At 37.2% G+C, this 288358-nt stretch overlaps 8 protein-coding genes across 16 annotated transcripts; 3 read left to right on the forward strand and 5 right to left on the reverse strand.

Moving 5' to 3' along the window:
• Positions 1 to 23011: 23011 nt before the first annotated feature.
• LOC128512848 (receptor-type tyrosine-protein phosphatase S-like) lies at positions 23012 to 167598 on the forward strand. Of its 5 annotated transcripts, none has more exons than XM_053486304.1 (30): positions 23012 to 23302; positions 48840 to 48914; positions 60593 to 60718; positions 64854 to 64999; positions 69922 to 70063; positions 85616 to 85804; positions 98615 to 98725; positions 111086 to 111355; positions 111637 to 112218; positions 113620 to 113756; positions 115225 to 115369; positions 133872 to 134039; positions 134741 to 134835; positions 135512 to 135765; positions 140451 to 140538; positions 143394 to 143609; positions 144920 to 145077; positions 147352 to 147464; positions 149666 to 149763; positions 150203 to 150326; positions 152686 to 152861; positions 153959 to 154078; positions 154869 to 155023; positions 156851 to 157136; positions 158250 to 158428; positions 158881 to 159007; positions 159636 to 159761; positions 161632 to 161786; positions 162914 to 163049; positions 164738 to 167598. In XM_053486304.1, the coding sequence occupies exons 3-30, from the start codon at positions 60625 to 60627 to the stop codon at positions 164804 to 164806; spliced, it is 4659 nt and encodes a 1552-aa protein (XP_053342279.1). In that variant the 5' UTR covers positions 23012 to 23302; positions 48840 to 48914; positions 60593 to 60624; the 3' UTR covers positions 164807 to 167598. The 5 variants fall into 5 exon arrangements, with proteins under 5 accessions (XP_053342279.1, XP_053342281.1, XP_053342282.1 ...); XM_053486306.1 differs by having other exon boundaries at positions 144923 to 145077; XM_053486307.1 differs by lacking the exon at positions 133872 to 134039.
• A 7678-nt stretch (positions 167599 to 175276) lies between these two features.
• Positions 175277 to 190118, forward strand: LOC128513193 (GRAM domain-containing protein 2B-like). Its single transcript, XM_053486879.1, has 13 exons — positions 175277 to 175395; positions 180709 to 180852; positions 181413 to 181473; positions 182119 to 182191; positions 182949 to 183052; positions 183882 to 183980; positions 184114 to 184185; positions 184705 to 184773; positions 185135 to 185243; positions 186950 to 187021; positions 187728 to 187827; positions 188937 to 189044; positions 189425 to 190118. Exons 1-13 carry the CDS (start codon positions 175346 to 175348, stop codon positions 189438 to 189440), a joined length of 1077 nt encoding a protein of 358 aa, XP_053342854.1. The 5' UTR covers positions 175277 to 175345; the 3' UTR covers positions 189441 to 190118.
• Positions 190119 to 192296: 2178 nt separating this feature from the next.
• Positions 192297 to 194283, reverse strand: admp (anti-dorsalizing morphogenic protein). Its single transcript, XM_053487206.1, has 5 exons — positions 193974 to 194283; positions 193657 to 193793; positions 193130 to 193252; positions 192811 to 193006; positions 192297 to 192724 (listed from the first exon to the last, which is right to left on the reverse strand). The coding sequence occupies exons 1-5, from the start codon at positions 194281 to 194283 to the stop codon at positions 192297 to 192299; spliced, it is 1194 nt and encodes a 397-aa protein (XP_053343181.1).
• Positions 194284 to 198114: 3831 nt separating this feature from the next.
• On the reverse strand, positions 198115 to 203061 carry pnhd (pinhead). The gene is made up of 8 exons (XM_053487207.1): positions 203006 to 203061; positions 201493 to 201557; positions 201093 to 201188; positions 200669 to 200796; positions 199876 to 200155; positions 199368 to 199549; positions 198586 to 198644; positions 198115 to 198265 (listed from the first exon to the last, which is right to left on the reverse strand). The coding sequence occupies exons 1-8, from the start codon at positions 203059 to 203061 to the stop codon at positions 198115 to 198117; spliced, it is 1017 nt and encodes a 338-aa protein (XP_053343182.1).
• A 10247-nt stretch (positions 203062 to 213308) lies between these two features.
• Positions 213309 to 216337, reverse strand: ccl25a (chemokine (C-C motif) ligand 25a). The gene is made up of 5 exons (XM_053486952.1): positions 216274 to 216337; positions 215712 to 215792; positions 214926 to 215043; positions 214668 to 214769; positions 213309 to 214528 (listed from the first exon to the last, which is right to left on the reverse strand). Exons 2-5 carry the CDS (start codon positions 215773 to 215775, stop codon positions 214513 to 214515), a joined length of 300 nt encoding a protein of 99 aa, XP_053342927.1. The 5' UTR covers positions 215776 to 215792; positions 216274 to 216337; the 3' UTR covers positions 213309 to 214512.
• A 22702-nt stretch (positions 216338 to 239039) lies between these two features.
• ranbp3b (RAN binding protein 3b) lies at positions 239040 to 262504 on the forward strand. Of its 4 annotated transcripts, none has more exons than XM_053486584.1 (17): positions 239040 to 239069; positions 248120 to 248178; positions 249669 to 249705; positions 250755 to 250841; positions 251180 to 251251; positions 255126 to 255191; positions 255712 to 255825; positions 256718 to 256818; positions 257106 to 257225; positions 257309 to 257406; positions 257525 to 257600; positions 257685 to 257778; positions 258856 to 259007; positions 259261 to 259381; positions 259496 to 259638; positions 260190 to 260400; positions 261118 to 262504. In XM_053486584.1, exons 1-17 carry the CDS (start codon positions 239048 to 239050, stop codon positions 261162 to 261164), a joined length of 1620 nt encoding a protein of 539 aa, XP_053342559.1. In that variant the 5' UTR covers positions 239040 to 239047; the 3' UTR covers positions 261165 to 262504. The 4 variants fall into 4 exon arrangements, with proteins under 4 accessions (XP_053342559.1, XP_053342562.1, XP_053342560.1 ...); XM_053486587.1 differs by having other exon boundaries at positions 258883 to 259007; XM_053486585.1 differs by having other exon boundaries at positions 257109 to 257225.
• A 92-nt stretch (positions 262505 to 262596) lies between these two features.
• capsla (calcyphosine-like a) lies at positions 262597 to 265264 on the reverse strand. The gene is made up of 4 exons (XM_053486588.1): positions 265026 to 265264; positions 264687 to 264864; positions 264367 to 264576; positions 262597 to 263034 (listed from the first exon to the last, which is right to left on the reverse strand). Exons 1-4 carry the CDS (start codon positions 265097 to 265099, stop codon positions 262933 to 262935), a joined length of 564 nt encoding a protein of 187 aa, XP_053342563.1. The 5' UTR covers positions 265100 to 265264; the 3' UTR covers positions 262597 to 262932.
• A 5602-nt stretch (positions 265265 to 270866) lies between these two features.
• On the reverse strand, positions 270867 to 284698 carry LOC128513215 (uncharacterized). Of its 2 annotated transcripts, XM_053486914.1 has the most exons (4): positions 284564 to 284698; positions 283675 to 284273; positions 272982 to 273261; positions 270867 to 272296 (listed from the first exon to the last, which is right to left on the reverse strand). In XM_053486914.1, exons 3-4 carry the CDS (start codon positions 273232 to 273234, stop codon positions 271872 to 271874), a joined length of 678 nt encoding a protein of 225 aa, XP_053342889.1. In that variant the 5' UTR covers positions 273235 to 273261; positions 283675 to 284273; positions 284564 to 284698; the 3' UTR covers positions 270867 to 271871. The 2 variants fall into 2 exon arrangements, with proteins under 2 accessions (XP_053342889.1, XP_053342888.1); XM_053486913.1 differs by lacking the exons at positions 283675 to 284273; positions 284564 to 284698 and adding an exon at positions 279434 to 279520.
• Between the last annotated feature and the right edge of the window lie 3660 nt (positions 284699 to 288358).

Raw genomic sequence — 288358 nt, forward strand, 5'->3', positions numbered from 1 at the left:
AAATGTCTGAAGCTTGAAATTTTTCGGGAAGCAAGATTATTTACTTCCATGTTGCATGAACTTCAAAAGTGGCTTCTTTGGCGCAGACAATATCAGTTTACATGTATAATGTAATAAACAAAAAACAAACGTATGTTTTAGCTTTTACTGACCCCTGGGGCTCAGAATACTATAGTTCTAATAATGTGGATATTATCTGTACAATAACTAAATATACTGAAATAACTGTACATTATCTTTTATTTCAGAATCCTTATTATATAGTGCAAGTAAATGAAATCTAAACATTCCATTAAATGTCAATAAATTTGCAGCAACACAATGAATCCAAGAAAAAAGTGTCCTCTTCCAAACTATCCTTGGTGCCTTAGGGTGGAGTCGAAGAGAGAAGAAAAGAACACCAAGATATCAAATTCAAAAGAAAACTTATTATATTTTTTTGTTGTAGTAGTTTGACTAGATCAAAGTAGCCAAGAAATAATATTCAATTTAACAAATGGAGTGCAAAATCATAAAATCTGTCGAGCATCTAGTTTGAACGCTACAACCAGCATTCACAAAATGGTTATGCAATATAATCCAATAGGGCAGCCATGTACAGTGGGTACAGAAAGTATTCACACCCCCTTAAATTTTTCACTCTTTGTTATATTGCAGCCATTTGCTAAAATCATTTGTTTATTTTTTTTCCTTATCAATGTACACACAGCACCCCATATTGACAGAAAAACACAGAATTGTTGTCATTTTTGCAGATTTATTAAAAAAGAAAAACTAAAATATTACATGTTCCTAAGTATTCAGATCCTTCGCTGTGACACTCATATTTAACTCAGGTGCTGTCTGTTTCTTCTGATCATCCTTGAGATGGTTCTACACCTTCATTTGAGTCCAGCTGTGTTTGATTATACTGATTGGACTTGATTAGAAGAATCACACACCTGTCTATATGAGACCTTACAGCTCACAATGAATGTCAGACAAAATAAGAATCATGAGGTCAAAGGAACTGCCTGACGAGCTCAGAGACAGAATTGTGGCGAGCCACAGATCTGGCCAAGGTTACAAAAAAAATTCTGCTGCACATTTCCGCTGTCAATATGGGGTGCACAATAAAAAAAAATTAAATTAAATTATTTTAGCAAATGGCTGCAATATAACAAAGAGTTAAAAATTTAAGGGGGTTTGTTGATTGTTTTTGACCCTGGTAAAAAAAAAAAAAAATGGACTCAAAACGATCCCACTTCCCAGGTTGAATGAGTTCCCTCCTAATCACCATGAAAGGATTAGAAATATGTCTTATGTTGCACTTTATAGTTACTAATGATAGACATGTAACTTTGCTGTATGCCTTTTCTCTCCCGTAAACTCTTTTCCAATATTTGATGTGAAAATATAAAAAAGTTTCTTATTAACAGCAGTAATCATAGTTTTAAAAAGCTAAAAAAAAAGGAAATATGAGACAGAAGCATGCAGCTACGCATACATTGAAAGCTTGGACCAAATAGGTCTGGGCTCTGTACCTGGAAAATTTATCACAATAAATTGTTTATTTCCAGTCACAATAATTATTAAAAGGTAATAATTAAGGACTAGACAAATATCCTAAGAATTCTCTTAGAGAGCTCCTATCTTATCCTCAAAAGTCCTAACTAAGACTAAAAGTGATTTAGAAAACTTCAGAGCAACTCTGAGTAAGGAAAGTACAAAAACCTTTATCTTAGTGAGGAGGTGGTTGACCCTGTTGCTAAGGATGACACAGCAATTAAAGGTCTGTGATTGTTTTTTAATTAAAAATCTGTAAAGGTCTTAAAATGCGCTCATTGTGAAAGTAGACTATATATAATCGTAGAATAAATAGACAGTGAAATCATAATGTTTGTACATTAAAAAATTGTATGCAGTGAACTTTATGCAAAGTTTCTGTTATAGGCTAAATATAAAAAATGTGTCTACTTTTAAAGCAACCAATTTCTATGCAGTACTTAGTATATTTAAGTTCTTACATTCATTTACCATACTGATTTTATTACTTGTAATCAGAGTTGGGTGTAAGGTGTTACAAAGCAACGCGTTGGAGTACTTGGATTACTTTTTTGATGTAATGAGTAATCTAACACGTTGAGTCCGCCATTTAAGTACTTAGTTATTTAGTTTTTCAAAAATGTAATTCGGTTTTTAGACAATTTATGTAATCCGTGAGCCAGACATCAGTCATTCCCAGTCCATAAGTGTGTGTGTGTGAAAGTAATAACTCTGTTATTACTGCTGTTATACCCCTATCTCACCTATGCGGTTTGACTAAGCAGGGGCCGACGCGTGGAAAGATGGAAACCTAATCAAAGCGCCAAAACTCGCGGTAAATCATGATGAACCGTACTTACGGCCACCGCACTACACCGCCTATGGTGAGATAGGGGTATTAGTAGTTACCAGACTATGGGACAAACTTTGCTATGTGATGATGGTAGGATAATTATATGATAAGTCCCCCAACACTGCTTGTAATCCTTTTCAGATTGATGGGAGAAAAATGGCTCTGCTTTTACCAGTTTACTTTGAACGCAGGACAGTCTATTTAAGTTGCACGTTTGCATGGTATGTAGCCAACAATCCAAGAGAGATGGAAGGAAGTAAAAGAACCAGATAACCAGAGTGGACAAAAGAACAGTGTTCACTTTTAGCTTTATGTTCAGTGTTTGGAGAATATTCCTTCTTTCTGCCATACTGTCCTCTGCTATAGAAACTCATAAGCATTTTAAAAGTCCTCCTCTCTACTCCTAACAATTTTACCTTAGGAGCTGTTTTTAGGGCCAAGAAGTTCAATCATTTTTATCTTTACTAAGATTTAGTCCTAAATTTAAGGGAAAATTCTAAAAACATGTCATAATTCTAAGAATTTTCTTATAATTTTGTCACCAGGAAACCCCTTATTTGTAATGAAATAAATGTTTCAATACATGTGAGAGGTGGAGGTATGCTCTGGAAAGCAGAGGAATGAAGGTTAGCCGCAGTAAGATGAAATACATGTGTGTGGATGAGAGGAACCCAAGAGGGACGATGAGGCTACAGGGAGCAGAGGTAAAGAAGGTGCAGCATTTTGAGTACTTAGGGTCAACTGTCCAGAGCAACGGAGAGTGTGGAAAGGAAGTGAAGAGGCGGGTACAGGCAGGTTGGAATGGGTGAAGAAAAGTTTCAGGTGTGTTGTGCGATAAAAGAGTATCAGCGAGAATGAAAGGAAAGGTGTACAGGACAGTGGTGAGACTAGGGATGCTCTATGGCTTAGAGACAGTGGCACTGAAGACAGGAGGCAGAGTTGGAGGTAGCAGAGCTGAAGATGTTGAGGTTCTCCTTGGGAGTGACAGGGATGGATAGGATCAAAAATGAGTTTATCAGAGGGACAACCCATGTTAGATGTTTTGGAGATAAAGTCAGAGAGGCCAGATTGAGGTTGTTTGGACATGTTCAGAGGAGAGATGGTGAATATATCGGTAGAAGGATGCTGAGGTTGGAACTGGCAGGCAGGAGGTCTAGAGGAAGACCAAAGAGGAGATTTATGGATGCAGTGAGAGAGGACATGAAGTTAGTTGGTGTAAGAGAAGAGGATGCAGAGGATAGGGTTAGATGGAGGCAGATAATTCGCTGTGGCGACCCATGAAAGGGAACAGCCGAAAGACAAAGAAGAAATGTTTCAATAGATGTAATTTGGATATCTATTACAACTCTATCGGAAAAAACGAAAAATACTGTTAACAGTCATCATCCCAAAGATCCTAAATGGGGTTAGGTCTTGACTCTCTGGTGGTCAATCCATATGTGAAAATGATCTCTCATGATCCCTAAACCACTCTTTTATGACTTTGATCATCTTCGAATATGCCTGTGCTATTAGAATAGAAAAAAACCTGGTCATTCAGTACATTCAGGTCCTCAACTGACAACGTTTTTTGGTCACACAGTGTTGCTGAACCTAGACTTGACCAACAAAAGTGCTTCACATTCTATTCTTTATGCTTCATACCAACTTGAAGCCTTTTGCCTTTAGTCTCACTGAAAGGTGTTTTTTTTTTTTTTTACGGGTACACAATGTTTAGGTCCAATCCCTTGAGTTTTCTTCGCATTGTGCATGTGCATGCTCTTATTACCATTGATAAACAGTACTGTGAGTTTTACTGTTTAATTTTACAGTTTGATTTTACTAGTTAAAGTGGATAATTTGACCCTTCAGAAACAGTAATATCTTTGCCACAACCGCAGGATATGTCTTCTGACAAGGATGTTTGAGTAATTAAAAGCTACCCACTGCATCAGTTAGGGTTAAATAACTTGCCAGATAAACCATATAAGGTTTAGGCTCTTGCCTATTAGAAACTTCTGACAAAGGCCCAGTCTCATACAGCGTACAGTTCGAGCATGAAGAAAGGTAATTTTTTATTTCTCTCAGCCATACCATTTTATACACAACTGTAACTGAATAGAAATGACTGTGTTTATGTATGCTGGAATTGAAATAATAATAATCGTACTGTTATGGAAGCAGTCGAAAGACCTACAACAAGTGTAAGATTGTCCCGGGTACCAGGCATGCTGTCCTAAATTACCAAACATGTCACTGAATAATAGTTTAGTCTAGTTAATATCTGTTAATAGTTTAGTTTTTGCCTTTCTGTAAGCTATCGAGAGGAGTGACAAGGTAGAAAATTGCTTTCGAAAGCATTTGGGTATCGATCTGGCCATTCTTAGCAGATACGTTCAGAATAAGACACAAAGAGAAATGAATTGGATAGCATTGAGTATGCATTTTGAGCAAGTGTTAGTAACTACTTGTAGTTTAAAGTAAATGTCTTTGTTGTTTATCCAGTTTTACTTCACATAAGTAATTCATATTGAGGAAACAGATCTTGTGCTGAGTCCTCTGTTAAACTTTTAAGTGCATTGTATTTCCCCCCCATAGGCTAACATTAGACAACGGCAAAGTTCTTCTCGGTTCACAGCACGGACAATCAGGCAAGTTAAGGGGAGGGTGGCATGTGTTCAATGGTGAACAACAGCTAGTGCAACTTTCACATGCTCCTGTGCACCCAACATGGGACTACTGACCATCAAATGTCATACATTTTACCTTCCTGGGCGAGTTTACATATTCGGCACTGTTTATATCCCACCACTAACAGTCACGGACACTTATGCGTGAGGCACTCGCACAGCACCAGACACAACATCAGGACACTGCGCTTATTGTGGTGGTGGACTTTAAAGGTGCCAACCTCAAATGCTCAGCGTCAAACTTTTATCAGCACATCACCTGCCCTAGCAGTGGTAAAAGGACACTCGACCATTGTTATATAACAATCAAAGACGGCTACAAGGCACAAACTCTTCCCCCGTTTGGTAAATCCAACCACACCGCCATCTTTCTCATGCTAAAATATAAACAAAGGCTCAAACAGGAAGCTCTGGCTAAAAGGAGGAAAGCCCAATCGGTGGTCACTCTATAGGACGCACTTGATGACGCAGACTGTCACATGTTACGCCGCAGCTTTGAGTACATCAACTGTTTATGTAAGCGGTTATAGTATTCATCGGGAAACTAGCAGATGATGTGCAAAAAACAAGCATCAATATGTGGATAAAACCATCCAAGGCTCTCTGAGGTCTCGCACTCCAGGGTTATGTTCTGAGCCCCCTGTTGTACTCGGATAGTGGAGAGCGTTAAATACCTCGGTGTTCACATCACACAAGACCTGACATGGTCCTATCACATCAACGCTGTGGTGAAAAAGGCCCGGTAGCATCTCTACCACCTCAGAGACTTCCCAAGGCTTTCCAAGGTGCTTAGGAACTTCTACTCCTTCACCGTAAAGAACATCCTGACAGGAAACATTGCAACCAGGTTTAGGAACAACATCATGCGGGACAGACTAGCTTTACAGAGGGTGGTGCTATCAGCTGAGCGCATCATCCGCCCCAAGCTCCCAGACCTGCACTCAATCTACAACAAGTGGTGCTGGACCAAGGCCAGGAAGATCATGTAGGACCTCAGCCACTTCAACAATGGACTGTTCTCTCTGTTGCGGTCAGGAAAGTGCTTCAGTTCCCTGAAGGCCAACACAGAGAGACTGAGGAGAAGCTTCTTCCCGCAGGCTATACAGACTCTAAATCCAAACACCACACAGGACTAAACACTCTGATCTGCCACTACTCATACATCACTCAGCACATTTGCACATTAAACATCATTTGAACATGGTCTACATTTTGCATACCTGAAACTTTGCACATTGTTCTGCTCATGATTGGACATTGCTTTTTTTTATTTTGATTATATTTTATTCCACGTACATGGTGTAAATTTTACAGCTAAAAGATTTCTATATTTTTTTATATTTGCATAATTTTTATTATATTAATAATATATTCTTATTTTATATTTTATATTCATTATTTGAATTTTTTTTTCATATTTCTCTTTTTAAAATTATATTCTTATTTCATATTCTTTATTTAAATACTTTTATTTTTCAAATGTTTGTCATGGGCTGTAGTACAAGCATTTCACTTCGTATTATACTGTATATGACTGTAAATGTGAAGCTACAAATCAGAGGTGCAGATGGTGTTTCCAGCACCTTGCTAAACCTTTGCCATAAAGAATTAAGGCAGTTTTAAAGACAAAAGTGGGTCCAACCCGATATTAGCCAGGCATACACGGTGGCCAGTGAGTGTACAGTGTGTTACTTGTAGTTTAACACGTAGTTCACAGTCTGATATCCTCTAAACAATGACTTCTCTTTTGCACATGTATTAATGTCATGAATGAATGAGTTAGTGACCTATCCTCATTCCTCAGTTCCATGTTCAGTCAAAAGGATATTGTACAGCGAGTAGTAGAGGTGATAAAAACCTTGGCGTATGCTCAACTGGAAGAAGATGACCTTGCAGGAATCCTGAAGCCTATAGAATTCAAAAAAGTTTGTTAATAAAGGTAACTAAGTATTAAGTGCATAAATGAATATACTTTTGAACATTTCTATATTGTACAGCCTTTATGATTGACCCTTAAAAAATATTCTAATATTTTGAGATACTGGATTTTTGGGATTGTTGATTTTCATGATCTGTGAAACCATAAACAAAAAAGCCTTGAAACATTTGAGTTCCTGAATCTAGAATATGTGAGAATTTCACTTTATTAATTAAAAAATACTTTTGCACAATATTCGAATACTTTTTAATTGCACTGTATAGTTCTAAGCAGTATATCTTTAAGTGACTCACAAAGTGCCTTGGTCCATGTGTGTTACTAGGTTTCTGTGATCCATTCATAGTTGTCACTGAAGCAGATAGAGACATTCTTGGTTATATCTAGCTTAATTCAATAGTTGAGTAGTGGAAAAGAGTCATTCAGAGTCATTCAACTTGATGTATCTGTTATCAGCAGCCGTTCCACACCAAAGATCAGTGCCACAAGGAGCTCACCTTCAAGCATATCCATAAGATGTCAAGCCTCACCCATGAAACCAAATCATGAAACCAAGCCTCACCATCTGCATCAGAGAGTAGTTCCTCACCCTAATCCAGTATAGATAGTACCTCGGAATACAACTTTGACATACTCTTGTACAGGATGCCCTGTACAAGATAAGTATTGGAAATTGTGAAGAGGCCATCTGCAGCAGAGAGAAAGGAAATAATTATGAGAATGGTTATTAAAAAATAGACCGTGTGCAAGAAGCCAGGAAAGAGGCTTTGAAAAAGCCAGGAAGGTGGAAATTGTTACCCAAAATCTTTCCAAGATGAGATCGGGTATGACCCACTTGTGAAACCTCTTATGTCTCAACTAGATAACTACAAACAACTTAAATCTTTTCCTGCTCAGAAAACGCTATCTGTATGTGAAGGCCCTAACTGTGCAAAAAAGAAGCTTAAAAAAGGGGTCTGCCTGCATTGACCCTGATCCAGAGCCTCCTGTAGGTGAGACAAAACAAACACACAACTACAAACCAAAAGAGCATTTGAAAATGTTAAAAAACAAAGATAAAGATGTAAAGAAAATGGAAAGATGATGGTGGAGAAATTTCTCTCACAGAGGAGAGATTTGTTGACAGGAATGAAGGAGACAGAAGACATGGTTGAGGTATAATAGGGAACAACCAGGTATCCACATTATTTACACCATTGAGGAGTCCACAGCCACCAAGTTCAAAAGAATCCTTCTATACTTCCAATTGTTCATACAGAGCCATCCGGCAGAACAGGCACTATTATGAGCCAAAGGGCTCTCTGAAAGGGGTAGATAAAGCTTGTGCAGCTGTGATGCTTCTTGACCATTTTAAAGAGCAGCAAATACAAGGTTCATAAATGTTAATGACACCGAACCATGGACAGTGGTAGCTCAGTGGTTAGGGCATTGGACTATGGTTCGAAAGGTCCCAGGTTCAAACCCCACAACCACCAAGTTGTCACTGTTGGGCCCTTGAGCAAGACCCTTAACCCCCAACTGCTCAGATGAATAATGAGATTTAAAAAAAAAAAAAAATGTAAGTCGCTCTGGATAAGAGCGTCTGCCAAATGCCTAAATGTAAATGTAAATGGACACCCTGAATTGTGGTTGAAAAAAAAAAATTAGTCAGCGACCAATTTTGCAAGTTCTCCCATTTAAAAAGATGAGAGAGGCCTGTAACTTTCATCATAGGTATACCTCAACTATGAGAGACAAAATAAGAAAAAAAATCCAGAAGATCACATTGTAGGATTTTTTATTAATTACTTGGTAAATTCTTCGGTAAAATATTGTAATATTATAAAAGTATAGTAACAGACCTGTCACAACAACTTCTTTAAGAGGCTCCTCTGTCCTTTACTCATTACCTGTATTAATGGCATCTGTTTGAACTAGTTATCAGTATAAAAGACACCTGTCCACAACTTTAAACAGTCACACTCCAAACTCCACTATGGCCAAAACCAAAGAGCTGTCAACCAAAAACAAACTTGTAGACCTGCACCAGACTGGGAAGACTGAATGTGCAATAGGCAAGCAGCTTGGTGTGAAGAAATAAACTGTGGGAGCTATTATTAGAAAATGGAGGGCATACAAGACCACTGATAATCTCCCTCGATCTGGGGCTCCATGCAAGATCTCGCCCCATGGGGTCAAAAAGATCACAAGAACTGTGAGCAAAAATCCCAGAACCACACAGGGACCTAGTGAATGACCTGCAGAGAGCTGGGTAATTACCATCAGTAACACACTGCGCCGCCAGGGGCTCAAATCCTGCAGTGCCAGTGCACCCTGCTAAAGCCAGTACATGTTCAGGCCTGTCTGAAGTTTACTAGAGAGCATTTGGATGATCTAGAGGAGGATTGGGAAAATATCATATGGTCAAATGAAACCAAAATATAACTTTTTGGTAAAAACTCCTCGTCATGTTTGAAGAATGCTAAGTTGCATCCAAAGAACACCATACCTGCTGTGAAGCATGGGGGTGGAAGCATCATGTTTTTCTGCAAAGGGACCAGGACAACTGATCCGTGTAAAGGAAAGAATGAATGGGGCCATGTATCGTGAGATTTTGAGTGAAAGCCTCCTTCCATCAACAAGGGCATTGAAGATGAAACATGGCTGGGTCTTTTAGCATGACAATGATCCCAAACACTCCGCCCGGGCAATAAGGCGTGGCTTCGTAAGAAGCATTTCAAGGTTATAGCCAGTCTCCAGATCTCAACTCCATAGAAAATCTTTGGAGGGAGCTTAAAGTCCGTGTTACCCAGTGACAGCCCCAAAACATCACTGCTCTAGAGGAGATCTGCATGGAGGAATGGGCCAAAACACCAGCAACAGTGTGTGAAAACCTTGTGAAGACTTACAGAAAACGTTTGACCTCTATCAGTGCCAACAAAGGGTATATAACAAAGTATTGAGATGAAATTTTGTTATTGACCAAATACTTATTTTTTCACTACAATTGGCAAATAATTTTTTTTCTTATTTTGTCTCTCATAGTTGAGGTATACCTATGATGAAAATTACAGGCCTCTCTCATCTTTTTAAGTGGGAGAATTTAAACAATTGGTGGCTGCCTAAATACCTTTTTGCCCCACTGTAGGTAATGTCTAAAAATATTTTTCATCTGTCAGTGGAATTATCTATTTTATCATTTTTGTTTAGATAGGTAATGGTCCTGGAAGAGTGCACCATACACTGCAAAACGAATATGCTTGTTGCTGCACAATATGGGCTGTTTAATAGCAAGGTCGACTAAGCAATGTGTGAAACACAGATCCTGGCTAACTTAACCTCATTGGCTCTATAAACCTGACTCAAGCTACCTACTGCTTGATAATCATTCAGTACTTACACTGTTCACAGGTAACAGACCTCTTCCTGCTAAGATGTTTATGGTTGCAGTGGATTACATTATAGTCACGAAGCAGCTTTCCAGCTTCAACAAAACATTCCAGATGAGGTTTTGCTCCTACTACCTGCATATTGTTGACTATCCAGTGGAACTTGGAGCTACACTGGAATTCTTACAGAGGTATGTATTTAGTGTATATTACATGTTTCTTCAAGTGGTGGGAAAGGTTAAAAGGAGAGATCAGACTCTTGGTCTGTGTAAATATGGATTTCAAAGATCCGCTGAGACTGCTGTTATTCGACAATTGACCGAGTCTAGGAACTACCTAAGAACTCATTTATTTGTGACCACCATCTCGCAAAAACAAAATACATCATTTAGCCCCCGCCGAAACATCCACAAGCCCACTTTCCACAGTAAAAGCTCTTACTTCCTCCCAGTATAATATACCATGCTCGTTCCTATCAGTGTTCGGTGTAACGCGTCACAAAGTACAGTACTTGGATTACTTTTTTGATATAACAAGTAATCTAACCTGTTAGGTCCGCCATTTAAACATTGTTATTTAGTTATATTTTTAAAAATGTAATCTGTTATTAAGACAATTTATATGATCTAATAGCCAGACAGCAGTGATTTTGTTAGTGTGTGTGTGTGTGTGTGTGTGAAAGTTGTATTACAAGCCCCATGCCCCTCTGTTATTCCTGCTGTTATACCCATTAACGCATAGGTGAGATGTGGTGTTAGGCACCGCAAGTGACTGTCCGTCGTTCCGCGAAGTTCTGCAACGTCCGCGAGCTTCCGCAAGGATCGACGCGCGGAAAGATGGAAACCTAATCACAGCGGCAAAACTCGCTGTGAATCGTGATAACCCGTTTTTATGGCCACCGCATGAAACCGCATAGGGGTTATTAGTAGTTAACAGATTATGGGCCAAACTGCACTAAATGATGACGGTAGAATAATTATAAAGGTCTTGACTAAAACAACATGCATGAGGAATCACAAAGGAGTTTTCATTTTCTGCAATGGAAAAGTACTCGAGTTACTTTTATCAGAAAGTAACACTGTAATATAAATGATTACTTTTTAATGACAGTAATTTTGTAATGTAATTAGTTACTTTAAAAAGTAACGTCCCCTAACAGTGGTTCTTATACACATTTAGTTAACTGGGTATATGGAAATTAACACTGGAGACTTACCATTGAAATGGGTGCATTGTTTGCATCATCTGTGGAACTGTTTAGTCTTTGGTGGTAATAACAAGGAAGGAATGGAGACAGAACAGTTTCATAATCCACATATACAGTACATGTCACGTGATTGACAAATGTGTTTAGTAATCCACATACAGTTGTATTTTGTGACTACATTTATTTACACACTGACGAATCTGCAAAAAGCAAAGCGTCTGTCATTTATAAACATCCCTGCATTTGTGTGTGGATAATCTTTTAAAAAGTCAATATAAAACTAATATCATTTGCTTTAAAACATCAAAGAAAATTTTTTTTTTTTTTTGGAATGGACAAAAAGGTTAATCTAATGAGTTACACATTTGATTACAATAAATTACTGTCATTTTAGGTAATAATGTATGCAACCAAAGAAAGCAGAAAAATACAGTATAAATAATATGATGATATAAATATATATATTTTTTCAGTATTAAAATAATACTGGCGGCATGGTGACTCAGTGGTTAACACTGTCTCCTTGCGCCTTCAGGTTCAATTCCCTCCAAGCGTTCTGTGTGAGTGGAGTGTGCATGTTCTTCCCGTGCTTGCTGGGTTTCCTCTTGGTACTCCGCTTTCCTCCCACATTCCAAAGACATGCAAATTAGGCTTCTTGGCATTCTTAAATCGCCCGTAGTGTGTGAATGAGTGTGCGAGTGTTTGTATGTGTGCGCTCTGCAATGGATTGGCATCCTGTTTAGAGCGTACCCTGCCTTTTGGCCTAAGTCTACTGAAATACAGTAGGCTCCCCCCTTAACAGTGTAGCTAACAAGGAGCATTTGCATTGTTTATACAATGGCAGGGCACAATGTGCACATGTCTGAATTCAACCTGATCTTTCACTTACTGCTGCCCCCTATCCATTGCTGTGATATAACCTCCACAGGTGACAAATTGTGACAAATTAGGGGTGAAGTAGTGGCTGTGTTCTGGTGTGACATGGTTTATATTACAGTTTACTACACAAGACGTGACTGCAAATCAATACAAGGTCCTTCTGATCGACCACTTTTGGTGAAACTATGATGAAACGTTTTTATCCTGATGGGAGTGGACTGTTCCTGAAAAGGAAAATAGTGTAGATCATATGCTTCATGTGGCTTTTAAAGGCACAAGAGGTGAGTAAGGCCTTGCTCCTAAATCAATATTAAACACTCTATCTCAGAAAGTCTAGAAAAAAAGTTTTTGCTGATTTTCATCCACTGGGTGTCTGGCTGATTGACTTGCCCTTTGAAACATTGCAAAGAATCTGTGCAAACACAATGCATTTGTAGCAAAGCCTTTAACCAATCATAGACGAAACTCAATTATAATGCAAAAGTCTAACCTAACCTCAACCTTGGTGGAAAATGCTTCTTTCTATGCCATGTTTCTGGCAGAATAAATTTTAATATTTAAAATGTTACATTTTGCACATAACTGCAAAGCTTATCAGATCAACCCTTTATGTAAACAGTTTCTCTGGAATCTCTGATCCAGGGGTTGAAAACCAGTCATGGTACATTTACATGGACCTTTAACATAGATTTTTTTTCAATCCGATCAAAATCATTCATGCATGGGTAGCCAACCCTGGTCCTCGAGAGCTGCAGCTCTGCATGTTTCCAATTATCCTCGCACTACTCACTGCTGATTATCTGGATCAGGTGTGTTCAATCAATCAAAATGTACAGAATGTTTAAAAATCATGAATGCTGTTACCTATTAGGATCTAGACCTCAGCATGGGACTGAGACTACACTGGCTTGTGAGCTGGATAGCTCAGTAGGAATATATAAAGCTCCCTGTGATAATGCCTATTGTGCGTATCATAAATTTGTTATTGTACTGGCTTGGTTTTGCTTAAAATGGACACATGGGAAATAATGGTAGTATAGACCTGTAAACAGCTGGCCACACCTGGACCCTTAAGTCCTCAACCACTCCATTAAATCTACATTACTAAACAAAATGTTCATAGAATTAAATGTAAAGATATATAAAAAAAAAACCAACAACCTAGAACTAGGTGACCTAGACAGATTGGTGGGTGTAATTCACTAAGAGGGGGTTTTTAACGCATCAGATGCTTTATGAGTAGTCAATATACAGAGTCTGAGATCAATTAACCGGTTGTAATACGAACATACTGTACTATATTAAAACAAGGTAGGATAAAATCATAGAATAATACTGGAAACACAAATAAATATAATTAAATCCTGTAGTAAAATACAGGACATAAATACAGACAAAATAAATTAGCACTGCTGCCTTAGGATATTCTCTTTGTGATTTTCATTTGGGTTTCATTTGGAGAAGAAAGTAGAGTCAAATAAAAGTCATTTTATAAAAGTGAACGGTCATGACATGCAAAACCGACCTGATCACAAACCTTGTTCAGGTTGTATTCCCTTGTTCCTAACTATTCTTTTTTGTGTCCTGACATCCAAGATAACTTTACGCTGCTCATTTACTGGACAGTTTACCAATCAATATATATATATATGATATTGTTCGTTGAGCAAGGAAACTAAGAAATGGAAAATGACTGGTTGTGGTAGTTTGCTTGATAAGTGATTCTTGTTCTTTGTGCACTGGCACATTAGTGTTATAGAAAAATCAGAAAATTCTATTAAACATCCACATGAAGATCTTGAACTGGGAGACACTGGTCTGTCGGTTAATTAAGTTCCAGGAAACGTTCTTGTATTTCTGCTCGGAGGATTTAGACAGTTATTATTTTTTTTTTGGGCTTTCTGGCAGCTGTTTATTACTGAAATTAAGGATGCATGATGTGGGTAGACAGCTGGATTTATTTGTGCATGGTGCTTTTATTCTCAAAGGGTCTTTATACAGTATTTTAAATTTAACTTTATACAGATTTAAAGAGCTGAAACTGCCCAGGACATGGGCTGAATCTGAGGTAAGATCTGCTTGCGGCATATTAGGGATGAGGTGTGCTTAGGACGATGAACTTATAACTCTGTGCAGGATTTTCTGACCACTAATTGTGAGGGTGGAAAAGGTTTGTATGATCAGTGAGGTTCAGGCATAATGTCTAGCTTTAGTCCCTGCGTCTGTTATTGGCTGCAGAACACCTGACAAAACTCATTAGTTATCAAACCAAAAAGTAATTTTCTCATTCTTTCTCTGGGTTTAATTTCACAGCTGGGTTTAATTGAATTCGAGACCACTATGTGATCATTTATCAAACCTGTCTTACGGAGATTATTTTTTTCGTTTCAGTGTGTGCAAGGCTAGTGTATGGCTATAATACTGTTTAAAATAATTTATTTAAGCCCAAAATGTATACCATATATACTCTAAATTTTCTGCAAAAAAGAAGATATTAATATTTTTTCTCTAATCAAAATTTCTAATCAAGGTCAGGAACAGAACGTCTGCTACCTTATGTCACTGTGTCTTTTAGAGCCGATCGACTGGCGGCTTCGCCCTAAACACACCATCAGCGTATGCTCGTTTCTCTTTTGCTATTTTTTGTATTTTATTTTTGTATATCTTTATCTTTTGGTCAACTTATTATGAAGAATGAATACATTTGTAAAAAATCAATTCAAGGGCCTAACATACAGATTTCTTTCTAACCATTCTTCGCGGATCTTGTCTGTAAGAATTGAGGAAATCTCTGCAGTTAATGACTGCCATTCAATTAAATACATCAATTCAACATTTTTCTCTTTCTCTCACTCTTTCCTTCTGAATTTCTTTGAGTTTTCTCCTTTTTTTTCTCGTTCTCAGTCCCATCTATGTCTTATCCAAGAGCAGTTTCGCATGACTCACACCCACACTTACATTTTTATCTTTTTCTCAGACTTCACCCTTTGAATGTGAGCAGATCCTGCCTAACGTTTGTTACGCTAGACGAAGAAAGACGATCTTTCCACATCAGTGCTTAAGGTATAAATAGTGTGTGTCGAATGTCAGAGGGAATGTGTGTGTTCAGGAGGTGGTCTGCCCTGGTAATCACGGTGTTTCCTTGGCTATTTTAGGGTTCTCTAACCCCCGCTGTCTCTTTTCTGTCTGTTCTTCCATGGCAACAGTTGAGTTAGTGATCAAATGCTTTATGTCTGAAAAATAACCGGACATAAATCTCTTTACAACTGATCATCTGACTTTAGAGTATCATATCCATTTAAAAACTAGATTCGGTTATTTCTCAATTTTGCCTCCAATTTGATTTGTATAGCAGTTTTAACAAATAGAAATGGTCACCAAGCAACATAGACCCCTAATGAGCAAGGTTGTGACAAGGGAAAACTCCCTGAGAATAAACAAGGAAGGAACCCTTAGAGGAACCTATATAACTTATCCTGTACAAGTGATATAGTGCGGGAGGCTTGGAGCCTTTCCCAGGGGACATGGGACACTAGGCAGGGTACACCCTAGACAGGCTGCCAATCCATCACAGGGCACACAAGCGCTCATGCACACAGTCTGACATAATAATACAATCAGTCAGACAGAAGTATGCGGCTTAGTGGCATAGTAGTTCGTGCTGTGGCCTTTAACCTCCAGGGTCAGGGGTTTGAATCCTGCCTTGGTACATGCAAGTTCTTTCTGTGCTTGGTGGGTTTCCTCCCATAGTCCAAAGACATGCAGGTTGTTTTAATTGATGCTTTTCAAAATGCTTGTAGTGCGCGAGTACCATGAATAAGCTCCAGGCCCACCACAACCCTGTACAAGCTTATCTCAATTTATTGAGTGAGAGAACTGAGTGCCCTGATGCACTTAATGTTCAGTTTTTGCTCTAAATAGATCCATTATCAAATCTATTGTCAAATTTATCCATAGCTATATGATGCGCATGCGCATACTGTACTGTACATTACATCTTGGTAATGAACAGTACCTGGTTTTCTCCAGATGTAATGTTTGGCATTCAGCAAAGAGATTAAAGGAATGTTGACCTTTTTTTTAATTAGGGGTTTTTGTCTGGTCATGCTACCATAAAGGTTTGATCATGTCGCAGAGTTCACACCATTTTTCCCTTCAGTACGTCAGTTTGGCTGAACTCCAGCTCGAGTCCTAACGGTTCCAAACCATCTTCTGTTTAACCCTACTAGAATTCTGAGTTTCAGGACATTTATAGCTTCAGTATATTTTTTATATTTTAAGTCTCTAGAGGTTTACAGACAGTTCCATTGTTCTCATGGATTGACTTTTCTCTATCAGCTATGGGGGCTTTTCTGTATGTAGATAGAGTTACTGTATGTGCAGTATATACAGTACAGTGCATCAAACTGGGTCGAACCAAACAGATGATGGCAAGATTGTAAACACGTACTACTACTACTTTTTACTATTAGGTTCTAATAAGGATCTATGTCTAAATATCTATCATCTTAATAAAATGGAGAAATTGATTGCACCGCTAATGGTTTTTCATTTTAAATAAGCAATGAGATGATAACAGATGGTGAGATTTCTACTAGTTAAATGTTTCTGAGGTTTGATGTACAATTAATTAGGTTGATCTGAATTAAAGATCAACTAGATCCTGAGCTCAGGTTACTGTTTTTTTTTTTTTTTTTTTTTGCTTTATGTCTGTGTAGGTCCTCCAGTTTTGTGTCATTTTCCAAAACCATCCGAGTACTGGCTTTGATACAGCACACTGCCTCTGTGTCTGAATGTGTGGGTGTGTATAGTGGCTTGTGATCAACTGCCGTTCCATCCCATCCCAGGGTGGATTCCCATCTCACGCCTGGCATGGGCTCCAGATCCCAAAATTTTGACTGAAGAAGTTACTGAAGTTGATTTAATGAACGGGTTAGGACCGATCACTTATTGTCGTATGTAATTAATTTAAATGTCTTCCAGTAGAAAAAAAAGTGTAATATATAAGATGTAAAAATGATATATTATCACATTTTAGCCAGGAAGGATGATTGAGAACAACAGAATTTTACATTTTTACTCAATAAAATGTGGATGTATTCAGCCAATAATATACTTAAGTAAAAAGTAATGGTTGATGCTTAAAAACCTCATGTATTAAAACATTAGACATTACCCTAATCTCTTTTTTTACTTGTTCGAATTATTTTTGTTTTTAAAGGAGCTATACAGTTTTGCCTGAAAACCTTCATTTAATCTTTATAAAATTTTCAATAATCCAGAATTCCACTTACTTCCGAGTCGATGATACTTATGTAACGGGCATTGATGGTTTAAACTGGCTAGCTTAGTTAAACATACCCAGTTATATATATATATATATATATATATAAAATCCAATTTTAATTCGATATTTTCTACTTTGTTACATGTGACACACCAGCGACATACTCTTTGCACAGACAAACAAAGTGCTACTACAGTACACTATGGATGATGTGGATCAAAGGACATTACTGATGTGGAATTTGTATAATCTTTAATAGTTCATCCTTAAAAGTAGATCCTTTTATTAGTTGCATTGATTGATATACCAAATTAGATACTAAACTGAAATACCAGGAGCAGTGTGTGATTTAGTTTTTTAGTTACCCAGATATTCTTCACCCTTTGAAGTGGATTAACATCAAGCCAACCTTTGCACTTTCATCATTTTTGATGCTGCATTATGTACTCCTGGTCACCTCTCAGACTTCTGAAATGTCACCAACAGTCTACAATTACATATCCACAAGGTGGCGGTAGACCACAGATTTTTCTCACAAGCCTCAAGACAAATGAGATTTTGTCATTTACCAAAAAAGAGACAAAATTGGTTTCTTTGTGTCTGACTTTGACAGTACCAGGCTTCTGTCCTCTCAGAGAGCGTGATGCAATTTGAAAGAACAAAGATCGGCTCTGACAGCTTTTCTACAACACGAACAAACTGTTCTACCATGTTCTCCCTCTGAAAGAAGCCACCAGCTGAAAAAAAAAAAAAAAACTCACGACCGTTGTCTATTTTTAGCTTTTTGCTCAATTCTTCTTTCTTATTCTTCATCTGCTCTGAGCTGTGTAGTTATGGCTTTTATTTCGCAGCATCACTTCTAACCTGTTTTTTATATTTGTCAAAGAATAAAATGGATCATAAGAGGCCTGGATCTGCTAATGTATCTGGGAAACACCAGTTATCTTACATCAATCATATTTCAATTTTGTCTTGTCTGAAAAAGCGCACTTAACACAAGGGTTTTTCGATTTCAGTCTTTCATGTCTATTGTTAAATTCAGCAATTTGTTATCTCATCTGTTTAGGCTTAATATGTTTTATAACAGTGCATATTTTGCAAGTCTGTTTGGTCCTATTATATCGATTGTTTTTTTTAACATCACAGATTTCTAACTGTTAGTGTTTTTATTAAATATCTTCCTTTGTATTATATTAACTTCAGTACGTTCCCCTTTCTCTCATCAATTCTTCACCATTTATATAGCAATACTTGCTGTGAGAGCATACATCATACATCTCATGCACCCCTTATCTTGTCTTCATGGTGGTGAGTGGTGATGATTTTTTTTTTTTACTTCGTAAGCCAGGGACTTGATGATGTTGATGCTCTGGATAAGTGGATTAAAAAAACACTCAGTAACGGATGTTACTTGGAAATGCTTCTGTTATGACATTTTGTTTAACATTTAACATTTTTAGAATTCTCCAATGCCAAGTTTTTCACAACAATCAGAGGTGAACCTCTTTCTTTAAGTGTTTACGATGGAGGGCTTTGCACTTTCATGGCGAAATGACGAGTTGCTAAGAGAGAGGGAGAGACAAAGGTAATAACACGCAATTGATGGCAGGAACTAACCCAAGTCGAGGGCTTTCACAATGTTAAATTCTTAATTACAACTACATAATTTTAATTATTTTTATTATTAAGTTAAAAACTACAACACTTTAGGATGTGATGTCCAGGTCCAAATCCTATAATTTGGGAAATGCCAGTTTTTTCCGTAGCCTAATCTACATGTTTTTGGACTGTGGGGGAAAAATGAAGTATGCTCACCAGAACTGTGGACTTAAATTTAGATTTGGTCCTAACCGAAGAATTCAAATATGTTAAAACAATGAAAGGAGAACAGAAATAAAGAGCGAGCCACACCAATGGCAAGATCTCAAAACTGCACATGGCTTTATTTAATATTGGTATAACATGCAACACCCCACCTTTAATCTGCATCTGTATGTATAGACGTGTCGTGCCCTGCCCTGTTCATTGCAGACCTGACGCCCTGTGTGGTTAAGCTCCAGCTCCAGCCGGACTCATCCAAGCAACCTAATTACATGGTCTCCAGTAGTATCTAAATATTAGAGCCTTATGCTGGATTAGTAGGTTTACTAAAATAGATGGTAACATAGAGGTGGCACCACTGTTTTCAACTCTATCTTAAAATGCTTTATATAACTATATGATTTTATGCCGGAAAGTTTTGTCAAATGTTACTTACAAGTGGAATACAGTATATTACATTCAAAATAATTATGTAGGGTGCACAAGATTATATTTCCTAACTGATATTTGTAAAAAGGAATAAGAACTTATAAAGGACTAAGCTTGTAGTATATTACTTCTTAATCAGGAACTCAAATTGTTTGTGCAGATATCTAAATCGCACAAATATTTTAATTGATCTTAAATATATTTCACTCAACCAAGTCGCATTAATTCTACAAGGTTACCGCACTATATATTATAATTAATAAATGACATTGTGTAAACTATGACATTGTGCAAACACCTCAAACATCATTTGTTTATCTCAAAAAGTATGACCTAATACTTACTATTACCTTAGAAATAAATGCAAAGAGTACAAGCAAAGTACATTGTGGACATACAGTAGGAGGCTCAGCTGTAAGCAGCTACATTTAAGATTTTTGGGTTGAAGCTTTTATCCATATCATGCTGAAGATAAAGTTCTATTTCTAAGAGTTATACTGTAGTAAGCGTATGTTCTGATCATCGTTCACTGGCAGAATGTGTTATGAAAGTGATCACTCATTTGCTGTCACTCATTTGCAGTTAGCCCCGTGTGATGATATCATGCCGTTCATATTATACCACATTAGGTGCATTAACCCATTAATGCCAAATGTGCGAATTCAATTATAGGTTGCTGTGATTTTTTCTTTTTCATTTTAAATGTGGCTGTTATGACTGAAGACAGCTTGAAGGCACAGGACGAAGTGCTGCTGATCATCACAGCTCCAGAATTTGATCTCGAGCTCTTTGTGTTGAACACCTAAAACCATACCAGTACAGTGCATTTTAACAAATTAGGACATTGTGAAAAAGTTATTTCTCTTTTTAATAATATTGAAGTAATAATATGTATTACTTAATTTAAGAACTGAAACTCTCCTAGATTTATGTCATGTAAAGAAAAATTTAATGCTTTATTTTTTTTTTGCTTTAATGATTAGAGCTTACAGCTCATAAAAGAAATATAACAATCTATAGCTCAAATATTTGAATATTTTCAGAGATCAATTGAAAAAGGACTTACAATACTTATGTTCATTTATGCGCTCAACACTTGCTCACAGATCTTTTAGCATGAGTTACTGTGTTGATGTGGTGTGATTGAGGCATCATTAAAGACTGGGTTGCTTTAATAGCAGCCTTCAGCTGGTCTGTATTGTTGGCTTGGATGTTCCTCATCTTCAAACAACATGGATTCTGTCCCTCTCTTTTCTCTAGAAATTCAAAAAAAAATTTCATCTTAAAAGTGGGCTACTGAGCAACATTCTACTTGTTTAATCCTTAGACCCAGTAAGATGCTTCAGACATTGTTTCGGGTCAAGTGAGGTTTGATACTAGTAATGCAACAGATGCAGCCCATTTCCTGGAACAAATTAGGATATGTATGTGCTGGCTCTTGAGGCACTGACTCCAACCTCACTTCTGGAATCAGCTCTCCATGGAGATCTTCTTAAGGCTGCTGTCATCCCTGTTGCTTGTGCACTTTTCCCTACCCTACTTTTTCCCTCAAGTTAACATTCTATGAATATGCTTCCAAACAGCACTCTTCCAAAGCCAGCCCTTTCAACATTGACCTTCTGTGGGTTACCCTTCTTGTGGAGGGTATTTATGATTGTCTTCTGGACAACTTCTGGACTGTTTGTACTGAACTAGACCAAGACATACACAGTATTTATACTGTATGAGTTGTAACTTACTCAAACTTACTCAGACAAAGGGCATAATCTGTGGATTTATCGCCAGCTTTATAAATGTGCTGCTCTAAAAAAATTAATTAAAAAAAGCACGCTTTTTGATGGTTAACATTTCCTCATGAAACTACACTTTTTTTGGTGGTCCCATTGTGCCACCAAAACAAGTCTGAGCCTTTAAGTCATGGACTCCAGAAACCCTCTAAAGATTTGCTGTAGTAGCTGGTACCAACACATTAGCAGCAGATCCTTTAAGTCGTTTAAGTTATGAGACAAGCTGTTCATGGATCATACGTGATGCATCATTCCATCACTGATACTAATGCATCAATTGTAGACACTTGTAACAGTGGACAGAGTTTGGACAGGTAATGTTTTTAGCAATTTGTACTACAGCAGGTCTTTTGTGAGATCTATCCTTATGCCTGGTGATTTTTCCTACTTTCAAAACATCAACTATGAGAACTGCCTCTTCGGTTGCTGCTTATTTCTTACCTCATTGTCAGGTTTCTCTATAATGAATTAATCAATGCTGTTCATTCCACTTGTCAGTGGTTTTAATGCTACGTCTGATCAATGTAGGATACTTGAAAAATAACTGATCCCGTCTTGTACCTTTTAATTAGTACATTCAATTGTTGAGACCAGTGAACTATATGCACATTTCCAGGTAAAAGATACACAGTAAATGTATCTTTTACCATGTATCATGTACATTGTAAGTGGTACTACCCCTGTGATAAGAAAAATAATTTACTATGGGAACAGACCTGTACAGGTTCATGGGGGGCCTCGTGCTATAATCCTCCTGGGATAGGCACGAGAAGGGGTACACCCTGGAAAGGGTGACAATCCATCGCAGGGTACAGGTTTCCAGAGGAAACCCAAAAGGCACGGGGAAATAATGCAAACATCATGTATGCTTACCCAAGGTTGGAATTGAACCCTTGACCATGGAGATGCAAGGCCACAGTGCTATAGGGTTTTTAATGGATTAGAATTCCATCTAGTGTAGTGTTTTTGGGATAATAAGTACATTTGGAATAAAACCCCACACTCGATAGTGGGATAAATGTTTTTTTTTTGTTCACTCTTAGTCCATGCCTAGCGCTCTGAGCTTGGAGAAAAACCGAGTGTGAGCTCGTTAATTGTTTCTCAGTCTGCTCAAGCCTCTCTCCTGAGGATGCTGCGCGCCTTCCGTCACGTGACCGAATAAAGGAGGCGGGGCTTGGAGGTAAGGGAGGGTATCAAGGAGGAGAGAGACAGCTTTCTTACCTCGGAGTATCGATGACATCAACCACCTCCTATTCTGCGCTCGAGCGTACAGCCTTGTGAAAGCCTGTGCGGGAAAATGGGGGCGCGGAGATAACGGTGTCGAAAAAAAAAAGACTTTAACCTGCAACTCCGGAAGCTTTGAGTCACTGTCTCTCTTAGTCTCTGTCTCAGTCTATCTCTCTCTCTCTTTCTCTCAGTCTCTCTGTTCTGTCTCGGTGTCCCGATACGCGGAATTACGCTCCGGAGCCGCTCGCGCTGACGGACATGAAGCGCGAGCACACATGAATTTGTCCCAACGCTGCAAACGGAGCGACAACAAAGGTAGACGGCCTTGCATTAAATGACGAAAACGACAGAGAAGCTATATTTTAATAATAATGTTAATACATGCAATGTTTAGCTTGTGTGTGTGTGTGTGTTTTGCATTTTATTTTAACGCACCCCACCCTAATTTAGCATTTATTTTTTATTCACGTAATATAATTTACACAAAGAATAGGTTCAAAAACGTGATGCGAGAGCCTTATGCTTTGTTTTACAACGTAATGCACGTGATTATGGATGAGCTTTGTTTTAGGATTATAATGTGCACCAGTGTTCTTTATATTGGCCGTGCACTATGGGATGCTCTTATGCACTCTCTCTCTCTCTCTCTCTCTCTGTCTCGCTTTCTGTTCGTCAGTCGCATCCGGTGCTTTTGCCACCCAGCAGCACGAGCCGCGCGCGCGCTCATTGTTCGCGTTATAATCCACCGGGGAGCTTCACTCATGCACGCTCACCAACGCGGGGCCTTTTGTTCCAATTTCACTTCATTTCAGACTCCATTAACTTCTGCCCTAGCTGGCTTTTCTTCAATGCAATTTGGGTTTGCAAGGCGTCAAGTTAAACCACTATGATTATCTTTTTTTTAAAAAAAGGTATATTAACGCTATAAAATAATATCCTGAAGATTATGTGTGTAATAATGCAGAAGATCAATAATCTAATGCACTGCTGCATCATCTCAAGACTGTTTATTCCGAAATTATAGCTCATACCCCAGGGGTTCATTAGGCATATTATAATTCATTCATATGGTATAATGTGTGTGGGGGGGTTCACTTGAGATCAAACTGCAGCATTGTTTATGCAATAAACAACAACAACAAAAAAAACCCCACAGAAATGGTGATTTGTTTGTTTGTTTGTGTTAATCAGTATTTTTATTGGGTTTTGCAAATATAAATATAATCATACACATTTGTAGGTGTACATAAAAATATTGGTCTGTCCAGGAACCATGTCTATACGAATATTACACAGAATGTTTCAGAACTGTATTTATAATTTAAATATAATGGGAAATACTCAGCTGCTTGTGCCAGAGGATATGTTTTTAGACATTAAATATCAGGTCGTGTAGCAGAAAAGAAATAAAAAAAGCATTTATTTTTACTAAATGAAAAATGCTAAGAAATTTGTTTATTAATTTAGTGCAAACCTGCCATGGTGATGTGGTTCAGTCCCCGATGTTTACACACTACTAATACAGAGGTGATGCTTGCCTCATTACGTTATTAAGCACCTGTATATTAAGACAGTATATTTTTAAGAAATATACTGAATTGCTTTACTGATTACAAATGACAGGATCGATTGGTACAAAATCCAAACTGAAAAGTGTTATATTTTTATATGTCATTTTTTTTTTAGTTTCATGAGTTCTGGTAATGTCTCCAGGCTAAGTCAGAATTAATTTATTTTTAAAAAACCTGAGTACCCCTAAAATTATGCAACTTTTTTTTTTTTATTATAAGGTGAGAATAGGTTTGTGCTAATCTTTTTTTCTTTGTCCGTCATAGTAGCCTAGATCTTGGGAGAAAGTGCCAATTTATGATATGATGCAAATCTCAGTGCTCAGTGAGTCAAACGCATTGTGTCTTGTGTCTTGAGAAACTCGCGCTGTCTTACCCGTGTTTGGACACCTTTCCGCTTCCTCAGTCTTTTTCCCCTTTATTCACCTTTTTTGTACATTACTCATTCAAAGCGATGTGGTGCGAGGCCGGAATGATGACAATCAGTAGAGAGTGGGCCTTTAGGCTTTTTATAACGTTTTCTGTGGGTTATTTGTGGTACATGAGTGGGAGAGCATCCTGTCAGAATCCCCCAATGAGCTTCTATCATGCGTAGCGACTATTTTCACATCACCATAATGAGATGAGTGTTGGTGTAATGATAAGGTTACATGCATACAGTATATGACACTTGGATACTGATTTTTAAGAGCGAGAATGAAACTGTCTCGGAGTAAAGAAAGAGGTCAAGCATGATTTACTGTGTATGTTTCTATCCAAATGTCCAAATCTACCTTGTGTTTTCATCAGCTACTGTTTGGTGAATTAAGTAGACGTTATGGCATGATGGATTGTAGCAGGAGGGTGGTATTGTAGCATTATTTTTTTCACTAGCTGACTGTGAATGCAATAGTTGGCAAATTCTTATCTTTTTGTAAAAACAAAAAGTATTAATATTATACAAGTTATGGCACTGGCAAATTCTTATAAATTTTTGCATGTAAGCAAAACAAAAGAGCTCACTGTCTATTTATATTAACAAGAAAATTAAAGAATGAACAGTATTGACAAAAAAAAAATCAATAATAACGGTCATTTAAAACAGATTACCTTATGGACAGTTACCCTCTTAGCTTTTATTTATGGCTACTAGTTCACTGAAGTCACCAAGCCGTCTCATGTTCACAAATTGTAGAGCTGTGGATGCCATCTGTCATTAGAGAGAAGAACAAAAGAACTGAATGAGACAAGGTTCCAGTTACGTACCTTCCATGTAGAAATGCTGCTTTTCTGTAGTAGTTTTGGAAATGTTGGGAATTTGGGAATTAGCCCCCTTTCTTTCTCTGTTTCTTTCTTTCTCATCATTTGCAATCAGTCAGCTTTAATCACCTGCCTCCTGCAGTTCCTGCTTAACTCTTTGTTACCACTGTAACACTGTCGAGTGAATAATCAATGAGTTGAAACGCATGTGTCCAAGGGCTTCTGACTTATTCAGCACACCAGCCTTAAACTGAACTGCATTTACATTTCAAGCTTCTCATTAACAGCCCCCCTCCCCCATTCACTAATTATTATAAATTCAATATTAAAGTTTACTTTAAATATGCATTAGACACACTTGGTTTTTTAATACTTTTTTCCAGCAGAATCTGATCCAAGAGTTATAAATGTAGTGACTGTGCGATGTGAGAGGAATAATTTATTCCTCTGGCTTTGATCTTCTGTTGGTGGGCGCTGTGAAGCGCATTACTGATCGCCTAGGCGGGAAGAAAAGCCAAGAAAAGTCAAGATCTTTGCTGCAGTGGACCCAACATCTCATAAGAATGCAAGGGCAACATAACATTTACATATCGTAGGATGGCACAGAGATACTTTCACGTCTTAAAATAGGACAGAGCCTAGGAAGTGCTAATGCTTTCTCCATTTATATCCATTACAGGAAAAGAAAGGAAGAGGTGATATCAAATTGTTCTGAATAAAATACTTTCCTCTAATTGCAGCCTTGGCTCCCAATAAGAATTTCGTTCTGTGTAGCAAACATTCTTTAATTTCATGATGTCTTGGTTGTGTGTTTTTTAATTATAGCTTGATATGAAACTAGAAATTTCTGTGGGCCACTAGCCTAGACTAGCACAACAATTGTCTTAAGTTAGCTAGCATAAACGGTGAAGATTATCAGCACGTAAGAACGTACAGTGGAACCTCTGCATACATGAAGGCGCTCTATTAACTCTGTTAAGTTTGGGCTTAAAAAACAGATACATTTTTGTTTATAAATATAACCTAATGTTTATCCTGAGTAACTATGACAGGTTTGGTTATATTGGCTAATTGGCTAGCTTTATTGAAAGTTATAAATTACTGTGATTATGTGTTTAAACGTCCCTAAGAAATGTGGTCAGGTTAGCGTATGTGGCTAGTTGGAAAGCTTTAAGAATTTATAGACATGAAATTTTACTCAGAACTTTGACTAGCTTCCTGTGAAGACTCTCATCAGGTTAGCTCTTGCTAGTTAGCTATCAAACATTCTATTTCTGTGAACTTGCTATATTTAAGGTACAAATATTTTACAGACACAGTAGCAGACACATCAATATCAACTGTTCAAATTAGATTCATTGTTTTAAAATGTAGAAAGAAATAGAAATCCGGAAAGACAATGGGATTAGAAGGTGTTTCCAAACTTTTGACTTGTAGCGTTTATAAATAAAAGATGTTGAACGATGATTAAACCAAACAGGTAATTGCTAGTGATGTTTTTAATACAGAAAATCGGCTTAAAATTGTTTGTATTTTTGCGGTTTCGGCATGCCAGATAATAAGGTTGGGTTGTTTATGTGACAGCAGGTCACAGTGATGTGTTTCTACAGCATTCATTAGTGAGAGTGTATGTTCCTGCTGCCTTATACGACTACACAGGGCACTATTCATAAATAGTAAATGAGCAAAGGAACGATTAAAAAATAAATTACGTAAATATAAAAAGTGTGACTTCTGTATATGGATTTAAAAGACACACCCACAGCCATATGGCCCAAATGGCACAAGCTGCTCTTACTTCCATATATGGATTCAAATAATATTATGTGATTTTGCAGTTTGAAGAGAGGACCTCCTGGACAGAGATACGAAGCACGTAAATCTGGAAATGGCGTGATGTCTATTGTCTAGTTTCACTTTCTAAATATGAAACTAAACTGATAACATGAGTAAATATAGAAGGTCACTTAACTGGTGACATTGTGCAATATTAGAAAATGAATCCTAACCCCTTCCCGAGAAAATAAATAAATAAACAAAAAATGTTTTTGTCCATTATTGGCAATTTTAGGCATCTTTGCTCCTTGTAAACAAGTTAGGCATCTTTTGTCCTTTGCATTGCACTTGCAAGCAGTGTTCAAGTCAAACCAGGACCTGTGCTGACATTTCTTGTGAATAAAGGCATACAACTCTTGCCTCGAAGTGTTGTGGGATAAGTTTTAGACATAACAGCATAAGCGGTATAGAAAATGAATGAATGAATAAATAAATGAATAAATGATGGCATAAAACTGATTGACTTCAAGCACAGTGCTGTCATGGGACACTCGCCTCCGTAAAACATTCAAATAGTGCAAATGTTTTAAAGAAGGCCCTACGTCCATGATGGATGATCCCGACTAAGATGGCTCAGCGCCTACTTCATTCAATGCCTTTGTGAATAGAACAATTGATCTTTGAAAATTGATGGATATCTAGGTGCCAACTTGCGGAAGAAAGGCGTCTGTGTGTGGGACCTGGTCACACAAACACCACTTGCATGTTACAGGAAATTGGCTGCCATATCCCCATCTATTCCTGACCTGGCTCCAAGCTATTTCCTCATGTCTGGGCCATTAAAGGAGTTCCTGGGAGGCCAGCATTTTAGACATGGTGCAGAAAGTGCGAGTGTACTGAGAAAACCTTTTACTGTACCTTGATGGATTCCAAGCACAAGTGATATGCTGAAATGAGTGCATTAGTCTAGTGGGGGATTATTTGGACAGATATAAGGAGCTTTTGACTCATACAGCTGTGTTCTGCCCAATTAAAAGTCCAGTTTACCTTAAAGCGCAGATTGCAATCCTTTTATTACAACTATTACAATTGCTATAAGACAGAACCTTCCAGTGACCAAATCAGTAGCCAAAAGTGTTATATAGTTCTAATAAGAACAGAGAGAGCCCAGGGATTGGTGAAAATGTTAGTATACTGTAGTGCTTTAAACACAAGCCACGAAGCGGTCAGTGAAACAAATGATGCAGTTTACCAAGTTGTGTAAGACTAACTTGTGACAAAAGGCCATACAGCCTAATAAACAAAACTGCAAGCAACACATATCATCGATCACAACAACAGGTAACAGCACAGCATAAGAAAACGCACCCGTAGAGATATATCCTATACCATGTCGGATAGCTGTAGTTGTTTAGTGTTATAAGTCTTGAGAAAAAAAAAATACTGCATGAATAATGCAGTCAGCTTTCTGAAAGGAAACGGAAGCACATTACTTTATAGATGAGCAGATGTCTTCTTGTATGTCTTGTTATTAATATAGGATTGCCGTTCTCATACTGATTTTAACCATCAGATAAACCTGGGCATAGATTCATTTTTGACAAAAATGACAATAGCAATGTGGTGTATATAGTACCTGGGTTCTTTAGTGTAATTTAGTTGTCCTGTAAAATCATACAATTTACTTTCATTTTTTTGTGGTGCACATTTCCAGGACATATCAGTATAAAAACAGGCCATATAATCTCAACAAATCTCAAGATGGCACCTTGAAATGTCACTTGACGATCACAGCCTTGCCACTTCACCACCCGGAGAATCTGATTGGCTGATTTGAAGCGTCTGGGGAAATTTGATTGACAGCACCAAGAGATGGTGTGAGAGACAGCGATAAGATGGCTGCCAGTGTTCTGCACCGGTCAGGAAAAGGCAGACCTGCTGAATGTGGGGATCGTTATTTTTTTTTGTGCTTAGTGCTTTTCCTCCTAATTCATGGTGCAGCCTATCAAAGATATTTTACGAATACTAATTGGGCTTGAGAGAAACTATTTCCCAAGCCTTTTTAATCTGCGTTGATGGGTTCTACTCGGTCTTCAATTCTATATTTTTTTTTGTTTCATTCCACTGTGTACAAGTCAATATGTTTTAGGAAAGCTGAATTTCATTAAGAGCGGAAAGAAAAGGTTTCTTTCGTACTTGAATCAGTATGGGTTGAACGGACAACAGCATCACATTCACGTGGATTTCTGAACGCTGCTGTTGAACACCGCGGCTAGAATTTCCTCTTAACGTTTAAGCGAGGCTTGGCTCCGTCTGGCTGAACTCTAAAAGAATGACGCATAGCCTACAGTCAAAACCCTTTACAGTCGACATGAGCGTAGGGAGTCCCTGGAGGGCGCTTCACCATATAAAAGGCACAGAATGGATGCTGCTTTTCCCTTGTCATGACTGAAGCATCTTTCTCAATGGAGTTTCTGTGGAGGAAAAAGGGCGAGGGGTGGGGGGGACCAAAAAAACCCCCAAAACCTTTGGCTCCATGAGGTTAATGCGCTCTATCACCATCCAACACTCCATATCCAGCACTTTTATTTTTTTTTCTTCTCCAGAGCTTACCCCCTCCTCCCCAAAACAAAAATAGTGAATAGTCACTTAAGAATAATTTTTCTGCAAAAACCATGAAACCGATTGAGTAACTTATGTTGATGAGCATTCTGTGCAGTCAGTTAAAGGATTATCATTTAAGTCATTTACCTATTGTGTTTAAAAGAATCTTCTTCCTCAGCCTGCAATTCCATATTCTTGTCTGTCGCTGTATCAGATATTCGCCTTCTCTAGCGGAACATGGATAATTGCGTAGATGCCCATCTGTGCGCTTGATGCGGGTAGCCAATGCGCCTTCGCTCTGTTCGCTCGCATTTTTCTACTCTCCAGAGCTTGCTGATTTATATTGTTTCCTAAAAACCATGACTTTGCCAGTGGTGAGCTTATCAGATCTGAAAGATGAATAGTAACTAGAGAATTTACAGTGGCATTATTTTCAGCAAAATTTATGACCAGGATGCATTTAGAAGATTTTTGGCAAGCCTCGAGCAGCTGAAACTGATTGGGTAAAACTGGCTACGTCCTGGGGGCATAAGTAATGGCAGAATGATGACCACTGTGAATAGTCCAAGCTGCGTTTCTATACATTTCCTTCCTCGTAGCTTTTTTCAGTATTGATTTTTCTTTTGTGATGTAGATCCCCCTCCGTACCATCAATCATTACGATCGATAGTTTGTCATTGCGTGGCTTTTGCTCATCACAGATCACCCCCTCTCCCGCAGTAAAGACCTTAAACAAGACTTATGTGGAAACAGGAAATAACATCTAATATAACTTATATGTGTCAGGGCACAATTGAGGGAGCTATTTTCTATTCTAAATGAGATCTGTGCCTCTTAGCAGTCGCGTTAATTCCCTTTGAGATTCAGGATCTCTGTCTCTGCAGTGCAACCCGATCCCGCTACAAGCTCCTAAAGCAATTGCGCTTACTGTAATACAACATCAAGAGGATGGTGCATTGTGGCCATCTAAAAATACAGCCCGATCTCTGTGTGCTCCTTTCGAACAAAGGTACCGGGTTTGCGTTTTCATTTGCCCGCCAGCGTAGTCCAAGGATGCTCGGCGGTTTCGTTTCAGTGACGGCCTTATTTCCGATGAAAAAGCAGCGTGAGAGCCACTTACAGTGCATGTGTAAAACAAAAGGAGAATTCCACAGGGATTCGCCTACGCCAAAGTTGCATATCGTGTCTCATAAATGATTATATGAGATTAAAATAAGTTTAGAGCATGGGTATATTGAGGATTAAAGGGCACTTCAATTAAGATTTGTAAACATATGGGAAAAAAAAAATCTCATTTATAGCTGCAGTGCTTCTCTAGGGTACACTGTCTTCATCTAGCTTTTCACTATTTTAATCAGGAGCCATATAAACATGGGAACCTATAAATAAAGGTGATGCATTTACATCCGGTATGTCTAGTATGATTTAGTATTTATTCAAGTATAATAAGATCAAACTTGGCTGCCTTTATCAACATGAGTTTATATGCGTGGCCACTTCATTAGGTACACCTGTTCAATTGCACTTTAACGCAAATATTTAATCAGGCAATCACATTGCGGAAACTCAATGCATTTAGAAATGTAGACAAGGTCAAGACGATCTGAGAATTTCAGAAACTGCCGGTCTACTGGCATTTTACCACAAAAGCATCTCTAGGGTTTACAGAGAATGGTCTAAAAAAGAGAAACATTTCCAATGAGGAGTAGTCCTTCGGTGAAAATGCATTGTAGGTGTCAAAGGTCAGAGAATAGCCAGATAGAAAGGCAACAGTTATTTTGTTACAACCGCGGTATGCATGAAGAGCACCTCGGAAACGAAACAGATAAGCAGATAAGCTACAGGTGCAGAGGACCACACAGGCTACCACTCTTAACAGCTAAGAACAGATAACTATGGTTACAGATCGCATGCGCTAACCAAAAATTGGACAATAGAAGACTGGAAAAACATTAGCGATGTTTTCTGATAAGCCTCGATTTATACTGCGACATTTGGGTGGTGGGGTCAGTATTTGATTTTAACAACATGAAGGCATGCATCTATCTCCGGTTAAGGCTGATGGTGGTGTTATAATGGTGTTTAGTTGAAATCAATATTTGTTACCAAATATGTTCTGCGTGAATTCAGTGAGACAATATGAAACAAAAAAATGGCAGTATTTTAATGCAGAAAATGACACTATTTAAAATAAGAGGTTTAGAATTCATTTCTAATCCGTTCACCGCTTTAGCAGATACAACACAAATACCTGCACTGACAGATCATTATCAACTTGCATTGTCACCGCGATCATATCCGGTAAAGTCTGTTAATCCGGTGAGATTTTTCACTCCTAAACTCCGCGCCAGTTATAACCTGAAAATATAAATGAAGTTTGAAACACCTTAAATCTCCTGTGTGTGTGCTGCTGCAGTTAGGGCTACAGGCTGAAATATTGAGTTGACATTCAGTAAAGCTTTCAGTGTGCATTTAATATTTCTGTTCATTATTCCGTTGGATTATGTGTCAAAAATATAAAGGAAGACATCTGACCTGCACTGGGAGAAGAAAAAGGTTTTATTTTCACTTTTCTACTGGCTGACTGAATATCTGTTCATTAATTAGTACAGATATTGTTTTTTATATCAGAACTTCTTTTTTGCATTAGATCTCCTACTTTAAAGGTCCCATATTTTACCGTATTTTTTTAAACAAAGTAACAGAAATCTCTGGGGTCCCAAACATTGTGTGTGTTAATACCTCAGCTGGAATATTGCATTTTTCCCCCTGCCTCTGCCTCAGTTTCACCCCTCTTCCAAACATGGTGTTTCATTGTCTATGTAAATGAGCTTCTTATATGAGGTCACATTAGGAAATCAAAATGCATAAAAAAAAAAAAAAACTATTAATTCATCTTCAGTACTGCTTGTTCTGTATTCGCTGGGTTGTTCCGTGTGCTCGTGGATCTTAAACAGGGGTATACTATACACAGTCTATGGTGGTATCCAAATTTCTGTAGTAAACACAAACTAACCTCTGTTTCATCACAAGAGATAATAACTCAGAGACAGTTTGCTCATACTGTACCCGCATGATAATAAAAACATTTATCCTTACCTCACACAAGATCCCAGTGCTGATGGATAAAAAAAAAATAATAATAATAATAACGACAGACATGCCTCAGGTTCGAATCTCTATTTGTCTCCGTTTCAGACACATTATCTGTTAATTCGCAGTAATGCATTTGTATTCGGATACATCTCTAATCTACACAGCTTTAATTTGGTTTTGGAGCATGTGACATAAACGAATACACTACAAGCCACTCAGAAGTAGGAAACTAGACTAGAGCTGAAGCAAAGGCTTTGATTTATCTAATGGTAGTCTAATGGAAGTATGAAGAGCGATCGAATGAAGGACTGGGTTTACAGCCTCAAAGCAAATTCGAGCATGAATCTTTTCGTTAATTACTCGGCCTACACCCGGAGGACATTTCCTTTTATCCGCTAGACTGCACAGGTTTTTTTTTAAATCTTTTAAATATTTGTTTATTTAATTATAAATTTTTTGGTTTAGTCTTTTTAAAATGTCCGAATTGACATGCATATGCTTCATCCCGGCAGCTCTGCATCAGAATGCAGATAGTTCACGGGTTGTCTCGGTGGCGTGCGCGTGAATATGTATGCCATCCGGGCATGATTAGATTGTGTCGACCCGAAGCGAGGGAATCTGCCAAGCCGAGATAGGCTACGATAATGGCAGGATGTGTTGACAAGGCTGGGGTGCTCTGATTGATGTCAGCCATAGTGGAGGTTATTCTCAGATTGGGGTGCTCATTACAGAGCCATGATTAAGACAAGATAAATGAGATGCGTGGCAATTCCTGGAGGCCGGCAGACCGCTGTTGAGAACGGCGCTTTTCATCCGACGGGTCTTGTGCTGCAAAATAAAGGGGGATAAACGGAGCACCTGGGCTAAGTAAGCTGTCTGTCTTGCTGTTTTTTTATAGTGATGTGTGAAGCTTTTAAGATTTAAAGAAGAACCAGGAAGGATTTCATTTTCTCTATTTCATCTGTCTTATTAAACAGAGGTATTATTAGCGTAGGAAGAAAAATAGGTGAAAAAAGGTAGACTATGGATCATTTAATAGACTGGATGGGGTGGTGCCAATGAACTCCTGGTCTATACTAACACTAGATTAAAAGCGATGAGTTTTGCAACACCCATTTCTGGGGCAGATGAGGTTGAAGTAGGCTTTTATCTCAGATTGCTGATCGTCTATAAAGGCCTATTTATGGCAGAACAGTAGCTCTTTCCCAGCTGGACTGCCCCCAGTTCACCTGCAACCGATAGCAGATATTAAACCCTAGTCTGTAGCCGTCTATGATTTAAAAAGACTAAATGTTAAAAAAACAAACACACCAGATAATGTCATTGTCATGATTTATGCTGATGACTACTGTAAATGTCTGCTTTTAGTCATCGTTTCAAAAGTCTGAAATATGAAAAGGCATTTTGCTCATCTCACAAAGGCTGGTTTAAACAAACAAAAAAAAGGACTGCGAATTGCATACTGATATAAACATGCAACATTGTAGAGCTGAACTGTTTTAGAGAGTTTTATTTTTTATGCAGCCCAGGACTGCAGAACAGAACACAGTTATGAGAGTAAAAACTCCCTTTATTTCTCTCTATATACAGTAATCCTCTGCTACACTAATGCACTCTCATCCCAGTGTTTCACTAGTGATTGGATACCATCAAGGTAGAAAGCTTTCTCAGGGCGCCACAGCCATGATAGGACTGCCTGGGTCATGTCTTAAACGCTGGCCTCCCAGGAATTCCCTTAATGACCCAAACTTGTGGAAATGGCTTGGAGAGAGGTAAGGAGGTGTTGAAAACTCCTAGACAAGATCCTGTAATGTGCAATTTGTGTTTGTGAATGATTCACACAGACTAGTGCATCTCTTCCACAAGTTGGTGACTAGTCATCTATCAATTTTCAAGCATTTCCACTCACTGAATGTTCACAGAAATGACTGCAATGGTTACTTCGGTAGGCATTCAGTGACGTATTGCCTTCTTTAAAACTTGAAGTCTTCTGTAAATGTCATTCTGTTTTACACCTTCTAAGTCCCGGTTTCACTTGAATGCCTTTCGTATTTACAATATGTATTAGTTTTACTCAATTCAGATTTAAACCGACAGTGGACATGACTTGAAAGGTTCTTTCTTACTCTCTCTGTCATGTACACAATATAACCAAAAGTTTATGGAGACTTGATCATCACGCTCAACTGTTGGTTACAAACATCCCATTCCCACGTATATTTCCCTCTTGCTGTTATAATAATCTCTGCTTTTCTGTCAAGGCTTTCCACTAAATTTTGAAAGAGTGTAACTGAGGTCAAGGACTTTCAGTGTTCAGTGGGGTTCAGGGGAAAGCAGTGGGAAGTTCAGGACACTAGAATTCTTCCATACTGTACCTGCTTTACCATTTTTTTTTATAGAGCTTGCTTTTTGCACAGGGGTATTGCAGTTCCTGTGAAGGGAAATTGTAATCCTTAAGCATACAAAGACATTTTATAAAATTGTGTACTTTAAGATTTATGGTCAGAGCCCATGGACTGGCAGGTGTTCAAATACTTTTGGCCCTTGTATCCACTTGGAATACCTTACTGCAGGTCATGATTAATGTAAGTACACGTACAGATCTTGACGGATCACCCAAATTATAAAAACATGACAAAATGATTCCACTATGATTGGCTAAAGCTGCGATGTGCGAAGGGTCATAATACATAACATCAATAATATCATAAATCTTAACAGGAGAGTTCATTGTGCAGATTTTATTGCTTTGGTGTCATTCTATTCGTTCTGTATTCACATCACACAGGTAGGGTTTCCTCTCCTATCGAATGAAGATCAGTAAGTGAAGAAACACGAGTGAAAAGCTGTGTGAGGCATCGACGATCCCTGTTGTCACTTGTGGAGGATTCTAACACCTTTGCACTAACAAGCTCTCAATCTCACAAACAGTGTATTTATAGTCTCCACTTATTTCGTTAAAGGCTCTAGAACAATTTATTGTTTGTGGATTTTTTTCTTTATTACCCACAGTGTTTTGGACTTCAATGTTATGGCCATAATTACCATCCCTATGTATGATCCCTATGTACAGTATATGACCCCTTTATTCCCAGAAACATAAGGAAAGGAAGAAAATGAAAAAAAAAAAAAGGCCAAATGATTGGATTCGCTTTTTTTCGTCGCAATAATCCATATCTCGGGCTAAACTCCTTCTTTGCTGCACTCTGCCTCTTCACTGCTCCCATATCCAGAAATAGCAAAACCATATGTTTAGTAATTACCTATTTGGATTTCGGGGACGTCTAAGAGTGCACTGAAGACTATTAAACTTATCACAGGGATGCAATAATATTGCTGGTGCGGAATTAAACACTCGGAGACGGTATGACTTGACACAGAGAGGGACTGCATTAAAAAAATAACCGAATTATTAGTGTTTTAATGTTATCATTTGTAATTCATACAATGCTTGTATGACCACATCATCTAAATATAAAAATATACTCATAACTTCATACTTTTTACTTATGCCGTGTAAATTCAACTGGAAAATGAGAAATCAGTACCAACTCTATAATGTGTGCAAGTAAATATATTCTGCAATCAGCATTTGCTCACAAGCCTGAGTATCCACTCTTATCTTTACTAACCGTACCTTACCTCAGAGTGCTACGAGGATGAAGACGAGATTGCTTGCATTTATTAATTATTTATATTGTTATTATTCTTATTCATTTGGTAAAGACAAAGAAATCAACATGCTGTAGGACGACACTGATTTTAATACTTTAACATAACGTCACATCTTTTTCTCACTAGAGCTGCGCATTTGAATCGTGGTTGCGATGTAATCAATCATTTGTTGATCAATTTAGTTAATTTGATTTGAAAGCGGTAAAACTATCTATTAAAATCATCTGTCGTGTTCTTCTTTAGATTTTATGGTCAGTTGGGGCAATACTGTCACCTACTGGACTGGAGTGTAGTGCAGAAGAAACAAAGGCAGGAAACAAAGATAATAGCTTTGTATACAACATTTAGAAAATCACCAACATAAATGACACATTTCAGTTCGTATTAGATACTTTTAGTCATTTTTAATATATCTGAGAAATATAGCTGTTTGAGACAAATCAGACAATAAACTTAAGTGCTATCAAATTGAAGTGAAAATTGCATTGCCCAAGAATGAAATAGAAACTAATTAAATCGACAGTTTGCATCTAATTCACATTCTAGTCCTCACCATTAGCTTATTGTTATCATTTATTTTGTTTCAGTTATATTTTCCCTTTTCCTGTGTGTTTTCTATTTTTTCAAATAGAATATTAATCCCCTAAGCATTTGGTTTATTTTTCTCAAATATACACACTTTATTGAGATCATAAATTACATTCCCCCCTCCCCTTCTTCCTCTACGGGGTCACCCTGGCGGAATCACCAGGTCTGCATATTTGATTTGGCACGTGTTTTATGCCGGATGTCCTTCATGACGCAACCCTCCCCCGTTTATCCGGGCTTGGAACCGGCACTAAGAAAGCACTGACTTGTGCAACCCCCAGTAGTTGGGTTGATAAATTTCATATCCCAATTTTCTTAAAATGTTTTAATGTTTCTCAGCTTTAAATCTGATATGTTCACACTTACATAACATATATAATAACATAAGTGACAACATGCTAACTGCTCACAGTTATTTATTTTATTGTATTAAAGATAATTGTGCTTTTTTATATTTGCCCTTATGGTACAACAGCATTATGGCAAAGCTGGTTTTACACATTGTTGAATTCTCTTAATGCCCACTGCATCTGATATTGAAATCAGAGAGCTGTTTAAAAGCAAACACAATACTTCATATACACATAGAGTGTCAAGTAATGCTTTATTCATTTAACACAAGCTATTTCTGAACATACGTTGTGATGACTTGGTGTTAAATACTACCTGACCACTAGAGGGCTCATTCTTAGAGGGCTCATCCTGTTAATATGATTATTCATCGGTTTCATCGGTTATTCCTGCTTATAAACTGCAAATGAGTGGTCAGTGTTTCTTGTGAAGTCTATTAAGTAGCACTAAGTGTACTTACACTATGTTATATTTGTATTGTTTTATACACTGCATTCGGATTTCCCTTTGCACCTGTTCATCTGCGCTGTTTGGTTTTACAGGCTGTGATTACAGGCTTGTGATTCCGTTATCGACTGCTGTGGATTTTCTTAACCTCTTATGGAAGTAATAGCTTCACACATTTCTGCCGAGTCCTCCACGTTACACAAGGGCGTAGGAGTAATTTGGCAACTGGAGGGGTATTTTAATGCTAATTGGGTTTGGGGGAAATGCTCTGCTGGGAGGGTGGTACATTTTGGAAACCCAGCGTTTAAATATGCATTTCTGATGGTGTTTGACAGCAGCATACAAGCGAAGCAGGGCAAACAACATTAGCATGACTCCAAAACGCAGCAGTAATTTAAAGGTGTTGAAACATCCAGGAGGCAAAGCACAAAGACGAGACTTGGTAGTCATTTAGCACAGAATATGCACCATCCGTTTTTTGAAATGGATAAAGCTGGCAGGTCCCGCGGACTAACGAACAAATCGAGCATACCTGCGCAATAACCATATAACATTTCCGTACCGCAAAACGCTTGTCCCATTAACACTAGACAGACAAGTCTAGCTTGTGGAAAAATTCAAATTAGTGACTACAAAACAGCAGCTTGGGAGAATTGCTTTTTTTTTCTAGTGCAGATTGAAAGTGCTCTAGTTTCCCTTTTCTTTTTTTTTGTTTTTTACTACTTCATTATTTTGCCTGCTCACTTGCATGATTCAATATTGTCTAATTTAGCTAGATAATTCTGTCTAAAATGCCAACAGGCAATAATACAAGATAGAAGGTTAATGTACATGTTAGCCTAGGTTATTACGCATGCAAATAAAGTATTATTGTTTAATCTGCCCAGGGTAGCCAGCAAAACTTTAAACAAGAAGTAATTGTAAATTGAGTTGAAGCTTGAAGTTTCTGTAATGCACTAATTGCGCCATGCCGGTGTTTATCTAACAGTACAGCTGCCCAATTAACAGTTTGCAGTTTGATATTGTTGTGTTTTAGGCAATGCTAATCAAAACTGCAAAGTTATATAATGCTAGCATTATGATTGTGTAGTTTGATTAGCATGAAAGCTGTCTGATATCTTTACTTTTTCTAGAACTGTGTATATATACTAAAGTACAAAATGTTTTACTTTGGATAAAGTATATGTAAAGTCAAAGTGAGGGAAATTAATTAAACCGTTCACTGGAAATTGTAAATTATTTACCAAGAAATTGGACCGGCTAAATTGCTAATTTCTCAAAAATGGTAAGCAAGGAGAGACTATAACTCTGGAAATCCAGTCACTTCTAATTTCACACAATTAACATAATATGTTAATTATATTCCCGAGAGCTAGATGCTAATATAGGGATAGGCGAAATAAATACGAATCATATGTATAGCTAATAACAGAGCATTGTAGTGCTGAATTTACTAAGAGGTTTTAAGAGTTTTTTGAACACATTGAAAAAAAAATTGATGGCTCACTTTATTTAAATTAAGAGCAATTTATATTGAAGTAAAATATTAACGTTGAACACAATTAAATTGGCAAATTCGGTTAAGTGGATATTAAACCTATTAAATAAAATTATGTACATTTACAAACTTAATTTACTGTAGTAAAATGCACATATCAACATGGAAAAGCTCTGTGAGGCACAAGGAGCTCATGTTTTCTCTTGTCTTATATCAGCAAGAAGTAAATGTAATTTGTTACTTCTCGTATATATAATATGGGGTCTAGACTGGGTCTGGAAATTTCCTTTGTTTTGTTCACGTCAAACACGATCAACAACACTAACAAGCTTCTAACACAAGGCTGAATCCCTAATCTAATCTTTCTTTAACCCCCGAGGAAGGGCACTACTTGTTGTGTGGACCAAGGGATTCTACACGTACTACATAGTACAATAAATTTCAATTTAATGCTATTTGGGATTCAACCCTCGGAACAGTCAGTTAGCTTTTAATTAAAAAGCTTGAAATTTTAGTATCAGTTAACGTACTTACACATTATTTTAGGAAGCATAAATCACAGCATGTTCCATAGCATCATCTATCTATCTATCTATCTATCTATCTATCTATCTATCTATCTATCTATCTATCTATCTATCTATCTATCTATCTATCACATTACATGAACTTCATACTCATTCATGGCAGGCATTATTAAACAGTCTGCTCTTTTAAAGTACTAAAAACCTTACCGCATTTCGTTTTCCTATGAATAAGAATCCTATCTAAATTATTAGGTTACTTAGGTTATCTAAATTATTATGTAAAAGCACCAGATTGAAATGCATTTCAGCAGATTCATTCTTGTTTATCTAGGCCTATTACACAGCGCATTTAAATGGAAGTAAAATGGGTTCAGGGTCAATTTCATTTTTACTAAATTTGACTTGAATTGGTTGGACGCCCTAATAACCATAAAAATATCACCATAGTCTTTTCTCCAATTTTGAATCAGATCGAGCAAAACAGAAGTGACCCACATCTGCGCTTGGCTCAAATCCATTACAGCTTCATCCAAGTTATGCAAATGATCAATCATGAGAAAGAAGGATTTTCTATTCATTGAACTTTGATCAGATTGGCGTACAATAAGTATATTTCACTCTCTTTTTTTCTTTCTTGTATTTTTAGCTTCTTTTTAGCTTTTCGTGTTAGGACGTTGCATAATTACATCCTGCTTTTAATTCTGCCGGTGTTCCTCACTTCTTGCTGTGTATTATTTATCATGTTTCCGGATCGTTCTGCGTATGCGTTATGCCCCCATGATGCCTCACCATCTGCCCTCGATGGGTTTGGCTGCCATGCCAGCTGGGCACAGAGGTATAAAAACAGAGCGGCCTCAGTTATCACAGCTTTCTGTGGCTACAAGCAGCTCTTTCTGGTTTTAATTTTGACGACTGTATATTTTTTGATATGTGCTAGAACGATGCTGCATTTTTCCACCTCTGCGATCTATGTGTGTGTGTGTGTGTGTGTTTGTGAGTGGGTGAAAGTGAGATGAAAAATTAGGTGCAACATAAATTAGCACCATTAATTCAAAGATGGCAGAGTGAGTATCAGCCTCCTACGTCATTAGACCTGAGGAAGTGAGGAAGCTTGTTTGGCAGTTAATGTCTTAGAGGAAGTTAGTGGAAGATGTAGGAAGGTTTATATGGAGTGGTGAAAGGGTGGAAATTGTTTTTGGCAGGGTGGCATTGGAGGGTGGTATACATGGAGGTGTATGTATGTACTGTATATTTTCACATCTACAGTATGACTCACTCACTCACCATCTATACTGCTCTATCCTGTATACATAGTGCAGGGGCCCGGGGCCTATCCTATGAGACGCACGAGGCGAGACACACCCTGGAGTGGGTACCAGTCCATTGCAGGCGCACAAACATACATAAATTCATTCCACAAGCAATTCGGAGGCGCCGATTAGCTTATTCTGCATGTCTTTGGACTGTGGAAGGTACCTGGAGGACCAGAGAGAAAACCCACCAAGCACAGGGACACAGCACACAGACCCCAAGGCGAGGCCCTTGAACCTGGAGGTGCAAGGCGACAGTGTTGCCTCACATCTATCATTAAATTTAAAATCTAAGATGTTATTAAACTTGGAGAAATGGTGCATCACTGCACTGAAATGTATATAACCAAAAAATAAAATCATACTACGCTAGAACTATGGCAGGATCACCCGTCTGCCTGTCTCCACCCGTCTCACCATCAGTCCTGCTAATGATCTGCACCTCGCTCTGATTCAGCCTCACCCCCATCTTCATCACTCACTTTCATTTCTTCTTCTTACTCGCTTCCTCACTTCTCTTTTCATCTTTAACATTCCCCCTGCCCAAACTTAAGCTTTTTCCCTGCACATTCTAGTGTTATCCCTGTTCTATCACTCACTTCAGTTCAGAAAAGACTGTTAATTAGCTAATTATTTAAATCAGGTATGCTGGGAGCTGAGAAAACACTAAAATGTGGTCTTCCAGGACCAGGGTTGAGAACTACAGTTTTCGACTGTATTTTCATTTCCTTTTTCTTTCTTGATTTCCCTTATTTTACTACTGTGACCTACAGTATTAAAGGGTCCCATGGTTAAAATCCATATTTTTCATTAACCTAATGTAGGTAATATATTGTAATGAAACTATGAAATCCATAAAGATATAACAGATTGTGGTGGCGGGGCGTGGTTGCGCTGTGAAGGGAGGGGCGGTCAGGTGAGTGGCACGGAACGCATTATGAGCATATGTCTAATTAGTTTTCATCTGTTGCACTATGAGAAGGAGCTATAAAGAATAAGAGAGTAGGCAAAGGAAAGTCAGAGGTGTATGTATGTGTGCATGCAGAGAGAGAGAGATTATATGCACGGAAAAGCAGAATAAACTTTGACTCGTCTTTGGATATTTAATTGCATCATGTTTGCTGTATTGCCAGTCTGGTAGTAAAGGAGGCATGATGTTTGTGTGCAGAGTCTGTGCTTTAGATAGAGTTTTAAACAGCCTATTTATGTGCTAATTTCGTGATGAACTCCGTTTAGTGAGCGACTTTACTTTTGGTTAACACAAAGCACAAACCCCATTACTGAATCATGTTTAGCAAGTGTTACGATTAACTGAGCTTAATTGGCGTAGTACGACACGACTTCACAAGGAAAAGAGCTCTTACTTCAGCTTGAGATACCACAGCAGCTCACAACAGCTTATAGACATACTGTAGCTGTGGTTTTGCCTTCAAATTCACAGTGTTAGGAATTGAAATGTGTTGGTGGGGGGAGCTGAAGGATGAGGGGGCTGCTGGTGTGCAAGGCATATAGTAGGGGGGCTGCCCCACCATTGCCCAGGCTGTTCATTAGATCCTGCCCTAGAGGAAATTTGTATCATAATAAAGAAAAGCCAAAAGATGGTCACATGAGCGAGTGTACACGTGGTGCCCTGCATTCGACTGGCATCCCATTCAGGGTGCGTCTCTGCCCCACCATGACACACTGAAAAGAAAGGGGACAAAAGGAACTAGAACATATCCGTTCTGCCATTTTGTGCCCCCCACCTACACACACCAAGGAGGAAAAGAACTGCATAACATGATCAGGCTAAAAAGCTAGCATATACTGTAATAGCCATTTTCATTCTCACTGGCTAATGAAAACTAGCTTGCATCTCATTGCTCATTTCCAACGTTATCTACAAACAAGGCTGCTACGTGGTGTATTATGTATAAATGGCTATTACAGTATATGCTAGCTTTTTAGCCTGATCATGTTATGCAGTTCTTTTCCTCCTTGGCTTTGCGTAAAAGAGAGAACCTTTAAAGTACATCTAAAAGCAATCCCCTTGTGGTTTTTTTTTTCTTTTTTGAAGTGAATAGATTTTTTTTCCTTTTTTTTTTAACCTCAGAACTTTCTCAGAGGACAAAATAGGTGTAAAAAACGCACTTCTGATTATCGGGGAGAGTCATGAGGGAGATCACCTGGTCAATGAATTTTATGGTTTTATGAATACTGAAGTAAAAAAGTAAAAAAAAAAAAAAAAGATGAAAGTTTTAACTTCTGGACCTGAAGCCAGAGCAATCACTCCTATAAACCAGAGGAATATTTAGGACGTTCCAGGTTTAAAGAATTTTGAGAATAAAAAAAAAAAAAATAAAAATCATACAGTACAGTAGCATTAAGATTGTTATAGTATAATCTGTTCAAGTACAGTTGTTAGCTTTGGTAACGCTGGTAATAAAACACATTTATACTTTATTTTAACTGTCCTTTAGTCTTTCTTGGAAATTAGTTGGAAATTCTTCCTCTTAAGTTGTTTTTAATATATAATAATGCCTCATAAATTTCTAATAATGAGATCTTCATGCAGAAACTTAAAAACTACTAATGACCTGTGTGCAATGATTAAACAATATTTATTAACACTAATAGGACTTTCTATTTACTATTATTAAAACATTTTAAAATTGCTTCAAGTAAAGTGAATGATAAATTATTCTGCATTATATGTATGTCATAAGTCATATGCCACTATTAGTTCTGTATTAAATATAGAAGCCTAATTCCACTTTTATTGTAGGAATATAAAAATAAAATAATTATTAATAGTTTTGATGAGTTGTCAGTGTAAACGTCCTTTTAAAGTAAAGCACGGTTAGAATGTAAATGAATGAAATATGTGTTGTTTTGTTACAATATGCTCTGTCAGAGGTCTAGAAAAGTGAGTTTCTAGAAAGTCGGTTGTAGATTTGTTGTTGACGAAGAACGAATTAGGAAAGTTGGATTTCTGTGATGACGAACCGTTGGCGAGCTTCAGTTTTTTCACCTTCCTAGTGTTATCGGTTTTCTGTGACACGCAGTGCTCACGTGACTGCCTGGGATTTCCTAAGGCATATCTTAGTTAAATATATGAGGTCCACACTGTGAGCTATTCAATTTAAAATTGTTTTCTTAGCAGGATAAAATGTAATGAAGGTCTAGACCTAAAAGGCAAGGAAATAGAAAATCAAACTTTAATTTAAATTAAAAGTCCTGTCTCTAGGATAACCTTTGTACTTGTAAATGAAAGTCCAGATAGTGTTTTATTCTAAACATTTGTTCAGCTTTCGTTCATTTGCTTGTGTGACAGAATGGAAAGACTAAAAGATAATAAAACTGGCAAGGAAACCTTTTTTCCCTGTCTGTCGAAAGGTTGTATGAGGATTTTGTTTCTTCTTTGCTGGAGGTATCAGCTATTTATTGATGGGAATTAATAAATGAATGCGTTTCGAATGCAAACAAAATTAAAATGTTAAATGATTTCTCGAAGACCTGAGTATTGGTGTGGAAAGTCTGCGAGATTATCTTGACTCGATGGCACATTGCCGTGTCTGTCTAAGGGATTTTGCATGGGAAGAGCTCGACATTTACGTTACCTAAGATGAGGCTTGTTAGACGGAATCAGGTAGAAGTTGTTCTTGTGGGTAAATGTGTCTGCGTCTGTGTGTAATCCAGAGCACAGGTGACAGTGCTAGACTGGATAATTTGTCTGTTGTCCTGGACAGCTTTGTGTTTTCCGTCTGGGGCTGGCAGCACTACAAAGCATCAGTGATTTTCTCATTAAACAAAGCCTGTACCTTTCTCTCCCGAACACACAGATTGGCAATGCGAATACACAGATCAGTTAAAACACTAACACCTCGGCCAGGTGAATTGAATAACATTGATTATCAATTATATACAGTACCAGTAAATTGGTGACAGGATCATGAGCATCCGATGCTCGTTTATGCAGTCAAGAGTTATTTTAAAATGAATTTCTGAGCGAATGTTTCAGTTTAAACTTATTTTGGTCTGTTGTAACTTTGGTTAACATATACATGCATTACCCACAATGCCATTTGATTGATCCCACTGATGGTGGAAGCAATGGCACTTCATGTTTAAAAACGACAGCGATGAAGCCGTGCTTTGGTACTTCAGTCTGTCCAGCTCATTTACCTTCCATCCGCTTAAGCTGATCATCTTCCAATGCTTTCATGCAATTATCACCATCAACATCATCATGCATCATGGACACCATTACTCGACTGTTTGATTTTTCATTATTTAAACATTAAATATCATTGGAAATTGTTAAGTAAAATTAAAAGCTTTTGATCTTTTGCACTTGCTCTTTAGAAGCTAAGAGCATAAGCTCTTATGTTTGAGGTCATTTAGGCTTTTTTTTTTTCTCCGGCTAAACAGCACTGTGCTAACAGTGTCTCCCTGCCTGTTTAAATGGCTTTGTGTTCATCTGAGCCATCAAGTGCGTCCCTTGCCTCTGGCACCTTTTAGATGCCCTGACTTTCAACTACTATTAGCCAGGATGCTAACACTAACTAAAAAAAAAAGGCTCCCTACTCTGCCTGTGGCTCAAGGCATATAATCTAAGCTGCTTTGATAATAAAAAGCGTTGCCTCTTACATATATTCATTTGGCAGATGTTTTTATTCAGATCACCTCATAATCGAGGGAGGATATAATGCAAAATTGCAGTGTGAAGGTGCAGCAGGTGGTATTTAAAGCTCCAGGGTCTCCACTTTGATCCTGACTTTGGTTCCTCCTGTGCAACCGTACAGTTCTCCTGTAGCAGTGAATTGATTATTCAAAGTTGCTCGGGAATATGATTGTGATTGTGTGGTGTCCAGAAATGGATCGACATCCCACCCAGGGTCTATTTCCTTTCTGTGCCCAAGTTCTCCTGGAAGAGGCTCTGGATCCAGAGGGACACTTTGAAAGTAAAGTGGTTACTGAATATAACTGAAAAACTTAATGATTCTTACATAATGCTGAATGGTTTAGGGTTAATAGCCTGTTTCTAACAGGGTTTAGAATCCAGATCAGAGATGGGACGGATGCAACAGCTGCCCCCACACAGTGTTGTAATGCTACCTCTCTGTTCAATTTTCTTTTAGAAAGATTACCATAAGGTGCACCTTAGTTCCCAAATTACTGTACTGTAATACACCATCCAAACTGCATCATTTCTAGTTTCAGAGCACAGATCTCTGACATTAAGCTTGTTTTCACACTTTTGGCTGCTTTCCAATTAATTTCTTACATGCATATTGAATACCTTCTTGTGGTTGATTGGTTAGCAGGTGGGCAGGTAGTGCTTGTGGGACCAGAGGTTGGATCTCACTCAGGCCATTGGTTTGGTAATATTTTATGGTTATACATTTCAGATACACGGCCACTTTTATTCTGGAATGTTTTAAACTTCTCTATGTATAAACTCAGTTTCATTATTTAATAGGATGGCATACAATTGACATTAATGACAATAATATATTTAAAAAATAAATGTATTTATAAACAATAAATATAAATTCTGCTTAAAGTAATGAATTGGTCTTTAAACTTGGTCTTTCAAACCTGTTTGACATGACATGAACATTTTGATGAATCGGTACAAAGAGTCAGTCTTTTCAGAGATCATTTATATATTTCTTTTTTGGGGGGAAATCGAGTTTTTGCCGACACTTAAAAAACAGCCATTGATCAGCTATAACAAGAAAACCATCTACACTACCAGTCAAAAGTTTGGACGCAGCTTCTAATTCAGTGATGGTCTTAACTGATTTTTATTTCTTTTCACATTGTAGAACAATGCTGAGGGCATAATTGCCATTTGCCTGCTAAACCCATACACAATAGTCTGTAATGCACTGGGTGTTCTGATACCTTATATAGAGTATATATAAAAGCTAAGGTGGCACAAATTGCTAATGCTGGCTGTGTATATATGTATATTTATATATATGTATATATAATATATTTATATATAAATATATATATATATATGTGTATATGTGTGTGTGTGTGTCGCTAAATAGTTTTTTTTTTGGGGGGGGGGGATTATCCTTAAACCTCCATTATGAGTTAGTAGATTTGTTTTATGCTACAAATAAAGGTAAGATTCAATTCTGGCTGTTTTGGTAAAGTTAAAAAAAGACAGAATAAAAAAAGACCTCATGTAGGACTTCATTTCGGTGGATTTGTATTACAACAACCGTTCAGCAATCCTTATAATACTACACTGACCCGAAGTCTGCCATTGATCTGCTTCAATACACCTGCAATTACATAGATCTGTTGTCCTTTAAAAAGTCCTCCCATCTCTCAAATCCCATAATTCCCTCCTCTGCCTTGCACCGGCTCTAAAACCTATACATTGATCCTGAGCAGCGCTTCCATTCTGTTCTGTACCGTCGTTCTAACCTCAGATGCTCCAAGGCTTAAGGTCGCATACAGGCCTGGCAGAAAGACCGTATCGGCTGGACGGATTTTAGTGCAGTTGTCATGGAAATGATGCTCCCTGAGGTCCAAGGACTAAGCCCATGGCCTGGATTGCAAAAACAGATTGCAGGCTGATGAAGATAAGTGAGAGAGAAAGACAGAGAGTGAGAAAGAGAGAGAGAAAGAGAGAGACAGATAGATGTAGGAGGCGAGGGAAAAGTGGTTGACAAGGCAACAATGAGGGAAGACACGCCTCACTGCACCAGAGATGAAGAACAGAGCTTGGGATGTAGGAAGGAGGACACACACACACACACACACACACACACACACACACATGTATACCAGCACGTCCCTAACTGTCTCTCCAAAGGGTGCCTGACATTTCTCTTTTGAATACAGTCAGTAATGGGTGATGCGGCACAGCATATTTTGCTAAATGAAGTTAGTGTGAGCGAGTTCGCTTGTTGAATATGTGTGATTAAGAAAAGCAACATATGTTCAAGGCTCTGATTCACTGTCCTGCTCACTTACGGACTCAGAATATAATAAATGTCTGAGATGGAGGCTTACTGTATGTCAGATTTTTCTGTGAAAACTTTTGTTTTTAATGTTTTAATTTGAATATTTGAAGTCAATGTTCGCATTCAGTGCTGCATAACGACATTATCAATCCATTATCAATTATCATATCCTCTATGTATTTGTGGTTTTTGTTTTGGATTTTAGGACTTGAGGTTCAAACTGCTGAGGATTCCCAAAACCAAGACATGAAGCCAAACCGGGTTTAAAAAGACTAGCGTGGTAAGTAGTCTTGTCTGTGTGTGTGTCTGTGTGTGTCATGAATGAAATGTCCAAATTGAATATGTAAATTTGTAATAATAGTTACTTTAGGAAATATGCACAACTCAGAAAATGTAAAAATTGTTAGTTTATATTTGTTTGCATTTAAGTTGGTAAAATGTTCCAGTTCCTCTGAAATCCTACAGGTGCCACCCTCTAAACTATTCACAAATTGGCAGGCAGGTTGTAATAGAAGCAAATTATTTATGAAATTTGTTTAGAATTGTAATAAAATCATGATACTAAATGAATCTCAATATATCTACCTATCTATACTATTTAACTCACAGACAGTTACGAACGAAAACATTTCAGACCTACAGTAATGGTGAGGTTCACAGGTACATAGCATCATTTATTGCTTAATGTTAGAAAATTTTTCCAAAGCCAAACTCAAAATGACCATATCTTAACAAGCGGACATGATACAGTAATAAACTTGGAGCTTATTGAACCAGGAAGCTGAACAAAATATGATTTAATGTGACCAGTCACATATTACCGTGAGGTGCCTCTAAGCGCTCAAATGACTGTTCTCTACTATGGTACACCAACTGCATCACGTCCTTTAAATCAGTGGTCTTCAACTGTCATGGCAAATTTTTTCCAGATCTCACCAAATCTTAAACAAAACCACACAACTTTTAAGTAGAGGAAAAGCAAGAAAGATTGGTTATTATAGAAACCACCTTCACTGATGAATTTTGGTTATGTAGTGTAATATACTCTATGGTATTATAGTGGTAGTTGTAGTAGTGATACTGTGATAGTATTGGATTCGATTATTATTTATTGATCCTTTTGTTTTTTTGGTTTTAAAAAGTCTTACCATCTGTGCTCTGTGTCCGGAAAAAAACGGAACTGAAAGTTATTTCTCTAACTTTTCCTAAGCGTCCTTATTAAACTTAGTTTGGCACAGTACTTTCTGCAGTTTCCGATTACGTTCTGTCTGCATTGAAGTTCCTTATTTCTTGCTTTCTGTGTGTACGGGTCATACTTTGGTAACGCTCTTGTAGAGTTTTCTACACTTTTGGAAAAGTACTTTTTAAAACTTTTAAACTAGTTAGATTTATTAAAAAGGACAATAACTTTTACAATTCTACGACATTTATTTATTTATTTATTTATTTTAGAAGATGTGCCTTTTGGTAATAATTCTCCCACTGGTTGTATCACGTGACTGTCCTCTATCATCTTTGTCCTTTGTTTTGTATTCTTGATTTATTAATTCAGTATTTGTCCTTTATTTTTCTTTTACTGTAATGTGTTTTTACATTAATTAAGGTAAGTAACTACTATATTCTGCATAATTAGTATGTTTTCGTAGTAAACAACAGTGTTATAACCCCACCACAATCCCAGCCAATCAGAGTATGGTCACTCCCAGCCAATCAGAGGCTGGAGGCAGGATTGCCTTTTCCTGACACTGCTATTCTTCGCTTCTGCTTTTAGTGCGCTTCATCACTGAGCGCTTTAGTTTATATCGACACTATCTTCATCAGCATAGGGTAAATACATACTTACCTTACTTACTTACCATGTTCTTTATGTAACTTTACGTTACTTTGTTCTTTTTTTCTAATATAAACACAGCAGGTTTGGACTGATACAGTTCGCTCCAATAATAACGTTCCTATTGCTGGCGTTGGTTCCCCTGACTGAAGGGTCGCCTGACCCTGGGGGGTAAAGACCCGACTGGCCATGCCGGTATCCTGTCGACTACTATGTCGTGGCAAATTTTTTTCGGACCTCACCAAATTTGAAACAAAACCAAACAACTTTTAAGTAGAGGAAAAACAAAGAAGTTTATTGACGACAAGCGTTCAGAGATCTTCGAGAGAGAGCTCTGAACCCATCAAAAAGGCAGACACAAAGCTCTAACTACAGGGTCGAAGTCCATAACTTCCTTATTTTACATGGGTTTATATCCCTGACAAGTGCTTCATTGCTCCTTTTTGTTTCCCTGTTTTATTCAAATTTTATTTAATATTTAATAGATATGTATATGTATGGACTCCCAGGTCCATACTTTTTCCCATCCTAATTTATCTTTTATTCATTATTGATTCATATCTGGGTTGGTCTCATTGGGCCTCCAAAAATTTAACTTTCCTTTTTCCTTTTTTCAAGAAGAGTTTGGTTTGTTCCTCTTTTCCTAACCAGAATAATTTTATTTTTGTTATAAGTAGTTTTTTCTCTTTTATAATCTTCTATAATAATTAATTATTGAACTTTATTACGGTTAGGATCAATATGATTAATTTTTATCAAAGCTTGATTACATTAGATTATATAATTTTAATTATTATTATTATTATTATCAGCATTATTTTTCCTGATTTAAAAGACTGATTATTAAAGTTTGGTTCATAAGACAATTCTATTCTTAAATCATAATTTGATCATTAACCTATATGATTCTAAACATTGATGTTTGATAATATACATATACTTATATGGATTGATAATTATAGAAACAATCATCATTGGTAAATTTTGGTTATGTAGTAATAGAGAATGATGGTGTTATTTGTATGTAGTAGTAGTTTTTTTTAGGGTTTTTTGGCTTTAAAAAGGGAAGTCTGACCATCTTGTGCTCTGTGTCTAAAAAAAATAAAATAAAACTGAAAGTTATTTCTTTTAGTTCTCCTAAGCGTTTCTGTTAAACTTAGTTTGGCAAAGTATTTTCTGCACTTTTCCATTACGCTCTGTCTGCATTGAAGTTCCTGATTTCTTGCTTTCCGTGTGTAAGGGTCATACTTTGGTTACGCTCTTGTAGGGTTTTTGATCATTATTATTATAATTTTTTATTATTTTATTTTTTTTACAGTTTTCTACTTGATTATAGTTAAAAAAGGAGTATAATGATATAAATTAAGCTAAAATAAGTAAGTAATATGGTTATTTTACAGAGGCCTTCTGGGTATTGGGCATTAAACGTATTTTAAGTCAGACTAAATAGCACTAAATTTCTAAAATGTAATTGAAATTCAATTAAATTCTCCACAGAACCTTTTTTGCGCCACGGACCAATTCTTTTATGACAGAAGGGCCATCACATGCTCGTAACAAAGCATAATAAAGTGCATAATAAATATAACGTACCATAAGACAGAATCAATGTACTGTAGGCACTGAGCTTGTTTCTCTGTAATGAGACATTCTCATCTAGAAGTAATGGGGGACAGTGACACATGAAGTGTCCAGTGTGCTCCTCATGTCCAGTGCTCCTCATGCCCATCTCACAGATGGGTTGTCGGAAATAGAAGCAGCACTTTTAGTGATTTTGTGGGGATTTCAGGTTATTCAGCCTTGATTTTAATCCAGAGCGTCAGCAGAGTTGCTTTAAACACACTTTTAATGCCACGTAATTCTTATAGAGCATGTGATTTACATGATCTAACTTTCAAAAACAACCTAGTACCAGAGAATGCCAGATTAACATCACTACAAGGTTTTGACAGCCTAAAATTTCTGATTTAAATTTTAGTTTTATTATTAAATTTTGAGATTTGGTCCAAACTGCTGATTGTTTTCAAACTTCTGTTAATATTATTCATTGTCAAATGCTTTTCTTTAAAAAAAAAAAAAATTATGGATGAATTCTGTTACAATGCGCACTGCAGTTAATTTGATGCCTCATAACTCATGCTTTAGTCAAGATATTATCCATATGCCATTGTCAGCATAAAACTGGAAATGTTCTTTATTTTTTTTTGTCTGGAATTTGAGTGATCTTTTTCAGAAAATTGCCCTGGAACTGTCTTAAGTGCGTCGCCCTTTCCCAACACACACAAATAGGCAACATTACTAAGTCAAAAAGTCAAAGTCACTCTAGCAGAAGTCTATTGAAAAAAAAAATCAGATATGTTAAATGTTGGGTTTTTAGTGGTTAGCACCTCGCACCTTCAGGGTTCGAATCTCGCCTCCAGTCCTCCGCGTGCTTGGTGGGTTTGCATTGCTCCCACGATCTATACAAACATGGGTGCTGTAGGGTGTTTCCAGTTTGCCTGTGTGTAAGTGTGTGTAGTTGTAGTAGTGTACTTTTTTAAAATAAATAAAATGTAATTAAATCGTATTCTGATTTCAGCAAAGAAAATTCAGCTTTCATTTTTAATGGCAACCAATCTACTAACTAAATAACTATTTATAAGTGCTAATTGTTGCTCAGATTCATATATATATACATTTATTTTTATAATATAATAATAATCACAGGAATATTAAGTTAACAATACTTAACAGGAACCCATCTTAAATACAGCATTATTATAAAAATAGGCAGCATGGTGGCGTAGCTGCTAGCACTGTGGCCTCGCACCTCCAGGGTCGAGGGTTCGATTCCCTACTTGGGTGTGTGTGCATGGTGTCTGCATGTTTTTGGTTGGTAGATTTCCTACAGGTACACTAGTTTCGTCCCACAGTCGATGCGGATTAGGTTAAATTACCTATTCTGAGTGTGTGTGTGCGACCTGCAATGGCTTGGCACCGCATCCAGGGGGCGTCATCACAGGACGAGCGGTATAGAAGGTGCATGAATGAATGAATGAATGAATGAATGACACAGCACAAGGTCACATTTGTTTAGTGACTCTGTTTAGGCTGTGTGTGTTGATTAATACCGACCACTTCCTTTCTAACTGCTAATAACCCTATTACCTCCAAAGGTATTTGCTAACTGCTGCCCATTTTAATAAACTGCCACGCTCCTTCAACCTGTGCCAGCATTTAAATCTCATTCGTTTTATTTTTCGAAGTTGCCATTTATTTAAGATCAACCCTTCGGTAAGGAATCTGTCGTAGTTGCTGCAGAGAGGCTGATTGACACTTGATAAAGAATGACAGCATTAGGAGAGGGAGTGGAAAAGCTATCTTCTGTGTTTGTGTTAAAGAAAGCCTTGGCACAAATTTTCTAGAGTGTTTTTTTTTTCTTTTCCGCGGACCCCTGATGAGAACAAGTACCTGTTTTATATGCGTCAAAACAATCCCACCATGTTGCTAATCATCAATCGACGGCAGTGTTTTCCCTAATTGTGCATTAGCTTGGCAAAACTGGGGCAGAGATATAGCAACGTGTAATTCCCTCCACACACACACATCGCTGCAGAAAGTTGCCATGGACGGCATCTGGTACGATCCTTTATTTAACTGTATTTGTGGAGCGCAGCATGTTGCAGCATTTGGTGGAGGTCACGCCGGTTAAAACAGAAATAAAGCCAGGAGTGAGGAGTGGCTGTGATTGATTCAGAGTTAATTTTACAGTAAACAGTAAATGTTTCAAAGATCAAATGAACGATTTGAACAGACTATTGGATTCCCTGAGGTTTTTTCAGTCCAATCACTGTTATGATGATGGTGTTCTGACAATAAGGCAATATAGCCAGCCATAGTACTAGGGCTAGGCAACATGATGCTATGATGTCATAAGCGTAGGGATGTAACCCAGCACGATTTGCATTATAAAAAAAGATACAGACTGAACACACACTACTAACCCAATCTAACTCACTGCTTTATTAAACTCTGAAAAACATCATATTTCTATATAATTATTTCCATACCAACTGCTCTTAAGAAATATGAATCCGTTTTAAAATCTGCTGACGCCTATGGCTTACACACTTTAAAATTTGCACAGGCCTGCATATCTCTCTGTGGTCTGCAGGAAATAATTTTAAATCATTTAATTATTATTTTTTTAATATTCAGGCTTGCACATCTGTTGCATGTGCTTTCATCATTCTTAAATTCATAAATGAATTAAAAAAAGGACATTTTGCTTAAAGACCCACTGCATCTCAGCTGTGTTCACTGAACGTACAAACAACAATAGCTGCATTCGCACAGATAATATTTCTGTAATCCAATTTAAACCATTATGATTAGAGATCCCAAGTTAACAGTTCACGCAAATGCTGATCTGATAAGACCTGCAGTTACAGGGCTCCAGATGGCGACTGAAATGGTCGCCACCGCGCCTGATGTTTTTATTTTGCAGCCGGTTTTATTCAGACAGCCGCCAGTTGCGATCCTGGCCAAGAAAAAGATAGAAAAGAACGAATGCGATCTTTAATCCTGTGATAGACTCTGTCCTCTATAAGTAAAGGAGTGTCCCTGATGGACTGCGTCAAAGAGTGCTCAGGAACATCAAACTGTTTAACCAGTGGCGGCTGGTGCAAAATTTTTTGGAGGGGGCAAACAAAATTAAAATGAAACTTTTAATGATATTTTTAGTGTAAGCTCGGCCGGGATCACTTGACTGCTGCTTAATTAGAAGATCAGGTCGATCTGGTCCAAGCTCTTTAACTGTTTTTCTTTCGCCTTGCGACGAATATTTTATCAAAGAAATTTTTCTCTCATATTTAGCTGGCTTCCACGTCAATCACTATTCAATACATTAACTAACAATCTGCTGACTGTTAATAAGACTCGTTGAGAATGATCCAATCACATGAGTCCAAATATTTAAAAACAATATTGATTCGCTAAGAACAAAAGTTCAAACACTTTTGTTAGAGCAAAAAAATAAAAATTTGAGCTCAGCCTCAAATCACATGCTTTTTAAAAACGTACGTGCCTACTGTACGAAGACACTCGTTTGTCCGCCGCCCCGCATACACGAACACAAATGAACGTAATACAGTTTAGATTTTTTTTTTATTGTAAATAAATTAAACTAAGAAATATAGAGGAAAATTGTGAGTAAATGACCTTATTTCATTAATAAAATAAATAATTTTTATGTTAAATAATTACATGTTAAAGCAGCATTCCTCTCTGCCTAACGTTAAAGGGGCGGCGCCCCAGCACCCCGTATTGACCGGCCACCACTGCGTTTAACGGTCAGGTCAGGTGATTACCCACAGTGACAATATGACATTAGTATTGGTGTTTTTTAATATTGTGTGTTTTTTTTACTACACTGAACAACTTCAAAAACCAAGGAACTGATTGAACATATTGAGTCTTTATACTTTTTAATAATATGATGTATGGGTATTAGATAAACGTCCAGCATAACTGAATATAGGGAACATCATGTACAGTGTACTGTAATACTGTTCTTAAGTATTTTTAAATATATTCGTAATATTATATCACACCATATGACACATCCCTGAAGAAGAAAACAAAATAGTACATAAAATTAAAAGATTTCCTAAAAAACTGGAAAAAGTTTGAAAAGCCAAATTCTTAAATACTAAATTTTTCTGTCAATTAATATTCTGTAAAGATGTTTTTAAATTTTTACAAACCTCATAATATGGGCCGGCATCAAAAACCCATCAATACTGTGAACATTTCATTCCTACTTTGAAGGCTGTAGCGTCTGCAAGATGTAAGATGATTACTTAAATGTTCCTATTGATCACTATCTGACTCCCTCACTATTCAGTGCCTATGTCGTTTCCTCGTTATTAAAGGAAGAGCGCACACAGGAATCTGTTCTAGGGGAGAAAAAAAAAAGAATCAATCAGAAATCGATCACTTGTAATGATCCTGGCTGCAGGTTTTGAAGAAAACATCGTACTTATTTATGAAGGCGTGTTCCAGCGATCAAACCGTGTGATCAGACGCGTTAAACCTCACTCGGAGCGTCGTTAATCTCACCGCGAGGAACTATGGGTAGTGAGGAGGGAGCTAATATTGGGTGCTTAAACCTGCCCACACACAGGAATGAGAGAAATGGATTTTACTTATCGCAGGTATCGAGTGCTGGGTAGGTGAATCTTATGGCTTTGGTTGAAAAATGGCCCAACTCGGGCGTTCACCACACCTAATGCGAAAGCCAGCCAGGGATAACACACAGTGCAATGGGAAGTTTTTCAATAATTAATGGGCCCTTGTGAAGGAAAAAAAAATAAAAAGAAATCCATATCCGCTATAGTTGGAAAGAAGCATGAGTGCTACTATGCATTATGTCACGACATGAAGCGTTCCAGAGCACTTAGGTGTAGATTTGTTTCTGAGTGGACTGTTTATTATAAGCTGCATTGTGGTAGTAAGCAATTCTTTCATGATGATACAAGATATTAATTACAGAATGATGGAAAAGAATTCCTGCTTTGTTTGGCAGTACTCGTGTTTTGTTTGAGGTCTCCTTCAAGCTCGAATACAGCATGTGACTTATGACATGTAAACTGATAGGTGTTTATTGCAAGAATAATAATAAATGCTTGTATAAGTACTATAATTACATGGGTTCTTTTGTCGGTTCATCTGTGGCCTAATTTATCTGTGTGTCTGACTGTATAATCTCGCACTCGTATAATCTAAAGTATGTGCGCCATTGAAAGCTAAATGTCTCTGTACCTTTAGCAAAATAAGGGAAACACAGATCCTGGAGATGTACAGACTCATTTTTAGCTGAAGAAACTAGTGGATGTAGAAAAATTCCAGCCACCCAGAATGTAAATTCTTGTGTGCATCGGTAAGGTCATTAGAAGCACCGCTTTTTTACTTTCAGCATGGCTATAAAAAAACGATTAGTAAGCAAGATACGAAGCGACGCGACAAATTTCTCCCAGCTTGCAAATTACAAATCATTTTGGTTGGGGAATATACACATACAGTACAGTACACACGCACAACACTCTTTCATTGTAGCCAGACTACACTAAGTATGTTGCAACATTCTTTAATTTGATATTACCATGCTTTGCATAAGTATTCCCCCCCCTCCTCCCCTGAACATTACCATATTGCGTAATGTTACTACTGTAAGTAAATATCAAATGAAAAAACTTTATTATACACTGTCGGGCCCAACAAAAGTCGCCGTTTTAGAAGGGTCAAATTATTGTGCTGCATCAAACAAAGAAAACAACTAAGGAGGGAAGTATTCTTAAACTAACTGGGTTAAGAATACTTCAACACATTATGAAAAATCTATAAGGAACCATCAATTTAGTGGAAGAAATGTGGTCATAAAAAATCATGAATTGAGATCACTTAAACACTTAGAAACAGTGAGACTAATTAGGAAAAAAATGGCTTAAATTGGCTAAGATTGGATTTGGATCAATAGAAAAAGGTCATTGTAATATTACAAAACATGGAAGGGGAGGTGAATACTTATAAAAAGCACACAGTAGAGTTCTTGACCCTGATTGCTCATAATGTATTGATCCATTTTTTAATAATATCAGCTCTTGATCTCCAGAGTGACATCTGGAGATCTCCATCACTGGGAGTCTAGGGAGAATAAGCGCTCTCTCGGGAGGGAGGGTCATACTCACACTCCCAAATCAATCATACTGATGCTAGTTAATCATGGGCGTCTGTGAGCTCACGCAGTTGGAAGAGGCGGATAGCACTTTCTTTTCTGTGTTACAGTACGGCCCAATAATGCACAATGACCGTGAAGTTTTTCACCTTAAACACGAATAAATGTATAATAATTGTAAATAATAATTCATAAGTAGCTTTTAATGCAACAACAAGGCAAATATAATTCCCCAAACAGCTAAGAAAGATAGACATCTTTTCTTAAAGCGCATTGCTTTCCACTCAGAAAGACACAGTATTTGAAACTTCCATTTTTTTAAATAGCTAAACTAAATTGCACATTTTGGAGCTTTTTTCTTGATCTGCAATTAGATATATCCTAATTTCTAATTCTTTTAATAGCATAATGATGAGAGTAAAATGACTCTTTGGCAATCACATTTAAAATGCAAGTGTAGCATGAAATAGCTCATTTCCTGAACACTACTAATCTTGCCACTGGAACGTGGGCCGGCGCGTATGAAACCGGCCGATTTGTAATGACATAATAAGTTAATTTCTGGTTTTCCGCAGCATGCAGTCATTTCCGATTTCACTTTTAAGCCAGGATATGCTGTTCATGGACTGCGGAGCTTTGCTGTTGAATATCTTTTATTGATGTAGCGTATGCATTGCTTTTCAATTTTTTTTAATGCATAGTAACAAAGCGTTGACCAAAGATTGCTTAAATAAAAAAAACTTATTGCACTTCCCTGAATGATTGATGCTGCAGAGGTTATGATATTAAACTTTATTTTGCAGCTTGTTCACGACATCAAAAACAAACTGATATATGTATGTAAGAATAGTCAGCATTTTTTTCTTATTATAAAAGGTCTAGCGAGTCTATTTTTAAAGATAAAGCAACATTAATATAAGCCTTCAATTATGATAGCAGTAGCACTATTAATGGTCATACACAGAATAGTATGCAGCAGACGTGACCCTTTTAAGGGTGCTCAAGCACTCCTACATTTAATCCTAACACTTCTAACGACAATGATCTTAATAATGCATCATCATTTTCTAAAATACTTTTTTAATCAGTTCAATCTGCTTAGAGATGAGACCAACAATTACAAGTTTAGCTAATGGTTTAATGTCTATTATTCTTGATGACTTGATGTTACATGGTTCAGATTAGAGCCGTTAAGAGTTTTTTGAATTTATTTATCCGCTCTCGTTCAGTTGGCTGATGTATGGGAGACAGAAATTGCAGGAGAGTTTAATTTTGTTACACCCCGATTAAAAGCAGAGGTAAATTAAAACATGAGCGAGTGATAGCTGGCGTGGGTGTAGTTTGCCAAAGATCGGCTCTGAATTAATGTTAATCTGCTTTCACATGGCCGGTGCACTTAGCGGTAAGTTGTTAGAGAGTGCTTTATGACTTTAAAATCTGTCATAGATCATTCTGAACTATTATTATTATAATAATTATTATTATAACACTCAGCAATAGACAACAATAAAATGGTTGAATTCTTTTCCAGGTTTTTAGTTTCCTTAACAAATGTGTTATGTAATAGTAACACTAATATTGGTGTCAATTGAAATATACATATAAAAAATATTAAAATAGTAAAATTATATTAATAATGAAATAATAAATGCTACTAACAGAGTTCCTGCTGAGTTCACATGTCATGTGATTGTGTTAATCGCCTCTAGATTTCATGCCTTTAGTATGATGGATAACATTTTGAGTTCTTCTCATAATTAGGAACACGTCATCAGCAGCGAACAACAAGACATGGCATTGGCATTTTTCGTATTTCATTGGTATATGAAATACGAAAAATGCGTACAATGAAGGCAAACAAAAGTAGATTATGATCCTGGACTGTAGTGGACTCAGTCATGATTTTATTGTTAAAAGGAGGAGGAAAAACAGAAGGAGAAAATGAAAATCAATAGAGTAAGCACACATTGTCTAAACAAAGTCCAAACTGCACAAAAGGACAGAAAGTCAGGAGCATAAGCTTACAGTTGTTTCTTTCTTTCTTTCTTTTTTTTTTCCCCGAAGAAAATGGTTTTTCTATTTACTGTGTTTGGGCTTTGGAGGAAGTACAGTATGGCACGAACCCAGTAGAGCATGCTGGACTTGGAACACATAAAAAATGTTAGACATCACAAATTCAGCTGCGTATTTGCGTGGTGGTTTGAGTCACATTGTTTGTATTAATGAGATGATTGACAATAGCGTCTTTTATATATAATACATGCATCATAAGTGGTGTAATATTGGGTACAAAAATAAATTTAATCTTTTGAGAACTAACAGGAAGTGGGTTTGACACGTGGCTGATTGACATTTGTCTCTCTCACTGGCTGATAATCTAACTGAAGCTCATTCTAACTCTGTGTCTCCACAGCGTGCCTGGACGATTGTGTGTGCCTACCCGTCATGGCTCGTGGCTCGGTGGAGCTGTTTCCCTCTACCGTCTTGTTCCTGCTGGCCGTCTTGCTCTCAACGCTGTCCAGCACTTGCCATGCCTTATGTACGTATTCAAACTTTTATTAACTAATTGCTGTTAACTAGCAGCATGGGGTAATGTGAAGAACGGAGGGTTAACGTCTGATGTTCGATACTAATCGGAGTGTTTTCTTATAGTTCTGATGCTTCTTGAAGAAATCCGAGTCTTCGAATATCTGTTTAAATTTTTTATTGTGATTGTTTTCTGGTGTTATTCAAATGACACCTTTATGTCAGTGTGCTTCTTCTGAGACGTGCGTTATGGTCTCTATAATAACAACTGGTTCAATGTCAATGTAAATGGTGACTTTTAACATTTATGAAAGGGTCTCCGGGTTCAGTGCTTTGTAACAGTCTGGACATTTTCATGTTCTCCGTAGGAGAGTCTTCAGGACCGAGGGGTTCTCTGTAACATGCCAATGCCATGTTTTTTTTCTTTGTAACCTAAAGCTAGAGAGAAGAAAATCACAGACGCCTTTGAGGGAATGAATATTTAAAGCCGCTGTAACATAACGAGAGATAAATACCCGGAAGTGGAATAACTTGATGCATATTCCACAACATTAAATAAGTCGTTTAACATGCTGTTGAAACGGAAGTCAGTATTGAATGCGATCATGCTTTTGTTTATTATTAGAGAACAGAATAAAGAAGCCTTCGTACCTTCCACTCATCTCTCACGTCTGGCCAAGCATTTGTTTCCGATTATCACGCCTCACCTGACCTTAGCCCGTGCATGCCCGACCATGATTACAAATCCTCGCTCCCTCCGCCAGAGTCCCCCCTGCCTCGACTGGTTTTTAATAATTGTTGTCATAGCGATGGTGCGCTCCACTCACACGGGAGCGTGTGACATCATCGGTTAAGACATAGCATCAGCTGATGCTCGTGTCCCTCAAGGTTGTTGGATCTTTTTTGCTTTCATGGTTGAAAAGAAAAAAGACCTGTGGGTAAACAAAAGAGTGTAGTATGTGTTTGTGTGTAAGGGTGTGCCTATGTTACATCAGTGGAACGGTTCCCCACGGAGAAGTCTGGATATAAAGCCCGGTGTTGAAGAGGGAGCTGAAGACGTCCCAGTGCTTCTGGAAGATTCTGCGAGATCAGAAGCGAACGCTAAAAAGCCGAGTCAGTGATAGCGCAGCGATAGTGGAGGCTGTAGCGGCAGGACGAGAGATGTGAAGAGACAACGCCCCTCAGCAGCTCTTCGTCTCCAGCGATCTCTTTTTGTTTTCTTATCTCTAGAGCTCATCAGTAGTTTGCTCTCTGTAGCTATCTCTCTATCATGCTGTCTGGGAATACTTTATCAGCTATATATATATATATTTTTTTTTTTTTCTCACTTGCACTTCTATTAGTGCTCCATCACGCATTAACGCTTAATACTTCTCTCCGTCTATTTTTTCCTTCCTCTATCACATCTTCTAATCATGCTCCTTGCTATCCTTCACCTAGTAGAATGTGAAATACATTCGTTCCTGCTCTGTAATAAAAGCTTGATTCGCTCTAGCTTTACTTTTTCTCCAAATGAAAACCAGTGATGTAGGGGTGGGGGGGAGCTGAGCGAGGAGGTGTGGGATCTGGTTGCCATGGTGAGGACCAGGCCTGGCTTAGCCCTGACAGATGAGCGTGAGCCCGCTGTCGGCTCTGTTTGAACCGACGCTATGGCAACAGGACACGGAGGCGATGATCCTCCACTTGCTAAGGCTGGTATCTATGACTACAACCCCCGCCGCCCCAGCCACCCCCCTTCATACACACCACACAATTCAGCGTCCAGCGGGAATTCGATCCACTCTGCATCCGGAGTCAAGCGGAAGGGGGGGTCGAGCTCAGCCACGCTTTATTAGATTCAGCCACAGAATTACAGCGGTGTCGTATTTATCGCTTCCCGTCGGCACATTGACGGAAGAGCACTAAATCGGCCGACGAGTGCCACTCAAACTGCCCTGACTTTTTTTTCTTTTCTTTTTTTTTTTTGTCCGTCTAGAAATATTAGCCTTTTATTTCATTACGGCATTTGTCGCTTTCTGACACGAATCTGCCCTCGGGCCAACGCGCACACAGGCATGTGTGTAATAACAGTCTTTCTGTTCTGCCAAAATAGCCAGGTATAACAGGGCTAAGAACAATGTTGAATTTATCATGCGCTCTGCCGTCTGGTGTGTGTTTTGGATAATCTTGTTTAGTCTATTTGTTACTGTTTAAGGCTTTTATGCTATGGCCACTAAGCTGCATTCATATATTGATTGCAACTTCCTGCAGGTCAATAGAGCAGCTGTGTTTCTGGGATTTATGCATCTTCTACTTGCCTTATTATGGCAAATTGTAAAATAATGTTTGCTGGAGAACAAGTTAAAAGCATCTATTAAGTGCTAGGTATCGCTATACAGAATAAGAAGGGAGAAATGTGTGTTCATGCCAGTGCATTTCAGTTGTCTTTAGACAGAATGGATTTGCTTGTCTGAAATGATTTTATTGTGTTGTTTTTTTTCTCAGTAAGGCAAAACCAACGTTATGATCTACATCAGGGGCCATTAACTGGTGGATGACAGTTTAGATGTGGACTCAACAAAGTATTTTAGTGGACGGAAGAACTTAAAGAAATACTTTATATAAATACAATGCTGTCAATTTAAGAGAAATACATTTATATCAATTATATAGGTTATAAGTATACCCTCTTAAAGTGACAGCATAAACCGAATATTTAAAAAGAGTTCAAAAGTAGGCTTGTGACATGCCATCGTCCTATCCTGCCCCCAAACTGATATAAAAATATCACGTCTCCGACAACAGGAAGGAAGGAGCTCGGTCAGAAGTTCACAACATGTACCATGCACACGTTTTGATACTATTTTTTTTAAACAGTCACCTGTTAACAATTATAGAAATGCTTGCAAACCTGAAGCCGGGACTAAAAATCAATCAGTTATGGTCTATAACTAAGCTTGTAAGTTCTGTGTGCATAAGTATAACAGATATACATGTAACAGAGCAGCAGGTAAAAAATATGGAATAGTTAAATACCAGTGATAAAAAAAATGCTCCTTTCAAATTCTTCATTTTTATTTAGTTTTTTTTATGTTTGTGTGTACAGTATGTGTATGCATAGACAATTATGGCTTTATTTGTTTGCCGAAAATCAAACGCTATTAATGTTTATATAGGACTTCAAGGCAAAAAACATATTACTGTATGTAAAAGGACAAACAAAATCGGCTAGATAGATAACCATCCTGATAAATGTAATCTACTGTATTAGTGATTTCCGATACTACTGTTAGTAATTAAGCCTACACAAATGAATGCATGTTTAACTCCATAATGAGATTTGGCTTTTTATTTTTTGGGTTGGGTTTCTTGGGTTGGGTTTTAGTCGCCGTTAATTCTCACCAGACTTTCAGGCGGCTATACCATCAAGGAGCGCTTGGCAACAACTGCCAGGTAGCGAGAGCAAAGACCATTACAAGCTTCCTTCAAGAACATGACACCATACTGATGCTTGCGACGTAAAAATACTGAGTGGGACGCCCATGATCGGTTAGGGTCGGTTGATTGACATGACAGTGCGGGAATTCCGTCCTTCCCGTCCAAGACAGCATGGCAAATCTGGCTGTAGCGTCAACCAAGAATCTAATTTGTGATTTCTGTAGGGTAAAAGCAGGTTCGGTTAACACCCTCAGATTTTGTCAGTTTTGATAATTTTTTTTTTACTTGAAAGAAAACCTATTGTGGATGGTTTTAAAAACAGTCCAAAACAACTTCCCCAATTTTAATTTATTGTTTTGATTGGATCAGTATGAGTTTTTTCCTATAATTTTGCAAAATGCTATAACTCCAACTGAAAGCTGATTTTTTACTTGATAAACTGAGGAAAGTAATTTGCCATATTAAGTAAAAAATCTGAAAATGGTGTTTATCACAGTTTTGGTCACATTGCATAAGATACATATACTGATACAAATATGAATAATCATAAAACAGATGATGAAAGAGATTTTGGTGTGGTGAAGCTTTTTATTTGAAAAAGACCTTCACAAATACTGTATATAAAATATTCATGTCCTAATGAATAATTCACATCCTGTATAAATGTCATATTTCTTTGATACATTATTTTTTCCTTTTTACTGATTCTACACTATTTTTGTTGGCTCCAGCTTCCCCCAAGTTCACAAAGATCCCGACAGATCAGATAGGAGTGTCCGGTGGTGTGGTGTCTTTCGTGTGTCAAGCTACAGGCGACCCGAAGCCACAGGTCGTCTGGAACAAAAAGGGCAAAAAGGTCAACTCCCAGAGGATAGAGGTAAGATGCACAACTATACACACACATGCACAGTTCAGCCATGCATGCTATATGCTGTAATCCCTAAAGGATTTCATTTTTATATCACAGAGGTATTCATTCGTTTATTATTTTAAAAATAAAGATACAACATTTGCATTTAAAAGCAGATAAATATGTCTATAAATTGTCTTTTTTGTCACCACACAGATGCATTTTACATTCTATAAATCTTTTGATGGCAAAAGCTTGAACCTGAAGCATGCACATATTCAAATTACCTTTGATATAATCACTCTCTTTTTGTATACAATATTCAAAATCTGTCACTTTATGCAGTATAAAGAGATTACGCACTTAGTCCGTGCCAATGTAGTACTTAGACTTACAATTAAATTTTTTTATGACTTTGTGTGAAAGTGAACTGAATTTAACCAGTTAACAGCAAATCTGTGCTGATCGTGCCCTGAGAATGCTTGAGTGTAAACAAATTAACGTCACTCATAAAAATGAAAGAGCACTTGTTTGTCTGCTTTTAACTTAAGTGTGCTGTTTTTATTTTGTTATTTATAATGCAAAATCAGCCCTTTTCAACCGAGCCAGTCAATTGTGAGCAACAAAAAGAGCCTGTCTGCCATGGCCTTGCAGTAATATTATGCATTTACATAATATTAAAACCCCTCATAAAACAGTGGAATATTCCTCCCACCCTTATTGCCTGCAGCGGAGAACAAACTACTGCGCTGGCTGTGAAAATCTAAAACGCAAACACAGAGAAATAGAAGCAACAGGAGTTCATGTGAAGCTGTTCAATGTGAACCTCCTACACCAAACAGTAATTTACATTTAAATGGGTTTTAAATGACTGACATGTTAAGTGGAATTTCAAAAGGAACAACCTTTGTCAATGTTTACAGTCAGATACAGAATTATTGGCACCCTTGGTAAAAATAAAGCCTTAACACACGCAAGCTGAGTCGAAACATGAAGTGATGCTGTACAGTATACTAGCTTTATTTAAGCAGACTTTTCTTTACTAGGTTGTGCAGTGCATTGGTTTTTAAAAGATTTGCGCTAAGGTATTTGCCATGGCATCATTTCGACAAGCTTATGCAATAACATTTATTTTAGTCCAGAGTTGCATTATTCTCTCTCTAGTATTGATGATGGGAGAATCGGACTGCTGCCTAAAGTCTTCTCCAGCGCATTTCAAAGATTCTCAATAGGGTTAAGGTCTAGACTCTGTAGTAGCCAATCCATGAGTGAAAATGATGTCTAATACTCCGTTAACCATTCTCTTACAATTTGAGCCCGATGAATTCTGGCATTGTTATCTTGGAATATTGTTGTCCCATCTGGGAAGAAAATCATCCAATGATGGAAAAACCTGGTCATTCAGGTAATCAGCTGAACTAATTGTTTGGGCAAATAATGCTGCTTAACCTAGCCTTGCACCTAACCAACATAAACCACCCCAGATCATAAGAACTGCCCACACAGGCTTGTACGGTGTTGACTAGGCATGATAAGTGCATTCCGTCTTTTTACACTGATGCACCCATCACTTTGGAACAGGGTAAACCCAGCCTCATCAGACCACATGACCTTTTTCCATTGCATCACATTCCATTCTTTTTGCTCCCTAGCAAATTAAAGCTTTTTTCCAGTTAGCCTCACTAATGTGAGGGCTAAAAATTGGTCAACAAAAGTGTTCTTCTTAAGGCTACACAGCTGTTTAGTCCCATCCCTTAAGTTCTCTTCGCATGGCGTGTGTAGAAATACTCATAGCCGTCAGTTCTAAGATGATGATGATGATGAAGATGATGGTTCACCACTATTCTTCCAGGTTTTAATAATGTGTATTTCAGTTCTTAACCTAATTTTAGTAGTTTTAGCAATCTGCTTCTTTTTTACTTGATGTAGGACGATAATTTGACCCTTTTGAGTGACATGGTTGGAATGACCGCAGGATAAATGAGAAGCTACTCTGCATCGGTTAGGGTTAAATAACTTTTTGCCAACAGAACCATATAAAACACTGCAGTAATTATTTTTGGAAGGCTCTTACCTATTTGCTTTGTTATATCCAGGTGGTGCCTTTTTTTTTTTTTTTGGGTGGGTGGTGTATAATATAATGTCTTATAGAAGGTACTTGGACCCATTTCACAGCAAGCATTTCCTGGATACGACTTAAACATCACTTCTTGCTTTTATGTCTTTACAAGTTGCGTCTAATCATCTGTGTTGTGTTTCACTGCTAATTCAAACAACAAAGCTGACTATTATCTAACGCATGATGTGATCCGCATCTATTTGGTTTGTGGAACAAGGTATTCTACACCCTACATAGAGCACTAGCTTTCCATCTAACATTATTTGGGATTCAACCTCCAGAACAGTTAGTTAGCTATTAATTGTAAAGCTTGAAATGTTAGTATTAGTTAACGTTACCTGCAGGTAATTTTATAAAGTGTAAAACACAGGATATTCCATACCATCATCTTATCTGCAACAGAAGCACGGAATGAGTTAACGCTATCGCTAGCGTAAGAAACCGAATGAGGTCATCACATTACGATAACAAATCCATCTCCCTTAACTGTGCATCTTTATTACTGTCCTCATCTATTACCACACACACATACGTGTTTTTCTTTTGAATATGTTATGAAATCCACCACAGCATACTGCATATAAAAATAATCAGCAGAACAGAAGCTATCAGTTGCTAGGCTACTTTTTGTATCTGTTACATTTACATTTAGGCATTTGGCAGACGCTTTTATCCAGAGCGACTTACATTTTTATCAGAGTAGCCTAATGTTAGTTAACCGTATTGTACTTCCGTCGTCCTGCTGTAGTGATTGACTTCATGGCAGTCACATGACCAGATGTTGCCTTTAGTCCCATTACAGTATTTGGGTTATGATCCCCAGCCTAAATGAATGTAAGTAGCAATGAACTCAATTTGAAATGAACCAAGAAGAGTATGGATGTGGAAAAGACAAACATATGACTAGATTAACTTTGCCTACTAGACACAAGGGAAAAAGTGATCATTTTCATTTACATACAGTACAGCACACTCTCCACCTTAACCTCTTGAGCCCTGAATGTCCTCCTATGAGGACATATCATTGTCTGACCTTATATGAGGACCATTGGGTGTAATGCCTAATAAAGCATAATTTGCCAAAAGTCTTCCTGCTTGAAAACATTGATTAAATTAGTAGCTGTCTGGTGGTAATAAAGAAAATGATACTCTACGATATCATAAGAACAGGACAGACTTGCACTAAATGTTCAGAGGAATAAAATATATTAAATTGGAACCCATTAAAAGCACACAGAAGATACAGTGCATCTGGAAAGTAGTCACAGCACTTCACTTTTTCCACATTTTGCTATGGTACAGCCTTATTTCAAAATGGATTAAATTCATTTTTTTTCTCAAAATTCTACAAACAATCCAGAAGAAAAACCATCTTGTAGCATCATAATCGAAAAAGAATTGAGGCTGTAATTAGTGCCAATGGTGCTTTAACAAAAAATTATGGTCTGAGAGTCCTTAAGGTGCCTTTTGGCAAACTTCAGGTGGCTGTCATGTTCCTTTTACTGAGGAATGTCTTCCGTCTGGCCACTCTACCTTGCCGACCAAATTGGTGAAGTGCTGCAGAGATGGATGTTCTTCTAGAAGGTTCTCCCCTCTCTACAGAGAAACACTGGAGCGCTTTCAGAGTGACCATCGGGTTCTTGTTTACCTCCCTGTCGCTCACTTTGGCCAGGTGGCAGCCCGCTCTAGGAAGAGTCCTGGTGTTTCCAAATTTTTTTCTATTTATGGATTTTGGAGGCCACTGTGCTCATCTGGACCTTCAATGCTGCAGAAATCATTCTTTACCATTCACTAGACCTGTGCCTGTTTGAGAGGTCTACAGACAATTCCTTGGACTTTATGGCTTTCTGACATGCACTTGTAACTGTGGGACCTTATATAGACAGGTGTGTTTCTTTTGAAATTATGTTCAATCAACTGAATTTACCGCAGGTGGGCTCCAATCAGTTGTACAAACATCTCAAGGATGATCAGCGGAAAGAGGATGCATCTGAGCTCAATTTTGAGTGTCATATCAAAGGCTTTTTCATTTTTTTATAAATTTGCAAAGATTTCAAACAGACTTTCATGTTGACATTGTAAAGTATTGTTTGTAGAATATAGAAAAAAAATACTGAATTGAATCCATTTTAAAATAAGGCTGTAACAGCAAAATGTGGAAAAATTGAAGCGCTGTGAATACGTTCAGGATGCACTGTAGAGCAATGTCAATCACAGGTACCTTAGATTAGATACATGGAACTGGGCAGTATAAGAATTTCAACCCGAATTTGTTGTCTGGGACAGACTTGGCAGGGATTCAATACAAACAAATGTTGGAACGCTGCTGGTCCATGTAACACTTCTTCGGCATTTATGGTTTAATAGACACGACTCTATTGATAGGATTGAATGTATAACATGCAGTTCTTTCAGAAAACACAACACGACGGAAGTGGATCAAGACCAAGCTTTGACAACAACGGCATAGTGGTGTATTAATATGCAAATTGTCTTATTGGGTCAAATTGGCAACCAGGATTGGGTCAAAAATATGCATAATGATTCCAGTTATGCTTTTTTGTTTGTTTGGAATTTATGTTCAGTATATATTACCTGACTGCAGATCAACAGCAGACTGCAGTATCAAAAGCTTTTGGGTTTTGTTTTTGAAGGGTGCTGATAATTCCGTAACTAATTTTACGAATCGTAAGAATTTTTAAAGCCACTTAGTTATATTTAAACTATTGTTGAATGTATGTCACACTCCAACTAATGCCAAACAAACAAATGATCGGACCTACTTCAAACTGAAATACTGTGTTAATTTGCTTTTCTCTTATTGGCCAAGACCATCGAGTTTGATGAAGGAGCAGGGGCGGTGCTTCGTATCCAGCCACTGCGAGCGCCGCGAGATGAGAATGTTTACGAATGTGTGGCCCGGAACAGTGAGGGCGAAATCGCAGTCACCTCCAAGCTGTCCATTATCAGAGGTAAGTTTAATGCTTTCCTGGGTTTTTCATGTAAATTCCACGTAGGATTATCATCATTATTTTTTAAATAGATCAATATGACGTACACGTATACTGTACTATACCTCCAGCATAGTGATGTCATCATGTTATCATTAGAAAATGTTAATTGCACTGATGTCTCTACATGTAGTGATTGACGATTAAGTAACATAAATACGCTGTATTGTACCTGGAACAAATGGAAGAACCTGGTGTACTCAGGTATTGTCAGAATCAAATATGAAACCCAACCCTACTTAAACATAGAAGTACACACTGATCTCTTGTTCTACACAGCCATAGCTGATAAACTAGAAAAGCAGGCGATTGGGCAGCTCTTGATATTTTTCTAAACTGTTAGTAATGTTAGTCGTAGCACAAATTTTGACTTTCTTGTACTCTTCTCAGTGGCTTGCGAAACAACCAGGAGAATACCGCCACCCTCTGGATTGGAGACTGTAAATACGCAAGTGTACTCGGGTACTAAACAATATTAGTAATTTCATTCTAAGGGGAGCAATCATACCCAGGCATAGTATGAATCAATCGTGCCTGTTGGGAAAGCAGCTTTAATTTACACAACGTGCCACTATAATATACATGACAATTGTCTTTATAAACATTATTTACCACACTACCTAGGGTGTCCATATATGAAGTTTTAATTTTATTATATAATAATTCTCAAAAAAATTTATTTGCTCAATACCAGAAATTTTCTTTTGACTTGCTTTCATGAGATTTCGCATGTTCGATTCTATCCTTATGCTTAAAGAAATTACAGAGCAATTTTTATGAGTTTTATAAGTAAGAAAAGAAAAAAACTTACAGTTTATTGCAACCAACATTTCTGTTGACTATCAATATAAATGATCATTTTCTACCGCAATGTTTTACCTTCATCTCGTAATAAAGTATAAATCATACATTGCGTTCAGACATATTTTTGTGAAGTACAAATCAGAAAAAAATATACAGTATCACACATAGAAATAAATGAATTTCTAGTGCTGTAGACTTCTTATATCTCTTTTTACTAAAACAGAAAGTTCAGTTATGAATGTAATGTATGGCATGCAATATATTTTTAAAGAGCTGTCGCTTTTTCATTTAAAAATGAAGGTTTACATGTTTAACGCAAAAAAAAAAAAAAAGCAATTGAGGTTTGAATCCTGTGGACCGAAGGAAAAATGGTCCTGCTTTTTCGCTTTGTTAACGGGCTCGGGGCGAAGGCAGAGACAGGCAGCGTCCTGCAGAGCGGAGTGGGAGGACAGAGATGAAGGCAGTAATGAATTTGTTAGTCTGGTAATGAAGTGCGTCACATTGGCAGTCACAGCGTATTTAACCAGTGAATATCGGCACTGTCTCGCTGTCTTTGAGCATTTCTTAGCAACCGACGAGTTCATTTATTTTCACTGGGAAAGAAAAAGAACCCAGTTTGATCTCGAACAACTTTCTGTAAGCGAATTAATCAAGTCTGTTTATTTATAGGGTGTGTGGTTATGTACAGAAAGCATATCCGTGAGTGTACAAAATGGGGTGAAGGTAACACTAAAACGAGACCTTAATTTTTTTTTAGCTCGATGGTAAAGACAAATTGGATTTGATATAGTCACTTGATAAATTTCCTCTGTTCTAAATAGTGCTTATATACTGTACAGTTAATATCTAAACTGTATACAGTGGAAGCTTCTCAAGCTTTCTGTGCTAGTGATTAGGTAATGAGTCTATCATATCGCACAACTATCTGCAGGATGAATGATGAATATATTGGAATATAACACAATCTGGTAACCTTAAAACAAAATACAGACACTTATTAATTTTTACTAGGTAATTTATTAAAGGCTTTGAATCAAACAATTCTGCTAGCCTGCAAAGGACTTTACAAAGGATAATGTCTTTCAAATGAGCAAAAGTAACACGCTGTCTGTCTGCAGGTCCGCCTTAATGAAGATGAGATTTTAGCCATTTTAGGCATCAGGAACCCATTTTCATCAGTTGATGACAAAATGATACCCTTGTATATAACATTGTAATGAGAAGGTACATTAAAATGACTTCTTAGTAAAATAATCAGAAAGTTTATTAAGGAAATGACTTCATTATGATAGGAAGTTGTTTTTATATTAGATACCTTCTGCTTTTGCAGATCTCACTTTAAAACAGCATTTAAATAACATTAGGGTGCGTACAGTAGGTGTGCATTTTTTGAAATTGACTGATTTTGACAATGGATTCTTGTAAAAATAAAAGAAAAATAGGCAAAATATTATTATAGGGGTGCCCAAGCTGGACAATCCCTATTAAACCCCCCCTCAAACAATGGGATTAGTGTGTTATAATATAAATATATTTATTTTCTAAGGAATTGGACTGATAGTTTTCCTTAAATTCCCATTTTTTTGCGTTTTAATAGACATATTTATCTCCCTCAATTTTGCACAGACATCCACAAATCTTATATCAAAATGAAGGTACGGCTCCCCAGAGTGCTTCCAGGAAAAAAAAATAATAAAATCACGATTGTGGAGTTATGAGGATTTGTTTGGGACCTGTGCCAAACCCCTTATCTTTATTGAAGTGCATTGAGTTCTTACTCTGACTGTTTCCCCCTAAATCCTCCTATTGAATATTTCTCCTCCAGTGACCACAATTTTCAGACTACCATGCTACGTTCATTAACAGGAACATGCATCATTTATTCGTTCATCTGTAATACCTGCCTGGTTTAAATTAAGCTGCCGGTTTGATCATATTTTAGGAATTTTAATCCCAGCGAAAAAATTTTTTTTTTAAATATCCGTCTCTAGTTGAGAGAGTCGAGAGATGTTGCTGAAGCTGAGGAATTGTCCATGTCAGACTTTACACACCGTGCTGAAAGTGCTGGCATTTTCACATCTACGTCTTTCATTCCATTGTTTCTGGGAGCATAGTGTTAGCGATTGAATTTGATGAAAAAATCAAACCTTTTGATGGCCATTTTAAGAGTCAGAATGTTTACAGATCCAGATAAGAATCCTCTGCAGAGCAGAAACAGATGGAAATGAAGTCATTGCGTTACACCACAGAGCACATGCTCATGTCTACGTTCCTGTACTTTAGGAAGAGAACTCTTTCTGATTAATCACCTGCGACATGCCTACTAATTGTACATGCAAATTAATACATTTTATTTTGGGCCTTTTCACAGATCTCATTTTCACAAGTAACGTTATATACTGTAGTAGTGTGAAAACACTATAAAATAATATTAAATAAAATAAAATAAAAAACTGATTAATTTTGGAAAAATAAAGACTGAACCTATTCTTTTTTCTTATTAATGCCATTGATGTTTTTATTTATTTTTTTACATATAAAAGCTTCGTTACCTCTAAATCTCCTGCAATATTAGGAATTAATTCTCACTCAAGCAGAAACTCATTCACACCTTCCTTATTGGTGGGTGCACATTTGAAGAGAAGGTCAGAGCAAAAGAGAGGTAGAGACAGAAATAGAGAGTAATGGAGGACAGGAGAAGGTAAGGAGAGAGAGAGAGAGTGATGGAGGGATTTGGCAGGTTTCAGACACAGCATAAGGTCCAGAGCCTCAGGGAATTGCTTGGTCTGCTCCGGCCATTACCGCAGCTCACATATCTCACCTCCCCTCCCAGGTCTCACTGCCCACCTGGGCGAATTTAAATTTAAGCTGAATGTGTTGTTGGTTTCTGTGTGTGGTTGGAGGTGTGAGCGCGTGCGTGTGTGTGTGTGTGTGTACCTTTTTCATTTGCCCTGACGTGAAGCTAATCCTGCAGGCCAGGCTGTCTTAACACTTAGCATTTGTGTGGCAGGAAAGACGTGAGGCTCAAGAACGCTTTCCCTTGTGACACCTCAATCTCCACTCGTCCTACATGACTGCTGTATACCAGGGAGCTAAAGTGGCCTAGTGGTGTCACAGCACAATGGAGAGCTTTCACCCTCCATCCATCCGAGCGCTGCCAATTTAACACAATGTTTTCACGAATAGATTTTCCAGTTGTTCAGTTGTTTTTTTTTTTTTTGTTTCGAGGAAGTTGTTTTTAGCTGTTCGTACACATCACCTATAGTATGTATTTCTCATTTGTGCACTCATAGGGGTTAAACCAGATCTACAGAACCAATTTTAAATGCGCAAGATGTTTCCAAGGCATCTGCCTAAGTTTGACCCAATATGAGCAAAAATAAGATGGTGAAATTGCGATATGCCTCTTGCATATTAAAGCAAACGTAAAAATTTGATGTAAACTGTAGCTATATTATCCCTTATGGCCAAAAAAACAACTAAATTAATTGCGTCACCTTTAGCTTTGAGGTTCATGTGTGCAAAATAATTACTCACGCTCCCAGAAGCACTTTTTTAAAGAATAACTTTACTGCTTTACTGTAGATGTGATTAGCTGGTCATTCAGTACATTCAGGACTTTATTTTATAGCCACATAATGTTGTTGAGCATAGACCTTACTAACTGAAGCAACCCCAGATCACAACACGAATTCAAGAAGCTTATGCATTGGGCATTATGCATGATTACTTCAAGAGTTTGCATCCTTACCCTGATGCACCCATCACTCTGGAATAGGGTCAATCCGGACTCATCAGACCACATGACCTTTTTCCCAGCACTCCAAAGTCCAAACTTTATACTTCTGAGCAAATTTAAGCATTTTCTTCTGATTTGTCTCACTAACGAGGTTTTAGTTCCAATCCTATGAATTCTCATCACATTGTGTGGGTATGGAAATGCTTGTACTTCTTTTTTTCCCTTAGTTGTTTTCTTTGCTTGATGCAACTCAATAATTTGACCCTCCTGGAATAGTGGCTTTTTTGCCCAGGCAGTGTATTAATGCCACAGTTAATCAAAGTCTGTCCAAACTCTATACGCAAGTCTCTGTGATTGGTCAGAAGGCTCACAAAACACTTTCAAATGATAAATTGTAAGCACCTATTTACTGCAGGTTTCTATAACATCCCAGTTGCAACGACTCTTATTAACAATTACTGACAGGGTTGAACAAATCAAATTTATTAACTAGCTCACCAGGCAAGAAAAAGCTTCAGTGTTCTACTTTGTCCCATGTTATGGTTGCCTGGAAACAGGATAGACTATAAAATGGAAGCTAATAAAATGGTATTACATATAATGAGCCAGTTAGCTAGTAAAGTGCATCGATGCAGACTACGGGAGGGCATCGAAATTCTTTCTTTTGGCATGCAGAGTAGTTTAACCAGCTGTAACTGTTTTCATTTTCATGTTGTGTTTTGAGGTCATGTCGTGGTATTGTCTTCTTTTGATTTTAGTGTTGTTTCTATACCTGTCCTGTCATCGTCTCATTTTCTAAATCTTGTTCTCCATTTAGCTTTGATTAGGTGACCAGTTTATTAGAACTTAGGCATTAAATTGATTATGCGGTTTAGTCGATCTTTTGTTTGTGTGGATTTTTTTCATATTAAATTAGTTGAAAGGAATTGAATGGGTTAGTTTTTGATTCAGAATTTACACTTTATAAAATAGATAACTTAAATAAGAAAAACTTGGAAATGTTAAATGGTCAAAATATTGGGTAATTCCTTAAAAATATACCCCAGATTTTGCAGGTGACCGTTTGAACCTTCTCCATATTACTTACAAAATAGTCCCATTTTGCAAAAGTATTGCTGCTTCTTTTCTTTCGTTTATTGGTGGGTTGGGCATTACTGCCACCTACTGGAATGGAGTTTATCGTCTTTACCGCTTTATCCTATATACTGGGTCGCAGGGGGCCTGGAGCCTATCCCAGGTGACTTGGGGCCCAAGATTGGATACGCCCTGGACGGGGTGCCAAGGACACATGCATACACACGCGCTCATTTACACACTACAGGCAATTTGGGAACGCCAGTTAGCTTAACCTGCGTGTCTTTGGACAGTGGGGGGGGAAACAGAAATACCCGGAGGAAACCCACCATCCATGGGGAGAACAGCCAGACTCCATACACACAGACCTTGTGGAAATTGAACCCCGGAATCTAGAGGTGAAAGGTGACAGTACTAACCACTAAGCGACTGTGCCACCCACAAAGCATTTAATTGTTCATGAGATACGTTAAGTAGTTTTTAATATTTCAAAAAACCTAGAAGAAATGTAGCTTTTGCAGGGAGCTGCGCCCCCTTGTGGGTGATGATGGTACTGGATGTGCCATTATTACTATAATTAAAAAAGGTTTTAAATGATCTTTTTGCTAATTAGGTTTTATGTTAAATTTATAACATTTATGAAAAGTATCAGAACTTGCACTATTTTTTTATTATACATTATGTGTATGTGAATGCATTATTACCTTGCATCGCATTGCCTTAGGCTCATGAACAGAGAATTGGTCTGTTTATAAAATAAAAATATATAACTATAAAGAAATACTTTTTTGAGTGACATGTGCGTTGATCAGATATGTGATTAAAGGCCGCAGGAGATTTTCAAATTTCCAATTGGGAGCGACCTTTTTAAGTTTGCGAATGGCTATATAAGCTTTAGTGATTTAAAATTACAATGATCAAAAATCGAATCCAATTGAAATGACAGTCTACCTATGATTGACAGCTCTATGCTGTTTATATCCTGTTGTGCCTTTGTCTAGTTTTTATGCAGTTTGCATCATGTCTTCCCTTCTGAGTTGCGTGTTACCTGTTTTCTGCTTTTGACACCCGTTCATTTTTTGTGGCTGAACGATAAAAAGCCAAGGACAGAATAACAGAAAGCACAAATAAAACCAAACACATGTACTTAGACTCTGGAAAAGTGGCGTTTTTTTTTTTTTTTGGGCTAATGACCGATGCTGTGTAATAGCAATTTGGAAACACATTGTACCTTAATAGGCATTTATTTCACCCTGGAAGGTGTATTGATTTCATTAATATTAAAATGTCATTCTTTGTGTATTACCCGACAAACAAGGCTGGTGCGAACAGCTGCAGCTGTGTGTGTCCCGGCAGCTTGTTCCCAATGGACCTGGGCATATGGAGCTGATCCTCCTCCGGTTCTCCCTCAAGGAGATATGTGGGTCAGTCAGATTTTTATTGATGTGACCAAACTCTATTAAACAAGCTTATTATAGAGCCCTAATCAGGCAGCAGCTGCTGCCCCGCTTGTAAAGAACACCCCGTGTTAGCCTACCCGTGATCCATCAGCTGCGTCCGGAGGAGTTTAAAAAGCCATTGTTGTGTTTTGAGGAGGAGGAGGAGATGAGGAGATGAGGAGGAAACACTAAGGAGTGCCATACTCACATTTGTTTTTTGGCACACTGACGCTCGTCTTGCATTTCGCACCTTATTCCTCAGAGAGAAAAAGATACACTGAAAAAATATGCAATGAGAAATGTAGTACTTTTTGCACTTATTATTATTTCTCTCCGAACTGAGAAATGGGAAGACCTTTGTCGTTGCCATGGCGAATGTCTTCTCTGTCACGGGCATTCCTTTGGGCACGTGGCTGTTTTTAGGATTTATTTTAATTTTTTTTACAGAATGGAGACAGTCCATCTGGCTAATGCTAACGCAGGGACACGAACACACTGTCCAGGCTTCCTACTCAGCAGGGCTCTTTCCTTTGTGAAAGCAGAATTATGTAACATGCATCCCACTCTCACATACCCACAGTACAGACATGAAGTCTGAGACGCTTGGGACCGCATTGCTTTAACTTCTTTAAGGTCAAGTGTACTGAAGCACTTTTTCTCGCAAAAGTCCAAGAGGTTTCCGCTCACTCTCTTTCACTTTCTGGATGTCCAAAGGCCTTGGGGGCATGCACTGCTGCGTTCTTAGATGAGTAGGACTGATTATTCTGCTCAGCTGGTAAAGGATACAGGCAGAAACTATACTGTACCAGCATGCACTGGAGCGAGCTGGAGAAGATATGCATCTTTTTGGAATTCTCTTAACGGAATGTTTCTTTTATCTTTCTTCTGATGTCCATGAGTCTCTGTTTCACTTCAAGCATCTGTCTCTGTCCCATCCTCGCAACATCGTTCTGTTTTTTTTCCAGGGATGCTTCTGTCACCTTCATCTCGTAGACATTTTTGCACAAATGTCTGATGTTTCATAATTAAATGCGATGTTTGCCTGGCCATTGTTGGCTCAATGCACTGGCATCCTTACAACACATAATTTTCTTATGTAAACCTAAGCCGCCTCTCCAGACTGACCCCCAGAGGGGTCCCATCCACCCTCCTGCTTGCTTTATTGTTTTTTTTCCATGCCCAGCTGCCACTGACTGGTTATCGATGCCTGAAATTAAGCGCATCTGTGCACCATCTTCTGTTTCCTGAAAAATGTTTGGATCGCACGTTCACCCGGGATATTATGTCCCAGTAAAAGACGAGCATTTCAAACGTAAAGGTGCTTGTGTAATTGTATCAGTAACTATAGACCAAAGGGCTGTCCTGTCTCTCTGTCCTTGTTTGTCTCACGCCGTCTTACTATGGCTCATCTACAAGGCAGAAATTTGACTCAGGGGAGGACGCCTCCTCAGCCTGTCATGGATCCGCCTTCCCCACTCGATCCCACATAATCTCCTGGCTGAACTGTAATACAGAGGCAGAAGGGTTAGGTTGAGCTCAGCAAGGTTAAAACAGCTCTCACCTTCACGCAGGACGGTGCGTGAAAGTGCCACTTTTTTTGTACTATTATTCCCGGCTAGAATATAACTTCCACAGGCATTTAGACTATTTATAACTTAAATTTATATTTTTAAATTATTATTACAAAATTATGATAAAAAAAAAACCTAGCCTCGTCCTATCATCCGGAGAACGCGGGTTCGATTCCTAGGTGATGCTGTAACCTCTCGCAGCTGGAGGTCTAGAGAGAGCTGATTGGTCGAGCTCTCTCAGAGGGGAGGGATGAGAGGTACTTCGTGCTCCCACATTAATCACGGCTCTACAGCCAATCAGGGGCGTCTGTGAGCTCACGCACGCGGAAGGAGCGGATAGTGCTTTTCTCCGAGTGTGTTACGCCGCCCCCAACGGTGCGTGAGCGAGCAGTTCGAAAAGATGCGGTCGGCTGGCATCACGTGGTTTGAAGGAAAACGCGTGATAATCTTCGGCCCTCCCGACTGAGTGGTAATAGTAGCTTATTGTGGAGCCCCCTAGTGACAGGAAGATATTGGACACGACTAAATTAGGGAGAAAACCAGGAAAAAATACAAATAAAAAAGTTTTAAAAAACTTCAATCAGAATGAAAATTTTGGGCCTCCGAGTGGCGCAGTGGTATAGCGTTTGCCCTATCATCCGGGGAGCGCTGGTTCGAACCCCGGGTGATGCTGTTTTCCTCTCACAGCCGGAGGCACAGAGAGAGCTGATTGGCCGAGCTCTCTCAGAGGGGAGGGATGAGAGGTACTTGTGCTCCCACATTAACCACGGCTCTACAGCCAATCAGGGGCGTCTGTGAGCTCGCGCACACGGAAGGAACGGCTAGCGCTTTCCTCCGAGTGTGTTACTCCGCCCCTAACGGTGCGTGAGCGAGCAGTTCGAAAAGATGCGGTCGGCTCGCGTCACGTGGTTCGGAGGAAACACGGGATAGCTTTCGTCATCCCGACTGAGTGGTGGTAGTAGCCTTAATGTGGGAGCCTCCTAGTGACGGGGAGGAATTGGCCACGACTAGATTGGGAAGAAAAATCGGGGAAAAAAGAATTGGACAGGACTAAATTTTTAAAAAGAAAAAAAAAAAAAAAAAAAAGAATGAAAATTTTAAGCTCTTAAAGTTCAGTGATTCATCCTAAAACGTATTACACTGAATGAACACTGATAATTATTCTTACCTGTACTTAACAAATGTGGAGGTTTAGTTGGGGGGTAATTTACAATTTGGTTCAAAGGTCAGAGACCACAATGAAAACAAAAAAAAGTTTTGTTTACTTAAATCCAGAATTTAAAAGAATATTTTATTCTAAGAGTATATATCTCTGTACAATTTTTCTTTAAATCAGATTTTCCTTTAGTCCTTCCCCTTTTATCAAAGCACATGTTCAGTCAACACTGCGACAGATTGGATCTAACATGGGTCGACAGGTCTTACACAAATTTGTGAAGTCCATGCCAGATTGAGGGGGTTTCCGAAATCTGAGATCACTGGTTTCTTTTTAAAAACATATCCATGTGTGAATGTGTGTGTGCGTGGACTATCATCCAATCCGGGGTGTATTCCTTATACCTAGTGTTTCTGTCATAGGCCCTAGTTCCACCACGACCTTAAAACAGCAGTTAGTGAAGAGAAATGAGTGAATAAATGTTTGTGTGTGTGTGTTATTCAGCAGCTACTATAAAATAACATAATTATATATGGTCATGAAAGTAAGAAATGGAAATGTAGACAACCAGAGACAAAAGATTTGAGCGCTAGCCGTGTGCGTTAAAGGTCCCATAATTTACTGTTTAACAATTCAACAAGTTAACATAGGTCTCAGAGGTCCTTTAAAGTGTGTTAAATATCCTTCTGTTTCACTTCTCGACCAAACGCGCTGTTTCAGTGTCTAATTAAATAAGCCACTGCCAAGCCCCGCCCCAACAGAGAACAGCAGAGCTGACCAACCAGCTAGTGGAGGGGCTCTTCTTACATGATGTCACATTAGGGGAAAAATCTATTTGGCTTGTTGAAGCCCCAGCCAATACAAAAAGAACAAAAAGCAGAGAACGCATTGTTCTTATATTTTTCTATTGTACACACAGTGGAAATCTAAAGGTCTAAAAATGACCAGTGAATATTACATATTAACACAGGATCTATTGTTACATACAGTATACAATAAACTGTATATCATACACAGTTATACCTCTGCGCTGTTGTCAGCTAGGTCAGAAAATATCGATTTGTTTTCTGTCACAGTGGCCAGTAGTTCTGGCTGCAAGAAAAATCACAGGTTTATATTAGACCCATTCCTCACCCCACACACTGCTGCCGTTCTCATACATGCATTGGTCACCTCCCGCATTGATTACTGTAAATCACTTTTATCTAGTTTTTCACAAAAACGCAATGAACTTATCCAGAATTCTGCTTCCCGTATCATAACCAGAAAAAACATTATGCATCACATAACACTATCCCTTCAAGAACTCCAAATACCAAACAGAGTTTAAAATGTTCTTCTCCTATTAAAGAACCTCTCAGAGCTCCACTCAGAGCTCCTATCAGAGCGCGTAGCCTTTTACACCCCTCTCGCACTCTTCGCTCTTACTCATCAAGGGTCCTACTTCCAACCCAACCACCAAGGGCACTAAAGCTTTAAACTGCAGTGCTTCTCGTTTCTGGAATTCTCTTCCAGAAATGTGTCTTAAGGCCCATTTATTCAGAGGCTGCTTATCCCACATGTTATAAGGCTGCACTCCAATCCCCATATGACTTTATCTGTTTAAGTTGATTCGCTGTCATTGTGTTTTAATGCGATTTAATATCTGATATTATTGTCATTGTTAATTCTTGTTTAAATTTTGTACAGTAACCTTGGGTGATTAGTAAGGTGCCTATTTAAATAAAATGTGTTATTATTATCATTGTTATTATTATTATTATTATTATTATTATACTGATTTTAATACAGTGTTGTTTTCCTAGTAACTTATTTGCAGGCATTTCCTTGGCAGACACTGAACATAATCTTAGTCTAATAATAATAATCAAATAAGAATTTTTTTCTTTATTTAACAAATAAAAACCCGATAATAAGAATATGAAGCTTTCATTAAGGAGAAAGTAATGTTCATTTACAGTATGGGCAATAATAGAGGACATTTTGTGGTTATGTGTAACATCAAGAAAGAGAAATACAGGCTGGTAAAGGTTTGTATGATAATATGGTCATTGATGCTAAACATAATTTTCCGGGGCACGGTACAAATCAATCACCAAAGCCTCAAAGCTTAATGCAGTTGTTCTGTAAACATTTAGAGACTGAAATGGCAGACCCTCAAAAATTAACAAATAACTTGCGAAAGAGAAAAGAGGCTCGTCTGTCTGTGGGACCTGTGCACACAATCATTCCCGAACACCACTTGCACATTACAGGAAATCGGCTGGAAGTTATTTGCAACATCCCCCATACAGCCCTAATCTCGCTTCAAGCTTCGGGTTCCAGCGTACTGAGAATAATTTATACCTTGTGGTTTCCAAGCACTTGTGAAACGCTGAGATGAGTGCATTAGTAAGCAGAAGATTATACAGAGAGAAAAGAAAAGGTATTTTTTTACTCTCATAACTGTGTTCTGTTATTCTGCACGATCAAAAGTCCAGCATTTACTTAAACGCTGGATAAAAATCACCATGTCTCGTGTTAATAAAGTAAAAGCAGTGTTTTATAGCTTGCTCGGTGCATAAGAGTTCAAGATTTTACAGTATAGCACCACTGGTCCTCGTTTCTTCTCGAACACAGTTAGAACACTGACCCACCTCCTTATGTTTACTCAGACTTCTTTTTTGTCTTCCCTGCCTTTTCAATTAAACCGAACAAATAATTATTAGCTTCTATGCAGCGCCCATCCCTTTTTTCCCCTGCTGTGCATTGTGTAATTGCTATAGTCCTTGCTGAGGTGCGTGCGTTCACGCATACTCATTATGTAGGTATATAATTACACCATTCTTTTCCGTTTAAGAATCAAAGCGTGTTGTTCCTGAGTTTTCTACCGATCATATATATATATATATATATATATATATATATATATATATATATATATATTTTTTTTTTTTTTTTTTTGTGCGTGTGTGTGCGTGCCTGCCTGTTTTATTTATGCTGTGTGTTAATGAATTCTGCCTGCTTGAGGCTCGATGAGCAATAACCAGTGCGCTGGATGTGGGTGGTGTGTCTTTCTTCTCATCGTTTCACATTGCACAGAAACTTCATCATGAATTGGAAGCGAATCTGCAGCAAGTGTAGAAATAAATTGTAATGAGCACCTATCAAATGATTGAAATGCTCATTTACGAAGCCTTAGAACTAAAGCAGTGTGTAGTGTTTCAGGGTGTTAGCTAGAGAATTGTCTTCTTTTAGAAACAAAGTGTGGGAAGATGTCTATTTTTGCAGACGGAGTGTATTTAAATACACCAGGATATTTTTAATGGCAGCTTTGTTGTTTTGTCATTAAAGAGGTAATGCTGAAAAAATGTGAAATCTGTACCTAATGCAGTTTAGCAGGGAAATAAAACATCCTGTTTTAATAAGCTGTCTAGAAACACATCCCATCACAAGAGAGAGAAATTCCAGTATCGATTATGACAAATTCACGGTTGCATTAGAAAACAGGTATAAGCTAGTAGGATTGAAGCTTTGCAGTAAGGAAATGTTGACTATTAACTCTCAAATAACTCAGAATGACACAAGGAATTCATATTTGTTTCCTGCTGCGGATTTTTTAATGGATATAAACAGATTTATACCAGATCAACATGGAACCATCCTTTTTTCTTAATACTTAACACCAAGATCCAAATCATCAATTTAAAAATATAACCGTGCAAAGTGCTTCTCCTGCCCTTCATCATCCTATTAGTTAATTACTCAAATTACAAGAGCAAGCTACCCTGACTGGTCCCACAAGTGTCTATGCTTCTGCTGATCGACTCTATTTGCAACTCTCATTCATCCCTTTTGAAGATTTAAAAAACGAAAATGACGACCAAACACAGCTCCGAGTGTACAGGATGTATCATCATATCAAATATTGTACGATTTAATATTCATCAAAGGCTCAGCATTCAAGTTTCTAAACTCAAGTTTCCAAATTAGAACCTTGAGCTGTACACATGATGAAAAGGCCTTGATGTGGTCACAGGAGTGTCTAAGATTAAAGTAGTTTTGAGATAGCGTTGGAGAATTATAATTATGTTTCCAGCTTTATACTTCTGTAGTCTTAATAATGAATAAAACATGACGGTGCATGCAGGAAAGTAATTATTATATACGTCATTTTGCCAGTGACATACATTGCACATCACACAGCACTTTACATTTGCTACAGTATATTTGTATTAACATCTAAACATATATATTATATATAGTACCATCCCAAAGTCTTGATTCACCCCTCATTTCTTCATATTTTGCTTTAAAGAGCCAGACCTTCTTGTATTTTTAATATAGTCTCAAGGAATAGTTCTCCAGGCTTCCTGAAGGACTTTTTTTTTTGGATCTCATTTTTTTGCCAAGTTTTTGTCTTATTTTCAGTCCAGTCCTTGTACTTGACCAGTTCCAGGGGAATGTTTTTTGTTTGTTAATCTAACAATCATTTAGACATAAAAATTTTGGTGCAGATGATGACAGATGATCAGGCTGGTGGTTAGTAAAATGGTGATGCTGAATGCTGAGGGGTTGGAACAGACAAGACGGAAAATGGGGTTGCTGCTAAGGCTTTTACGTTAAAAACCAATTTTTAAATTGTATCTTTAGGCACTTTGCATCCTATCACAATAAAACATTTATTCTCAAGTTCAAGTGAGTTTAAGTCAAGTTCAAGTAGGCTGTATTGTCATTACAACCATATACAGTTAGTACACAGTGAAACGAAACAACGTTCCTCCAGGACCAAGGTGCTACTGTACATGCAACATAAATTTACAACATAAATTAACATAGACACTAAACTAGCTAACCAAGAGGCCTAGTTAGCTGGCTAGCAGAGACAAGACAGAGAGACCTAACATAAATTACAACATAAATTAACAAAAACTAACTAGCTAAGTATAACTACAGGTTTTATAGACAACATAAAGTGCACGTGCAAATGTGCAAACAAGAGCAACAACAAAGTGACAGTGCGCAACCACGACATAACAGAACATAAAATATGGTGTTGAGGTAATGGGTAAACATAAACATTCCTTAAAACAGCAGCAAGAATTGAGGAATTAGTGCAAAAAGTAGTCCAGTAATGATCATTGTGCATTTTTTTTATCTAAAAAAAAATAAAATAATGCAGTATGAAGAAATGAGTGGTGGCTCAAGACTTTTGCACTGTATACACGAAATACATGTTGTCATTGTTGTACTACAAAGCCTTTTGGTGACAAATTTGACACTGGAGACTCCTTCTGCGAATGCTAAATACACATACTGTATCTTTACAGAAAACTTCACCATAGCAGTGATTAGACATTTTTTTTGTTAACGAATGGAATAACAGATTTTTACTATTCAAGTTATAGAATTCCTTATTTTTTCAGTAGGAATAAATAAAAGGAGTTTTTCTATTAACTCTTTATTGTTATGTCTTGCATACACTATTATGTTATTGAAAGTACATTTTATATTATACTCTTAAATACCCTGCCGTGTACTGTACATGAATGAAAGCATGAATGGTATACACTTTCTTAAACTGTTTGTTTTTGCATAATACAATGATTATGCTAAAAAAAGGAACCTGTCAGGTGGAGTTAATAAGACTATTAAAACTACTGCTGAGTAGCATGACTCTTCTTTGTTTAGTATACTGCACGTGTCTCATTACCTGCATCCTGACTGTGTTTTCTCTGTGTCGATGTGCAGAGGACCTGCTGCCATTTGGCTTCCCCAGTATAGACATGGGTCCCCAGCTGAAGGTGGTGGAGCGGACGCGCACAGCCACCATGCTCTGCGCTGCCAGTGGCATCCCCGATCCAGAGATCTCCTGGTTCAAGGACTTTCTTCCCGTGGAGCCGGCGCTCAGCCAGGGCCGAATTAAACAGCTTCGATCAGGTATGTTACAGAGAACAGTTTGTCTGTTGAATAGTGGTGCAGGTTGATGATCTCTGGGTTAGATTAGCAGGAAATGCTAAAAAAGCATTCCCATTCAGGGCGCTAGTGGTCACCTAGTCGCTTATAGATATCTACCAAATCTATATTATGCCGAAGCATAATATTATAATTATCGGGAGGGGGAAAAGGTGTTTGATCAGTTTTTATATTATAAATAATACCGTATTAATGTAACACACAAATCTGTACACAGTAAATTGAATATGTTTTGTTTTAAAGGGTTTTAATCTAATGCTAGTTCAGAGGTTAGATTGTCTGCTTGTTGATTCAGCGATCAAATGAAAGGCTACCTTGGGAAAGGCAGTCATTGCTAAAATCACTGCTTTTTACTGCAGCTCAGCTCAGTAAGCTTTTTTTTTTTTGAGACTGTAATTTGCGACTGGAGCCTAAACAGAAGGCTGTGATTAGGGAATTTACTCCAGTGGTCATCAATTAGATTTGACACGAGGCCAAATACCACTTTGGCCAGAGCCGCCCATGCTTTATGAGCCCAGTATGTGTTTAGAACAGATATCAAGACGCTCAGTACAAGGCTAATACATTACTTTTTTACATTTTGGGACATCATTAGATCTTGCGTTTCATTCATCCTACATCTGATATTCAGACACGATAAAAAAATCTCAAGGAAATCTGTAATGTCACACAGAAGTATGCCTACATCTGTTATACTGTATATTAAATATGAAATACTTGTTAGAACTGGTTATTTCATGTAAAAAGCCACTGTTGTTTGACGCATCTTATACGGTACCTGAGGCTGAGATGGATCTTGTTCAGAAGTGAAGTACATAACTAGTACTCTGAAAAACTTGGCACTCAGCTTTTTGTTCAGTCTCATAGCTAACAAGAGCAACTTTGGACGTTTAGAAGTATTTTTTGTTCTGTAGTCCTACTTTAATGGAAGTCTACCTACACACACACACACGCACCTACTGTTAGAGAGGGTATTACCTGCATCTCTACATGTGGGTATATATTTATCTATGTATCTATTATCAATTTATATAAAAAATATTTATAAAGTGTTTAATCAAATGATTGATCACTGGAAAGACTGGGATGTTATCTATTTACTTTATGCATTGGCTTTGAAAGGAGAATTTCTTAGTTGTTTTACTGTTGTTAGCCTTCCCCTGTCTTAAAATGTTGTATTTTGAACTATAGATAATTCTTTGATGAATATTTCTTGTAAAAAAAAAAAAGATGTTATTATATATAGATATTATTGATGTAAATGAAATATACTGTAAAGCCACATTGTGAGTATTATGTAATAGGCATTCCAGTACTTGTGATGAGATTTCTCCCGAATGATGGTGTAAAAAACAATTTTTAAGCACAGTATGGTGATAAGCAGCAGTAAAACATTTGAATGGTGCAAACTTTTAAAATAAGTCCATGAATAATGATCTTGACCGAGGTGGTTTGAAACCCACTGCAGTCGTTTCTGTAAACATACAACAACGCCTGATCCTTGAAACTTGCTGGATAACTTGTCGCCAGCTTCAGGAAGAGACGGATATGTCTGTACAGGAAAGGAACTATACACACACTCAGTCACAAGCACCACTGGCACAAAACAGAAACTTGGCCAGGAGTTATTGCCACGTTGCCCGTACGGTCCTGACCTCACTCCAAGCCATTTTCACATGTTTGGGCCATTAAAGGAGCTCCTGGGAGGCCAATGTTTCAGAAGTTATGCAGGCGGTCTAATTATGTCTCCAGCATACTAAGAAAACATTCTACCTTGATGATTTCCAAGCACTAGTGAAACGTTTGGATAAGTGCATTAGTGTAGCAGGTGATTACATAGAGAAATAAAGTGTATGAGTTTCATACCTCATACCTGTGAGAGTTATTTAGTATAACATCTCCTATACTATGTTCTGTTCTTCTGCACAACCAAAGGTCCCGGTTTGACTCGAACACCCCTCATAGGTATGAAATACCTAAACAAGCTAACAGAAACTACAGCCGGTTAATGTTTTTGTTGATTTATTTTTTGGAAAGTGGTACTTACTCCTGACCATCTACAACTCACTTAGTGTGTACTAGTTCTGATCAGATTAACAAGTTTCATCCCTACCATTATCTAATGACCTAAATATCCAGCAAAACGTTAAAGGCCTTTTGAGTATTGATGGGAAGTTTGGATAATTTTAGTGAAAAAAAAAAGGAACAAATCTTTTTTTGAGTTCTTTAGGTTATTTTCCTTCTTTTGATCAGAAATAGAATAAAATGTTAAATTTTCAAAAAACGGACCCCCAACATGTCTACATACATAAATTTTGACTATACTGTAGTTCCAGTAATGAAAATATTAAAATGCAGCTAAAGACATATTATGATGATCAGAATAAACAGCTCACCTCTCATATCTTCTGGTCCGAATCGTCCATCCTTCTATCTCATAGACGCTATGCAGTACACTACATACCAAAGAGAATTAACGTTTTTTCTCATGAGTCTTTTAGTCCGAGTCGTTCGTTCTTTTAAATTGATTGCACTGCATCATGTCTACGGGAGTCGCGTGAGACAAAAAAAAACAAACGATACGGACCAAAAGACTTACAGGATGAACTGCTCAATTCTGTTTCTTGTGTATTGCACTGCATCGCGTCTATAGCAGTCATGTGACAAAAGAAAGAACTAGACTTCAAACTAGAAGACTCTCTGAGACTACTCGTTCTTCTGGGTCACGTTAAAGACTCGTTTAAAAAAAATTAATTGTTTATGAACGGCCTTCAAAACTGTACTTTTGAGTGCATTTAGTAACAGCCATTATAGTTGTCCAGGTATGTAAATGGAATAAAATTTAGGTGGAATAAGGCTGCCTTATGAACATTATTCCTTTTAGTTAGCAAGGTTAAAGCAAGCTAAATTTAAAGCTAGCTAGTTGAAATTCTTTGGGTTTGTTTAGGATAATGATAAAACTGGGTTGGGGCATTGCTAAGCTGATTTATGAAACAAATTGAAATACTAAGGGACAAAAAGAAAAATATAATAAAATAGAAAATATGCTAGTTGATAAGCGCTTGTCTGTCAGTGTGAATTTTCCCCACAGAAGTGTTCAACAGATTTTGCAAGGATCTAATTAAACGTTTTGTCAATTTTTGGCAATTTAACCAAAAAAAAAATGTTTATACAATGTATAGCTACTGTAATATCGCAACACTGACCATGTGTTTAAACATTTAAGATATCTGTATGATGGTGCTGTATGTAGTTAAAGTATACAGTCATGACTAAATTGTTAGTTGCATCATATCATCTTCAGCTCAATGCATTAGCTATGCTTAACGCTGTCACTCTTGCATCCTGATTCCCGCTAAGGAGCACGACATCATTTCCTTGCACCTGTTCCCTGACAAGAACAAGACCCCACTCGACCCGTCATGTCGCTTCATCAACTGAAAGCCCTGACATTGTGTTTTCGCTAACTATGCAAAGCAACACGGTAAATAGGCTAATGCTTGATTAGTCTAAGACGACAGTTGATGTGTTTCATAATGGCTCACACACACACATTCATTCATTTGCTGCAGAAAAGGTGGTCAGTTTTTTTTAGCTTTTTCCTTTCTTACTTGAAAAAAATACTATATCATTTATCCCAATCTACAGGTGTTCATCAACAAAAAATATTAGCCTGCTTTCATCTAAACAGAGCCACACGTAACAGCTGTATACCAGGGATGGTGAAATTGTGAGTTATGTTGAGAAAGCCACTTTTTTTCGATATGAGTCACAGAGAGCTAGACGGGAGAGAGTGAGAGCAGATGAGGGTCTCAGAATGCACAAAAGTGTGCACTGATCTGCTTTTAAAAAAGAGGCAGTGAGACTGAAAAGGACAAAGTGTGATGTGTGGCGAGACACGGAGATCAGGGCCGCAGAGACGACGCAAGATTGCAAATAGGGGTGACAATCTAATATGCAGCAACAGAAATCATATACAAAGTGTTGCTTTTTTTCCCTTCTCATTACCCCAGTTGTATTATATTTGTCCGTTTGCCTCTCATTATTTCTGCATTCACTCCCCCCCCCCCCCCTTTTTTTTTCGATATTTCTCTCTTGTCCTCTCTCATGTCTCTCTGAGGGTCAGGATAATGACGCACACACTCCAGCGTGTGACTCAGCCTGAGCTTTTGATTAGGGCATGCTCGTTATCGCTACGGATAAGGATAACAGGGTAATAAAAAAGAGCATAATAAAAAGAAGCAGGAGTACTAATCACTCGGACAAGGACCGCCGCGTCTCTGTCAGCATCAGAACAAGGTTATTAACTTCAAATCGAGCCGTGACACCCATCATGCCTTTCATCACAAAAAAAAAAAAAACACCACCACCAACTTTGCTATCAAAGAGATGGCAAATTTATTTATTTATTTATTTATTTATTTTTTATTTATTTTTTTTTAGCTGTTTTAGCGTTCTCCCTGTTCTGTTTTCCTTATTCAGTTTTGTCCTGAGCTGCTTTGGGGAAATGTTATGCTAACCATGCTTTTTTTTGCAGTCTCGAAACTTTCCACTTTCCTACCCTTTTTGTGTTTCAGTGCCCATTCATTCCACTTTGCCTGTGGCACTAGGCAAGAAGGATTACTTCTGAATTCAATGACATTTCACTGGTTCCAGTTCTCAGCAAGGCGAGATTAACAATAAGCTAATGGAGCTTTTTGGGTGCAATTCAAATCCCTCAAAAGGACGTGTGTGTGTGTGCGCGCGCGCGCATGTTTGTGTATGAGGGAAAGTGAGAGCCGGTTGCATAAGATATGTATTAAACATAGTATTGATATATATGTTTTATATGTTAAATCGGGAAGTGTCATATAGCAGTGGATATGATGAGATTATGATATTATTAGAACCTTATGTTATGATTTTAACTGCCCTTATGCCTGTGCTAGCAGTATGATAGACTTTTCCAGGACCTTGGCTGGGATGAAGCAGACCTCATGAATGGCCTCCAGATATCACCCCATGTGATTTTTTTTTTTCTCCTGTGGGGCTTCAGGAGGTTCTCAGCAAACGACTTTCTTTATAACCCTGTGCATTCCATCCCTGGCCGTTTGAGGGAACTGGTTGATGCCACTGGTCCTATGGAATAAAGGACATGTACAATTTGTTTCAATAAATTTGTTTTATGGACTTTATTACTATTTTTTTAATCCCTAGTTACTTTTCACCCACTCTGTGTGTGTACTGTATATATAAAACAACTTAAGGAAGAAATAATTTCTTAACCCTTTTTGAAGAATGAATTCATCACCTGCTCCTTAACTGGTTTACTACAGTGGCATTAAAGCTTTTTCTCTGGCAGACCGTAAATCTGGGATTGCTGGTAATTAAATAACAAAAAAAAAATTGTCTATTATGAAAATGCATTTTACTATACATACCTGGTTTAAAATGTTGAATAGCCGCTTAAAGGCTATTATCAGTAAATGGCCAAAAGTATGTGGACACCTGAATATCAAACCCACAAGCACCTATTTCAAATATATGGGCAGTAACACAGAGTTGATCTTCTCTTTTACCGTTATAATAATCTCAGATTTCATCTGAAGGCTTTTCCCCCAATTTTAAAGTGTGATTGTTCTGGATTTTCTTAGTTTCGCTCACTTTTTGCACAAGGGTATTGTCACACTGGAAAATGTTTGCGTTCCTTAGTTTAAGTGAAACAGAAATTGAAATCTCAGAGCACATAAAGACATTCTAGACAATTGTATGGCTCTATCTTTGTGGCAACACCTTGAGGAAGAGCCACCTGTGAATGTGATGGCCAGGTGTCCACATGATTTTGGCTACATGTTCTGTATTTTCTGTTGCACTGTTTCTATACTGTAGGTTTACGAGCAGGTGTTAAAAGAAAAAAACTCAGACGTACACAAAAAACAAACAAACAAAAAAACAAAACTTGACATTATTTAAGCCTGAACTGTGCTGGTTAATTTCAGTAATCTTAAGGAGCCATTTAAGTTTAGAATTCACGCAGTACAAGGCTGAATAAGGGTCATTTTTTAGAGAAGTGACTATTGGCTTATGCTTGAATTTAAGGCTCCAGCCTTCAATACAGCCCGAAGGTAGTAACAAAGATACAGAGAGAAAAAAAAAAAAAGATAAATGTGCGGCTTAGTTTAATATAATGAATCCTATATAATACAAATATAATACAAATCGCCATAGTAATTGCGAAGGTTTTGTGAAACAAGTTATACAGTCATGTGATAAACTTTCTAAATTTAAAAACCCAACACAATCCATTTTTTAAACATACTCGTTTACTTTAGCTTAAGTTGTATTATTGATAATATTTACAATTAGGTTACGTCCATTTTTCTAAGTGCTCAAATTATTTCTACTTGTAAGCAATTTTACATTGCGCTTTGCACCTGCATGTGTTGCTACGGGTCAGCGTGAGAAGTGTAGCTGCCAGAGGCTCAGCGTGCAGCGTTACCTGTGTGTGTGTGTGTGTGTGTGTGTGTGTGTGTGTAGCTGTGAGTGTATGAATACATTAGAGCATGACAGATGGCAATTGTGATTGGTCGCACTCAAGCAGAACACACACAGCTTAGCGTACCTGAAACTTATGCATGACAGCACACAATCTGAAACACACATATTCACAGCCTCCCCCATATTCTCAATGTCTTTTCCCTGCAGCAGACACGTGCGAGAAAACGTGCTGCCTTAGACAACCTCGTTTCTTGCTTCTTTTTTGTGTTTTTGCCCCCGTCATGTCAAGGCAGTCTGAGAAGTCGGTGCTCAGAAATTCCGCAGGGAGGCGATTTTGCAGAAAACCAAGCGCACGTCTAAGAAGTGCATACTGACAGAGATAGAGAAGGAGCCAAGGTTGGGGGTACAAATGCGGAAAAGCTCGAAACACTCATCATGAAGTCAGTTTGAACAAGTTTCCCAACTGACGCCATGTTGGTTAAAACCCCCAGGCTGCTGTTTTGAGGTATTTTCACACTGCTGGCTGTTTGAATGCGAAGTTGGTTGTGCTTCAGCATCTGATCAATGGCGTGCCGTATGCCTTTCGGATCTCTGACAAGTGCTGCAAAACACCGGAAAGTTATTTCCATAAATGGCTGACTTTGACAGGAATATGACTTCACTAGAGAAGCACACGTAAGCTCTTGTGGAGGAAGCACAGACGAGCTGCTTAGCCAAATTTAGCATTCGCATGATTGGAGTGGTTTTTTAGGGCACACCTGTGCCAAACACCATTAAACTTTCTGAGCTGGTTGTGAATACAAAATTAAGCAGAAATCATGGCATTGGGGCAATTTGGGGCGAAAGTTGCCTACTATTCTGTTCTAAATTAATGTTGATTGTTTTGATTTTTTTAAATGATATTGCACATGAAAGATGAAGAGAAGGTATTCATTTAATAATGTATTTAAATGTACAGTATGGAAACAGTATTTAACAAAAGAAAAGTTTTGCCCCCCAAAAAAGACATTCATTCCAAAGACCCCTGTTGCTTCGCAAAACACCCAACAAGAGATGTGTTGTGTGTATGTGTGTGTGTAAGAAGCTTTATGCATGTAGGTGGAAAGCACCTAGTGAGTAAGAAAGAAAATGATACTGTTGTATTTTCCATGGATGCACAGACACACACACACACACACACACACACAAGCTATTACGTTGCAGGCGGTTGCTTGTTTTTCGTATGAGCAGTACTCTCATTAGTCTGTTCCACCTGAATCTTCTGGATCAATCTGGGTCTTCTGCTGCCAGAGTTTGGGTGTGTGTGCTTGTGTGTGTTTGGGGCTGGGTGGGTTGGTTGGTTGGTTGGTTGAAATTTGTTGCCAGGATTGCTTCTCCTTAACTACAGAGAAGCTCTGTGAGAGACAGACCGAGGCTTTCGTCTCCTCTTATTATCAGAACAGCATCTCCCAGGAGGGATATTCTGTTCATGTGTGTGTGCATGCATGTGTGCGCGTGTGTCGGTGAATTCAGTGCCTCGGAACACTGAAACCTTTAGATGGGCAAGGTGTAGAGCAAGATGCATTATGACAGGTTGTGGCTAAGGGAATGGCAAGTCACTATTTATTCTTGCTTCACATCGTTTATTAAATGGAAGGTTTTTCAGCAGGAAGATCAACGAGGTGAAAAACAAGGTCAAAGAGAAAAAAAATGATGCAGAAGATTCGAGTTTAAAGTGGTACAGTGGGGTGTACCCCGCCTCCATGACTGAAAGCTGTCCTGTGATGCATGAGTAGCAATTACACAAGGAGCAGTGAATGACTAAGTAATTATGTGAATGCATGATTGCCGCCTTACAACTGGTGGAAAACAAACAAACAAAAAAATTGTTTTATAACACCTCAAAAATGTAGGAATTTTGGAAGCTTCCTGAAGTCCGCAGTTTCCTTGACCAAACCTCAAAGTAAGGTAACTGCCACAGTTTGCAACACTATCCATCCAATATACTGTATTCCTTTTGTTTATCCATTTTCAGTTTACTGTGATTAGGGTTGTGCTGGATCTGCAGTGTATCCCAGGAGGTAGGATAGGAATACACTCTAAACTGAGTTCCTATCCATAGGATGGCAATTTACAGTTGCCAGCAGGTCTGTTTTTGGAAATGGAAGAAAACCAGCCATAAGAAATTTTACCATGGTACAGTATATAGTACCATAGTAGTTCGATGGTACCTGTACTCTGGTATATAGTACTGTGGCATTTTTGACAGTTCCATGGTACATACTGTATTTAATGATATACTACATACTGTAAACCACACTTTGGTACATGGATCTACCAAGGTACAATATTTGGTACAAAAGTTAATTTACTATATTATGGTACACAGTTCTGGACATTCAAGAATGGTAATATTTATATTGAACAGTACCATTGTATGTATTGTATGTAACATTAATCAGTTACCATAGGGTACAGTATGTTGAACCTCTTAATAATACTTTAAATACACTAGCATACACTATCTGTATTACACCATACCAGTAGTATGTACTATGGTTCCTAATATGGTACAGTACTGTATGTACAAACATACTTTGGTAGAACCCTGCTGAACTAATATGGTGGTACATACAATAGTACTAAAATAGTACCCATTAAAGTGCAATAGTACCTACCCTACTGTATGTTACCATGATGCCTACCACCATGTAATGTATATTGAAGTACCATGGTAATTTAATAGTAGTTCTTGCAACATTTCTTATGAGCATCAAACCTGGAGAAAAGCCACATGGAATGTACAGTGGGTATGGAAAGTACTCAGACCCCTTAAATTTTTCACTCTTTGTTATATTGCAGCCATTTGCTAAAATCATTTAAGTTCATTTTTTTCCTCATTAATGTACACACAGCACCCCATATTGACAGAAAAACACAGAATTGTTGACATTTTTGCAGATTTATTAAAAAAGAAAAACTGAAATATCGCATGGTCCTAACTATTCAGACCCTTTGCTCAGTATTTAGTAGAAGTACCCTTTTAATCTTATACCACCATGAGCCTTTTTGGGAAATATGCAACCAGTTTTTTACACCTGGATTTGGGGATCCTCTGCCATACCTCCTTGCAGATCCTCTCCAGTTCTGTCAGGTTGGATGGTAAACGTTGGTGGACAGCCATTTTTAGGTTTCCTTAGAGATGCTCAATTGGGTTTAAGTCAGGGCTCTGGCTGGGCCATTCAGGAACAGTCACAGAGTTGTTGTGACGCCAACACAAGTTATTTTAGCTGTGTGCTTAGGGCCATTGTCTTCTTGGAAGGTAAACCTTCGGCCCAGTCTGAGGTCCTGAGCACTCTGGAGAAGGTTTTTGTCCAGGATTTTCCTGTACTTGGATTCATCCTTCATATTTCCCTCGATTGCAACCAGTCGTCCTGTCCCTGCAGCTAAAAAACACACCCACAGCATGATGCTGCCACCACCATGCTTCACTGTTGGGGCTGTATTGGACAGGTGATGAGCAGTGCCTGGTTTTCTCCACATATACCGCTTAGAATTAGACCAGAGAATCTTATTTCTCACCATCTTGGAGTCCTTTGGGTGTTTTTTAATGTGTCTTGCACTGAGGAGAAGCTTCTGTCGGGCCACTCTGCCATAAAGCCCCGACTGGTGGAGGGCTGCAGTGATGATTGACTTTGGTTGACAGTTCCTTTGACCTCATGATTTTCATTTGCTCTGACATGCATTGTAAGCTGTAAGATCTTATTAAATAATTATTTTGATTGTGTAAAGTTGCTTTGCGACAATGACAATTGTTAAAAGCGTTATACAAATAGAATTGAATTGAATTGAATATAGACAGGTGTGTGGCTCTCCTAATCAATGTTAATCAGTTGTCCAAATTAAATAAAGGTGTAGAACCATCTCAAGGATGATCAGAAGAAATGAACAGCACCTGATAAAAAATATATGAGTGTTACAGGAAAGGGTCTGAATAATTAGGCACACTTTTTGTAAGTCGCTCTGGATAGGAGCGTCTGCCAAACGCCTAAATGTAAATGTAATGTAAATGATATTTTAGATTTTCCTTTTAATAAATCTGCAAAAATGCCAACATTTCTGTGTTTTTCTGTCAATATGTGGTGCTGTGTGTACATTAATGAAGAAAAAAATGAACTTAAATAATTTTAGCAAATGGCTGCAATATAACAAAGGATTAATAATTTAAGGGGGTCTGAATACTTTCCGTACCCACTGTACATAGAAAGTCCAGACACAAAAAAGTAGTTCAAACTAAGGACCCTGAAGCTTAAAACACAGTCTGGATTCACTGTACAAATATAATGTTTTGTCTTCTGGTTAGTTTTTCCACTAAACCTTGTTATTATAATTTAAGGATTCGATTCCCTTCAGCCGCAAGAGTGTTACGAGGTCAGACTATAATGTTGACCAATTAGTTCTAGCTTGCTTTGATTCATCCGCAGTTGTACAGTATCATTAGGCTGACGTTCAGGTTCTGTTAAGCTCTGTCATGTTCTTGGACTCCAGTGGTAAATCTTGACCTGGAAACCTAAATTCAGCTGGGAACACAGAAGAATTACTGAGCTCTCTAAATATTTTCTATACCAGCACAAGTTAACATATGTGTCAGCTGGAGACAGCAGGATTGCCTGTTTATAAAGAGTAAATAGAGCAAGTACATGGAGATAGTGAAAGAAAGTATTTGCGAAGTGTATAGCGTAATAAGGTTAAACCCGACTGATTCATTTGTTCTTTTTCAGGAAGTGGTTTATCCTGCTTAGGGTTGAGGTGGATCAAGAGTCTGTCCTGGAAAGGTTGGGTTCGAGGCACTGGATTGCCTTTGAGACAGACGCAAAGTTTATTCCACTATTTGGTTGTGTGCCGATAAACAATACTTTGTGTCCTTAATAATTGCTTTTAAGTCATTCCAGGTTGCCTCTGAACTGTCCATGTTGATTTGTTCATGGCTAGCAGTAGCACATAGTTCCTCAAAGACATTTAATGCCATCTAGCAATAAACTTTCAGCCTGTAGTTCATGCTGTGTCACAGGGCACTCAAATGAAAGAGCTTTTTGCCCTCTTTCGCATACACAAACCTATAGACACTCATGATTGGCTGGTGTCACAGTGATTGACAATTGAGAGCGAGTATGCACATTTTTTCTTCATTGGCTTCTGGGCTGTGGATGGCAGTGCCATTAACAGGATTTTAAAAAATGAACTGCTACTCCAGCATTAGCCTTAACTTTATAGTTAAGGCTAATGCTGATACTGATAGCTGTGGCTTAATATTGAAGACCAGGGTGAAAATTAGAAGCTACTAAATTTGGGGTAAAAAGTTAATAAAATGTGATAATTAGTCTGTCTAAGTTGCACCTCGAGAGATTCCCTAACTTGGAGTTGCTCTGGTGTTCTGGAGAGGAGAGCTGAGAGTAAATCCCTCAGCTCCTGCATCAGCATAATGCTTTGTCATGCCTCCCTTTCTGCACGCAAAGTGAGAGGATGGAAAAAAGGTGGAGCTCAATCCCTCCAGCGAATAAAAAAATAACCTTCACCGTGCCTCTTTTTGTGTTTTCCACCTCAATTTGGTTAGACGAACGCTCTCACTCGTTCTCGCTCGGAAGCCGCTGGCGACTGTGCATAATGTTTTCAAACGGCACGGAAAGAAATAATATTTTAGTCAGGTTTAGAAAAAATAAGTAGGGGTTGGTGGATGGAACAGAGATGGAATTCTGAAAGTGTGATGAGGATTTAGCAATCAGTGAAGAAATTATGATGTTGATATTATTCTGAGAGCTATGAAGCCAAAGAAGGAGAAGGAGGAGAAGAAAGAAGTAGAAGGAGGACATGTAAATGTTAATGAAATACAGTGGGGTTTTTTTGTTGTTAAAATAAGCCTATTTATAAATCATTTGTATAATATATGTAACATTTTCTATGTGTCTTTTTTTCTTTTCACTTTTTTCTTTCCTGCACCGCTGTCACTCTGTCTGCCTCTTTATCTATCTTTCCCTGCCCACCCTTGTTCCATCTGTTCATCCGTTCACTCTTCCTATTAATTTTATCCTAACCATCGTTTCCTCATTCTCCCTCATTCTCTTGACTGCCTTTCCTTCCTATCATTTCGAATCTCCCACAATCCTTCCTCCCGCACCTTGTCTTTTTCTCAATCTCTGTTTTTCACCACCTCCCGCTCCTTTGTCACACATTTTTTCCTTCCTCCCTCAATCTCTCCCTCCCACAATCTCTCTCTCTCGCTTTCTCGCTCTCTCGCTCTCTCGCTCTCCCTGTCTCCAGGTGCCTTGCAGATTGAGCGGACCGAGGAGACAGACCAGGGGAAATATGAGTGTGTAGCGTCAAACTCGCAAGGAGTGCGCTACTCCTCCCCGGCCAATCTTTATGTGAGAGGTACGGATTACAGTAGGTACCCCATAGGTCATCCACTTTCATTTAAGGATAAGCAGGAGAGCTGTCCTTTTTTCCCCCTAAAAAAAAAATGAAAGGAAATATTTATGTATACAGTAATGTATGGTGAATGGTGCATTTTATTTATGTTGCTGCGAAAAATACTGACATGCATAAAACAGGTAAATGTTATATGTCATATACAGTACAGTGTAAATAAATAAATAGGACAGTACATAAAGAAAGAAATGCTTACATTTAATTTAACCTGCAACCTAATATTTAATTATTGTAGTTCTCATTTTCTGAGCACAGGCTTATTGTTTATCGCTGTCAATTCCCAATCTGATGCTTAAATCATTAAAAGAAGCTAATTTATGAGAAATGAATTGGGTTTGTTGGCCTGTAATTGCTGCGCTAAACTTAATTAGTGATATTTGCTGTTGGGCTAAACACTGTGAGCTGTTTGAGGCGTAACAGTGCAGAAAGTGCTTCTGTTAATTTAACAGAGAGAGGGGAAACGGTGAGTGCGTATTTGGCTAAGTAGAGGGTGAACGTGGCAGCGCGGTGCACAGCCTGTCATGGAAGATTAGCACCGCTCATGTTTCTTAAAGCCTTTATCCATGTGGGTTACAGTGAAACACATGCAAAGTCCAATCAGCAGACACACAAGCATAGAAACAAGCTTCATTAAAATTTTATTTTAAGTTCTGAGTTACCAAGATTCCCTGGTAAAAACCTTCAATAATCCAAGACTAAGATTTATATTTGCCCATAAATCCAATCTACGTGACCTAATTGGTGATGTATTTCGGTCGCAATTGGTGCAAATACAAGCCTGCTGTGGTATGAATTTTAAAGATTGTTAGCAAACTGAAATGTGTAAAAATGTCTTTGTTAATTAATCGTTATTCCCAATTTTGTTGGAGTGTTCTTCATTTTCTGTCACATCTTTAAATTTAGGTAATTAACATACCTTTTTTCCCTTTTTTATCTATCCAGTGTTAATGGTATTAAATCTACATATGACATTCATATATTAAATTAAATTTAAACAATTCAATGACCTTTAAATTAATGGATTTTTTAAAACTTAAAAAAAAAAAAAAGATAAAATAGGTAGTGTTTTCTTTGCCAAATCACAAGGTTGGCACAATACTACTTTTTCTTTTTACTCATACCGAAATATTTAGTAGCAGATACTATTCACTAAAAAACTAACTAAAAAACTAACTAAAAAAAACAAAACAAATAAGCTTTAGTTTATTTTTTTTATAAAACATTAGTAGCATTACAGTACATACAAAACTATTTCTTTATATGTGTCAAATCACATATAAAGAACAATTAATACACCATCCAGCAGTTGTGTTTGTGGTATTTTAAGTATACAAGTGTAATATAAAAATATAGCCAGCTAAACTTTGATTGAGGCAAGGTCCTTTACTGTGAAACATTAACACACACATGATAGTATGAAAGCAGAACTCACATTTGTTTTGTTAAATAGTTCACTGTTTGTAGTTTCTAAATGTTTCTCAAATATTTCATGCCATACATGTTCCAAGTATACCGATCAAATTAATTTTTTTTCTCTCTGATACCCAAGCCATTATTTTGTTCTGGTATTGATCCAAGCCATCAGAATGGTGCTATTACTCTTTCTGACCTAAACTCGCTCTTTTTTAGACAAGTCTCTGGTATACTTCAATACACTTTAGTATAATTTCTTCCCTTTGCCTTTGCTTAACTTTTTTCCCTTTATTTTTTTTTTAAGAAACTGTTTGTATTTTATTGCCTACTTTCATGTCCTTTTTAAACCCCTGCCTGTGCCCCTGCTACATTTCTGTTTTGTCATTTGCCTCTCTTTAGGTGACTTACTCTCTCAGAATAGCTCTATACAGTATGATGGTGTATTATGATGCACCACTGCTGTTGAACATCCCATCTAGATCCATACACTATCCATCTGAGCAAAATCTGATAAATTCATATGAACAGTTTAACAACAAAGCACCTCCATTGTTGCAGTTTTGAGACCTTTTTTTTTTTAAGAAACAAGAATGATTGCAAATGGATGGAAAATATTTAGTGCAGGTTTTCTTTGAGTCACAAGGGTGTTAAAAAAACAGTGCCAAAATATTGTTATAATTGTTTAATCTATAACTGAACCTCCTCTAGTCCAGTCACAATTAATAAACCATAAACCAAAGTATACAAGTGTAATATGAAACTTTGATTGAGACAAACAGCATGCATTGGCAGGGAATTAGATCAAGGAAAATTTTGTTGCAGACAAAATCTATCAATTACAAATATTGTTGAAGTTCATGGGAATAAATAATACAGAAACTTCAGTACACCAAATTTACATGTCTTCAAAGTTTAACAGTATATTTTTAGGAAAGTAAAAGTTAAGTGCTGATGTCCAAAATAAGGTTAAATAGTCCTTTTTAAATTAAACAATTTTGTTTTAGACAACCTTGTGTGTCAAAGAATAATAATTAGCGAAAACGAGTACAAGTCCAATAATGGCATTTGTCACGTTTTGCTGTCAAACTGTTCATTCTGTATATTAAGCAGACAGTAAGATGTAATGTTTCGTGAAAAGCTAAAATAACTTGATGTTTTTTGCATGATTAATACTAACTATGCTAACTAATAACTCTAATAACTTGGCCTTATTGTTTTATATTTATGTCCTTCTTTGTTTCTAACTAATCATAATTACTGACTTGTTCTGGATATCCTTAATGCTAAGCATGAATTTAATAAATATTATGGTGTAATACATGTGCCTTAAAACTGTCTCTAAAAATAAGATTCTTTGCATTGTGACTTAGTGTCCTTGGTTTGCTTTTTATATTTTCTTTTCATTTCTTTTTTCTCAACAAAGGTCAATTTTTGTTTACTGTCAGAGCAGAGCAAGACCTTAAAAGCCAGGGCTGTTATATTTTCATATTACTGCCACAAAAATGTACTAAAATAAGTACTGGTTGTTATTGGTTTAGATGTAATGATAAAATGCTTTTAAAGAATCTAAAAGAAAATGACTTGAGAGAAACAGGTAAGCAGTGAGATGGTCGGAGGAGGACAGGAATGTGGCAGGTTGAAAGTCGATTTGCGGTGGCCTTTTTTACTCTCTTTCTGTGTTTTCCTGGTTTTCTTCTCGGCTCCTCATGTCATTGTGTTCTGCATCAACCCCCCTTACACCCCTCAGAGCTGCGAGAAGGTTGGTGTGTTTTTGGTTCTTTTCTCTCTTTTTTGGCTTTTTTTTACGTTCTCATTCGGACAAAATTAAACAAGACATAAAGACTATAGGAAAATATTAAGCACTAGATATTTGATAGTGTTACCAATGCCAGATCATGTGTCTCAAATACAAACAAATCTGATAAATATATCCGCCTGTATTTACATAGGGTTTTGTTAACCTCTTGCATTGCATTGTGGGATATTTTTCTTGTTTGCAAAAGCCCTTCCTATCAGAAGACCTCCTTTTGCCATTCTCTCTCTTTCTCTCTCTCTCTTTCTCTCTCGCTGCACGCATTGCCATGGAAACCCAGCAATTGGAAATATTCCGAAGTTTGTGCATGATGGGAGAATGTGCGAATGCTTGCATGCCTGAACAGAAGAAGCTTATTGATGAGTGTCTTTGAGTGTCATCTCGTTGCTTCACGCTGTCCATGACATGTCTCTGCACTTCTATAATGCCATGTTATTTTTGGAGCTTGTGTCGTGTCTCGTCTGCTCGTGCAAATTTTTTGCTGTTTTTCAGTCCATTTATATCATTGGGCTTGCTTGTCTGTGCGTGTTGCTTGGCTTTTTGTGTGTTCTCGTGGTTTGAGTATGAGTGTGTGTGGCTTACTAATTATTAACACTCAGTTGTATGATATTTTTCATACTAATATAGATCCATATAATTGGATTTGGTCGGTTGATCAAGAGAAATCCCATATGGTCATATGACGCATGTCTCATGGCTACTTGTATAAGTATTATTATTGCACGAACAGCGCTTTAAACATCAACCTTCAGTTTTAGGCCATTTATAGTTTTAGGAAATTCAAAGTGCCTACTGTAAGAGGCATAAGAATATTCATAAACATGAAACACCAGCACATGCTTAGGATGTTGTTGCATGAATAGAGGGGCAAATATTTGTAGAAATTAAAAAAATTTTTTTTTTAGAAAATTATGTAAAAAAACATATTGTAGAAATGTGACATAAAAGTGCACCCAGCTGTTTTTATAATGTTTTCATTTCTGCATATCGCTCTCAGTTATAAATAATTTTTACATATTCTCTGTTACTGAACACAGGTTACAAGTATTTAGAATTTTGCTCTCTTTGGTAGTACGGTTGTGTTGCTCATGACTATGACTGCACACATTCACATTAAATTCAAGGCCTGTCCCCAACCTTAAAATACAATCTTAGTAGTATGCCTTAACAGCATTGCTGTTATTATGTGCAGTAATATGAAGTTTGGTCTTGCCGCCCAATGTGCCTGTTATAATAAAAGTGATATGAGTGATATGAATAAAATTCACATTGTTGTGAATTCATCAGACTTTAATAAAGCAAAACCTGTCAAGAATACTAAGTTAGTCAGCTATGATATAAGGCAAGAAGGGTTGTCTTGCTTTAACCACTGAATGCACTGGACAGAATTTAGTGGCTTTTAATTTTTTTAAACCACAATGTAGCAGCTAATTAATCTACAGTGTACAGATAAACCACAGTGTAGAAAATGAAAAATGTAGAAAAGGTAAATGTGAAGACCACCTGGACTAAAAAATGTTAAAAAAAAAACAGCTAGCTAGTATACATTGTAGAGAACAATTAGCTAAAGCACAGTGTAAAGAACAGCTACTGCAGCAGTAGCTATATACATTGTAGATAATAATATAGCTGGCTAAACAACTAGCTAAATAACAGTGTTGAGAATAGAGTAGCTATTTAAAATACAGTGTAGAGAACAAATGACCAAGCTAAATTGTACAACATTGTAAACATCTAGCTAAAGTACAGTGTAAAGATCATCTAGTTAAACTACAATGTAGAGAGCAGCTAGCTAAATCACAGTGAAGAGAATAGCTAGCTAAACAACTAGCTACACTACAGTGTATCAAACAGCTAACTAAAGCAGTATAAAGACCAGCTAACTACAATACAGTGGAATAAACAGCTAGATAAGTTACTGTGTAAAGAACAGCTAGTTAAACTATAGTGAAGAGAAAACTATCTGTGTAGAGCAGAACTAGCTAAAACTTAGAGCTAGCTAAAACACATGGTAGCAAGCAGCTAGCTAAACTATAGTCTACTACAAACTAACAGCTAGCTAAATGATTGTACAGAGAACAGCTACAGTAGCTAACCCAGAATGTAGAGAACAGCCATCTAAATGATTGTGTAAAGAACTATATTGAAACTACAGTGTAAAGCACAGCTAGTAAAACAAAAAATAGAAAACATCAAGTTTAACAACAGAGTAAAGAATATTTAAACCAACAGCTTAAAGAACAGCTAGTTTAACCGTGGTGTAAAGTACAGTTAGAAGTACAGTTAGCTAAACTACAGGGTAGAAAACTCTCTTTTTTTTTTTTTTTATTAACTTTCAGAATCACTAATGGTATTGATATACTAAGCACATATAATTATGAAGTGTACAACATACAGTTGTAGTGGTAAGAGATGTGTAAAACATTAATCAACATTTCATGAACTGTATTAGTATATAGTAACCTGGTAATAGGGTAATATAATGTAGCTGTAGTGTATAAATTAATATGATGTTATTGGGGTCAAATGAATTAGATAGAAATAAGAAAATCACCGCAAGGCACTGGTGAGAGGATTTAATTTCCTGATTCATAGCTAAATTTCCTACATTTATAACAGGATATGTGTTAAAGCAAATCAAACATATTGATTCATGACTTTTTGGTACCTTGTTGAATCCAGCTGAATTATTATAGTCTAAATGCTTATTAAGAAATCCGTCTGAAGTAAACCTGTTCATCATGTTAGTTTGCAGTGGCTGTAATCTACAGTAATAGCTAAAGTTGGCAACAACTTTCATAATCTTATGCTGGCTAATCTGACACATTAATCTCCTGATGCTGAAAGGGTTCTGACAAATTATGCTAATGTAAGTCTCTAGGAGTGAGGAATATTCCAAAAACGTGTCATCACTGCAAGCGACCGCCTCTTAAAAAGTTCTCACCTTGAGTATGCATTATGAAATAGGATTACTATGCTTTCAGCAAGGATTAAGATATCAATAGGGATTATAACCTTTGAAAGCTGCTGAAAAAACTTAAATCCTAGCTAGAATATCTTATTTTATTTTAGTTCTTTGTTACTTCTTCATTTCTGTATGAGATGACCTCAGGACTTTGTTGGCTCACAGTTGGGACATGTTTATAATTGGGTTGTGGTTCTGAGTGTTCCTTTTTGTAGAGCATGCTCGGACATGTTCATTCTTTTTTTAAATATATATTTTTCAAAGAAAAACAAGCTTTTAACTTTTTTATTGTCACAGTGTTCATCACAGTGTTAACATATAGAGAATAAGACAGTGCTTCAAAGCAATTTACATATTTGTTTTAATAAATTTTAATAAAGTATTTTATTGTTGCTGTAGTAACAACTCGCATATAGGGACTAGTATCACTAAACATGCTAAATCTAATACCAAATTAGTAAAAAAAATTATATAATAACAATGAATCATCATTTAAACTAAAGATGTTATTCAACAAATATAGAATATATATATATATATATATATATATATATATATACACATATAGGGGTAAAACATTTTTATAATAATAATAACAATAAATAATCATTTAAACTAAAGATGTTATTTAACAAATATAAAAAAGGGGTGACGATGCTATTTTTAAGAAAATAAAGATAGGCTAGCGAAGTAATGTCTTCTGTTAATTTTACACTTGCTGCTATGTTTCTGGTTTTATATATATATATATATAGGAGTCCCTACATTGGATAATTTGATCCAGGCGTTATTGGCACAACTTTTATGCCGGTTGCCCTTCCTCACATTCAAAGGCACAGTACGATACGCAGTGAAATGCTTTTACGACTGCCAGTGACCTTAAAAAATAAAAGCTTACACTTACACATAAATAAATAAGAATAAAAGAAATCCATTAGGAAATAAAATTATTTTGACTCTCTGATCAGCAACCCAAAGCCTCAAACGTCTGAGCCACAATGCCCTCACTCCTGATAACCATCTAAATGTTCTATATTATTAAATAAAACTATGAATGGATAAAAAGTACAAAGTCTTTGCTAATAAAGAAGAGAAAATTTCACACCCCCTTTATCAGTATGCCACATTGTGTTATTCCTCACTTAAGTCGATCCAATTCTCTTGTATGAAGTAAGCATTAAAGTGGCTTACAGTGCTATGCAAAAGCAGACACAGCCAACCCACAGGGCATGATAATCTTTCTATAGGGAGCGTAAGGTGTAAAAAAACTAAACAAAACGATGTTACACATTCTATGCGTCTGTCACCTTTGAATCAGATGGAAGTGTCTTCTTAGATCGCTGGTCTTTTTAAAGGTTGCTTGAGTTTACCCTTCTTATGCACATCCAGAATTTTCTTACTGGGGGGCCTGCTATTTCTATACCAATCATGTCCTCAGAGAGTAATTGGTATTGAGGCGAATATTATTTCTATTTAAAGCAATATTTTGCAATGCTGGTACAAATGATGACACCGTAAGAAACCTTTTCAGGATTTTAAACATCAAATCCTAAAGGTAAAAAAATCCTAGGAAAACAGTACTATGTTTTTTTTTCTTTCAATATACATGAAAGAAGTATGTGATTTTTTTCCCCCTGAACACTGATATATATACTGTACCACTTACTTAGTCATACAGGAATTAGCTAAAAAAAAAAATTTAAAAATCAATTATTACCACAAAATCTTACCAATTGATCTTAGATCATTGTCGAGAAGCGATCTTGGGGATGAGGGCAGATATGACAGGCCAGCAATACGGAGCCATTTGGATGCGGCACAGACAGTCTCCCGCCGTCTCCTCCAGCTGTCTAGAAAATGGCCGCCCTTTGGCCTTAACCCCGGCTCTTGTTTGAAAGCTAGTGCTTTATTGCTGCACTTATGAAGGCTGTAAAATTATAAGCCAATAACCCGTGGTAGTTTTCAACATGGATCAGGACGAGAGCAAAGATGAGAATTCGGTTTTAATGCGTCTGATTTACAAGGCCAAATTACATTCCGCTAAATAGTTCAAATAGCAGACAGCAGGGCTTTTATCATTTTGACAGTAAAAAAAAATAAAATAAAAAAATAAACATTGATTCCAATGTTTGCCTAATGCAGAAGTGGATTTTTGTCACGTCTAGACGGCTGGCTAGTCAAACCAATGCTCTTTATTATAAACAGTTTAAAAAATGCATTAGAAGCAGCTCTGCTAAATACTATCATGGCTGTTCTTGTGTTTATACATCAGTGTGCTATGAAGATATGGTAATCATGTCATTAGCCTATATTCAAAACTAGTTCTTTTCAATGTTTTCTCAGTGCTTTCTGCATTTGCGAGACTGAATTGGAAACAGCCTGGATTGAACGCTGCATGCTGTGAATGCTGCTTGCTTTTTGGCGCAGTGCTGTGAGCTCTGTCTAAATATGCTTCCGCTGATGATTCATAGCCATGCATGCACCCCTATTCTTTATGATCACCCATTTTCAATCAAGACATTTTAGGCTTAACATTTGTTGTTTGTCGTATTTTGTTGTCCAATTCTGGGTATCCTTAAGGCGCATGCAAAAACCGAAGTATGAAAACTGAAATGTAATTATGATTGTGAACGTTTGAATATTCTGCAAACTGTAGCATCCATACCAAGATACGGTTCAGCAAAAAGACTCAAATGCTTGAAAGTCAACCTTAGCATCTGCATTCGCATTCCCACCGGTGTAGATACTTCATGAGCGTCATCTGTAACCGACATTCACTTTTTTTTTTTCTATTTTTTTTTTTCTCTAATCTCCATAAAGCTGGTGACCTGATTGCCTGGCAGAAAAGCCTGAGCTGAATAGCTTAACCTGAAGCTGATATATTTGTGTTCCTCGCTAGTCTTACGGGCTTATATTCTCCCTGAGGCCAAAGCTGCCATTTAAAACATGATCCTGAGTAGTGAATCCCCCGTAAGCCACGAAATCAAATACGTGCTTTGCTCAGAGACCTGGCTCGCCTCTTGCAAACCCTACTCCCAAGAAACAAGAACCTGGGCTCGAACTGCTTTATTAAATTTAATGTTACACCAAATACAGCAGGTAGTGTATTATGGCTCAAAGTGGCACTTCCTGAGTTTTAATCACTTTTTATGAAATATCTTAAGGCAAGATCTTGTCATGTAATTGCACTAGGGCTATTATATTGGAGGGTGGTTGAATTGTTAAATAAGGTTTTATTATTTAATAGATATAATTATAGACATTTTCAGGAATATGGTAATAGACTTTAGAGCTACGTTGATAAGAACACCCGTACTCCTATATATTTATGCAATTATCCAGTCAGCCATTAGTGCGGCAGCAGAGCACAGCATAAGTCATGCAGATACAGGTGAAAAGCTTGAGGTAATATTCCAAAAGTGCTGATTTTCACACACACAAGAGTAGAGTTTTACCGAATGCAGCGAAAAACCAAAAACGTCCCAAGAAGGCAGAAAAGTTTTATTTGATAAAAAGAATCAGAAGGAAACAGCTAAAACAGGGTCAGGCTGACAGGAAATCTACTCAGATAACCACTCTTTGCACATGAAGTTAGCAGGAAAGCGTCTCAGAAGGCACAAAAAGTTTGCACACTTAAGTGGAAAGGCTACAACAGCAGAAGACTACAGTACATCAGGTTTCATTCCTGTCAGCCAAGAACAGAAATCTGAGGCGACAGTGGACACAAGGTCACTCGAATAGGACATGACAGAGTGACATTTTTCCAATTTTCAGTTCGAGGTTACATTTTGCTCCATTTTGATGTTTGATGTGAACATTAACCGAAACTCTTAACCTGTCCCCGTATGATTGTATGTATTGTGCTGCTTCCAGATGATGAACGAGCAGCTCTCCAGGCATTCCTCTTAAAGCGATTGGCGAGAAATCAATTTTAGGTCTAAAATACAGTTCTCAGTTGTATGCCCTAGTTCTTGCTTCCTACTTTCTTTTTTTTATCTATCAGGTTTGGTAGCTCCATAACACTCTCACGAGTCTTTTCATATTTGCTTTCCGTCCCCCCTGTGCCATGAGCACGGATTACGAAATCTTTAATACTCTAGATACTTGATCTGCTCCAAATAAATCTGACAGTTACCTGGTTGCCTCATCAATCCACTAAGTAGTGTTGAATGCCTAGAATGTGTCTTGGCATATTTTCTTCTCTATGGCTGTTCACTCACTTACTCTTTCTCAGACACACACACACCTACAATCTTACACTCCTCTTTCCTGAAAATCTTTTATTTTCTGAATATCTGTCTCCTTTCAATGCATTCCATCTCTCTTCCCCTGTGTGAGGAATTGGCACATAGTGCATTACCATAACTTTTTTTCCCCCTCTTCTGCTTTTGTTCTCTCATCACTTATTTATTTAATCTGTTTATTTATTTATTTACTTATTCAGACTGAGCTAGATCTGCCAGGAAAGAGTAAAGACAGTTTTCCTTTTGAATAGCATTGACAGCAGGAGCTTTGTTGCCTCGTAGTGTGTTTGCATCTCGTGTCTAACACGTGTGGAGCATAGCACAAGGTGTATACATAAGCAGAGTATTAAAGAGTAAGGGTCTCCCCAGTTCATTGATGCTCATACAGTATAAGCTAAGCTTAGTCAACCGGTCATGCCACATCATTCACATGGATTTTTATAATACAGTGTGCACGTCATAGTTTAATCGGCAAACAAAAACGAAAAAAACAATAATATAAATCAGAGATCAGGGGGTCAATATTTTTAGACAGAACATGATACGTTATAAAAGATTATAGCAAGTTGGAGTTTACTAGCAGAATTGTTGTTTCGCGGGAATTTGTGAGAAAAAACCATGTGTATTTTTGTTACTCCTGGACCAAAAGAGGTAGCACAATACAGTTTTTTTTCTTTCTTTTGCATTTATGCAATTTAAATATTTTATCTAGTTGATACCAATAAGGAAACAGCATGAATATTTTCATCTTTGTAAAAGGAAGCCGCAGAACTTCAGTTTCAATGCAGACTGTGTAATTGAAATATTCAGACAGGTTGACATTAAGTGTGATGGTTTTTTTTTGGGATGTTTCTTGATATTTTTGCAATGAAACATATTAAATAATACTACTCAGATCTACTTAGAATATAGATTGTGCTTGTTAATATATAGGCTAGTTGTTAAACGTGCCAAACACACTAACCTACTCAAGTTTCTTTCCTTTCTAAAATTCAAACATTCCCATTATACCAAGCAGCCCATGTTGTCCTTCTCCCACATACAGTTTGTGCAGATCCATATCTGACGAGCTCAATAGATGAGCACAGCCCAAACCAAACTGGCCACGAGATCAATAACAGCTCGTATCGATCCAAGCTATGTCTGATCTTGAAAGGGCCCCATTGGATCGAGGCCGGCCCTGAAGCCGCACAAAAATCCCATTTAAATTTGTCATTGTGCGACGAAGCCGCGGGGAAGCCGAGGGCATTTCAGATCGGCTGCAAAAGCTGATGCCGAACAGGGCTGTTCGGTGAAATTAAAGCTCACTGGAACAGGGCGACTGTTAAAAAGAAATATGCTGCATTATTATTCCCACTCGCTCCTGGCTGAGTTGCTAATGGCAGTGCAGTGTTATTCTAAAATGTCGCCAGGGTGAAAAAAATTGCCAGCAAGAAAGAAACCTCTAGTGTTAACATTTTATGTTTGTGTTTTTTAAGATTTGCATTTAGTTTTCTCTCTTGAAATTTCCCATATGTAACTTACTTAGTGTCTTGTTAAAGTCTAAATTCATGATGCTAACGAATGCCTTGTTACTGCTACCTAAACTGGACCCACTCTGACCTGCATTTTTCAGAATTTAGGTTTGGGGACATTTTATTTGCTTTAAGAATATAAACTCCAGACTTTTTTACATCCCTATATCGTGTCGTCTCATACCATACCTTTTATTTTTTGCAGTAAAACCTTATAGATGTGCCTTTCCTGTCAATTCTAATGTCCAACTCCTCCGTTGTATCTACCTGAACATACTGTAACTGTAAGCCCAACATGTTCCTTTGCCATTATTGTTATCTCTGTCTGTTCTTCTGTTTCGTTTTCTGCCGCAGTTCGCCGAGTTCCGCCTCGTTTCACCATCCTGCCCTCGAGTCACGAGATCATGCCAGGAGGAAGTGTAAATATCACATGTGTAGCAGTGGGTTCCCCCATGCCCTACGTGAAATGGATGCTGAACTCTGAAGACCTTACGCCCGAAGACGAGATGCCGGTCGGCCGGAATGTTCTGGAGCTGAACGGCGTCCGTGAGTCAGCCAACTACACCTGCGTGGCCATGAGCAGCCTGGGGATTATAGAAGCTGTGGCTCAGGTCATCGTTAAATGTAAGCAATATGTTTTCGTAGACTGATTCCTGTTTTTCGTCTGGCAGTTCTGACAAGTCACGACTAGTATTTATAGTTTGATGAAAGTCTGTAAATCGAGAACTTTTCTTTTAATTGGTCAAACTGAGCGATACCATCTGTTATCTTTTGATTTTGATGGCAATGCATATTTTACATTAGATATTTACATGTCTTTATGTCTCGTGTCTTCGTATCTTTTTACCATTTTTTTCTCATTCACCTTCACATTGAAAAAAAAAAATCAAATCTTTTGGTCCTAGCATTACCCAGAGCCCCCGGGACCCCCATTGTGACAGAGACAACTGCCACAAGCATCACCATCACCTGGGACTCTGGAAACCCTGACCCCGTGTCCTATTATATCATCCAGTACCGAGCAAAATCACCCGATAGCAAGTTCGAGACGGTGGACAGCATCACGACAACACGCTACAGTATTGGTGGCCTCTACCCCAACACTGAGTACGAGATCCGTGTCTCTGCGTTTAACACCATTGGTCAAGGCCCGCCCAGCAACAAGGTGGAGGCTAGGACCGGGGAGCAGGCACCTGCCAGCCCGCCTCGGAATGTCCAGGCTCAAATAATCTCACCCAGTGCAGTGACTGTCAGGTGGGAGGAGCCTGAAGAACCCAATGGCCAGATAAAGGGCTATCGAGTTTACTACACCATGGATCCCTCGCAGCCAATGAGCAACTGGAAGATCCATAATGTTCAGGATAGTGTGATCACCACCATCCAGAGCCTGGCTCCATCAGAGACCTATACCATCCGTGTGCTTGCTTTTACTTCTGTAGGAGATGGACCCTTCTCTGACTCGGTGCACGTTAAAGTGCTTCCTGGGGGTAAGTAAAAACTTTACAACTTTAATCTCTGTTTTTTATTTTGAAATAGTAATAAGATGATAACGATATGATATTAACTTATACCACACAGGAGTGTGCCAATGTGTGAATACTTTAGATGGCATCACCTATAGGATTATAAAGGAATAGCAACAAAAGCAAATGCAAATCCCCTCAAATTTAAACATATACAAATTTTAAAATAATCCATAAAAAAAACTGGTGGAACAATCACCTCCAGGGTCCTTGTTTAATTCCCAGTTAGGTTCAATTCCCGCCTCTGTGTGCATGGAGTTTGCAGGTTCTCCCCATGCTCGGTGAGTTTCCTCTGGGTATTCCGGTTTCCTTCCACAGTCCAAAGACATGCAGATTAGGCTAAATCCCAAATTTCTTGTAGTATGTAAGTGCGTGTGCCTTGCGATGGATAAGCACCCTGTCCAGGGTGTACAATACCCTGCCTCAATCTCCTGGGATAGGCTCCAGGCCCCCTGCGACCCTGATTAAGCTGTAGATGTTGAATGAGTGAGTGAGTAAGTAAATTATATATATATATATATATATATATATATATATATATATATATATATATATATGAATTCCCACAAAAAAGAACCACAATGCATAACTGAATCGATCCCCCCCCCCATCTCTATTATTCATAATATAAAAATGCAACCGTGTCCAACAAATTTGCACCAAAATTGGTCAGCACATTATACATTTTTCAATATAAGCATATTCAAGTTTCATGGAAGAGCATTTCTTTTACAGAATGCCACTTTAACACTAACACTCAGTTCCCTACTAATGTAAGCAACAAAGTGACCCAAATAATAAGTTTTGACTTTTTAGATATAAAATGATCAAATTTATTCTAAAATGACTGTCTTAGCTTTGAGGGATTTATTAAATGAGTTCAAGTTGAATGGGAAACAGAAAGGATCCAGTAAATCTTCAAAGAAAATCTCCAAAGAACCCTTGAGTAATTGTTTCCTTATCTTTATTACTAGTGACATAAACTAGATTTGTGGACATACTGTATCAAACCCACTGTGTGGGAATTCTTTTGATGACAGGTATGTGTCTGTGAGTAAAAATAAAATGGAGATGGTCGGAAAGTCAGAGAGACTGGTCTTATCTGATCTGTCATTTTATGCACTTTTAATTAAATTGTTGCTCAAACCTGATATAAGTGTCTTTTAAACTTGACTTTTCAAATGCTTATTAGAGAAATGAAGCTAAGCCAAGCAGAAATTCTCACCTTGGGAAAACCTTTTAGCGTTGTTGCACTTTAAGCCACTTTTTTATGTTCCACTGGAGCTCATCACAAACGGCTTTGTAATTCAATCATTTTTTTATGCCATATTAATTTGCATCATTTATTTATAACCACTGTTTTAGTCCCAGGCCAGCCGGGGAAGTTCCGGGTGGGCAAAGTGAGAGATACGAGCATCGAGCTGATGTGGGATCCGCCTTTCTCCAAAGAGCCCATCAAGAGCTATGAGCTCATTTACAGAGCTGCCAAGCATGGTGCACAGGTGAGGCATCTGATTTTTACAGTTATTACGACTTGGGTATGGGCTCTTTAGAAGTTTCCGAAGCAGCTAGAGGCATGTTACTAAATTGTATCTGATATATTGCATATTTATTTTCAAAATGCCTAGAATAAGAACATAATTGTATTTTTTTGAACACTTTAATAAACAAATATTGAGTACTGTATGAGGTGTGTTTAAGACAGACTGGGCAAAAAAATTATAGAAGACTTCAAGCACAGTACAGCATGAGCATGAGACTCTTAATCAACGTAAAACATTCGGATGGTTTAAACGTTTTAAAGAAGGCCATACATCCGTGAATGATAATCCCAGCCAAGGTGGCTTGGAACCCACTGCAGTCGTTTTTTGTAAACATTCAGCTGATCCTTGAAAATCGATGGATGACTTGTCACCATCCTGTGTAAGAGAACCATCTGTCTGAGCTGTACACACAATCATTCACAAACACCACTAGCACATTACAGGAACTTGTAGAAGTTATTGCCACATCTCCTATAGCTCCAAGCCATTTCCACATGTTTGAGTCATTAAGGGAGTTCCTGGGAGGCCAGCATTTTATATGTGAAGCAGGCAGTCCAATTGTGGCTCTGGTGTTCTGAAAAAACTTTCTATCTTGATGGTATCCAAGCACTAGTGAAACGATGGGATAAGTGCATTAATGTAGCAGGGGACCGTATAGAAAAATAAATGGAGTTTTACTACAGTATGATAATTGTATTTTGTTATTCGCTGCAATTAAAAAGTCCCGGTTTGACCTGAACATAGATTGTAAAATTCTACAACAATAATGTTAAATTTTTAAATCACATCACATTGGTGTCAAATTATTCTGCAATTTATTCTCTATCAGGGAAAGGTGCATAGAAGAGGTCATTCCAAGCTAGGAACTTAAGCAGCAACCACCTTGTGTGATTTTACTGTATATAATAAACACTTTTGAAAATATGGTGGCGCCCTGTGAGAGAAAACTTGTTAAGCTTTTACCACTATTAGTAAAACTTGATTTTAGTTTTAATTATAAAAAGCTGAATGTTTTTCCTTCTTGATTCCCATCTCTGTGTGCATGGAGTTTGCATGTTCTCCCCTGTGCTTGGTGGGGTTCTTCCGGGTACTCCTGTTTCCTCCCACATTCCAAAGACATGCAGGTTAGGCTAATTGGCATTTCCAAATTGCCTGTGAGTATGAATGAGTGTGTGTGTGTGTGTGTGCCCTGCGATGGATTGGCACCCTGTCCAGGGTGTCTCCTGCCTCGTGCCCTAAGCCTCCTGGGATAGGCTCTAGCTCCCCTTGACCCTGAATACAGGATAAAGTGGTATAGAAGATGAGTGAGTGAGAGAGTTAATCAGCATCTAAAGTTGTATCTTCCTCTTCTTTTTCTCAGTTTTATCCTTTTTCATTCATCCCTTTCTAAATCTTTATTAACAAGTCGGTTATTTTGTACTAACAGGAGAAGAAAAGCTTCGAGCCCAAGTCCTCGTATGTTGTTGAGGGTCTGCGAGCAAACACCGAGTACACCTTCTCTCTGGCGGCCATTTCCAGCAAAGGCATTGGCGCCTTCACCAACGAGATCTTCCACCGCACTGCGCAAGCCAGTATGTCCACGTCTCATCAGAACTACTGTATTGTACAGCTCTAATCAACTGGAATGATCCCATCCCTGAACATACTCATTTCTCTTTATGTTCCATTCTGTTCTTTGTGATGTTAAATGGCTGACGTAGGCTAGATCAGTTTCAGTATGACCTCTACTGTAGTTCAGTATAGACGAATTATGCATGTGACCTCCAAAAATGGCTATTCGATGATTTTTGCATATTGTTAAGCTCAAAAAACACTTTAATCATGAAAAAAAAGCACTTTGACAGACGTGAGACATGGGGTGTTGGGTTGACGAGGAATTTCCGGAGTGCGCTGTGGATTTTTCTCATTTATCCCCATTTTGTCGCTCTGCTCAGTCTGCATGAAACTGAAACATGAAGACGCATGCATGCCTCACTATTCCACCAAGCACCTGAGAGAATTAGCCTGGGTCTTCTAGATATTACGTATCTGTCTGTTGCCTATCTATCCAGCCATCATCATCATCCATCATTATTCATTAAGCAGCTTCTCTATTCATATCTGCCACATTTATTTGTCATTTGAATGTTATGTAGCCTTTGTGTCTGCATTTTTCTGGCATTTACCTGCAATACAAAAAGCCACAAACAGACTGGATGGGATTTTTGTTTGTTTACATTTCATTTTCCCCTTATTCCCCTTATTCCCTTACTGTATATTTATTTTCATTTCTATTCTTAATTCCCTCCTTTTTTTTAACCGCTAGCTCTAATACAGCACAACATGGTTTACCAAATGACGTCAAATTATCTTTTTTTTTTTCTTTCTATTTTGATAGTATGAGGTCATGTTTAAAAAAATATAAATATAAACGACCAAGATAATTTACTGAATGTAACAGCATCTGAAGAACCGGTAAAGTGGTAAGTGAGAATCAGTCTGGCCTCTGATGGGACCTGAGACCTCGAGTGAAGAACTGCACTGACATGGCATGACAGTACCACCACTCACGGTAAGCCTCTTTTTTATTTCCCCTGGTGATAGCGTGTCCTTTAGTAGCAGCACTTTATTGTACAATGTCCCACACTTGGACAAACTTGGCATTAAACCAGATTTTTAGTCGGTATTCAGGCTCTAAAGTTACCTTGTCCTGGTACAGCAAAACAGTGACACAGGATGACAACTCTAAAGCGCACAGGGACTACATCAGTGGACCGAAAATACCGAAGTAGGCACAGACTCCGGATGATTTACACAGTCAGTGGAAAAGTGTGACTAAATCGACCGCATCTTCAATTTCAGGTCATGATCACATTAAAATGAAAGCAAGACAAAAGACAAAGTTTCAGATTGAGACTGAAAACCTTGAGTTGGATTAATTTGTGCATTTTCACTAATAATTTAATATGTTTTGTACATGGCAAAAGAAAAGCTAAACATCCAACAGCGGGAACCATAATGTCATATACTGTAGGTGTAATGATGCTGTGACATCAGCACAATGTCAGAATTAGGGTTGATCCTAGATGTTGACTTTATCCTCAAATGTCTTGATTTCTTCATATTTTGTTTCCAAACACCTAGACTTTCTTGTATTTTTTATGTAGTCTTGAGGAATAGTTCTCCAGTTTTTGGTTCTCATTTCCAGTCCAGTCCCTGTACCTGAGCAGCTTTAGAGGAATGTTATTTGTTTGTTAAACCACATAATGACCTATGAATCATTCAAACATAAAATCCCATCTAACTTAGGGAATGAACCAGTGAGAAACAGGTGTAGAGGATGAGAGGTGATCAGGCCGGTGATTATTATACTGGTGGTGCTGAATGCTGAGTGGAACATATGATAGTGGAAATGAGGTTGTTGGTGAGGTTATTACATAAACAACCAAATTTTAAAAGACACTTTGCAACCTGTCACATAAAAAAAAGAAATATTACCATGATGTACGTTATAGCGCTCAAATGACCATACTGTAATGTAGTGCTCCCACACTGTATAAAACTTCATAACATCTGATTCCACGGAACAGGTTTTTTTTTTTCGTCTTTTTGGCTGCTTATGTTTTGATAAATTGCAGTTTGTCTGTTTTATTTATTTATTTTTCACCTTAGAGCAGTTATTTTGTGATGCTTGTTGTTTGACAAAGCAATATATATGTGCATTTACTAGTCTCAGCAGCATGCTCCCTAGTGGCCTATTGGTAAGCACGCAGCAAGCGGAGTTCAAGTCCCACGCAGGCCATCGGCTTAGTTCCAGAAATAAAAAAATAAAAAAACAAGCCTACAATCAGCAGTGTGAGTGTTACATAGATACAGTATATTTCATATGAGAGATCAAAAAGAATGCTAGGATTTGATAGGTTTAAAGTTGTAAAGTATTTGCAACATTGTGTTGGGGTCGCTTGTTCAATGATATGCCTGTGTCATGGCAAAGTTATTGTAATTTAATTTAATCCCATTGGTGTCCCTACTTTTAAACTGTTGCCAATTTTACGTACCCACAACATATTGAAAAGCAAAAAGTCCTGCTGGGATAAAATTTTACAAACTCTTGGTCGAGACCAAGACCATATTGTGAACGCGTAGTGCCAAGTCCAAGCATGAATGCCAGTAAGTCAAGTCTGAACTAAAAGAGAAAAATGTCTTGGGTACAGATTCAATAGGCTTTTATACACTTTAATTTATTTCCAGAACAGTAAAAGGGAAATCATTTTAGCTAGGAACTAAACAAAATGTTAGACCATTCATTGAGCAAATCTCAGTTCAAGTATTAATTGTTGCGGACATTACAGCTGTGTCACAGATGTGAGTTAGAAAGTTGCTTTGGTGCTTTCCAGGTTGGTTGTAATGACAGATGTGCATATACAGCTGTTTAGACCTAAGGAAGCGCTATTTCGTTCATATTCAATGTCTCCAAAACCATGTTCTTAAAAGCTAGACGTCTGGCAGCACAGCAGTCCCACTGCCTGTTATGACTGGCTATCAAAGCCATTATATCAGTTTGATAGGACTAGGACAGAGACACAATCGTTCTGATTGTCCTACGTTACAATAACCTTGAAGAAGAATTCATCTACAAGACGATCCAGGAGAAGGCTGTCAGATCAAGATAAGCGTCCTGTTTCACCCATGCGAATGCATATTCTACCGTTTTACTTGCAGGAATCGTTATCTAGCAAATACATGTGAGCGGATTGAATCCGCACTGCTGATGTTTCGTCCTAGAGTCTCAGAAGTAAAATAAAAACCTGGTAATGATTTAAAACTTGCAGTACGGTATAGAAGACTATTTAAAAATAGACTCCTCAGTACATAATTTTATCTTTCTTTTTTTTTTTTTGCTTGTTCATTTGCCTCGCTTTAAAATGTTGCCCTTGGCTAGAAATGTATGACAATTTTTTTTTCTGACTCTGACTTTTACTGTCTGAGATGAGTCAGTACATATTGAGCGTCTGCAAACATCGCCACGAGCTTCATTGCTGCTAAATCCGAGACTGTAGGATTCTAAAAAGGAAATGGCATTTCTAAAGAATGGAACTCTTGCCTTTCATTTAAGGAAGTCATAATTATGAAGTAGTCCACTGATACCATTCGGAGGCAGATTTCAGAAGATGGTGACCTTTTATAAAATGCTGGTTTAATTTTCGAAGGCACATCCAAATATCCATATCATTATGCCATAAGTCATGTAGTCTCGCAGTCCCCTAACTGATTTTACCTTTTTATAAAGCCTTTTTAAGGGACGATCAAATGTCGAGCTCAGGTCAGCGCTGAAAGCTGACTTCTTTTGATTTTGCCCTCATGGTGGCTGCCCGCAGAGTGTTGACCTGTAACATATACACAATGGGAGCCACACTTAGCCTAATTATCCTGTGTGCGTGCTTTAGATGTTGTTCCAAGACTAACCATTTTGAAAGCAATTATACATTGTCGTTACTTAATTTCGTGTGTCATCACTGATACCCTAAATGTAATTATATTGCCATGTTTTAATTATTGTATTACATGACTGGCCATGCCACATCGCTGTGTACGCGAGATCAGGCAGTTCATAGAAAGAGCATTATCACTTTTATTGATTATTATGACTGCGTGACGCGGATCCCATTATTTCTAATAAGTCCCTCGCTTCTGCTGCTTCACCCATCAGCGCAGCCTTCAGCTGTGGAGCTTTCAGGCAATTACCCTCAATCACAGAGACCAAAGATCCAAATTAACCCTGCTGCCATTCATACTAACGCCATCTATTAGTGTCATTCTATGTGGTGTGGCAGCACATAGTTCACACGTTGAAATGTTAAGATTTCTAGGAGGGGATGAGTAATTGGTGTAAGGCCACAACTGTTTAAAAAAGCAAGTTATACGTATATGTCAGGCTGGATAGTTTACATCACATAGTATGAGTAAAGCATTCTGTGTATATGTTGAATCTGCTGTAGAAGGTAGTCTGTACATTATCGTTCCAAGCAATCTTTGAACTCTGTTTTTTTCATGGCAAAGCTAACTAACTTCTAGCACAGGGCTGAATCCTAAATCCCTCTCTAACCCCTGATCAAGGGGACTACTTACTGCAGTGGGGGAACAAGTACAAGGGGATTGTAAACCCTACATAGCACTTTCCATTGTAATGTTATTTGGGATTCACCTCTGAAACCCTGGATGATAGCTGATACTCTGAAGCAGAATAAGTGGAACTATAAAGTAAATCTTTTGCCCATAACCTCTATTGTTTATTCTCCTTGACGCCTGATAATTACACTAACAGGTTGCTACCTGTTAGTCGCCAGCTCCACAAGTTGCAGTTGGTTCGTTTTGCCATTCTCAGAAGGAGAGCAAAATAACTGATTAAATAAACAACCTAATCATAGTCTGTTGATAATAAATGCCATTTGTGTAATTGTTGTATAAAAGCGATATCACACTTAAAGTTGAGGTTGTAGTGAATATCAGCACAGCTTATACAGTGCCTTGCAAAAGTATTCATACCCCTTGAAATTTTCCCACATTTTATTACATTACATCCACAAACGTAAATGTCTTATTGCCTTTTTACATGATAGACCAACACAAAGTGGCACATACTGTAATTGTGAATTTGAAGAAAAAAGATGAATGTTTTTTACAAGTAAAAATCTAAAAAGTGTGGTGTGCATTTGTATTCATCCCTCTTTACTCTGATACCCCCTAACGAAAATCCAGTGGATCCAACTGCCTTCAGAAGTCAGCTACGTAAGTTAGTAAATAAAGTCCAGCTGTGTGTAAATTAATCTCAGTATAAATACAGCTGTTTTCTGAAGCCCTCAGAGGTTTGTTAAAGAACATTAGTGAACCAAAAGCATCATGAATCCCAAGGAACACACCAGACAGGTCAGAAATGAGGTTGTGGAGAAGTTTAAAGCCGGGTTTCAGCACCCCGCGTTACTCCTTTATCACAGCTGTGCTGAGAGTCAGCACAACACAACTACTACTTGTGTGCTATTGCATGCTAAATTATATTTTTTTCTTCTTTATGTAAAAAATGTGTCACATGGGTGGTAAAACAGGTCTGCTTTTTATGTTTGCATCTAATCTGTGGACTAGAAGCAAAAATTGAAAAATTAAACAAAATGCATTTCTTTTAAAGACAAATGAAGCGTGGCAGGTCAGTACTACTCATTTTTGGGTTCTAAATCATTTTTCACATTTTCCTCATAGAAAAAGACAAGTATCATCATTGCTTATTGAAAATTAATATATGGTCGAGTAATCTAATGCGGAGAACAAAAAGATTTAGTGTGTACATTGTAAGTTCTTTAAGGGAGTCTAACAGTGCAAAGATGAAGAAAACCCTTCTTCATATTACTCTTCAAAATGATCATTTGAGTTGTATCTACAGTATAGTGGTGGCGGAAAGTATTAAAACAATGTGAAATTCAGCTTCAATATGTGCTTGGCTTAGTCTAATACGGTGTTAAAACTAGTTACGATGAGTTAATTTTTCAAAATCTAGGCTAGCCAAGTTTTACCCCAGACAGCTGTAACAGATGTTATCATTCACCTTGTAATTTAAGTCAAATGTTTTTTTTTTTGTCCTAAAAAAACATTTGAGTGTGAGTTTTCCAAAACTATGTCTTCAGTTCTTAACATTAATATTGATGTCTGCCCTGGTGTAGCAATGTTTGGGCGCAATTGTATTTATCTGTATTTGTATTTATGAAGCAATTAGATATTTTGGCCTTCACATCCTTGATAGCCAGGCACCATCTGTTGATTCTTTGGAAATCTCCCAGACCACCAAATATATCACCGTGGCGTAAAGACACCATGTCCTTTTTAAAATTAGAAAAAAAATTAGCTACTCTATTAGAGATAATCTTGGAAAATTGGCCAGTAGATGGCTGCTGTTTGTTGTGTACTTTAACTTTACTGTAACTCCTCCCAAAATCTCTAAACCCTTTTCAATTATTTTCCTTTCTTTATTATTTTATACATTAATTTAGATATTTTTTCTAATTCCTATTGCTTTGGTCTTGTTTGTGTTTTTTCATTGTTAGTTATTTCCTTTTATGTCTTTTTACTTTTGTGTAAATTATATTTTTGATATTTGACATATTATTTTCTCTTGTTGTTCTTTATTAGATTTGTTTATTTTTGTTTTTGGTAGAAGAGTTACATTGTTTTGATAGAATGATTATAAATCCTTTTCTTAACAAAAAAAAAGTAAACTTTTTTTAATGATATTCTGTTTCAATTAATGACAACCATGAAGATGATAAGAATAATTTGCTTTATGCAATGAAATGGCTTTACAACAAACAATATTTAGTGTGACGTTATTTATTCTTCAAAACCTGCTGGATCCAGCTGGGAATAGAGCCAATAAGACATCTGCAGTACTCTGGTGTCACTTGCTCAATCCATGCAAGCTTGATTGCTTCCTGAAGATCATGTACAGAATATTTGCCACAAAAGTTCTCAATCACAGTTTTGTGCACAACTAGAACTATAATAAATGGCATATGTTGTCTTAATACTTTTGCCACCATTGGAGGTTTGAGCATTTCTTTGGATTCATTCTTATTATTATAGTACTGCATTATATCATGGGTGGTGTTCGGTCACATTAAAGATTTACTGTATATTAGTTCGGTATGTGTTACTCCGTAATCCATGATGAAACACATGGAAGAGGTGTCACAGTCTTTCCGACTAATCTGCAATTCAACAAATCGAAGACCAGTTGAAGCACAGCACTACACACAGCACGCTGTCAAATGAGTCAAATCTCCTCTAATATGGATGTGTTCTGGTAAATCACGTTTATCCATAGTCCACAACTACAACGCATTAACCTTTTGTAATAGCTGTCACTGCATTCAGTATAATCAGAACACGAATGCTTCTGAAGGGAATGCAGTTGATGAACTACGATTTTTGTATGCTGTCTACCGTGTTTTTCCTTGAGGAAGGAGAAAGTACAGATTTTAGACTGTAACAATTATCTATCTATCTATCTATCTATCCATCTATCCATCTATCTATCTATCTATCTATCTATCTATCTATCTATCCATCTATCCATCTATCTATCACTGTGAGACACAAGTAACCCTATGGCCAATGTCTCTGCAGCATAATGACAACTGATATGTATTCTTACCTCATTTGTTATCTAACTAAACAATAAAGCTAATTAGAGTTGATTTGTGGCATATGCTCAGGAGGATTTAATAATCCTTCAAAAAAATCTTTTTTAATAACCCTTGATGGATTGTAAATGAAATGCTTCGTATCGGTCTCAGACTGCGGCACAAGGCTTAGTTTCACTTGCCATAAACTGTCACCATATGGATGAGAAGCCTGATCCGTTTCTACGCTCAGGCCAGATGTCCATCCACCCATCCATCAATCACTTTTTTCTGCTGCAGCAGAATAAGGGGTGACGGGTGACAGCTATCCATTGCACACTCCTTTAATTAGGTTGCGCGTTCCAGTTCAATATGCTTCTTTCATCATCAGCCGGGCGACTGTTTTAGTGTTTCCCAGGTTCTTTCAGGTAAACACTGCTGGTGCTTCATATTAATCATTATAGACCCATTAACAAACATTATCAATATAATTTCTTCTCACCACCTCATTGTATGTTTTGCTCGACTCATTCATCTATTAAGTTCTGACCCAAATTGAATTTGGTGCCTATAATTAGGTTTATTGATTTGTTTGTCACCTTGGGAACACAAAATCGTCTCCAGTATCTCATCTCCGCCATCTGATGTTACATTATTACATTTTCAGACATGTGTTTCATGTTTATCGAATTTCTCTTTCTTCGCGCCGCTCCACCCTCTTGATATTTGGTTTCGATTATCTCTGCCCACTCACGACCCTTTGGCTGCTCTGTGCATGAGCTCGACTCTGGCTCGTACTTGTTAAGCAGAAAAAAGTTATCAAAATTGAGGTGGATATAGTACACTACGATAGGTCTTTTTATTATAAATGTTCCTTGTTTAGCCATATGGCTAACTGGAACCAGGCGTACAATTATTACTTGTGAAATACACTGTAACATTAAAAGATACCAACAAAAATCCAAGGTATCCCTTTAAGTGTGCTTCCTTCGATACAGGTGTCTTGGTAAGCTAAAGGCATATTTCCAGACTCTTAACTCAGGAGTTGAACCTTATGGGTTTTAAAATGAATCAGATGTTGACAAAGAATCTGGTAAAGTTACTGCTTCAATGTGGCTGTGTTTAACAGAGTAGAGCTCACACCCTTAAAGTAGATAAATATAATACGGTCCAGAGGAACCAGAACCAGACGACTTCCTGCTGATATGTCCTCATCAATAAACCTGTAAATGAGTACGCTATTTAGCAAATCAATCCTTTTTAAATACCATGGCACACATTAAAGCATGATGAATTCACAAAAGAAAAAACAAGAAGAAAAGCTCCAGAATTATTGACACCCTTGTTAAAGAAAAGCGAAAAGCTCATTTTAAGTGTTGTACATTTATGTACCTGTATATTAGGAATACTTATCACCAAGTCTTCTATATGGCTCTCTATTTAAATCCTTTAGTTTTTCAGGTCTCCTTTATGTTGAGCCCTCTACGGCTCACTTTGGAATCAAATATTGCATGCTGCCCTCAAATATACTAGATCGCACACATATGTGGTTTTTGCAGATGCAATCCCAGATTCAGAATGCTCTTCCTGTTATAATAGCTCCCAATCTTCTGGGATGGCTTTCCACTTTATTTTGGAGTGTCAGTGTAAAGATTTGTGCCCATTCAGCCACCAGAGCATTAGTGAGGTTAGGCACTGATGTTGGACATAAACAGGTCTGGCATGCAATCAACCTTTCGAAATTGTCTCAAAGGTGTTCAGTCAGGTTGTGGTCAGGGCTATGTGCAGGCCATTTGAGTTCTTCCACTTCAACCTTGGCAACCAGGTCTTCATGGAGCTCGCTTTGTGCACTGGTGTATTTTCATGCTGGAACATGTTTGAGCGCTTTAGATTATCAGTTATTTACAATGAAAAAAAAAACACAGAAATGAAGTTGAAGTTGTTTGACATATTTTTAAATGCATTTTTATAGTTAGATAATACCCTGTTCTTAATGAATTAATATATAACCAATGATTGTGTGTAATGGTTTCTAAAAAAATATTGGAACAATAAAAAATAGTAATATAAGTATTATAAGTATATAAGTAATATTGCAGCAGAAGATGTTGACAAACCTAAGTAATCATTTAAAAATTACATGTAACATTGAAATAAAGTCTACATAATTTTGCTCTGAGATTCAAAAATACTTTTATGAATTAGTTTTACAAACACAAAACAAAACATATGGATAATATAAGATCCACAATGCATGCTGCTGAGTAAAAACAGATTGAGAACTGAATAAAGATCTCCGAGTGCTCATCATATTATCCTGTAGTTGACTTGCATACACAGTACTGTACCCTGCAGAGACGATCCCATCTCCTCCGGCAATGGAGACTGAGTATCACGGGAGCCCGAGTGGCAAACTGCTAATTGCTAAGAGACAAGAGATGATACAAGCCTGGTCCTCTGCAGGGATACTATGTGTGCATGATTGTGTAGAAGAAAATGTGTGTGTGTGTGTGTTTGGAGGAGAGGGCACACTGTAAGAGGAAGAGTGTGATACATAAATAGATGTGTGAAAGTGACGTAAGGCTGCCTTTGAGTGCAAGGTTGTTGTTGGGGTTTTTTTTCATGCTGAAACAAAGCTGCAGCAGATACAATAGATCACATCATATTTCGTCATAATTAAAACCTTAATCGTTATATAATGCCACATAATAGCGTATTAATGAATACCAAAATATGTTTGAGCCATACTGTTACTGTTAATCTCTATCTATCTATCTATCTATCTATCTATCTATCTATCTATCTATCTATCTATCTATCTATCTATCTATCTATCTATCTTCACCTCCACTTTGGTCCTCATCCTTATGGCTTATCTCATTTAAAATTTAAGACTTTGATGTTTTGTACCAACAGACAGAAAAACTATGGGACTTACAGTACTGTCACTGACTAACAGAGGATAGAATAAAGTATTTTAATTCTTCCTGATTTATACACCTCTGAACTGATCGTGCCTATTGGTTTAGTTCAACACTGTGACCTTAGAAAATCTACCAGGCTGCAGCCATAGGCTTTATACAGCTATGATGGAAAAATTCCTTCCATAGCTTTGAAAATACACATTTTCTTTACATATGTATTTGTGCAAATATGCCCACGCATTTTGCTAAGGATCCATACATTATTATATGCTTATTATTAGATTTTATATGCCAGCACTCTCATTTACTTGCTATTGAAACTGGTGTAAATGTATCACATCCTAAGATTCCAAGCTTTCTAATGGCATATTGTGTTACCATAGTGCTTGACAATTTAATGCTTTAAAACCATGTACAGTACAATATTCTGGAAGTCTATATGTACTCGATGTAAAGAGGACACCATTAGCACATTAATATTATTATCAATTATATACCAGTAAACTGGGCGTTGAAATCAACCCCAGCCTTAATACTTGTGTATTTTCTATTTGTATTTCTTTACAAGCACTGGAGATGTATTGGCACTTTTTCTAAAAGCCCTTTGGCCTTACTGTAGGTTTTGTGAGCATTTCTGCAACCGTATTATTGTTGTAGTGATCAAATTAGCGTTGAAAGAAAGCTATGATAGATCACAGCAGCTGTTGTGTGCGCAGAGGTAAAAACCCATAATACTAGACTTCAAAGTAGTGCACTTTATCCAAGGGTTGATTTTCACCACAGTGCTGCTGAGAGGCTCTGTGTGTCTGTGTGGGGTCGGAAATCACTTGCTATTTTGTGACCGCTGTGTGACTGAGCTCAGACGTGTGAGTGTGTGTGTGTGAATGTGTGGGGCAGTGCCCTCACAGGTAGAGGTAAGGATGCTCATCTCCACTGCCATCAGGACAGCATGGAGATTTGGTGTTGCCAGGGCAACAGAAAGGGCAGAGCTATGGTTACCAGATGTAGGAGAACAGGGAGTCTGACAGGCTGGTGTGCATCCGAGCTGTGAACTGGAGAATGGCCAGGTGATGTCATTTCACATCGCCTTTTGTGAGGCTTTGGGTACAGTAAGCATCATTCGTTGAGGTGGATATTTCTTTGGAAATCATTCTCCTACACAAGAAAAGTGCCTAATTTAAATCTAATGTAAACCTTGACGTAAAAGACTTCAAACATAATTTGCGAATATTATTGCACTATTACATAGTCACGTTTTACAATTTCTTTGATAAGTTGACATTGGTGTCAGAGATCTGACTTAATGCTGCAGCTAAAAAAATAAACTCCCACAGAATGCATTTTTTTAATACATTAAACTCCCTTTATCCCCCCCCCCCACCTCAACTTGCAGTTTTAATGTAAATGAGCTCCTGCCAAGCCACGCTCCACCAGAGAGCTGCACAGTTGAGGAACTAGCCAGGGAAGGGATTCCTTTATATGAGATCACATTAGGAGAAAAATCTAAAGTCCTAGTCAGTGCTAAAATAAAAAAATATATATTTGTTTGTTTGTACACACACATTGGAGATCCATCTGTCTGCAAAAAAAAAATAGAAGTAAATTTTGTGTAATAGGCCCCTTAAATGAGGGAAGCCAAAACACACCTATAAATTAAAACAGTTAAAACATTTAACTCTGGAATACCAAACAGCGTCATATAAACATCTGATCTGTCTGTGAATGGTAGCCGTAAAAAAAGAAAAAAGTCTGAAGAGTCACTTTTTATTATCAATATTATATATTATACAATATTTGTATTGGCATAAGGCGGCATTTGGCTTAGTCGTTTTAGTGGCACTGTCGCCTTGTACCGCCAGGGTCCGGGTTCGATTCCCGTCTCGGGTCTGTGTGCATGGGGTTTGCATGTTCTCCCGTACTCGATGGGTTTCCTCCCACAGTCCAAAGACACACAGCTAAGCTAATTGCGTTCCCAAATTGCCTGTAGTATGTGAATGAGTGTGCCTTAGTGTGTAAGGCTTAAATGGTTTAAGCATGTAATGAATCAGTGATTTTTTAATCTATTGGTAATGTAAAGAGCTACGTGATCAAAAATACTTTAACTATATCAAGTTCAGCTGATAACACAGTAAGAACATTATTAGAACTGTAAAAATGGGAAGCTTATTGTCTACTGTCTGTAAATGAAAGTGCTTGTTTTGATTTTGTGCTGTGCTTAATCAGGATGATATATAATACAGGCCTAATAGCTCTCTTCACAGCTTTGACAGGTTTGTTAGTGATTTGGACTTCGGACTTGGTCATTAAATATAACCTCTTTTTCTTTTTTCAAAAGCTATTCATTTTTATAGCACGAATGGACAGACTTTTAGTGGCTTTTTGGTCATATGTGGTAAACAGAATGTTTATAAAGACAAACTGTGCTGGATGTATTAAATAAATAATGGCTAAACTCATATATATATATATATATATACAGTATATTTATATTTCCTGGTGTACAAGTAGTCATTTTTTTATTTTTGTTCAGTAGTGGTTAAGTACTTTTATAGACTGGACAGACTGTTTTGAATAGACTGTTGGCTGAAACTTAAAGGTCACCTATTATGCAAAATTCACTTTTTATACATTTTTAAATATGAAGGTGGGTTTCCAGTCTATGTGTACAAACAAAAGAATGTAAGTAAAAACAAAAGATTTTTTGCTTTTTGTCCTTTTTTTTTGTATTAGCAAGGGCTTAAACAAACCAAATAGATTTTCCCCCTATGTGACATCATATAAGATAATCCCCTCCTCATAGCTTGTTGCTCAGCTCTCTGGTAAGGTGTAACTCAGGAGTAGCTCATTTACATGTACATAAACACTGAACTGCACATGTGAAAGGAGAATTATCTGTATTAGATGTATTTTAGCTAGAGCATTAACACATACGCGTACTGTGGGGTAGCTTTGAGATTTGTGTTACTTGTTAAGGAAATAGTAAAATATGGAAGTTTTAAGATTACATTTTAATCCATATTTTAATCTTAATCCAAATTCATAATGAGACTTTACCAAAAATGGGTAGCAAGGTGATAAACTAGTGTTAAATAAATAACTTTTTTCAGCTGACTAAATATGTAAAAAAAAAAAAAAACGGATTTTCAGTGTTTTTTTAATTGGCCTCATTTATCATTGTTTTGTCATGTTTTCATAGGTATAATTTAAAAAATCTGATTAGGTTAGCATAAGTTTCAGTAACGATATTTTTTGTACATACACGTACTGGCCACTTTAATAGGAACACTACTACCCCTGCTTGTTCATGTAATTATCCTGTCATTAATTAGTAGCATAATGGAAAAATCATGTACGTACAGTATATATAAAGGACAAAAACCATCAGTTGACGTTCAAATCAAACATTATGATGTTGTGAATGTCCTTGAGCCAAACTCTTAACCTTCAACTGATCACTTTTATCCTGATTAAGTTGCTCGGGATAAAGGCATCATGTTTTCATAGGATCATAGAAAATATTAGCTTCTTTTGCTAATTTTTCTTAATGATGTGCCTTGTTCATTCAAGCTTTAGCTTACAATAATTAATGCAATAGTGGCGAAAGCCTCAAATCCACTCTTTCATAAGTAATGTTTCAGTGAAATGGGCGTTTTGTAAGCACAAATGGCTCTTTCTTTCTGTCACTTTTTCTCTTTCTGCTTGTTAGCCTTCAACTCTTTTTGCTTTTCCACCCGGCTGTCCATTCTCCCTTTTCAGAAAATGGCTAGCTCGTTCACTTGATCGCTCCCTCCTTCGCTCCCTTTTTTCCTTCACTCCTACGCTCCCCCTGTTCCTGACTCATACTTTTCACATTCCCTCACTCTCCTCCTCTCCATTGCGCCTCTCTGTTTTTCTCTCTCCCTCACCCTGTGTATTTTTTTCCCTCTCTTCCTGCTGGCACTGTATTAGTGAAAAACGGATGATGCGGCAAAATGTGTGAGTATGGCTTGCACATAAGGGGAGGTGGAACTGCAGTTTAGGACTCTGCTCCAGAATCAATGGTGCCCTTGCTAAAGATGGGTGAAAAGGGTTCACAGTTAATTAGCACAAGTTCACGTCGAAAATATGAGCCAACATTTATTATTTTAAAATTTTTAAAAAGATTTTAAAAAGACATTAAACACTGCACGTTAATCAAATCCAAATGTCTCACGATTGCGACATGTGGACCACTGTATATTGTAATTTGTGCAGCGTACTCCTCTTAATAAAGATCCGTGAGGATGCGGAATACAGCTTTTCCAAGGCCCCAGTTCCTTTCTCCTGGATGTTGCTCATCTGGGACTGTGATGATCATGTCAGAAGCTAGATGTCGTGGTCATTCCACATTTTTTCTGTGGATTTAGACATTTTTGGATGGTTATCCTTTAGCAGTAACTTCTTGGCAGAGACGGGTACTTTATGAAGTCCATAATATCATGTTTCCTAGAAAGGGTTCCAGAGCATTTGGAGAAACAGCTCTTTCTTTTTTTTTTGGTCTTATTTGACCATAGAACCCAGTTCCAGTAAATGTTTCACAAGCATGTAGCAAACACTACGAGCATACATTTGTAGTAAGATGAAAGAAAAGGCTCTTTCCTGGCATTCTGTACCAATAGTTTGTTGACACAGAAGTGGTCTGTAATTTTAGATTTGTGAGACTGTGTGACTTCCATCTTCTGCAAATATTGAGTTGAGATACTTTTTCACTCTCCAAACATCCTCCTTATTGTGCATGGGAGCTTGCATCCTCATCTTTCAGGCTGGTTCATTCCAGCATTGGTTTCAAACTGTAATTATCGCAGTAACAGTAGATATCTGTATTTACAGGAGCTATTTTTACAGCACACAGTTTTCTCCTTTTATTTGCATATTCTCTAATATTTCTCATCTTAATGAATAATTGAAGAATATCATATTTACACCCTAGTGAAACAGGAAGTCCTGGGTGACTGCTTAACACTCTGAACAAGTTTCATTCATTTATTTGCGATCGGTAGGCACTTCAGTTTGGGCAGGGTCATGATGGATTTTGAATAAATGTACTTAAATTAACTATTAGTTACTTATGTTTTTAGTGCAAGAGTAAGCTTTAGCATACGATTACAGTGATCAGCCATAACATCAAGACCACCGCAAGGTGAACTGAAAAACATACACCAGCAAAATTACACCCAAGGCCCACCTATGCTAATAGGGAACCCAGGCGAGCCTGTACAGCCCAATTCCACAGAAAAGCCAATGCAGTTCAAATCGCACAAAAATGTCAGTGCTGGCTATGATAGAAAGCCACCAGAACACCCAGTGTACCACAGCATGGGGCCCAGCAGGCAAAGAGCCCAAGGCCACCCATCCAGCTTCTAAAGTCCCAGATCGAGCACCCACGGTCTGCACCCAAAGCATCAACTGACAAATTCTTGTTGTCAGACATCACGGGACATAGTCAGAAGCCCTGCAGAACCCCAACCTGAGGATATACAGAGTGTGGGGAGTCCACAAGCGAGGTGCTTTTAATGTTAATGGTTTTAATGTTATGGCTGATCAGTGTAGTTCTGTCAGGCTACAGTATGTGCGTGTATGTTACATAAACCTGGTTATGAAATTTCTTCACAATGGCTTCACTGCCTTACACTTGGTTGTAAATGTGTTGTCTTGATGCTGAGACAGATCAACCTGAGCCGACACATTTCAGACCATTTGTGTGAAGCTCATTAGAGCAAGTTCTCCTTTTGAACAAGTGTTTGTACTGTACAGTACACCCCACAGCTTAAGGAAGAAAGATTCAAAACTCATAGGACTTTAAAAAAAGGCATGACTTCATTGTAAAAATATAGAAGTAGAAAAAAGTAGATTTTGATCTCTTAAATGTGTTCTGTTATTCTGCACAATCTGTAGTCCTGGGTTGACTTGAACGCCCCTAGTATGTGACACAGTAGGTATATATATTTATATATACAGTCCAGTATAGTGTGCGTCAAAATTCAATGTAAGTGTGAGACAGTTAATGTGACTGATAAGGTGCGTTACACATGCTGTATATGTTTAAGAGATTTTGTATGCGTGGCAGGGAACAGAAATGCGATCCATATCGAAGTTACTTGCACTTTCTTTAGTTCAGATTATGAGATAGAGTACACTACCTGAACAGCTGCGGAAATCTCATCAGGAGGCTTTAGAGCAAGCGCTCACAGGAAATTGGCTTTTGATTATTTTGTAAGGACTGTCAGTATTAGTTCCCCTGTTGCACACGTTTATAATCCTCTTCAAGTTTTGCATGGATGGAGATTACTGTATTCTTTTTTTTTTTTTTTGCTTGCTTGAATTGTAAGAGCAACAAGTGCATTGTGGCCATTTTTAGACATATGATAGTCGTACCTTTAAAAAATATTGTAATTTACAGTATTACTTTGTAATGGATCCAGGAATTAACTTTACACCTGGCTTCTGTTATCCACTGGATTTGCTCTATACCCAACCAATAGCTCTGCCATTTTCCTTAAAGCTTTGTACTGTAGAACGCAAATTGTGGGATTATGGGTAATTGTCTTCTATGCTTAGTCTAAGTGCGTGTGTGTACTGTTTAAGATAACATTATTTACGTGTGTGTGCATGCAAAATTCTTTTTTTAGGCTTTTTTCTATTTTGTTTCCAAGTGAAGTGACTGTTCTTTAGTAACTTTATTACAAGACAATGTTTAAAAAGGCTGTAGCAGTGCAGGAAAAAAAATCTATTTAACAACGATGCAATGTCATATTTATGCTTAAATTCTCAAATGAAGGCAAAAGCAAGTGTCATTAGAGAGGTTTCTTGTTAAAGAATTTTACCAACAGATCAGTAATTCCATAAGTTTGTGTATGTGTATGTGTGTGTGCGCATGCGTGTGTGTATAAAAAAATCGTCCTACACAGTAGCCCCCTTCCTCTCCTCTCTTGTCTTACCTTAGCCATGATTCTTTTTAAAGGTAAAGTGCAGGTCAATTTGTTTTATTCTTACTTAATTTGTATGAATATGTATATTTTGTATGAATTATTTTTTGTTTTAATATTATTGGGTTGTGGAACAAATCCTCGTAGATTCCATTATTTCTTATGGGAAAAATTCACTTCGGTATTTGAGTGGTTTAATATACAAGGACGCTCGTGGAATGAATTATGCTTGTAATCCAAGGTTTATATACATAAATATACACATTTTACTAGAAAAATGGGCTACAGCAATAATAACAGTAATTCCCAATCAGAGCTGTTGAGTTTTGATGTATGCATATACTGTATATATATATATATATATATATATATATATATACTGTATATATTCCCCAACAGCTGATCGCATTGTTTTCTGCATGTGACCTACTGTACAAGGAGCAATGCAATTTGTGTATTGCATTTCAGATTTTAATTTTTTTTTATATCGGTGTGATTGCTTGTCAGCTACTGAATCGCACAGTGAAATGCAATGCAGGTGGTATGGATTGCTTTTAAACCTTGATCACATTCACATCACATTGACATTTAATGCATAAAAAGCAATCCCCTGCTCAATGTTTTTCACTGAAAAGATCAAGCAACACGAGAGTAGTGCACTGAAGGTTTTGCTTTTCAGTGCGGCACGTTTGCGTTGCATTGTGACCGCGAGTCTTAAATGAAAAGCAATTGCGTGTGTGTCTTGCATTTCATCTTTTCGTTCACGGATTGCTTTTCGATCTGGCACGGAATCTTCTCCATACTCACAGCCTTCTGGTAATCTGCACAATTGAGGAGGCAGCACAACCCACATCGCAAGTGTTCTTCCACAAGTCGCTTGCAATAGCATTTTATTTTCCCACCAGAGGGAAATTAGAGGGAACTTTTTTAAAGGGAGCTTGCTTCTCTAGCATGCATCTTTTTTTAACATTGGAGGAGGTAGCGTTGTATGTAAAAAATGAGAAGAGCTGGTTCTCATTGCAAACACGATTCTTTGTTTTCTTTGATCCCATTTACCAGGGAGCACTCTGGGTACTGCAAGGGGACCATGGGAACCTTCCTACCCATTGTTTCCTCCACTTCTCTTGGATGCTTCTGGATTATGGAAAAGCAGGAAAAATCCAGGCACCAATGCGATAAAGACACGGGAAACCATTGATGCCATCCACAAGCGCGTTGGTGGACGATGTAAGGATTCACGCTCACAAACGCGAATGGAAACCTTTTAGACCGGAAGAATCACCCCTACCTCCTCCACTGCCTTCCTCCACCTTCAACTCTTACCCAGCAACACAATTAATATTGCCCTCAGTTGAAAGGAGCTGTGAATGTAAGAATGATATGCTCACAAGCATGCAGGTAAAAGTCAGTAGGTCGTGTTGGTGTTGATTGCAGAGGTAAGTGAATGTAACAGCCATGTATATTTTTAAGGGAGCATATTACAGTAAGTCGTGGAGGGGCTTTGCACTTAGTCATCCTTGCTTATCAGGTTTCATTAATTTCTTATAAATCCCATCCATTCCCACTCCAGTTTGTTATGTGGCACAAAAAATTTGGTTCATTCCAAAAAGTTGTCACTGTTTGAATGTCCATGTCCATATCTCTGTTCTTCACAAGAAACACAGGAATCTAGGCCAGCTCTCTCTGGAACACAGCCAGGGTGACATATGCGGCCCTTCATAACCGGCCAACTGTTATCGTCATGCTCACACCTTCTCTCTTTCCCAGAATTCCCTACACAGCCTTCCGCTGATTAAAGGAACAGCAGGAAGGAGCTCACACACCACCCTTCAATATTTCCTCTGTGTTTAATACAAATGTGTCACCTTTTGATTAATAATTGTTTTTTTTTTTAATAATGGGACAATTATTCTTGTGTGTTTTGACAGATGTTCCCAGGAACTTCTCTGTGAATCTGGCGACCAAGACAAGTGTGTTGCTAACGTGGGAGTTTCCCGAAAGCAGCTCCCCCTATCGATTTACTGTGAGTGTCACCAAGATGTCAAACACACACAGCATGATGTAGAGCCAAAAGCATTCGCTTCATAAGTGTTTAAAAGTTTAACAGCTAATAGTTTATATTATGTAAGCCTTTTTTTTTCCTTGCAGAAAGCTCTTGTTTAGAACTTAGTAAAAGCATTGCGAGTGGGAAAGTGTTTCTTGCTTAATTATGCATTACGTTTGTACATCTGGAAGCAATTTCCATCTATCTAGTCTAGATAAAATGCTACAGGGAATAATAAAAAAAAGCACTTTAATGGTATCATCACGAATCATGATTATAGTGGTTTATATTTATTGGAAATGAGTGGAAAATTACAGTTTAAGGACATTAATTAATTCTTGTTTAAGAAAATTTTAATTCAAATTATGCTTTGTTCGAAGGGTCATTGCGTGTTGTGAGCTTTTTTTTGTATCAGTAGTGCAAAAGCCAATATAGCTTGCAGCTTCAGTTTATTCGCTGCCTTAGTGTCCTTTCACTTCATTCTGATTCACACATAGAACATGTCTAGTCCTGTATAGCAAAGTGTGGAATTGGGTCCATTATCACTGCTCTGTATGACAAAGCAGCTACAGCCTTGTGTTGCATTACCACTGTTATAGAATCTCTATGACTGTTAAAAAATGATGATATGAAGATAATCTAAATGGCTTGTCAGGTGGAGTACAACCGTCAAAAGATGGAGGTGGATGCTCGCTTGAGGAAGGCTGTGATCCCGAACCTGATGCCTGACACCAGCTACGATTTCAAAATCACCAGTCCTGAGGGCAACCTGGGAGGCCTGAGACACCGCATCCATGCCAAAACCTCACCTCCCATGGTCATCAATCGGCCAGAGATCGACCACAGTCGTGACACTGAGACCACCATCACAATCATACTGCCATCACTGGATACCAGGAACAATGTTAGGTGAGTGGGGAGCGTTCACACATACACAATATATCATGTGCATTTATAATATATGTATGCATTACTAACACAGACCAAGAAACTATTAAAGATGGGTATTCCTAGATCCGCTTTAAAATTCTGTTTTTTAGTCTTTTTTTTTAAAGGTCGGTAAGGGTAGCAAACAGAAAGAGAGTTTCAGAGGGTGGTGCAGTGCTATAAAATAATTCCTTTCCCCTGGGTTTGGTGTTGAACAGAAGAAGATCTGGAATAAGTGAACAAGGTTGCTGTGCAGAGTATGACCATGTAGTAGATTGGACGGTTGAAAGGGTTTGTAGGTAATAAGGAGAATCTTGAACAGCCATGAAGCCTGTGGATGTAATGTAGAATAGGTAGGAATGTGGTCGCAAGAAAAAAGACAGCGTGAGAAGATAGGGCAAACCAACAAAGAAGCTGTTGCATTGTTTGAACTGGATGTGGTTTTTGTATCAGAACAGGGTAGTAGAGTTGTTAATTTCTTACAAAATGTTACTGATGGATTTTTTCTAATTTATTGCCTGTCAGCTTGAAGTCTGCTCTATCCATGGTTTTATGTCTTTCAGACAGTTTGTGAAGGTAGAGTAAGTTTTGGCTGTAATAGATTTGGTGGGTTTGTAAAGTTGTATATCGTCAGCATAGGAACAGAAGCTGGGTGGCATATTGTAGCAGTGGAAACTGGGTCCATCTGATTCTGGGAAGCTAGAAGATAAAAAGAAAGGGACTAAGCACTGAACCTTGGAGGACACCTTGCTTGATAGGAGCAGTTGATGATTACTAACAATAAAAACAATACAATGTTGATGTGTATCTTCGAAATTGAATAATGTTTCCAGGCAAGACAGATGAAGGATGGAGTGTTGATGATAAGTATGCCGAGGTGTTCGGAGTCAACAGACAGCAGAAGATTGTTGGTTACTTTAAGCAATACTGTTTTAGTGCTATGGTGAGAAGGAAAACAAGGTTATCACTTTTGAGCTTTAAGCTGTGGTTCAACAACACATTTAAAAATGTTAAATAAAAAAGGGAATGTTTGAAAGGTGTCTGACTTTGCTGCATGTGTGGAAGGGGAATGAAGAGAGAAGTTTGAGGCCAGAGGGAACTCGGGCAAGGAAGAGGAAAGGGTTTACAGTGCCAGTGATAAGTAGACAGATGGTTGGAAGGAAATTCTTTAAAAGGCTAGAAGGGATGGAGTCCAGAGGGCCAGTGGTAATTTTATTATGCTTGTGATAAATGTCAGCAAGAACAATTGGAGAGAACTGTCTAAAAGGCTGAATTGTAAGGCGGTGGTTGAAAGGGGGTTTTGGAATTTGAGTGGAAGTGCTTCTAGATAGGTTGTTGTAGATGCACTCTAAGTATTCTGAAAGAATAAAAGAAAAGCATTACACTTATCATGTGTGAATTGCTAAGATGTACAGTAGTCCAGGCTGCGCTTAAAGCATCTTTGCGTTGTAGAAGATAGGCTTGAATGTGGACTATGAGGCCAGGGCTGATCTACAGTAGCTGACGCTTACAGGATTTCAGCTATGAAGTGCAAGAATATACCAAGGGGCAAAATTCTTACTTATCATGAGACTCTGATTGGGGCCAGTTGATTAAGAGCTTAAGAGCGTTTAAGAGTGTTTCATTGCAGTAGTTTAGTGGTAGAAGTATGGAGTTGGATCAGCTTGATAATTTACATGTATGTAAATATGTTACTAAATAATAATAATAATAATTTATGTATTCAGTAATCCACATGTAAGTGTATGGTAGTTAACAACTGTATTTTGTGATTACGTTAATTTACAGAATGATGGATTTGCATTTACAAATTTTGTGAACCTCCCTGTATTTGTATGTAGATTTTTAAGACTTTCCTGATGTGGTTTGATGCACAATTATGTTTTAGTTTTTTCCAAAAGGGCATTCCCTGCAGGCTATCAAATGTCTCCTACAAAGTAGATTATTAAATCCGACACACCACTGTTCATAACATCACTTTTACTTAACATTTTAATTTCAGTGCATAACAATGTGCTGTCAATTCGGGTATTTTACACGCCCTCACCTCGGACTTATGCGGTTCTGTTTGTTTTAATGACCTGCATTTATCTCGTAGTAACGCTTCACATGACTGCTTTTTATTAGCGCCACAATTTCGAAACATATGAGACAAACTGGTTTTAAATTTCCCATAGGAAGAATAAACACACGTGGATCTGTCCATACCTTTTTAAATATTCAGTTTTCATAGTGTACCTGCCTATATTTTAGATTAAACCTTGCTGTGTCACATGTTGGGTTGTTCTTTTGGGTCGTTTAATGTGTGAAACATAAAAGGTATTATTGCAAAAGCAGATTCTGACAAATGTACAGCCAAAAACTTTGTTTTAGTTTTATAGATACGTGTAATCATGTACAGCTTATCAGATTTTCAGATAACTGACCTGTGGAGTGCAGCAACCTGAAGCCATGCTAACGTTCCAAATCTGTTCATTCCATTGATACATATACGTGTGGTTCGTTCTGCCTGACTGAGTAGATATAAAGAAATATGCTTTACCTTCAATCATACCCCTGCATTTACATTCATGTGATCACTAGGATATTTGATAGACTTAACTATCCACACACAAATGCAGTGATGTTTACAAAAGGCAAGCAGTTTCTACATGGACATTTGTCAGTCTGTAAATAAGTGTTATCACAAATACATTCAAGAATAACTTGACATTCATATGTGGGTCAAAAAATACATTTGAGAATCGGGTTACATTTATATGTGAAGTGAAGAAGTAGTTGAGATGTTTTAGAGGTTGCAAAAAATGATTTTCCGTAGATGGTGATTTGGGGATCTTCATGTCTAAGAGAATGGCCAGGAAGTCGTGAGCTACTGAGTTGTGGATATTTAACTTGGTTATACGGACAGTTACTGTAAGGCGGTGTAGCAGTTCCTGGAAATCCTTGGTGATTGTACAATTGTAAAACCACATAAATATTGAATGGAGATGGAGTAGAATTGAGACGATGTGACAGTATAATAAGAATATGTTTTTATAACTCCACTGTCACAAGTAAGTTAAAGATGAGAATCTATTTTGGTACCACTTTCACCTATTCAAAAGTATTGAATTTGTATCGTCACTATTTTGTCATATTGTGATACATATTATAAATCGTGAAGATGATAGAATCGTCATTTCGTGTATGTTTTATTTCTGTAACTTGATTTAAATAGTTGTAGTTTATGGAAAATTTTATTCTGCAACAACAACAAAAAAAACCTTTATTGCATTTCACTCAGTGTAAAAAGAGAGAATTACCCACAGCTTCAAACTTCCTTTATCATGATGACAGAACTAACATTAATATTATGTTAAATCAGATCTTTCTAATTACTTAATTGACAGCCATCTGCCATAAACTACCCCATAATATTAAGAAGAAGAAAGTCACCTTGCAGCATCTTGCTTCTTTCTAACACTCAAGGGCATTGACTGTCAGGCAACTTAAGATATTTCTGTGCCAAAAGTAAATACCCAAGCTTATGCACAAAACATGTAAAGCATTCTTGTAATTGGGTTGAACTGTTTTGTAATTTGGACTTTGGGCCGCACATTTTTATTTGAAAGAAGATTTTTTTTTATGCTATATCATGCATTGAGCAGAGACACTGCACATTTATGCAAAACCATAGTATATTTTTTAAATTGGAGTTAATCCAAAAATTATAATACAAGTACATAGCAGAGCAGAATAAAAGCAAGGATTATCCGTCGTTAGTAAGTAGGAAACTGGGCAAGTGTCTAAACTAGGATATGTAATATACTGTATGGAAGAATACAGAACAAGAAAAAGTGGAGATCTAATCTTGGACTTAAATCAATCAATGACAAGCCATAACTGGAGACAGGACTTCAACAGAAACGATGAAAACATAAGCAAATGACAACATAAATGCATTAAACATATAACTGGTCTAATTGTACAATTAATGCAATTTATGCAGCATTAACCCACAGGTCAAATGACAAAATGACTACAGCCATGACTAATCATCCATAACTCATGTGTACAAACACATCTCCATAACACCCAAACACACATAGTGAAATTGAATCACACATCCATTCACATATATCAACCTCGCACTTCCATCCCATCACCCCCCCTCCACAACTACTTCACACTCACACTTCCATATTTCTTCGAGTTTCTCAATATGTTAATAATTCAGGCTCTTGGTCAGTTTTTGTTGCCCAGTTGTCTGTCTTGTGAAGTTCCCAGTCACACTGCAGGGAGAAAAAAAAATGCTGCACCAGCATTTCCATCTGCAACCAAACCTCATAGAACGATCATCTGATACAGTACACGTACACACACACACACACACACACCTCATACAGCACTCCTTCTTTTTTCCTCATGCCACAGAATTGCTCGGGTTAGTGTTTTTCCCCACAGGCTTGACCGATGATAAATTGCTGTGTTGAGCGCAGTATTAAATTCACCTGTATGCGCCAATGCCTTCTGCGTCTGCTGGTGTGGAACCTGCCAGTAAGATCAGAAGCTCCTCAGGGGGTTTGGTGCTGAAAACATTTATTAGCAGACTCCATTGTTCTGCTGTAAGCCTAGTTAATGAGAAGCCTGACAAGCTGGCTCACACTGTTGTCTCTCTGTACTCACAGGAATATCTATGTGGTGGTGGTTCCTCTGAAGAGAGGCCGAGGAGGGAACCGGCATCTAAAGAGCCCAGATGAAATGGATTTGGAAGAGGTATGCTGCATGACTGCTATTATTGTTTTCTATTCGCCATCTGTCTACATTCCAGTTAAAGCAGTTTGCATCCCCCATAGGTTTTAATTAGAAGAGGGTTTTTTTTTGTATGGATGCCAACAATATGAGGTACATGATCATATTTTTGGTGCTTTTTCTAAGTTTGTATTAATTCACTTAACGAGGAAAGTACACTTTCTGGCCTACACAGCACACAATGTGGTGGCCAGTTCAGGTGTGAAAATAATTCCTCATGCTTCCAAACCTTTTGAATCCTAAAATAATCTTATACTATCAAGGAAGAGAAACCCATAGATGTTATAACCTGGTCGCTCAGGTCATCAGCTGACTTCATTTTATTGCTACATAACAGTCCAGACCTGACTAACTAAAACAACCCCAGACCATAACACCGCCTCCAGAGGCTTGTATATTGCATGATGGGTGCATCGCTTCAAGCGCTTTTACCTTCTTCCTCTGAAATAGAGACAATCTGGGCTCATCGGACCACATGACATTTATCCATTGCTCCAAAGTTCAATCTTTATGCTCCCTCGCCAACTGAAGACTTTTTTTTCTGATTAGACTCACTACCAAGTGGTTTTCTCATGGCCACCCAGCTGTTTCCTGTAATCCTATAAGTTCATGACGTCTTGTGTACATATAGAAAAACTCACCAAGCAACGTCACCAAGCTTTTAAGTGACCACAGATCAGAATATTTTTTTTTTTCTGATTACATTTCTTCCAGGATATTGACAACGTTTAACACTATCCTTCCATGATTTTCTAATGTGTTGGACATTTCTAAACCCATTTCTAGGAAATCTACATTTTGTTTGCTTGATGCAGTCCAATAAGTTGACCTTTTTGAAACTGTTTTTCTGTTAACTGGAACTTTGCAAGGATAGCTGGTTTCTATGGCAAATAAAACATGGAACTGGAAAGCACATTAGTAATTTTATTTATCAATTGTGCAAGATACTGTAATTAATGTATGCTCTGTCCAAACATAAAAGAATATACTTTAGCCTGATAAATCCAACACAGTTTTGAAAAAGTGTTCAGACTTGCAGGAGAGAGTGCATGAAATATATCATGAAGACCTAAAGGGAAATATTTATAATGTATTTAAACAGTGCATGTCTGTGGAATTACTAAATGAGCAACCAACATTCTCTGTATAAACAGGTTGTACTGAACTTGCATTATTATGCAAAGTCTGGATTTCTATAATAAAAAAAAAGTATTATGCCAGCACCCTGTCGCTTCAGAGCAAACGTCAGCGAATTGCAAATTGGCTTGTCTTGTGGGTAAACAGAAATCTGCCTTAGTGTACTGTCACTAAAACATTGTTAACATTTATGCCATTATACCTACTGTAATAATGTGCAGAAGTGCTATTTTGGTAAACCTAGGGTTTAGAATAGGTTGACTGAAAGTGTTTTCGGGTACCAGCTTGTTGATTTAATGCAAATGCCTGACATTACCAAGTGTCTTACTGTACTGTCACTAATAATAGTGTTAGTTGCTGTTGCATTTTTGATCTTTATACAGGTGTTATACTAAAATAATCAGTTTAGTCTGTATGTAAGTGTGTTTTTTTGTTGTTTTTTTACTTTATTTAAATATAAGATACAACGTGCTAGAAGAGATGAAACAATTATGTGTTACTTTAATTTGAAAACTTGATTTAATGAGTTATAAAATCTTGTAAATAATCATGAGTTCCAGATTAGATTCCACACGGACTTAAAATATGAAAATCCGGATTTCTATTAAAAATTTATTAAGTCAACATCCTGTAGCGCCTGAGCAAATGTCAGTGATGAAACACGTCAGTGTTCCTGGTGGGTAAACACCTTTGACTTTTTGTACTCGCACTATAGGTAGTATGGCATTTTTGACATTACAGTCAGGAGAGCTGAAGTACAGCTTGTGTCACACTTTTTTTTTTTCCTGGCCTAAAAAAATTAAGTTTACCGGTGTTTCTTAGAATAGGATTCCAACTGCAAGTGTTGGAAAATCAAGCTCACCAAACCGCAATGCTGTTCCTCCATGCTTCTTTGGCACACTCGTGTCTAACTTCAAGGTACGTCTCTGATGCTGTTTGGCCTGCAGGCAGCGGTATATTGAGTCTGAGTGATGAGGGTACTCAGCAGAATTAAGTGCAGGGCTGAAGTTAGCTGCTACTCGGGGACTTTCAGCTGTCTGTTCTCTGAGTCTAGAGCACATGATAAGTGAAGAGACGTTATGCAGAGCTGTGAACTTCAGCCTATGGGTGTGTGTTTGTGTGTGTACATCCCAAACATGCACGCAATAGAGATGGAGGGACAGATTTGTGGATGATGACAGAATGATCTATGGATGGAACATGTGATTAGCGGCAAGATAAAAGTGTGTTTAGTCAGTGAGTTTTGTTAGACTCAGGCTGATTGTCGTGATCGCCGTGAACATCGTGATCAGTTGATGTTAAACAGGGGGAGTTTTTGTAACCGAAAAACAGGAAGTCATCAATAAATAATGCACAAGGACACTGAACATGACTAGATGAGGAGTTCAACACAGTGTAATATAAAGTAATAAATTAAAGGGGACATGGCAAAACATGAACAACCTGTCTTTATTTCCTTAAAGAGGACAATTAACACTTGTGGCCTCCAAATTACAGGCACCTTAATAACACCAAATCCACTAATGGTGTTAGAAGTATCAAAAAAGAGAGTTTCAGCTGCATTTGTTTAATTTTCAGCTAGAATTTTTTTCTTCTTCTTTTTTTCTTTTGTCATTTTAGTTTTTCTTACTTGCCTTTCTACCTTGGTAGTGATAAAATCTAATATGAGTGTCTTCTTTTAGCTGTTGAAGGACATTAGCCAGAAGCAGCATGACCCACGGCAGAGGCAAGTGGACCTTCGTCGTGCGTACATCACCGCTCGCTTCACTCCCTCCACCCTGCCTGCGTTCTTCACACTTGGGGACCAGCTGGACTACGGTGGTTTTGATAACCGTGCTCTGGAATCCGGCCAGGAGTACGTCTTCTTTATCCTCGCTGAACTCAATTCCACCACTGGGGTAAGAGGCTGCAGCTGAGCAAGCAAGTTTTTTTGAGATGTTTATGTAAATGTGCTCGCTACAATTCTCCATGAAATACACCATCGCTGCTGTGTCCCTCCATCACGGAAACTGTGTAAATGTTGCTTGATATGAGAAATGAAATCTCAGATAGCATTATATTAGGTATACTGTATAGAGTGCACTATGTTGTATATAGTGACTTTGTTTTATACCCTATGTGGTTAGAATAACTAGTGAATCTGTATTATTTTTAACTTAATGCTCTCATCTCGTCTTTATACTTTGTATGGCAAAAAACCAACAAGACGGAGTTAAAACGATTGTAATGATTGACGGTTTTAGTTTCGATGACTTTGCTTTTCACGTTTCTGAATAAGACCCTTAGGCGTAGTGCAACCTACCTGAGATCCTGTCTAAATCGTCATTTATTACATTACTGACAAATATGCCAAGTAATTTGTTCTATATAACATACAATAATACACACAGTGCACCAGGCTGCAGGACAGACAAATTGAAATCAGTTTTTCGGTTGAAAGAAAACATTAACAGTTACCCCAGTGGCATTTATTCATTAAAGTTGCATAGGAACAAGTGTAGAATGGAAAGCAAGAAACGTCTGAAACAAGTCTGATTCATGGCATCGATCAGCTGTATGGACCCCACCCATTAATCTCTTATTTGCATGTCACATGCATAATTTATGCAGCTGTTGCGACTAGGAATCTATAAAGTGAAAGCATGCAGCAGGCTAGATCTGAGGGAAAAAAGATCTAAACGAAACAGGGGGAGATAAAGCTGCGATAGTAATTTTTTTTTTAAGGTTACTGCAAATAAAAACATGATTCTGAACATGTGCTATATATGGCTGTCTTGAGGCCATAATCAGGCAGATAGTTGAACTATTTCTTAACCTCCCCTGCAAGCCAGGTTTTTATTCTGAATAATTATACAAAGGTATGATATTTAAAAACAGGAATGACTCATTGTGGCCTGTCTTGTGTTTAAGCTCATCTGTCATACAGCTGAAGGCTTAATTAGCTGAAAAATATCTATCTTTACACCTCTGGTTCACATTAAGTGTGAAAAGGTAAAAATAAAATGTTACGCTTAACCTTACACACGCTGTGACCAGAAATCGAAACCAAAGGAAACTGTCATTTTGCTGTCAGTTTTGACCATCTTCTTCATCTCCAGTTTCTCTGGGACAATAAAAAATCTTTAAGCAGCACAGCAGCGATACTCTAGAGACAGCAGGGACAGCGGAGACATTCCTCCGTGTAACACTGCTGTGTTTGTGTGTTCAGAAGATGTTCGTTGCCAGCCCCTACACGGACCCGGTTATTGCACCTGACTCAGACCCCCAGCCTCTGGATGCTGGAGATGGACTCATCTGGGTGGTGGGACCCGTCCTAGCTGTTGTCTTCATCATCTGCATCGTCATCGCTATCCTGCTGTACAAGAAGTGAGTAACGATCATTTGTTTAGACATCAATTCCACTGTTTCAAGGCAATACAGTAAAATAGTTTCGGACCTATTTACGTATACAGTATGTATATATAACGCGTTACAAAATTACAAAGATTACTTTTTTGATGTAATGAGTAACGCGTTATGTCCGCCATTTAAGTACTCAGTTATTTAGTTCCTTTAAAAAAATGTGATCCGTTATTCAGACAATTAATGTAATCCATGAGGCAGACAGCAGTCATTCCCAATCCTTTATCCTATGTGTGTGTGTGTGTGTGTGTGTGTGTGTGAAAGTCATTCTACAAGCCCCGCCCCGCCCCGATAACCCAACAATAATCGGAAAGTAAAACTGTAATTTAACTGATTATTTTTTAATGACAGTAATTTTGTAATGTAATTAGTTACTTTAAAAAGTAACGTCCCTCAACAATACATATATATATATATATATATATGTAGATATATATATGGAGATCGCTGGTTTAAACCCCGGGTGATTCTGTTACCTCTCACAGACGGAGGTCTAGAGAGAGCTGATTGGCCGAGCTCTCTCAGAGGGGAGGGATTAGAGGTACTTTGTGCTCCCACATTAATCACAGCTCTACAGCCAATCAGGGGCATCTGTGAGCTCGCGGCTAGCGCTTTCCTCCGAGTGTGTGTGAGCAAGCAGTTTAAAAAGATGCGGCCGGCTGGCGTCATGCGCTTCGGAGAAAACACATGATAGTTTTCGGCCCTCCCGGCTGAATGGTAGTAGTAGCCTTAATGTGGGAGCCCCCTAGTGACGGGGAGGAATTGGCCACAACTAAATTAGGGAGAAAATCTGAAAAAAAAAAAAAAAAACTTATCCTGACAGTTACTAAGGATGAATAAATCTTGAATTCTATTTGTCCCGTAAGCTTTGGGTCTGACTGCTCAGTTACACGCTCATGAAAGTAAAAACCTGCTATTTACTGTGTCCCTGTAAACCCTTCTGGGAACCTGTCTCTATTTCCATCTGTTTAGAACACAATATCTGTTCATTCCAAATAATGAATTTGTATTTAGTTACCTAGTGGATACTTATTTATGCAGACTTTAAGTAGACTTATAAATGATGCAGCTCTGAAAAAACGAAATCGTGAAAATGGTGTAAAATTTCTTATCGGCTTAGTTTCCATATATAGATGGTTAAGTGAAAGAAGGAAGGAAAGGGTAAGAGGAAAAAAAGATGGCTGGTAATAGGGCCACTATTACACCGCGTCAGTGTAATGGAGAGAATTTTAAAGCAGTGATTAAATATGTAACAGGGTGGTATTTTTGTAGTGGAGAGAATAGTATCAGAGTAAAAAAAAAAAAAAAAAGACATTAAATGATAACAGGAGATAATGGGATAGCTGCCAACTGATTTTTCTATTCAGGGTGCCAAAATCCTGCAAGCCGCAGCGCATAGCAGCTTATTATGAAGTGAACAATAAAGCTAGATGGAGTTTAAAGCAAGCAGTCATGTTCACTCAAGAAGAAGTATCTGTCTGCATTTTGCGTAGTCTAAACTGTAGGCAGCCCCCCTGACCTTGGCTTATTAGACCTCATTTTTGGAATGTAAATCCCCTGGTGAGCCTTACCACCATCACAGACCTTCTATTTAGTCCGGAAGCATTGCCGTTCCCGGGGGGAAAGGACTTAAATGCTCCCAGAAGCAACACACTGTTATCTGGAGGAGGTGTCATGTAGCTTGTGCATACGAATGCAAAATATTGATTTTTTTTTTTGTTCTTTTTTTTTTCCTATCCCACCTTCTGGCCCTTGTGAATTATCCGTCCCTCTCTCTCTCTCTCCTTTATCTCTTCCTCTTCCTGACTTTCCCTGACTCTGTCTTTCTCTCCCTCTCATATTTCACATGGTACTCTCCGGGGACATCAGCAAACCAGACAGGTAAGCCAGTGCTGACCTCTGTTTCCTAATGGAACATTACAGCATTTATTCTAAAAAAAAAAAAGGGGGGGGGGGGAATTCTCAAATAGCAAATACTGAAACCTGCTAATGAGGGAAGTTTATGGCTAATAATAGGCGAATCGGCTTCCTGTTATAAAACGTTTAGAAGTTGGCTGCTAGAACCCCTATTAAATGCTGGTTTAGACTTGTAGATAGGATGTATTGATTTCTGTGTCCTCAGTCTAGTTAAGCTCCTGAATTTGTACATGGGTGTTTTTGTGTGTGTGTGTGTGTGTGTGTGTGTGTGTGTGTGTGCCTATTTGCGTTTGTGTGGGTGTGTTTGTTTCTGCTAATTAGCAAGCGCAAAGACTCCGAGCCTGGCACCAAGTGTTTACTGAACAACGCTGAAATGATGGCTCATCACCCCACCGACCCCGTCGAGATGAGACGCATCAACTTCCAGACGCCAGGCACGTAAACACACACACACTTTTAATACACGCACATGCTCTCCATTTTCTCTCTCTCTCTATTTTTTCCTTCCTCGCTCTCTTTTTTTTTTCTTTGACCCTGTGTATATGCGTAAGGAACACCTTTGTGTAGATGTATTGGTGAAAAAACAATGCGCATCCATAAGATAAAACAGGGAACAAAAACAGACGAATCTGTGATAGATGTATTTTCTTACAATGAGGGAAACAATAGGAGAGAAAATAGTGGGTTAGATAGGGAAAAGATAAGCAAAAAAAAAATGAAGAGTAGAGAATCTCACCATTTAAATTCAGTGTGACCTTTAAAGTTGGCACATAAGCATTAATTGATACTCGACATAAATAGATATTTCTGGCACGGTATAATAAACTCCTCTCCTTTACAAGAGATAATATTCTTTGATTCCCTGGGGACGTGAGAAACAGCTGCTCCATTCTCTTTTTTCCATTTCTCATTAACTTTTTTTTGGTAACCTAAACTCAGGGTGTCCCCATGGACTTCGTACACGGAAGAATAACATAGTCTTGTGAAATGTTTCACATGGTGTCCATACATATATACAGTATATATACCCACGCAACATATATACTTGTATGTATGTATGGTATATATAAAGTATATATACAGTATATATATTCACACAAAATGTATATGTATATGCTATATATACACACCCACAGACACACACATGTGAAACATTTCACAAGACAATTATATATATATTTATATTATTTTATTTATATATTTATTATATGTATATACTGCACATTATTTTTCTCTTCCAATTGTTTTTAAGACAGTTGCTTCATAATTTAAATATTGAATTTTCACAATAAAGCTAAATAAAGACCATTAAATAGTTTTCCAAACTAATTTTTATCCATAAAAAATATATATATACGTATTGTACAGTCCTTACTACTGAAAATTTACTACTTACTTAATTATTGCTGGTGTTTTTATTCCACAAAATTCATTTTCTTACAGCTTATATAAGATTTGAGCTTGGCCATATTAAAGTTAATAATTTATACCTGGTCATTAGATTCCTAATGAACGCAATGATTTCTTGGTAGCTCCAGGATTTGCAGTATGTCTACACTAATAACATAGCTAGGTATTATGTACAAAAAACACCCACTCGATTTCCCACTTTCATTGCCAATTTTTACCACAAAAACGTTTCTTCACAAAAGAAACATTATTTTCTGTGTCTAAAATGCACCCCCGCAGTGCATCACTGTCTGTCAGTGTCTGAATGAGCATAAAAACATTGTTCTTCACAAAAGCGGTAGACATACCCACATTAATAAATGACAAATAAATGACTTCTGGACAGTTTGTGCATTGTAAGTGGGAATTTGGGATGAGAAAGTTGCATTATGTAGCAATACAGTAAAAGTGATTTCAGTTAAGTGCTTTCCTAAAGCTTTTTGTGCTGCCTACTGTATGCCTCATCAAGCTGAAACTAAAATGTGTCTACGGTCGAACACATAACGGCAAATTATTCAAACTGAAAAAGTAATTCAGTCTCTGAAGATAAATGATTAATATATGTACAGTACAGGTGTGCATATATTTTTCTCTCAGTTGACAGAAATTTAAGCAGCGTTTAAGTAGAAAAAAACTATTACATTATGTGATGCTAAGAAACAAAATACTCCTTGGAAATCTAGTTTATTCACAGTGTGCTGGCAGGCAGCAACTTCCTTCTCACTTGGAGAGAGTCGATCACTTTAGTTACACCAAATGCATAATTCTGAATGATTTCAAATCTGCTGCAGTTGGCAAAAAAAAAAAGCCCTATTAAAAAGATGCCAAAAATGGCTTTATTGATCCCAAACAGGATTCTTCCTCCATCTTATTCTCTCCGCTCATTATTTTTTTCCTGGAAACAAAATGGCCATCGTCTCTGGAGATGCAGACTCTTATGATGCATAACTGTGAAATCATACTGAGGTGAAAGTCTGATTCCTTTCACCATCGCCCACCCACCACCTTATTCATACATACAGTATGTACAGTACATGTGAAACATTTACACCTATGTTGTTGCCTACCCACAGTACAACACACACTATTGCATCCGCTTACACGGCTCATTAGCACAGTCGTTCCCATGACTAATGACGATTGCGGTCTGTTCTGATCTTCCGTTTTGACCTTTGACCCCCTGCAGGTATGATGAGTCACCCCCCTATTCCCATCTCCGAGCTGGCAGAACACACCGAGCTTCTGAAGGCCAACGACAACCTCCGGCTCTCCCAGGAGTACGAGGTGACTGATGAGAGTGGGGGGGCCTTATGAGGATTGAGAGAGAGAGAGAGACAATACTTGTGAGAGAAAAAGAAAACAAAAAGGATAAAAACAACGTATAAAAATGAGACAGATAAGTGAGGAAGGGTGCGATTATTTAGTGGGAAAAGTGGGAAAAAAAGAATGAGTAGAAAAGGAAAGGTGATCATAAAATCCAAGGTGACCTTGGTGGAAGCTCATCAGCCCGTGCAGTCAAGCTGCTACTCGGTGAGAGCCTCTGGAAGCGGCGCACGTAATACAGTCGATGTTTTATTAAGGAATAGCTGGAAGCAGGTTTGTTCATCAGGGAGGAAAGACAGCAATAATTCACCCTTCTGTTGTCTGTCAGTTCTGTGTCAATCTTTTGAATAGTTCTCATCGTTTAAAGTTCTTCTTGTTCTCTCCCGCTTCTATGTGGTAGTCTATTGATCCCGGGCAGCAGTTCACATGGGAGCACTCGAACCTGGAAGTGAACAAACCAAAGAACCGCTACGCTAACGTCATCGCCTATGATCACACCAGAGTCATCCTCGCACCAGTGAATGGTAAACCCGAAACAGCTTTCCCTCCCTTATATGCAACCGTATCCGGTATGGTGTATATATGTATAATCGAGGTGGTAAAAAGAAAATTGCAATGTAGCACACAAAGTTATTGAAGAAACTCCTTCGTAAAGAAAGTGCTCCTGAAGCTGTAGGAAGTGTAATCAAATTTTCCTACAGGTGCAATGCAATTTTCACTACCACTTCAATTATTGTAGTAACCTGCAGTCTGACTGTTTTTTCCATTCATCATGCACCCAGTCTATACACAGGCTCTAGAGTCTTTACATGAGAAAATATCCACATTCCTAAATGTAATAGCTTTGTAGAGTGATCGTTATGTAATAAAGTGTGGTTCTTTCTAACATATTTTTGATACAAGTGCTTAAAGTAGTAGAAAGTATGACAAAAAAAAAAAACTCAGACAGAAGAACATACCTGGATGTTTAAAGAGAAGCTTAGGGTTTAATACAGAAGACCTGGACTCAATCAGGACGGGACATGGTTCAAAGACAGGTCCAAAATAGATGTGCGTATAGATATCTCAAACCTTCCTAATGGCGTTACACTATTGATTTTTCTTCAATTATTTTGCCATTATTATGCATGCCCTATTCTTTAATCTGGTTCAATTATATTGCAAGAAATGACTTATCATTGTTTATGTACAGAAAATGTATAGTAACATTCATGAATAAACACATACACACACAAAAGCACTATATATATATATATATATAAAATAGGTCTAGGATGCACTTTTTTTTAATTCCTTTTGGCTCACCAAACAGTCACTTGTTTGTGCATGTAAGTGAACTAATCAGCTTCTCTTCAGCACAGACCCTAATTAACATTTAATATTATCACCAAGCTTGGGTCACTTCCTATTCAGATCGCTAGATTATTTTAAAATCCCGCAACTAGAAATAAACAAGATGGTTAAAAGAAATAAAAAATATAGGACAAATATTCCTATCTGGAGTGAATGAACTGAAAAATTGCATTTGCAGGCAAAATCAGTGTGTGTGTGTGTGTGAATATGCCTAATTATGTCATAAAATTAAAAAAAATCTAAGGCCTTTAATTATTCTCAGCTGCGTTCAGATTTGAATCTATAGTATACTTGTTTGAATGCATAATTTAGTTTTGGTTTTGACTAGACAGCTTCTTCATGAGGCTGCCACCTGGTGTTCATTGTTAATAGAAGACAGGGCCATTCATTGATTGATGAAAAGGATTTCCTTTAGGTAATCTAACCTACTTTAAATTCAAGATTAATTTATTAAATAAATATTTTTAAGCTACCTTTATAAACCTAATGGTTTTCAGTGGTTTCCTACATTACATTTCCAGTGATGCCAGTAGGGTTTGGCCCCTGCTTCATCTCCACCAAATAAGAGAGTTGAAGGTGAGATGAGTCCAGTCATCTCACCTTCTCATCTGTATACTCTCCTCAGACAGATCAGCTTTCTTGTAATACATCATCGTGCCTGTTATCGCATGAAACACTAACAAGATAGTTGACATTTCTTTTCCGATTAAACGCGTCGTCATCGTCGTCGTCAGGACACCAACCCACAGGACTAGATAATTTCAAAAAGAAAATGAACACCCGGCAAATTAGAATTAAAAAAAAAATCTAAATCACTTTTTAAGTGTATTATGTTTCAGGGTGGAGTTTCACTGAAATCATCTGTATTATTGTTCAAAACAAGGTATTGCATCATTTAAGAAAGAAATAGGTCTCCTTTGTACCCCACTTCACTGATCTGTACAGTGAAATATTGGGTCATTGCAAAGCACTAATTTGTGCATTTCGGATTTATGGACGCTAATACACATTTTATTACCAGTCTTGTTGGAATGCCATAAAGTCCATTCTTATTTGTCTTGCGTATTTCCGATGGGAGCCGTTTTAATTTCACCCCCATTACTACATATAACCACAGTATTACTGCTCGTCCATAAACTGCTCTACTACGGGCTCCTCTCTAAAGCACGACCACTAAGTTTAAGTGGTGAAAAATTACATTAAAGAACCACTAGCACTTAAAGTTTTTTTTTTTTTCCGTTCTTTTTTCTCCTGGCATAAACAGGTGTTAGCTCCAGGACGAAGAAGGTCCATGTGTCTATTCCTGATAAGACGCAATGTATTTATCTTAAGCTCCCACCTTTTGTTTCGTGCTTGTCTGGCTGGATACAGACTCAGATAGGACAGAGTTCTTTATAATATATCCTACAGCTAATCCTGGACTCAAGCCTTTGTGTTTTTGAAAAAGTTTCAATTTAATACTAAGGAAACGACTCGGGTCTATGTATTGTATTTAAACACATATCCATGCCTCTTGCTTGTCCATTTCAGGCATTATCGGTAGTGACTACATCAATGCAAACTACATCGATGGCTACAGGAAGCAGAACGCGTACATCGCAACACAGGGCCCGCTGCCTGAAACGTTCGGAGACTTCTGGAGGATGGTGTGGGAGCAGAGAGCTGCGTCGATAGTGATGATGACTAAACTGGAGGAGAAATCACGGGTAAGAGTTCCTTTTAAGTGGGTGTGTAAGGAAAAGTCTGCCAAGTGAGTGTGAGAGAGTCCCGTATTTATGCTACTGTAGCATAAAGTGTAACTTTAGGTGTGTGTTTGTGTACGTGTGTATGTGAGAGAAGGGAGAGTTTTACTGTAATGTGTAAAAGATAGTGAGAGACAAAGTGTAAAACGCAACACCTGCTTTTATTAGCAAAGGGTTTAAAGCCACTGTCGAAAATGTGATCGAAATTAGCTAGCGTAGCATGTCTACATGGTCAGGGAAAACAATAGGTAGTGAAATATAAAGAAATTGAAACCTGAGGTGCAAATTGTACTTTTATGCTAGCAATGACATGCTTTTGATCATGTGTTTGATGTTTGTCATCTGGTTGCTTATATTGGAAAGGAGAAAAATTGCTTTATTGTAGTGCTTCATTAAATAAGTTCTATTTTAGTGTATGTATTTCTTGGTTAATACATTTTAATTTTTTTTTCTCAAGAATTTTTGTCTACTCATCTTTGTGTAGCTTAGTGGTTAGCACTTTTGCCCTGGACCTCCAGGGTCCGGGTTCAATTCCCACCACGGGGTCTGTGTGCATAAAGTTTGTATGTTCTCCCTATGCTTGTTGCTGGGTACTCCGATTTCCTTATACAGTCCAAAAACATGATTAGGCTGATTGGTGTTCCCACATTGCCTGTAGTGTGTGTGAATGAGTGGGTGTTGCCCTGCGATGGATTGGCAATCCATCTATGATGTACCCTGCCTCATGGGATAGGCTTCAGGCCCCCACAGCCCAGGATAAAGCAGTATAGGTGGGGAGTGGGCGGCACAATGGCTTAGTGGTTAGCACTGTTGCCTTACACCTACAAGTCCTGGGTTTGATTCCTGGGTCTGTGTGCATGGAGTTTGCATGTTCTCCCCGTGCTTGGTGGGTCTCTTTTGGGTTCTCCGGTTTCCTCCCACAGTCCAAAGACATGTGTAAATGCGTGTGAGAGTGTTGACCAGACGTCCATGCTGTCTATATAGTAGGTATATCTGTGTCTTCCTAGATGTATCACATTCTGAATGTTTGTGATTAATGGTAGTTGTGTGTCTCTTTGTAGATAAAGTGCGATCAGTATTGGCCCAGCAGAGGAACGGAAACTTATGGCCTGGTGCAGGTGACACTTCTGGACACCATGGAGCTCGCAACATTCTGTGTCCGGACACTCTCACTGCACAAGGTGATTAAAACATATTCTACGATACACATTAAATAATACATCCTAATGTAACTATGCATATAATACAATAAGGTTTAAAAATATCTGTTAGTTTTCCTTTCATCGTCTTTAGCTCTCAAACTCTATCCCTCTCACACTGTCTGCTTTCAGTTCGACTAACAGGTGATATTTCTTTCTACTCCCTGCCTGTCTCAAATTCTCTGCTCGTAGCTCTTTCTCCATGACTTGCTGTCTAAATTAATCTCAATAGTTGACATTCTCTGTGTTTCTTACTGACGCTTTCCTCCAGAGACTTGGAGACTCAGGCTCTATAATTACCTTCCTCCCTTGTGGAGAGTGTATCACGTATCAGGCTTCTCGCTCTCTAGCTCTCTCTCTCTCTCTCTCTCTCACTCACACATACATGCACACACTCACACAAAGGAATCACCCACCTTTTGATTTTGTGGCAGATTTTTTTTAATTTGTCCTTGATTAAGAGAACTTGAAATGTAATGAATGCTTAGGCTGAATTATGAAACCTATCGACTAAGGTAACGAAAAATTCCGGCTTCATAACTGACGCTCGAAGTGATAATAAAACATGATTTAAAAAAACAACAACAAAAACACACTTTATTCGAACATTTATCACAGATTAATAAATTAATATAATTACAGCCATATATTGCACTTTACTGAGAGACATAAAAAATAGAAAACAAGCAATCTTTTAATTTTACTGTCCACATTATTAACTTAGTTTTAAACTCTTTTTCACTCTTTTTGTGTCCCTGTCTCTCTTTCTCAGGGTGGCTGTAATGAGAGGAGGGAGGTGCGACAGTTCCAGTTCACGGCATGGCCTGATCATGGTGTTCCCGAGTATCCTACTCCATTCTTGGCTTTCCTTCGCAGAGTTAAGGCCTGTAATCCTCCAGATGCAGGGCCTATTATCGTTCACTGCAGGTCAGAATCTAGGGCATCTCTCTCTCTCTCTCTCTCTCTCACACACACACTCACACACACTCACTCACACGCACACACACACACAAACACATACTGTTTACGCACACAGTCCATCCAGTTTTATGGGTTTTGATATAATTTGGCTTTAGTCATGGGGCATTGAGGGATGGCGGCTCAGTGGTTATGGCTCTGGGCTGCTGTTTAGAAGGTTGTGAGTTTAAATCCTCGCCCTGCCAGGCTGCCTCTGTTGAGCCCTTGAGCCAGGGCTGCTCTACCCCCAGCTGCTCAGCTAAATTGTAAATTACTTAAAAATAATAATAATAAGGGTAAATAAACTTTGCTTGTTTTTGTTGTTACATTTGTGTTTTGTTTGACATTTATTCATATTTTCAGAATAGATTTGATTACCTTTAGGTTGCGTAGTCTTAGAGTTACATATATACTATATACAGTACAGTATGTGTATATGAAGGGTTTCACTACAAAACTTTCAATAAATCTGGCATATATAACCAAATATGTTTTTGCACATTGCAATATATTCTCTCTCTCTATCTATCTCTCTCCGAAGCTTTAAACGCACATGTTTTGGGCAAAACTCTTCATTTTACAGGATAAGGTGACGTATCCAAATCACATTGCTTTTTTCGGTGCCAGGATCAGTGAAGTGAAACAATCAGCATTTGTTGCTATTCATTTTTATTAAAACTATTAACATATTATGAATACTAAATTGCATATTTATATTGCTAAAAACATAGTTCCAGCCTGATTTAACAATTTTGACAAAACTATGGTAGGATTTCTAGCATTTTGCTAAATAATAGAACAATCAAACTGGCACGGCAAAAAATGTATACAATTTAAATAATATTTTGGCATTTGTTCCTTTTATAACATCTTTTGTGACTCAAAAATGATGCGCACAATATTTTCTATTAAATTGAAATATTCCTTGCAGCCTTTTTAAAAAGGTTTCTCTTAAAACTGCCACAATGCATTTATCTTGTTTTGCAGAGAAAGCCTTTATATATTATATGTCTGTAAGTATTTACATATGTGTTTACTGGAAAACCCTTCACATGGTCAAATTACAAAGTTCTGTAAAACTACAGATATTCGTAAAAGAAAATATGGTATTTTAACCTACTGTATCTAAGCTAAAGTTTTAAAATGGCAATAAAGTATTTGAAGAAGTTATTTTATTATTTCGAAACCTTTCAATTATTTTGTTCAATGTCGTCTCATTTGGAAATGGGTTCAGGATTATCCTAAGTTGTTTATACTTGTAATATTTTTTAACTGTTTTATAAATATAAACTGCATATAACTGTATAATTACAGTTTATCAAAGAAAAAAAAATTAATATTGTTTGAGTTCTTATTTGTAATAATCAGCCTTTATGTTTAAAAAAAAAAAAAAAACGACACATCCAAAGGGTTTTCCCTGACTCCCTCATATAGACATCCAGATTGGGTTTGGGCTTGTGTCACTCCACTCCACTCCATACCACAAAAGGCATATTATATTCCAGCATTTTTCCCATAAGTTATTTTAAGAATAGACAACCTCTAAAACTGTAACATGCCCTCTAATCAGGCTTAAATAAAAAGTAAGATGTTGATTTCTTCTCCACTTTCAGCAGCGTATAAAATCCTCTCTTCTGTCTCGCTCTGTTTTTCTCTCTGAGCCTTACAGTGTGTGGTTGATTAACTCAGCTGGATCTTGTCTCTGGTCATGGAATGTGTCTATGGAGAATTAATTATACATCATACACACAGACTGAGAAGTCTCTGTCTCTCTCTCTCTCTCTCTCTCTCTCTCAGTGCTGGCGTGGGACGTACAGGCTGCTTCATCGTGATCGATGCCATGCTTGAGCGTATCCGTCACGAGCGCACAGTGGACATCTATGGTCACGTGACGCTGATGCGTTCTCAGAGGAATTACATGGTGCAGACGGAGGATCAGTACAGCTTCATCCATGAGGCCCTGCTAGAGGCTGTCACCTGTGGCAACACCGAGGTGGCAGCACGCAGCCTCTACTCCTACATGCAGAAACTGGCACAGGTGGAGAGTGGCGAGCATGTCACAGGCAGGGCACTGGAATTCAAGGTATAGACACCATGTCTACTGTCGAAAAAGTCTATTTAACTAGCCACATCTCATGTATATAATAAGAAGTGTCATTTATTCAAGAGCATGGAGCGATACAGCAGCATGGTACACAGGACTGTGTAAAGGCTGAATGGTAGGAAGGGTTTGATTAGACCAGCAGTGTGTTACAAAGTCTGATCACTTCAGGGAAGAGGCAGTTTGTGTAAAAGTCCGGTCATGGTAGCACGGATGCTTCGGTACCTCCTGCCAGATGGAAGATCTTTAGAGGGGTGTGAAGGGGTCATTAACAATTCTGGTGGCCTTGTGGATGCTACAATTAACGTTTTAAGCTCGTATACTTATACACCGGTTTAAACTTTTTAAAGAAGACCTTTATAATGTTTAACCATGCTTCTAAACCTGTAATAAACATAATCATTCAGAAGAAATCTAAAACCATTTTAGTGATTTTCAGTATTGTATGGAATGAATATGATTAGTTTATTTATTTCTGGCTCCATTTTTCAGTTTCCATTTTTTCTGACCCAGAAATTCAGTTTGACTCGTGTACTAAAAGCTGCTCAGCGCTAATCGACAACTTATTTGGCTTAAGTAGTTTTAACAAAGGGAGTGGTGTTGGTTCGGGAGATTGATAAGGCTGGTCGATGTTTTCTGTGCAGTTCTCCCCTCAAACAAAATTGCAAACTGCCTCTTTAACTTAAAAAGAGTGTATTACCAATTTATGTTATTACAAATGGATAATATAGTGGTATAGGATAATATAGTGGTGTCCTCGCACTTCCAGCATCAAGGGTTCGATTCCAATTTTCTCCCACAGTCCAAAGACATGCAGATCACGCTTGCTGGTGTTTCCAAGTGTGTTAGTGTGTGAATGCTTGTGCTCTGTGATGAAATGCCTCCTTGTCCAGGGTTCACTCTGCTTAGTGCCCAGAGTCTCTTGGGATTGGCTCCAGTGGAATAGAAAATGAGTGAGAGAGAGCTAAAGAGTAAATATGATGGTGCTTGTTTAACCAATTTGTTTTTATTCATTTTGGATCTTTATTCACTTTGATCTTTCTCCTCTGATCAGTTTGCCGGACACTAAACAAATGTTTTATTTGTTTCTCGTAGCGCCTGGCGAACACTAAAGCTCACACGTCCAGGTTTGTGACGGCTAACTTGCCCTGCAACAAGTTCAAGAACAGGCTGGTGAACATCATGCCGTATGAGACCACCCGTGTGTGCCTGCAGCCAATCAGAGGCCTCGATGGCTCCGACTATATCAACGCCAGCTTTATTGATGGATACAGGTAGAGGATGGCACCCTTCCAGACTAAATCAGCTTGTTTTAAGGGCGCTAAATCTGTGTACAGTTAAAGAATAGGAATTGTATGGAAGTTGTTTCTTATATATGAAATAACCTACAGTACGTGGTTTTTTAAGACCTTTTTTTTTTGCATTTTAATTATTAGCACTGCCAAACAAATGGCATTTTAGTTAAAGGAAAGTGTGTACAAGTATGACATTTCTAATAAATGTAGAGTTATTTTAGACACAGAGAAATACAGTACAAGATCTGTAAATATATAAAAGTTTAGTATAAACTGCATTACAGGTTAAATAAGATTGTCTAGAGTGTTCTTGCTCATTCTGATCCCAGGTCACAGCATGTCCTTTTATTCCCCATCTGCTGTGTTCTGAACACGTTGCCATTTAGCCCGGGGTTTAATGCATTCTAATGTATTGTATTTTCCTCTTCCAGGCAACAGAAGGCGTACATCGCCACACAAGGTCCTTTAGCAGAGACCACAGAGGATTTCTGGAGGATGCTGTGGGAGCACAACTCCACCATCGTGGTCATGCTTACCAAATTAAGAGAAATGGGGAGGGTGGGTAACGACCTGCAAACACACCGCCAAAAATAGCTGGGATACGGTATATGACTGAGATAAAACAAGCAAAGATCATTAACATGTGCTGATGCCTTAAATGTGCTGAAATTAATAAACTCATTATAATGATTACACCCTGCTGTATTAGGGCTTGAAAATTTAGTTATGTAATATATGAGATATTATAAACCTTGCTGTATTATTTGAATCATAAAGTGCATAAAGTATTGCCCAGAAATTTAAACATATGAACATATATTACACAAAACATATGGTAGGTACAAACATTATATGGGAAAAAATGCTATTTAATGTACATTATGTTAGATATTATAGATATCTACTGTATAATAGATATTATGTATCTAGTATAGTTTTTAACATATGATTGTAGATAATCAGGGAAGGGCTTCATGGTCATCCTAGATTAGATTAGATTAGATTAGATTAGATTAGATTAGATTTTAAAATGTAATTTTATGCTCATTAGAGAAATGATAATAACACATAATAAATTATTCTATATTTTTAACATGAACACTTCGAGTCATGATTTTGTACAAGTGTATAAGAGAAGTCTCCGTAGCATTGTGTTCAAAATCTTTTTGTCTGTGTGCACATGCAGGAAAAATGTCACCAGTACTGGCCTGCCGAACGCTCTGCCCGCTACCAGTACTTTGTTGTGGACCCCATGGCCGAGTACAACATGCCTCAGTATATCCTGAGAGAGTTCAAAGTTACAGATGCAAGAGTGAGTTCCGCACAACACTAATGGAATATCATACGAACATTTCTGCATAAGAATAATTTTTCTTTTAAATTATTTGGATATTTTTATTATCTACATTGCCAATCAAAATACATCAAGTGTTCCATCAAAGATCCAAGATTGCAGTTCACAAGCATTTTCAGTGTAATATAAGTGAGTAATATAACTCAAACATAGCACACATATGCCTAATTGCTTTTCTAATATAACGCAGATTAATGGTGGAAAGATCCTTTGGAGCAAAAAAATGTTTAAATTCATGAATGTGTGTCCTGATCACATGTCAAGAAAACCTCGCAGGGAAAAATGCAGCATCATTTTAAGCTTTAAGTGTTACCTTACATGGGAAATACGAAATACTGAGAAACATCAGAGAAATTATGGTGTTATTTATATATTTTGTGGCTTACAGTTTTCATTAATCCCTTCCTGTGGTGTTAATTTAAACCATTTTTTTTGTCAGATTTTTGACACAGTTGTCTGCACTCTGTGTTTTTACCATTTCAGGCTCAAACCCCACATTGTGTAGTTATTAAGTCATCAGTCAAATGTGCATAATATAAGGGGTGTTCAAGTCAAACTGGGACTAGTGAATAAAAGTGTAATACTGATTGACATTTACAGAAGACTTCAAGCACAGTACGGTGATGAGACTCAGCAAAGTATTTGAATGGTGCAACGTTTTAAAAAAGACCATACGTATGTGAATTGCGAGCCCAGCCGAGGTGTCTCTGGGACTACTAGGATCATTCTTGTAAACAAAAAGTCCGGGTTTGACTGGAACATCCCTCGTAGATGTGTTTTTGGCATCTGAAAGATGCCTGTGAACATTTCTGTTAGGCTTGCTCATTTTCTATGTGTGCTATGTGTTTTTCCACATAAATCTATTAAATCAGGCCTAAATGAGGAAGGAGGTGAAAGAAAGTACTTACAGATAAAAACTTTTCCTAAAAATCAGTTTTAACACATAAACTTCTGCTGCTACAAGACTTTTCATTTCTGTTTCTCAGTTTACAAAGGTTTCTCATTTTTCTCAGTTGCATATAGAGTGTTTTAAATTTGCTTGCCTTACCAAAGATGCAAAAATATAAGGTTTCCTGGCAATGTGTACCAAATATAATCTACGCAGGGTTCCGGCTATGTTACATTTTAATGCAATTTAAAAGGGGAAAGAAAAAAAAAACACAACAGGGTGTAGTATAGCGGAACATTTTGCAGGAAAAGTTACAGTGATCACCTGAAAGTTAATCACAAGTGTTTTATTCCACAGTTACAATATTCAATTTATTATTGAATAAATGATGCCTGCTTATAGTTAGTTCCTAGTTAGCTGGTTTACTTACGTTATAACAAGTTGCTAAATAGTTAGCGATCTTTTAAAAATGAATAAGACAAAGATCTGTGGCTTGTGCATGCCACAAATTAACCATAAAGCACATCTCATAATGGAAAACATACTTACAAAGCACTGACACCATACTTACAAAGATCTCCCATATCAATGCTTATATGATATAATTCACAGAGCTGCTGTTAGAGGAAATGAATCAACAGCTAATGCCGAATTAGATTTGGGAATTCGACAGCACCATGGTAATTACGGATAAAAATAATTACAGTATATGATAGACTCTTGAAACCTGAATGTCTTCATATGAGGACATGACAATTTCTCCCAACTACAGTGTCTCCATATTATTATAAAATCCTCATATGAGGATTAGGTTCGATGTAATTCTTTTGCCAAACTTGAGAAGAGACAAAGTAGACAAGTAAAGAAATGATACTAAAAAAGCTTTGTCAGTTGTTTTAAATGTTTTTTCATCCCATTCTTCTCTGTTCCTCTCTAAAGGATGGACAGTCACGGACAGTCAGGCAGTTCCAGTTCACGGACTGGCCTGAACAGGGAGTGCCAAAATCAGGAGAGGGCTTCATCGATTTTATCGGGCAGGTGCACAAAACCAAGGAGCAGTTCGGGCAGGACGGGCCAATCACTGTCCACTGCAGGTTTGTTGTAGTACTGGATTGATCTGTTATGCAGCGCTGTTCTGCTTATCTGCGATAGCTTGGCTCTTACTCAAGGGGTCATGGGAGCAATCTCCACTGATGGTTACCCTTGGAAAAAAAAAAAAAAGCACTTGACCTCATGCGAATACAGGGCAGCTACACATGCAGCTGGTTAAATATAAATGTCCTCGGAGACCACGGTAGTCACATGGCACAGCTGAAACTTAACCCTGGATTCTAGCTGTAGTGCAACCCTGTACTGCTTATCAGTGCTTTTTTTTTCTGAGGACACAGGCAGATTCAGTTGTCCTCTGCAAACTGTGCCATGGTATTGTTAGTGGTTCCGAATGGTCACCAAGGACAAATAGGAAAAAAAAAATGCATTCAAATAAATGGGAGTAAATCATACCCAGCATATTCACTTCAATGCTGCATTAGTGAAATGCAATGGAATTCCAAATGTTTCTACAGTGTTTACAGTATCAGAGAAACATGATGTTGTGTCAAAGTTATGTTTCTCACAGGCCTTGGGTGCCCGTGATCCTGCTAGCAGTTTAGTAGTACATAATGGATAATCAATGTTAATGTTTTGAGGTTGTAATATTATACTGATTAGTGCATACACTTCTGATTAGCTCCTGTTTATTACTAGAAATGCACTGAGTCTAAAATAATGATGGAGATAATGTTAATGTTAATCTGCAGAATGGATGCAATGATGACCATAAGCTAAGAAAATGATTTAGCTTCACATTATATTGCGAACAGAAACACCGCCGATTTCATTTCGACCCCTTCAAACTTGGTGTTTATTATATTTACCCCAGAGATTTACTGTGAAGGTTTAATATCGAGCAGTGTAACATCTTATAGAAAAATGACAGGGCTGCTAAAGGGCAAAGAAAGGGTTAGAATAACACCTGCATGGGCCGCTGCATCACATTAGACCAAGTAATAAATCAAATAAGAGTGATTCATTAAGCAGGAGTCAACCTTCTCTTCCACTTCCTTTTTTCTCTCACACCTCATCCGTCTCATTTGCTTACTGACTCATGCTCCACACACACACTGTGTTGTTGATCTCTCTCCTTCTCTTCTCTCTCTCTCTCTCTCTCTCTCTCTCTCAGTGCGGGCGTGGGGAGGACAGGTGTGTTCATCACTCTTAGTATTGTACTGGAAAGGATGCGTTACGAGGGAGCTGTGGACATCTTCCAAACAGTCAAAATGCTGCGCACACAACGACCAGCCATGGTGCAGACGGAGGTAAAAACAAACCTCTAATTTTAAACTAAATACTGTTATGAACTCTACTTTAAATAAAAGTTTTCAAAAGTGGCAAAAAGTTATGGTAATATTTAAATCTGTGTTGTTTCAATACTCATATCGTTAGGTTATGCAATAATTAAAATGGATTTTCTAAGCTTAAAAATGTAGAACATGCAAATCATCTGTATGTGGTTTACGCCTACATAGTTGCATATTCTGTTTGAGGAACAGCATGTTCAATAGTGTCTAGGCAACCGTCTTTATAGACAAGCAATGCATATTTAACACTAGCTTCAAATGACATTCCATGATATTTGTACAGTCCAGAACACAGGTTTCTGCATTATATAATGTAGGAAACTGACACACAATGGTGCTGTAGAGTCGAACTAATATCAATCACGACCAGTACCCTTAAGATCAATTTCAGACTCTTTCATAACTAAGACATGTCCCTGTTGGAGGCCTATCAGAACTTGCAACTTCCTAATAGCACTTAAGTCTGTTTGATCTATGCATGAATATAAGACTCAAATGTCCTCCCAATACTTATTCTGGATTGACTTATATTGCCTGGCCAAAAAAAAATAAAAAATTGTCGCCACTTCAGAGTTAAATTATTGGGTTGGATCAAGCAAAGAAAACAACTAAAAAGATTAGAGAACATAAGAGCATTTCCACACGCACAATGTGATGAGAACCCACGGGATTGGAACTAACCACCTGTGAGGTCATAAGGTGAAACTAATCAGAAAAAAAGACTTCAGTTTGGTGAAGAGCATAAAGTTTGGAGTTTGGAGCAAAATGGAGAAGGTGTTGTGGTCTGATGAGTCCAGAATGACTCTATACCAGAGCGAAGGGCGTGTCAGGGTAAGAAGGAAAAGGCGTGAAGTGATGCAACCATTCCAAGACATAGGCTAATCAAATAAAATGAAGTCAGCTGATGACCTGAAGGTACTAAATGAACGTTTTTTTTTTTTTTCCTTTCCTGAGAGTACAGGCTCCATTACTCAAGTTGTGAAGGATTGATTCCGTGAGCTTGAGGAATTGTCGATCTTGTACGAAATATTAGCACTTATTAGATATTAGAAATATTAGAAATGATTTTTTTTACTGGGTGGTCTAGATGTGCCTCTGTCTTGGGTCTTAGTCTTGCTAAATACAGCAAAGGTACAAATATTGTTTTTTTTTGCTCTTTAATTTGGCACGAGCAAGGTTTGACAAGGAATAGTCAGAAAAACAGCTTTAATCGTTGGTATTATGCATGCATTCAGTCAAGTACATGATGTTAATAGATTGGTTTCAAAAATGTGAGAATGGTTTTGCTCGAAATTGATGAGTATTAACCCCCTTAGAGATATTCGTTTATTCTGACCAGTCTTAGTCTTAGATTAAGCACAATTGTGGTATTAAATCCTCACCTTGCACACTCAGTTACTTTCCTATACCTTCAATTCTTAACATTCTTATGTTTTATTGTGATGCTTTCTTCAATACACATGATCAAGCTTGTGAATGGCTTAATAATAACCTGTTGATTTGGATTAAGTGTGTCACTATAAGGGAAAAAAAAAACCTGACCAAAGCAAGTTTCTTTGAAAGATTCCAGCTTTCTAATTGAGATCCATGTAAAATCTTCAGTAGTGGATTTAACCCTGTGTGTGTCTCGGTCTTTGTCTCTCCAGGATGAATACCAGTTCTGTTACCAGGCCGCGCTCGAGTACCTGGGAAGCTTCGATCACTATGCAACATAAAGGGAGGAAGAGCACACTCATCTCACCAACACCTGTGTCAATGTTCTACAAACGCTACAGAAAGTCTCTTGTTCTCTTGATGCCATTGTGAAGGGGAATGTTTTTTGACGTACGATGACATCGGAAACTAGTGTGGAGGAGGGGGGGAAAAAATTACAAAAATGACAAACTAAAATGTTTTCTCTCGAGAGCTTCCCAGGGAAGTTCTGTATCACAGCAAGCTTATTACCTCAGTGTTCAGTTATTGATATTAATGTTGTGGTCGCCTTTTTAGAAATATTACAACGTGGATAAATAAATGAAACCTCTTTCAAAACAACAACAACAACAACAAATATGATATGTAAAAAAAAAAACATTGAAATCAAATGCCTGGAAAATTGCTGCACTCTTTACTGGGAGTTTAACCTGAACTGTATTTGCCAACAAAAAGATCAGAGGTGAACTCCAGTCAGCTCCTGTATGACGAAGGTTTTCAGTGGCGTAAAGGAAGCAGAACTCGTACCTTCTGTGCCTAATGGAGCAACAACAGCGGAGGGTCAAAGGTTACGGATTCTCTCGTTTTTTTTCCGGAGGCGAACGGCTGTATCACTGACTCTTCTTACACTACATTATTAATGTGATATAATCAGCTTCAGTGTCTCTTTTACTCCTGGTCAGTTGGAGCGCTATTGTGATTGAACCTTGCCTTTTGAAGAGCTGTCAGATATGTCTATAGATTTTGTCGGTTTTCGACAGAGCGCCTGTGAATACTGTTATTCTGATGTGTGTCACTCTTTCTCTTTCTTTCCTTTTCTCTCTGTCTCTTTCTCTCTCCACAAATATGCTGCTTATACCCTGTGTGTGAGAGAAGAAAATGAGTTAGCAACGGCTTAAATTTAGTCATCTCCTGAAAATGGCAAGAAAAAAAAATACATGAAGGTTCGAGATTGAAAAAAAAAAAATAAAAAAAGCTGCTGGTTTGGTTTGGGCCCACATGTAAATGGTGTTCTAACAATCTGCCTTTATTGTGTAACGACATAAACACTAGGGGTAGTAATAACCATAACATGACCATATACCTTGGCAGAAAATATCAACCTGAAGTATCTCTACTTCTAAAAACACCGACTCTAAACGTCGCGATAAGATTTCCCCTTGCAAGTGAATTTCGAAGCATTCTAGCGTTCCTACTAAAAACTGAAAAAGCTTCATAAAGTTAAATACAAACCCTTGGCAAAAAAAAAAAAAAAAAGACTGATTGCAGAAACCAGTCTGATGTTCCATTTGTAATTTATCTAGAAGAAAACGTTCTGTTTTTGTTTCGTGGAGGACTCGTGTATAGGCGTAGCACAGATGAGTTTTATATGAGTAGTTCCAGAGGATTTAGCACAAGCTGTCTGAAAAAGGAGGAAGACGGAGGACAGTTTTTTCATAGGTCTGATACTCTTCTCGTCAAGAGACTAAAAGTGAAGCCTTATCGTCGTCGTCAAATATTTAACCAACATGATTTTTTTTTATTTTGGTTTTTCCTGATATTATGCTTGTATTTTTAACGATATTTATATTCTTTTTTTTTTTTCGAGTACTTGCTGGAATATAATCGACGAGATGTTGTGTAGTTGGCAAGCTAACGTGACTGTACATGGTCCCTCTGTACGTTTTTTTGATATTTCCTGTACAATTCTCTCTTAGAATGTCCTGTAGGAACGAAACAGCACAAGGCCTGGACCAAGCTTGTTCCTTAAATAAAAAATAATAATAATGATTTCCCAGCCGGGCCAAACAACACTCTTTAAATGTGTGAAAATGACCATGTACTCTGTTTCTTGCCCGAAAGATCATCTCTCCAGAGTGTCTGTACTATAAATACAATTCTCCTGCTTATAATATTGATTAGGCCAAAACAAATACCAACCATTTGAAATACATTGGAGAGAGAGATTAAGGGACATTAAAATGACCACATCGACTTATCGAGCCTGTTGTTTAAAGCACATACTGATGGAATACTGATGTTATTTTAACTTTAATATTTATTACCCTTTATCATCCGATCTACTTATTTATATAGGATTACGACTGATGTTCGTTGAAATATATGGAAATGGTTATGGTGAAATTGCACAATATATACAGCATTATGATCAAACTTATGAGCTCTCATATGGAGCATATGTTCAAATGCACTTTGCAGTTTAATATGGGCTGAAGGGATAGAGGAGAGATACGTATTCTCAATCCTTGTCCTTTAAGGTAAAGCACATCTAGAAGAAAGAACTGAATATGTAACAACTTTAAACCAACTGTACAAACAGTATATACTGTATAGCCAACTTTTGACTTATCTTACAAATACTACAGCGCATACAGTGTCCACAGAAAATATTCATCCTCTAGTGAGTCTTTCCCTTTTTTTTGTAGTGGTGTAACAGCAAAATTTCAGTCCATTTTAATACATTAGAATGGGATTTTTTTTCCTTTCTCCTTTTGAAGTGATTAGTTACAGAAATAAAATTAAAAGGACTTATTTAGATCATTACAAATCAATCATCTTCATTGATAAGGATTCACATAGCCAACCCACATACCCAATTCTTGTCAAGTGCATTGTATTTTTTCAGCAAGTAGTCCTTGGGAGTCATCATGGATATGTCTCTATGAGCTTAGCACATGAGACTCACCCAGTAATCAAAACCCATTTAAATATCATAATGATGAATTTAAATCATTAAAGCAAACATGATAAAGACACACACACACACACACACACACACACAAAAAAAAGGGACACCCCCTATATGGGGGGTAGAGATTGAACCCCTAGGCATAACGCATCTTAATTTTACTATTGTCTCCCATTTCTTAACACAATTTGTCCCCAAATTTGTCTCCCTTAAGGAGTTTTACAGCTTTGCTGCTCTTTTTATAATGTTTCTTGTAGCTTCATGGACAGATCTTGTATTTTTTGGTCCTCAAGACAGCAGTCTAATGGATCTGTTGGATCTGTGAGACCTCACAAAGGTTTTAGATTTTTTTTTTAAACTAAAATTATTATTATGAGAGCATCCAAACAATGGATTTTGTTTTATTTATGTAAAGGGTCACTCCAAATGAAGTCGACAAAAAATTGCATTCTTGATGCATATTTGATGTTGCATACAGCTAAAAAAGAAGAACTAATCACTAGGGGGTGAATACGTACTGGAGGCAATGTAAAAGAGGGAAAACAAAGCAGGATAACTGAGAATTTAGACGAAAAGGACCCCAAGATTTTAAAACATTGCAAGATTTTCAGGCCGAGTGCTAACAAGTGTTCAGACTTTCAACCTCTTACTTCTCTCTGCTGATTTATTTGAAATCATGTATGTAGATATGTTGACTTTGTAATAAAAACAGAAAGACTAGATAAAAACCTGTCTCCAATGAGTCTGCTTTCTACTTTGCCAGATATTTTCCTCAGTGGCAGGTGATCAAGTCACATCTCAGTACCATGCATTATTTCTGTTCACGATTTCAGGCACATACAGAATCCAACAGTTTAAAAGCGATGAGTCAGTGAATAGCTCAACATTTTTGTGCTTCATGTTTAATAGTAAATTTCTTCCCAAGCCATGAATTGCAATAGCTTGTCAAATTCTGTTTGCTTTTCCCTCTCTTTCTATCTCTCTCTATTTTCCCATCTGATTTATTTTTATGCTTCTCTACCGGTGCCTCAATTCATTCTTATATCACCATTTCTGTTCATTCTCCGTCCTCGTCTTCGATGCAATCATCTCTATACCCATCTCTTGTTTTTCAAATTCAGGTAGACAGAGAGATATAGAGATATAATCCCCCATCTGGCATATTTCTTCACATTTATCTTGCTGTGTGTAAAATGAAGGTCTGATGTAAAAAAAAAACTAGGCTAGAGAAAGTGGAAAAAATCTTCTCGTGGTTTCTCATACTAGTCAGTTCTAGCTATAGTTTTCTAAGTATTAAAGGAAGGTATTAAAAGCAATAGCACTCACGTACAATGATAAACTGATACATTATGACCGTTATTACACTATTGTGTTGTTTTTCCTCCACATGCCACCAAAACAGCTCTAACCCTTAAGGCATGGACTCCACAAGACCTCTGAACATGCTATGATAGATTAGACCCTGAGACTTTCATGTGCTGTAAGTTGTGAGGAGGCTCAGATCATACTTGCCTCAGACTTCTTGTTCCAGCTGCTCAATTAGATTAAGAGAATTGTGAGAACAGCTTGTTCCTCAAATCCTTCCCAAGTAACACGTGCGGTGTGGCAGAGTGCATTTTCCTACTGAAAGATGCCACTGCCATCACTGAGTACCATTCCTGTGAAGGGGCGTGCCAGGGCCTTAACAATGTTTAGGTACAGTAGATAACGCATGGCAAACATCAATGCTTGGGCCCACAGATTCCTAGCAGAATATTTGCTCAGACTATAACACTGCCTTAACCGGCTTCTCTTTCTTCCACTATTTATACGGTCGCCATGCCGTCACTTTACCAAGTAAAAGGGGCACATACTGTATACCAGGCCGCCAATTGGACGTAAAAAAAATTAAATAAATGACTTATTTGGACCAGGCTTCAAGGTTCTCTTTTCATGATCGAGTGCCCACTGTTTCCCCATTTAAAGTCGACAGGGGTTAGCAAGGGTACTCTGACCAGTCTGCGTCTATGCAGCCTCGTACACAGCGGGCTAACCAGCATTAAAGCAAGTGAAGAGTTCATTTGTAAAAACAGATAAATGCCATCTTTAAAAGAAATAAACTGACTGCTGAGTATAATTCTTTATGCATGCCACATTCTGAATCCTAAATCAGATGAGTTGTTTTTACTTAATCAGAACAGCACTGCACCAATTTGATAGATATTTCCTGGGGTGGATAATAAAAAATATGATTTGTGACAATAAAAAAAGGAGATATCTGTTTTTGCAAATTACCCCTTCATTTGTGTTCTTTACCCAATGTGGCGTAAAAAAAAAAAAAACTAGTGCAAGTTAGCTGTGGCGCATATGTCTATCTATCTATCTATGGATATCTAACAAGGTTGCATCTGTTTAGCAAATTAAAGAGATACAGATGCAGAACAATAAGAGCCACTATTCAAATAGTGCTACTGCGTCCTCCACTAGATGGCGATACAGCAGAAGATCTTTACAGCAATCCAGCAGTAGTGTTCAGGCTTTATTTCTTACCAGGTCAGATTAAACACATGTTCAGATGTTTAAAAAAAACCAACAAAACAGTGCGTTTTTACTGGACAGAAACTATAACAAGAATGTTTCTCTTGTTTGTTACACAGTCAAATTCCTGGGGTTCACCTGTTAATTACTATGATTAAATGTTTAATAATACCCTGCCTGATTTAACCGCCTGGATGCTGTTCACTCATTTATTTGCTGTAAAAAAAAAAAAAAAAGAGATATGGTAAAGTCCCTGTTTCCCATATTCATAAATATCCTACCCAGGGTGCTTTGTGTGTTTAGTTTTTCCTTTGTTAAAGTCTCTCATTCTACTTGTACTGTATCTCATTACTGTCTACGGGGCCTGTGTCCTGGAAACCGGAGGTAATCTAATCTTTCCCATGTCCGAACAAGAGTTAGGTTGTCCTACTCACATCCTTAGCCACAGGTAAATCCTCATATGATATGCATTTATTTTTTTATTTTAAAGAATTCAATGGTGTATGAAAATTTCTTGTTTTCTTTATATTGTATGTAAAGAACATTGTGAGACCCCTGAGATGAAAATGAAGCGTAGCAAGTGGAAGAGACAGAATTCAGAGGACAGCGAGGACAGCATGGTTCTGGACAGAGCCCTGAGGTGTGTTCGTGTTAAATGTTTGTATATTAATTATTTTTAAGACACTGGTAAAGGGTGGTAAGTTATTAGAAAATTGTGTGGTTGAAAAAAAAGGATTCATTAAAAGGATAATGCATGGGTTCGAATAATGAATTATGGATTCAAAGGATTTTTTTTATGTATGTAAATCTGACTTTACAATCAAAGTTTCATGATTTTCTTGCAATCAATTAACAAGTATTGTTTTGTCACAAGTCAGTAGGTTAATGGTTTTGACTTCTTTGTGTACGTGCAATTAAAGGAACACACACAGGTCTTTTTTCATGTCACTGAGTATGGCTGCTCCTGACTTGGCACATTTTTTCTTTTCATACTGTATTTAATTTAAAAAAAAAAAAAAAAAAAAAAAAGGTTTGTGATCTAGGTAATATTAAAGAATGGCAATGTTTGGGTACAATTTTTGGGTAATCTGGTATGTTTAGTCACCCAGGACTGAGTGAAAATACAGGAGTGAAATGTTTAGGGTGTGTTCTGCATACTGCATGTGTCGGTGTATCGTTCCTGATTTTTATTTCTTTCCATATTGTAAAGCAACGATGAAGGCGTCCAAAATATGCCATAATCCCATTTAACCAGTTAATGTTGAGATGATCTGCTACTCATGATCTTGGTCTTTATAATGGCTCTAATCCGATGTGTTGTTAATTAGTGATTTCTGAGGCTGGTAACTCTAAATGAACTTCTCCTCTTAAGTTTTGGTCTTGCTTTCCTGGGTAGGTCTTCATGAGACATCATGAGTTTCATCATGGTGTTTGATGGGTTTTGCGAATGCACTTGGCAATACTATTCTTGCAAGAACAACCGACTGTTTTGTTGTTGTTGTTGTTACACAATTACCTAATTCCATATGTGTTATTATATAGGTTTGAAATCCTATTGTTGGAGAATGTAGAAAATAAATCACTCAACAAAAACAAAGACATTTTGTGACCCCAAACTTTTGAACGGTAGTGTGTGTGTGTATATATATACTGTACATAATGCAACATGACAAGCTGGTAAGACATGACTAATTGGTTACTCAGGGTGATTAAAATAACAAGCTAACACATTTTTCCTTTTATTGGTCTCTAAGCTGACTGTAGAGCTGGTCATAATCTTGGGTAATGGCTCCTGTAATAAAAGGTGCAAGAACGCCCAAGGGCTTTCTAAGAACAGATACACTATAGCTGATGCAAGATCTGAAACAAGCTTCTGTTAACATCTGCACTCCTCTCACCCGCTTGTTTCGCTTTGCTTTCGCTTTTGCTTTATATATATATATATATATATATATATATATATATAATATATATATATATATATGTATATAAATTTTATCCAGGCTGGAGCGATCAATAATGCTGCACTAGAACACAGAGTTTTCAATGTGGTGTGTACAGGAGTATGAAGCGTACTTAATGCTGTTTCTGCCACCAGAGGAATAAGTCATTGCACCAGTGGTGCTAATTTATTTTCTCACCTAACCTACAGGCGGATTTACAATTATTTGCACCCTTTAATAAAATGTCCATAAATGCCTAAGCAAAACAAAAATCATACAATGATTCATATTTTGACATCAAACACATGAAAGATGTAAGTTTTTTTTATAAATATATTTTAAGCATATTTGCCTGGAGTTTTTTTTTGTTGTTCAAAATTAGTAGCATCCTAATACTTGGTAAAGCCTCCCCTGTGGCCTCCAGGTGTATATTGTATTGGGATCGTCAACTCTTCACTCTTCCATGTACTGTACATTTCATGCTCCCTTATGTTTTAAGGTTTGCATATTTGGACTGTGCTCTTCAATTCACACCACAGGCTTTTAATCAGTCTAAATGTGTGATAGTGAGCACTTCTGCTTTGCTGAGATAATCCATCCCACCTCACAGGTGTGCCACATCAAGATGCTGATCTGACATCATGAGTAGTGCACAAGTGTACCTTATACTGCCCACAATAAAAGGCCACCCTGGAATGTGCAGTTTTGTCTCACAGCACAATGCCACAGATGCCACAAGCATTGAGGGAGCGTGCAATTGGCATGCTGACAGCAGGAATGTCAACCAGATCTGTTGCTCGTGCATTGAATGTTCATTTCTCCACCATAAGCCATCTCCAAAGGCGTTTCAGAGAATTTGGCAGTACATCCAACCGGCCTCACAACCGAAGACCACGTGTAACCACACCAGCCCAGGACCTCCACATCCAGCAGGTTCACCTTCAAGATCGTCTGAGACCAGCCACTCAGACAGCTGCTGAAACAATTGGTTTGCATAACCAAACAATTTCCGCACAAACTGTCAGAAACCGTCTCAGGGAAGCTCAACTGCATGCTCGTCGTCCTCATCGGGGTCTTGACCTGACTCCAGCTTGTCGCCGTAACAGACTTGAGTGGGCAAATGCTCACATTCGATGGCGTCTGGCACATTGGAGAGGTGTTCTCTTCACGGATGAATCTCGGTTTACATTGTTCAGGGCAGATGGCAGACAGCGTGTGTGGCGTCGTGTGGGTGAGCGCTTTGCTGATGTCAGTGTTGTGGATCGAGTGGCCCATGGTGGTGGTGGGGTTATGGTATGGGCAGGCATCTGTTATGGACGAAGAACACATGTACATTTTATTGATGGCATTTTGAATGCACAAAGATACCGTGATGAGATCCTGAGGCCCATTGTTGTGCCATACATCCATGAACATCACCTCATGTTTCAGCAAGATAATGCACGGCCCCATGTTGCAAGGATCTGTACACAGTTCTTGGAAGCTGAAAATGTCCCAGTTCTTGCATGGCCAGCATACTCACCGGACATGTCACCCGTTGAGCATGTTTGGGATGTGCTTGACCGGCGTATACGACAGTGTGTACCAGTTCCCACTAATATCCAACAATTTCGCACAGCCATTGAAGAGGATTGGACCAACATTCCACAGGCCACGATTGACGATCTGATAAACTCTATGCGAAGAAGATGTGTTGCACTGCATGAGGCAAATGGTGGTCACACCAGATACTGACCGGTTCTGAGTCCCCAGACCCCCAATAAAGCCAAAAACTTCACATTCCAGGGTGGCCTTTTATTGTGGGCAGTCTAAGGTACACCTGTGCACTACTCATGATGTCAGATCAGCATCTTGATGTGGCACACCTGTGAGGTGGGATGGATTATCTCAGCAAAGCAGAAGTGCTCACTATCACACATTTAGACTGATTTGTGAACAATGTTTGAGAGAAATGGTAATATTGTGTATCTGGAATGAATTTTAGATCTTTAAGTCCATCTCATAAAAAATCGGAGCAGAAACAAAGGTGTTGCGTTTATATTTTTGTTGAGTGTATATATATATACATAACTCTATATATATATATATATACATATATATATATATATATATATATATATAGATGTGTGTGTATATATACAATATAACTCACACACTCATTCACATACTTCGGGCAATTTGGGAACAGCAATTAGCCTAATCTGCAAGTCTTTGGAATGTGAAAGGAAACCGGAGGACCGGGAGGTAACCCACTAAGCACGGGAAGAACCCAATGCATACAGAGATGGGAATCGATCCCAGACCCTGAAGGTGCAAGGCTAAGGGCTAAACCACTGCGACGCCTCATATACATTACTGCTAGTAAAATTCTTTATTCTTGCCATACCATCTGTGCTATTTCTTTGCCTATGTGACCCATTTTTTATTTATTTATTTATTTTGCTTAGTCATGTTTGGGTAGGTGGGTGAAATAAAATAAAAATCCTGAGCCTTGTATATATTTATATATATATAAAAAAAATAAATAAATAATATATATATATATATATATATATATATATATATATATATATATTATATAATATATATATATATATATATATATATATATATATATATATATATATATATATATAAAATAAACAGCCAAGCAAATAAGGCTAAAGTACTTTAAGCTTTAAGGGCCATGACTGTGCTGGTTTGTCATGCCATTCCCTACATTGTAGCCAAAGTTTGTTATTGTCAAAGTTGGAATGTATGTTTTAGATTCATACATGAATCACATTTTTCTACTACAGATAAGAGATGCGGAGAGATCTCAGTTATATGATGTCTCACAATACTTACAGTACCTGCTCTAGTGTTCATTGTGTTCTGATAAGCTTCATTACTAGTTCTACGTTCTAGTACGTTCTATAAAGTGGTATCTTTGTGTATAAACATAATATATTACAATATATCGCTGTTTCTCTCTCTTGCTCTGTACGTGTTTACCTAATTTTTTTTTATGTTCAAAACAACCTAAAGAATTTGTGCATGACTGCTGATTACAGTCACCTGCGTATCTGATACGTGTCTGAGAATTAGGAGCAAAGGGTGTTGTGACGCCTCCTCACCTGTTCCCTCATAACTTTGCATATTGTGCATGTGGTGGTGTAGAAACCATGCTTCCTGAAAGAAAACCCCATTCAAACTCACTCCAGTCCAAATGGAGCCCATGCATCCATGGCAACTGTTAAAAAGGGGAGTGGCCTTCAGTCTGAGTGGGTGGGGTTAATAGAGCATGAAGAGCATCAGCCCTGTGGTCTGCTTTTCACAAAGCAAAGCTTTTATGATTAGGAAGAAGTCAGTGTGTGGAGAAGACAGATTGCGAGTGAAGCTGAGGTCTGATCAGGCTGATTTGTCTTTGCAACATGGATGGAAATAACGAAATGAACAGGAGATTTTCACTGGATAGTTTGGGGTGAGTTGCCCACTACTGCAACATATAAACGTATAGTTTATAAACATATAAACATATTAAACGTATAGTTAAATATGATGGTTGGGATGGGGCATTAATATAAATTTAATGATGAAAAAGTAAAAAAAAACATTATATTTCAAAATTCAAATATTGTATAAAGTACATTTTAAAGTTCGTCTTATCATGGTGCATGATGGTACAATCTTAGTGGGATGTCCATCTTTTTTTTTTCCTTTCTTAAATAAAGCTAAAACAACTACAAGTCACATTAAAAAAACATTACATCATGGGCTGGATGAAACAATATCATGTTGCGTTTAGGAAATCAACTTATTTCTGTTATGTAATAAATATGACTATCATGTCTGGCACCACCCACAGTTTAAGTTGGACACAAACACACGAGGAATGCGTGCTATGTCTGACACAAGGGGTAGCTGTAATTAACAAGCTGATCAGAACATCTTTACAGTATAATGAATGGCACAGATGGACATGGTACATATTACCTACATGTATGGAAATTCAACCAGGAGTCAACCATGTGTAAAGATTCATAGTTGTAGACAGTAATTATAATCGTTCATTAGTAACTGTTTAAATTACATGCATATTATTATAGTTCTGTTTTTTATTACTTAGTACCCAAAAGTGTTACTCATGTCAAGTTAAAGTTCTTCAATTCATGTACAAGATTTTACATTTTAAAGTCGAAGAAAGTTTCACTAAAGGAAAAGACACCTGTCTCAGATCTTATAGCGATTTTAGTTACTGATGATAAATTAAACACCATCTAACACCATCTTGATTTTTTAATCTCTGAATTGCTACCTAGTATGTTAATGAATGATAATAGAAAATAACTAATTCTTACTGCTGTATTTAGCCTTCTTAGAAACATCTTAAAACTTTCCAATGCTGGAAAGTCACCTTATAATGATGGGCTGTAGAAATTTATAGATTAAAAAAATAAATAAGTAAGTAAAAAACAAAGTGCAATAATGCATACCCAGGACTTTCCATATTTTCCAGAAGGTAACTTGTATTAACCTTCAAAAAATCTTAAATTTTTAAATCTTAGTTGATTTAAAAAATATTTAATCTTAGGGCTTATTTTCTCCAATAATAAAAAAAAACATACACAGCACCTATAGAAAATGTGATTATTTTATCATCATGGTTTGTGCTCGGTTTACTAGAAACAAATTTGTTGGCACAGCCGAGGTCAACATACCATACACTAACATGTTGAATGTAAACAACTAACCTGCTCAAGATTTCAAAATGAACCATCATATGAGTACTTGAAGCTTGTACAGTAACATGTTTCAGTACCAGGTAAATAATTTGTATTCATGTTTTCCTGCATGCTCTTGACTTGTGTGACCTTTTAACAAATAGAAATTACTGAGTGTTAACAAGGAATAAAACATACCAGAAATATGCTGATATAACAGAAACATTATCAAGGATAGGGGGATGTGATGAATCCTTCAACAAAAGCATTAATACTACTACTATGGCAATGGTCGATTTATTTTTCTATACCAGCATGTCATGTAGTGCTTTATTTCTCTTGCACAACAATGGTGCTTAGTTGTATCCTATCCACCTTAAGGTTCAACATACTGAGTGCTCTGAGGTGCTTTTCTGATCACCAGGGTTGTAAAAAGTGGTCGTGTAAATTATTGTAGCTTTCATATCATTTCAAAACAGCCCAACCATTTTCTTTTGACCTCGATCGTCAAGACATTTCCACCTGCAGAAGCCACACTCTCTGGATGTTTTTTGTTTTTCTCACCATTCCGCTACTGACTAGTATGTGCTAGTGCTATGCTACTGACATTTTCTAAACTACTCCACCCAAGCATGTCAGGTCACTGACATTACATTTCCCCCCATTTTAATGTTTAATATGAACAATAACTAAAACTATTGCCTTGGATTTTCTGGATTTTATGCATTGAACTGCTGCCACATGATTGGCCGAATGGACAATTGCATAATTGAACAAAAAAGGTGCTCCTTTTAAAGTGGCTGGTGTATGGTGTAGTTTCATATACGTCAGCCATAACATTAAAGGTTTTGGGTTCCCCTGGTGCCACTGGGGCTCTAGATGTGCTGTGGTGTCTGGCACCAGAGCATTGGCAGCAGATCCTTTGGGTGCTGTAGATTGTGAGGGCGGACTTCCACAGATTGTACTGGTTTGTTAAGTATATCCCATGGGTCCTTGACCAGATTGGAATTTGGGAAGTTTGAAGGCCAGTTTTGGCAATTTGTGTTGCATTGGCTTTTCAGGGAATTGGATCAGATGGGCTGGCCTTTGGCCCTACAGGCTAAGAGTGAACATTGGGTGCTCATGACCCTGTCACAAGCTTCAATACCAGTAGTATTGTATGTGACTATAGTAGATTTAAATGGTCTTCTTAGGGAGAGTTAGTACATGTGATTCGAATGTAAAGTACCAGTCACAAGTTTGGTCGCACCTTCTAATTCAGTGGTCTTTCCTGATTTTTATTTCTTTGTACATTGCAAAAGAATGACAAAGGCATCTCCTTTAAAAAGTTTATATTGAGATGTGCCTGCTCTGTAAAGCCTCTAATCTGAGGTGCTGTTATTTGGTTATTTCTGCAACAGAGGTCAGTTTTGGTGATTTGGTGGTCTTCATAAGAGCCAGGTTCATCATAGTGCTTGTTGAGGTTCGCAAATGGACTGGACATTATTGTTCCTGCAAGAACTGATCCAGGACGACTGTCATTGGTGTCTAAAAATAATGCTTGACTGTTGATGTTACTGTTGTTGTTGGTACTTAATTACATAGCTCCATATGTTTATGTAGGAATGAAAAACAATAAACAAAAACAATTAAATTTGTTTAATTAGTTAGGTGCGTCCAAACTGTTTACCGGTACTGCATTGTATATATCTGCGTCAAGTGGTTTATAAACCCTATTATAATATTTTAATAAGTTCAGTGTTATTCATGACAAGAATTTGTATGCACTTATTACAGAAATGTGGTTGATAATGTTACTTATACTATCTAAAAACTGTTGACATTAAATTAATATAGCGTAGGGCAATTATTATAGCATATAGCAATTAATATATTTTAATACTGGAAGTGACAGCATGGTATGCATGTTGCTCCTCCTTCTTTTTTGTTATGTCTGCTCAGTCTGTTTTTTTTACCAGGAAATTAAGGGGTAAAAGGAAACTGGTTTTCCCACTTTTGAAAGGTTTTGAAAGTAAGTTCCATTCAGGCGAAACAGCACGGCTATGCAATCCAGAGGAGAAGCAAATGTACAATCAAAGAGTCTTGCTGACTGAGCATGCGTTATGTCAAATCGAGTGCAATTTGTCCACATACCAGTTTGGCAGGTGAACACTTTCAGTTAATAAAGCATTTATGAGGTGTTGCGTGTGTGAAGTGTTGCACTCTTCTAGCCTGGAGTAGCACATTTCATTATCTGCTTGCAGTTACTGTGAAGAGTGGTCTCCGGTGTAATATATGGAGCATGAATCTCCTGAATTAAGGGGAAGGTAAACTCTTTCTCTCTATAAAGGTAATCTTTCACTTAAATAAATATGTATGATAATCTACATATATGTTGTTAATTGTTTTAATGTCATGTTATTAGTAATTTTTCATGATCAAGAGACAATGAAAAACAGAGTATATTCTGTTACTATTTAAATTACTTCATGTTAAAATATTGTAAAAGGTGTTCAGTGTTTTAACAGCTTGAAGTTATCGTAAGCTTATATTTTTATTTATATATTATCTCTCTAGATCAAAAATGTCCTTTTGTTAAAAGTGCCAGCAAATTAGAAATCGTTCTTGTCATCTGTTTATCTCTTTACAAAAAAATAATGATTAAGAAGAAGGGGTACTATTCCACACATCTTTCTTTAAACTGTACATTCGATATATGCTAAACTGTGTATTATGACTGGTTTCGGCTTACAGTTAAATTGAATGTGACGCTGAACTTTGTAGAACCTGCTATTATAAGATAAAGATTTCTTCATCATATCAGTTTTCACTTCGTTTACTGTCAAAAACTGCTGACCTGCCAACCGTTTCCCTTAGCCACAATGTGTCACGCCACAAAGATTCCAATTACCTTTTTACTGGATGTTTAACCTGATAAAACCTTGAGGTCTGTATTGATGTCACTTGTTTAGCTATTTAATCAATATATTAAGGAATCAATTTGTTGCAGCAGTTTTATCAAACTAGATGAGTGTCCTTGTGATATAATTATAATAATGAGGTTTAAACCTTTAAATGTATTTTATATTTATTGCTAGTTACAAATTCACTCGTACACCTAGTCTTTTATGTAAATATATTATCAGACTGTCACGTGGCAGCAAGGTGTAAATTTAGGCTAATGCATTTCACTTCAGTTATCATTCATACCAAACACCAGAATGAAGGAAAATTTGACGTCATCGACTATGACCGTGACATGGGAGCCAGACTCCTCGAGTATTTCAGGACTTGCTTGTGTCTTTTTGGGGTTTTTCTCACACAAAATTCACTAAAGCTGTGCGATTAAATCAGTTATGCAGTTTTATCAATCTTTTTTTTATTTTTAGTCTGTGTGATTCATTGACTCGATAGCACTTTCCCCTAAAAGATAGTCATATTAGATCTTTTGCTAAGTATTTGCAAAATCCTGTCTTTTTTCGAGATTATTGGTTTCTCTTCTTCTTTTGAGTTTATGGCTGAGTGATGCAGTTAGTGCCACATAAAGGACTGGAGTGTGAAATTAAAAAATAAAGAACAACTTTCACGTTCTATGAAATGGCATTTACACAATTAACACAATATACACAACATTTCAGAGTTGTTCAAATACTTTAAGTAATAATATTTTATAAACTGTAGCAAATATATCTTTGTGAGATAAATCAAACAACAAACATTAATGACATCAGATTGAAGGGAATAAGGTTTGAGCTAATAAGGTTGAAACGAAAGGTTACAGTTTCAAACTTGAGCGCCACCAAACTGCCACTGTTAGGCCCTGAAGCAAGAACAAAAATGATCACACTTTAAAACCATGGTGAGTTGAGAAGCATCTCATGGCATGTAATGAGCAATTGAATAGTTTAAAAACTTCTTTAGAAATATCTTAAAAACTTCCAAAATTATACCTCATCCCTATAAATTGTCACCTAAATAAATTGTTACAAAATACATTGTACGCTTATTTTACTGTTAATTATTTAATGATCCTTTTTTTAAAATTATTGTTTATTGTTTAGTGGCAGTAATGTTACCACATGTCCCTGCTGCAGCTATTCTCCGTATTGTGGCGGATACCTGGGGAAGTCCAAAGAGTGCAGAATGAGGAGGAGTTCTGAGAGCATGAAGGGTCGTGCCCTGGATGATCCGCATTTTGACCCCCTGAACAAAAACCTCCTGAAAAGCAGCTCCATACGGTTAGCACACAGTCTACATATAACCATGCCACAGTCACTGCCTATTTGTATTACAGGACTTGTTAGACGACTTAAATAGCTATAATAATAATAATAAGAAGAAGAATTCAATTCAATTCATTCCATTTTCATTTGTATAGCGCTTTTAACAATAGTCATTGTCGCAAAGCAGCTTCACACAATCAAAAGAATTATTTAAGTTTGTATGGAATGTGAATGTGTATGAATCAAAATGGTCAGATGATAATAATAATAATAATAATTATAATAATAATAATAATAATAATAATTTAGTTTGTAATAATTATACACTTAATGCAATTTTAAAAAGTTGTTTAACAGTATTTAGTTTTTTTTTCCTATATAAAAATATCAGTTCTGCATCATTACATCATGTTTTTAATGACTACTATAATAGCTCATGATTTGCCTAAAACATTTAATGAAATAAAATCTACTACAGTTAGGAAACATTAACCAGCTAATGTGACTATCTAAGAATCAAATCATCTTTGCTAAAGTACAAAACATTCTTATAAGAATGGCAATGTGTCCAACAGAACCACCAGCACAATAGAAGAGGAGAGGGCTGAACAAGCAGATGGACCTCCTAATCGCAGCGTGAGTTATTCTTTTCTTTCTTTCTTTGTTTTTTCTTAAAGAAGTGTGTATCTAATTTTATAATTATAATTTAAATCATTTTGTAATGTAATGATTGTAATCTAAGTGAGTATTACTCTTATTATTACTGCACAACGGTGCTGCCGAGTTCTCAATTCTGATTGGTCCGAAACAGATCAGTAGTTTCAGTGACAACATTCATATTATTGCGCTTGTTCTAAATTGTTATCATATATCATATTTATGCACATAGTTTTTTTTAAGCATGTGTAACTGATGAAGCAGATATTTATTTATTTATTTATTATATTTTTTTCTTTTGGTATGGAATATTTATTGTTGTTGCAGGATTTTTTCTGAAACTAGAAAGGAGATTGAGAGCTTTGTTGTTTTTCAAAAAAAAATCATAAGGAACAACCGTTTATTTGTGCTATAATAAAAGTAATAATAAGTATGGATACACCACAACACTAAATCACGTTTATATATTAGCACATTTCATTCCTTAATCAACAGAAAACAAGATATGGCATGTTAAGCCTTGTGCATATTCCTAAAATACCTATTTAATTAATTTGCAATCAGATTACAAGTCTTTTCTTAATATTTTTAACTGAATTACACGTTCAATGTTTGTTTAAGCAGATTATTAAGAATCACAGCAAAACATTCCACAAACATTTCCCATACATCTCTGAGATGGAGGAGTTGATTGATGGTAAGTATGGTGTCAGTTCACCTTCTTCCTAAAGCTCTAAAGTACTTAAATATTAATTAAATTATAAATAAATTAAATTATATATATATTATATTAATAGAAATTATGTCATAGCATTATTGTTTTGGCCTTGCACATTTATTTATAAAAACTATTTTTGAACATTTTTGTGCAGCCTGTACTTTTAATATGCTAATTAGGCCCAACCTCCCTTCCACATTACTGAGATCATCTGACCTAAGACCTTATTATAATTTTCTTCAAAAGAATCGTCATTATAGAAAGTCACAGAGCCAACTCGCAAAAAAAAAATAATACAAGCTTTTTACACAATCTGTCAAAAAGAATCTTCTCTTGTTTGGGTTTCCGACATCTTGTTTGTTTTGACACCTTGTCACATGACTGTTACATTCACATACTCATTAATATCCATTAGCGTCTGCCAAAGATGGGTGTATACACAGGATCAGCCTTGTCTGTGTTAAATTTTTTCAATGTTTATACAACACATTGCATTTGCTTTAGTGACTTTATTTTTTCTCTCCATTTTGACATACATTTTTAGACACGTAATATAAATTTTAAGAACCATGTATAGTCTATGTCAATCTTTACGTCAGCTTTAAAAAAATCCAGAGAACAACATGACATATTTGTGTGCGCCCAATCAGCTGTATGATCCAATGATGACCATCACGATACCTGAAAGGTATGCTGGGTTTGAGAGTCCAGTATGTTTTGTTTTTTACTCTCTTAGCTTTTACATGTGCTCTCCAAAAAGAGGTTTTCTACCATGGCAAGATGTACGTATCCAACCAGCGTGTGTGTTTCTACTCCTCCGTTCTACTGAAGGAGACCAAGGTAAAACCAGGAAATCTTGAAAACAAATGTTTACCTGTGACAGGCTACAGAGTGCCTAAAGATACAATTTTAAAATTGGTTGTTTATCTTACAACCTCTGCAGCAACCTCATTTCCCCTTTCATCTGTTCCAACCACTTAGCATTCAGCATCACCAGTATACTAATCACCGGCCTGATCATCTGCACTTGTTTCGCTCTAGTTCATGACTTAGAGTAGATTTTTTTTTTCTCTGAAACTGGTCAGGTACATGGATTGGACTGAAAATCGTGTGTGTGTGTTTGTGTGTTTGTGTGGGCTGATGCTTAAATCTGTATATGAAGAAACTGTGAGGTATTTTTCTATAATAGTAACACTGGCAGTAGTTCCTGGTGTAAGTAAAATCACAATTTTATATTAATGCATGCTGTCTGATGTGCTCAGTTTTTCATTATAACCACCTAGACATGGTTTTGTTAAGCAGAAACACAAAAACTATATTTAATATCACCAGCATTGTAATAAAAGGGAGTAGCTCATTTTGTAGATATTTTACAATGTTAAATGCAACTATAAACAACTGTAACTGAGGAATAACAGGAACATGAAAAGGGTGTATTATTGTCCAATAAAAAATGCTGTCATCTTTATTTGATAGCTTGATGAAGTATCCCGGGAGCCTGTATTTTAAATAATTAATAATACAATTTTTAAATGTCATATGAAATATAAATGATAATGTTTAAATATTAAGGATTAGCATTCTATCCTTGACACCCAGCTGATGTAGCTCTATTTCTGAACCTTGCACAATGTAAATATTTTATTCAGATTTTTTATTTTTTCCCCAGGTTCAGATACATAAGTCCACAATCCAGATTATAAAGAAGAAGAACACAGCACGGGTTTTACCCAATGCAATCTCCATTATCACTGCCACTGGAGACAAAGTATGAGCTTTGCATGTTGTATAAAAGGCTAATACATTTTTTTCTTATTAAGATATATATATATATATATATATTTCTTTTTTTTTTTTTTTTTTTGCTTAATTTCTCCCTCTATTCTGTTTGTGTGCTTTAGTATGTGTTTGGGTCATTACGGAATCGAGATGCTTGTTTCAAGATCCTGAAGTCTATATGTCCACAGCTACAGGTTGATATTATTATTTTATTAATATTTCTTCACATTGTTTTAACACCTTTGTCGTTGAAAGATGAAACTTAATTTTGATACCAAGGCATGTTAGCTGAACAAATTTTGCGCTTACCCACAATAAAGTAATGCTCTACTGAGAATGACGATAACTTTTACTCTACCTATTTTTGTTTAGATATTGTTATTTAGAGAACACACTTGAAAACAGTACAAGCAGTCAACCTTGCAATGAACATGCATGTTTTTTAAAAAAAATTAAACGGTTATTAGCTTAAAAGACTAGATATGGATGCAAAAGAACTATTAAATGGTATTGTAAAGAAATATCAAGATGCGGTATCACAAATATCATCTGATTAAGATGCTTTTTAGACCTTTGTATATTGGAAGGAGGGGGTTTTAAATGTTGATCAGAGATCAGAGTTCTTTTGGGTTTTTTTTCATAGGTTGAGGTAAATATATTGGTTAATCTACTTAAATTTGAATATGTTTGACTGGGTTTCCTGTTTTCCACAGGATGTAAGTGCCAGTGGAAGCCCTCAAATGTCTTCTGCAGAAAATGGGCACGAACTGGAGAATGACACAGTAAGAACACAATAATTAGCTACACCACATAAATTCCAATAGAATAGAATTACTGTGGTTCTGGTGTTTATGAAGTTGGCTGGTCCTTGTTTTTTAGTTATTTGAACAAGAAAAGATATTTAGTTCATGTTTAGCAGGTTACAATATTTAACATTGCTTAATTGCAGGCATTTAAAGACATATTTTTTCTTTTTAATGTATCTTTTATTACAAAAGAAAGGAAAATGGTTGCCAACATAGTCATAACAAATGCAAATACCAAAACAGTCTCTTGTAGTGTTTTTGCACCGAACCGTAGCATGACAAAACCTACGAAGCCTTAAAGGTTACTGCATTACGCAAATGATTTTTTTATTTACAGATCTCCAGTCACTCCAGTCAGGAAGACCCTACAGACCGTCACAGGTTCTCTTCCTCAGAGCGGGACAGGAATTCAGAAAGCAATAATTCTCTATCCAAAATTTCCCACGGTCAGTGAGCTTTGATTCATTCAGAGACAATTATATTGAAACTGGATATATTTTATATATTCTACATTGAAATAAGAGAAGTAATTTCTTGTTTTAGCAATTGTACAATTTTGATTTGTCGGGACTTACTCTTTAAACAACATGTACTGTATGTTTCAGCTTGACTGTAATAATAAGGAATAGATTGCCTTTCTTTGTAATACTGATGTGAGAATTTAAAAACGGGTGTTCAAGTCAAACAGAGACCTTCTTGTGAATACAGTGAAACCTCGGATTGCGAGTAACGTGGTTTGTGAGTTTTCCGCAAGACGAGCAAAGATTTTTAATACATTTTGACTTGGATACGAACAAGTTTTGGTTTATGAGTACCGAGTATCATGTATCACGCATGCGCTTCTTGTTTTGACGCCGAGCGTCACATGTTCACAACTAAGCCAACGTTTTTTTTCTCTTTTGCACTGCGGAATTGTGGGTAATCGGCTCCCCTGCTGGGTCTTAATGCGTATATAGGTCTCTTACTGGTATAATCAACATCCGTGAATGTGTGTACTGTTTACTATAACACTGTGACCATGTATGTGCGTAGAACATATTTTATTTTCTGTCTTTATGCGTGTGTGTACAGCGCGCATGTAAAGCAAAAGCAAGTCTCATTAGACACAGAAACACTGCTCTGTTGCAATTCTTTTCAAAGGTAAAGTGCAGGTTAATTTGTTTTATTTTACTTTACAGCAGTCATTCCGTTAGTGTGCCTCTCACTCGAAATGTCATTAGAGAGATTTCTTGTTTATTTTTAAAAAGATTTGTTTTTGTTGTGTGCGTGTGCATGTGTGAAAAGAGTGGAGAAAGGGTAACTGTGTAAAACAAGAAGGGGGTGAGGGGAGGGGCTCCTTACTTTAGCTTCACACACACACACACACACACATACACAGCACCTGGTTAAGGCACTACGGTTCGGAAGTTGCCACTGTTGGGCCCTTGAGCAAGGCCCTTAACCCTCAACTGCTCAGATATATAATGAGATAAAAAATGTAAATCGCTCTGGATAAGAGTGTCTGCCAAATGCCTAAATGTAAATGTAACCTGACAACATTTTTAAGGCGAAAGGTCAGATATTCACAAATGTTGATCATTGTAGACAACTTGCTAACATAAGCTAACCTAAAATAATTTTTAACAAACAAATTCTCCTTGTAAAAAAAATTTTTATAACCTTCACTGAAAATGCTAGTTAATTGCTAACATAAGCTAATCTAATAATCCCTACGGGAAAAACCTGACATGTTTATAACCTTTACTGAAAGTTCTAGCTAACAAGCTCACCTTAAAATGTCTGACAGGAAAAGTCTGATATTCATAAATGTTTAGAATTTTAACTGATACACTAACAAAAGCTAACCTGACAACATTTCTAAGAGGATTCAAATGTTGATAATTCTAAACAACTTGCTAACATAAGCTAACCAAAAATAATTTCTTACAGGAAAAGTCTGATATTCACAACGTTTGCTTCGGCGCTAACTTAAATTAACATGACAACATTTCTGACAGGAGAGTCTGTTTTTTACTAAGGTTTGAAATGTTTACTGGCGATGTTAGATGATTAGATAGTATGCTCTAATTTGGTAGGATTACCTGTAGTCATGTATAGACTCTCCTGTGGATTCTTTGATTATTGATGAATATCACAATTACTTCTTTATTAGCTGAAGCAAAAAACAACTCCACGTCATGGAACGGCATGAACGGAGATGGTCATTCCTTACAGGATAACACAGGTAAAAAGTAGAGCACGCATACCCACTAAATATTGTTCCAAAGATTCACAATATATATACACAATATATAAAGTGTGTTCAAGTCAAACTGGGAGCTGTAATAAAATTTCTCATAAATGAAGGCGTAAAACCAACTGACATTTACAGAAGGCTTCAAACAACACTTGAATTTTGCAAACATTTTAAGGAGGTCATATATCTGTGAATGACGATCCTGGCCGAGGTGGCTTAGAGCCCACTGGAGTTGTTTTTGTAAACGTTCAGCAAGTGGAATGCCTTGCATAATTAATTACAAACTGCTCTTGCATATTATACAAACTTGGCTGAGAGTTGTTGCCACATCCCTCTACGGTCTTGACCTCGCTCCAAGACATTTCCACATGTTTGGGCCATTAAAGTAGTTCAAACGGGAAGTAAGCAGTCTGTTTATGGCTTCAGCTTACTAAAAAAAATCTGGTAGAAACGCTAGCACTAGTGAAACGCTAGGATAAGAGCATTAGAGTGGGCAGGGGATTATATAGAGAAATAAAGGAAGTTTTTACTTTCATAACTGTGTTTTGCAATCAAAAGTCCCAGTTTGACTTGAACATCAGTCCTACAAACAATTGAAATTTTTTGATATTCAATTGTGTCATCAATACACTCCAAGTCCAGGTTGGTTTGCCTGCTAAATATAAAATTTTCTAATAATGTGTTCTATAATTAGCTGTCTCCTGGGTGACCATGGTAACGGAGAAGATCAGATCCCTCCTTTCACTGGGAGGCAGAGTCAACGTCAACAAACTTGTCACTATCTATCTCATATTGTAAGTTCTTTATAATACCCTACATTACAAGATGCACAGTCACAATTTGTCCTGGTTGCTATTTTTATGGGATTACTTTACATTAAATGTGGTGTTAAATATAATTATACAAATAGCAGGTATTGATGAAGTTCATATAAAATGCTCTTTCTATACAACAGCACTGCCCGAAATGTTTTTTTTTTTCTCTTAAACCACTGTGTCTTGAAGATAATATGACAAAAGATAAGACAAAGGCAGCATGACGTTAGTTGTTCTAATAGTACCCTGAACATGCAGTATCTGATGTGGAATGCCAGTTGAGTTTGATGGTAGATTAAAAGATTGGCTTGTGACTTCTAAACCATTGAAGTCTGCGACAAGGGTTGGGCAAGTACGACAATAGCAGCAAATCCTAACAAAAACAAAAAGACTTTTTGTACTCGGATTCTTTAGGTAATTATTTGCAGTGGTATTGGGTGACACAAAAGCAGTAGCACTTATAATGTGATTACATTTTTTGGGTATGTGGGTGTTTCATGTTTGTTAAAACGTAACAGATTTGGTGCATTATTTTAAGAAACACTAGGCCCATATTTTAGTAGCTACTAGACTGTTGGCATTGCAGGTTTTTGCTTTGACACAACAGTTACTAATTGCTCAGATACTGTTGACTAGATTTGGCAAGCTGTCTGTTATATCAATCAAACTCTCTAATGTTTCGATTGAGGTTTCACACATGAGAAAAATTACAGAAATTAAAATAAAGTATGCTTAATTTATGCATGATCTCAATATGCCAGTGCCAGTTTTAATGTTAAGCCATTTATAGATTTTTAAAGATACTATTGTGCCCTTTGTAATGTGAAGAAATGTTGTAGGCCTTAAGTCTTGAATATGTGCCATGCAACTCAAACTGTTTTTCATCAGCGGAGTAGCATAGGGAGATCTTGCTTATTTGATTAGTCAAGATTAGTGGGTGTAGGGTGATTGTAGCTCGTTGTGTGTTTTATTTACCCTATGGGGTTCCTTTTTTAGCTGAGGTTATAGTTAGTGTTTGATTTAGGCATAGGCATGGTATTAATTACCTATATTGATAATTATGTTCAAGTGTGTGTGTGTGTGTGCAGAGCTCTGCTTCTGCTCCTGTCATCGGGTTACATTGGTCTGCGTATTGCAGCTTTGGAAGAGCAGTTGAACACACTTGGAGCAAGGACCGAGTTTGGTCTACAGAGATCGTGAGTGATTTTGCAATCACATACCCAGCCACTCACTCACATGGCCACACACCCAGGCTGCACCCATGTCTAACGTGATACGCACACACATCATTTCCATCAGAGATTGGAAGGGAATTCACTAGAATAAAGGTTGTGATACATTCAGGATCAGACTTTGTGACAAATTTAAAGGACTGGAGCATATGAATAATGAAACATCATGTCTTATCTGTGTTGGCGTCAAACTTGCTGAAGTGGTTACTGTGCCATGGAAACTGACACAGAACTAAAAATAAATTCAATTAAAAGGCAAAAGGATTCACAATTATTTCAGTTAAACACTGTTGTAAGGTTTTAATGTGCCTGTGTTGAAAGAAAACTCTGGTTCCTCTTCTCAGGTATAAGGAAACATAACACATTGCCGGCAGGAAGAGCCTGAAATATCCTAGAGAAGTCAAAACGAAGAATCTCAACTTAAGTCATCACTGGCACAATGAACTGATCGGTAATCAATCTGAAAACAGCAGACTACATTCCCAGCAGTTTTGCTCAGACCAGACTCAGGCTTCAGCCGTGATGTGTTGATGTACCCATATAAAGAAATAACTCTTTCATGCATGACATCTCTCCTCAGGAGCTACAGGTGAAATAAAATTGGACTGGAAGTGGATTTGTTTTTTTAGGTCGGTATGAGGGAATAATATAATAATATGAAATATGGCTCTACGCCACTTGGTGGCAGAGTCTTTAGAACAGTACTGTACTTTAATGGAACACAAATCATCATTCAGATAATAGGTTGCCTGGGTTATGCTTTTCCCTTATGGCAAACAGGACTACATTTGGAACAAGGATGCAGATAAAAAGCATGTCTAAAAATCCATTGTTTTAAAGTAAATAATCTGAATTAATTCCAAACAACCTCAAACATATGCTATGACAAACAAATTAAAAATACTAGTGCAGATAGTCGACCTTTTCATTTTTGTTTTAATGTGGATATGGTCTATATTAAACAATAATAAAAGAGATGAATTGATAAGTTAGAAACAGTATCTGTATCAGTGGTTTCTGAAATGAATGTAGTTGGGAAGATTTGAATAACGTTTACCATCAGAGTTTCTAGTACTACTTAACCTTTAAAACCAACTGTCCTCAAACATGGATATTAATATGATCTAATATTTGAAACAAGGACAAAACTATTCATCAAAAAAATACTTTATACTGTACATTTTGGTCACATTCTTCACATGGATCACATTTGATTAGGTTATAAGAATTTATGCATGGAAGTGGCGAATACATGGGACATTAAGGTTTCTTGTACTACATGTACACACTATTTTAGGGATTTTCGCTAAGTATCTTTTCAAGGAAAAAATCTTCTAATGGTGTCAAAATAAATTTACAACAATTCTTATATACATTTATCATTTTAAATGTATTATTATTATGGTCCTTTAACAATCAACAGTCTTGTTGTATAAATGAAATAAATCTAATACTTCACCAGTCCTCTATCTGTAACATGGAAATATGGGCTGCTTTTATTATTATTATTGTATTTTTATTTTCATCAACTTCTTTTTTTATTGTTGTTTGTTTGTCTTCTGTGCTGAGCATAGAAATGCATCTATCATGGTGAATACACTATGGTTGTATCCAATACAACATCACCCCAACTACTTGTAATTGACTAAAAAATATGCTGACATGATATAAAAATATGATAATCATATTTTATGTCAATATGATGACATATTTTTACACTTTACATTTTTACACTTAAATGTGAGTTTGTGAAATGTTTGGGATTGTTTTTTCTGGCCTAATAATTTCCTACAGCTATATGAATTAATTTACACAGAATTAAAATGTTATACCATTAAATGGTTAAATAAAATAAAAAATAATAATTTGAGTTTGTCAATGGTATCTTAGAAAATACTACTGAGGGTGCAATGTACATGCAATATTTTAGACCAGAAATGTTTTGTAGCCAAGGCACCTTATTATAATATAATAATATAAATAATATTTATTTACAAGGTTTTATATATATATATATATATATATATATATATATATATATAATATCAATAAATACTACTATTGTTGATAATTATAATAATAGTTATTATTATTATTATTATTATTATTATTATTATTATTATTATTATTAAGCTCTATTGGATTGTTTAAATGAATGTCAATAACTTTATTTAAATAAAAAAATACTTTTGTTGATTAACTCTACACTGACAGCACAATGAATCCAAGCTGAAAACTTGTTTTTGAGTTTGCTGAGAAAGAACTCGATGATAAATGTTTGGTAAATCCATAATACTTGGTTGTGTTGAAAGTAAATCATGAACTCTATGGATATGCTTTACACACTCTGAATAATGCACATAATCAAGATTTAAATATTTTTAATTTTATTTAAATTCGTAAATGTCTCCATCTACTGGTTTACCACATTAGTGTAAAATCACCTAACATTTGGAGTTAAATTGAATGTTTAAATAAGCATCAAACCACATTTAGCATAAAGATAATTTTTATATTTTTAGTTTTGTATTAAAATAGGTTTTAAAGTTATTAATATACTATTCAGATTTTTATATATACTTTATTTATTAAGCAAAGTTTTTAAAAAATCTCACCTTCATCAAGTATTCAAAAGAACAGCAGCTGATCTAATACTCATTATACATCATCTACTAAAAGTAATATTAGTTAATATTACTAGCTACAGTAATGTTTTACTATATTAAATAGTTAACAATCACAATTCTCACTCCCTTAAGTGTTTGCATATGTTTGCATAAACCTGAAGTGTGAGGTCAGACCATGATGGACTGAAATTAACTCCTAATTAACACTTGCTGATACATTTTTGCAGACGTTCCTCTCTTAAGACCACTTTAGTTTATCCCTTTGTTAACAAATAATAACATCTCAAAATTTTGTTTTACATTTTATTTAAACTTTATAATAGTTCACAACATGCAATATACAAATTTACAGTGACCCACTCAAGCCGCTCCATATATTAGTATTTATATCTATTTACATATTATACAAAGCTGTAAGAAGCAGTCTGTCATTTTAGCCTGGTTGCAGTCCAGATTTTTACAGGAATACCACACACAACCTTCATCAGTGCTATTGTAGCAAAACCTTACCCTATTTTTTTTTCTGCAGATATTTTTTTAGCTACTTCCAGGAGTTCTTTAAATACATAAAATGTACAGATTTCAGATCTCAGTGGCAACCACAGCTCCCTGCCACCATGTCATCATACTGCTTTAGCACTACGTTCTCGTCGTCATCAAAGTACAAAAGGTTGATGGAGAAGAGCTTGTCGGGCACGCAACACGGTGTCTCTATGCCTTTGGTAAGCTTGAGGGCGTTGATAATGGACTGCACAGTGGCATGGTTAGTGGGTCTCATGTTTTGGCCCAGAGGAAAGGGACAGGACCCTTTGCAATGGTATGCATTGTAGCCACGAGGAGACACAATCCAACCAGACCAGCCAATCTCCTCAAAGTCGACGTACAGTGGCAGTTTTTGGCATGGCTTCCTATCTGGATCTTCATCATAGTCAATGGAGCGAGCACTACGATGACCAGGACCTGGGAGGGTCAGGCGGTTCAGAGGGAGCTTGGGACCATCTTGCGAATCATCAGAACCTGGTAGAAAAATGGAGTTCGGATTAGGTGAGCCTGTCTCTACATCAAGATAAGTTGTAAAAAGAAGGATCAAGTTTTTTTTTTACCTTTTAGAGCACCTTCTGGTGAGGTGACACGTCTGCCATCGTCAGTGAACAGGACCAGCATGGGCTGTTTACTATGATGGTGTTTCTGCCCTGAGGCAAAACGTACAGTCCCCATGTCCAGCTGAATTCCTGCTAGAGTCTGCACAGTCACCAGAAGACCCAGGTTACTGTGCTCATCCGTCATCCATGCGCGGACCTACAAAGAGATTAACTACATTATTGGTTTATGTCAGCGTCAAGCATACAATTATTAAAAAATAACCAAAATATATTATTCTAACCGTGTTCCTGGTTTGTAAAAAGGATTTTTAAAACTCACCGCTTGTGTGATGGTAAAAACTTCCCAGCCATTGGAATGGACAGGAATAAGTCTTGAAGACACAAGCTTCTTTCCTTGTGAGACATTCATTTTGGTGTTATCAAGAAGCTGATAGACACTGATCTGTGGGGAAAGAATATATTTTTTAATTGTATTCATTCACCTAGGAACCCATGTAGTCCAACTAGGGATTGTGATGGCCTATGGTGATAACATCGTGTTTATTCGCATTTGACATGGTAGGACCTCCGGTCACATGCGCATACACACCACAGACAATTTGGAATGCCAGATAATTTAACCTGCATATCTTATCATAGTGTGAGAAAACCAGAGCACCCACCAAGCACGGAAAGAACATGCAAGCTCCATGCACACAGACCCTGAGACGGGAATCGAACCCAGACCCTTGAGGTGCAAGGCGACAATGCTAACCACTTAAACCAATGTGCGATAATTTTTCATCGTATACACTGGTTTTATTCCTGATTCAAAATAAATAAATAAAAACAGCTAGAAGATCTTACCTGACAGAAGTGATGTCTGTTAAAAATGAGTGATGCTTTTGGTCTGAGTTTGAACAGATGCAGCTCTGCTGTAAGCACCTTCTCATTTCTGGTCACAGTGGACAAGTTGAACATGAACTCGACCTGCTGACTGTGTACTGGACAATGAAACAAAAAATATTTAGATGCACAGTTTGGGGTATTACATCATGTACAGTATGTACAGTAAGCTAACAAATGCTGCAGAAGTAGAAGACGCAGCTAGATAATTGGTTTATTCCTGTTTGAAGTAGTGTATACATGTTTGAAGAACAAAATTAGCCTAAATAAGAACTTACATTTGTCAAAGAAACTGCGGACAGTGTTTCCCTCCAGTAAAGTAGGGTTCTTGGTGACTCCGTCCACGTCCGCCACGGTGTTGTACAGATCGAGCATGTACTGAGGCGGCTGCTTGTGGCCTCGACCTGGAAAAGCTGGAGGGTCTTCCATCCCGAAAACCTCCAAAAGCCGTTTGATAGCAGCCAAACGCACTTCCTCAGAGTCGTTCTCCATGGGAAAGCGGTTTTCTGAGTAGTCAAGAGAAGGCCTGGAGTTACTGAGGCGAAGTAGCGACACGAGGAAAAAGACGACGGCCGTAAACAGCATCATGTCGAGTGAGAATGGTTGTTCTTCTCTTGGACAATCTGGAAGGCGACTGAATGAACACGTCCACATCGTCAGGGTTTTATATGAAATTCGTTAGGTCGTCGGTAAACAGCGATAAAGAGGTGCTATTTGATCGCAAATGTAAGTCAATAATCGGCGAAATGTAGCGCAGAGCTAAATGGTGGTGTTAACAAGGTGTGAACCTGACCGGGTGATCATCTCCCTCCAACTCTCTCTCTCTCTCTCTCTCCTCCTCTGTCACACAACACAACTATACTTTATTCTATAAACACTGAGCTTTTAGACTAGCTTTAAATATCTTATTATATTATATGTTGTTTATATAAGTAAAATGTGGGCCATTCTATGAAAATGGTGCTGATGCCAAAATCATTTAATTAAACACAATACTTGTATGTGTTCTGGAAATATAGTATGTACTTTGATTCATAAAGTACATTTTCTTACTTTAATGTTCAATATTTAATTACAGCATTTTTTACATTTAAAAACTGTCAAGTGTAAAGAAGTGTCTTGTCGCTAAGATTATACATCAAAGTTTTATTTTACCATATAAAATAAGTTTAACACTAAAATCAGGATTATAATTAATAATATAAAATAAATATCAGTCACTACAAACTATGTCATTGCTGTTATTGTTGCACAAAAATAGTTTAATTATTGGAATACATTTGGCATTATTTTCCCTGTCTGGACACTAAACAAATGTTGTAAATTTCTCTAAACCGTCATTTGCCTTAATTTTTTATGACCCCAATGACACATTTTCTTTTTTTATTTTACTTTTACGTTTAGTACAAGCTCACACAGATGAGGAGTGGATGTCCTGCAGAAGCACGAGGAGGCTGAGGTGAGGAAGTTAGCTCACCACAGGCGGTTAACGTCCTTAAAATGGATCGATTAATTTAGACAAACGAGGGTAATTTAATACAGGAACAACAATTACACTGACAAACAAAACTTGTGAAGAAAAAAAGCATGCGACACCTGCACAAATACAGTCAAAAAAAAGTCGGCGTAAGGGGCATTTTTTTGCTTTTTGTTTAGAAAGGACAAACGAGCTTGAATCTGGTGGAAGCAGTAAGTTATGGTAATCAAGCCATTAATTAACATTAACATTAGCATAAATAGCCGCAAATACCCTGGGTTGAAAAGACCTCAGTCAGGGGGTTGTTAATGAAAACACATCCTGTGAGATCACTAATTTTACTTTGTCACCTAATTTAAAATGCACCAAATCTAACCTGTTCAGTACTTAACACTCTGGAGGACATTATGTCCTAATACAGAAGTTTTTTTTTTTTTTTTTGGTTCTTAAAAAACATTACCAGTACTGCAGGATTAACATTCAGTGTTTTTAAACAGTATTTCCCTATTTGTTGTAGATAAACTTCCGAAAATAAGTTTATAATAATAATTATTAAATTTTTGCTATTTAAATGCTGTTGGCTGTTTATTCTGTATTTAAACTTGTTACAATATTGTGAGTTTTTAGGTTGACACGAATCTCTGTGCTGTGTTTACTCGGCTTCAAAGCTAAAAACAAAACAAGGAGGAAAAGCGTGTGTAAATATAACCGAGCCTTTAGATGTGCAGTGTTTTCTCACCAGACTATGGTAAATCTCACACACACGCGATAAGGTGATTTGCACAAGTGCAAGCTGTTGACAAACTACATGAAAGGCAATAAAATAGAAGGATAAATTTCACCCCGATATTTTTTTTTAAAAGAACAACTTTAACAAAATAGATCATTCAATGTTAAATTTGTTAGATGAAAATATTATATGTTTTTGTTTGTTTAAAAAAAATATTTATAATCACGTTATAAATAATCACATGACCACCTTTAGTTCAGAAGCACAGCTGGGTATAAGTACAAATGTTCCGAAACAGGAAGAAATGCCATATTTAAGGCAAATATCATAGCTCACTTTATTATAAAAATAAATGAAATCTTAACATGCTGTAATTTAAAAAAAGGATAAAACCCAGTAAAAAATTGTAACATGCAACGAGATAAAAAATAATAATAAAAAAAATCTTTTAAATAATAAAAGAAAACTTTTTAAAATGCCTGACATTAAAACAGCTGATGCCAAAATAGCTAAATTTTAAACCTTCAGCACAAGAAAAATTGAATCAAACTTGTTCACTCTTGAACAAACTTGAAAGGAATAAAATAGTAGTATCTCGTAGTGGCATATTATCTTTAACAGTGATTACATACACCTTCATCAATGACTAAAAACTAGCAAAAGTGTCTGGACTGCAGTTTTATGTGGAAAAATTTATGAATTTGATAATTTGATAAGTATTTACACACTCCGATTTTCAACGTTTTTTTTTTCTTGAATCTTTTCGTACTGTGCTGGTCATCACTTCATGCCTCTGCCAGTCTTGAGCACAGTGACCTCTACTGAAAGTGCACACACTCTGCACCAAACACACAAGCATGTCTTTAGTTTACTGTAAATACAAAAGCACATGTTAAAATATATTTTACAATGTGGCATTCTAATTTTATATATAATTAGATATTATTTTTTAAATAAATGATCTATCTATCTATCTATCTATCTATCTCTCTCTCTCTCTCTCTCTCTCTCTCTCTATATATATATATATATATATATATATATATATATATATATATATATAATGTAAAATATGTAAAATATCAATGTCATCAAATAATCAAAATGTAATAAAATGTATTATTAACATTCACTTACTTGAAAGTGGCAAATATTAAATTACATCCTAAAATTGCTTGCATATCTATTTATTTATGTATTAATTAAAATTATTAATTAATATTTTTGAATAAATTTGTGCTAAAGTGCTAATTTAGCACTGATACCACTCAGGTTTAATTATTAAAAAACTATAAAATTATTTATAATTAATTAATTAATTAATTAATTAACATATATAAATGTATTAGTATATATTATTATTGTTATTGATTATCTTGATTTACCTTGGTATAATGTAAAGTTACAAATGTGGGGTGAACCTTTTTAAATTCACCCGATTCATTTGTTTCTTTATGTTTTTGTCATTTTGCACAGGTTTTGCAAAACTTTTAACACAACATCCGGTTTGTGCTATACAAAGGAACAAACTGGACACCTTTTAGGGAATTATTTTAAAAACTGTTAAGCTTGAATTGTGGTTTATATCAAGCTTATCAATTCGTAAAATAATTCCTAAAAATGCATCTGGTTTGTGCCATTGTAAAATTTATATACTTCGACCGCTGGTAAATTAATCTAATTAAATCTAATTTAATTAGAGGGTTAAAATTATTTTAAACTTGTAAATTTATTGCGAATAAACTAAAATATAGTTTCATTGTCTTTTTGGGGAACCCTCCACACCCCACACCAAACAGTGTGCAATAACAACAAAAACTTTCTGCTTTTATACATTTTTTTATTAGACAATAACAAACTTGGCTGTACATGGTGTTAATTAATGTCAACAAATTTATTTACAAAATCCTATTTACATATTTTACATATATTACAGGGACAACTAAAACAGATCAACTGGTATTTGCATAAGAGAACCAGATGTCCTGGACACATTTCTTGTCACATTATAAAAAAAATAAAAAATAAAAACATGGCCCAAACTGCATGCTAAATATATCTAAATACCATAATACCAGGTGCTATTTTAACATAATAATTATATGCTTTAATGCCCATCCTATAAGGTGCTTCTGGAATCACACAGTCAACTAAGGACATAAATTTATTGGTTGGTGCAGCGTGCATGCACGTTCAGTAGAGGTCACTGTACTCAAGACTGGCAGAGGCATGATGTGATGGCCAGCACAGTACGGAATTGGCCGTGCTGATTGAGAAACGTGTGACTCTCGTAGCCTTGTGGAACACACGCGCTGCCCTGTCCCTCTGCCCACAGCAAACACTCGCCAGAATCAGAGGCATTCCTGTACAAAGGTTCAAGAGAAAAAGTTGCAAGTCAGAGTGTGTAAATACATAAAAAATTATAAAATGCGTAAATTTTTCCATATAAAACATCAGTCCAGACACTTTTTCTAGTTTTCAATCACTGAAAGAAGTACTCTATGCAGCATTGCTGATGTGCATGAAATCACTGTTAATTAAGATAATATGATATGACTTATACATACTTATATTTGATCTCTTCTAAAATTGTTTGTTCTAGGTTAAACAAGTTTGATCGAGCCTTTCTTGTGCTAAGTGTTTATAATTTAGCTGTTGTTGTATCAGCTGTTTTGAAGCTTACCTGAGAAGACAGCGGTTTCCTGAGGTGCAGCTTCCCAAACATCTCCCCACGTCTATTTCCTGCGAGATAATTAGCAAGACAAGAGAGAGAAGCAATCAGCTCACCGCAGGCCGCTAATATTCACCAGTGCGCCCTAAACCAAGAGGGGCGGGAGGAGTTCTGTTCTCTTAACATGATAAACACTTTGATTTGGCACCTGCTGGGGCCATTTGTGATCCTCTACTTTCACACCTCCAGGGAGCTGCGACAGATGGCCAAAGGTTTTCTCAAACGAGGCAAAGAATTAAGGGTCGTCCTTGTAAAATCCTAAATCAAATGTTGTGAGCTAAAGTAATGTGACTTGATTAACACTTAAGAGAAGTTTAATGTCTTAAGGATTCTGTAATAATATGATGGTATGGTCATTGGCTATCACAGTTATATACATTCTGTGTCAAAGTGCCTCAAAACATATAAAGAAATGGGTATATATCGCAAAGTAAATAAATGTAAAAGGGATAAATCAGACTCAAAGAAGAGATTCGGGTGTTAAAAGTAGAATGTGGATTGTGGTTGGGGGAAATGGATCATTGGTTTAACCTTTGTGTCTGGCAAATGGGACTCACTCATTAGTCTCAGCTAACACCAAATGGAAAGGACTAATTTCCTCTTTAAGTGAAAGTCATTACCCTGATCTTTAAAATAAGATGTTCTGAAATCATATGTGCTTCAGAAATCAACTTAATTTAGTCTTTTACTTCAACCTGGGAATGCAGGAATTGCTTTATTCTTTTAAAACCCACCTTTAGTTTTTCTTCCTTGAGCCCATCTTCATTGTACGTGATCTCGTAATGATATTCAACGTAAGGAATTCTGTAGCAGCCTTCTTTCATGTCACAGCCAGCCACCGTTTGAATCAGTTCCACTTTATTCGGAGTGTCCACGAGAGCAGAATCAAACTTGGTAGGCACACAGGAAAAACCCTCTGGGGAAAAAACCAAAAGCCACAGTTGGGACACCAGATATTTTTATGGTGGAGCCACGGTATGAGGTGATACCAAATACGTTAGGGAGGGTGAAGTTGTTTATAGTATAAAAACTTTAGGGTCTGATCTGATTTATGAACTGTTCTGGAAAGCTGATTTCTAAATGTGCATAAGTAATAGATGGACAAAGTGGGTCACACAGGAAGGGAAGAATAGTGAAATTTACCTTCCCAAGGCTACTAGGTTAAATAATCTTCATGGGAAGGCGGACTATAAATTTGGGGCATGCCCATGGGGTGCGAAGGTTTTTTTGCTACTTTCTTACCTGGTTCACCTTTTGATCCTACACACTTGCCCACGTCGATCACAGTTTCATAAGGTGTTTCAAAGAAGTATGTTCTGAGAGAGGGTGCTCGTACACAGCTAGTCACTTTGGCCTCGCAGTGGCAATCCTCGATGATTTCCACTTCACGCAGGCCGTCCATGAGCATGACTTTGTCCACACGCAGTCCAGTGGGTTCACAGGTCATGCTCGCACCACACGACGGACGATTTCTTCCAAAGCCTGGGAGGTCATGAGAGGACGCGGATGATGGAGATCGTGTCTGCACACAAAGGGGAATGATGTATTGGTATCGGAACAAGTCTAGTAGGGTAGGATGTCATATCACGATATTTCAAGACATTTTTATGATACACAATTTATAGGTAACTCCAAGCAGAACATTTTAAAATAGATGTTTAAAATAATGGTTTGTAATTAAAATGTAATAAATAATTAATTATGAATTACTAATCTAATTATTAAAATTGTGTATAAAATAAAATACAGTTCAGTATGCCTTTGATTGTGCTATAAATTAAAATATTTCATTGAATACATTTAAATTATGGACAGTTTGTAGAATACAGTAGGTTGTATGCACTGAACCAGTCTACTGTTGAAATTTTACGATGACAACGATTTGGAAAAAGATTGGAATTACAGTACATGTAAAATTCTTAATTCTTAAATGTATTTGTGTCTAAAGCATTAAAGTTGCATTTTATTGAGGTAGCAAACTCATGCAATCAGTACAATTTTTCTTTTTTTTTTTTTACTTATAGACGCTTAGTACCTTTTTGTCTCGCAGGAAGTCCAGCATGGAGGAGTAGCCTTGCATCCCAGCTTCAAACGAGGAGGACCGTGCTTGGCAGCTTGTTCGGCACATGCCTACGTCCACGTTCACCGGACTGCCTAAGATGTCTGATAAATGACAGATGGACAAAAAGCCTGTAAGTTCAATAGTTCTTACCCTAAATTGTTTGCTTTCAATTTGAATATTACACAATATTATAAGTTGAACCAGTGTTCCCCAGTTCAGGTCTAGCCCTAATGTGTTGTGCAGGTTAATTTTATGAATTAGACATTTTAGGGCTTCAGGAAATGGCCAGGATTGGGGAAACACTGCTCTTACCCATTTAAATTTTGCACCACAGCTGTAATTTCTGTTAAGGGCTGATAGGGGGAGCTATGGAGCACACAATCCACCCTTTCCTTACCTTGTCCTATGTAGATGAAGTGACTCTGACGTCTGCAACAAGCTCTCTCTGCGAACATATTTCTCGGCTCGAAGTGCATGTTCAACACAGCGGTCACTGTAAAAGATGACAAAAAAAACAGCACTTTTACAAATCCTTTTCTTATTTGCTGTTTTCTGCAAATAAACTATAAGCAGATACTTATTTAACCGGCTTATACTTGGATATTCTTTTCCCTGTTTGTCAAATGGTAATAAGTTTTTCATATAATTTGTTATACTGACACCTAAACCTCTAAACCAGGTCCTAATAATAAAAGCTCAAGGTAAATCAACTACTAACCTTTTTTTTTTTTATCTTAAAATCATTAATGATTATGTCAATGTCAATGCAGTGAGGTAAAAAAAAAGACAGTACTTACAGCTCTGATGACAGAAAGAAAGAAGCAGGAACACAGACAGCAGCACCATATCCACAGCGATAGTCCTCAGTGACACACACTCTCAAACTAAACACACACTCTGGCCCTCCTGTCCTAGCTTGTTTGGGATATTTATATGTGGCCACAAATGTCACTGGCTAAATGAAAGGGGTGAGGAATAATCAAATTTCCATCATTCTAATGCCTGCTCCTAGGCGTGGGCCACATCAAAGGGAAGTACCTGTAGAGGTTTTCGCCTCTTAAGGCAAAGCCCCCTTGTTTTTGCCGTGAGATCTCAGCGGGTCGCTACGTCGACCAGGCCCGCTCTTTCTCTAATGAACTGCTTAAGGGGCTTTGAGGCTCTAAGCACCTCTCATTGAAAGGCATTATTCACCTTTTATCTCAGGAGGAAGGTGTTTAGCACCTCCACTTAAATCAAAACGCGACTCGCAACAAGTAAACGGGCTGTGCTCTGGCAGCAAAGCACCCCCTGCCGAGGACAGCAGCACCTTCACGTTTATTCAGGATGAGCCAAATGGTAGGAGAGAGTGAGAGTGAAAGAGAGGTCAAAGCAGCACATATTTTTTTCTTTGTTTCTTTTTTCTTTTTTAATTGGGAACATTAATGCACACAGTAAAAAATGGGTTGATATGGGTGTTAATCCAAAATGGCTTTAAAAAAAGCTTTCACACAAAAATCAGAGCAATAGTTCCAAAAGCATAATGATATTAGGATTGCATATAGTGACACTTGTTTTTCCATTTAATATAATATAGTAGATCCTTGGAAAAACATTCCAAATGCATATAAATAAGCAATAAATGTTGAAAGTAATGCATTATGTATTTCACTTAAATCTGACTGCGGAAGATAAGATTCAGGTTTTTTTTAATCCACATTGTCATGTAGACAAAAGACTCTGGTCACCCTTTAACTTTTTTTAATGCTTTTTAAATTTAAATGGAAAATTAAAAGAAATGTTTTACTATGATTGCTAATATATCCAAGCTCAGTCTCATTGCTTTCCAAGCGTATTCATCAGTATCGATATCAAGTGCTTCCGTTCTTTGATCTGTCGTCTGACCAATTTCCACCTTTCTCATAATCACTGATCTTCAGTTCCACCTTCAGCACAATCCCACATGTTAATCATGCTGACACCAGCTCAGTTTCTGCGTCTGATCCAGTTAAAAGGAGGCCCAAATGACACCTAATCACTCATCCGCCAGCAGCACGCCTCAATTACTGTAGCTAATTGTTTCCTTCCATAAAATCCTGATAGGATTATTGGAAACATAATCTCTCTGAGGTAAACATTATGAACTGGTAATTATACCGGGTGGCCCAAAAAGTTGCCATACATACTTAAAAAAAGGTAACTTTATTTATAGGACATAGTGTACATGGTTGCCTTTTCTTTGTAACCATATACAGAGGTGTCTGTGTGTTCATCATACTTGTGTTAACATTTCTGCTGGTGTTATACTGGTATGATTGCATGTCTAATGTGTACCTTGCTGATCCAGCCATGAAAACGATTTCAATACGTTCTTCTTGAGCCAAAGGCATTTTTAAAGGCTGTCTAAAAAAAAAAAAAGTATGAAAAAAATTGGAAGATAGTGTGACTTTCCCTTACTTATAGAGACTTTTGGGACACCTGGTATTTATGGTAAATAGATGAATCAAAGGTAACATCCAAGCTTAAAAGTTCCCATCAGGAAATGCTATTTGTATTGCATTCTCTTTCTCAAATCCACAACTTTTCCATGATAATAGGACAAAGGGCGGTGTTAGAAACTACATTTGTGATTGAACTGCGGGAAGATAAAAAAAGGAAGCTTTCTGAAGCATCAAATCGTCCAACCACATTGACACGTTCTTTTTTTTAAATATATATTTTACAAATATTGTGACTTTGAAAATTACAATAATTGATTAACAGTTATAGCTTTCTAAACATTGTTGCTATTGTTATTGTTTTACATAGAATTCTCCATGAACATATTTAAAAATAATAAAGCATTTATTTGTTTTATTCCATTTATTTTTTCTAAGAGCCTTTTTGCATAGTTTGATATTCTTCCTACGGCAAATCTTTGTCTATTGAAGAGGTACTTTTGTAAAGATAAGACTTCCCACAAAAGGACAAACTGAAGGACACTCAAGGGTTCTGGATTAAACCTTTTTTTTTTCTTCCGACAAGCGTTGTGTCGATTCATGTAGAATCTTCAAAGGAGAGACAAACCAGAGAACAATTTAGATTTAAATTCCTAGAAGCTTTTTGTGAAAGCACGAACAAGCCTTAATAGTGTATAGTAAGTAAAGTGAATCTCAGCAGCATTTCGTAATAATAATAATAATAAAAAAAGGCAGGCTGCTAGTTCTTGATTAATGTATACAGTGTTTAAGATAGTAAAATAATGCAGAATTACATGTGTTAATTAAGAGATTCTACTTTACATAAACTTGGATCAATGATGGACATTTGAAAATGGAGTTAAAGACAGTATAGGCTATCATTCTGTATTGTTTTTTCCTATTCTTAGAATTTTTTAAATGTCGCTTTTTCCACACAAGTTACATGTTTTAATTGAGCACAGCATTATTTAGTTTTTCTTGTGTGTGTGTGTGTGTGTGTGTGTGTGTGTGTGTGTGTGTGTGTGTGTGTGTGCTAATCTTTATTTCCTATCTGAATGCAAAGGCCCAGGAGTAGACAGAATCCATAATCCCATTACTGTCTTGATAATGATTGAATGCCCTGCATGTGTGAGTCGTACCATTGTCTGTTGGTCAAACTGAAAATCTCTCTGCCAAATTCCCAATCAGTGTATATGTATACGATTGAACAAACTTTTCATTGTAACCTGAATCCAATTTATTTTAAGGTTTTACGACAGTCCCACCAGCTTATCCTTACTGCATTCTAGTAGAACTTGGCTAATGCAGAATGACACAAAGACATGCACAGCATACTGTAGGTGTGTTTAAATGAGGGAGATAAATGGCCAGTTACTTTTAACACTGCCTAAATTATTTCCTACCCCAGATCTTTCTAATGCATTTACTGTTATTTTCTCACTATTCCGTTTTTTTGTGATCAATGAGCTCAAGCCTTCTTTATCACAGACACTGTTTTCCTCTAAAACTGTTCCTTCCCAACATTATGCATTGCTCCTGGTAATTTAATGAGCAGAAGAACTTTACACCAGGATCTCCAGCAGGGGGAAACATACTAATGTGGAGATAAAGCTGGTGTTCTTTCTGCTGTAATTGGTAATTAATTGGTAATTCAGTAATTGAGTTGTCTAAAAATAAAGCCACATAATTATTTTTTTTTTTTGTGTCAAAATTATATTGTATGACTTGGTTATTTACACCAGGTCTTACAATTATATGCTCCTAAAAGGCTTTTTTTCTTTCTTAAAATAACTTATTAAACTTTCACTATGAGTATAATTAATTATCCAAGTGTTACATCAGCATGTGACACCCATATTTTCCCCAAACTTAGTTTATTGTGATTTTAAGATTTCCCAATACTGGAACTTATCACTGTCCCAAACCTGTTCCAGCATGACAATTTTGCTGTACACACAGCGAGCTATATAAAGACATAGTTTGCCAAGGTTGATGCTGGAGAATTGAAATTGCCCAAACCTACACAAATTTAGGCATGTGCCCGCTGAATGCTAATCCCTCACCCAGGATTTATCAAGCATCTGTTTGAAAGTCATTGAATCCCACCACCATCTCCACCGGTCCCAAATACACCAGCACATCTGGCAGCTCCAGCAAGGGAACTCAGAACAGATGAATAAGTTCTTTATGGACCATTATTTAAATAATCATGCACAGCTGGATTGTAGGAGCCCATTAACTAGAGTTCACTTAATCATTCTGCAGCATTTTCGGAGTGGGATGAAAGAAAACTCTACTTTCTTCCGCATATTTCATCCTTGAATTATCCAGAAATCATCTGATATGATGATATAATCATATGATGATGATTTGCTTTTCTATAGATTAAAGTAGTGTAAGCATTACTGTAGTGTTAGCATTACTTAAAGAAGCTAAGCGCTAAATAATGTCTGACATATTTAAAATTTTGTTATTCTTCCCTTACAGTTAAAAGCGATGTGCAGTAAATGATCATGCAATTACACCTGCTCAGTAAAATCAATAATGAACATTAGTCATTTAGGCCATTAATATTCTACAGTATAGAAGTCCAAGTAATTACCCTCATCGTTACCAGCAGATGGCAACATTGTTAATGCATGAGATATGAATTAAAGCAAATGGTAGTTTATTCTTTGCATAGGCAGATGTTCCCATAATGTGGAAATATGCGACATATGTGACCATGTATTGTCATTTGTTTGATTGTTGAGAGGAAATAGCTTTTTTCCTCCATAAAACTGATGCTTTTATCTTGGAACTAAAAGAGCCAAACTTTGGCACTATTTGGCTACAATTATGCAGCTGTTAATAGAAATACAATACAAATCTATATGCAAGAATAGAGTTTCATAGGTTGGTGCAATGAGTCCCATTTTAGTCAGTTTTAATATTGTGTACAAATGCCAGAATTCATGGAACACTACATTTTTAACAGATGAATCATATATTATGAGTCATATATTAATACTGTGGCTTTCTTTGAATTTGTGTTCCTTCATGTTGCATATCTGACATAGCCCTGAACCCTGACCGATGCTTAAGGATCTCTAATTGTCCAGACAGGCTTGTAATAAAGTACGTAGCTATTACAAAAGCATGTGTGTCTTATCAAACTTGTTGGGCTTTGTAAGAGTGTACTTCTGATCATAGTCCAGAAAGTTCTGTGGAACGAACAAGGCTTTGACATCGCACAGCGTGTGCCCTATTTCACCATTTTATTTCGATTTATGCTGATACAGTGAGAACCTAAGGGGCTTGAACTGAAGCCCATAAATCAGCATTACACACAACCTGCCATTAAGAAACATTTAAGCTGTAGTACCGGTGTTAGGAAGTAAATGCATTATAGCTAATTACTGCATGTACAGTACTATACTACTTGGGCACCATTATATATAGGTAGTAAAAAAAAATTTAGAAATATTGTCATAATTTTCTGCCTTATTATATACAAAACCATTCACGATTTGCGATCATACCTTTACCTGTACATAGGTAACACCACCGAAAATTATTTGCATGCCTGTAAAGAAAGCAAAATATTACATGACAGACCAGGTTTTAGATTAAATAAAATAATAATAAATAAATAAATAAACTAATGTGGACTCCTGGGTTTTCATGAAAATAGAAAGAAGCGAGTGTGAGAAATATTTTGTTTACTTTACAGGCATGCAAATATTCTTTAATGTTATTTATTTATTAATTAAGTATTATATAAAGTTCTGTTTAAAAATATTAAATGGGTTTGTATGTAATATTGTTACAAAAAACATGTAACAAAATATTAAATATTATTTTATATTCTTTAATGTAAATTTTCTATTTCCTTAAAGAAAACTAATCCTCAGCTCAACGAGTTATAATTGACATAATATATCAATATGTAAATTAAATATACATAGTATTTAAAATTAATTTAGAAATAACCCTAAAATGCTTGGTCTACATATAATGTAACTACATATCTTTCTATTTATTTAATATTGTTGCTTAAAATCAAGGAAAGCATGTCTCTGATAATATGCTATAAGGTAAATAATATGCTGGTTTAAGTAGATTTATATTTTAAACTTTGGTATAGTTCGAATTCTTATATATGTACATTTAATGTGATGCTTAAATTAAAATAAGATAGAAAACTTTAATTTGTGCGCCTATGTGATATTTTTATTATTAGTATTATTAGTATTAGTAGTAGTATTTCTTCTCCTTTAACCCTAACAGACTTTTTTACAATTTATTACCATCACTTTTATCGAAGCAGGACTTAATAATTACTTAATTAAAAGAAGGTTATGTAAGATAAGACTATTTTATCTTTTTGCTCAAACATAACATAATGTCAGATCTAAAATCATCAATACCCAAAACAGACCTCATTTTTTTATGTATATTTTGAGATACTCTTGTATCCAGACAAACTGCTTTACAACCATCTAATTATAACATAATTAAGAAGAAGATTATAAAAAAGATTATTATTCTTATCAAATGTTTAAAAAGTTGCAAGCAAAAAAAACTTGTTTTGTTGGCAGATAATGTTGCTTCTTTCAAGAAATAATTTCCTAAAAAATGGCCAAATTATCTGCCCATAGAACAAGACATTTTTGCTTGCAATTTTAGTAACATTAGACCATAAATAAGCTTATTAATCCTATGTTTAATTAAGAAATTATAACACTGTAGCACTGTGATTGACCATACATGTATTACATGTACTTGCACTTTTTAAAGCATACGGCAATCCATTACTTGTATTATTTGCATTTCAGACTGACTATGTTTGTTGTTTATGCCATATTTATTATTACTATTATTATTATTATTATTATTATTTGTACTATTTAAATTATTTTATAAATAAATTATTTTACTATTCTATTATTATTGTTTTATTGGTAGCCATTTTTCTTTATTATTATGCATGAGAAGAAGAAAAACTTACTTACTTATGACAGGATGCAGAAAAATTAATTAAAGCAATGTATATGTCTCATATAAATATAACACTAGGTGGTTATATATTTGCATTTACTGTAAATCACAGTAAATTCCTCATGACCTCACTAAGAATGAAAGCTCAGAGGCTTCAGTTATGTGAAGATCATTTTGATGATAAATAAATAAGTAGTAAAATGCAGAAGTTTATCGTACCCATGGAGAAATGTTCAAAAGCCTTATTAGAGAAGTCATTCAAAAGGAATTGATGGTTATGTCTGACTGACTGCATATATAAACACAGCCATTTGGCAGATCCTACACCTAAAGTAAACATTAAAGTGTGTAAAAGGCCATGTCCGCAGCTTGGCCCCAGTCAAATGCAGAACTGTCATGCTTCCTGACTACCAAGTTACGATTCCTTGTAAGTTTCATAGTTAAATTCTCATGTTTGCCCTCAAGATATTTTGGTGAGCAACTGACAGGCATTAATCACTGAAGAAGCCAAATCTAAAAGTGTGCCGTGCTGAGATACTATCTGAGCTAACATGCCTTGGCTGCCACCACTCTCCATCCGGGAAGTGAAAAAGAGATGGAACCTTGTCAAATTACCTCCTCTCCAAAAATTTAAGCTCCATGCTCAGACGTGCAAGTTGCTGAAAGCTGTGATACAAGTTGCCTGTGTATACATACCACTCAATTGAGCATAGAAGTGAAAACCACAGAGCCATTTAGCATGGGAAGGGGTGTAAACAGTTTTTTGATCTTGAACTTTGAATCAAGTCCAAATGCAGTCACAATATAATCTTAGGGATGTGTAGCATATCGATTTCCCATGCCTCCTAAAGCCGACTGTATTACTTGGCTTTTGTACTGCATTACATGGGAAGAACACTTGATGGCCAGACACTTGATGAAACACATTATTACAGTTTGATATAGGTCAATTATGATGGCGGGTACATGTGTATATATATATATATATATATATATATATATATATATATATATATATATATAACTATTTGCCCCCTTCCTGATTTCTTATTCTTTTGCATGTTTGTCACACAAAATGTTTCTGATCATCAAACACATTTAACTATTAGTCAAAGATGACACAAGTAAACACAAAATGCAGTTTTTAAATGATGGTTTTTATTATTTAGGGAGAAAAAAAATCCAAACCTACATGGCCCTGTGTGAAAAAGTAATTGCCCCTGAACCTAATAACTGGTTGGGCCACCCTTAGCAGCAATAACTGCAATCAAGCGTTTGCGATAACTTGTAACGAGTCTTTTACAGCGCTCTGGAGGAATTTTGGCCCACTCATCTTTGCAGAATTGTTGTAATTCAGCTTTATTTGAAGGTTTTCTAGCATGAACCGCCTTTTTAAGGTCATGCCACAACATCTCAATAGGATTCAGGTCAGGACTTTGACTAGGCCACTCCAAAGTCTTCATTTTGTTTTTCTTTAGCCATTCAGAGGTGGATTTGCTGGTGTGTTTTGGGTCATTGTCCTGCTGCAGCACTCAAGATCGCTTCAGCTTGAGTTGACAAACAGATGGCCGGACATTCTCCTTCAGGATTTTTTGGTAGACAGTAGAATTCATGGTTCCATCTATCACAGCAAGCCTTCCAGGTCCTGAAGCAGCAAAACAACTCCAGACCATCACACTACCACCACCATATTTTACTGTTGGTATGATGTTATTTTTCTGAAATGCTGTGTTACTTTCACGCCAGATGTAACGGGACACGCACCTTCCAAAAAGTTCAACTTTTGTCTCGTCGGTCCACAAGGTATTTTCCCAAAAGTCTTGGCCATCATTGAGATGTTTTTTAGCAAAATTGAGACGAGCCTTAATGTTCTTTTTGCTTAAAAGTGGTTTGCGCATACTACAGGTATCTACTATATGACCATCTTCCTCTACCTTTTGAGGTACCTTTCTTCTGAGTTACACAGTATTTTGCAAATGTGGGCCACAGAATACTGATCATGACAACAAAGGCCTTTACATCCACTAGCGCTATTGCTTTTCTTTCTTAAACAGATCTTTTGTCTTACTGTGGGCAAGAGGGGGGCATCTCCCAACACATACTATATGGTTTGCCCTGCAGTTGTCCCCATTGCCACCCTCACACTAACTTTTCAATTTCTAACACCGTAACACAAGTATGCCCATAAGCTGTTTAAGATCAAAACAAACAATAGCGCTTTTAAAATGAGGGTAAGCTGTAGTGTGTAGCGTACCTGAACACCTCACTCACTCAGTGCTGCTGCTACTGACGCACTGCTAACCATAACAAGGTTTAGTTATAGTGGTTTGTGTGTTATGTAATGTTGCTCACTAAACGGAGATCATCTAACAAAATGGGCAAGTCTGCACACAAACATTATTCCCCCTTTACTGCCAAATTGGGATTATATCACCCATGATAGGATTAAATATCTACTTTTATGTGAGTCAAAGTTTATCCACTTGCTCCGTGTGAAAATTCTTTAGTACTTTTCAGTACGTACTATATAATCTCACTCCTGCTACCACACACACACACATGAACCTCTGCGAACTCACTGTCCCCGTGCTTTATAACAAGAAACTAATTAGACATTTTCTCATCAGGCATGTTCTGTGCCTCTCACCTGTCAATCACTCTCTTTACACTATAGCACATGTCTATGCTCCCACCATCACAATTACTCTCTGTGCTACATTTTTATTGATTGCATCATTTTATCGTAATGTACTGTACAGTATAAACCACATTTTCCCATGGTGTAAACGAAACATGGGTTTTAACCACAGGGCTCTTTCATTTCTTCTTCATTTCTTCACTGATCACAGTATTAAGAAGGAAATGAAAAAAGGAAAAAGAAAAAAAAAAAGTGGTGCAAAATATTGGGCAACTTTTTTGGCCCGAAAAGGCTGAAGTCACACAGGTAAGAAATGAGAAGACAGGTGGAGACAGGCAAACAGATGATCCTGTTGTAGTTCCAGTTGGACCTCATGGTATGATTTTATTGTCTGTTCTTATAAAAAATGACGTTTTACATTCTATATTTAAGGCTAAACATAAAACGTAATTAACACTAGCATGCTTTGTTTGAAAAAATCATAGATCACCTTCCATGGTATCATTTAAAAACATACTGTATGTTAACTTCACGCTTCTCAGTGTGGCAGTCTTGGATTCCATGTCTTTCAAAACAGTAGTTATTTTATAGTGTCATATGTCTTTTATTGAGTGTGTTGAATGGTTTCAGCAAGCATGTACATGAACAAAGTAGGTATCCAGGTAATTATCACTGCCCCTGGGGGTTATCTGTTCAAAGAATCACAGATACAAACAGTTGAGGCCAAAAGTGTACATACACAAAGAGTATTCAATTAATTTCATTTTTTTATACAATCCCTTGTAGACATATTAATTAGTAAATCACTTTGTTCTCATCACAGGTAATTATAAAGCAGTCAATTAGGATCGGTCTTAACACATTAACACATTTTAACACATTACAGTGTGTCAGATGTTTGCTGACTTTGTCTTTAAACAGTGTGGAAGATTTCAGACATTTGTAATGACATGTACACACTTTAGATTTGCCAGGTGTTTTAATGAGGAGTTAATGGGAAATGCACATAGTGCTGTTAAAGGGCCTCACTTTAAAGGGCCTCACGCCTTTTGCTCTGGATGACATTTGAAAATACAAGCAACTCAGTCAAAACCTCAGAAAAAATGGCTCGTTGACCCTCGATTCTTCATAACAAGATAAATTTACTATAGGAGTGACTGTAGTTTACAGGTGATCTTTAGGTTTTTAGAGGACTGTTCAATGTAACAGCTTAAAAGGTAAGACTTTTACTCTATAAAACACCATGCCAACTGTGAAGCATGGGGTGGCCCTCATGAACAAGTAGAATGTTAAAACTTGGTCACATTGTAATTGTCATAGGTCTATTGGGTTCTAGCAGAATCTCTAATGATGTAATAAAATGTCTTAAATGTGCAAGTGAAATACTTTACAGACATGACCTGAATCTTATGCAAAATGTGTGGACCAAACCCAAATAGCATGTCTGAGAAAAGTATAACTCACTTGAGTTACAGGTATATGAAGTATTTCAGAAAGAATGATTCATGAGTTTGATTGAAGTTGCAATGGCACTAATTGTAACAAATTGTATGTACATGTTTGATCCACTGAAATGTGGATCTAATAGATAAAATCTAAAGGAAATAAATTAGATACCCTAATTAGATGACATAACAACATAAATGTGTGCTAATATGAAATATAGGAATATATACACTGCCGTTCAAAAGTTTGGGGTCACTTGCAAATTTCTTTGTTTTTGTTTAGTGATATATTTTCTACATTCTACAACAATACTGGGGATTTCAAAACTATGAAATAACACATATGGGATTAGGTCATTACGTAACAACAACAAAAATAACAGGTAGTTGTTATTTTAAGACACAGAGGCCAGCCTTTCTGTAATAGTTCTTGCAAGAACAGTATTGTCAAGTGCATTTGCAAAATCCGTCAAGCACCATAATGAAACTGGCTCTCATAAAGGCCATCCCAGGAGGGCGAGACCAGAACCTACCTCTGCCGCAGACAAGAAGTTCATTTAAAGTTATCAGCCTGAAAAATGACCAATTAACGGCACCTCAGATTAGAAGCGTTATGAAGTCTTTACGGAGCATAAGTAGCAGAAACATCTCACTATTAACTGTTCAAAGGCGATTAATGCACTTTTTGAACACCTTTAGCATTCCTTTACAATGTAGAAAGAACTAAGAATCAGAAACGATCATGGAGTTAGAAAGTGACCCCAAACTTTTGAACGGTAATGTGTATCAAAGCTTGAGTTTAAATTGGCTGTAGACTGGGGGTGTGTAATATTTTGGCCTCATTTGTGTGTAAATAATGATATGAATTCTAAATTACTGACTTTAGATATGGATGGGAAGGACTTCTACATATTTATTCTTTCGTTGTGTTTTTTTCTCAATTATCTGCGTAGGGAGTTTAATTTCTCTGGTTTTATTTTTATTTCCTGGTCAATCAGCTTTAGTCAGTTCAGGCCATGACCATGATGATGGATTGTTGCTTTATACTGTGAGATTAGATGTACATTTTCCTCTAAGTCTTTGAAGTTGTAGCAATAAACTTTTCAAAGATGAACTTTGATATATGTTTTTATTTCCTGATGTTTAGGAAATGCAAGTCAGCATTTTGAGTCACACCTATACATGCAGGTCAGATACACTTTTTTTTCCTTACTTGCACATCCTGTAATCCTTAGTAATCATCAATTAATTGTTGTAGCATTCCGGACCCAGAGATACCATAATCATGTAAGCTTTTAAATTTAGATATTTATTTAATCAGCACTTTAAACATTAGATTTTCAGTAATCAGATTATATAGCAGAGTGAAATATTTTACATATATAAAATCTATAAATCTATACCTCTAAATCTTTAAAGAATTTAATATAAAATGACTGATAAAGTGTTAACTCTAAGTCATATATGTATTTCTTCAACCACAGGTGGCAGATGTCACATTAAGTAAACCTACAGTGATAGTTAAATGATTATAATAATATATGATCATTATTGCCCAGCTATAATAAAATACTTTATCAGATAAACAGCAGTTATGGCCAGAAAAGCAAATATGAAAGTGAAAAGTGACTCATCAATAGTCAAACATTTACAGAGTTATTGCTGCAATATAGGACAAAAAATGGGTAAATTGTTTAAAATGAACATAACAAAAGTTATAAACTGATTAATCATGTTTTTAGATCAGACTATAAAAGGTAAACTAAAAGTACATTTTGTTGATGCTTTATTACCTAACTGCTAGTTCCTATAGTTGTACATAGCTGATCATGAAACAGAATGCATGTCAAATAATTAAATTGTTTCAAATGAATAAAAGTGGAATGTTTATTTACATAACGCCCAATACACAATATACACATAAAATACACACACTATAATCTCATAAGGAAATGACAAAATATTTGGTAAGGTTTCCTCCCACATTTCAGTGTAGGAATTATAATCGTTGTGAAAGCGCAAGCCATAAAATAGCATTTATAGATGGCTTTATCATTCAGTAACTAGGCCATATATCCTTCTTGCTCACACATGCATGGTCAGACCTGGGCACTGGGCCATAAGCAATGAACAAAACATTATACGGTGGTGATAGCAGCAAACGTACAGAGAGCGCTGAAAAGCCTGTTGCATCCTGATTGAAATGGACGCTGGGTAGCCTGCAGACCAAGATTGTCTAAGACAGTGGGTGGAACCGCGATGCTTGGATCACGGACTGGACACAGAATCCTCCTTTGAGCTTTTAGGTTCTCAGAGTGTTTAGCCTTTTTTAGGGCTGTAGGTAATGAAACAAAAAAAAGTTAACAGTTTTATATATATATATATTCATGAATATTTGGAAATGTCGGCTAATTTATTATCCTATATCAAACCTAATTCCTATCATTAGCCATAAACCCCGGTAATTCTATTACCGTATTTTGATGTACTTCTTCTCATCAATCTCTTTCATAAGATCCAACACCCATTTCTCCCCTGGTCTGGCACAAAACTGCTTACCCCGCTTGAGCTTGAATCTGAGGATCAAATAAAGATTATTGGCATTGAAAAGTCTGAATTTTTAAAACATGTTTTCATTGTTTTTTGGAATTCATTCTCTTGCTATACCCTGAATGACTGTGAATCCCAAATTGTGCATGATCATATGGGTAGTTTTAGTCTCTGTAACTCACACTATAGCGGGAAGATTGCATCCTCCATCCTGACGCTGTATTCTGTAACTCACTACTCTTTTCTTGGCAGCCCATTCAACTTTCTTCGCATATTTAAGGCAGCAGTCCTCATATGTACCTAAAACGAGACACACACATTGGACATTAAATAGGTCTTGAGTAAGATTATGTGATTATGTAAGATTATTGTTGATCCTTGTTAATAGGGAAGATCAACTTCCAGATTTCCTTTAGATGAAAGAATCACAATCTGAACACAATCTGTGTTTTGTTATGCTGCATTAGAACAGAACAGATGTCTTTTACATGGCAAAGAATGCAATCAGAAACAAACAATACGCTGCATCTCTATTCACTCTTGAGAAACTAATATAAAGAAGTAGAAATGAACATCATGTACACTTTATTTCTTTCAGGGGGAAAAAAATTCAAGAGGAGTAATGCAAATGAAACTTTGACCACAGCTTACAGCAGGTGCTGGTTATCACCGAGTAGGAACGTTTGATTTACAAACATCCTTGAGTAGATAGGAAATCAACCATCTGACTTTAGATTATGTCTCACAGCGCCAGCTGTGTTGATTAAATGCACAAGAGATTTAGTAAACTTAGGAAGAAATTTATGACCTCCAAAAAGTAAACCTTGCAGCTATTTACCATAGGAAATAAACATAAACCAGTTGCGTAAGAGATATACTATATTATAATGCATATGAAGGTCATATAAAGAAGCCTTTTCTCAATGGAGAAAATGATTTACGCAATACATAGAGCACATGGCAATTACCTTGCGCAAGGCTGAAGTAGAGGACACTGAGGAACACGAGGAAAAAGAGCAGGCTGAATCGCATGGCTTAAGGTTATGTATCTGTAGAAACACATGGAAAAGTTGTATTTTTCAGGATTATGCGTGCTGCCGTAAAAAGCTTAACACAACTCTCAATTTCCACATGCATTATTATTTACATCTGTAAACTTGCATCATACAGTAAATGATTTCCAAAAATCTAAGCGTTTATAATAACACACAAACACATATATAAAAGTATATAAGGTGCACAGATTTTGTGATCTCAAAGTCCAAAGTTCATGTTCAGTATCAAGTGTGATCCTGTGTTTATGGTTTATCAAGGCAACGTTTCCCTAAAATACAACTTTTATAAAATCGAAATCATTACTCTCACTGGAATTGTTTTTTACTATTTACTATAAGTGAGTGATATCATAGAGAGAGTTGCAGTAAAAACTCACATGCAATAAATCATCTGGAATAAACACTAACACAATTATGTATTACAATACCTATTACAAGGTACATTTTGAATGGTAAAATTTCATGATATATTTACCTGATTCAGGGTTGAGAATTAACAGAGGTTGCAGCGGGTCTCCAGAAGTCTGCTCACCTCTTCAAATTATGCGCTTTTATAAAGAGGCCAGTGCTGACACCTGAGACAAGTGTAGAACACACCTCCAGAGTCATAAAAGTGATACTTTCACTTTCCTGAATCTATCTATCTATCCATCTATCCACTATCTATCTATCTATCTATCTATCAGAATAGTTACGGTGTAATTTTTATCATTTTAATTTTTTTTACATTTATTTTACTGTTTTCCGATGCTAAGTGTTAATTTTCATATTCTGTATCTGTATTGTTAGTGCTGCCAGAGTGAGAGTTTTTCTCACAAATTAAATAGCCCAGAAAAGACAATGCTATATATTAATTTACCTGTTTATGTCAGCACTTCAAAACTTTCCCATGCTTCCATGTATACAATACATACTCTCAATGCATATGCATTTACATTTCCGTTTAAACAATCCCATCAAATTCAATTAGTTCATCATTTGCTGATATTCTTACATGATATACAATGTAGTTAACCCTTACTATATGTGTTTGTTTGAATGTAGTCAATAAGTCACAAGAAACTGAAAAAAAGTTTTCCTGCACTGAGTACAATGTGCACACCGGACCCTACTCCAGTAAAAATCTGTTCAGTAGGCAGGAGTGAGCAAAGACTTGTCTAAAATGAACCGTCTCCATTTACTTTCTAAAAAGCATGAATTTATAATCCGAAAAATCCTGTTAAGGCAAGTTTCTATGATTGGCTTATATTGACTGGATAAAGTGAACTAAGTTAGCATAGATTCTTTGCTGGTTCCAGGTTAGACTAGGATCAGTTGTTGTAGCTAACATTAGTCAAAGTGCAGTATTGAACTACTGATCGGAAAGTCTCAGGTTCAAACCCAAACACCATCAGTGTTGGGCCCTTGAGCAGGGCCCCTAATCCTTAACTGCTCAGATGTAAAAAAAAAAAAAAAAAAATGTTTACTTAATATGATTTTTTTATTAGATACACCTGTTCAAATAATAATTAATGCAAATATCTAATCAACCAATAAAATGGCAGCAATTCAATGCAATTAAGCACGTATGGTCAAGATGTAGGTCAAACCGAGCATCAGAATGGGGAAGAAAGGTGATTTAAGTGACTTTGAATGTGATATGCTTCTTCACAACTGCTGATCTACTGGGATTTTCATCAAATGTCATGTTGATGCCAGCGGACAGAAAAGAATGGCCGGACTACAGTAGTTCGATCTGTTAGAAAGGCAACAGTATCTCAAATAACATCTTGGTAGAATAGTGGTATACTAAAGAGGATCTCTGAATGAGATCCCTGAGGAAGACCACAGTGAGACTTGATTTGTGTTGCAACATTCAGATGTAAACAACATGAGAGCATGGTTTCATCCTGCCTTGTATCAACAGTTTATTCTGTGGGTAATGGTGTGTGGGATATGTGGGGGCGGACCAACTGAGCATGGTTTAAATACTACCTGAGTATTATTTCTAACCATGTGTATCCCTTTATGACCACAGAATAAAAGCATCTCAAAAGTGTTTTTCTGAACATTACAGTGAGTTTACTGTACCCAAATGGCCTCCACAGTCACCAGATCTCAGTCCAATACAGCAAATTTGGGACGTAGTGGAACCTGAGATCTGCATCATGGATGTGCAGCTGACAATCCTTCAGCAAGTGTGTGATGCTATTATGTCAATATGCAAAATCTCTCATATACGGTGTCAAATAAGTATTTGCTTATCAGCCAGATTTCTGATCCTGAAATACCTGTTATTTTGCTTCTAAATAGTCCAGCTACACTCTGTTTATGATTCTAAATTAGTAGCACTTGTTTGAGGTCGTTAGCTGTCATAAAGACACCTGTGCACCCCACAATCAGCTAAAGTCTAAGTAGATACATGGGTTATCAATGATGCTAAGAATGGTGAAGAATCAGCTCAGAACTACACGAGAGAAGCTGGTCAGTGAAGAGAGCTGGGAACATCGTTTCCAAGGCTACCATCAGAAATACACCAAGACGTCGTGGTTTAAAACCTTTTTAAAACCGGCAGGTTCCCCTGCTTAAGTCAGCCCATGTCCAGGCACGTTTAAAGTTTGCCAGGGACCATCTGGATGATCCAGAGAAGTCATGGGAGAAAGTGCTGTGGTTAGATAAGACCAAAGTAGAACTTTTTGGTCTTAACTCCATTCGCCGTGTTTGGAGAAAGAAGAATGATGAGTATCATCCCAATAATACCATACCTACAGTGAAGCATGGGGCTGGAAGCATCATGCTCTGGGGGTGTTTTTCTGCACAGGGGACAGGACGACTACACTGTATTAAGGAGAGGATGAACGGGGCCATGTATTGTGACATATTGGGCAAAAACCTCCTCCCCTCAGTCAGAGCATTAAAGATGGGTCGTGGCTGGGTCTTCCAACATGACAATGACACAAAGCACACAGCCAGGAAAATCAAGGAGTGGCTCTGTAAGAAGCATATGGACTATTTTTAAGCAAAATAACTGGTCTTTGAGGGTCAGAAATCTGGCTGATAAGTAAGTGTCAAATATTTATTTGACACAGTAAATCACAAATAATTTTTTTTTTTTAATCATACAATGTGATTACCGGATTTTTCTTTTTAGATTCTGTCTCTCACCATGGAAATGCACCTATGTTGAAAATTGTAGAACCATCCATTATTTCTAAGTAAGCGAACTTGCAAAATCACAGGGTGATCAAATACTTATTGACCTAACTATATATATATATATATATATATATATATATATATATATATATATATATATAAAATAATTTTTATGCATTTAAAATTTTATGTAAACATATCATTATAAATACTAATGAAATTAGATATACATATATCATTTTAAGTTTAGTAAAAAAAAAATAATGAACAGACTACTCTACTTTTATAAGTTTTATATACTGCATCATGCATTGTATTGGCAAAATGATATACAGTATATACACTACAGTCGTGTCCAAAGGTCTGGATGCACTAGTGTAAATGCTTTCTTTTGAAATAAACATTCATTTGATTTTCTTTTTTTATTAGTTACAGATGATATCAGCAAAAACTAGTTAATACTTGAGTTAAAAATATGTATTTGAATTTTAATATTTCTTACTACACCGTATTTCTTCCTTTCGCCTTAGTAAAAACATGAATCTGAGCTGTAATGGGTAAAATCTGACCATCCATGTTAGGTCGAAGCCATCACTGTGTGTCATCTGAAAGCAAGCATCAATTCAAGAGATAAGATTCTAAGCTTTTGAACAGAGGGGATAATTTACTCTTATTTAAATAAAGAGTCAGAAATAGTTTTACACTGAAAATTAGGAGAAAAAATTTAGAAAATTTTACTTTTTAAAGCTTTTCAAAATAAACTGAAAAGGTTGAAAAAAAGGTATAGGCCTATATTAAAAAGCAAATTTTCAAAGTAAAAAACTTTTGGACCTTTATTTATCAGAACTTTCTGGTCTGCATAATCAATACTCATAAATTGAAAATGATGTAAAATATATTTACAAAATATAATTTAATCAATTCTATTTTATTTTTATGACACATAATTACACCTTTCTTTCATCTGCAAATTAAAGGCAGTCACAATATGTTGTATAAAAATAGTTTTTGAAGAATAGTGTATTATTCATAGTAAGTTATAAATATTGTTATCCTTTAAGATTATTTTTTCATAATGTTTGTTTTCTTTCATTTCAGCCACCCATGAACAAATGATACACGAAACGAAAGTTAAGGCTTGATAGAAATATTGTGTAATAAATTGGACAGCCTACAATTATTTCGTAAGGATGAAAAAAACAAGACATATTGTTTTCTCAAGAAACAGTAGTTAATTAAAAGTGAAGAGTATAATATTGAAACCCAAATTGAAAAAACAATGAAATATTGTTTTCCAGGACCTCCAGTTTGTTTTGGATCTCCAGCTGATATTCTGATATTCCCTAATGGCTCCCTATAAGCCCTACCATATTTTCTTTTTATATCCTGTTTTATTTCTGTAAATAGTCAATATACTGGATCGTTGAAGGTTTCAAATATTGCATTGTTCTGACATCATTTAGAAAAAAGAAACAATAAAACAATTACCTAGAGCATATCACCAGCAATGGCAGCACGGTGGCTTAGTGGTTGGCACTGTTGCCTTGTACCTCCAGGGTCTGGGTTTGATTCCTATCTCGGGTTTGTGTGCACAGAGTTTTCTCCCCATGCTTGGTGAGTTTCCTCCAGGTGCTCCATTTTTTTCCCACAGTCCAAAAACATGCAGATTAGGCTAATTGGAGTTCCCAAATATTACCCATAGTGTTTAAGTGTGTGCCTTGCGATGGATTGGCACCTCATCCAGGGTGTACCCCCACCTCATGCATTAGTCTCCCGTACCCCCACATCATGCATAGGCTCCAGGCCCTCTGCATCCTGTCACCCTGTACACAGGATAAAGTGGTATAGATGATGAGTGAATAAGTGTGAGAGATTACCATCAATCAAATTTTAAAAAGCAAAAACATGTTTAACTGCATAAAATGGCAAGAATAAATATGATTTTTGGTACTTTTTTAATGCCTTGGTTGCTCTGCTTTTGCTGTACTTCCCCTCATAATTCAAGTCATGATTGATCCGGTTATCAATGTTGTTAGTAAAAGCACTGCTTTTTAGTCACAGAGACTACAATACGTTTCAACACCTTTCTTCACAACAAAGCCAAAAGAGTCACAGAACTGTTAATTTGACAACACTGGCATGCAAAAGCTTGTACAAAAATTCAAAAAGGTGTTAAGTAGGCATGTAGGCTAGCAGTTTGTAGGTCATGTAGGTCAGTATAGCAATCTCACCATTGCAATGAGGACCAACTGGCTGACCAGTAAATAAATATCAAAAGTGGAAAGTGTTTGTACAATATATTAGATCAGATCAGAGCAATACGGTCTGGTCAGTAAAATCATGAATGTCGGGTTATTAAAAACCGATCAACGAATATGTTACAATGTAGGCTATATAAAAATGTGTGAAATGCACTCATATTTATGCAGAGTTTCTGAAGAGTCATTAACCTCTTTCCGGGTCTTACATAACAAATGGCATTGCTGCAATATAAAGCATTCATGAGAAAAAAAAAGGAAGCTTTATAGAGACTGTATGAAACTTAATCGCAGCAAACGGTTCTGTTTCAACTTGCCAGAATGAGAAGCGCTTTCATTTGTGCTTTTTCTCTGAGTATCTGTGAGGATTGTCACCATTATGTGACGAGCCAGGTTAGCATTTCATATGCTCACATTTTTGAACATGCACCCTCTTGTAGAGGAGTGGTCCCGCCATGTTTCTTTTGCTTGGAGGCAAGCAAGAACGGTCTAACATTTTATTTTTATATCCCAAGGCTGTAACGTTAGCTTCTTTCGGCTTTGTCGAATGTCAACATGCCCTGAGCTATGGCTTTGTTTTCAGCAATGAAAGACGTGCATAAATGTTTGACCCAGACCTCATTTTGACAAGTAAGAGTCTACCATTAGTTTGGCTCAAATTTACTTGTAAGCGTTAACTAATTCATCTATGTTTCTTGCAGCCGCTTTAGACAAGTTAGGGTCGTGTTGGATCTGGAGGCTATCCTGGGAACACTTTGTGTGAGGTGGGGATGACAGTTCATGGCAGCACATCATGCACACACAGGCAATTTATCATAGACAATCCATTTACTGGCTGGAAGAAAAACGGAAAACTAAGTGGAAACCCGCATAATACATGTGAATCTTTATGCAGGCATTAACTTGAAATAAGGACAAAGCTTTTTAGCTTTACGTTTACTTTTGTACAGATTTGTTAGCATGATCTTTATTATTGATTTGATACATACACCAATCAATTTTAGTAAAGTAGTTTTGCTGGTCAATAGGGTTTTATTTTATAGACAACTCTCATATGCGTGAGTCTCATATGCCTTTGACCACACATAAGTAAATTAATCTTACAGAGAAATGTGAAATGTAACAGTGTTGCCTCTGCACCTTTAAATCGCATGGGAAATCCCGGACACCCTTTTGTCTCAGAGCTGTTTTCCACTGTTTTGGACTGTGAACTCTGTTTTCTTAAGGAAAAAAATATTATCATTTTTCCAAAAAAATGATAACAGGACAGCCATTTTTTTTATTACCGTGCTCCTGGACTGATTCATTGAAACTGATGAGGGAGATTCATTTCTCCCACATGCACACACATACAATATAACAGACTTTCGCCATTTTATACATTCAATTATACACTGAAAATATTGTATATATGTTGTAAATTTAAAGACCTGTAAAAATATTGTGTAAATGCTCCAAATTAGACACACATCTTATGCTATGTGGCCATAAAACATAGAAAACTATGCTTTTTTTGTCTGCCCAATAATTTTTAAGAAGTATTCCATTACAATTCCAGGGCTACATCAATGCTTTGCATGAGAGATGGTTTTTGGTAAAGGCTTAAAAAGCAAAGACTCTGTATTGTCCTTAACCATGTCAAATACTTGTTGCAGTATTTTAACAATTTTGCATTTTAGAATAATACATTGTTTCAGGTTTAATTCTTTTATTTGAAATCTAAATTGGCTGAGTTTAAACTGAATGACAATTAAAATGGTTGAAATATTTGAATTCAAAAAAGTTAGGGACACTACAGAAAAGGGCATGAAATTGTATTTATCAAATTTGTTTCTTTTTATCTGACAAAAATATAAGTGTCCATGCATATTTATAAAAAGTCTTACAAGACTTAAAAGATTGGCTGTCAGTCTAATACGTAATATCAATCATCTGGTTGTAATGTTATGGCTTACATTATATATATGCAGTATACTGTATATATGCATTTTTTTGGAGTTATTAGCTTTAACTTTAATATACACATAAACAAAAAAACCCAGAACACATTATAATCCTAACTTTCACATGATTTCCTTTCACAGTTATGTACTATAGATATCCACTGAATCATCACATTCTGTCTCATCAAAACATTAGGCTTATGCAAACATTTCTGTATGCCCTCGTTATCATATATCCAATCTTCAAACAAAGCTACTTGTGTTTCACGTGAGGATAACGAGGCATGGCCACATAGGTGGTATCCTCTATACCTAAAATAAATCTTGGCCTACTGCCTGCTGCTTATAATTATAATGCTTTATTGTTTTTAAACTTATTTTTCAAAGTTTAATTTGCTGTATTGTGTCAAATTTTCAAACATATCTTTCTTTCCCTATTTCCTTTTTGCTTAAAGCAAGATCTTTAATTGGATGTTTCCCAACGTTTTATATTATAACAGATATTTCTTATTCATTTTATATGGACAGTTTTATGTTTAAGGGTTTTTTAAGGGTATCTCCACATATTTTAATATCAAATGAGTTTGTTCAAGCAGGAGTTGCGGCACCTCGTGCTCATGGGTTGTTTAATCTCTCAGGTTGGGTCATGTTCTGATTGTTGCTAATATTTCTCAGATTTCGAGGTCTTTCTCTGTCATCAGCTCCTGCAGTGAGGCCTGTTGTTTGGTCATGTAGCCCCTGGTTACTCTGTGAATGGCACTTCACAATCCCTGTCCAGGATGGCTCTATGATAGTCCTGCTGAGGTTTAAACCCTCACATTTTCCTTCAGTGAAGCAAAATGCCCTACGTGACTACAAGACCTATTTTGGGTAATTTTAGTCTTGACACTTTACTTATAACTTGCTGAGTGATTTTAAAAACATATTTACCTTTTTCTTGTTTATGCTTCAACATGTCGCCAGTGGTTCTGACAGTTTTTGGGCACAACCCAAAATATACAAATAAATTTTTATTTATTTTAGGGAGCCTGTGATTATTATAGCCTAAGTTTTTTGGATTCGGCTTATTATTCTGCTGTTCTGCTGATATATCTGCCAAAGATCAAACCCTTCCTGAGATTCATTTCTGCTTATCTCAGTTGTAAAGAGCTGGTATTTGAGTTTCTGTAGCCTCTCAGGCAGCTTAAAACAGCCCCACTCCACTCTTCCCAGCCCTAACCGTTGCCATGACAACAAAGTATTCTAGCATGGAGGCTCTTTGACCTTTTAGGCCGGATGCTATATATTATAAATATAGTTGCAAGCAACAATGAGTGGGCCCAAGCACCCTGCGCCATCGCCACAGTATGTTAAGACCTACAAAAAGTCATCGCCGCCCGGGTGCACAACTTACACACTTCACACACTCAGTTTAGGTGTGAAAGAGAGATGTAATTGTGTGAGTGTTAAAATTTGTGATGTGTGTGTGTGTGTAGAATAGGCCGGAATAAAAGCATCTCACTATGATGTTAATCAATGTGATGTCACTGAATATAATGTCACCCACACAGAGAGTTATTAATCACATTTCAGCGCAAGTTTAAGGCATTGTCACGGCTGACCTGTCTGAGATATCAAAAATCCCTCTACAATTTTGCATCCTCAATGTCTTTAGATCACATTGGCCTGTTTTTTTTGCGAAATTCCCTAGAAGGAGTTTATCAAAATCAAACGGGTGTGTTTTTGTGAACGGCCCAAAATAACTGGCCTCCTGTTGAGTTGAGCCATGCAGTGACATGCAGTGCAAAAGTAGTTTGGCTCAATGAGCTCTAAATGTGCATACGTGCAAGTGTGTATGAGCTATGCAGCAAAATCTCTTGTGAGGGCCCCTGAGGGCCCCATGCTATGCCTGTGGCCCAGACTCTCAAGCATCCTAATGGCAGCGGATAGCAACCTGTCTGCCAATTTTCATGAGTGTTTGAGCATGTTGAGACCCCCAAAAAGCCCAAAAGGTTGGAAAAAAAAAGAATCCTTAGAAAAACAAGAGCGTCCTGGACACCCTATAGTGCTTGGGCCCTAATAAGCCATGTATACAGTAAGTGTGTCCAAATCACATGATGTCAATTCTGTAGCCCATAAGAACCTATTATGACACGGGTGTCACAATCCCCTTTGGATGTTCTGGAAAAGTTTCTTCTTTAGCTTTAATCTTTACGCTTGATTTCATCGATTTCATATCTAATTAAAACCTGGGGCAGTCATGTGACAATTTGTGTACCCATGACAAAATTTCTGAAATGGTCGTGTGCCTAGGTAGCACTTGTCACAGAACTGGCTAATTTTAAAAAGCTTTATTTTTGTTACTAAAATTAAGGTTCATTCCATATAAGCCTTCTAATAATTAAATAGCATGTGTCTTGACTTTTTTAAACAATTTCCTACGAACCTGGGGGAAAGATTTAACGTTTTGTGTGGAAGTGTACCTAAACAAAAGTTTCCCTGTCAGAAGAAGAATTATCCAAAATGACCCACTAAAGAACCATTATAAATTTCCAGTAATTACAGAGTGTCTGTTTAATCTTAACCACCAGCTGGAATCATTTTTTAAATGTCATTCAGGTGAAAATTGTAGTCATACCGTATTTTGATGGGTTCATTAAAGCTTCTTCAGTCAAACATGCAGCTTAAAACATGTCATTGTAGTTCTTTTATCCCTTTTAACTGCCAGGTGCTGTAAGAATAATCACTTGGGCACCTGCTTACGCATAGCTCTTTCAACAGGGTCTCTTCTTCTTTGTCTTTCGGCTGTTCCCTTTCAGGGGTCGCCACAGCAAATTATCTGCCTCCATCTAACCCTATCCTCTGCATCCTCTTCTCTCACACCAACTAACTTCATGTCCTCTCTCACTGCATCCATAAATCTCCTCTTTGGTCTTCCTTTAGACCTCCTGCCTGGCAGTTCCAACCTCAACATCCTTCTACCAATATATTCACAATCTCTCCTCTGAACATGTCCAAACCACCTCAATCTGGCCTCTCTGACTTTATCTCCAAAACATCTAACGTGGGTTGTCCCTCTGATAAACTCATTTTTGATCCTATCCATCCCTGTCACTCCCAAAGAGAACCTCAACATCTTCAGCTCTGCTACCTCCAACTCTGCCTCCTGTCTTTTCTTCAGCGCCACTGTCTCTAAGCCGTAGAGCATCGCTGGTCTGTCCGGCTAAATATTTACATTACTGGCACTTATCACATCACTTATATGATGTGATATTTTGCATTACAATTTTTACTTATAATTCGATAATGCTACTGTGCTTTACAATTTTATGCATTTAATGTACAATATATACATTTTGTTGCATTAAACTTGAAAAAAAAAAACATCAGTAAATAAGTTTCAATGAATTACAGGTTGATGAATCTGGTGCCGGTAACAGGAATTGTAGGCATAATGCAGGATTACTCCCTGGATATAAACATCTGTGCTTTTATTCTCCAACAGGGTTGATTTGGAGTGGGCGATTCATCTACCAGCATGTTTTAAAAGATTAAAGGAAATTGGAGTGTCCATTAGAATCCCGCATGAACACTAGGAGATATGTGAAAACCAACAAAAAAAATTACCTGAGCTCAGAATCAGAACCGAAGACCCTAGTGTTATGCTACCCTGTACAAATCATGATTCATATAATCCTGGTATTTGACCTTTAAATATAAACTATAATTTCCTGGCCTGTATTTGCAATTAGACTGACCTAATTCAAGCCTATATTTAAAACTATTTTAAGTAAAAAGCAACACTGTGCTGCTTACTCCCTACGGTCCTGCAGATTACATTAACTGGCACATCCAAATTGCCCATGTGTGCTTTTGTGCCCAGTGATGTACTGCCACCCTGTCCAGGGTGCCACACCACCTTGTGCCGCGAGTCCCCTGGTGATAAAATCCAGGTCTTCCATGACCATAACTGGGATAAGCAGCATAGAGAGTGAGTGAGTGAGTGAGTGAGTGAGAGAAACCCGTGGCCTATATGTACTGTACATATAGGCCACTGGTTTCTCATCCATATATTCACCTCTGAATATACACTTTTTTTTATATTTATCATACTTAAATTATTGAGCTCATTAAAGTAATTTAATATGAAACAAGGAAACAAATCTTTAATGATTTCTTTATTTAAAGGCCTGATTACTGCCAGACCTGTTGAATCAAAAACTCACTTGAATACAGTCTGTCTGACTAAGTGAAGCATGCTAAAGGATCTTAAAAAGCAACAACGATTTAAAGGAATTCAAGAACAGATGAGAAACAAAGTAATTGATATGTATCAGTCTGGGGATTAACAAAAATTTTATAAAAAGAACAATGATATATGAGTCAAACATGGTGGTGGTAGTTTGATGGTCTTGTGATGCTTTACAGCTTCAGGACCAGGACATTTTGCCATATTTGATGGAACCTTAAACTCAGCGCTCTGCCAGGAAATCCAGAAGAAGAATGTCCGGCCATGAGTTTATGATCTCAAGCTCAAGCACACATAACCCTCAAGGGTTATGCAGCAGGACAATGATGTGATATACACCAGAAAGTTCACCTCTGAATGGCTCAAAAAAGCTAAATTAAGGTTTTGGAGTGGCCACGTTTCTACAAAGAAGAGTGGGCCAAAATTCCTCTGCATGATGTGAATTGCCAGTTATCGCAAATGCTTGTTTGCAGTTGTTGATGCCAAGGGTGGCAACAACAACTGCAGTTATAACAACCAGTTATTAGATTTAGGGACAATTATTTTTTTACATGAACAGGCAGGTGGGAACAATTTTTTTTCCCGCTAATAAATGAAATCATCATTTAAAAACTGCATTTTGTATGTATAGTACTCGTGTTATATTTGTGTAATACTGTATTAAAATTTGTTTGATGATCTGAATCATTTAAGTGTGACAAATTTGCCAAAAAAAGAAAAATAACGGCACTTTATTTTCAACCCTTCTGGTGGCCCACAATCATGGAACTATTTTTTTCACCCAATAACCGTATATCATTTGGCACAGCACTGAAAAAATACAAATCTGAAGTTGGCATCCACTACTCTGTTTGCCACTTAAGTTCAAACCCCTGTCTTGATGGATTAATTGCAGTGAATGCTTTATGACAGTGAAAGCTCTCTCACAAAAGATCTTTGGAAAGATGATGGTCTGTTGCCAAGCACACTTAATATGTGTGCCTAAAAAAACAAATTCATGATCATTGTCCTCCACATTCCATCAGTTAAACATCACATATCACTCTTGTATTTCTGCAGACAACCAGCGATCAGCTAGTGATCAGGTCTGCTTTAAGGATTGAGACTGACTTAAAATGATCTAATTTTTCTTTATACGATGTGTGAAAGAATCATGTTTGACAGTATGTCTGATCGAATGATAAAAAATATTGACAGACAGATTACAAGACAAGCTTTAATGACAACAATACAAGAAAATCTGACCAAATATAAAATGTCCATTTGACAGATTTAACAAGAGGTTTAAAGAAAAAAAAATGTAACATGGATTAAATTGTCTGTCTGTGTCTACAGTATAAGTGTACTCTTTATGCTACTCTCTCAGCCTTCTTTCATTTATTCATTATTTTTGTGTAAACAATGTTAAAATTTGTCAGCATTGTACTTGGACTAGATCCTAGATCTTGTAATTGTAAACATCTGATGGATTAACGAAGGAAGAAAAGAAAGAAGCAGTTGGACATTGTCCTAAAATATGGTGCATCAATAATACAGGATAAAATAAAACCGGATAATCCTATTAAAGGAATAGTTTTTGTGTATAGTACTTTGCTTGTTTCATATTCACAAATGCACGAAACTGTTTAAGAAATTCCAGCTCATGAAATAAACACAAAAATATTTTTCATTTACCGTAATTGTTTAGAGTGTATGAGCTGTTTGTTATAAGCAAGTGTGAGGGAGCTTTGACCTCTGCTGGAGACGTTCTTGAGCAATGGAAAAAGCACTTTGACGAACTTCATACCCCGGTGGATATGAAAACTTTTTCTGGTGTTTTAAAGTCCATCAGTGTGTTCAAACTAGTGTGTAGTGGTGGCTCAAACTGGTAAGGCTTTGGGTTACTGATCGAAAGGTTGAGGGTTCAAGCCACAGTTGAGCCCTTCAGCAAGGCTGACCCTGTATCCTACAGTTCCTTTTTTACTTTGTTCTGTCAGGTTTTGACCACAGTTTTTCCTTCATCATTTTTTCATCTTTTTTTGTATCATACTGTATTAAAATTTGTTTGATGATCTGAATAATTGTAGTGTGTCAAATATGCACACATTAAAAAAAAAACATTTTCACTGCACTTCATTTTCAACCCTTCTGGTGGCCCACATTTATGGAACTATTTATTTCACCCAATCACAGTATATCATTTGGTGCAGCAATGAAAAAATACAAATCCGAAGTTGGCATCCACAACTGACTGGCCACCGCCATCCACTACTGGCTGACCCTCCACTCTGACCCTGGCTTCCTTACTGGGATATGCTAAAAAAAAAAAAAAACATTTTTCTGTAATGTACATGTGACAAGTAATCAAAGCTCAATCTAAATGGCAAGACTGCAGAACACAGCTTCAGTTGCAGGGCTTTAAGGGCACCTTTGTTGGCAATGTTGAAGGCACTGGACAAGTTCTGTCTGTTGGTATTCTGTCAGATTCCTAAGAGTTCTGTATGTCACAGATTGTCCAGGAACAGTGGACCAGACAGACATGTCTTTCTGCACAGCTTTTAAAATAAAGTTTATTGTCTACCATTCGAAATTTGTTTAATTATTTATCTGGTTAAATCTTAAATGTAGAGTGATATCATACAATAAAAAACAAAAAAATTTACTTTGTCTATTTTCTAACTCACGTGTTGCCATACCACTGCACCAATCCACCCAAACGCATTTTAATATCAAATACAGCTATAACAAATGGTAACAATGGTTAGGACAGAGATGAATGTCACAATGTAGATCAACAAAATAACAGAGTTTACTTTTTATTCTAATGTAGTACAATAAGATAGTTTTATGCTTCTTTGCCCACAAGCATAAACATACATTCTTTTTGTTCCAAAATTTATGGACCTGGCTGTATCTGAGGTCCCCTTAGAAATATTAATGGATCAAATAACGCTTCTTCTAGTGTAATATGATAAGTAACATGCCGGACCCCTGAAACAGGGTTTTAGTAATCTGTACCTATTTACAGTAGCTGTCATATGACTCAGCGATTTGGCAAACGTGGACACCTGGCAGCTTTTGTGGTGGTGAGAACTGCATGTTTGTGTACATTTTTAATAAGTGCCCCTTAATTCATGTCAGTGCTCATCAGCTCCTCAAATATACACATTTAAATTAAAAGAGGATTTGGCCATAGTTAAAACATAGTTTGTGAAACAAAGTTGTGAGTTTTAATAGGCTACAATGTAGTGCTAATTTACTACATTGTTATTGCCAAAAACTCTTTTAGTACACAGAAAGACTTGTTAACTGTCACTTTGTTGAAAACATGCTTGCACCTTCTCTAATTTGTGCTTCAATCAATGCATAACACTTCAATACAGTGCTCTGGGATGTAACACAATACGTTCACAGTGTTTCACTTTTTACACATTTTACTATGTTACAGCCTTATTCCAAAATGGATTAAATTCATTATTTTCCTCAAAATTCTACAAACACCACCCCATAATGACAATGTGAAAGGAGTTTGTTTGAAATTTTTACAAATTTGTTAAAAATAAAAAAAAATAAAAAAATCACATGTACATAAGTATGCACAGCCTTTGCCATGACACTTAAAATTGAGCTCAGGTGCATCCTGTTTCCACTGATCATCCTTGAGATGTTTCTACAACTTGATTGGAGTCCACCTGTGGTAAAATCACTTAATTGGACATGATTTGGAAAGACACACCTGTTTATATAAGGTCCCACGTTAACAGCGCATGTCAGAGTATTAACCAAGTCATGAAGACCAAGGAATTGTCTGTTGACCTCGGAGACAGGATTGTATTGAGACACAGGTGTGGGGAAGGGTACAGAAAAATTCTGGCAGCATTGTAGATCCTGATTCTAGGAGTTGAAATTGAAGAAACTTGTAACCACCAGGACCTTTCCTAGGAAGGTGACCAAGGTACATACCTGGGAGTGTACTTGGACAAAAAACTGGACTGGACTAAACATGTGGACATCGTTTACAGGGAGGGTCAGAGCCGTCTCTATTTTCTGAGACGACTAAGGTCCTTCAACATCTGCCGGACGATGCTGAGGATGTTCTACGAGTCTGTGGTGGTCAGTGCCATCATGTATACTGTTGTCTGCTGGGGCAGCAGCCTGAGGGTCATGGACATTAACAGACTCGGCAAGATCATTAAGAAGGCCAGTCAAGTTGTAGGAATGGAATTGGACTCCTTCAACAAGGTGTTGGAGAGGAGAACATTGGGCGAAAATAAGGAGAAAATAAGGCCAATACTTGACACTCCTTCACACCCACTACACTATATGATAAGCAGCCACAGGAGCTCATTTAGCAACAGGCTAAAACTTCCACGCTGCGCAACTGAGAGACACAGGAAATAATTCCTGCCGGTCGCAATAAAACTATTTAACTCGCATATCTGATCACACCAAACCATAAACCACACACATATGCACAATTCACCTTAATAACCATGTATACTGTGTATACGTCTGTTGATAATAACAATGTCAATATAATTTAATGTCCATATAATTGCTGCTATAGGTTTTACTTTTATTGGTTATTTGACTATTTTTTTAATTATTTGTATTTAATTTTTATGTTTATATTATTCTATTTTTATTATTTTTATTTTAATTACTTTATTGTTTTATTTTTATTTAAATCTTCTTTACCATCTTTATATGTCAATATAATTTAATGTCCATATAACTGCTGCTATAGGTTTTACTTTTATTGGTTATTTGACTATTTTTTTTATTATTTTTATTTAATTTTTATGTTTATATTATTCTATTTTTATTATTTTTATTTTAATTACTTTATTGTTTTATTTTTATTTAAATCTTCTCTACCATCTTTATATGTCAATATAATTTAATGTCCATATAATTGCTGCTATAGGTTTTACTTTTATTGGTTATTTGACTATTTTTTTTATTATTTTTATTTAATTTTTATGTTTATATTATTCTATTTTATTTTAATTACTTTATTGTTTTATTTTTATTTAAATCTTCTCTACCATCTTTATATGTCTTTATTTTCATCAGGAGTTTGTTCTGTAATGAAAGAGAATTTCCCCACGGGGATCAATAAAGTAATTCTGATTCTGATTCTGATTCTGAAGAACCCGATGGTCATTCTGAAAGAGCTCCAGCATTTCTCTGTGGATAATGGAGAACATTCCAGAAGAACAACCATCTCTGCAGCACACCACCAATCAGGCCTGTATGGTAAAGTGGCCAGACCGAAGCCACTCCTCAGTAAAAGGCACATGACAGCCACCTGGATTTCGCCAAAAGGCACCTGAGGGACTCTCAGACTATTTTTTTAAGCACATTTGGCACCAATTACAGCTTCAAGTGTTTTTGAGTTTGATGCGATCAAACTGCAGTAGGTGGGTCCTTAAACAAGACCCTTAAAATTCACCACAGTTGTTTTTTCCTGTTTTTTTTTTTTGTTGTTCTTTAAACACTGTCAGCTAAATGAGCAAATGTACTGATTTAGATGTTCATTTTTACTATACCTCCAGTCGATGGTTTATACTTCTGTTTCGATGGTCTTTCATCAGTTTTTTATTATTTTCTACATAGTAGAACAATTTTAAAGGCATTAAATTATGAAGTATCTCTGTCCAACTTTCCTGCGCCGGTCCTCAGGAGAACCTGATTCATCACAAAATTAGATGGTTGTAAAATCAAAGTTCTTGAAGGTTTCAGGATGGTCTGACTTTTTTTTTTAAAGCAATGATGGACTGTTGTTATTGTTGTTTTTTTATTACAAATTTCTTATGAGTTATTTCATATTTATGATGTCTTAACCTTTGTTCTAATATGGAGAAAGAAAAAAAAAAGGAAAAACCATGATTAGAATTATCAGGTGGATTAGAATTGTATCAAAACTTTTGACTGGTACTGTTTGTAATATTACAATACTTTACTGTAAATATGGATATTGTATTTTCTTTTACAGTATCCTGTTGCCACTAAATTGCTGGTACTTGTACAGATGCTGTAAAAAAACTTGATGTCTTTGTTGCATCCCACAAAACCTTTTTATGTATTTTCTGTTTTGTTTCAAATAATATATTCATATTTTATTGCCTCCCTAATCCATGCAATGTTTAAAGTTTTTGTTTTAATTTTGATAATTACAGTTAAATTAAACATCCAGTATCTTAGAGTGTATATAGGAGTGTTGACTTGACAGTTGTTTAGAAAATAAGGAGCATAAGCCACAGAAGGTCATCCCTGAAATGTCTGGCTGTTCACAGGGTGATTTATTGAAGCACTGGAAGGGACAAATGTGATTAATGCAGCCTTGTGCAGAGGAACTTGCGAGAGCTTCATAAGGAGTGGAGTGAGGCTGTAGCCAGTGCATTAAGAGCCACCATGTAAAGTCATCTTCAAAATATGAGGGACAATTGTTGCATTTCTAGTATCAAAGCACTTCTGAATTAGAGACCATTTCGGAAGCATTATACCTGTGCTAAGGAGAAAAAGCGCTAAACCGCTGCTCAGTGCTCCAAAGTGCCTTTTGATATAAACGTACATTTTGCATTTCATTTGAAAATTAAGGTTCCAGAGACTGAAGGAAGAGTGGACCAGCACAGCATCCAAGTTGCTTACACAATTAATGATGATTTGGAATGCCATGTCATCAGCTGGTCCACTGTGATTCATGAAGTATTCATAGCGTTTCACTTTTGATACATTTTAACAGACTGAACGCGTCCATGCCATGGCTTTCTAAAGGAGCCCTGATCAAGTACTGAAAGCATAAATGAATACACTATTCCCAAGCTGGACATTTCTGTATTCTAAATACTTTTTTTGATTGATCTTAGGAAATATTCAAATAGTTTGATGTACTGGATTTTTAAATATTTGACTTTACATATGGTGAATGTAGAATATAAGAGTAATTAAGAACAGACTTATTTCTTTTAGTGTTAAATAGCATATTTTAGTGATTTCCCTTTTCTTAATAGGTCATGTTCTCGAATTAACCACTGTGTCTATCTATCTATCTATCTATCTATCTATCTATCTATCTATCTATCTATCTAGGAATTTATGTTTTTATAGAAATAACATAATACAACGAACAAACAAAAACAGACAACATGCTTTAAATAATGGTAATCCTTACAAATAATATAGGGATAACTGTGAAATAAAATAAATTAACAAATTCCTAAAAAAAATGTTTATTATTATATATTAATAGTTATTCCAAAGAAATACATGAAGTAAAACATAAATATTTATATAAGCTCCTGTCTGTACCTATCTATTCCATCTAGCTCTTCCAAGTAAATCAAAAGCATTCACAGCTTGATTATACCTGTGGTTGATTAGCAAAGAGTCAGCAGCTCTAACCCCATCACTTCACACATTTTCTTTTATTTACAAGGGATTTGTGAAGTTATTTCTCTGAACATGTGGGTACATGGGCTTTGCCCGAGGGTTGTGTCAGTTGTACCGCACACACGCTGTTAACTCTAAGAGGCATATCCTTATCGCATACACTTAATCCCTCTCCTTTTCTCCCTTTTGATTATTTGTTGCATATACAGAAATGCCAAAAGTCCTCAGGATGATTTATAAGGCTGTTTTTGTTAAAGATCGTTTTAAACATCAAGGCCGTTTAAGTACTGCAAAAAAAAAAAAAAAAACCTAAGTATTTTAACACAACCAAATAACTATGTTCTATTACAAAATAGTATAATTATTGGTTTGTTCATTTATTCATTCATTTTGGTAACCACTTTTATACTCACAGTTGTGAGGTGTGATGGTCCCTGGGAGTACTGGACATCAGATGTCAACTGACATCTAAGGAAGAGATGATCTTTAAGAAAAAAAAAACATAGACTTCAGAGGCTTAAAAGATTGTACGCAGAAATTGGGTCTTATAGTCGAGCCCTGAACAGGCAGAGTCACGTTTGAGCAGGTGTCTCAGTGCTCCATGTACAGCCCGTGGGACATGTTCTGAAAAGTCAATTGCTCAGTTTCAATCAATTTCATGGTCTATAAGCTTATCTCTTTGTGTTGTTTAACATAAAACCTTGCCATTCTCTTGAGTTAAGGAAGATCTGAGCTATGTTACCATGTTATGATCATTTTGCTCAATTCAAACTGGGACTCGAGATGAAATTTCTCGTGAATGAAAGCGTAAAACTGACCAAAGACTTCTCTCACAGTAGGGTGAATGACCATCCCAGCCAAGGTGGCTCGAGGCTCGTTGTTTTTCTTAACATTCAGCGAGGGAAATGCCTGGTCCTTGAAAACTGACAGTTAACTTGTTTACAGATTGTGGAAGAAACACATCTGTCTGATGGAACTGTACACACAATATTTCATGAACACTACTTGTACATTATAGGAACTCGGCTTGGAGTTATTGCCACATCCCTTGTACAGTCCTGACCCATTTCTACATGTTTGAGAGGTCAGCGTTTCAGACGTGAAGCCAGCAGTCTGCTCATGGCTCTGGTGTACTGCAAAATCATTCTACCTTGATTGGTATTCAAGCATTAGTGAAACGCTGGGATAAGAGCATTAGTGTAGGGGATTATATAGAGAAATAAAGGTCATTTTTATTGTGTTTTGTTATTCTGCATAATGAAAAGTCCCGGTTTATCTTGAACACCCCTCATAATTAAAGCTGTGCAACTGCGCGACTATTTTATGTCTAGTGTCCTGAATGATCCCTATTTCCATTTCCCTATTTTTTCAAAAAAGAGTTTTGGGGTTTTGTCTTCTAATGGAACAGCAATCAGGTTTAATGTTTTACCATTCAGTTTCTTAATTTATTCTTGTTTCTATTCTTGAGAATAACAAAAAGAAGCCCAGTGACACCTCTGGATGACTGGCTCCTATATGCCCCCTAAACATCATGATATTCTTTTGTCCAAAACCTTTAACATGTATATTGTGCATAGTCAGTATAAAGCTGACTATTACAACTAATTGCAGCAGTAATTTATTCTGTACCATACTATTACCAATAGGGATAAACTGTTTGAAAATACTGTTTGAAAATCTATATGTATAATTACTGAAAATAAAAATTACTGTATGTGCCCTATTTGGAGTAAACACCTGGCTGTGAATCAGCACTACTGCCAGTAAGAAGCTGTAAATTTTTTGTTAGGACGTTTTTACAGTGTATCTTTTGGCACCATAGCAGAAATTAAAAAAAATAATAATAATAATAAATAAAAAATCCAAAACTTTTGAAAACAGATAGTTTCACCAAACTGCAGAATTTAGGCTGTTGTAAGTGTCAGATTTAAAACCTATTAGATATTATTATTAAAAACCAATGGATATTTTTATAACTATGCACAAGTTATAAAATATATAATAAGAACCTGTCCTGTGCTATATGCACAGGACAGGTTCTTATTAGCTATAAAGGTTGTTCAGTACAATACATAACATTATAACAAAGAGTGATATTTGCATTACAGCTTGATTATCAGTTTTCAGGAATGACTTAAACCCTTATTTATCTTTATAAAGTATGTAAGTTTATAAAAATGGTTATAAAAATTTTACATTTATGAAAAGTAAATGAATATAAGCTTCAAGAAATTGTAACATCCTTTATTTCACACACACATTTTAATTTCCCTGCATTTATTTAACAACCTTTTCTTATTTCTAAACTCACTGACTTATTCATCGTCTATACTCCTTTATCCTGTATACAGGGCTGTGTGGAGCCTGGAGCCTATCCCAGGTGGCTCAGGGCACAAGGCAGGGTGCCAATCCATTGTAGGGGACACACACATATGCACACACTCACACGCTCATTCACATGCTAAGGGCAATTTGGAAGCACCAATTAGCCTAATCTAATTGGAAACCCGAGTACCCGAAGGAAACCCACCAAGAACAGGGAGAATATGCAAACTCTATACTCTATACACTCTATACAGACCCTGAGGCGGGAATCGAACCTAGATCCTAATTGAACTAGACCAGTTTTTTGCCATTTCTTGTGTGTGTGTGTGTGTGTGTGTGTGTGTGTGTGTATAACCCACGCCACATTTTATTTTTTCTTTATTTAATTTAAGAAACTAGCCAGTGACGTGGTTCTTGACATTGGTTGAATGATCAATACCTGAATTTGATTTGAAAGAATGAAATATGAGTAAAACATTTAAACTCTAAAATCATTTAAAATATACACAGTCACAGATCAGCCATAATATTATGACCACCCACTAAATATTGAGTAGTTTTCTCCTTCTGCCACCTAAACAGCTATGACCTGTGTGTTCTGACACCTCCTAATGATGACAAGCATTAACCTTTATGGCAGTTAAAGCTACAGTAGTTATTATATTGGATTAGGGTACATGGACCAGCCTTCACTCCCCGCGTGCATCATTGAGCCTTGGCTCTACATGACCCTTTTTAATTCCTTGCACCATTTTTAGTCGGTTCTCAACCCTGCAGACTGAAACACCCCACAAGACCTGCAGTTTTAGAGAAGCTCTGACCCGGTCGTCTAGCCAAAACCTTAACTTGCTGCCTAATACCCCATTCACTTCCAGGTGCCATTGTAACTGTAGTTACTGTAACAAGGACTTAATTGTTATGGCTAGACAGCTGGATAAGAACAACTCTAAAACTGCAGCTCTTGTGGGACGTTACTGGTTTGCAGTGGTCAGGAGATACCAAAAGTAATCCAATGAAAAAAAAATAGTGAACTGGAGACAGGGTCATGGCCGGCCAAGGCTCGCTGTTGCACGTTGGGAGTGATTCAATAGAAAAGCTACTGTAGCTCTGATTGCTGAAGCTACCAGATGCTGGTTTTCTAAGGAAGGTGTCAGAACACAGAGATCATACTGTTTTGGTAGTAAAAGTGGGGCCTACTCAATATTAATCAGGTGGTCATAATGTTATGGCTGATTGGTGTAGTTTATTAATTTTTTAAAGCATTCAAATGTATGTATATATTTTTTGAGGTCTAAATTGCATAAATAAATGCTAATTTATTATATTAGTGATCAGGTGACAAAAATTGTGCTTTCAAGTTTTGTTTTCTTCATTTGTCTGTTTTGACTTTGGGAGAAAAATAAATGTATTTTAATTGATTTAAATCAAAAAGTTTTTTTTTTTTACCTATGCATTTACAAATTTAATCAAAGAGTTGATAATTAAAGCAATAACCAAGAAATTTTCAAATACAGTAATCAGGACTGTAGTGTATGTACGCTTGCAGAATTGCACCATCTAGTGGTTGTCAATATAATCGCACAGCTTTTTAGAAATATGTCATGCACTGCACGTCAATTTTAAACGTAATTTATGGAAGACAATTATATAAGTGACAAACAAAAACCAGACACACACCACAAATATAAAGACATAGCTTTAAACTTAAATAAGGTGTATAACACCGATAGAAGTAGAGTAAAAAAGCAAATAAACTAATGAATGGACTAGTTATCGTCAGAATAAATGTGAGCGTACGGGATATACACGTATTTATAAATTTGATTGAGTATTTAAACTGTGTACAAATATAAATAATAATACTAGTAGTGATATATAAAACACATCTATTTAATTTCCGTGAGATTTCTATCGCAGCTTTTGTTTCTTTGCTAGAAATAACGCCCGTTTGCCGCGGTGCATTGTGGGTGTGCGCGGAGAAGTAAAATGGCGGACTTGGCAAACGAAGGTAGGTAAATGGGGCGAAGCAATAAAGCCACAAAACAATAACATAAACGAGTTTAAGAAGTGCAGAAGCACGTGTGAGTGTGTTGTAAGAGTGGCGTGCTTATATTTGGACTTCATTTGTAAGATTCAGGACTGATTCAGGAGCCAGGTGGCAATTTGGTGGGAATGTTTTAGCTAGCATGGTTAGCGTTAACCTGTTTAGCTTTAGCCTGGCTAGCTGAGCTGAGTTAGCAGAGGTGCTAGTTGCCCTGGTGTACTAGCTAACGTTCCGGGCCTTTCTGTTTTAGGCGGGTGCGCTTCTTTCACTGGTTTCACCCCCAGAGATCTTATTTATCAGCTTTTAAAGCGGAGACACACTTTAATACAGGGACAAGTCACATCTTTATAACCCTTCCTGAACGCAGTGTGTTGTTTTATAGGTTATATTTTATGTTTAGCGCTGATGTCAGGGCTGCGAGGAACTGCAAGCGGTTTAACACACAAACGAACCGGTTGTTTTTATTTATATCAATCAACACTGGTTTAACGTTATAATTGTTAGTTAGGGATTATTAGGAAATTAGCCTAACTTGAGTAACGTCACACAGGATTACGTGCTCTTGTTTAGCTCTGAGCTAACGTTAGCCGGATTAATTAATCCGCAGTTGATCAAGCTGAACCACTCCACACCGCTGAGATTAGACCAGAAAACCATCTAATTCAGCGTCTAAGTGTGTTCTTGCTACACTAATACAGTGTTTAGTGACGTAACATTAGTTAGGCGTTGCTGATCATTACATTGACCAAGCAGACAGTCCAGCATGTGCACTTTCTCTTTTCTTTTTCCCTCCTCTCAGGAAGCTTAGATTAGACCACACAGCAGATTGAGATCTCACTGAGCACTCATGTTCTCTTGGATGTCCATCTCAAGTTGGTGCAAATCATGTAATTCCTCCTACATTTCCAGTGAAAATGGGGTTTCTTATGCTTGAAAGGCTGTTCTGACTGGACAGTCATTTACCATGGGCACATAATGCTTTTGGAAGATGGACATCAATGCAGTAGCAGGCTGTGTTTGTTTATATTGATGACTGAAAACCTCACTCTACAACAATATGCACAGTTTATTTCTGCCAGAGAGACCATTTTTATGCATCACCTTATGCCCTTGCAAATGAAGCACTGCATCCGATCTGGAGATATCAGCATCACATGCGCCTGTAACAGCGGTTACTCGGATAACGAACATTAAAGCTGCTAAATCGGGCCGTGGACTCGGAGTGTAATGAAAACTCTTCTCCACGTGAGCATCCAGTTCAGCTTCGGATTCATTACTTTGCAGTGAGATCACTTTTTCACATCGGCCACTCTTAAAGTATCGCAACTCCGTGTGCGGTGATGAGAAGTTTGTGTGATGAGAAATCGGCATAAACCAGCACTTACTGAGTACACAGAAACCAAGAGCGTTTGTAAACTGTTTACACACCACTGTCACTTATAGAGAAGTGTGTATGCAGGTGACTTCAGGCTCAGGCTGCTGATGTACACACTACTTAGTGTGTAGGTTGCATTTAAAAAAAGAAATAAAAAATGCAGTGGAAAATTTGTATCAAGACCTTTTTTTTTTTTTGGTCAGGTCTCAGTCTAGGTCATAAGTTATAGCAGAGAGTTAATGTTACACGAAGGGCGCTTGCACACAGGAGTCTGATTCAGAGCAAAAACATTTCTCATTGTTACTCGTGGCTGAAAATGGTGCGATAAGGAAGAACACACCCCCGCACCCAACGATCAGCCATAACATTATGACCACCCACCTAATATTGAGTAGTTCCCGCTTTTGGTGTCAGAACAGCCCTGAATTGCGGCATGAACTTTACTAGACCTCTGAAGGTGTGCTGTGGTATCTGGCACCAAGCCGTCAGTAGCAGAGCTTTTAAATCCAGTGAGTTGTAAGGTAGGACCTCCAGTGATCTGACTTTTTTTCCACACATCCCACTGTTGCTGTGATCTGGAGCACAAGATTGACTTTGACACCTCAAAGTCATTCTTGTGCTCCTCAAACTATTCTTGAACCATTGTTGCTGTGTGTCAGGCGCATTATCCTGCTGAAAGAGGCCTACGATCAGGGAACTCTGTTTCCATAAAGGAGAGTACTTGCTCAGCAACAGTGTTCAGGTAGGTGATATGTCAAAGTAACATCCGGATGACTGGCAGGACCCATGGTCTCCCAGCAAAACAATGCCCAAAGCATCACCATGTTTTCGCTGGCTCACCACCTTCCCATGGTGCATCCTGGTGCCATTTCAGGTAAGCGCTGCACACGCATGCTGCCAGCTACATGATGTAAAAAAAACAACAACAAAGAAACAACATAATTCATCAGACCAGGTTTTCAACACCTCAACTTCAGGTATAAAAAATTTACCATCTTGTACAATATGTACAGTCGTGGCCAAAAGTTTTGAGAATGACACAAATATTAGTTTTCACAAAGTTTGCTGCTACAGTGCTTTTAGATCTTTGTTTCAGTTGTTTTTGTGATGTACTGAAATATAATTACAAGCACTTCATACGTTTCAACAATTCGACAATTACATGACATTTATGCAAAGAGTCAGTATTTGCAGTGTTGGCTCCTCTTTTTCAGGACCTCTGCAATTCGATTGGGCATGCTCTCAATTAGCTTCTGGGCCAAATTCTGACTGATAGCAACCCATTCTTTCATAATCACTTCTTGGAGTTTGTCAGAATTAGTGAGTTTTTGTTTGTCCACCCGCCTCTTGAAGATTGACCACAAGTTCTCAATGGGATTAAGATCTGGGGAGTTTCCAGGCCATGGACCCAAAATTTAAACATTTTGGTCCCTGAGCCACTTAGTTATTACTTTTGCCTTATGGCACGGTGCTCCATTGTGCTGGAAAATTGTTCTTTACCAAACTGTTGTTGGACTATTGGAAGAAGTTGCTGTTGAAGGGTGTTTTGGTACCATTCTTTATTCATGGCTGTGTTTTTGGGCAAAATTGTGAGTGAGCCCACTCCCTTGGATGAGAAGCAACCCCACACATGAATGGTCTCAGGATGCTTTACTGTTGGCATGACACAGGACTGATGGTAGCGCTCACCTTTTCTTCTACGGGCAAGCCTTTTTCCAGATGCCCCCAACAATCGGAAAAAGGCTTCATCGAAGAACATGACTTTGCCCCAGTTCTCAGCAGTCCATTCACCATACTTTCTGCAGATCATCAATTGGTCCCTGATGTTTTTTTTTAGAGAAGTGTCTCCTTTGCTGCCCTTCTTGACACCAGGCCATCTTCTTAAAGTCTTCGCCTCATTGTTTGTGCAGATGCGCTCACACCTGCCTGCTGCCATTCCTGAGCAAGCTCTGCACTGGTGGCATTCTGATCTGGCAGCTGAATCTTGCTGGACTTTCTTGGACGCCCTGAAGCCTTCTTAACAAGAATTGAACCTCTTTCCTTGAAGTTCTTTAAAATCCTATAAATTGTTGATGTAGGTGCAATCTTAGTAGCCACAATATCCTTGCCTGTGGCTAACCTGGCAGCAGCAAGGTGCATGTTCAAATCACATGAGGACTGCCTGGACTGTTCCATATGACACAATGACAATGGGAGCAGTGTTGTGAATTGTTCACTGATGATGAACATGCACAAGTTGGCAGATGGTTTCGACATTTTTGGGTGGGGGTTGAGTTGGCTAAAGGTCTTTCTGATTTCTCTCTGTCTTCCAGCGAGTGATGTTCTTCCGCTCTTGACACGCTCGTGCCACTCAAAACACCTAAAATGTCTCATTGCAGCATCGTTGTAAACTTCCAGGATCATGTCGTACTTGTCGTGCAGAATTTCACATTTGCTCTTTGTTCTAACTTGCTGTTCATCTTCAAATAGCAGATGTGGTAACTCACATGGAGAGAATAGCACCAGTTGCACAGCTCCTGATGTACACAGTACGATGTCTTTTGGCACACTAACTTATGAAAGTTGTTTTTCCTGATTTATTTATTTTTATTTATCTCCTTTGAACAGTTAATATCGAGATATCTGCTTATGCTCTGCAAATCATCCTTAACGGCTCTAATCTGATGTGCTGTTTGTTAATTGGTGATTTTTGAGTTTGGTAACTCTGAATGAACTTCTCTGCAGCAGAGGTACTTTTTTTGGTCTTGCTTTCCTTGGATCGTCTTCATGAGGGATAGTTTCGTCATGCTGCTTGATAGGGTTTTGCAATGCACTTGGCCATACAGTTCTTGCAAGAACTATTCCAGAACAGTTGACCTTCATGTCTTAAAAAAAAACAACTGACTGTTTTGTTGTTACTAAATTGTTTGATGCCATGTTATTTCATAGTTTGAAAAAAATATATATTTTCCTGGTACTGTATATGTATACATGCATGTAATGGGTCCTATAGTTGTTGCAAACAAAGTATAAAATTGTGTACTTGTACAATAATGTTAAATGTATTTGATCCATGGTTAGTTAGTTAGATTTATTTACAATTGATGCATGTTTGACCAATGAACGAAAGAGCTTAATCCCTGTGTTTTAATCGCAACACTCCACTCAACCATTTTTTTTTCCCACTTTGTTTATACATGAAGTTCTGAACCAAACCAGAATGATCAGTTTCACTCTGCACTTATAAATGTGCATACGCTCCTAGGCACCGTACTGTGATGTAACCAGGAAGTAGGCAATATAGGTTATTTGATTAATGAGCTGTCAAAATGCATCATTGCCCCGACTCATCTTTTAAGGTGTGTTGAGAGCCAGATATTGGTTCGAGGTTTAACTATATAAAATAAGGAACATTACCTAGTATAAATGGTCAGTTTGATATATTTGATACATTTGCATTCATTTTAAAACTTAACTTGATGTAAGATGTCTTACCTTGTCATTTCAGAAGGGTTGGCGTTTTTGTGACGCAAAGAGTTTGTGGATTTCAGGCATGACTTCAGCAAGACCACTAAAAACAAACTTCAGCGCTTTTGCACCCGATGTAGTGCACTCTAAAGTGGATATAAAAAGACTTCACACCTGTTAAAGTTGCATCTTTTTGAATTTTAAAATGAAACCATGGTCCATCGCGCTAGATTTAAGCCCAATCCCAATTCTATTTTCTACCCCTTGCCCCTTCCCCTTGTCCCTTAAAACGAAGTGGAAAGGGGAAGGGTTAAAATATTACCCCTAATAAATGGGACACCACTACAACACTGTTATACGTCATCATACGTATCCGTTCATTTACATGTACACATATGGCCGTAAGCAAAACAAACAATGCGTTATGAAATGCTCTGCAAACTGCCGTGCTATTGAACTATATGAACAAACTTCATATTTGTTTGTAGCATGCAGCAAAGTGTATATGACATAAAAATATATTTTTGTAATTTCGTGCAATCGGTGCTATCCGCTAGCAAACTTTAGCGATTTCTTTTTTTTTTTGTAAACGTTTCTTTACAGAACATCATCATAAACACAAACACAAGACTAAAGGTAATATACATATAATGAAAACTTGTCATAAAAATCCTTATTAAGGGCAAAAATTTGTTACATTTATGGGTCTGCTTGCTCGAGTGAGCAGCCATGTTGAAAATTTCGCTTAGCCCTTCGTTTGAAGTGAGGTCCCGAAAAATCTTCATTTGGAGGGCTATCTGGCCCTTACCCTTACCCCTTCCAACCAAAAGAGAAATGAGACACCCCTTCACGTGAACGCGCCAAACGGAGGGGTAGGGCTAAGTGTGGGGGTAAGGGGTAGAATTGGGATTGGGCTTTAGTATTTGCTTTTTATGTAATGAACAACCAACAAAATTAAAAACAAAAAAGATTTCGACAAGAAGAAAACCGCCTACTAACACAAGTGTGCTCACCTGTTAATTAGAGATTTGGGGAGGGGGCGTTGTTGATTTAGGTATAAATAGTGATTCTCTTGTCTGCCGATTTATGTATCCTTACACTGACTGGCTGATCGACCTGGTCAGCTCTTTTATAAATGTAAGTTGCACTGACCAGTGAACCAATGACCAGAATTGACTGTTTCAGCTTGTTCAGCCATAACCGATCATGTTGGACTTAACTGATTCTGTGCCAAGTGCGCAAGCTTATAAACGATTCAACAGAAATGCATTTTTTGGCATTACACCATCAAAGGTTTCCTGTGTTAAAAGGCCACCCATAAGCTTTTTTTTTCCACACTCTGTGAGTGAATTAGTCTCACATCGACTCATTAGACATGCGAACACCAGTCTCAAAACATGACACGTTAGAAGCTGCACATGCCCACGTCAGATTTTGCATGCGGCCGCACATGTGGCTCAACGCATGCTCAAGACTTCTGAGGCATTTAAGCCAGTAAAACGTATAAACGTTTTTTTTATAATCTTACATTTGGTAAACTCTAAGCTATTACCACACTGGCATCATGTGTGGTTTGGGGTGAATAGCTCAGTGGTTAAGACTTACATATTGGAAGGTCCTGGGCCACCCTGGCTCAGCATCACCAGGGTGGCCAAGTGACCTACAACAACATTAAAGAAGCTACAGGATTACTGTTACGCATTCTTCTTGGAAATTTTTAATACCAATTTTGGCACATTTGTTTTATTTATATATTTATAGGAACTGAGAATTGAGTGTTACACACATTTTAGTAACTTTTAAGGGTACATTCAATTATGTTTATGATGAAACATAAATTATTTAATAATGTTTGCATTTTCTCCAAAAACTGCACTGGACCTGCTTCAGGTTACTGGTCAGTTATTTATTTATTCATTTATTTAATTTCGAGTAAGTAATCTGAACCCGAAATAAAAGTTGAACAGGGAAGGTGAAAATTGTCAAATGCTTCCTCTGAGACACAAGTTTCTTGAAATGCTGCATATGCAACGTTAGGTGGCTTAAATAAATCACAGATGCACTTGATTGGCTAGTGCTGCTATGATTGACATGAGGGTGTGAAATGAGCGTTTTTGTTTTTTTCCCCCCGCTACTCTGAACTGTGGGGGCGATCTGCGCAGAATTTGTTAAATCTGATGATGATTCATCTGCATGTCTCTGCTGGTTACATCTGCCATGTTGCACCCAAACTCTTGTATTCTTCACCTATCTGGGCTGTGGGGAAGCATAGACCTTGAGGTCCCTTTTAATTTTTTCTTTTTTTTTTTCTTTACCCCATCCAAGTCTGCATAGATCACTCTAACCCATGTTTTTTTTTTTTTTTATGTAGTAAAGCCAAAACTGAACTTTAAAACTGAAAGATGAGTTTTTTTGCAAAAACAACACACCAAAATTACCATATTCGTGAAAAAGCATGGTGGTTTGGCTGCTGAAAATGGCCGTTATCACTTATCTGTGGCTGTAGTGTTAGCAAAATTACTGCCAGTATCTTGGACCCATGTTCTGTTGATGTGAAATGTATAGGGAAATAGGCAAGCATTGCTGTGTTTTTTTTTATTTTTTTTTTTTACTCTGTCCATGTGATTTGAATCACACTGACTGAGCCTGGTCATTTAAGATCAGTTTTCATTTACAGCAGTTACAGCAACAGGTGCCGTACTACTGCTGTTAAAAGTATCCAGTAGGGTCATGCTGATCATGTGTCTTTGTTTATTTACAAAAATGGATGTGTATTTTTATCTCCCTTACCCATGCCAGAGTTGTATTGGGATCATAGGTCATTCCAAGTGCTTTCAAAAAAAAAAAAAAAAGTCACTTTAGTGGTTTGTTGAAGGTGTTTGCTCTACTACTCGGGGGTAAGTGAGCTCTAGGGTTTAGATTAATGTTTGTTAATTATGATTAATTATTGTTTTTAAATACAGTGTAAATTCTGCATTATACACATGATTAATAGACCGCTGATGTTACACATGTCCACAATGCACCCATCGCATCATTTATACCTTGGTTAGATATCTGTGATTTTCATTTGGTTTCTGAACCTTAAAGTGCACTGTTCCTGATTTTCAAGTCGGTATCTAATTTTCTGTCTTTGTGTCCCTCCTCTATGTAAACAGTGGAACAGCAATAATTTCCAAACCCGAAAACAATCAGAAGAGCTAAAATATTGTCAAGCGCATTTGATTTTTCTTTTTTTCTGATACAAGCACATTTCATTTCTTTTTTCCCCCTGATAAATCAAGTTGCAAGTTGCTGCAGGCACAGTGATGAGATACAGCTGATGAGAGTCAGAGAGAGAACAAATTCATCAGCATTCATGCGCAGCAAATCCCTGAATCCAGTTTGTCTACCTACAGTATTTGTTTGGAAGTATGTGAATATAAGCACAGTTATAATGCTGCTGTAAGAAATTGTTTTCCGTGTTCATTTCAAATGGTTGTTGGGGAACAGCAAAAATAAATACACGACACAATTCCTAGGATACAGGACAAGATTTTTTTTTTTTGCACTTGCCTTCAGTTCTTTGCGGAACAAGCAGTTCTCACTTCTTCCTCCAAAAGCTTTTCTCCATATGTATTATGTATTTTATCCCATGTTTTGGTCACAAAGCTCTGCATGTTGGAAATCTTTTGTTTGTCCACAAAACATCCGATTTTAAAAAGGGCAATGGATTCGGGCAGTGTGAAAGGGTCAGAGTTTTAGTCAGTGTAAAGTATTTGTTCGCATGTATCGTGGTGGACCAGGAGCTGAGTGTGTTAAATTTCTGCTTTCATTTGCTACTATTAATGAAATTTCATTGGGCAGAACCAGTAATTTATTTTTTATTATTTGACTGCTTTTTTTTATTATTATTACAAGAATGTAATTAAATTATTGAAATAAACCTGAGCCTGATCAGAAAATATATTTTAAGAAAGAAGGATTAATTTAAGCATCTGTGTAAACTGTAAAATTGAGAGTGAGAGCAGTAAAAGATGACTTCTTGTGATGACCTCTTAACTATTTGTTGAAAACCAACAGTACATTACATGGTTGATGTTATGGCTATGAACATGAAGTATACTGTTTCTGGTATGGTTAATTTGTGCGTGTGAAACGTGATAATTAACTTTGTGGTGTTTATTCAATCAGTCTTTTTTTTTTTTTTTAGGAGAGAAGCCTGCCATAGCTCCTCCAGTGTTCGTGTTTCAAAAGGACAAAGCACAGAAGGTGGGTCTAACGTAATTTACTCACTTACTCATTGTCTGTACCACTTTATTTTGTGTTCAGTGCCGCGACGGGCCTCCTATCCCAGGAGACTTGGGGCATAAGGCAGGGTACACCCTGGACTGGGTGCCAATCCATCACAGGGCACACACACTTGCATTAATTCACATACTAGGGACAATTTGGAAATGCTGATTAGCCTAAGCTGCAGATTTTTGGACTGTGGGAGAAAACCCACCAAGCCTGGGGTTTGTTCAGTGGTTGTACTTGCCACTGACTGTTGTGGTCTCAAAAATATGTAGATGTACTTTGCCATATTGTCTTGTATAACTAATAAGGTCTGTAAATCTGTAAAATTTAAAATGGTCATTCTCTGTGAAATAAGACTCAATAATGAGATTCTGCTTTTTGCTTAATTCATAGAAAACTCCCTTGAATTAGCTTATTAATTCAGCCATGTTGTGATTAGCATAATTGTAATTTAGTTTAAAGATGTTGTGAAAAACTTAAGTCTGTAGTGTTTTATTGACCCACATACAAGTGTCAGTAGCCCCTTTCACTCAGAAATCACACTATGGAGGAGATAAGTAGTTACTTATCAGTTTCTGTTACTTATCAAGTTAACAGACACAATTTATGAGATCAGCATGAGATAAACGTGGGGTTTCTAAATCAAATCCTTACACAGTTGCAAATTTGAAATTCCTAGATATTGAGAGAATGCAGTTTTCATGCACAAACCCCTCTTATTTACTTTAGCACAGTGTTTTATGGAGTCATCTTTATGTTTAATTTGTCAAAAAATAAGCTGGTTAGACTTTGTCAGAAGTGCGTCTGAGAGCTGACTGGAACAAACTTGGAAAGGACTTGATCTTTCAGTAGGCTTTCTATAAAAAAGGTAGTTTATAAGAAATTGCAAGAGTTAATGTTTTATTTTTCTCTGATCGAGAAAATATTTTTTTTTTGATTTGGACGATAATAGTACTGTTTATGCTGTGCAACCGTGTCTATGGTGACAAGATGGACAGGCCCAGCAGGGGGACATCACCACACTGTACGGTCCAAATTCAGCTGACTGTTGGCACAATGGGACTCTGCACAAAGGCAGCGCTTAGTCGGTTCTTTTAGTAACTGGCAGGCAGAGAGTATTTGGCCTTGTACTATGATATATTGAGCATTATGCTTGACTGTTTGTAGTTTAGATTAATCTGTATCACAAGTGCATATTGTGAATGCTTTTCAAATTATTTTTTTTATTGCAGAAGTTTTATCTTTTGCTTTATTTTTTCCCTTTTATTGCTCTGGCATAAATTTTTATTTTAAGCATTTAAAAAAATCTACAATATGTAATGAGTTCTTTTGATTTCCATTTGGAAACCAGGCAAATGATAAACATAATTTTCATTATTATGCTTGGAAGATAGTTCATGATTGTATTGTTTTAGGTTTTAAATTAGGTATTTTTTCTACCTGTTTTTTGTTTTCCATTGCAGCGTTCTGCCGAGGGGTCCAGTGCAGAAGATGGGGAAGGTAATTTTACTTAAGCCACATTGAGAATTGCTTAATACATCGAGTTACAAAAACTGTAACATTTATTATGGTGATGATGGATGCTTTATCACGATTTGTTCAAAGCCTGGAGCCTAATTCAGGAGGTGTAGGGCATGAGGCAGGGTTCAGCCTGGATAGGCTGCTAATCCATCGCATGGCTCACACTCTCTCACACACTCGCTCACAATTTGGAAACGCCATTTCACCAGAGTAAAACCAAAGTACCTGGAGGAAACACACCAAACACAGGAGAACATGTGCACATGCACACAGAGGCTGGAATCAAATGCTGGAGGTGCCTGATAATGAAATTGTTGAATTTTTAGTAACTAATTAATTCACTGCAAGGCTGACTTGGTGGTGCTGCCTCATAAATCCAAAGTGTGCTGGGTGATATGACATAAAATCAGTATCACAATGAATTGAGCATTTTATGCATTAATTAAGCATTGTTAACAAGCTTTTATTTATTTATTTTTTAGTTTTTTTTTTGCCCTCATAGTACTGATGGGGCGTCATGTGACGGCACGTAGTAGTATGTTTTTAGAGGGACAGCAGAGGAAAGTGCATGGGAGGATTGACGATTTTTGGTTCTGAATGTTAGTTTTGATTAATTTTCTAATGAATTACCCAGCCCTATCTTTAGAGTAGCTGGTTCAGTTCTGACCTTAGGTTACTGCCTGAGCTCCTGCTGTGTCTTTGTGGGTTTCCTCTGGTCTCCTACTGCCTCCAAGAAACGTTCTACTAAATGGATTGGTGACTTTAAATTGCCCCTTAGTGTATGTGTGTGTGGGTGCATGTAGGATGAACTGTTGTCCCACCTAAGTGTGTGTTTGAGTTCCACCAAATAGCAGCAATACAATGTAAATCAATCAATTATTCCCCATTTTTGTTAAAATACTCTACTGTTCAATTGGTTAGGAGTAATATACTATAAACAAAACAGATTTAAGCTGTGCATGCTTAATATACTGCCCAGAAGTGATTGTAATGCTTTAATTATATTGGATTTTTATTCTTGTCTTTAGACTCAGACAGGGATGATGGAGAATACTGTCCTCCAGTGAAAAGAGAAAGAACCTCATCCTTAACACAGTTCCCACCTACACATTCAGGTAATGCAACAACTTTAACACACTCAGATGAGCTCATGATGTAATTTGATGTTTTGCTCCAGTAATTGTGTCTGACAGCCTTGATGTGTATTTATGTAAATGTCATGCCAGTGCAAATATTTTTCTGTCAGTGAGGAACGCTCCAATTGTTTCAGTTCTGTTTCCTGTCTGCAATTTTACAAACTGCTTGGCAGTTTATCTGGGTGTTATTCTGATGTACCAACTGTTAACCAGCCATCTGTCAGAAACCTTGGCTTACCATGCTGTCCTAGTCACACTGTCTTCCTCTGTGTGTGTGTGTGTGTGTGTGTGTGTGTGTGTGTGTGCGCGCCCTGCAGTTTCCAAGAATAATGTGTTCATGCCGTCAAGTTTCTGTCAGTCTCCAACAGGCAACTCGGACTCGGAGCCAGGTAAGAAAGCATGGGAACATTTTAAACTCTATTACAATATCACGAGCTATTGCAAGTCTCCAGTTGCTTTTAATTTAATTCAAGGTTAATGTGATATTATGGATGTTTTTTACTTTGTAATAATAATTGGGTGTTTTTTTTTGTTTTGTTTTTTCAATTACACAGTGCTCAAAGTTAGTTTGTTCACTTACGCATTTTTGCTCCGTCATTGTAGAATAAAATAAAGATGCAACACTTATTAATGCAGAAAAATAAAACCTACACATTTTACAACATGAAACTCAGGACCTTTCCCGTTTTAAAACCTGTATAGCATGAAGACAATCAGCAAGGATTTGACAAAATACAACACAATCCACCGTGACACGCAATCTACTTGAATATATATTCGATTTAACTTGGCTCTGCCTCAAATGCAGAAATAAACATCAAGTGCCTCAATGCCTACTTCAAGTCTCATCATAATCACATTTCAGGCTAGTATTATTAATGCAGGCTTAGTGCCAGGATTAAATTCTTTCTAACTAGACCGGCCAGCTGCACATTTTATTACACAAAGGTAGCTCAGTCTGGATTTGTAATTGATGCAGCGTGCGTGCGTGCGTGCGTGCGTGTGTGTGTGTAATAAGACATGTTGATATTGACTACTTGTTACTAATGTTCAAAACCGATTGTAATGCATTTTGATTCAACCCCTTCTTCCACATTTCTAATTCTAATAAGTTTTTTAAAAACCATGGACCTATTTAAACTCGTACTGTGAAATAAGTCATCTATTCAATCACTGTAATTCATCTTGTCAATTATGTAAATACTTCGACTTCCATAGAGTGCATTAGTGCATAGCTGGTTCATTGTGGAATATGAGTCTTCATCCCTAAAAATCAAACCTGGTTAATATGGTATTTCTTTAAAAAAAAGGCAAATTTCCTCCTGGATCAATAAAGTATCTATGTATTTATCTACCTATCTAAAATATTTCTCTTTCCCAAGAGTGCATACTCAGAGACACAGCAACAACATCAAAAAAAAAAAATGTAAAAAAAAAATCCTTAGTTCTCACTGACCTAAAAACGAAAAAAAAAAACAGCAGTGTATAAGTTTCAATGCCTAGGAGTTGCTGTGCTCTTTTCGTTTATGTTTCAGGCAAAAGATTGTCCAGAGCAGATGCTAATGACTAGTTTGCCATTTCATGTGCATTGGCAAGTTGTATGCAATCAATAGATAAAAAAATATATATTTTTTAAATTTTTATAATTTTATTACTGTACAGTCGTGGCCCAAAGTTTTGAGAATTACATAAATATTGGAAAAGTTGCTGCTTAAGTTTTTATAATAGAACTTTGCATATATTTCAGAATGTTATGAAGAGTGATCAGATGAATTGCATAGTCCTTCTTTCCTATGAAAATTAACTTAATCCCAAAAAAACCTTTCCACTGCATTTCATTGCTGTCATTTAAGGACCTGCTGAGATCATTTCAATAATCGTCTTGTTAACTCAGGTGAGGATGTTGATGAGCACAAGGCTGAAAATCATTATGTCAGGCTGATTGGGTTAGAATGGCAAACTTGTTAAAAAGAGGGTAATGCTTAATCATTGTTCTTCCATTGTTAAACATGGTGACCTACAAAGAAACACGTCCAGCCATCATTGCGTTGCATAAAAATGGCTTCACAGGCAAAGATATTGTGGCTACTAAGATTGCACCTAAATCAACAATTTATGGGATCATAAAGAACTTCAAGGAAAGAGGTTAAATTCTTGTTAAGAGGGCTTCAGGCCGTCCAAGAAAATCCAGCAAGCGCCAGGATCGTCTCCTAAAGAGGATTCAGCTGCGTGATCGGAGTGCCACCAGTGAAGAGCTTGCTCAGGAATGGCAGCAGGCAGGTGTGCACACACTGTAAGGCGACGGCTTTTGAAAGATGGCCTGGTGTCAAGAAGGGCAGCAAAGAAGCCACTTCTCCCCACAAAAAAAAAAACATCAGAGACGATTGATCTTCTGCAGAACGTATGGTGAATGAACTGCTGAGGACTGGGGCATAAAGTCATATTCTCCGATGAAGCCTCTTTCCAATTGTTTGAGGCATCTGGAAAAAGGCTTGTCCGGAGAAGAAAAGGTGAGCGCTACCATCAGTCCTGTGTCATGCCAACAGTAAAGCATCCTGAGACCATTCATGTGTGGGGTTGCTTCTCATCCAAGGGAGTGGGCTTACTCACAATTTTGCCCAAAAACATAGCTATGAATAAAGAATGGTACCAAAACACCCTCCAACAGCAACTTCTTCCAACAATCCACCAACAGTTTGGTGAAGAACAATGCATTTTCCAGCACGATGGAGCACCGTGCCATAAGGCAAAAGTGATAACTAAATGGCTCAGGGACCAAAACGTTGAAATTTTGGCCTGGAAACTCCCCAGATCTTAATCCCATTAAGAACTTGTGATCAATCCTTAGGAGGCGGGTGGACAAACAAAAACCCACTAATTCTGACAAACTCCAAGAAGTGATTATGAAAGAATGGGTTGCTATCAGTCAGGATTTGGCCCAGAAGTTGATTGAGAGCATGCCCAGTCGAATTGCAGAGGTCCTGAAAAAGAAGGGCCAACACTGCAAATACTGACTCTTTGCATAAATGTCATGTTATTGTCGATAAAAGCCTTTGAAACATTTGAAGTGCTTGTAATTCTATTTCAGTACATCACAGAAGCAACTGAAACAAAGATCTAAAAGCAGTTTAGCAGTAAACTTTGTGAAAACTAATATTTGTGTCATTCTCTAAACTTTTGGCCACAACTGCATTTGGGGAAAAAAAAATTGCAACTTATGTTTCTTGGATATACTGTTTCAGTTTATAAAAATTTAGATATTGACGGAACACATTCCATACGTTTGCCCTCCATCTCTGCTACACACTCTGCTGTCTCCTGTCACTTCGGGAGAGCAGATACAGAGCAAAAGAGAGAAAATGAGGACTTACTTTTATGTTCTGTATGTATGTGTGTGTGTGTGTGTGTGTGTGTGTGTGTGTATGTATATATATATATATATATATATATATATATATATATATATATATATACAGACAGACAGACACACTCACAAGGATTATTAGGAACACCATACTAATATGGTGTTTGACACACTTATACATACAGTATGTATGTGTATATATATATATATATATATATATATATATATATATATATATATATATATATATATATATATATATATATATATATATATATTGTCCATTCAATAGTTTAAGCCAATAATAGTTTTTTCTCTTTGACATTGCTATATGAACAATGCTAACGCTCTGTCTGTAAAGTAGCCTGCAGTATTATGGATGCATACTAAAACTTGATGAAGACTACCTTTAATGACTTGTTAGCTAATACATAATTTATGTACATGTATACATGGGCTACACTTCAACATTCTGTAGATAGCAAGACAACAGCTGATAATCTTAGCCAAATTTTAATGTTATTCATTGGATTTATTTTTTTTTAACTCCAATTTATTTGGGGTTCCCTGTATATACCCTCAGGGTCGAATGAATGAATATCAGTGCAACACGTGACAGCCAGCAAATATTGCTTATCCCACGGTCCTCCTCGGCATTCCTATGTAGTCAAGGATGCAGAACTAAAGTAACACCAGGTATCATTTCGGAGAGTGCAGCAATGTCAAAATAGGTTTCAAGGCCAAATGTTTGTTTTTTTTTATTTATTTTGTGTGTGTGTTTCTTGGAAGAGGCATAACAGTGCTTACTTGTAAAACCAGTGGGGTGGGGGGGCTGCTTTTACACACAAGTTCTTTGCTGCTCAAAAACCCAACCTTATTTATTTATTTATTTATTTTAGAAGAGAAACCAGTTGGATTTCGGTTGAAACCTCCAACTCTGATCCATGGCCAAGCACCGAGTGCAGGTAAGACTTACTCTTTCCATGCACAGAAAGCAAATTAAATGTTTCTAAATGGCAAATTTATGCATTTGGATTTTTTGTGAATTTAAAAGTAAAAAATAATGTCTAAGTAATTAGCCTGACCTCACTAAAATTGAGAGAAGACTACTGGAATACCTCCATTTAATACCTTCATGCTACTTCCATTTGGCAACATAACAGCAATAAGTCTTTAATACTGCTTTATGAACTACAGAATGTGCAGATACGTGTGTTGCCAAGAAATCAGTATTTTTTTAAGTTAAACAGTTAGGTTCTATTGTCTTTGTGGTTAAATGTTAGAAATGGCTTTCTCAGAGTATAACAAATAAAGTAGGATATGATCATTACTTGATTCATGAACAGATTGTCTCCTAGTACAGTTAATATTTTAAGGGTCATAAAATTTTAACTCCTTTAGGCTTGGGATGTAGTTTTTGTTTTAGCTTCTCAGCACTGGCTGGGTCTGGTAGGATGTTCGGTTTCCCATCCAATCCATTAGTAGGCTGTTTTTCAGGTGTACCCAGTCAGAAACCCAAGGAGCAGCAACGCAGCGTCCTGAGACCCGCAGTGCTGCAGGCTCCACCCACCAAGACCCTCCCTGAGCCCAGCAAGACCAGTGAGTTACTGTTGTCTGTTTTAATACATTTATTGTAAAGACCTTTTGAGAAAAAAAAGTGATTCTTGTGGTAACGTTGTACAAAATATGATCAGTTACAGAACATGGCTTTTGTTGTTGTTCAGGCCTCAACGCTTATAGTTTCCTCATCTTACCATTCTTAGTCTAAAGACTATAGTAATGACACAAAGTGACACTGAAGGCCGTCTCTATTTTAAATATTCATGAGGTACCAAATATGAGTGTGTGCGCTAGTCCTACATACAAAAATGTAGCATTAACTAGTAATGTGGGTTTTGTATGTGTGTGTGTGTGCACAGAATAAGTATTATTAAAAAACACACACCCTACCTTTTCTTCTTGTATTGAATTAATGGGTGGGGAGTAGCATATCTGTTTCATATTTAAAGCTACAGACACTAAAATAATTTGTTTGAAAACAGATGGAGGCAAAGCGAATATCAGGGATACAAGAATGCATAATATGGCACCTTGCTTGCTTGTTACAGACATGATGACATGTTTGGATATGTTAAGAGAAATAATTATAGAATATACACACAACTTTCTCCTACACATAACTTGCAAATGAACAGTCACGGTATTACACTGCAATATTTATAGCACGCCTTGCAGTGTATTCAAAGCAGGCCATGGTGTTGTAGCGGTGTTGTGTGATCATGTTAAATAGAGTTACGTTTTTGGACATGACTCTTTTGGGGTGTTTTAATTAAACACATTTTATTTATAAACTGGGTAAAATCTGATATCAGCTTTTTGTTTCAAGCTGTGATATTCAGCAAGGAGAAATATTAGTAAGTTATTACTGAGGAACAGTAGTACATGCAGTAATATGTATATGCCGTATTAACTAATGATGTTTCACTTACAGACTCAAGCTGTGGAACAAACGGAGTAGGTAAATTTTCAGAGGCAGCTACAGAAGGCCGGGCGATCTTCCTGAACAACACGGAGAGCTCAGACAAATCACCGGTAAGCTATATATATATATATATATATACACACACATTTTTTACTGTTGGAATCTCAACATTGATCATATAAGCATACTTTTAATACTTTCTGTACAGTGCTATCATTTTAAGGTTTATTTCATTTGCTTAAGAAAACAGTGCCTTAATATGTCAGTAAAGTGCTTGAAGCACTCCCAACTCAAACAATATCTAATGATTCTCTTATTTTTTTTCTTTTTTTTTTCTTTTTTACTGTGTGACCATTGTTTCGTAAAATGAAGTTGCTGAAATGAAACTTTCTTACAGAAGAAAGACAAGGAAGGGGAAGAGGATGAAGTAGGAAAGACAGATGACAGCACACAAAAGAAAGATGTTGTGGTTGACCCAGGTTTCGTGTTCGGACAGAATATCAAAGATAGGGCAAAGGTCAGTGAGTACATGTGTGCACTGGTTAAGTCTCATCCCCTCATGAATCTGTATGAAATGTTTAAATCTTATTTTCTTCGCAGTTGGATGAGAACAGTACTGTCGGTGAATCTAAGGACGGCACACAGGACTCTCAGTCTGGGAGTACTAATTACTTCTTGCAGTACATGGGCACTTCAAGGTGGTGATTCCCATCCATCTGCTTGTCTTTAAAGATGTTTTTTTTTTTTTTTTTACTTTCTGATTGAAATGGCCTTTTCTCTGTAATCATCTAATTCTGTGCGTGTTTTGCTTGACAGCTCTCTGAATGCAACGAACAACACAGACAAAGGAGCCAAGTTTGTGTTTGGCCAGAACATGTCAGAGAGAGTGCTGGTAAGATAAAAGTACAGCTGTATCTATCACATGAGCATACAGCAATAGGACATGACTTTCTTGTGTGTGTGTGTTCGTTTTCAGAGCCCTCCAAAAGGTGGTGAATCGACGGCAGAGGGCTGTAAAGACACAGCTTCAGTATCAGAACCCTCATCACAGGAGGCCACACCAGAGAAGAGTGAGTGTTTTTAGCTTTTATTTACCTTTTTTTTTAAATCATCATAAGCCATGAAGACTGGTCAAAATGATTCCATTCCAAAAGTATTTAAATACTAGTTTCTTCTCTCTCTTTTTTTTGTTTGTTTTTGTTGCTTACTCTAACAATTATTCTTTGCAGTTAATCTAGTGATTTTCTGATTGGATGGTTAATCATTTTGTTAACGTAAATGGACAACGTTGTTTAGTCTTTTAACCTTGCATGCAAGTATTTTCTCATCAATAAATTTTAACTTAATAAACGAGCGAGGTCTGGAAAATCCGAGAACGAGTGGGCTCTGAGCATCACAACTGTACCAATTGTTGTCCTTCCTCTTTCTCGTGCTGTACGATTGTGGGTTATTGTCTCCCATGCTCAGTCTCTGTGCGTGCGTCACTCGTATAGTCAGCATCCATGTGCGGATAATAAGTTTCTATAATTTCTTATGGGGAAGAGCTTTGGATTACAAGAACTTATATATTTGTATTCGGCTTCCGGAACTAATTATTCTCGCATCCAAGGTTTAAATGTGTGTGTATGTATTCATGTGTATGTATGTGTATACATATATGAAAGTAAACAGCGGGACACATCGTCACAGTCCACAGAAGTCAACATATTTACATAACCGATTGCATTGATGCACCTGTGAAGCCCTGCATGCAGCTGATTTATTTTATTTAAACATGGCAGAACTTGTATAAAATAAATACAAGTAAATAAAGTAAAATGTATTTTAATACATTAGTGATAAAGATATTTTTTGTATTGTATTTCATGTCTGCATTTTCAGTTACTGATAATGCATTAGCTTTAAGTCTATCACTTCACATGACAGTAAATGATATTTGGGTCTATAGATTGGTCCACAAAGGAATTAGCTCTTGGGTCTTCCGTATACAAATGTGTGTGTTGACCAGTAATAGTTTAGTGGTGCTAAAATAATCCAGGCACTTGGTAACAGTGAATAAAATGAGGTGGATATGACAAATTATTGTAAAATGATCTTAAGATAAAGAGACAAAAAATATGCATCTCATCATTCTACTCTTATTCAAGGTGGTTCTGAATGCTATATGTGTCCAGATCACAGCGTGACAGAATCGCTAGAGGAATCGGCAGCAGCGTACACCAAAGCCACGGCCAAGAAGTGCATTTTAGAAAAGGTGGAGGTCCGCACCGGGGAGGAAGCAGAGAGCAACGTGCTACAGGTAACAACTACTTTCGTTTTGACACAGAAAACATCATATTTTTGCTTTATACTCGTGTTGAAGGTATGAGGAAATGAACCTGGCTTGTTTCAGTCACATATTTTAATTCTTGTATTTCTTCTTGCATTCTTGAAAATTACTTATGGATTCGATTCTTGGAAAACAAAGGGAGGGGGTTGTCATGTGAGAGTAAGTAGCTTTAAGATTACAGTGTGGATTTATAGTTTGCTCTTGTCTTGTCTTTAATTTACAGATGCAGTGCAAGCTGTTCGTGTTTGATAAGCCAGTTCAGTCATGGATCGAGCGAGGTCGAGGGCTGCTCAGACTCAATGACATGGCCTCTACCGAAGATGGCACTCTTCAGTCCAGGCTAGGTCAGTCCAATGACTTGTCACTTTTATTAAAAACTGATTTTTGACTCATTAAACATACAGCTTTTCATCCTGTATGTGCCTTTTTTTTTCCGCCTCCACTTTACGCCTCATCAGTAATGCGCACCCAGGGCAGTCTGCGACTGATTCTGAACACTAAGCTGTGGGCTCAGATGCAGGTGGACAAGGCCAGTGAGAAGAGCGTCCGCATTACTGCCATGGACACAGAGGACCAGGGAGTGAAGGTCTTCCTCATATCGGTATGCTGAGCGTGTGTGTGTCGGTTACTGTTCCAAAAGGAAAGGTTAAAAGATATGCACATGTGCAGAATAAAACAGCAGGAAATGTCAGCTCTTCATGAATGCTGGGCACTGTCTAATCCCCAAAGTCTGTTGGTAGTATGTTGAGCTTCTGTAGGATTAGTTCCATGAAGGCAGACACTGTCTGTTTATACACAAAATAATGCAGGAACAGACTTCCTTGTCTGTTTTCTTGATCTCCCCTTTAGAGAACGGCAGCTTGTTAGAAACTATCAAACATTCCCTAAATTGAAGACACAAGACTGAAAATAGTAGTGGCGAAAGCAGCATGTTGGTCTATTTAAACACGTTTGGTTGTCAAGACATTTAAATTTATGTTACTGAAGGAATGGTTTAAGGGAAATCTAATGTATTTAGATTTACAGCTGCCTTAAGGCAAGTCGGCCAAATTTTTGTGTCCCAATAACCGATTTAAAAAAAATGAAAAGCTTTTTTATGCCTGTATGTTTTGACATGGCATACCCTGACAAGTTGTGATGTTCCTCTTGCAGGCCAGCTCAAAGGATGCCGGGCAGCTGGCAGCAGCACTCCACCACCGCATCCTGGCCCTGCGGAGCCGCGCTGAGCAAGAGGCAGAGAGCACAGCCGAACCACCCCACACCGAGATCACGCAATCCAATGAAGATGACAGCGATGATGACGACGAGCTCGCTAAAAACAGCAGCAGCAGCATTGCCCCTACAGGAAATCCCCCCGCCAGTGGTACGCTTCACCCTGTCTTAGCTTCTTCTTCAAACTAGGTTCTGATTTGGTTAGATGGCTTCATAGTGTTTAAGAATGTATTATAAATCGCCACTTGACTGTATATGCCCAACTTTCTAGTTATGGTTTGTTTTGTATTGAGTTTCGCACATTGCCTACACCGACTTAGCTAGTGTTGAGATCTAATCAGTCAGAAGATTTCTGTGGTAAAAGAAAAGTCAAACACAGTGCTGTTAATAGGAAGCTAACCAACTTCAGAGTAGTGTGATGGTGTCTGATGTAAAGCAGAGTGGATCTTTTTACTCCAACAGCATGCCCCATTGGCATTTTACTCTTTAAGTATTTTACCGTGGGACAAACTTCTGACAGTCTATCACCACAAACCAGTTTCTGGCCTGCTTTCTCCTTCCTTAAAACCAAACTAGTACTTATTCCTCTGTTTTAATTAGTTCAAATTTTACTGATTTACTGCATGCATAGGATTGATATCCTGATTTTATAAGGAGTCTGCCAATTTAAGCAGCATTGATGGGGAGTTCTTCTATTTCTCTAAAATAATGGTTAATGGCGAACTACCATAAAAGCCTTGTGAGCTGAAAATGTAACACATGACTACTCTGCATACTTCCTTTTTCAAAATTTAGACTATTTAAGGAAGTGAAGTATTTGAAGTGTTCACCAGCAGTAACACCTTTTTTTTCTCCCCCTCTTCCTCAGGCACTTCTGAAACCTCGGCCGAGGCACCGGCAGCTGAGAGCACATAACACCCTGGCCAGCTGCCTGAATAAAAACTGCTCAACAGGGTTTTTTTGTGCAGGCTTCTGGGTGGACAGCCTTAACCACCACAAATCTTTCAGCCCAGCGCTGTGGGTCCTTCAGCTCCAGCCCTGTAGCAGAGCTCCAGCGTCTCTCACTTAAAACTCGTAGATTGTTTTTTGTTTTTTTTTCTCCCTTCCCTCTTCCTACATTTATTGTGAATCTGGAATTCAATTTTTTTTATCATTTTGTTTGCTTTTTTTGGTTTTGTTTTAGTTTTCCTGGACTGCAAAACAAATTAGAAAAGAGGAAAAAAAAAGAGAAATAGACTTTTCCATTTAAGGGTTTGGACTTGGCTGCTCATCATATTGATGAGTGTGAGGGTATTCCTCTCTCTGTGTTATGATATGGCACATTTCTACCACAGGATTTACCTTTTACTTTTTTGCTGTTCCCCCTACCTACTGTATTATTTTCTCCTAATCTCTCGTGCTCGGCTTCAGACCACCACTGTATGACGTCATTGCTCGAAATTTTCCAACATCCGTTTAGTAACTTTGTCCTCAATCCAGAACCTCCCTAAACCTCAGACATTCTCTCTCTTTTTTTTTTTTTTTTTTTTTTTTCTTTTTTTTGATATCTGAGTAACTCATTTCTGGTGGTTTCACATAAACCAGTACTCCTACTAGTCTGCTATGATGGTAGTTAGATCTCTTATTGATATAATGAATAAAGGACTAAACCAACACATGGACTGTGCTATTGTGGATCTGTGCTTCTCCAATGTTCTACCACTGAGAAGAACATAAGAACGGTAAAAGGGAATTAACTCTTGCCCCCTCTTCCTCACCAGAATCTGCCCTTTAGCTTTGCTTATGGACAGATGTGGTTATTTCTGGTTATTTTTTTATTTGAACAAAAAATACTGAAATTTTAAATTAACATCTCTGCCGATATCCATGTTTATTTTCCATATCCTGAATGTTTGTAATATGTTACATTTTTTTATTGTTTTATCAGCTTTTTTTATCCATTTCCATGTCATTTAAGACAGTACAGTGGAGATTTTTTTTCTTGTGTGTGAAATACTGAGTGCATTTAGAACGTGAATACAGAACTTCATGTAAATTTCTATGAATATATTATCATTTACTAGAACATGTCTCCAATCTCCTTTACAAAACAAATAGAAAAAAAAATCTAAGTAAAAAAAAAAAAAGGAAAAGCTTTGAAATAAATTTTTGTGTAATGTCAAATGTGGTCCATCATTTACCTTTTTATCAATCATGATTTGTCAATGAAAATCAAAGTGCTTTGTAACATTAAAGCAGCAGACTGTGAATTAAAACCCGGACGTCATGAGTTACCTTTGGTTTACACTGGACGAATCAGTGTTTTTACTTTTTTCCATTGTTTCTTCAAGGAATTTGCGGTAGTACATTTGTGTCCACCAGGGGGTGTCAGTGATATTTATTGTTTAACGCTGGTCTAATGTTTAAAGTTTTACTTGCTCTCCATGAAATAATTGCACTGCTGTTTGAGATATGGACAGAGGAAGAAATTGTTTTTTTTTATAGTCATTAGGATTGAAGTATTTTGGTGGTCTGTTGAAATGCAGGTCCAGTTTATTGTTTAGGCACCAAATATGCAATGTTTAAGCACCTTCAAATTAAAATTCCACGAAATGTTTTAGCCAAAAATGTAATTTACTTCATTCAAAATTAATTCAAGCAAAGTGAATAGTTTACACACATGCAGCCAGAAGTGCTGTGGTGATTACAGCTTCCAAGCATTCTTCATCATGGTGACAAAGTAATCATCATTGTCGATGGAGGCACTGACTCCGCTGTAGTAATTCACAAACTCGTCCAGAGTGACCTGCCACGAAGAGGAGCATGTCTTGAGTTACTTCTCCAGATTCCATCGCTACTTGCCACCTCCCTAATAAAATGTATCTACAACTACTGCATGTGCATATACACAGACTTTTAAGCAATTACTGGCTATAGTCTCTCTCTCAACTGAAAGACAACCAGTAACAAAGCATTTGAATGTTGGAGCATGATGGTGACCGTACAGTAACATGATAGGGGTTTACATCCCGCTGGTGTGACTGTATCAGGCCCAGTGTTTTCTGCCCAGTTACATAATGCTGAGCTGTCCATAGAAAATTATAAGTTTTACAAGATGCACTAGTTGTAATTAAATTGATCAGATATAAAGCTCACAGGACAAAGAAATGCAACATTTAATTAAACAGGAGCTCAAATGTGAGGCTTATTTGTGTTCGTTCATGTTCAGTAAACTTTTATAATGCATCATGGATCCGCCAAGATGTTAACCAAGTCAAGTTGACAAACAAGTTTGAGCAATTGACATCCCACCCCGCAACCCACAACACCCAGAGGACCTGCTGCCAACATCCCGGGTTGCTACACACAATAGCTCACACCCCCTCCCCCTCCCAGAGGCCTTGCGGAGCTAATCTTGCAGAGCTGCCTACTGGCATCTAGGTTGTTTTAATGTTAATGGTTTTAAAGTTATGGTTGATTCTATGGTCTCAAAAAAAGAAAAATGGCAGAGAGCTTCTCCAACCACCACTCATCATTATTATCTTATAAATACTGGGGTCACGAGCAGTTGCCTGCTGAAACCTTGACTAGTTTAAAGCAGGTCCTAAACATTTACAGTATATTAACATAGTAAATGTGTTCACAGTGCTGTGCAATACTCTATAATGATGTATTTGACTTTTCTTTCTCCCATGAGTTTTGTATCTGATCACCTGGTTTTGCAACCTTTTTTTCTCCATGCATGCCTCTACTCATTTAGGACAGGGGTGGATTGATTGGTTAAGGCTGTGGTATAGTGGGTTATTGATCGGAAGGTTGGGGGTTCAAGCCCCAGCACCGGTAACTGGCAAGTTACCACTGTTGAGCCCTAATTTTACCATGCTGTAAAATACAGTACAGGTAAGAATTATTAATAAATTAATTCAATTAATAATTAAATATTTTTTACTGTCACGTTTTCTGTGGGGTAGTGTGAGCTGGGGTCTAGAAGAGACGAGGAAGCCTACTTGACTGTAAGGCAACCTCACATTATATTTAGTGTAACCCATTACTCATATAACCCATTTTTTCCTAGATTCAGAAGTCCCACTATTAAGTGGCAATTGTGTTTGAAATATTGAAATGTTTACAGAAATACCTTTCCATCTTTCTCGTATGGCGAGTCAAAGCTGTCGAGAAAAGAGCGGAACACTTGTTCCTCGGTCCACTCGCCACTCTTGTACTTGGGATGATGTTTGCTTTGGTAGACTCCCTGTAAGTCTTGCACAGTCACCACGCCATCACCAGTACGGTCCAGCTTATCAAAGGCCTGTTTGATTACCTGCTTTCTGACACTGGACATAGGGGGCTGGGGACACATGATCTGACATGAGATGATATCGGGACAAAACTGGATCTCTGTTGTTACCTTTGGAGAAAAGAAGATATTTATTGGTGTATTTGCAGATTGTCCCTTACCCTTAGTTTCTCAAGAAATTCATCGAAGTTGATGGTGCCGCTTCTATCTTTGTCTACAAAAGTGAAGAGCTCCATGGCCTTTTCCTTTGCAACATGCAAACCATAGGTCTCCAGGCCTTTCTGAAACTCTTCCAGGTTTAAAGATTTACTGCCATCATCATCCATGATATGGAAGGTTCTAAATACACAGCAATCATTAATATTGCCAATAAATATAATGCCAATAAAGTGTAAGATTATGGCACAGTACACTAGATGTACTGTATAGATTAAACGTCGTATTAAACATGATTGTATGTATGTAATTATGTGCATGAAAAGAAAATTGTGATCTCTTGCCTTGCTAAGCCTTTAATTCCAGCTGCTCCTCTACTCAGACACTGTTGTCTCAACTCCTCCAGTATGTCTGCCATCTTCTCTATTCCAGGCTTCTTTGTTTGGGCCCCTGTTCCAAACGATCCACAAGAGCTAGACACTTGCCAGAGAGCGTATCAGGTGTCACCCAGTAGATTCAAGTCACTTCACTATGATGCTATGATGTTTCTCTGTGGTTTAGCTACACGAAGAAACCTCACTATTCCAATCCTAGTGTAATCTGAGTGGGTAGCTCTAAATTTCCATAGGAAGTGCAGGTTGGCATGGGAATAACAGAGTCACATGGGCAAACAATAAAGTTATTGCCTCGTGGGCTTTGTTGGCTTGGAAACGCAAATGCAAATAGTGTTACTGGGTAACGAACACAGTGAAACTGCAGTAACTTTATCTGGGAGAAAATGTTCTCTTGTTCAAAGTCTACTCAAGATATATGTCTGTGAGAAGATACAAGTACTATACTATAAATTATTCAAAACAGCTCCTTCACACAAAGGATATTGTTAGTAGTAAAACCAGTTGTACTATTTGAATAAGATACAAGCCAAAACATAAATAATTCTTTTTACATTTTTACACTGTATATTATCCTGGATATACAGTCTTAAGTTTCGAAACACCTTCCAGTTCAATGTTTTATTTTTTTCTCCATTCTAGAACAATACAGGTTTTTTTTTCCAATACTATAAAATACACATGGCAGTAGGGAATTAAGTGACAACAACAACACTCACTCACTCATCGTATTTACTGTTTTATCCTGTATACAGGGTGGTAATGGGACTGGATCCTATCCCAGGAGACTTAGGGCATGAGGCGGGATATTCCCTGGACGAGGTGCCAATTCATCGCAAAGAACACACACTCACTCACTACGGGCAATTTGAGAACACCAGTTCACCTAGTCTGCATGTCTTTCGACTGTGGGAAGAAACCAAAGCACCCTGAAGAAAGCCACCAAGCACTGGGAGAACATGTAAACTCCATGCACACAGACCCAAGGCGGGAATCGAACCCAGACCCTGAAGATGCGAGGTCACTCACAGTGCCAGTCACTAGGCACCACAACAAAAACAGTCAGTTCTTATTTTAAACCGTGAAGGTCAGCTGGTGTATTCCTGTACTGTTGCCCAACATGCACCATGAAGACCATCCCATGAAAGCAAGACCAAAACTAAATGAAAAATTCATTTAGAGTTACCAGCCTCAGAAATGACAAATTAACAACCAGCACATATTGACACAGATTAGAGCCATTATAAAGGCTTTACAGAGCATAAGTAGCAGACACATCTCAATATCAACTGTTAAAAGGAGATTATGGCATATTATTGGACGCCACCAGCATTTTTTTTTTACAATGTAGGAAGAAATAAGGGTGTGTCCAAACTTTTGACTGGTACTGTATATATATATACAAATATATATATACCACGAATTGTATATATATATATATATATATATATATATATACAATTCGTGGTTACGACGTTGCTGTCTCATTTCCATGAATAAAACCATCCTGTTACATCCGTAATTCGCGCCTGACTACCCAGGTGAGCTCTAATAGTCCCGCCCCCTGGATTTTTATTGGCTGCGCGCTACGTCAATCACGAGTAACACGCTCGAGCCCACGCTATTCCAGAAGTTTCTCGATTTTCCTACTTGAAAACTAACTGACATGATTTATATCGAGAAGTTTAAACTACAGCATAGACAATTTTAACAGAAGACCAATAATAATAATAATAATAATAATAATAAAAACAAGTACATTGGTAAGGTGAGTGTCTATCTGTTTGTGAGTGTTCCTAGGTGAAGTTGCTAGGTAACGTGTTTTTTTTGTTGTTTTGTTTTTCTGAATATGTGAATAGCTTAGCTTAACCTACTTAAACCATTAACCTTACTGCTCCTGCCTGGGTCTCTTACAGGATACTTGAATGACTTTTAGAGTCAAAGTTATTTCACAATATATAAATATAATGTAATATAAATAAATAAAAATAAAAACCAATAACATTTTTGCAGATTTATTTTACAAGAGAATTCAGCTGTTCAAGTACTTGGTCTATTATTTAAGCGTATAGTAATATTGTACAGCTGTTTATTAGAACCAAAAACTTTCCAAAAATTGCACACTTTTTAAAAATATTAAAACTGTAATTAAAACAATTTTAACAAAACAACTAATAAATATACAGTACTGTGCAAACGTCTTAGGTGTGTATTATCTTTAGTACAAAGTTTGGTTAAAAAAATAAATAAATTAATTAATAAAACCAAATAAATAACATTACAGAAGAATATTAGCAAGGCCTGTAAAGAAAGCAACATACGTATTAGATTAAAGACCAGTTTTCAAATGGAATCAAAAAGGCTCCTGGCTTTTGCATGAAAATAGAAAGGTGCGAGTGTGAACTTACATTCTCCAGCATGCTTAATAAAACCTAGCAGTTGTTTTAATTACAGTACTGTGCGCACGTCTTGGGAACATACAAAAAAATGCTGTAAAGAAACTTCTAAAGAGTACTAAAGAGTAATCAAAGAAATACAATCAGTTTTTGGTGTGAACCCTTTGCTTGGAAATAGTCAGATACAGCTGTAAGGTTTAACTAAGTGTGCTGCAGAAAGTGAGTTCACACTAACTTTATGTTATTTTCACGCAAAAACCCAGGAGCCTTTTTTGTTTTGTCTGAAAACTGGTCTATCATGTAATATGTTGCTTTCTTTACAGGCCCTGCAAATTTTCTTCTGTAATGTAATTTATTTTAATACACATTAGCAGTTTGTATATGTCTATTGTATCGAAAGTTTTAAATCATTAAAAATAAATTAGTAAGTGTAACTTTGGACATGCCAAACAGTTTAAGGTTGCAGTTAATCATTTTAGTAAAACCTGGTCATAAATCAGTCTATCATCAATAGTCACTATATGTTTATAGTCTTTCTGCACCCAGTGTGGTAAAGTGTCTCAGAAATGGTGAAAGACACTCTCATTAAGAGACTCATTACACTTGAATAAACGGTGGATGACTGAGTGTTGTGGAATTTAAGGCGGGTCAGTTGTTGTAATGGTTTGATGACTGGGTCAATTGAGTGACCCCAGGGGAACCATTTAAGGTGGTAATAATCGGTTTCATATGCGGAGACCTTCCACCCTGTGTTTTTAAATTATTTACAGTTAATTTTTTTAGTCTTCATGTTTTGAAGTCTTCTCGTTTTCTGTGGATTTCAAATGCATACTGTTATTTGCTAGCCGGAGCTCCTACATTTAGAGATACATGGTACACTATATTGCCAAAAGTATTGACTTTATATGCATATGAACTTGAGTAACATCCAATTTTTAATCCATAAGGATTAATATGATGTTGGCCCACCCTTTGAAGATATAACAGCTTCAACTTTACTGGGAAGACTTTCCACAAGGTTAAGGAGTTTATTTATGGGAATTTTTGACAATTCTCCCGGAAGCATATTTGTGAGGTCAGACACTGATCTTGAACAAACAGGTCTGGCTCACAGTCTCCACTCTTATTCATCCCAAAGGTGTTCTATCGGGTTGTGGTCAGGCCAGTCACGTTCTTCCACCCAGACGCACTCATTCATATCTTATGGACCTTGCTTTGTACACTGGTGCGCAGTCATGTTGGAGCTGGTGTGGGGTTGTTTTTCAGGAGTTGGACTTGGCCCCTTATTTCCAGTGAAAGAAACTCCTAATGCTTCAGCACACAGAGACACTTTGGACAATTTCATGCTCCAAACTTTGTGGGAACAGTTTGGGGATGGCCTCTGTATGTTTCAACATAACTGCGCACCAGTGCACAAAGCAAGGTCCATAAAGAAATGGATAAGCGAGTTTATTTTGGAAAAACTTGACGGTCTGCACACGGTCCTGATCTTAATCTGATAGAACACCTTCGGGATGAATTAAAGCGGAGACTGCGAGTCAGGCCTTATCGTCCAACACCAGTGTCTGACCTCACAAATGCTCTCCAGGAAGAATGGTCAAAGATTCTCATAAACACACTCCTAAACCTTGTGGAAAGCCTTCACACAACAGTAGGGGTGGGTCAACATCATATTAAACCCTATTGATTAAGATTTAGATGTTACTCTAGTTTAAATGCATGTGAAAGCAGGCGAGCAAAATCTTTTGGCAATTTAGTGTATGTTCAGGTTGCTTAATGTGTTAAATATGTCAGCGTATTCGAGAGCAAAAACCTTGTTTTCCTCACTTTCCAGAATAGTTTCCTCACTAGTGTCATTGTTTATTGCATAAGGCCATGCTTGTATTTACAGGCACGTTTCACCAAAGAGGATGTTGTAATACGTTTTTTCCTTTTACTTTTGTATGCACTCAACTTATGGTTGATGGATGAGCTACTTGTGGTTGTACAAACATTTTCCCCACCTAAAATGTTGGGACATATAGTCTAGTCTAACTGGGGTTTTTTTGTGCTCATGTAACATCCATACTAACGAAGGCGTTCAATAATGTGGCTGGCCTCTTCACTCAGACACTAAAGACCACCGAGGAGTTATAAAAACTCAGACAAGCTACTTAAAACAAAAAAAACAACAATAAGAAAACGACTATTTGATTCTCTTTAAAAGTGTCCTGTAAAGAGTTTTTAATCTGTGTTTGTCCGGGCTCGGCACATTCGTTTAAGTCATGTTTATTATTTTATCGTTAAGGATGACGCATTCAGCCATCAGTTTGCAATCTTTGGGAGCAGAGGAGGAACACTTGGGGTGCAGATGCAATGAAAAGACAAATAAGCATTGTTTCTTTGTAAAGCTGAGTATGTTTATTCAGCAGTTACTTAGGAATAGTGGATTTGTTAGAAAATACATTTGGCACAAGCTGTTTAGTTTTAAAAAATAAATAATTCAATATTTCCATTTTGAGTAAAGTATCTAAATAAATATGCACATCACTGTCCAATAAATATCGATTATTCACAACAAAGATGCACTGCATCGAAATTTCTGCTGTTGGTACAAAAAAGATCCAACGCTGCCAAGTCGGTGTTGGTAATATGGGTAGACGTTCTCTATACACACATGCACGGCACTGCCTCTTTTAGGTCATTTTTTACAGAGGTACACAAAGTGATGTGAAACAAAACGCAGTCCTACATGTTATGTTGAGAAACAATCCATTCCAACAATAAATGACAGACAAAGTTTCTCTCTCCCTGGAAAAAAAAACTATTTTTGAGACATACAGTATTTGGAAGAAAATACACAAGATGAATATATTAACATATATGGTATTATGAGTTGCAGTATGATAAATGTTTATTGAAATGTTTATTGTATCACATTCCCCATGAAACTGAGTTGTCCAGAACTTTCATCTTGTGTCTCTGAACATTAACGATAGTTAGGGAAAAATCAATAATATTTATTTTATTAGCTCATAGTAAAAAGCCTCTACTGATAATCAGATTTTTTAAAAAGAAATTTAGCATATTATGTATTTCATTTTCATCAATTAAGGGCACCAGACGTATTCAGTTTGGCTTTTTGTGTGTCGTAGGCAAACCTGTCTGTCTCTGACGTGACTACAAGGCTGCATGTTCCTTCAGCTGGTGTTGCCTTGTGTTCACAGTAAGTCCATTAGGTTTTATGACAGGCTGCATTTAGAGCTTGATACTATATGGATGTATAATTCAGACACAATCTGTCTGTCATTGTGTGCTTCATTACTTTCTATGTATAATTTATCAAATCTTCCAGGAACCTGCAGGGAAATATCACATAGAGAGAAGCTAGACATTGAGGTTATCTAACTGGTTATAATCATAAAGGAGTAAATGTAAATTCTGTGTACAGTGGGTGAAAAGCGTTGAGAGACCCGAACAGACACTAGTCTCACTTAGAAATTCTTGGATGTACTAGAGTGTAATGTTTAAGAATCATAAGCAGATTTAACCTTATAAGATGTAAGCCACACACTTTCAGGTATCAGAAGTCCATAAAAAGCAGCACATTTGACTGATAGTCAGAATGTCAGAATAATTAAGACAGATCATATAGGTAACGTTACCAGAAATGTCTCAGATATCACAGTGTTCATGACCCATTACTACGTGAAATTCGGATATGTCTTTAAAACATCTTTGGATTTGGGATGACATGAAGAAATTGGAACTCTTGATAGGAGTATAAATGAAATGAGGGTCTGAGTTGCTGGGTTTTCACTTCAAGTAACAGTGCATGTGGTTATTTACAGTATTTGACCTGAGACGACTGTATTTTTTAATGTTGCTATCATGAAATAGTTAACCACGATGGAGCTGGTGTGATGCATATTTTTGTAACTTAATACAATTGAGGTAGTTGTGGATAACTTCATACTTGAATATACAGATAGTATTTGTTATCAAAAACAAACAAAACACCATCTTTCTATACTGCTTTAGTCCATTTTTATGTTTTTAGTAAAAGGCTAAGTTTTGTTTCATAGCACAGAAGGTTGCTACTCCACATGGTGTTGACTCGTTAAACCATCAAAACCTCTTCAGATGCTGCAGAACCCCTTAAAAGCATAAAGGCAAAACGTCCGTCTTCATATCTTCTGCACTGCCAGAGGGTAAAAACATCCTTCTAGCCTGTGGCTTTGATTTGAAATGCATGGATCCAGTATGGATTGTCCAAGCAGGTTTTCATGGACATGCTTCTTCTTTCACTTCCACCTAATTTGATCTAATTCCTCCCATCCGTATGCACATCTGATTGCTTAGATAATCTCATGACACTAGTGGCCTCATTTGCTAGAATCATCTCCGTGAACCCTGCAGTGTCTCACACACAGCCGCACTTTCTGGCTGACACGTCCTGAATGGTGAAGAACTTTGCCTTATTGTCAAAAAATGACATGTTCTCGTATTTGGTGGGCCGGCAGCAGCGGATGTAGGGCGCCCTTTCTGTTTTAGTAGTGCCCCCCTTAGTGGTTATGTCTTTCTCAGACATCTTGTTTAGCAAGTTTTTCAGCACCATGTCATAGTTGCCGAGGCGTCTGGTGCACTTCCCTCTGCAGTAACGAAAGCGGACTGTCTCGTCGCTTTCATAGCCCAGGCCCAGCTCGCTCACAGTTAGCACCACCTGGTGCAATGAGCACGCCTCTACACTTTTTGCCCGCTTGGTCCGTCTCCCAACTTTCCTGTCCACCAGTGACCTGATGACTTTCTGCAGCTCACCCTCAGTGAAGCTCTGAAACAGATAAGAAACTGAAAAACAAAAAAAACTGAATAAAAAACAGTGTAGAAAAAATGGTAGATAAATAAATAAATATTTGTAAGTTGAAACTAAAAAAGTTTAGTGATGGTAAGGCACACATCTGTGCTCTAGATGGCAGAGCAGTACTGACATGCTTTTGGCCTGATTTCAACACCTTGGGTAAAATGTAAAGAGGGATTATGTCTTATTTAAAATACTTTTTCACAATGGTCTTTTGTATGATATCTTTTGCTTTTTTTTTTTTTACACTCAAACTTGTTCAGCAACAAGACGCCTTAGGGATCCGGTAAGTGTATATTTATTGGTTTGCTGATATTAAAATGTTTTAAAAGAAAAGCACACATCAAGAGAATTTCAGTGAACTCTCTGAGAGCTGATTTTTCACTTGTTATCTAAATGTGTGTATTTTGAATAAATAAGTTCTTGAAATTAAAGCCATAATTCCTTGACTAATGTTGACATCTCACTAGCAGTTTATAATTGACCTGATTCTACAAGATGGGCCTCTTCTTATCCTATAATCTGGCTCGGGCCATTGGGACTTGACATGTGAGGTGTGATGTGAGTGAGATGTGTAAATGAAACAGCAAAAACTGCTGAGCGGTATACTAATCCCCACATGAGTTTATTTTTAGTTCAGCTAGTCTACAGGAGAATAGCGTGTGTGTGTCTTACACTCAGATAAGAGAGATCCCATGTCCTCAGATGCTCTAGCCACCCGCCGCCGACCGGTGACCTTGGGTGAAGTTGATGATGATAATGATGGTGATTGTGGTGGTAATGGTGCCGTTGTCGAAGGGCACAACTGTAAAGTCACAACTGAGGCCCAGGGGATGACGGACCCAGCGGGTATTGTTATGAAGAGCAGGAGAGAAATAGCAGCACCAAGGAGTACAAAGGCGAAAATGGCCTTTTTCCATAACTTCATCTTAGAACGACGTGGAGCATTGAAACTCTACAAGACAAAGAACCAAAGAACAGACGTTAGGCATCATTACATAAAGCCAAAGCAAATGCTAAACTGTTTTCCTTCAGAAGATATCAGGTAACACCATTCAGGTGCTAGGAATTATCGTTTGGACCTGTATGTGAACTGGTGTTGTTTACTTAAGAACCTTCTTGCTGTTACTCAAGATTTCATCAGTGCCCTTTCGATAAACAAAAAAGAAAATGATAGTAGTCCATGAAAGAAATCGTTTTTGACTTTCACACTAAGATAAAGAGATTATCACTAATATGTTTTGGGCTCATTATAATGTTTGGCGAATGAGTCACTCGTTTTCCCATTAGAAATTTTCCCCTTATGTCCCATTTGTGTCTTGCTTTTCATCGCTACTGTACCCTTTACTATTTGCTTAAGATGAATGCAAAAAAAGTTTTCTTTTTTCCCCCCTTTTGATGCCATAGGTCATACTATACTCTTTATGTGAGCCTTTTCTCAGCTTCGAAGTGGGTGTAGAACATCCGCCAGGGTGGGGACCCCACATCAGTATTTACAAGCATGTCCAAACATTCAGCCTCTGTATTTGTGAAAGTGAGAACCAAGTGCAGTCCCTCTCTGTCTTGTGAAACTGTTGATTCAGTGAATGGGAGCAGATTTGGCCTGACAAACATAGTTATTCACGTTGACACGACTGTGCGTGCGTGCGTGCATGCACGTGTGTGCGTGGGTGAGAATTATGATTGGCATAACAAAAGACACTGCTTTTCTTCAGCTCTGCATTCTCTGTGTTAGCATGACATACTGTATGTTCATATGATCCTATACATTCTCATCATTCTCGAATCAGGTAAATCCGTTTTAAGGTAGCTTCATAATATCGAAGTCAAATTAAACCCTACAATTAGTGGTCTTTCACCAAGTGTATGCCATCTAATGCCTTCCATGATCGACACAGGGAAAACATTTCCCCAGATCAGGAAGTGGGAAATGTGTAGCGGCTGAGAACAAATCCAGACAGGCTGCGCAGTAAAGTGGTTTGGCACACTTGCTGTGTGGTGGTCTCTGTGGGCTGTGAAGTATGAGCTGTTTAGCCTTGGCTGATACTGATCTAGAAATGGGTATGCCATATACAGATGGACAGTTTGTTAAACAAATACTTTAACAGCAGAAGCTTTTGAAGGAGGAATCACAAGACCACCCTTACTGTACATGTATGTCTCTTTGCAAGTAAAAGCAGTGTTAGTTACTGTAATAGATGAGGCAACGTATACATAAGGACAAAACAAGAAAGATCAACAAGATCATCTTTCCTGGACCAGCACTGACGTGATAGAATAAACTGTACATGTCTAAATTTCATGGATGACCTGAAAACTCTTCAGTATGCACACAAATTAACACCAAGCATCAGTGGAGAAATTTGTAATCATGGCATGGATGCTGGTGCCAGATGGGTTGGTTTGACTGCTGCAGAACTGCTGATCTACTGATAACCACTTTTTACAACCATGATGAACAGAAGTGCATCTCGGAAATCACAACATATCAAACCTTAAGGGGGATGAGCTACAACAGCGGAATACCCCATCCTGTTACCCAAGAACATTAATCCAAAGCTACAATGTGCACAGGCTCACCAAACTTGGGTTGTTGGAGCTCGGATTAACATTGGCTTGCTTTACTCCAACTCAAGAACCTGACCTGTATTTACATGAGTTTATGCGCTTCCCTTTTGTTGCATGATTGGCTGATTTGATCATTGTATGTGCCAAAATGCACGTTTTCCTCGATGAGTGGTCGATGGGTGTGTAATCTCTCATCGGCCACTCTGCAGAAAGCCAGTCACTTTAGTAAGTCACTCTGGATACGATAAAACGCATCTGAAAACTGATATATACTATCTGGTATTACTTTACCACATAACATAAATCACATTATTAATTTTTCTTAGTCTGTGTCACTTGCAAGACATCTTTAAAGGTTGTTCTGAAAGATCCCGAGACACTTATCTCCATTTATGAGAAACATGTTTTGAATTTGGATCCGTTTTTATCTTATGCTCTGTGTGCTTTGGACTGGGTAGCACCTCAACAAGCTACAGTGCTGAATCTTGTCTATTCTAAGGATGGAAACTGCGATACTATTTTGGCAGGGTTTTCATCTCTGTTTCTCACAAATTATGATAAATTATTCTTTAGGAATCGTTTATTCATATAGTCAAGAATTTCTTTTTTTTGAATCCCCATTAAGCCAGATTGTGTAATGTCTTAATAACGTAAAAGATTACAGCATGATAATAAACCTCTCCAAAAATGGAGCACATTAGCCCAATGTACTGTCATTAACATGGAAATCCTATAATCATTGCTACACTATTACTGAATCCCTTGATTGCAGTATGAGTAATTAAACACTAAGCTTGATTGATTGCTTGTTAATCTGCATTGCTACCACCACCATCACCAAGCACATGGTGTTTATGTACTTACTATTAGTGTTGTAATTAACAGATCTATGTACACAAACTGGGAGGACAGCAGTAAGAGTATGACGTATACTCTAGAAGCTGAAGTTATGACTTTGGCAATAAAAAGTAAATCGGAGTAACAAATGTATACGAAGTCTTTCTGCATCACGAAGTTATCTGTTTGCAAGAATAAGTTCTGCCTAGAAACAGAAGCTATTGAGGCACACATCTATTTTATAAGTGTTTTCCAATCCAAGTTGTAAAAATTTTTTTAACCCATAAACTTACACCTAACAGCAAAGAAAAACTGTGACTTTTAAGCTATATATATAATTTATTTATATAAAAAACACCCAGCAAGTAGTAGTTCTGCCATATTGATTGGAGGTGTCAGGGGAGAAAGGCCAGACTAATTCGAGGTGAGAGGAAACTTTTTACGACCATAGTGAGCAGAAAAGCATTACAGGACGCAACAACTCAAATATATATATATATATATATATATATATATATTTTTTTTTTTCTCCCCAGGAACTCAAAAGTTTAAAGCAGTAAGAATTACTGATAAAATAAGCAACTCCTCAAGAATTACTGAGCACTATAATGTATTCACATATGGGATATAATGAAACTATGCTTCATAATCCAAGTAGGCGATTACCGAAAAAGAAAAATTGCATAAGTTCTACTAATGATAATACATGTTAACCACAAAGCCACAACTGAAAGTACAAAAATACAAATGGTTTGAAACTAGTATGTAGAAGAATATCAATCATTCATCTTTAGTAACCACTTTGTTTTGGCTCATGGTCAACAGTGCACTGTGAGGTGGGAATACTGGATGGGATGCCAGACACACACATCTGGTTTGCTTAGCAGGCAGAAGAGAACATGCACTGATTAACCAGCATCATAAACAATTTATGAAACAACTAGTGACAGAAGTTAGCATTTACTGTAGTAAGAAAAGAGGCCTCCAGCATTTTTGTCAGTTTAAGACCCAAATGATGTTATTGTCACATGTGGAGAATCGCTAACACACACACAACAAATAAACTGTACAAATTTAATGCCGGTGTCGTGCTAAATTCTTTAGCATGTAGTGATGTACAGCACATACACTCACTGGTCACTTTAATAAAACCTCTGTACACCTGCTCCTTTATGCTGATTTTCCAATCACTCATTTATCAACACTTTTTTCTGCAGCGGGACCAAGGTGATACCAAGTACTGTAATGAACTTTCCGTCCCTGTCTAAACAGCTGAGTCTTCAGACACAGACCGAAGACTCTTCAGTGTGCACACGAATTAACACAAATTATACACATTCACATCAAGTACCAGAATCTAGAAGAAGATGATCTCTGTGACTTTTTGATGCCAGACAGGCTTGACTAAAAACCATTAATCTCCTGGAATTTTTACACACAACAGCAGCTGAAGTGTTACAGGATGATGAGAAAAAAAACACCCAGCAAGTAGTAGTTCTGCCTTATTCATGAGAGATGTCAGGGGAGATTCGAGACTCGATGCCAAAGACAAAACTTTTTTCGACCATAGTGAGCAGAAAAGCATTACAGGATGCAAAGACTTATTTCAGCTTGAGGCCCATCACATCAGGTTCCACTCCTGTCCGATTCAAATTGCCATTTGACTTATAGCAATAACCTGTTAAGAGAATGTGTGTGATACCCGTTCACAATACGAGGAGTGTAAGTCTCATAAACAGATTAAAAAAAATTTTGTTATCTAATTTTTTATTCTACGTGTCCAACCCTGTTAGTTTGACAACTAATTATTGGCCTCTTTGGACATGAATACGTGCTCATGGCGATTTGATCGTGAAAACGAAATCAACATAATGTCTGTCATTAAGCATTGTTCGTGTTAAAATCGTGTTAGGATGTGGTGCAGGCTGTCAATTTTATCACTGCAGCTGGTTTTAATTGGTGGCAACCCTCTTGCTTAAGAGGCAACGAATACACACTGTGAGTTTGAATCTATATGTTTTACACTGGTTTTGCTCCAACTCTCAAAACAGGCTATTGAAAAAAACGGAATTTCCAAGACTAAACAAGAGAATTTGTTTTGTGGTAGGTAAAATATTTAGCAATTATTTGTTTTGACAAGATGCTACAAATAGATAGATATTAGTCTGCACATGGGCTATAGAACATTTTTCAGTATACCACATATGACTTCTTTCTGTTTATTTCTTCCTACCTTCTAAAGAAAGAATTTGCATTAATTGCTTTATACGATTATTAAAGGTAAACTGGAACTACACTATGAAGTAAACATAAGTTCCTATGTAAGTAAAATGAATTAGTTAATTTTTAGAGCAATAGCAGCGCAGTGAATTTTTGACAGCCGTTCAGCTTCACATGTTGATCTTACTTTTACACTGACTCTGTAAAAAATGCTCTGTATAGAGTACATTGTGATTATTCAGCACTTAGTGCAAACTTTCCCTAGGCATAATTATCATTCATTGTCGACAATGTTAACATTTGCGGGTGAATTATTCCTGGATCTCAGAGCGACGGAGTACAGCCCTGTTGTCTTCACAATGGCTTTGTAAAAGAGCAGAAACTGATCAACAGACCCAGATTTTCCTTTTTTATTTTTATATTTCAAAGGAATGTGTATACAGTCCACACAAAACACATGGATGGCATATTTTACTCAGCTGGGTCCAGCAGGCCAAATGCTGGACCAAGTATTGTGTCTGTGAGGAATATTCCAGAATTTTGATTCATGGGCCTGTGAAAGAAGCCCTGCAGGTTCAAACAGAGTCGACACAGGACTCCAACCGGCCAGTTGCAGTGGCCCAATTAAAAGTGAAACTCAATTCAATGTGCGAGTAACTGCGTGGTACATACTGTTTACGTTTTTTACTAGAATTACTGGAAGGGTTGAGTATACTGTTTCAGAGAACTAAGCCTCCTTCTCCCTATTAAAAAAAACCCTCTGCAATATGCAAATGACCACTTTAATGAAACAGAATATTTAACAGTAAACAAGAGCTGTTAAAAGGTTGAAGGTGAACACATTTTTCCTCTAACGCTTCTGAAGCCAGTCAGCAACATATATTTATTTTTTTATTTTTTTATTTTTTTATTTTTTTATTTTTCAAACTACTGCTCACGCAGGATAACCACCTCAGTGATGATTAACGGATGTATTCTTTCATATATATTCATACATGAGCTCATAAACACGGAGCATCATTCAATGTCTCTATGGGGCAAATTTCAAAACAGTGCCATAACATACAATTACTTGTATGTGCACTGGGGCTGGCTTCAAAAGTGAACTAATTCCCATAGACACTTTATCCTGTATAATACAGAGTTGCGGGGAGCCTTGAGCCTATCCCAGGAGACTGGGCACAAGGCGGGGTACACTCTGAACAGGATGCCATAGGGGACACACATGCACACACTCTCACCCCCCTAGACCCTGATGCTAAAATGCCCAACTTTACAGTAGAAATAAACATGTTTACCGTCTGGCACAAAAACAGGTTTGTCTAAATAGCTAGAATTCCTAAGCATGAGAACTGTAAAATTATATTAAGCCATAAAATTATTCATAATTATGTGCTTTGCAAATTTGATTGATAGTTGCATTGCAGGTGTCAAACCACAAGCTGTCTGCTATGCATAACTTTACCTAACCAGGTAGCTAAAATTGCTGTAGTTTAACTTACCACAAGAAATGTAGAAGCTGACATGGGACAACGTGCAGGGTGTAAATGACGTTTGGATGACTTCAATCATGTGCATTAGGATATAAATTAACGTTACCCACCATAGCATTTTATCTAAGCCAAAAATAGATAGATAGATTAGATAGATAAAAACTAAAAAAAACATCTGTAGCAAGGATAGTAACAAGATTTATAACTTATGCGTGGTAGCTGAGTTAAGTAGGTGTGTTCCAAACAACAGCCAGGCTCCATTCATTCTGCCCGTTTTATGGGATTAACCGACGTTTAGATGGAATCTGCTCTTCAGAGAAAACGTATGTTTTTGTTTTGTTTTGTTTTTATACAGTTATGAACCCTCCCACCTAGAGAGCACAGCCAATAATGCTCTCTTGGCTTCTGGCCATGGATGGCTGTTGCATCATAGGGATTCAAACTTACCTACCCATGATGATAGAGCAAATACTTTTCTGAAGCACCACTTGTACATCACCACCTACTGTATATTGTGATGATGACTGCTATTTAAATATTTGTCTAGTGCCAAATGTTTCACCATAAAATTGTAGCCAAGAAAAGCAATTTAAAAAAATCAGGAATGTAGACAGCTTAAAAATTTTAATGGAACAAATGTCCTGCTTTGATTTGAAAGCCACTTGTACATACTGGGACGTTCAAGTCTAACCAGGACTTTTCTTTTCCCTTAATTTTTTTTAAACAGTCTACATGAAAACAGTGGATTCCAATAATTAACAGATCGTTAACAAGCTCTGAAATATGAGGTGCTTTTTTTTTTCACTTTTATGAAGAACCTTAAAAAAAGTGTGTCATGGTTCACTGTTCATTTTTTCCCGTCCTTTCAGAGAATGCAGGGAAGCAAAGGAGTGTTCTGCTAAAATCAGGACAGGATTAGTACTAATGCAGTCTGCCTTATCTACAGTCACATGGGCAAACACCTGGGATCAGATCTTTCTCTGGAAAGCAGCCGGTGACACTAATCTGGCAGCTTCCTCATTTGACACCACACACGGTGCACACATATGTTAACCATCGCGGAGCACCTTTTCCTTACAAAAAAAAAAATGGTAATATGACTCGAAATCTCACACCACATTGCTCGACTATCTTAACTTGTGTCTCATTTCCCAGAAACTTCGAATTATGTCTTGCTTATGTTACGAACTCATTGAGATTCCTATGTGCTTCAAGTAAAAGCTTTTGAAAAAACTGGTTTTGCCTTAGTAATTCTTGACCTGTTCCCTCAGGCAATGTTGAGACAGATGGCTGAACTACTTAAATTAGATTAGTTTTTTCCTGTCTGTTTTAACATAATCACGTTTGTGTATTTTTTCAGGTTAGCAGCCTGTGAAAAGATTTGCTGAAAAGAACTGGAAGAGATATCGCAGAGCTGGCGCGTACACACTGCACTTGATTGCCGAATTAATCCGTATACAAAAAGGGTCCAAATCTGAATGAAAAAGATATGGTAGCGTGTGACTGATTTAGGCGTTTGAAGCTAAGAAGCTTAGATAGATCCGAAAAAATGTGCTGGATCTGAATAAAATTGCATTTTACAGCACAGATGTTACTAAGGGCTAAAAACATATCGGATTTACATACATATAGCGACAATCAGATGCATCAATTTGATTTTTGTTAGTTTTCCTGGTATGATAGGAGCCGGTGTTTAATATTTTTTTTCCATGCTGCTGGACAAAGACAAGTCTTGTTGACTGTCGCTGCAATGATGAATCAAACCATTTCATTCCATAGCCATTGCCGAATAATAGTTTGGTCAGCCGTCATTAGGCTACTGCACTACTAAACTCTGTCCACAAGGTGGCAAGTCTTAAACATTGCAATTGTTTTCATTATTTTTCCAAAAGCACTGTCAGTGGACTCAAGCCTAATCCCTGCACTTACCACTTGTTATTGTGATCATGTCATGCAGGGATCAGGATATTTGATGATCTAGCTAATCATGTGTTAGGTTTTGTAGCATATCTAATATAATATTTAGTCTGATTTTAAGCACAACCCTATTGCTAGGTAACATGTAGAAAAATTGTACACTGTAACCTGATAATGTTATCTATAAATCCAGTCCTATAGAAAGGATCTACTATGATGGTCCTAAAAATACAGCAGATGACATAGTTTTATCTAGCTATATAAAATCTATATCTTTTTAGAGTCACACTTTACTACACTACATTTCTAGCCTGCACGATAATGTTGTTCATGGGAATATGTCCATGAATGCGTACTGTAGCCAAGACTGCTGAAGGCTGATAATAAAATGTCACACAGCTTTCTAGTCATCTAACATCCATAAACCAGTTTCAAGGCTTAATATTTAAGAGATGGAAAAACTGGCACTGGTAAGGCTGAGGTTTTTAAGAGAAGCCCATTCTTGCTTCATAAAGTTCAATTTTATCGATACCCTTACATAAGTACTAGTTTGTTTAAAGTAACATTGATAGCGCATATTAATTGCTAGTGCCTCTATGACTACATCGGATTATACCAGTGTTTAAGTGTTAACTGAGTTAACACCTGGCATGTCTGACCTGTACTTGACATTTGATAAACAGCTACAGATGTTACATATAGTCTGGCCGTCAATATTTTACTGTGTGCAATGCAGAATGCTTATACTTTTAAAGTCATAAAGTTATCTATCTAGCGCTGGCTAGTATGATTTGTGGATCCATGGAGGTTACTGGAAGAGGAATTTGATATTTTTACATGGCTTGCTTCTCAAGATTTTTCTGTACCCAGGAACCTTTGAAGACCTAAGTAAGTTCTTGACCCCTTCTTTCTCTTCTGTTTATGTCTGTTTGCTTGTTAAAATGTGCCCAAGAAACATAAAAGCCTGAGCGCACTAATGAGAAATGAGTGACTTTTTAGCACAAATGATATTTACATGAAACAAAAGAGTGTATACTATTGTTTTTGAATCATTGGCCTTATTAAGTCGTTGATGTCCTCAGCATTTAAATGACCACAGAGTCTATTCCACTCGACACAAGGTGGGTCAATTCAAGCCAGATGCACCTACATGCATGTTCTTCTTAGGTTTATTTTGGTATCAGTATTATATTTACTTCTGCTGCAATTTTTTGGGGTCATTTAGGATTAGCTTTCAAAACTATTTTAGATATTTATATATACAAATATTTATCTCACGGTCTTTATAGCATTTGTTTGCTTTTCTTAGGAATCTTGACAAGATCTGTATACAGTGAAGAGTTCACACTCTGACAAAACGTCCAAGCTTTAGGTTTCGTTGTACATGATGGCAGCTTAAAAGCCTAGCTGATTAAGGCTTGGCTGGAGCTAAATGCAGGTCCTCCGAGCATGTCAGAGCAGGGAAGGCAAAGAAAACAAACCTCAAATGCATCAATCTAAACCATGTAGGCATCAAAACAAAATGCCAAAGCACAAGGTAGAGTCATGCCCCACATGCACTGGGCTGGTTTGAATGTTTCACCACCTGCTAGAGTTAATATATGAGTGAAAGCGTCTAAGCACAGAGTGATGGGATGTATAGTGTGATTGATAGAAAGGCATTCATTCATTCCGCAAACTAATCTAGACTGAATTCCAGGTGGGGGTTAAACGTGATAATAAGGAATAAATATTAACGTCTTCATAAAAAATAAAAATAAAAAAAAAGCACAATAATCGAGTCTGAGTCAGAACATGAGAAACTGACTTTTACTGGTTTAAAGAAATAATTTCCCCCTTTTTTGAGCAATACAGGTAAAAGCCATTAAACAAACAGGTAGTTAAATGTACAGTAATTACTTCATGATCCCAACCTGCAATCAAAATACACCCTACCTTTTTAAATAGCATACCATGAATAGCATGCCATATAGTGCAAAGTTCAAAGTGGATGACTCACAGGAAGTTAACAATAACTGTGGATTCTCTACAGGGATTTAAGTCTGGGAGTATTTTGTAGAAACCAGCAAACATACATTTCCTGTCTAAGGTAATCTAAGACCTCATGTCAGCCTACGGTTAACTCAGTAAACTTTCTTACGCAATTAAATCTTCCAAGGCATCCCCAAGCGACAACTAACAGACAAATCCTAACGTACACATAGGCAGATCAATCTCTGGCTAGTAATGCGCCCTCTCTGGGACGTTGTAGCCGCCTAGAGCTTGAGCTACCTGTGGTGTTTACCACTTAGACTATAAGGAGCAGCTTATGTTAACAGAAGATGTGTCCTTACCGAGTGGCCCGCTAAGTCGGACTTATCAGGGTGGCGTCGTGGAGGGTTGACCTCAGGGAAGAGGTTGGGAGGGAAAATCCCTCATTTTGTTTCATAAGCCAGGATCGAGGACGATCGATCATGCTCTCTCCACGCCTTTTACCTCCATGTATAGTGGAAGGAAGGAACCCCCTGGCTAAACTGGGCTCGTCTGAGCTGGTTTGGGTTGGGTCGGGAAGGGTTGGGAAGGGTTGGGTTGTCCAGATGCAGTATACGTGGTTGACACAGTTTAGTACTGAAGCTTCCTTGTCATGGTTACACGGTTCCCAGACTTTTCTTGTGTGCTTACATCATTCAGATGAGTCAGGATACCCTGGAGGAAATCTAGGATCTTCCACATCCTTTAGAATAGGCATGTCCAGAGCTAGCAGAGTGAAGTTTTCGAACCTTATTCAGCATGTAAATTGTGTGTTTTAAAGCAGTGGAGCGTGTATAAATCCTGGTGTCCCTGGAACCTCTTAGGCGGGTAAATGACGATTCCTCGATTATACGTGTTTGGACTTAAAAAGGAATACCAAGCAGGAGTTCACCATGCAGCAATTAAAAAGCAGATCATTCAGCTGAAACAGCAGATCATAAACAGAGCAAACAGTCAAGAAAGGATTCCCACAAAATGTCAGTTTATTTTTTAAATATTGTAATTTTGTTGTTTTAGATTTGATTGAGAACAGACTATGTAAAAAAAAACTAAATACATTTTAATATAGTTTTAGGCTTTAAACTCTGGTCATGTACAGTATAAAATTTTTTTACCTTGATAACAAACTTGTTGTATCATGTGTACTAGCATTATCCATGTGACAAGTAAGTAATTCCTTTAATTCCACATTTCCTTCATAGCCTCACTTACCTCTGTGAATAAGAAGCACTTTGCACGCCCTCACTGCATCTCCTTTGGTGTGGTGGATACATTCACAGGAAAGGCTGTAAGCCTCTGTAAATATGAGTGTATTTGAGTGTAAGGATTAGGCTGTGTGAATATGTATACTCCTCCTGGTAGCACTCCTTCTCTCCTCCCTGTGTCCAAGGCTCCACCTCAGACAGACCAGCGATCACACACTAGCTCAGATTACTGTTGTTTTACTAATCGCTTGCGGCATTGCCCTGACTTTTCCCCCCTCGGGTCAAGCAGAACAAGCTGTCCAAAGACTTCTTGTACCTTATTACAACTATGTGTCTCAGTCTTACATACATATAATAGTAGACTTTGGTGTTTAAGATGCAAAGTTGCAACCTGCAGTGATGGAATCAGCATTGTGAATTGTCAGAATAGATGAGCCGAGGGCATTGACGTTGTGCTTTAGACTGGATGTATCCTGTAGATTTCCCCTCTATTGTGCAAGGCATGAGCACCACAGCACGCATGGCCTTCAGCTGTGTTGGCTAATAAGGAAAGTCTTCAATCACGTTGGAGAATGATTCCTTCTGGAAGCCATTCCAAAGTAAAACATCTCTCTCACAAGCTGAGGACATAAACCAGAGGAGATGTTTGCCAGGGAGGGAGTGAGAGAGAGAGAGAAAGGAACAGAGAGAGACATAGACACACTCCTTTAGAAAGAGGCCAGCTCTTTCTTCTGTGTGAATATTGGGTGTGTAAAAAGCAGCAAATGGCGAACAGATGGAGGGCTTACGGGCAGCCCTCCAGCACTCTAATCTTTAAAAATAAATAAATACCTGAACGCATACACGCAGCACTTCATGATCTTACAGCGAATACGGCGTGACAAGGGTCAGCGCACAAATTTAATAAGATGTGTCCAGTTTCTGTCAGTTTCATTAAGCACACTTTTCATGTTTGACAGAGCATTTGCTACTACTTTGCATTCTAATTTCAAGCTTTAATAGCAGGAAAGTGGTTAAAATTGGATGATAAAATATTTTATGTTCAGTTAAATGTTATCCTAAACTACAACTTACTAGAGAAAATTTGTATTGTTGCAGTTGCATTGTATTACATCTGGAGTGTCATTAACCTTGAATCAAAAGTAGGACAGTGACAAGATTGCATTACATTTTTTCCACATCGTTTTTCTTGTCTTTTTTCTTTCTTATGCTCATTTGATACCCTTTAATAACTCTTTTACCCTTGTCTATAAATTATAGCAACCCTCCTTTTTGAACTGACCATAATTTTTCTAAGAGTACTCAGCATTAGTACAAGTGCATTATATAATCAAATGAAAGTTAATAAATCTGAGTACAAAAAAAAATTATGGAGCCAAATTTTAAAGCTACCACTAACTACAATTATTATAATTTACTATCTTCATGGTATATTTATAATAGAAATCACTTAAGTCATATTTTTTATTTACATACCCCAACTAAAATGTGTAAAATGGAAAGTGGTAAATATTTTCGGTGATTCGTACTAAAGTTTTGACTGGAAAAAGATAAATCAAAGAAACACACAAAATACGTAAATGCTCCATTTAAGCTCAAAGAAACAATTCATTGCTCTGTATAACTGTATAGAAATAGTGAGTCTACCAAAAAAATGACTGATCAGACATACTGACTGCACTATCCCTTACATTTTCCTTAAGTTTTCTTTAAAAAGTTGAAGAGCAAAAAAGAGAGCAGAAATAATTAGATTGATTATTGTGCCATTTTTAAGAGGTTAACAAGAGGTTCTCCATGTGTGCCTGTTTCCACCTTCCAGATTCTCTGGTTTCCTCCCACTTTGAAATATATACCAGTACTGTACATTAAAGTCTCTCTGGGTGTGAATGAGTGTGTGCGGGGTGTTCTGCGGGTCAGTGTTTCATCCAGAGTGTATTCCCATCTCATTCCCAGAGTTTTCCAGGATTGGCTCTGTATATACTGTAAAATAAATTTGTAAGTGAAGCTGATTAAAAATCTGATTTAAAATGCAGTTACATAAAATGTATAGAAATACTTATACAATAAAATACAATACAGTTTAAAATAATATTGACATTTATTTAGTACGTTTCAGAACTTTTATAAAGTAATCATCTTACTATATGCTGGAACGTATAGCTAGGTAAATATCCTTTCATTATCATGCAGCATGACTCAGCAGCTATTAAATAGAATGAATAGAAGAATGAAACCCATAAATAAACTTGAAAAGTAAAAGAGAGTTTTAAAAGATTTTATGCATGTTGATGCATATCCCCATTATAAGCACTTACTTGCCACTAAACTTGTCATGTCACTGCCTGATTCGTGACATGCTCTGGTTAATGATTAATAATGATGCACACTAATTTTTCCCTTTTAATAATGCATCTCGCTCCAGCTTTCTGCCACTGACAAAGTGTGTTTAAACATTTTGGTTTTGACTTCATTCTATATAGTATATAAGTTTGAACAAGTCATGGTCAAGTCATTCTAGTTTTATTTTTAGCAATGAAAATAATCTAAAGCATCTTTACAGACATTTCATACAGAACATAAAATAAACGTTTTCACATTTTAAATTATTTTTACAATTATAATTTATAACCAAGCCAGAGGCGACATGGCAAGAAAACCTCTCTGATGTTACAAGCAGAAAAAACCTTGAAGAAATTCAGATTTAAAAAAGAAAACCCATCTTCTTCCTGGTGTCACAGAATAGCATGGTTATAAATATTTCTTTTATTGTAATTGATCACATCTCCGCACTTTATTTTTACTTTATTTTCCGCTTTTTTTTTGTTGTATTTATGCAGAACCAGTTAGAATCAAATTTCTATTATTTACTTGTTGTCTGTCACCGTATGTACAACATGATCTGTTCCTAATCGTCTTTTCTCACTTCAGTGTTTACCTGGCTGTTTAGCTATTCCGCATGAATGCTACCTCTTGAGCTAAAGACTTACATGGAATTGTGAGTATATTTTTTATTATAGGGTTCCCAGGGTGTTCTTTGGAAAGCAGTTCAAAAATTCCAGCTAAGCCACAGAATGAGACAGTATCATATTCAACATAACCGACAGGAATCATGGGCGTAGCTTTGGTCCTCTAGACTGCAGACAAACACAATGACCATATCAAATTTGTATAATTATTATTATTTTTTTAGGTTCAGGTTTTGTTTTGTTTTGACATTGCTGCAGAGTAAGCTTTGCTTTTAACAATGTAACTCCTGAAATGAATGGTAAGTGTGGCACATTGTCTAAAACTTTGATTGGCTAGAGGCTTATTTGATCACATTAAAAGCTTGGAATACTGGAAATTTAATGGTTGGCTTAATTTATTTAAAATCTGTTATTATTATTATTATTATTATTATTATTATTATTATCTTGAAACTTTTTTTTTCAGGGGTTTTTTTCCCTAAAATTTTAAAACTTGTAATTTTAAGTTGTGTTTTTTAATGTAAACAGTAACCCTTAGCAAGATCACCTTATTAATACACCACAAGGAGAAATGTAATATAGTGTACTTAAAATAGATGAAGCTCACTATTTTGTTTATTATACTTTTATTAGTACCAGACATTTTATGAAAAGAACATGGATAGTTATTTGATTTTTGTTGACAAAACACATTACAAGCACAAAATTTTATGCCTTAAATTATAAATTATGATGCATTGTTGTAAATAAGTATTCACTCATACCACTTATTGTCAACTCAACATACACTCACACATACTTCCTTTTTGGGTACTTGTCAATCCTGAACAGAACTT

This window comes from Clarias gariepinus, chromosome 25 (assembly GCF_024256425.1).
Source record: "Clarias gariepinus isolate MV-2021 ecotype Netherlands chromosome 25, CGAR_prim_01v2, whole genome shotgun sequence".
In the NCBI taxonomy this organism is placed as follows: Eukaryota; Metazoa; Chordata; class Actinopteri; order Siluriformes; family Clariidae; genus Clarias; species Clarias gariepinus.

Bases quoted from the DNA above. Each gene is read 5' to 3' on its own strand.
- LOC128512848 (XM_053486304.1), top strand. From the start codon at position 60,625: ATGGCTCGTGGCTCGGTGGAGCTGTTTCCCTCTACCGTCTTGTTCCTG. The intron at 115,370-133,871 runs GTATGTCCACGT...CCCATTTACCAG, and splicing joins CCACCGCACTGCGCAAGCCA to GGAGCACTCTGGGTACTGCA. The intron at 158,429-158,880 runs GTAGAGGATGGC...TTCCTCTTCCAG, and splicing joins AGCTTTATTGATGGATACAG to GCAACAGAAGGCGTACATCG.
- LOC128513193 (XM_053486879.1), top strand. From the start codon at position 175,346: ATGGATGGAAATAACGAAATGAACAGGAGATTTTCACTGGATAGTTTG. The intron at 183,981-184,113 runs GTATGAGCTTTG...TGTGTGCTTTAG, and splicing joins TCACTGCCACTGGAGACAAA to TATGTGTTTGGGTCATTACG. The intron at 187,022-187,727 runs GTAAAAAGTAGA...TTCTATAATTAG, and splicing joins TTCCTTACAGGATAACACAG to CTGTCTCCTGGGTGACCATG.
- ccl25a (XM_053486952.1), bottom strand. From the start codon at position 215,775: ATGCGATTCAGCCTGCTCTTTTTCCTCGTGTTCCTCAGTGTCCTCTAC. The intron at 215,044-215,711 runs GTAATTGCCATG...GTCTCGTTTTAG, and splicing joins CTACTTCAGCCTTGCGCAAG to GTACATATGAGGACTGCTGC. The intron at 214,770-214,925 runs GTGAGTTACAGA...TTTGATCCTCAG, and splicing joins TGCAATCTTCCCGCTATAGT to ATTCAAGCTCAAGCGGGGTA.
- admp (XM_053487206.1), bottom strand. From the start codon at position 194,283: ATGATGCTGTTTACGGCCGTCGTCTTTTTCCTCGTGTCGCTACTTCGC. The intron at 193,794-193,973 runs GTAAGTTCTTAT...TTCATTGTCCAG, and splicing joins CCGCAGTTTCTTTGACAAAT to TACACAGTCAGCAGGTCGAG. The intron at 193,253-193,656 runs GTAAGATCTTCT...CTTTCCCCACAG, and splicing joins ACAGACATCACTTCTGTCAG to ATCAGTGTCTATCAGCTTCT.
- LOC128513215 (XM_053486913.1), bottom strand. From the start codon at position 279,457: ATGTCAGCTTCTACATTTCTTGTG. The intron at 273,262-279,433 runs GTAAGTTAAACT...TTTGTCTTGTAG, and splicing joins CAGCTTCTACATTTCTTGTG to AGTTTCAATGCTCCACGTCG. The intron at 272,297-272,981 runs GTAAGACACACA...TTTGTTTTTCAG, and splicing joins GGGATCTCTCTTATCTGAGT to TTTCTTATCTGTTTCAGAGC.
- capsla (XM_053486588.1), bottom strand. From the start codon at position 265,099: ATGGCAGACATACTGGAGGAGTTGAGACAACAGTGTCTGAGTAGAGGA. The intron at 264,865-265,025 runs GCAAGAGATCAC...CTGTGTATTTAG, and splicing joins GGAATTAAAGGCTTAGCAAG to AACCTTCCATATCATGGATG. The intron at 264,577-264,686 runs GTAAGGGACAAT...ATGTGTCCCCAG, and splicing joins AATTTCTTGAGAAACTAAGG to CCCCCTATGTCCAGTGTCAG.
- pnhd (XM_053487207.1), bottom strand. From the start codon at position 203,061: ATGCCTTTGGCTCAAGAAGAACGTATTGAAATCGTTTTCATGGCTGGA. The intron at 199,550-199,875 runs GTAAGAAAGTAG...TTTTTTCCCCAG, and splicing joins AGGATCAAAAGGTGAACCAG to AGGGTTTTTCCTGTGTGCCT. The intron at 198,266-198,585 runs GTAAGCTTCAAA...ACCTTTGTACAG, and splicing joins GGAAACCGCTGTCTTCTCAG to GAATGCCTCTGATTCTGGCG.
- ranbp3b (XM_053486584.1), top strand. From the start codon at position 239,048: ATGGCGGACTTGGCAAACGAAG. The intron at 251,252-255,125 runs GTAAGAAAGCAT...TATTTATTTTAG, and splicing joins CAACTCGGACTCGGAGCCAG to AAGAGAAACCAGTTGGATTT. The intron at 259,639-260,189 runs GTATGCTGAGCG...TTCCTCTTGCAG, and splicing joins TGAAGGTCTTCCTCATATCG to GCCAGCTCAAAGGATGCCGG.